The sequence below is a fragment of the Balearica regulorum genome, chromosome 14 (assembly GCF_011004875.1).
Source record: "Balearica regulorum gibbericeps isolate bBalReg1 chromosome 14, bBalReg1.pri, whole genome shotgun sequence".
NCBI lineage: Eukaryota > Metazoa > Chordata > Aves > Gruiformes > Gruidae > Balearica > Balearica regulorum.
The window spans coordinates 21,084,225-21,351,592 of NC_046197.1; the positions used below are offsets into that span (position 1 = coordinate 21,084,225).

General features: G+C 48.7%; 7 protein-coding genes and 3 long non-coding RNA genes across 17 annotated transcripts; 4 read left to right on the forward strand and 6 right to left on the reverse strand.

Moving 5' to 3' along the window:
• Nucleotides 1-35,866: 35,866 nt before the first annotated feature.
• On the reverse strand, nucleotides 35,867-39,259 carry LOC142603858 (uncharacterized). 2 transcript variants are annotated; one of them, XR_012837754.1, is made up of 3 exons: nucleotides 39,139-39,259; nucleotides 37,846-38,114; nucleotides 35,867-37,735 (listed from the first exon to the last, which is right to left on the reverse strand). It is a non-coding gene; the product is annotated as an uncharacterized LOC142603858 (long non-coding RNA). The 2 variants fall into 2 exon arrangements; XR_012837753.1 differs by lacking the exon at nucleotides 39,139-39,259 and having other exon boundaries at nucleotides 37,846-38,524.
• A 3,225-nt stretch (nucleotides 39,260-42,484) lies between these two features.
• Nucleotides 42,485-51,415, reverse strand: PRELID2 (PRELI domain containing 2). The gene is given in 5 exon segments (XM_075766906.1): nucleotides 42,485-42,529; nucleotides 42,812-42,916; nucleotides 46,110-46,122; nucleotides 47,511-47,671; nucleotides 48,063-51,415. Coding segments are annotated over 5 exon segments (390 nt in total). The 5' UTR covers nucleotides 48,129-51,415.
• Nucleotides 51,416-58,733: 7,318 nt separating this feature from the next.
• GRXCR2 (glutaredoxin and cysteine rich domain containing 2) lies at nucleotides 58,734-66,246 on the reverse strand. The gene is made up of 3 exons (XM_075766340.1): nucleotides 65,223-66,246; nucleotides 62,487-62,702; nucleotides 58,734-60,675 (listed from the first exon to the last, which is right to left on the reverse strand). The coding sequence occupies exons 1-3, from the start codon at nucleotides 65,565-65,567 to the stop codon at nucleotides 60,496-60,498; spliced, it is 741 nt and encodes a 246-aa protein (XP_075622455.1). The 5' UTR covers nucleotides 65,568-66,246; the 3' UTR covers nucleotides 58,734-60,495.
• A 14,054-nt stretch (nucleotides 66,247-80,300) lies between these two features.
• On the forward strand, nucleotides 80,301-123,732 carry SH3RF2 (SH3 domain containing ring finger 2). The gene is made up of 8 exons (XM_075766395.1): nucleotides 80,301-80,794; nucleotides 97,310-97,579; nucleotides 102,089-102,412; nucleotides 110,752-110,846; nucleotides 112,890-113,060; nucleotides 115,032-115,258; nucleotides 117,744-118,111; nucleotides 119,046-123,732. The coding sequence occupies exons 1-8, from the start codon at nucleotides 80,423-80,425 to the stop codon at nucleotides 119,337-119,339; spliced, it is 2,121 nt and encodes a 706-aa protein (XP_075622510.1). The 5' UTR covers nucleotides 80,301-80,422; the 3' UTR covers nucleotides 119,340-123,732.
• Nucleotides 95,774-97,441, reverse strand: LOC142603833 (uncharacterized). The gene is made up of 3 exons (XR_012837712.1): nucleotides 97,340-97,441; nucleotides 96,861-96,970; nucleotides 95,774-95,940 (listed from the first exon to the last, which is right to left on the reverse strand). It is a non-coding gene; the product is annotated as an uncharacterized LOC142603833 (long non-coding RNA).
• On the reverse strand, nucleotides 98,827-128,708 carry LOC142603832 (uncharacterized). Its single transcript, XR_012837711.1, has 8 exons — nucleotides 128,304-128,708; nucleotides 126,521-126,652; nucleotides 125,734-125,826; nucleotides 125,533-125,635; nucleotides 117,717-118,268; nucleotides 103,732-103,831; nucleotides 102,523-102,622; nucleotides 98,827-100,057 (listed from the first exon to the last, which is right to left on the reverse strand). It is a non-coding gene; the product is annotated as an uncharacterized LOC142603832 (long non-coding RNA).
• Nucleotides 128,709-133,371: 4,663 nt separating this feature from the next.
• On the reverse strand, nucleotides 133,372-167,167 carry LARS1 (leucyl-tRNA synthetase 1). The gene is given in 32 exon segments (XM_075766675.1): nucleotides 133,372-133,767; nucleotides 136,457-136,589; nucleotides 137,554-137,649; nucleotides 139,155-139,259; nucleotides 141,401-141,511; nucleotides 143,558-143,668; nucleotides 143,763-143,903; nucleotides 144,483-144,623; nucleotides 145,484-145,574; nucleotides 145,806-145,989; nucleotides 146,597-146,660; nucleotides 147,543-147,600; nucleotides 149,033-149,245; nucleotides 151,308-151,446; nucleotides 152,085-152,167; nucleotides 152,264-152,329; nucleotides 152,422-152,507; nucleotides 153,411-153,488; nucleotides 154,153-154,293; nucleotides 155,284-155,337; nucleotides 155,985-156,061; nucleotides 156,166-156,253; nucleotides 157,377-157,602; nucleotides 157,952-158,019; nucleotides 158,553-158,616; nucleotides 159,019-159,131; nucleotides 159,823-159,927; nucleotides 159,929-159,985; nucleotides 161,118-161,258; nucleotides 162,442-162,529; nucleotides 165,611-165,729; nucleotides 167,041-167,167. Coding segments are annotated over 32 exon segments (3,453 nt in total). The 5' UTR covers nucleotides 167,047-167,167; the 3' UTR covers nucleotides 133,372-133,561.
• Nucleotides 167,168-167,671: 504 nt separating this feature from the next.
• On the forward strand, nucleotides 167,672-193,745 carry RBM27 (RNA binding motif protein 27). Its single transcript, XM_075766677.1, has 21 exons — nucleotides 167,672-167,898; nucleotides 170,605-170,723; nucleotides 171,581-171,703; nucleotides 173,969-174,077; nucleotides 174,657-174,850; nucleotides 175,682-175,939; nucleotides 176,500-176,736; nucleotides 177,973-178,107; nucleotides 180,144-180,293; nucleotides 182,387-182,534; nucleotides 182,823-182,976; nucleotides 184,140-184,403; nucleotides 184,526-184,654; nucleotides 185,520-185,642; nucleotides 186,170-186,244; nucleotides 186,358-186,522; nucleotides 186,923-187,027; nucleotides 187,134-187,325; nucleotides 189,231-189,317; nucleotides 189,784-189,894; nucleotides 190,527-193,745. Exons 1-21 carry the CDS (start codon nucleotides 167,840-167,842, stop codon nucleotides 190,611-190,613), a joined length of 3,024 nt encoding a protein of 1,007 aa, XP_075622792.1. The 5' UTR covers nucleotides 167,672-167,839; the 3' UTR covers nucleotides 190,614-193,745.
• A 15,981-nt stretch (nucleotides 193,746-209,726) lies between these two features.
• POU4F3 (POU class 4 homeobox 3) lies at nucleotides 209,727-211,084 on the forward strand. Its single transcript, XM_075766674.1, has 2 exons — nucleotides 209,727-209,846; nucleotides 210,128-211,084. The coding sequence occupies exons 1-2, from the start codon at nucleotides 209,727-209,729 to the stop codon at nucleotides 211,013-211,015; spliced, it is 1,008 nt and encodes a 335-aa protein (XP_075622789.1). The 3' UTR covers nucleotides 211,016-211,084.
• A 15,556-nt stretch (nucleotides 211,085-226,640) lies between these two features.
• TCERG1 (transcription elongation regulator 1) lies at nucleotides 226,641-261,220 on the forward strand. Of its 7 annotated transcripts, XM_075767030.1 has the most exons (22): nucleotides 226,670-226,799; nucleotides 227,280-227,371; nucleotides 227,894-228,119; nucleotides 231,795-231,947; nucleotides 232,154-232,409; nucleotides 235,095-235,337; nucleotides 239,214-239,276; nucleotides 240,584-240,784; nucleotides 242,055-242,170; nucleotides 243,287-243,375; nucleotides 244,524-244,684; nucleotides 245,539-245,605; nucleotides 246,731-246,866; nucleotides 247,820-247,909; nucleotides 248,304-248,422; nucleotides 250,503-250,653; nucleotides 255,001-255,165; nucleotides 255,983-256,165; nucleotides 257,251-257,430; nucleotides 258,397-258,480; nucleotides 258,731-258,831; nucleotides 260,064-261,220. In XM_075767030.1, the coding sequence occupies exons 3-22, from the start codon at nucleotides 227,895-227,897 to the stop codon at nucleotides 260,263-260,265; spliced, it is 2,985 nt and encodes a 994-aa protein (XP_075623145.1). In that variant the 5' UTR covers nucleotides 226,670-226,799; nucleotides 227,280-227,371; nucleotide 227,894; the 3' UTR covers nucleotides 260,266-261,220. The 7 variants fall into 7 exon arrangements, with proteins under 7 accessions (XP_075623141.1, XP_075623142.1, XP_075623144.1 ...); XM_075767026.1 differs by lacking the exon at nucleotides 227,280-227,371 and having other exon boundaries at nucleotides 226,641-226,799; XM_075767027.1 differs by lacking the exon at nucleotides 227,280-227,371 and having other exon boundaries at nucleotides 226,641-226,799; nucleotides 243,290-243,375.
• Nucleotides 261,221-267,368: the final 6,148 nt, after the last annotated feature.

Sequence of the window (267,368 nt, forward strand, 5' to 3'; positions counted from 1 at the left end):
TCATGACATTGAAAGCTGCATATTGGCGTGCCGTGATTCATTCTTCCTCCATTGCACCTGCAATATTTGGACTTCTACCAAAAGCTGTGCTTTTAGAGAAGTTTGGGAGAGGGTTAATTTCATTTTTTCCCATTGAAAGTCACGTTTCGCTCCTCCCCTTCTCAAAAACAAAAGATTAATTAAAGCAGCATTGATTTCCCATTCCCTATGTTAGCTCCTATTTGATCTGAAAGCTTAATAAACTATTTCTGGCATACAATGAAATATTGTGAGTTAAATTCAGATGAGAATTTGCAAGCAGTGTCTTTCTTAATTATAATCAAAATGCTTACATAGGAAAATACTAGCGTCCGCATACGATTTCAGTATTAGTGAAGAGTCCATGGAAATACAGTAAGAGCGGTTTATCTTGATTGCAAGTTTGCCAGCCCACTCGTCCATCAGCATTTCTGCACTAGTGTGGAAACGCCGTCGCTACGTGGAGCCTGTACAAAAGGTGACGTTCTGCATTTAACCAGCCGCCTCCTAAGACGACGCGTCTCCTTTCACCCAAGATTCCCCGTTTTTCACCTTTTCTGCCAAGGGCCAACACCAGCACATCCGAGAGGCCATCGCACGACGTGCCGTGCTCCCTCGCTGCCGGCTCCTTCGCTTCCTCCTCCCTGTCCGTGGAACCACCGAACGCCCTTACGGTTAATCGGTGCTGTTAATCATTATGGATTCGTTCCAGAGTAGAAAAGAATTCAAGGGTTATGCCTCATTATAGTGTTCAGATTCGGCTGTACCAGGGTTGTAACAACTACAACGTTCTACTAATGTAGAAAGAAATCCCCCTCAGGAAAGCATCAGAAACACAATACATACCTAAACGTGTGTTGTAACTAAAGAAACATTAAAAAAAATAGAAAATTCCATTTCAAGATATATTTATAATTCATTTTCAAAAATAATAACTCTTTAATCTATATTTGAGCCCTAAATGTTTTTTTGAAAGCGAGCACAAAAGAAACAGGAATATAGTGAAGCCAAAGCCTGATTTTCAATTCAAAAGTACTTTGGGGAACAATTTTCCTGCTATCTGCTGCAGCTTTGGGCGTTATTTTGTTATTAGTTCAGGAACTTCTCTCTTTTTTATGCATGTGATTGTTCAGCAAATTACAGTATTTTAAGTTGTCACCCGAAGCTACCGGTACGCTGATTTCTGGTGTGCTGAATCTGAAATTCCTCTCGCACACCACAGAGACCCGTTCTGGAGCTACTCCACAACGCGAGCGAAAACACCATCAGCGCACCATACCGATTTAAATGACTCGCCGTTACGGGGCCCACAGAACCCCTATAAACAGACTCCATCCGTGCCGCGAGTCCCCACAGCTCCCCAGCGCCCTGGCGAGAGGAGGACGGGGGTCGGACCCCCGGGAGTGGGGGGGGTCAGTGCCTGCGGGCAAGGCTGCTGTGGCCGGGGGTCTGCCCGAGGTGATGCTCTCCGCTTGAGCAGGCTCGTTTCCCTTTACGAACGTCCTCTTTCCCTGAGTCCCTTCACTTCTCCACGTGAAAAACGGGCTCTTGAGCCCTTCCTGCTGGCCACGCTGCACCACCTTCTCATCGTCATGAAAGTTTTTGAAGATTCGTAGAGGATATGTAAGATGAATATTATGATCTCACCTTTTTATTCTTGCTGAATATTTAAAGGTTTTTAGCTCCCTTAAAATAAATCTTTTCCAATCAGAAGGACAGAGGGCTACTGTTTCCATAACAACCACTCCTCAGAAAATTTCCTTTTGGTAAATACAGCAGAATTAAGTGCATCGTTTTAATGTTTAATCCTATTCTGTTAGACATGTATGGAAAAAGGGAAACTTTAGTTCACCTTGCCTCTCTACCATCTGTCTCACTGACCGAAATATAGCTCCTTTCAAACAACCGAAAGACAGTAAAAGAAAAGCTCCTGTGAACTCATTCATTATGCTGTTAAGCAAGCTGATAGGCACCACTGGAAAAGAAATAAGATTGAAAATTGCTGATGTATCTTCCATCACTGCAATTTCCACAAGGTTAGAAAAAGTCACGTTGGATAAAATCTTGGGAGTGCTAAGGTAACAGTCTGGGTAATACATGCAAAGAGGCATTCTCCATTTTGTATTAGGTGCAGAGAAACTAGAAATGAATGCTCCTGGCAGAAAAGCTAAAATAAGGTACGATTTCCCCGATCTGGAGAGGAGAGGAGAGGAGGCAGCTCGAGGGGCCTTGCACCCCATGCAACCTGTCTCGCGGGCGTGAAAAACATTTGTACCCTTCTCATCACAGAAAACCGAAATAGGTTGTTGGAAGAATGGCTGCAGGGGTGAGGGCGTCTCACTCGGTATCACAGGAGCTGAACTGAAATCCGTGCAATGCAGCAGGCTCGCGGAGGTTGGGAAGACGCCGTTTAACTTCGAGCGGCTGGAGCTCGGGCGCATCCCGTAGCGGCGGTGGGAGCTGTCGCCTCGGCTGCTGACGGCCGCAGCCACAGACCCGATGCCCCGTGTGCTGTATTGGATACAGCAGCAAAAATAAAAAAAGGTGTCATTAATGTTCTTTTTTAAATCCTTCCAGGTCATTTCTAGGATGCTTCTGTGTCTTTGTACGTTTGCTCCCAGGCATACTTCACTGAGCAGTTCATTGCCAGAAATGCCTACATATAGGAAAAATATTTACTACAGACGACCTGTAGAAACCAACGCCAGACGCCTGCCGGAGCATTCACACGTTCTGAAACCCAGCACGGAGATCTCAGTTTCTCCAGCCAGAAATGGAAGAGCACCTGACCTGCTAATCAGATCAAAACTGCTCAGATCTCAAATTAAGTCCCCACGTACGAATGAACTATGAAATTGGAATTCTCAGGTTAGAAGTTTTCATGCAAAACTCAGTAAACTGTTTCCACCAACTACAGTTGAAAAAAACCCTTAAACTGCTTTTTGCATATTAGACCTTGTACATTTCTGCCCATTTTTAATAAGAGCAGCTCTGCACAAAGTGTAGTACATAGAGCAGGTAGAATATATTTAGCATATGTAAATACTTTAGTATGGGCTTTTAATAAAATTCACTGCCATGCTACTCTGACTTTTTTTTCTACTACAAAAAAAACCAAAACCCAAACACCAAACCAAAAACCACACACACAAAAAAAAACACCTTGGCTTTAGCCTCAGAAAAGATAAAAAAGCATCTCCGTCCTCACCAAGCAGAGAGAGTACTGCATAACGACCTGAGAAGAAAGAGTATTACAATTCATCTGTTTTTTAACCTCTCAGAATAGTAAATTTGAAGATCTGACTTGCAACCTCAACTGAAAAGCTTCTTTGAAGCTCCTGATCAAGAAAACATTTCATAAAGGCCATTTCTTCCTCAAGATGGCTCAGCACCACTTACGCAACCCAAGGCACGATTCAGGTTGTGCCGGAACATCACTGAACATTATCCTGGGCCACTCAGCTTGAGCGGAGCCTGGGTATCGTAACCTACGCACAGACATCCGTACCGCTGCGTTATCGCATGGAAAAGGGAGCAGAGAAAAAAAGAAATCAAGAGGCAGGCACCCAGTGAAAGAAAAGAAATGCAAGAAAGCAATTAGGCATTCCGAAGTTAAAAGCTATAGAAATATTGTTATGGCAAACACTGATAAACCATAGAACAAGAACAAGAACAAGATCAAAGGATGTGCCCATCGTGTTGAAAGCAGTCAAAAGGAAGAATAAAAACCACTGTACGAGCAGGTTCCTTCATGCTGCTTTTGGAGTACATCACTGACCACTAACCACCTTGTTGTAGGACACGTTGATAAATCCCGGTTTGAAAGGACCTGGTCCTACCTAGCCATTGCCTGATGAAACACAACTCACCTAGCTGAAGGCAGTTATTTTCCTAGAAGTTTTCGAGGGAAATCTGTTCTGGAATTAGGTGAAAACAAAGAGCTATTCTTTTCTCTGCCACAACAACTTTTTTTGCTGCAGCTTCTCATTCCCAGCATTAAGTGCACTTTCCATATCCAAGGCAAGAGGCCGATCTGGCTGCGTTCCACACGTGAATGGCTTTTTCCTTTTCCCAGGTGTGCGAGAGGGTTCAGAGGACAGTGCAATCAAGGAAATACCAACACAATAGGCTCCCTCGGTGAAAGCTGCCTGTGTGTAGCAATACCTTGTGGTGTCTGCAAAGTAATAAGCAGTGGAAAGAGTTGTTCAAGCTAAGAGAAATGTAAATTGCTAAATTTGGACTTATTGTGCCATAAAGCGAACCTCAGCACAGTGGAGGAGCAGGGAAGAGCGAGCCACATCAGAAGTTACAAGACACGCAAGAGTAAGCCGTGCTATTCCATGCTCCTGAAGGCTGACACTTTTACCAGCCAGCTCTGGCTTTTTACTCGATGTTTCAATATCAATGCTTGCAATGTTCTTCTGTCACTTGAGCGCCTTAAAACACCTCTGGGTAATTATAAACAAGAAAAGTCTCATGGAAGGAAAGTGTCCATCTCTTCTAGAGGACTCCAGCGCTCCCTTTGCACAAACACGTCCCAAGGAGCCGTTCAAAGCCTCGGGTGCCAGCACCAGGGTGAAAGAGGAACCTGCCCAGTGATGGGAGCAGCACCCCTGTCCTGCTCCAGCCTCGTACCTCTGCAGCGTGCAGTAATCTCAGCCCTGGGAGCGCTGAGGTCGTTCCTCTTTTCCTTCCCACACCCTGGCACAAGCAGTCCCGCAGCCACTGCCCGGCGACCTGGGTTAAGAGAAGCCCTTGGCTGTGAAGGTCGGAGCATCCCAAAGAGCAGTTCCTTCTCCAGATTCACTTGGCCGAGATAAATTAGGCAAAACACATCAATACGCACCAAAAGAAACAAATCATTTCACAGATAGTCCTATTTACGTGGCTCGCTAACTGAAGAAAATGTGAATTAAGAGGGCTATGCACCGGGCAGGGGAACATGTCCTACTGTGGTCCCATGTCATTGCATCACATTGAACTGTTCATTCAAATTCCCCCCCTGCCTCTCCCCGCCCCCCCCAAAAAAAAAGTGCTCATAAGGTTTATACTGTTCAACAGTAACTTCCAAAAACCTGGGCTCCACTGCCACTCCCAAACAACTGCAGCGTGACGCAAAAAACAGCCAAGATTTTACCTGCGTGTGATTTTACAGATGAATTATGAGATTCCTGTCAGTTCGGAGTTGTTTGTTTTGGAAGAAAAAGCTAAGGAAACAGTCTAGTGGCTTTTAGCTACCCCAGAAGTGCTGCCGTATAGTTCAGCCGATGCCCCGAGGGAGCCAGAACCCGGCTGGACAGGGGCACCCAGGCCAGGAGGAAGGGAACCCCAGACAGACGCGTTGCTGGCTGGGAAGAGGAAGACATTTAAGGAGTAACTATCAGAACCATTAAGGAGTTACAAGGAAAAACATTTTTTAAAAGGCACCAGTGTAATAACTCCCTGGCACAACCCCAGCGGGACGGGGGCTTCTCACAAGGCGACGTTTGGGGGGAAAATAGGAAAGGGTTAGCGCTAAGGATGGGAGCCTGAATTCTGCAAAACAGACAAAGCGATCTCTTGGGAAGTGCTGCCATCCCTTGAGGAACCGAATTCCTCCCGCTTTTCGTAACACACATGCAAATTAAAAACAACTAAATGCGTGTAAAGAGTTTGATTTATCAAGGGTCTAGGAAGTGGGGAATAGCAGTGAATCCAAGACGCTGTAAATCAGCTGTCACAAACTTGGCTCAAACCATCTATGAGAAATTCAATTCCAGTTTGCTAATGCCACTATTAAGTAGTTTGGCAACACGATGTTACAGGGATCGAAAACGCGTTGTGTAATTGATGATTTTACACCGACAATACATCAAAGCAGCAGGGACGGGGAATGCTCCGCAGCAGGGTTCGCCCCTTCGCTTTGCAAACGCGTGGGGATCCACGCCAGCAATGAGCACCAATAGCGCGGTGAGGCATCTTCTTAAAACCGTTTGATCAAAAGGAAGCTGCACAACTTTTATACAACTACACCTGCAGTAATAAGAAACCAAAAGCACATCCACCAACCTGATGGCTTCATTAAACTGAAAGGTCATGTATCTATTCCCTACTGACACAGCTGCGCGTAAGAAAGCCTTAAATTTTACTGCTGTTTCATTGCATGCATCCCATTACAGGCTACATTTTGTGTCTACTCAATTACACATCTAGCTGAAAGGAGAGAAATCAGGATTTTCTAATTTTATTTTGGGAGAGGACCCAGCTGTAGTGCTTCGTATCTCCTTTTTGTGCTGACCACACACACACACACGAGTTGTTTCCCGGGAATGCCATTGCTTTCAGCAATAGCCGTGGCCAAAGTCACATCAAGATAACAACCTGGGATAGCAAAGGCCTTTTGAGTGCTCCAGTGATCGGGACGTGTTTTGTTTGAGCCACACAGGCTTCATTATTCCAGCATAATCGTGGATGATATCATTTCGATATCAAACGGTCTGTCAGCAAGGAAAGAAAGGTTGTTGGATCTCTGTGAAAATTGCCTTGTAGCCTCGGCACCTCTGAACCCTGGCGTAAGTAAAAGCTGTACCGTGGCTGGGGACTAGGATAATGTTTCCATTCCCTTCAAAATCTTTCCTGCTTGTGTAGCGAGATTAGGACAGACCACGCGTTCAGAAGGGTTTTCAACACGTGGGCAGAAAGGGTCAGTTATTCCTTGGGATGGACCCATGTCCTGGACACGCTTCTCAACCAGGGTCATCAAGCCAAGTACCAGCCCCATCTGCAGCCGGTGATGAAACAGAACTGGCTTTCAATGCAACTGGGAAAATGTTATTATTGACCAAGGCACGGTTTGAGTTGCTCCCCAGGACCTTCCCACCGCACGCGCTGCCGGCACCTGCCCTCGCCGCAGCGGCCCCCGGGGATGGTGGAAGGCCAGTTCCCTGCAAAGTGTCACAGGGGACAGCTCGAGCAGCTCCACTCGTCACCTGGTGCCATTCACCCTGGGCTTTCTGCAACAGTAAATTTCCAGTTTAAAAGCTTAAGAAGAGCTGGGCTGTGAGGAGATCTGCCTAAAGGGCTTTTCTCTGTGACTCACTCATTCAGTTTCCTGACAAGATCACTGGAGGCTGGGAGATGTCAAATCTGAAGAACTCAAAAGAATATTGAAAACAGCTCAAAATCGGGGGTAGTGAAAGTATGAGTATGGGCAGGAATTCTGCAATTTCAGCATTTCAGCATGTTGGTATTTAACTAAAATTATACACGGATAACGTTAGAAGCCAAAATGTTATCCTGGCACTGCAGTTCCACATTTTCATTCGCTCCCAAAGACAGAGAAAGAGAAAACGCACATCATGGAGGAAAGTTCTGCAGCACAAACCACCCAGGGAGCTGTAGTCCGTCAAGCCTTGCTGGACGGTGTCAGCAGTTTGTGCGTATGTTCGTGACTGTGTGATAAACCATGCTGCCCCTTGTATGTTCTGCACTCAAGCTGTTGGCCCATATTAAGAGTTCAGGAACCTGATTAAATGTCGATACAGAGAAAACGAATACAGATTTAATGTCACATTGCAAAGTCACTTGCAATGTTTTCTGTTAAACAAGTGTGTGCTTTCAAACTCCGGATTTGCACTGTTTTCAAGTCTGAGTCTATACTAAGTTCAAGAGACTTCTGTCATAAAATTAATTGCAACTAGACCTAATTTTCTGTATGCTGCAGCCCTTGAGAGATGCAACATCTTTGGTTTAGAAAATCATTAAATGCTAGTGTGCACAATTACAGGCTAACAAACACGGGGACCAGCTGCCTATCAATATCTTGCAGTTAGGCATAACATGTAAACAGGAATATGCTTAAACTCAAAATTATTATTACGCTATCATGGCATAGAAGGCATAGAAATAATGCAGATGGTATCATGCTGCATTAAACAGTTAAGGTCACACTAATGGCAACAGTTTCTTTCCTAGGAGTCATGGAATACTTGACACGAAACAGAATGATCCAGTGAGAGAAGAAATTGTGCCTTATGGATGTGGGAAACTGCATGCTCCATCTATTTTTTTTTTTCTTTATTTGTTCTCCTTTATGGGAGGATTTTGTAGACTACTGTTCGCTTGACTGACAAGTATATATGCACAGTTAACCTTCTTATTAGTTAAACATCTCCTCGGGGAAGTCTAAAATCCTTCAATAATGACCAGTATGTATACTTTCTAATGCAGTTGATGGGTTTTGCCTTAAGAAAGGCTCAGGGCTAAAATGAGCTCAAGTAGCATATTACTTAGAAATCCTTCTTTGCTTTACTAGTACCGGCTTAAAAAAGGTTTTAGTGAGCTCAAACTTAACCCTCTCGCTGCTAACTACAGGCACGTTCACTGTGATGTCCTCAATGGCAAACAGGTGAATATTGTGCATTAAAAATACCATACAGGGTATTTCTGTAGGTGTCTAAATTTGTCCTCTGAGCTAATTTGGCTTCCTAAGTCACAAATGTACCATTAAGGGAAAGCTGTTTGATAACATGGTTCAAATACATTCAGGATACAGTTTCCAGATCTCCTTTTTCAAACAAATGAAGAAAACATGAGGCAGTGAGGTTTGAAGACTTCACGCATCTTGAATTGTAATGGGAAATATGGCCATTCTTTCAGAGAGCTGCAAGATGACTCTCATGAAAACTTCAAAATACAGTTTATTTAGAAAACAGCCTCTCACATACATCTTTTGTATCTGCTTTTCATTGCTTTTCGTTATAATTATCGCTTTGACTGAAAACAGAGGACCAGACTTGAGCCTTGGGATCCAGCATCAAGAAATAGGTGTACCATGTATTGTTTAACACATATTTAAGTATCTGCGAGAACTAAGTGAAGATAAAATACATTGACTAAAGATATAGAAACCGGTCATGGTTTAGATCTAAACATGTGAGAGGTGAAGGTAGGTTTTAATTTTGCTTCCTGGGAAATCTATTCATACCATTTCAGACCAAAATAGGATGACATTTTTATATGTGAAGAAGTGAGAATCTCTCTAGTTAGTGACTGTGGAAAGCAAAGTGATACCACAAGCAAAGGCACTGTTTCAGATAAGGAATCCGCACAAGATGAAGGTTTCAGGAAAAAAAAAACACCACAAACACACATGCTTATCTGTGATTTATCAAATGTAGACAAGGTCAAGCCTTTATAGCACTTGCCCTCAGTATAAACAGGGAGCTCTTCTCTCTGGCTGGCACATGCAGTGATTCCCTCATTTGATCTTAATTTGTACATACTCAAATTTAAGAGTTCTGTTTAATCTAAGGATTGCTTACCTATGTCACATACAAAAGAATAACAGCTAGTTATATCTAGAAGGGAACAGGAAGATGACAGACAGTTCAGGTGATTTCCAACTTTGCCATATAGCATTGGGAACAGAAGACAGACGACTCAGTGACAGGTCTGTGTACCATGGGAACAAAGGGTTTCTTCCAGTCTGACTACCTAAGAAACGCTGGGGGTTTGTGCATGTTGCAGAATATACAGAGGGAAAAAAAGTGGAGGTAACACAATTAGGGTCAAGCACGCAAGAAACTATTTTAATTTTGCTGTCTCTTATGTAGAACCATTCAAGGTCCAAGATATGGTAGGAAGATAACACTACCAAATACAGTGCCTAATATAATCAAAAGAACTCGCTCTCCATCCTTTTAAGAGGCCATAAGAATTGGTTTTCTTCACAATTAATTGTACTGGGCTGCACTAATATTTCCAACCCAGTTGGGAGGAAAAACATTGAGAAAAATGAAGGTGTCTTTGACCTTCATCTTCTCAGAAGGACGGAGATGGCGCAGCTGTCTATTTCCTGTTCCATCCTAATTTCCATGGCACTGCACTGCTCATTTGGGAAACATGAAAAATATGGTTGAGTCAATTCCTCTGAGTTATTCTGGAGGAGTTGGGCTCCTGGTAAGATGGAAGGTGATTGAAATTCTATGGCTCCACTTTTTAAGTTATTGAAAACAGAAAACTGTCAGCTGCATAGTAGTGAAAACAGTACAATAACTTGGCAGAATATATTAGAGCCCATTATTTTGCCGCTATTATTTATTGTACATTTTTAACCCTTCATATTCATGCAGGAGATGGTTCCAAAGTCAGAGCTCACGCGAACGCACAAAGCCATCCCTGCAGAGCCATCCCACCCTCCAACAGCACCGACCCCACCGCTTTGCACTTCACCTCGGTGTTCCTCAAAATCAAAACTACAGAGGGGAAACTATGAAAGTTTGAGGAACTTGGTGACCCCTCACAGAGAGTCAGACATGATTTCAGATCATTTCACATCCTACACAGCTCCTATCTAGGAGGAAAAGGCAGCAGGAGGAAGGGTTCAGCGTTCCGTGTTTGGAAAAAGGTTTCAAAACACAAATTCCGGAGGGTACTAACAGGACAGAAGACAGTGGTCCAGGCTGAGATCAGAGGACTGGGACAGGTCCACCATGCAGGGTAGTCACTGGGTGACGTTATGACAGCTGAACGTCACGTCGCCCAAGGACACTCAGATCCCTGGTTTCGCACTCCTGCTCCAGCTCATCATCCCTGCGCGGGGTGACACATTCGGTGTCTCAGCTCATTCCAGCCTAGCGTGGCGGGGATCGAACCTTTTGGCCATAAAACATACCAGAGGAAGCCTCCTCCAGCTCCAGCAAAACCAAGCTGACACGCGTGTGCACACGAGTGTGTGTCCAGCCCCGTGGGGACAGCACCAGCGCTCCAGAGGTTTCCTGCATTACGGAGCAATTGCGCCACATCTGTGCAGTGCCTCGTCCTCTGAAGTATTCGTTCACTTTCGGGAATCAAAATTTTCAGAGCTCCAAGTCCTCTGGGGTTGGCTTACTGGTTACACGTGAGGGCTATACAATCCTGACGGGTGTTGTCACCCACCTCTGCTCACTGCCCCTCAAAGCTGCGTTCCCTGCCTGCTCCAAGCCATATGTCATTAATAACCAAGACCCGACCCTTTAAAGCTACAGTTAAAGGATTCTGTTTTCCTATGACCTTTTTCTGCTCTTACAGCCAGGATTGCAAACCTCAATACGTAGTTCTGCGTGCAGCTGAAAATGCCCCATTGTTTATTATCTTCATTTTAATACACTGTCAATACGAACCTTGCCTTGCTCCTGAGAACTAATCAGAGAGTCTGAGTGGCTACAGCTGAAAGTATCTAGGTGAAATTAGTTTAAATTACAGCTGCAGCATGGATTTGTGTTCCTCCAACTACTTTCAATTAGGAAATTAGTCGCCATGATGTAGTGAAAAAAACCAAAACAAAACAGTATTTTATAACACAAAGTCCAAAAGAGACAGTGTTAAGGTGTCAACCCAGGATCTGGCAAAGCTGTGGTCAAGTTTTAGCTCTCCCACAGTCTTTCATATGCCTGTGCAAGTCACTGTGCCTCTCCGTGCCTCAGTTTTCCATACATAAGATGGAGATAACCGATCCACCCTCCTTGGACATGCTGTGGGAGCATCCAGGAAGGCCAAAGCAAGAAGCTACAGAAACAGCAAATTAAATACAAAAAGCTAGAACTTTCATTTGCTATGTTATTTAAGTTAAAAGTGGTTTACAAGTTTTCATCTGAGAGATGAAAAGAAGTGGATCAGCAGCAATTTGACTACTATACTAGATTTCATCTCAGGTTCCATTTCTGTGGCTCTTCTTCCTCTCCCTCCAAGACTGGCAGTACACTCAAAACATTAATCCATACTATATGAAGTATTTACAGCTATCCAGTCAACTATAACAGAACAAAATTATCTGTCAGAAAATAGAGGTGGCAGCAATATATTTTGTCAAGTTTCCAAGCTATTTGAAGATCACAGAGATTTAAAACATGTGTTATTTGTTCTCCTTAAATGAACGCGAACATGGAGACCCGATCCTGCCTCTGATCACGACTCTCACATCGAAAGTTGCTGCTCCTGAAGGCAAAGAGCAGCTCTGGTGACGGGGACCTCGCTTCATAAGGCAAGATGTTTTGCAAGCTCCCCACACAGAGAAAGCAAGATTTCACTGTTGGAAATAACTCAAGTTCCATCTATCACACTCCTGCTTTAGGGCTGACGGGTGGGAGACAGACTCATTGTCGTCTTCCCTCAAGCTAGGCAGTCAATCAACTTCCAGCGAGCTGGCCAAGTAGCCGTACAGCTGGAAAAATGAAGTGATGTTGTCAGATATATGAACTCTCATACACCTTTTAAATACCCACTGCCAATGATGACTAATACGAAAATCTCTTCCCCAGCGCCTGGGAAAGCCTCGACGTGCCGCGGTCTCGGAGCTCTGCAGGACGAGATCTCCCCCGGCGTTCACCACCAAGACCCCTCTGGTGCGGGAGATGACCAGGAGCACCAAAGGTCCCTCTACAGCTATATTTACCAGCACGGTTTGAAATGAGTGACTATTTGGGGGTACATTCATTTGCATTTGCAGCCTGGGTTGAGCCAATCCTTCCCAATTTCTGAGCCAGGACCAAAACTGCCCGTTTTGTGCTTCCCATCTCTTAAGTCTGGTCCAGCACCCTGTGCTGTGACGGTTGGAAACCACCTAGAAACTGCTCTAACTTGGCCCTCTCTGGCTTTGACTGCAGTTTTGGGAGGAGCCTGTGCAGGAGGCGAAGGGACAGGACCGCTCGGTCAGGAATGAGAAAGGTGGGAAAGGTGCTGGAGCTCTGGTGCCCAAAGCCGCTCCCGGGCACCGCAGGGATCACCTGGAGAACAGGGACGGGTTTGATCCGTCCCCGAGTTCGGCAAAGTCTCAGGTAGAACTCATGGAAGATGACTTGGTGCTGATAAATTCAAACCCACCCCCCCGTTTCATAATTAGCTGTTGTCGCGGCAAACAGCCCACCACAGCGGTTTCAGCCGTTCCCCTGTATTGAAAGGAAACTGTTCTGGCCGTGACACCAGTGAGCGGATAAAACAAAGGGGCGTTTACATAGAAAAAGCACGCTGACCAAACGAGACAAATCGATTAATTACATCTTGGAATTAAGACAAGCTTTTTAACGTATTTTTCATAAGCAAAAAGCCAGCTCTGAAGTGATCCTCCCAGAACACACAAGGCAGACGGCTACTGCAACCCATTTCAGCAAGCAGCTTTTTGAGATACTCGCTTTACACGGCGCACACGTTCCGTCTGCAGCTCTCCTGTTCCCCACGCAGGCACTGACTGCTTGTTCAAGTAAAACCTGAATCTGACCTTGAAAACTGCAGGCAAAAGTGAAACGTTATGTAACGAGTGACAGCTAAAATTAAACAAATATTACAGAAGGAGAAGTAAGACACGCATCACAAAGAAAGGCAAGGTCTTCCACTAAACACGAATCTGAAGCGGCAGCACTCCCCAGGTAAGGCCTACTGTTGACTGTACGTATTTGCGATTACAAATACCAGTGATATTAACGGTGACGGAATTAAAAAAACCTATTTACTCCATTTTTGGGCCACCCAAACCTCATTCAGACAAACACAAGTTAATGTTGAAACACCAGGAACCAAACTTAGGCAGAGAGGATAATGAAAATTGCTAGATTGTGATGAGTACATTTGTTTGAATGTGATTTTGCAAGAGCTGAACTATGCCATGATTTATCGTCCATAACCATGTAAAGACAACAATGTGAAAATAAACGTATTAGCGATGCTTTTGGGGAGGTGGAGGTGTTGTGTTTTGTAAGTCAGCAGTTTTCTCGGAAACTGTAAGATCCTGTTTACTACCACTCTGCTTCGGAGCACTCGCCTCGCTGCTCTGACTCATAAATAATGATGAAGCCTTGGGAATACCAACTTTTGTTGCAGCCAGCTGGTTTTATTTATGAGCAAGTCAGGCGCCAGTCAGCGTGTGCACACTGAAACGAGCTCATCGCTACGAGGAGACGCCAGGTCCCTGGAAAGCGGAGGGGCAACGCGTTACACCACGCGGGGCCGGTCCTTACCGCCTCACCCGCCGTGGATTTTACCCTCGCCCCAGAAAGCCAGACGGCATTCTGCATCCCCGCGGCCTCTTGCCATGGTGCCTTTTAGCGCTTGTGCTTGCAGACGCACGCGCACCGCGGCGGGGGAAGGAGGAAGCTCTCTCCAGGGGAGACAAGCTGCGCTGCTGGGCTGGCGTCAGACAGCATCGCTCCCGTCCCGTCCCATGCCGTCCCGTCAAGCACAGCACGGAGGAGTGGGGGGGAGGAGGGGAAAGCGGCACCGAGAAGCAGCAGCTGGTGATGAGGAGCAGCAGCCCCTATTCGAAGCGCTGTGCTGCAAGCAAGGCTGGCTTTCTGCGGTTGCCCTAAGACAGGTTAGTAGATGAAGCAGAGTTTCTTAATAAAGGAAATTATTTTTATCATTTGGAAACACTTGTGTGCAGTTTGGGTTTGCTTTTTTGTTTGTTTGGGCTTTTAAATACGTAAGGTTTTTGCCCTGTGAGGACAAGCAGCCTCGTCCACCCACATCCAAATGCCTTCAGACCAGGGCAGTGATCCAGTTCACACACCTGCTCACACCTGCACTAAGTCCTGAAAATGAAAACCCATGGGGGTTTAAGTGACCCACACATCATATCCCGGGACCCACCTCCCAGAGAAGCGCTTCCAAGGTAGTAGAAAAAGCCACCCAGAGTAACCAGCTCCTGGTTTCCCGGCATGAAGCAGCCCGCGGGCTGAGATCTCAGGACCGCGACCAAGCACGGTGACCGGGCGATGCTGTCCGCGAGGGACCAGGGACCACAGGCGGGGAGCGGGGGGGCACGGGGCATCCCTCCAACCGACACTGCTCCCGCATCCACGTCAGCTCCCCGGGGCCAGGGGCCTCGCAGGAGCTCGGCGATGGAAGTCCCTCCGGCTTCGGTTCATCTCACACTCAGCTGTGACAGCAACCGTCTGAAGAATTACAGCCGTACGAATCAAAGCAGCACACAATCCTTAGTCGATCATTTGTCCTTTTTAAGCTTGTAACTCCTGAACCAGTGCTTGCCAACCAGCCCCTTCACACAGAGGAGAAGCACACAGGCGCGTACACACTTAAAAGGTGCCAAAAGCTGAACATTACAGCCAAAGCAGCCCGTCTTTCTGTTACAAGGACTCAAATTCATCTAGGCTCTACCTTCCCTCTAATAACCAACATTTGATATTCACTGGGCTTTTCCTAGGTCTCTGAAGTGTGATTATATATGACAAAGTGCATTGAGATTCTTGTTTAACTTGGTTAATTCGCCATTTCAGACCTTACAGGGGAGGCTGTGTGGAGACAGACAGTGAATAGCCAGCCATAAGGAACTAATTACACCGAAAAGAAAAACTGCACCCTAGGGAAGTGCTACCAATCGTTACGGGAAATAGTCATGCAGCTGAACGGGCTTCCTTGACTCTTTTTTAAACCTGGAAGAGAGATGCATACATCACACTAATATGTTTTCCACCTTAGCACACCTGTCTCTGTTGAAATACGGATGGTCCCAAGGAAGGGCTTCCCCTTTAACCGCGCTATCAAGTTTTCCTTCTTTCTGAAGGCTGCATATAGACATCGTTGTACACCGAAGCACAAAATGAAGACCCCGTTGCTGCAACAGAAAGGCCAGATTCGTTTGTTCCCTCACTGCCGAGCCTGCAGAAGCGTGTAAGGGCACTGCAAAGTCTTGGCAGGACACAAAGTGCGTAAAGGTTTACAACTCTCTCCATTACTCCAACAGAAATACACCACAAGCAGCACAGGTGCAGAAGATTTTGGGGGTTTGTGCATTTTTTTGACAAGCCGATGCCATCATTGCAGGCCCTTGGGTGAGCACATCCCTTTCTGACATTACTGGCTGATAACGTTGTTCCTAGAATCCTTCAAAAACGTGATGCTATAAGGAGCCGTGGTACCTCAGGACTGATTGTCTTCACTTCCAATGAAGTTACAATATGCTCAGCGAGAGCGTGGGCAGTTCCCTTTCTCGCAGCCTTTGCACTGTTGTCTCTGCGACGGCTCTTTTCCCTCTAGTGACTCCGTTGCGCGGCTTTCTGCTGCACACATCCCGGCCACGACCGTCACCTCGTTCAGTTCTGCCCTGCTTTGTGGACAAAGCTAGGTGGGAACCAACCTTCCTGTCCTGCCACCCGCGCGCTTCAACCTGCATTCGCAGTATCCCAGCGGACTCTCACTGCTGCCGTGCTATTTACTGCCAGAGCTTCCAGGCTGCTTCCCGCATCTGTTCTCTTGCCGAGACCAGTAAGTACCCGACATTGCGCTGCCAGGGAAAAGCTAGTGTTAAAGGGCAACCATACTGCAAAGCAGAAAACATGCGCTTAAATATGCCCATAACGTCATTCACCAGCTTTGTTTGAAGGCAGAGTGTTACCCTGATATTTCAAAACGACTGAAAAAATGTCCAGACCTATTCACAAACCCAGACAAATTCACCCAAAACGAAAGAACAGAAAGTGCAGCTCTTCAAGTCAAAAGGGGTATTTTTCAGAATACTCTGAAGAGTGGCATACCTTTATGGTAGATGAAATAACAGACTCCAACAGAAGTTGTTTTATACCTCTGGTTTGTGGATGATGGCATAAATATTCATGAGGCATTCAGTGAATCAATGCATCATGAACAGCAGCAGAACTAATTGTGTCAGTAATTAAAGGTGTGTTTTATTGCACCTACATCAGAGAAACTTCCCTGCCGCTGATCGTGCTGTGGCAGGACACTGCTGCCCACAGAAGATGCAGCAACCACGCTGCAGCAAGAAGCATCAGAGATTTTTATATTCATCATCATCGCTGCACGTTAAAGCTGTCAGGCCCAATACTATTAAAATTAGTAAAGCTCTAAAAGATACTCTTGAAATGTCCGTGCTGCCACGTTCATTTGAAGATCACCTAAATTGGATATTGCATTTCAGAACATAAAATACACCTGAAATCCTTTGAGTACATTACTGGGTATTCAGGTTCTCTGTCCAGCAAGAAAGGCCATCCACAGGGAAGCATTATTTTTCACTTACTCAGACGTGTAATTTACTTCAAGCCAGGCAACCAGATGATAGGTAAGCCTTATACCAGGAGCTGCCTTAATAATATTAGTGGTCAAATTCCCAAGGAAGAGAAATGCTTCCAAGGAAAATGCTAATAGGACCTTGTGACCCACCAGCTACTCAAAAATTTAAAGAGATTTTTATAAGCGCAGCTACTTGAAAAATAATTTTTGGAAAGAATCAGTTCTCTTAAGACCCTTGCATTCTTTCATTCAAGAACAAAAATCCTCCAAACCGTCCCTGGGTCACGACACTTGCAGAAGAACGCCAAGCAGAGCAAAACCACAAGTTTGAGCCTTACTTGATGCGTGCAGTTCTGATTTCAGCTGCGACCGACCGACCGCTCAGCTTCCGCTGCCACAAGCAAACTGGCAGCTTGCAGAGAGACCAGGGGAGTCAGCTCAGAAATATCTCGGGTCACCCAGCCAGACCGAACAGCCCTTTCTGGAAGGGAGCAGCCGGTGAAAGTGGCCGCCCGTAGCTCAAGAGCGCAGTGCCAGGGCTCTACCGCGCTGGAAGAGTTCAGTCTGCAATGGAGGAATCACCCGATGGCCACAGAGCATCACCAGCTTCATACATCAGAAAAGGAAAAAAGTGCGTATGTAGCAAAAGCGATTGAAAGACACTCAGATAATTAATAGTTTTTAGGGCCTTTCCTAAAGGCTAAGATAATCTTTCTGTGCTTGTTGAAATATTGCGAGTAGTTTTGTACTATAACCACACTGGGTCATGTTTAGCAATAATTGTTTCACACTCAAAACACAGTATTTACTCAATTAATGCAGTCCGCACGACTTCCAGTTTTTTGCACCCAGGAGACCCGAGGAAAGCCATATCTGTACCAGGTTCTGAAGACATGAAGAAATGCACATCTAAACCAGTAAACAATAACAAAAGGAACCAAGGTTGGCTTCCAAGGGGGAAACGAGCCCAATTTCTACTGGGAAAGTGTTAATGTGCAGGCTGCTTAATTGAAATTAAGAGATACCCTCCTGATTTTCTCCATCTAAAGAACTGGCATTTTGCCTCCAAAGCCCATATTCTGGAAGGCTGCTGACATATTCTTAGAGGCATATCAATTTGTGCGGTGCACGTGGCATTTGGAGACGAGGCTTTTCTGTAAGCAACGTACCAAAGGCACCGACAGAGCGGAGCTCGCATGACAGCTCTTTGGAGGACACGGCTTGTACCACACATTGCAAGGGGAACGATGATACGCCAAGGTCTGCGGCAGTGGTGTACACCATACACACAAAGGCTGTGCGTATACCGTACAGGAAAATGTAAGCTCTGGTTTCTTGATTATAGTGCAAAGAAAAAGAATATCCACGCAGGTGCGGCAGGTTTCCACATTATATTTCAATGTGTATTTTTTTACTTCTCTACACCAGGTCCCATCATTTGAAAAACGGGAGCAAGACCAAAGGGGCAGAGCGCGGGAAGGAGGGAGCAGAGCCGGTCCTGCTCACCAGCCTCGTGCCGCAGCAGGCTCTGCTGCCTCTTCACCAGCACATCGTTCGCTCGTAAAGACCGAGTCAAGCTAACCCCACTACCGTGTGCTCTTGCTTTTAAAAGACACACACAAGCCTGGCAGTACGCTGCCGAGAGACCAGACCACGGGCTCCGAGGCGGGATAAACCCCTCACCCTGCAGAGAGGGTTGATTCTAGATCTACGTTAGAAGGAAGCTGCAACGAAAACCCATCACAGCACGCACAAGGCCAACAGCGGCATCCTGACCACCTGCAGCTCTCCAGCAACCATGACAATTTGCAAACAAAGCTACCTCCTCTCTCGCCATATGGATCCCAGGCACGGCTCCTTCCCCGCGCCCCAAACCCCAGCCCACGCCTTGGCGGGAGGCGCGATGCAATTAGAGACGGGCTGCACGCCGGCAGCTGCTGCGGTGCTCGCTGCCCAGCACCCCGCCTGGCACGAACGGATCGGAGCTCGAGAAATGCTGACGTGTCAGGGGGATGGAGCTCGTATTAAGCTGTCCAACAAGGAAACGCCCGGCTTGCTTGAGCGATCTTCCCTCCCCGCTCAGCGTAACTACGTGCCACAGCGCACCAAGAGACCGTGAACTCAGCTAAAGCCTGTGCGTGCCCTAACCTGTGCACAAGGAAGTCAAACTCCTGCTACCACCATCTGCGTATTAGAGGATAAACCAACCAGCCCGTGCCCCACTTCTGAAGTGTCAGGTATGGACCACAGGGAAAAATAAATAATAAAAAACCCCAACTCACGCCACAACCACCACATTCCCGTGTGAATGCTGGTAGTTAAAAAAAATAATAAATTCGTACTGCTAACAGCTAGGCTTTGGGGTTCTTTGGCTGCTGCTTCTGAATAAAGTCCTAGCGGGATCTGAAGAGATGCAGACAGGGATGACAAGCCCGAGCACAGCCGCAGCAGAGCTCCAGCGAGAGCTTAATGAAGCCCAGGATCCCCTGGCTTACAGGGAACTGCGGAAGGATGGACACGGTGCAGCGACAACAAATCACGAGTGTCAGAGGAAGTAAAAGGGAATTCATTGATTGCTGTTTCTTATAATACAAGAAGAAGGAGGCATGAAATGAAATGACACGTAGGAAGTTAAACTAACAGATGGAGAGCCTTTTAACACTGCACATAGATAAACTGCACTTAGAAGTGATAAAATAAATTTATGGAAACGACGGCCATCAAAGGCTAATCAACACAACTCCCCAGAGAGAAAATTCCAGCTCAGGAGCTCCCAGAACCACGACTTCCCAGGCCAGAAGGCGCTACCGAGAGGGTCCCGCAGCCCCCGCCTCGCCCAGCCGTCCGGAGATGCCGGCGGCACGGCAGGACGGCGGCTCCAGCATCACCCCCAGCACGTGAGACGACCTCCGCCGCCTCTGCCGGTCCTGGTCTGCCCCAAGGGCCCGGAGGGAGGCGTTCGTCAGCGGCGTGGCACTTACAGACATGCCACCAATACTGGGGTCAGAGCAGAAAGCCAGGATTTTAAAAATCAAATTATTCTTGCATTGTAAGAAAGAGCAGTCGATGAGTCCCCTATCTGCTGACCTCGCGGCAGGAGACGCGGATGGGGGTTTATTCATTTCTAGCAGGGCACGGACAGTCTGGAGATGGGAAGAAGCTGCCAGGGACAGGGCAGCCCCTCGGACGCAGGGCAGGGGGAGCAGGGGGACAGCCCAGCTCGCAGAGGCGGGCAGCCAAGAGAGAAGGAAAACCTGATTTTCACTCTAATTAGTGCTCCGTGTTCACGGGCACAACGGAAGGCACCAACCAGTTTTGTTTCATCTCCACGGGAAATGAGCGTTCCCTCTTTGCTCGGGCCGGGGCGGATGCGGCTGCCGGGGGTCGGCGGCATCCCCGGCCTCCCGGCGCCCACGCGGGAAGAGACGCTCCCTGCCCGTGCGCCAGCCTGGCCACGGGAAAACAGCAACGTTTACTGACAGTCTGCACCAAAACTGCTTTCCACTGGAAAGTGTTCCTGTATTAAAACCGCTTTTAAATAACCAGTTGACAACATTTCATTAAACACTGTCAAAAGTGTCAAAACAAGGCATTTTAGTATTAGTTTTCAATTTCCATATTTCTTATTATTTTTAATACATGACACAGATTCAGCACAGAAAGAAAATATTTTGATTGATCTTAGATTTTCAAAATTTCCCTTCAATTCAGCATTTAAATTTAATGCCAAAATACCAGGTTTCTGACCCTGTTTGAGACCCTTTTTGGAAGCGCACGTGAGCTAGAATTAACCAGAAATAGGACTTTTAGTAACACCTTCTCCCTTCCCCGCTCGGTACCATCTGTCCTTGCCGCGACCTGCCCCACGCAGCACATCCTTGCCTTGTGCAGAGTCCAGGCTGCCTCTAGACCATCTGAGAGCAGCTGAGACTTGAAGGCAGGGATTATTCCCATTTCAAAACAAACCTGTGCATGTGAGAGACCCATTAGACTTTCAACAGTCATAAAACCAAGAATGAAAAAAACAAACAAACAAAAAAAACCCACCCAAAAAAAACCCCCCAACCCACAAACATATACTGCCAGCAGCTCTCCTGATCCTGCTCCCTGAGCTACGCAGGTAGACCACTTTGGTCACAGAGAGCCCATGAAGATTTAATTCAAGCTTTTTCTGTAATGAAGATTAATGGCTTCTTTAGTTATAGTTCCGCATTTAAAAAAAAAAAATATAATCAAAGCCTTACTTTGAGAATGACCTCAAGAATTGCGCTTTTCCAGCCTGCCCTAAATTAAAGGGTCTTTTTCAAGAGACTACTTGGACGAATTAAAAGATCATTTCAAATATAAACCTTTCTTCCACATCACAAAAGCAAGGCAAAAAGAAATCATATTCTGTTCTTTCCCAGTAATTGCACAAGGGCTCAATATTAACCTGCTCAATGAAATTCAATCATCTGATCATCAGGTAACGCTGAACAGACCAGGTCGTTCTTTCTGGGGGACTTTTTCCTGCAAGTGAAACAAAGGCGCGTCTATCCCATATGCATTCCTTGCTCACGCACTTCGAGCTCTCGCTGAAATTGCATGTTTAATGGGATTTTGAACGATCACCCACTACTGCTGGAAATAACCCCAGCTCACAGCCGTGCTTTGACAAAGCCTGTTCTTACAGGGAAAGCTGTGATCACTCGGCATTAACAAGGGATTTTATGGAAGGAAAGTGGAAAACTGAAGACAGAAGAATTGCTATTTAATTCATGATCTTCTGGGGCCTCGATTACAGTAATATTAAAAAGCAGAATAATCTTCCAATAAAGAAAAAAAATGTAAAAATTTCAAAGAGAGGAATTCTTCCTGAAAGAACAAAATAAAGAGATCATTACAGTCTAAAGCAGCAGCGAGTGCAGAAGAACCACAAAATGAAATAGCAAAAAAAGTCCTGCTCAAAATGGCAGAATTTTCTGTTGCCTCTGGAGATGGCAGTTCACGGCTCGCTGCGCAGCGCGGCGTCAGCTGGAACCAGCTCCACTTGAAACAGGAGAGAGCAAACGAGACACCGTGGTGCAAAGGTGCTTCTCGGAGCAGGAGCGCAGGATGCCCGCACCGGGGAACCCTCTGGTTGTCAGTCTGGCGTCAGCCGTATGATCCTGTGATCTGCCGCTGTTACCTCCGTTTGCCTCCTGTTAACTGTTACCGGGTATTTTTGTCTCTGCCCGTGCCCGAGAGACGGGGAAGGACCTGTTCTCTCAGCGGCAACGTCTGTTTAAGCGGAGGTCTGCCGCCTTCTCGATACAGCTCATGCCGCAGGCAGCATCGTACCGACGGGCACCAACGAAGTCGACAGCCTGCACTGCGGGGACCGAAAATAACTATTCCCATCATACAGCTGAGGAACCAAGCGCGAAGGAGCTGGTTTTCACCGGGGGCTCAATTTATCCTTCACCCTTCACACACACAAAGAGCAGAAGAGCTGCTCTGGTCTGCAAACCCTGCACCCCGGCACGGCCACGCGCCCGGATGCTCCGCGTGATGCTGGAGGCCAGAGGATGGGGGGGGCTGGGGGGACGACCCAAGACGTCAGCATGAAGCTCGTTGACCCAGGCCACACAGCAAGAGGACGGGAAGTGACAACATGATTCAGAAGCTCGAGTCACTCCATCACAGGTAACAACCGCAACAAGACGAACCCAGGAGGAGCTTTGCCTCAGCTCCGGCTCGCGGGGGGTTACGATCGCGTGAGCCCCACAGACGCGCGGTTCCCTCCTCCGGCAGGGTGAGGCCTGACAACACGTGCCAGACGTGACCCAGAGGCTCCCGCGGTGTTGGTGCTCACACGCAAAACGGGGGTTGAGCGGCAAATAGCTTATCAAGAAATTCATGTGTTATTTTTTTAACCAAAGGAAGGAACCCACTTGCTGAGAACAGCCGCCTTTCCCTTCCTCTCACCAGCGTTACAAACCACCAGCAATTATAATATGTTTATGTGAGTGCCATACAAAAAATGAATTAATTTACTCGCACTGCAGGAGAGGTTTGTTGCTGTTTTCGGGGGGGGGGGGGGGGGGGGGGGGCGGGGGGGGGGGGCACTTTGAGAATAAGCTATTTTGTCCTGGTTTGCTTTTAAGGTGCAATTCACCACCAACTTAAGAGCTCAGAGACTTGCTCTCAGGAAGATAATTATGGCTGCAGGTTTCATATTTACCGGTTTGCCAGCTGGGTGTTGGAGACCGTGCTGGGAGGCAGCAAAAGGTAAAGCTGGGTTTGGCCTTTTTCAAATCCTTTCTTTGTTCACCTTCAGTTTATCTACAGCTCCAGCAAAACTGAAATCCCAAACACCGCAGCACGAGCGATCTGTTGGTGACACCTGAAAATGGTGTTTCAAATCATCCAGCAAATCCCGCAGCCTTCTCCAGCTAACGAAGGCGATAGCCCCCACGCAGCGGGGAGCCGCCGCCGGTGACATCGGAGACCTGCGCTGCTCACGCTCCTGATCTCCCGCGTGAAAAAAAAAAAAAAATCACGCACAAGTGCTGTCCATTGGCATCAAACCAAGACCGGGTCCCATCTCTGAGCAACCAACATCGCTGGGGCCCGGCTCGTCTCGTTAAGCGAGAAGTGCTCCTTCTGCCTATCAATGCGATCGGAAGGAGGAAGGTCTCGAACCTCATCTGTCTGGGAAAAAAGGACCAAACAGCAACTGCTGCGTTCAGAGCGCTGCCACGGTGTTAACTACTCACGTCTCGCCACGAGCGGGGAAGGGGGAAACGCTCCTCTGTTGTGCACCTGGAAGAAGCTGAGCCGCTGGCGCTCAGGGACTCGCTCAGCACCAAATCACAGAGCGACGGGTACGACCAAGCCCAGCGCTGGCTCATAATTACTCACAACCCTTATTGCTGCTCCTTTTTTGACACTACACACCCCCCCTTGCTGAGTCCTCAGCCCAGGGCGGCTGTCCCGCTCCCCGAGCTCGGTCCTTGCTCAGGAAGATGATTTACATCCTTCCCATCAAATTCACCCTCCCAGTTGGGACTGGACGCTGCTCTGCTCCTCGGAACCTCGCCCCGCTTGCTGCAGCCGCACAGCTGGGGATCCCACTACTTCAGCGATCACCATAAACAAAGCAGAATTTCCTTACCAGGCAACTACGTTGCTTTTTTTCTTGTTTGTGGTGTTTTAAACTCCAAGCGGAGAATCTCACTGCAGTAATACAATAAAAATGATAAATTCTCGTTTTGATGTTTTGGGACACGGAATATCGCTACCACATCGACACCGGCACATGCAATATGATCAGACCTTCCTCCAGAGCCAGAAGACACCCAGGACACACGAAATACTACTGCTTTAATTAACATGGTATTTTCCTTATGCTTTTTATAGGTAGGAAGTTAATGAACCTTGGATTATGAATGAAACACTGATGAGAAACTGGAGGCGCAGCAGCCTTGGGTTACAGCAGACACCTGCCTGGCAAAGCCTTTTTCTGAGCCTTTACCTGTACGGAACATATATCACAGCGCTCTACCAGCTGGGACGTCGGTTTTTGCTTTTTTCTTCGGCAGTCTTAGCTCAGACGGGAACGCAGCCCCAGACTTCACGGTGTTTCCAAAGCGCCAACCAGCAACGTGCGGCTGAAGCTTCGGTGCGGTGCAGGAGCGAGCCGGGCGGACCCCGAGCGAGCCGGGCGGACCCCGAGCTCCGTGTCCTTTCGCCAGACACCCCCAGCAAGTCTGATTAAGGTGAGACGGAGGAACCCGCTTTAGGAAAGGGAAGAGCAACTCCTCCTTACAGTCCGCAAGGCAAAAGCCTCGTCCGGGAGGTTAATTCCCAACGAGGCAGCAGGACAGACCCCGCAGCACCAACCGGTGCCGGTGCCGGGGGGGGGCTGCCCTGCGGGGCCGTTGCTGCACCCATGGCTGAGCGGAGGGGGGGTTGTTCCAGCCCCAGTGCTGACACACGCCTACGGTTTTATTGCTACGTGGATCTGCTACAACTACACCACGCTCCCTATGGCGAATACACATAAGGCCGTACATAAACCCAGAAGTAAATACCAAATCCTCTTCCTTCCCCACTTAGCCGTGGAAGGTTTCAGACGCAGCTTGCAGGGATGGGGCCGTACGTCCCGTCCCGTGACGACAGGGAGAACAGAGCAGCAGGTCGCCAGCGCCCGTCATCCCCCACAAGGGACGGCTCTAAGTCTGGCTCAAACTCCCGATTTCACGTTGGACCAGAAAGGGGGCGGCCAGCCGCTGCACCCCCAAGAAGCGTGGGAGCTTCTTCAGGTACCGACTTCACCCGCTCAGGACCAGCCATCCCGGCTGCGAAACGCCTGCGAGCGCCAGGAGCCCGAGCAGCAGCGAGGCAGCTGCAGCACCCCTGATCCCACCGCGCACGTCGCCCGCTCCCCACACGCCCGCCCGGCGCGAAACTGCAGCTCTGGGGCAGCGCCTTACCTGGACCCATAACCCGAAACGGCAAAGCAATAGGGGCTGCGTCTACTGATGCTATCGAGGTGGGCAGAGCTCCTGCACCTCGTGTAAATACTTTATTGATTTTTTTTCTTCCTCCAGATGGTGCAATTCAGAAAAATTGTTTTTAAATTATGCCTTGCAGAAACAGAGAAGTGCAGCTAATAACAGGCATATTTCAGGTGAACGCTGACCTCCTTTTCTTCCCCATCAAGCTAAAGCATCCAAAGCACTGCGAGCACTTTGTATAAATTACCTGCAGCCCATGAACTTGAACAGAAGGCACTCTAATTGGAACTACAGCACCGCAACCTCTTACCTACTGCTCGTTTATGTTTCCAGCAGGATTCGAAGATGGCTACAGAAAACAACTCAGATGATTAATTGCAATGTGCAGCACAATTCTTTTCCTTCCTTTTAAAGCCAAATAACGAAGTGCACCTAGGAAAAATTAATTTGACTGATGAGCCCAACTTATTTCTGCTTTAAGATGGTCAGAGAGACTTCAGCAAACAGCGGGGAAAACCAGGCAGGAGCCGCAGGCAGCTCCCGCCGGCGCGGTGAGACCCGCAGGGCTCTGCTGCAGCATCCTCTCCACCCAGAGGGTCGCTGGCACCGAGGTGCCCAACGCCGGTTTTAATGAGCCATTAGTTAAGAGTTCTGACTTTTGTTACCAGGAGTTGGTTTAAAACCAAGAGGTGGAAAGCGCGGCAGCTCCGCGGAGCCAAGGCTGCTGTGCTCGGGGGGGCAGGGGATGGGTGGTCTCCACCAGAACTGCAAACTGCTGTATCAGCATTTCCGTGTTGTGAAACACCGCAGCGTCTCCCGGCCCTCCCCACCGAAGGCGATGGGAAGATCCCAGCTCCTCCAGCAGCACGTCAGAGCTCAGTGAAAAGGCACAAGCCCCTTCCCCAGCCGCCTGGTGCCCCTTTGGGAATTAAGGTCGGACGAGCGGCGCAGCTGGTATTGCTGCTTCGCTACCGAAACCCGCTCGCAGGCACTGACTCGACCCCTGAGGATATTGAAGTAGATTGTAACAGGTTTTGTGCTCAGTTCGCTTCTAAATTTTTATGTACCTGGAAGAAATACTGATTTTTGGCCAACTGACTTTTTTCCAAAGTGCGTCACTTCTATCAAAAATGTTGACATTCAGCCAGAAAATGGGGACTCGGACCCTCTTTTTTTTTTTTAATCTTTATAACTGAGGTTTTCCTGGAAGACAAATGCCACCGGGGATACAGAAAACCTCAGCAGCCCGGGGAATATGGGAAGGTTACAAGCAGGCAGTGACAGCTGGGCCCAGAGAGGGGAAAAACACCTACAGGTCCGTACGTACAGAAAGGGCACCTCGTCCCCAGCACAGCAGTCCCCGTACCTCAAGAGTCACCACCTGAGACCACAGAGCAGTCCGTCCCCGTTCGCACGCTCTCACGACCGCCACAACCGAGACCCTCGCAGGGAAAACAGGTCTGAGCTTTTCCCCAAATGTTTGGCCCGGGGGAAGCCGGGGGCTGCGCTGCCTTGGTCCCAGAGCCCTCCGCAGCAAACCCAGACTCCGTAGCCAGGACAATCCCGCACCGTGGGGATGGACAATCATGCGCTGTGGGGACAGACGATCCTGCACTGTGGGGACAGATTCCATCAGCGACCACAGAGTGATCTTACAGAGGAAAACAAATCAGTTTTGTGTACGCGCCTGGGTATTTGTTTTAGCCAATTTCAAACCCAGGATACTTTACGTATTAAAAGTGTGTTCCTGTAAACCCACTTCCTCTCAGAAAACCTGACCAAACATTCCCATACCCAGCTCTCAGCGAGTCCAGGCTGGACCACTTCAGGCAGGAGGGATGAATTTTGAAACCGCGGCTCCTTAACCAAAGCATCCTCCACGAGCATCTCCGTGTGAGCCGGCGCAGGTCTGAACCCACCCGGGGAAGCAAAGCTTCGCTGCGAACTCACCACCCGCTGCCTTTCTCGTCAAGGCAGACAGAAGCTAATGGGCCAGCCTCAGAAAAATTAAGACTTAACTTTTTGGCAGTTTTCCCAGAACTTGAAAAAAACGCTGTAAAGTAGGTCCCTGTACCATATGGAATTTCCCAGGTATTTGCACCTTCTAGTACAAGGCCAAACTCTGAGGGGGAATAATTTACGCTGTGGGTGAAAAAGGGGCTCGGGGTTGTCTTAAAACACAAAATGCGGCTTCTGGCTGGCGGCGTGCTCGGGGAGCCCTCCCCGGTGCCGGAGCATCCCAGCACCAACACGCCACCCTCACACGCTGCGTGAGGCTCCCGGACAGCCACCCCTTCCTTCCAGCTCACCCAGGCGGCACTTCTCGGTCGTTTGGGCAACGAGCTGGGACCCCGCTGGCCCGAGGCAGACCGAGGGGCCGGTACTGGGGAGCTGAGCCCCGCACAGCACTTCTGCAGCAGCGCAGCCCCCGGGAGCCCCCCGCTCGGGACGAAGGTGCTGTGCTGGCAGCTCTCCGCCTGCGTGCACAGCGAGGGCCACGGGCGCTTCGATGGCACACACCGCCTGCAGCACTGAAGACTTTAAAACCACGTGAAGACGGCTCGATCCTCACCGAGGGGGCTGACGCTCCAACCCGCGGCAGAACCGCGTGCCTGCGGAGCCCAGCGCGCCGTTTGCCCGGCTGCGCCGTCGGCAGCGTCCTCCGTCCTGGGGCACGTCTGCTGGGGGGGAGGGCGGCCGCGCAGGGGGTAAGGACAAAGCCCGACCTGCGCTCTGCCCTGGTGAGCGCCCTCGCCGTGAGCCACCGCCTGCCCGCCCCGGCCCCTCGGAGAAGATTCACCGCCCTTACGCGAGCACAGAGGCAAGAGATGACGTCATCAGCCTTGCTGCTGCACGCTCTGGGTGCCACGGCCCCAGGGAGCAGGATGGGGCCGCCTGCTCCGGCACCCCCAGCAGCCCAGGCAGGGACACGGCGGGGAAAGGTCTTTGGGCAGCAGAGGACGGGGCCGGAGGGACCCGGTGCCATGCGGCACTTGCAATGGCTGGTGGTTATAGCCCTTAATCCCCCCCAGACCTCTTCTCAGGGAGCTCAGCGTCTGTAGCTACCACCCTGTGTCCTTTGCTTTATAAAATAAGAGAAACTGCTAGCAGGAGTTTTTTGTAACATAATAAAGCTAAAAATTCTAAATTAAGTCAAAGACTAGAGAAAAAATTAAATAAAATCCACTTTTTTCTTTTTTTTTTTTTAAAATAGCAATTGTTAGTAATTTGCCGCTGTGCTTTTGAATACAATCACAGTAGTCTCTCCTGGTGGTTCAAACTCCGTTGATGTAGTAGGAAGAACTTACCTATATTTAAACACACTTCTCTGCCTGGTAGAAGAGTTTTAGTCGTGCTGGGTTGTTATTAATTACTACCCTGGTTTACTTTACATTTCCTCCCAGTGAAGGGCAATTCATGGGTCTCTGCATCGCCTGCAGAGAAAAGCAGCTGTAGCCTCGCTCTTGACAGGTAGAGAGGAATTTATGGGGCTTTCAGATTAAAATATATTATGTTTACTTGTTAATGAAATTTATTCTAGTATTTTATTTATAGCGCACTGACTCAGGGCCTTGACAGCCTTTATGCAACAGTTTTTGTCTGACTGGTTTTAAATATTTAAAAACTCTTTTCAAAAGCATTAAGGCAGCAAAAACTAAATAGCGGGAAGGAAAGTAAAGTTTGCTTATAAACCTCATACATAAAGTTGGTTTAAGTCCACTTTAACAGGAATTAGGCTGTTCAGGTTTTCTCTCATCTCCAGAGCAACACTTTCCTTTACGATATGTATTAGCGAGCACACGCTGGGGCAGACGTGTATTTTGGTAGAGTCGGTCTGACGTGATTTGTAACAGCTGGTAATTGCCCCCCAAACGAAGGGCTGTAATAACGACCAGCTCCCAGGGCAGGGAGCCGGCAGCCGTCCCCACGCCTTGGTGGGAAACACGGACTCGCACGAGGAGAACAATCTGCGTTTCGAGGCTCAGAGCCCCAACGCCACTTGTTTCTCCCACTGCTTTCCCCGTCTCCAGGACAGGGAGGGGGCTCAGCCCCCCGAGGTGCGTAACCTCCACCTCCATCATCCCTCCGGCACGGACCACGCGCAGGAACAGCCCGCCACAGAATTTGGCCACCCCTTCACTACAAAACGCCTAAGAGCAGAGACTCCTACCTGAGCCGGTGCCGGGAGCCCTGAGCACCCGGGGAGGGTGGGCGAGCGGGGCCCCCCCAGCAGCACCCTCCTGCCAGGACAGGACCAGGGCCCAGAGATCCTCGTTAGCCAGCAGCATCCCATCAATTAATTTAGGGGATTAAATTAGATTGGTGGGTGGGACAAGGGTGCTGCTTCCAGCAGCCATCGCCCTCAGCCTACACACCCACCCAGCACCAAGCGGGGAGCCCTAAGGCATATGGGGGGTGGGTACAAAACCCTCTGCCCTCTCCCCTGGGCAGGGGTGTCGTGGGTAACCCCTAAACCAACCCGTCTGATAAACAGCTGCCCCTTCCCGAGCCAGCTGCGGGAGCTACAGCCACACAAATACATGCAACTCTTTTGTAAATGAGATTCATTACCGGTTGATCGATTTTCTGTGCATAAATATTTGCAGAAGCTCTTTATCTTCTTTCTCAGAGCTGCATCCTTCTCCCCAAACGCTCAGCCAGCCTGCTTTTTTTTCGTATTAACCATGAAGAAAATGCTGTAGGCTTAAAAAATAAAAAACACCAAAGTGTAACGACGTGAGAAGTGTTATTAGCCCAGCACGCGCACCCGGCAGCGCCTCATTACGGGCACTCCACGCTCTACCCGGCGAGGAAGGAAGTTTCGCATGAGATACCGCGTTACAGCTCCATTTGGCCCGAAGAAGTAAGCAGTCGGGTCATTAAACCATTCGTTTGTGTCGGGGCTTGGGCACGCAGCAAACATGAGACTCCAGAGCTGCAACACGCAGCCACGTTGCTGGGAATTACGTTGGGAATAGGCAGGATTTCTGGAAAAGTGCCATTTTTGGGGGCAAAACCTGAGAACACGTAGACTCCCCCCCACCCCCCAGCTTGTCCGATACTCTGTGTGCCTAAGGGTGGAGCGGAGCCGTTACGCGAAGCTTCCCCAGCCTCAGCCCCTGCGCGTTGCAGGCGTTCGGGGGGGCTGAGGCTGGCGCGGGGCTGCACGCCGAGCCCCCGACTGCCTGTCCCCGACCTCAAAGCCCTTTTCTGCCGGCAAACAGCAAGAAAAGAAGAGCCAGCGTCTGGTCAGATGATCAAAATGGGCTTTTTGCCCCCTGCAACGTACAAGGGTGGCAGGGCGTTGATTGCCTGGCACAAGGATAATGTTGCTTTTAACCAGGAAAGAGCTTAATGCCGCGTATCCGCAAGGGATGCTCCTGGCGACAGGCGACCTGCCCGGGGCGGCACCCCGGCTGCGCAGCCAGAGACCCACGTTCCGGCACGCCGGCACCCGCGGGCATCCTGCCGCTCGCAGTTGTTACGGATAGTGTAAGGAGCCCAAATAAAACACCCCAAAGTTACATAAAGGTACAAATCAGGAAGGGTGTTTGTTCAGCTTTAAAAAGAAATAACAACATGAAAAAGCCTTTTCTATAAAAGTACATTTTGTTCAATGTCCTGTTTTTGTAAGACTACGCCACAATAGAACTGAGTCATCTTGTGGCATTATACCACCATTTGATCTAATTTTCCTAATACTCCCCCCCATCTGTTCCATCCCCGCAGGACAAATTCCCACTCTGAGAGTGAAGGACAGAAAGAAATGCAATAGGCACAGATTATTATATTTTAGTCTTAAAGTTCATCTTGTTATTTAAATGCAGCAGCCAGCAACAGGATGAAATAGCTGGGAAAAAGGTGCCACAGTGGGATGGCTGAGCTCCGGGAGGAACCAGAAGCAGGTCGGGATCCACGAGGCCCCTCGGGTGAGGACCCCCAGGGCAGCCCCGTGCAGGGGCAGGGGATGCCCAGGGAGCTCGGCCGTCCCCAGCACGGGGGTCCTGCCGTGGGACCCGTCGCCGCTGCAGCCACGGCCGCTCCAGTTGGGTCGGGCAGCAGGATCGCTCCGGAGGCGCTTTGCAGCTGGGAGATGAACCGCTGCTGCGTTACTGACCGGTGACTTGCTGGTTTGGTGCCCAGGGGGACGCGAGCTGGGCGGCCACAGTCCCTGCAGGGACGTGTCCCCAGCCCGGCTGGTGTCGGCACTTCGGATGGGGCTGCAGACCAGGGAGAGCTCGGGGAGAGGCTGGAAATATTCAGAAAAAGAAAAGACGGCCTGTACTCCAGGCATCTGACGACGGTGAGCCCTCCAGGCCGCTACAAAGGTCTAACAGGAGCCGAGAGCTGCAAGGGAAGATAAAGCGCTTACAGCAGCCAGGGGACTCGGTGCTGGCACAGCTGGGTCAGCGGGGTGCCGTCCTCACCTCCAGCCGCTTTACATCGAGCGTTTTCCTGAAGTGTGCTCTCAGCCCCGCCTGGCCTCGCAGCAGGAACTCGCCCAGGGAGGTGCCCAGCCCGCGGTACCGCGAGGGTCCGACCCGATGCCCCCGCGCGCTCTGCTCCCTCAGCCACGGCAGCTGCAAAGCCCAGAGCGGGGGACAACTGAAACGCATTTTTCAGGACTTTTAAAAAGAGATCTTTGCCTTTTCTTCCCCCCCCCGCCAATATACATATCGTGGGCCTGGCGCCCATCACTTCTTTTTGCACTCGCACTGCTCTGGCTACTCTACCTTCAATACACAGGTTTGGTTTTCCTCCTGCTAACGAAGCCAACGCTCCCTGGATCGCCAGGTCCCTCCTGGGCCCCTGCCATCGGGCACGGCGCGGCCGCACGGCGCAGAGCTGCCGAGGCGGAGGGATGGACGGTGACGCCACGCTGGGAGGTACCAGCCCAGACAACTCACTTTGCTCGTGCTCTGCAGCAATATTTACTCCTCTGTCTGTAGGAATCCGTTTGGTTCTCATCTTGTCACGGAGCACAACCAGCACCATCTTTCCAACTGTCCGGGCTCCCGGAGACCCACCGGTGAAGCCAGGACATGTGGGTTACACCTCCCTGCCACCGAAGCAGGGCAATAGATTTGTCCTGTCTATTCTCTTTAATTTTTGAAGCAAACAATTCATCCCTGCCGCTGTGCCAGTCGCCTTGGGCTGCCTATTAAATTTCCAGTAACCTGAGGGAGGGCTGCAAAGGCGGCGGCAGGCTTTTCTGCCGCCCGCGGCATCACTCAGCTCTGCGTGTCACACGCTCACCCGAACGGCCAAGGATCACCCTCCGCCTCGGAGGTTAAAAGCTTTTCCATTAGCAACTTTGTTGGATGCATTTTGTAAAAAAGATAAAGCACTATAAGAAAATAAAGCCTTGTCATTTACCTCTGCAAATAATTCAGGGCTGATAATGAGAACGAATCAATCAAGGCAGAGCAATTGGATCGCAAGGTCTTTCCGAGCGGTATCAATGGGAAAAGCATATAAAACCCTGGCACTTTAACGGCCTCTGCATCATTTGCACAAGACGAAGACTGCCAAAGGGAGTCCAGTCTACTCCTCTGGATGGAGACTCACTGGTGTTTAAAACAAACGAGAGCTGAAGCAAAACTAAGTGCAAAATAGGTGTGAGGGAATTCTACAGAGAAATCGGAGAATACGCCACCAAAATAGAACATTTGTGCTCAGAGGCGGGGTCCGTGCACCGCAGGCACACCGCCTTCTAACGCGTGTGAGGCCAGCTGCCCAGCTCGGACCTGAGCGAGAGGGACCTGGGCAGGAGCTGAGAACAGGGGCAGCGCAGGCGCCGGGAGCTGCTCTGGGGCTGGGAGCCTGAAAGCGCGAGGGCAGCTTCGCTGCACCCAGTGGGTGCCAAGGGGCGAGGGGCTGCCACGGCCGCGCATCCTCCAGCCCCAGCAGCGGGCAGAGCCCCGTCCCAGGGTTTGGCTGGTAACAGAACCCCAAAACTAAAGCTCTGCAGCTTTACAGATGCTCTCGAGCATCTGCTCCCCAACCAAGGAACTGCCACCCCGGCAGCAGCACCCGGAGGGTTCCCACGTGCCGCCCTCCCGCACTGAAAGCCAACCCGTGTTCCTAGAAATCCAGCTGGAGCCTTCGGGTACGTAAACACTCCTTCAAACCGGCCCTTACGAAGCAAGTGTGGACAGAGACTCCCAAGCGAGGAAGGCGACTCCTCCTGCCCCCCCGCACAGGGCACCCCGGAGCACCCCGGCTCACAGCAGCGGGCACACGGGCTGATCCACGGTGAGAGCGGCAGCTCCATGCCTGGAAACGTGCCGGTGCTTTGAATAACAAAACATTTGATTCCTGCACAAAGCAGAGCCAGTCCCTGACATTTGGAACAATTTCTATTTATTTCACACAAGTGGCGTCTGGCAGTTTAAAAAAAAAAAAAAAAAAAAATCAGTGGAAATGTACTGTCTCTTCCCCCAAAGACAGTGTTAGTGACCTAAGATTACAGTGATGTCCCTTCAAATGTCAGAAACATTTACAGCACTTTCTGTTTACAAGGCAACAGCAAATGTGACGGTTTTTTCAATGCTCTGCTCTGAACCGCGTCCTGCCTCCCGACGGCAACGTCCCCGCCACGAGCCTTTCCTAATTGATCGTGGGAGCAAATGAAATTATTTTCTCTTTGAAAGGATCCAATCACGGGCGTTCTTTATTTCCTTTGAAAATATAATGGGACATTTTTTAGAAGGAAAATACTGTCCACCACGTATTGAGCACTTTTAAAACTTGGTGTCTAAAGAGGACAAAATACCATTGCCAGTCGCCCAGCCCGTTTATCTGGGCACTCTGTTTCTTCAGCTAACGCAAACTAACGCATAACAGCATCAGACGGATTTAGAGTGTTCTGCCTTTGACTGGCCTCTTGTCTGCGCCTGGCTCTTGCTTGTCGGCCTTGGCTGGGTTAGGCTCTCGGCCAAACCAGGTTTCCAGCCGGTAGCTAAGGTGAGCGGTTTGTTCACTGAAAAAACCCACAACAAAGCTTCAGTCAAATTCAAGAAAAAGATTTTGACTGCATAAACAGCCTCGAGGCAAGCTCCTGAGAAACAGCAAACAAGCACAAAATTAAAACCCCCAAACCCAGGGGTGTGACCACAGGTGACCACCCCCGCAGGCGTCCCGGAGCAGCCGGACCAAGCCGAGCAGCCGGGAGATGCACCGGGCGCCCGCAGCCCCGCGCTCGGGGGCACAGGGGGGTCCGACCCACGCTTGGAGCGCGGGGCATCCTCCGTCTCTGCCCTTGGGGAAAGGGACTGTGCAATGCGGCGTGGGGGGGCTCTGCCAGCCCCAGCTGGGTGCTGGGTGTCGCGGCTGGGCAGGCTGCGAGTTTTACCCCGGGGTCCTTTCCCCGCGGGGCGAGTACGCGTGCAGCTGCAAAGGTAACTAGAAAGGCAGCTTTCCCCCAGGCCCCGTTATCGCTCCAAACAAGGCAGCTGATTAATATTAAAGCAGATAAGTGCTCTAAATCTTGCCACTCTTACTGAAATGTTTGTCCCATTAGTGGGACAAACATGAAACAGCATTCACAAAACAAGAAATTAATACAGCAAAAAAAATAACATGCGCCTGAAAGCTGGGAACAAAGAGTTTTAAAACGATGGGTTTGGATCACAGCAAAACTACCACGAGTTTCATTCGTTCGTGTACTCGGAGGTGCCGGCTGGTCAGGACGGAAGCGAGCGGCAGGCCGGGCAGGGCAGGCTCCCAGCTGTGTTTGAACAGCAGCAGCACTGGCAGGCGGGCGCCCGGCAGCTCCCAGCCCCGCGTCCTGCTGTCACCCTGTCGCACAGTGCCGCGGCCACGACGGGTCACTGTCCCGGGCTGGTTCCTCCCTCCCGGCCAGGGTTCACATGGGCTCACACCAGGGCCAGGCGATTCACAGACTCACGGAACTGTCATGGTTGGAAAAGACCTTTACGGCCACCGAGCCCAACCATTAACCCAGCACTGCCAAGCCCACCACTAAACCATGTCCCCATGCACGTCCTCACGTCTTCTAAATCCCTCCAGGGATGGTGACTCCACCACTCCCCTGGGCAGCCCGTTCCAGGGATTGACAACCCTTTGGGTGAAGAAATTGTCCCTAATACCCAATCTGTTCCACCACTCTGCCCATGCTCCCTGGCCTCACAACAAGCACCTTGCTCCCAGGTAAAATCTTAACCCTCCTGTTTCTGGCACCTGCTTTTGGGGGTGGGGAGGACACAGATGCTTCCTATCCTAATTCCAAAATCCAGAGTGACGCAAGAATAAAAACGTCAGTCCTAAAATTGTACACAGCATTTCAAATAGAAGTAATTTGATAATTTCCTCGGGCACACAAAGCAGCAACTCAATAAAAATAAATATGCTAATGAATGTATTTAGTCTTGGCCATTACATTTCATAAATATTTACTGTTCAGCATTCAGAGTCCAAATTCACAAGAACCAGTTAACAACCAAAATAAGAAAGATGAAGGAAAGTATTTCATTCCACTGTGCCAAGACAAAGCACGGTCATTTCCCCAGGACCGTGCCATGGTTCTTCATCACAAGGCACGGCCCAGCGTCCCCAAACCCACAGCACCAGCCACGGAACCAAAGGCTCGTGCATTCACGCTCCCGGGGAGCTGGCGCGTGGCCACAGCCTGTGGCTGGGCTGTTTGGTAGAACGTTCATTCAGCTTCAGAACAGGGTAGCCGAGACCAGGAAGAGTGAAATCAGCAGGACCACAACACTCAGGCATAGCATAAGGAAGAGTCCGCCAAGAGTTTACATCACACTTGAGAAAATATAACACAACTCATCATGAAAAATGCAAAGCCGATCATTTTGCTTTAGGGCAATCAAATAACTGGTTCAAATCTCCACAAAAAAACCAAACACTGACTTTAATGGGGCTATTTGTGAAATGTGGTACTACCCTAACCCAGTGCAGGGCAGCAAAGATAGTTTGTGCATATCTGAACTTTAAATGAAAAGTTTAAAATAAAACTCTCTGGATGTCATGTGTGGAACAAAAGGAGGAAAGAGCATGAGACACTCTTTGTTTGGAACTTTATTTGCCCCTTCTAATTCCCCTCCAAGTTTCTTCTTCTATTCAGAAAAGGAGAAATACTTTCTGAAAGAATCCAAATATATGCAAAACTTGTATCGAGGCATGTCTTTACAGCTGAAACCAGTCATGCTGGCAGGGGTATAATAACCAAACATTTCCCACACAGCAATCGGAACTGAAGTAATGAGTGACTCGAGTGGGGCACAGTGACAGAGCTGAGCTCCACCTCTGTAGGACGAAGGCTCCCCCCCGACGGACGCAGGGGCTGCGCTGGCACCTCCCCAGATGGGTCACAGAGCGCTGGCTGACAGGCAAGGGCGTCTTCATCGCAACAAGGGCTGTTTCCGTTGTGCTGGCCTGTGCTCCCTTACTGAGTTCTCAGTCTCTAGAGCTTACAGCACCAATTCACAGGAAGACGCTGTTTCCAGGCTTACACTTGTTCCTCTGTGATTTTCATGATCAACATTTCCTTACGTAGTACAATTCCTTAATCTTTTTTAAGAGATTTGCAGTCTGTGGTCGTCTTCTCTTCCACCTCTGCATATTAAATGTTCTTTCCCCAATAGAATGGTACCAGTAAAGTTCAGACAACAGCCATGGAATTCCGATGGCGATGAAGATATGTGGTTCCAAGGAAACTCTAAGCAAATACATTTTCTCCTGCAAAAGAGAAAATTGGTTTTAGAAGAACATTTATTAGGAGGTAATCAATAGCCATTTGCTCTTGCTCTGAAGCTAATTTAAGAGCTGACCAAATCTTCCCTCCACAGATAACCCCTGAAGATACTTCTTCTGAGTAAAAATCCTTAGATAGAACCAACGTGTAATTTTACTAGGACTACCACTTTCACAATGTATTAACAGAGAGATGAAAATTAAATACAGGACACAGAAGTTGTCTTAATCAGCATACTATGCAGAAATTCTGGAATAGTATTAAGCCTAACGCTGCAGTAGATCATCATTTTTCCTGAAAACTCCACAAAAGTTGTCTGCTATTTACAATAGACAAAACCGCACATTGATTTGTGGAACTACAAGGAGCACAACACGCAACAGGTATCACAAACTCTGAACAATTTTTCTTATCTGTAGATGGATGTTGCACTTACAGTTGCTCATTAAGAGCACGATCACCCACACTGCTCCTGAAGAAGTGTCTCCATTATTTTAATACCCTGGAAAAAAAGCACAAATAAATACCAGTTTTACACACAACTGAATTATTTCATACATTAGAAAGGGTACCCCACAACGTCCCAGTAAAGCCTTAAAAGAAAATACTCACATTTTACGGTCCCGCGCTAACTCAGGGCAGTTCTCCCCACCGCCCGGGAGGCACAAGTAGCGCTTATGGCACAGGGCGAACCCGGAGGGGACAGAGGACCCTTAGCAGCTTGCAAGCTCTTCCAGGTCAAGGCTGCACGAAGCCAGGGCACTTGATCAGGTCACGCTGAGCTTCTTGCAGCAGGGCAGCCAGCTGAAAACTGGGGGAAGCTCTCGACCGAGTGCTCTTCCCACGTCAGGGCTACAGGTGCTCCACAGCCAGATTCTTCTCTATTCTGAAAGGAATTTAAGTTCAAGATTCAGTACAAAGTGAGAGAAAAGTTTCATATTTAGTGAAAAGCAAAACCCACTCACTTTAGGTAAGAAAACCTAAACCATCCCTTCCTCCTCTCCTTTTTGGCTCTGCCTGTGCACTGAAACTGTAGTAATCTGCCAACCCTGCCTCTCATGCTTGGTCAGCTCTTGTAGCCTGGAGCTTTGCTGTAACTTGTGTGGGACTAAGGCTTAGCCCAGTATGCTCTCTGTTTGTCAAGATAAAAGAAAAAGATTTCTCGGTTTGAGTCACTGTGAGAGGAGGAAAAAAAACCCCAATTAACTTTAACAAATAGGTCAAGAGAATTTCTTTTCACATCCCTCAAAAAAATTGGACAAGATATTTTATATCTATGAAAACCAGTTCATCTTCCATGCCTATTCTTTGTAGAAGGCAATAAGCTGACTACCTTAGTCTATCAGTCTAAACTAGACATGCCACTGTTTACAGAATAAAGCACTAATTGACATAAGTGAAGACTCAGAAGTTTGCCTAGGGAATTTAAAAATGTTACTTATTGAATCAATTATGTTCACAGTGTGACAACTGCTTTTTCTTTTATTTCTCCTCATAGCACTGCGGACTTTCAGGCAAAATGGTGTTGAGGAAGAAAAGGGGAATGAGCGGGGACTCCATTAAGTGAATAAAATACGAAAGGGCAGGTACAAGTCATTACCCAGTATCTTTTCAGCAAGGAACAACTAAATCAAAACCTAATCGATATATTTCTTTCAACTAAAGTTCAAACACTTAAATCTCAGCCCCAGGAGATCAGGCTTAAAGGAGCTAAATTTACACTGCTCAGAGTGCAATGATGCACTTGAAATGCAGAACAAACATTGCCTACCCATTAAACTCTGCACCTCTACAGCTGCCGTTTAAAAGCTTTGCTGACGGACAAGCCATAGTGTTCTTTTGCAAAGCTGGAGCTGCTCTGCTACTGTAAGAAGCTATCCCGCCTAAGTGTCTGCGTTCTCCTACCCTTATGGGTGTAATACCCCAACGCACGCCAACGGATGGGAGCCCCGCAGACTCCCAGCTCAGGAACAGCTATGGGTGACTTGTCGGGTCCCCGGCTCAGGAACGGCGGCGGTGCCCCGTGTAGCGCAGCCCGTGCCCTGAAGCCTCCGAGGACACGCTGCCCCAGCGGCGGGGTGGCAGGGTCAGGAGGAAACGCCACGTGGCACCCTGAGCGGTGTGCAGCACCGCAGGCTTGTTGAGCAGCCCATGGCTGTAGCGGGAATATCAGACTGGCTCCCAGCTGGTAGGGACAGAGAGAACACACCGCGTCCGCAACGCGCTCCACATCTTTACCAAACACTGTACATTTTAAATAAGAGGTTAGGTGATGTATGGGAAAAGTATAACTGCCCTGTTTGAATGTGAGGCAGTGCATGTTACAGTGCACACCGCATTCCCGTTGCCAGGACAAAAGCAGGGCAGCATTTTAACAGAATAGCAGAAAATTTTATGCTGTCTCTGAAAGAGCAGCTAATACCTTTCATTCCTCTTGTAACCATGACAAAACATGTTTCAGTTAAATATTTGTTATTTGAGCTCAGCTCCATCGTTTAACAAGCACTACATCACAGCCTTTAATTTCCATCTCCTTATATATTCAAGTCAAGCAAAAGGAATCTAAAAAAGAAAGGGAGAAGTGAAAAGGACAGAAATGTTACAATGTTTAAGAGGCAATGGATAAAACATCTACCAATGTAACAAAACTTCTTGCTACAAATGCTCCTTTATTGCATGGCCTTAAAATTGTTCATAACTTTGTCAACTGTACTGCTTCACCCTGGCAGGGACCATCATAACTTAGACACGTACAAACCAATTAGGCCACTTTTTAAACAAATTTTAAAAACACGCACCCCCAAGGTTGACTTCAGGGGCCACCGCCACCCCTCCCCACAGGAAACCTCTCCCAGGCTGTGCGTGCAGACCCAGAGCATCCTTTCCCCTCTCCGAAGGCTCTTGCCAACAGACCCAGGACGGGCTGTTCTGGTAGCTGGGATTTACCGGCATATCTGCTCGGCCTTTTGAATTATTCAGGAGGAAAGTTTTATTGGCGACAATGTGGGTGCACATCATTCATTGATATGTTTGCTGAACAGGTAAGGAAAAATAGTCATAAATGCTGTAATTTCTACCCAAATGCACTATGACTTCTACAAACAAAAGCAGGGCAGGAGAACTTTATCTCCTATAATTTTGTTCAGAGTTGGAATAAAATAAGAAAAATGTGACAAATATGAGGAGCCATAAAATGCCACTGTCATTCTGTTAGGCGTTAAAAAAACCCCTACCCACAGAATAGGCTCATCTCTCAGTTAGTTACAAAATAATGATTAAAAAGAGCAGTGCCTTTGGTGGCCATGAATAGTTTCATGAATAGTAACTTTTCCCTCTCTTTCTATAAAATAGAGATTTAATATTGACTGCGTGAATACATGAGCTTTATTGTAGTTACTCACAAAATCTAATATCCATACAGTATTTTCCTGCTCTCCATGTAGCTCATCCCCTCTCCTCCATCTCCTCTGCCCCGTCCCACCGTCTCCTTCCTCCCTTGTCTCACCTAAGCTCTCCACGCAGGGGGATGGAGAAGCGTGCTGCTGCCAGGACCAAGGAGATCCAGCAGGAATCACGGTCTGGCTTTGACAGTAACGCCCTTACGTACTCCCACCAGTCCCAGGGGCCAGAAAAGCCATGCCTGTTTGGTCAGGCCACGAGGAAGGATGCACATCAGGTACAGGAAGGTTAAGAAGTAAAGGGAAGCTTGGAGAATGTTTATCAAGCATTGTCACTCACGCAACATATGCTTTAAAACTTTAAATGCCATCCACGTATCGACGTTTATTACGTTTGGGTAAGACGTGCCTCAAAACCACCCTATGGCCAAGCCACAGAAGGAACCCGCTCTAACAGCGCAGAAGCCATGATGTGCAGATGCAGCTCCTGCCTCAGGGTGACGGAGGTTTTGGAGGCGGGGGGAAACCAGGCGAGACGGTACGTTTATACCAGAGCTGGTGCGCTGTATTTTTCTTTTTCACAGATCTGCAGATACAGCCAAAATTGCAAAAGGATTTATAATGCAGCACTATAGAGACATGCGAGCCCGTTTGTTTTATCTGCTAGCTCTGCGCTGCAAGGCGCGTTCCAGCGCTCCCGGTCACGGCTTGCACTAGCACAGCTGTCTACTTCTGTCTCTTTTTTCTTTTAAAGCCACAACAAAAAGATCCTATTGTTATCAAGAATAAGCGAATGGATAAACGGCCATGCCCTTTGAAACACATTTCCATCTACAGCTCTTGGGGCACAAATTCCAAAATCAGCTTCTGAAGCACAAACGAGAGGTCGGGGCCATTGGCCCCTGCGCCAGCGGAGAGGAGAGGGTCCGACGGGACCGCGGGTGCTGCCCGGGCTCCACGCTCCAACACACACCCACTTCAGTGGGAGAAGAGACAGGACACTACTAAGGCCACTTGAAAACAAAACCAAAACCCAAAACAAAGCAAAACTTAACAGTATTAGCCACTCGGTCCCCAGGAATAATTAAAGGATGACATAAGGCATGATCTGAACTGTCGACATCCAAGTTCATCTGAAAAACAAATTTCTCCATCAGATGATAACTAAAAAATGATAAATAATGGTAAACATAGGCTCATTACAGCTTTGCAGTATGTAAGAGTCATGATCCCAGCAGTGAAAACGCCACGTTGTCAGGCACATACATACACTTTCATTCATCTGAAATAAGATACAAACTGGAGGGGTGGGGGGGAAGAAGGAAAAAAAAAAAAGCAAAAAACCTCTCTTACTTTCACATTAAATAGGTTTAATTAAATATTCCTTCCAGAGCTCTTACTCCTTTTTCAGCAGGTGTAAACTTTAAACAGCCTGCACAGCACAACCTGAACCCCCAAATCTCTTCAAGGCACAAACTTCCAGAGAACAAGACTTCCACGAAACTTCATTTCCCAATGAACGCTTCGGGAGACTTTACTGTTAATCCTAGTTTATCAATATGCGATGACTCCCAGAAACGAGAGGCCTTTGAACGCTACCTCCCCTGGGATGCTCTGCTGGATAGCTGGATAGCTTTTATCCTCTTTCATAATTCTTACTGAAAGACACAACTACTGAAGTATACGGAACTGCTACAGGGAGATTGACTGTGGCTACTGTAAATACATCAAGCTGCCAAAAAAAATTCTGACATTACTGGAGAAAAATGCGTGACGTGATATAAATTCATGTTGACTACTTTTGACTATTTCAGTGTAAAGGTGCTATAGAAACGCAAATTATTATTACAGCATTAGCTGGTACAATGAGGCATTAGGAAGAAGAACTGTTGCAATGCCTAGGGGAAATCAGGAATAAGAATGAATTACAGAAACTGATACAGTTATATATGCCATGTTTTAAAACGTATTTGAAATAAAACTATTACCATAATAAAACTAAATCCATTTTTCTTCTGCTTAATCTCTGTAGACAAAAGAAAAGGTCAAACAGTTTTTCAACAATTAAAAGGTGTAAAGAATCCAGACTTAAAACATCAATTTAATTTTGAGCCCAGATGATCTGGTGATTTGAAAAAATTAGAATATAATTCAGGGAAGAAATTAAAGCAATAAATGACGTTCTTCACACCTGGTTTTAAAAAGGATTGAGCAAAAGCTTCCAACACACAGCTGAGCAAACCTGCCCCTGTACCTGCTATCCTGCCTTTCTGTGTGAAGTCTGTCTTAAGAAACAGGAACGTAACACCCTTTGGTCCTCTGTCCACTTAGTGTGCATGAAGTGTAAACTCTACATCAAAGCTGGTGTTTGATACCCAAGTAAGGAATTCACCTGTTACATTCATACATGTTGTATGACAAAGGCAAACATAACGAATGCAGGAACATCGGTGTAATGAGAGGTTTGTAACGACCACCTCCCGCGGTCAGCACTGCTGAAGGTCCGGCTGGACGCTGCTTTGGGACAGCAAGGTCTGGAGAGGACACGACAGCCGTCTCCAGAACCACAAAATCCAGAGTGAAATACGCTTCTACGATTTTAGAGGGTCCTCAGGACATTATCCCAGCCACGGAGCACAGAGGCAGTGGTAACAGCGAGGGGGGGGCTCCCACTCCTGTCCCCGCAGCCCTCACGTGGACCCGGCACCTCCCCAGCCCTCGGCGGGCCACGACCATTCGTTATTTCTGTCAATGCAATTCGGTACGAAGACAAACGGTGGAGTTCAAGCGAAGGAGCTGGAGAAGGTGAGAAGTTCCCCCCAGCCACAGGGTGGGTGTCAGCAGTAACAATCCACCATTGGGAATTACTTCTTCAATTTGCAGTTTCACTGTTGTAGGGGACAAACAAGGGAGGCTCAAGGAAAATGCAGATCTCTGATTGATTTCCGTAGCACGCAGCTGGCAATGCTGCATCATTACAACACAGTCACAGGGAGAAGTCTATTAATGAGATCCAACTACTAAATTATTGACTAGTTAAGTACGGCAAATTTGGTCTAATTGTTTTCATGATGGGAGTTTAATTAAAGTGTCTTTAGTATAAAAAGTCTAGCAATATTCTTGTTCAGATAGTGTCAGGGAGAGTTTCCAAAGCCTGCATGGCTTTCAAAACTAAATTAAAAGTTACATCCAGTGCAAGGCTCTTCAAAAGAGGGAGCTTTTGTACCGGAGATCTTTCTAATTCCCATCGCCAGCTGACAAGCACTGCTCGTGCATCATGGGCATCTCTCCGCATCAGGGAGACACCTTCCCACGCTGCGCCCACCGCACCACGAGAGCCTGCAGCTCCCTCGGGCCGTCCGAAATGAGGGAAAGCTCTGGGTAAGAAAGGGAATCTGAGGGCCACCGAGGGAAACAAAATGAAACAGCAAAGAAACGCTCCTGGCAGGGAGGGGGAAAGAGTCAAACCAAAACACTGAGGGACAGGACATGACACTGGAGACAAAATTCAAGCTACACAGGGGTTCTCTGCTGTGGAAAGACAGGTATAACCTGCCCAGACACGTGGAAATCTGCCTGTACACAACTTCAACATAAATCCAGGCGGGTAGAGGGGAGTTTTGCCACTGACTTTCCCTTTGGTTTGGCACTGTGCACGGACCACTCTTCCCAGAGCCCTCCCCGTCAACACGGACGCTGCCCAGCTCAGCTGGGGGAAGGCGAGCTCAAACCTCACGTATGCAGCGCATGCTTTTGGGCTGAGCGCAAGTGAATTGCTCTAGAAATTGTCACCAATCCAAGCACGTACACGTGCAAGTGGAGGAGAGCAGCTGACGAGAGTCACACTGCTTCGATATACCGGCGGTCAAAGCTGTGAGACCCGGAGCCCTCCGGAGCCGCATCCCACAGGCAGTGCCGGCAAACACCGGGGCACTGCCGGCAAGCCGCCCCGGACACTCTGCAGGCAAACACCGCTCAGGTCTGGACCCAGCCAGCCTGGGGCCATGCCTTCCCCGCAGGGACCAACTGGTGTCTCCAGATTTTAGACAGCAAGATGAGATGCTTCTCTATAACAGCAATTAAAGCACGGAAACCAAGTAAAAAGTGTCATGAAGGAGTTCAGCCAAGAGGATAACACAGGTGCTTTCTGGCCTCTGAATATACAGATATGCCTCATCATGCCTTTTTCAACGGTTTATCATTTATTTATGGTAATGTTTGTTTGCTACTAGATCTTTTCAGACATTTAGATGCTCTGCTTGGAAGCGCCCACAATAATTCACTTTGCAAGAATATGCAGCAGTCGGCATCACCATGCTCACATTTATTTAGGACAAAATAACCGCCTGACGTTAAGAGGAAGAAGTATGCTGTGGTTAAACTGACTGTTTGGGACTAAGCAAGCATCACTTTGATTGCCCCAGCTCCATCAGGGACATCAGGAAGGTCAGTCTCCCTTCCCTGACTTGCGGTACTCTAGCTGAAAATCATAAAGGATGTAACTGCCAATCTTAAACTGGGTAAACTAACCCACACCCTATGGTGGCTTAGACGCTAAACGTCTAAGCCACAGGTCCCTGCAGGGACTGGATTTGTGGTTTAAGTTTCTACAGCATATTGCTCTCCAAAGTAGCTGGGCTGAAGCCAGCACAGACAGTTATAACTTCATCTGACAGGGGCAGAAATATTCTGGATTCCCATCAGCATCGTCCCACCACGCATGCCTGGGACCAGGCTGCAGCTCCTCAAAGCAGCAGCTCTGTCACTGACCCCACCAGCAAGAGACCTCCCTGCAGGGGCACAGAGCGGGGCCGTGGGTACCGCGGCTGTACCACAGCGGGGGAATGCCTGCAGGGCAGCCTCACCGCCCCGGCGCCTCCGGAGCCCCCAGCTCCCCACTAGGTTGGGTGCAGGCAGTGCCCAGCACGGAGCCCACCGCACACCCGGGAGGTGCGGGGAGAGGCGAAGGCGGTCAGCCTGCTCAGGCGGCTGACCGAGATGCATGCCAGCAAAGCGGCGCTCTGCTTTACCAGCATCCTTAACAATGTCATGTTAAAGCTGATTAAACAAACAAACAGCCCACTACAACGCACGCACGGTGCCTGACTGAGGTGCAGAATTTTCTCATTCTCCTCACACTTCCAGTGCCCTGAAGAGTTTCAGGAGGTTGCTAGTGAAACCTGCCCAGCAGTGCTTAGTAGGAGAGAAAGACAAGTTTCTGTCTGTAGTGAGGTTACCGCCACTCTGGTAACATTGTTCTCTCCTTAGGGACATAATGTACAATTTTACCACTAAGCAGGATCACCTGAGTCTCCTCATTGTGTGTTTTCTTATTTCTCTTCAGTGAAATAGTATGCTGCTAATGTTATGCCCTTTGCATAATTTCTTCATCTATTCAAATGTAAATGTCACCGTATGTACCCTACACACAGCTGAAATTTCACGCCTGTTTTGCCAGCCAGCATTAGGTCTGATTACCTCCACAAGATCCCTGAAGAGGTGACAGTGGTGTGCACAGGCACACCCAGGTATCCTTGAACCTACTTGGCCTGGGTAGCACAGCCGAGGTCCTGCAGCTTGCTATTGCAGCTGCAAACCTGCACGAGTGCCCGCGGTCCCTCCAGAGCCACCGTCGCCCCGGCAAGTACCAAAACCTTGTGTGCGTGACCCTGCTAAGGCTGCAATCCCCCTCGGGCAGCCCAGCTACGCCTCAGCCTTCCCAACCACCACAGGATGCTTTAAGGTAAGAGTGAGCGGAGGTGACACTGAGCTCAGACCGCTCCCCTGCACACGCCTGCAGGAGCAGCATGCTGAGGACAGTGTCCTCCCTAAGCTGGAACTGAAAAGCCTTGACAACAGGGCATGAGTGAGTGACCAGTTGCAGTAGTTCAGAGTTTCCACACCAACAGGACCAACATCTACAGTTGCAATGCAACTCTGATGCAGAGGAAGCCACAGTAAGGACAGAGGGTCCCAGCAAACTTTTGAAATAGTTTAAAAAGCCAGAGGAACGTGTCCTCAAACAGTAACATCCCAGCATGGGGCTTTCACAAATGCCTAAGCCACAAGGAATTTAATTTCATCTGAAGTTGGTGGGTTTTTTCTTAACCATCCTTAAAGCTTTCCAAAGTCACATGGACCTTGCTGGACAACCCTGCCACACTTCCCAGGGAACATCACAAGGCAAAAGTAATGACTAATTACAAAAGACAGTAGAACAAAGTACAAATTAATGGGGTTGACATCAGCTGGAAATAATTTTTTAAAGATGGTCACATGTATCACATACCTGCTCATTTCAATGCTATGGGAATTAGAAATTTCACTCTGATCCGGCTGTAAACGTGCATAAAGACATTTCTAAGCTCCACTCCACGCAACCACAAGTGTGTGTTCTCCCAGGCAAAGTCCCACGGCAGCTTACATCTTTGGGGCACAGCGGGCCAGACACCGGAGAAAGAAAATTATTTGGGAACAAGTATGCTCCATGCCAATGGCTGGCAAGTAGGAGGGAGCTGATAATTTTTAAATTGGTAGACACACGAGCAAAATGAACTCCCTGTCTCTACGCCTGCTGTGTGGGAACAGCGGGGCAGCCTTCCATGACTGCAGAGCAGCACACAGAAAATTAATTTCCAGCAATTATTTGTGCTCTGGCCAGAGAACCTAACCTCACACCTGAACAAGCCAGAGGAAAGCTACAGGACATCTCCAGCTGCTGCTTCAAATGCACTGAAGACATACAAAGAAATTACTATTCGGACCCCTCTCATTCCAAGCATTCAAAAGGCAACAGAAATCCCATTTTCAGGGCCGTGGGCCTGCAGTAGCAGCCCTGAGTCAGCACTGGGACACTGCTGCACCGAGGCCAGCACTCACCAGTTCGGATTCTCCAGGCTCTCTCTGAAGACAGACTCCTCGCTCAGAGATGCACACCACGTTCACGTAAGGCAATGAGTTTTCCTAGCCACGTTTCTTTCCTGCATATTAAGCCAAGATTCCTCTTCCAAGTAGATATTGGGCACTTTTAAGACACTGACCTGGGAAATAGAAGAATTACTCATTACTAGAATAATTTCTCAGTATTTTGAAAGTATTACTAGCCTCTGAAATGGCTGTACTTTCACTGTGGCCCAGGTAACATTTTAAAACAGCTTCAATTTTTCCAGCTACAAAAGGTAAAAGCCCATCACTGCCTGTAAAACAACCACCATCACCAGTTACATGTCAGTGTGCTCAAGGCTACAATTTGTCCATTCAAGTTAAATATAAAATCAGTTCCAGGAGAATTTTTTTTTCTCTTAACTTCTCTTTAAAAGTAACTTCTCTAATTAAAAAGGTCATCAGGAAATGTGACCCTTTTAAACAAGATAAACCACAGCGAAGCACTAAGCTTTTGCAACGTGACTAAATTTCTCAAAAAGTATTTACCTTTCCTAAAATGTCAGGAATTACATTCTGGCACGTTGCAATTCTTCTCCAGTAAATAATCCCCATAGACAAATCTGATGATCAAAGAAAATCAGAAGGGAAGAGTTACAGCAGCAAATATTACCAATTTTTTAATAAAAACAAAGTAGTTGGAAGACTTCACAGCGCAGCAAATGTGCAAGCAGAAATGCTGGCAAATTCACAGTGCACGGGGGTGGGGGTGGTTTTCATTTGGGGTTTTTTAAGTATAACCCAGTACTGCTGCTGCTTTGCCAGAGAGAGGGCTGCAAATCCAGCTGCTCCGGGCATTCTGCGCTGTGCCTCAGGAGGAGGGCATCTGTGCCCAGCACTGCAATCCAGCCCCCCGTACCCAGCGTGCGGTGCAACCACGTTACCGGCATTTCCACAGGGGCTCCTGGGCAGCAGAGCCCGCAGGCGGTGCCGATGCCTGGCTGCGTGGGTGCACACAGGTCTCCCTCCCGCAGCCCACGCGGGGTCCGGCAGCACCCACTGGAGAACCCTGCTCCTGGTGGCACCGGGAGGATGATGACTGGGGCAAGGGAAAACCTCGGGTGACTGGCTACCAGACCAACATACAGACCTAAGTTTTAATTTATTTCTATGCCTGCCCCAATTTATATTCTCAGGCTCATTCTCTGGGCAAACACATGGTGTACGAGACTTACAGGACAGTCCTGTCTCACCACACATTTATTTCTGTATGGAGTTGGACCCAGTGACAAGGACAGAACTATCTATTAGGAAACAAATTACAGTTATTTAGTGTCTCAAAAAAATGGTTGGCTTTTAGAATCACTTTGCCTTTTAATATTTAATGACCCAGATCAAGAACAGAACACTACCAAATGAGAAGCCAACTGGCAGGCAGCCCGGGTTAAAGACTTCTCCAGGATAAAAGAGTACCTTCTCGAACCGCTGCATTTGGTGAGATCTGTGCAATGAAAACTTCATGGGGTTTGGTTTCTAGAACTCTAACAAAGACATCACATTAATAATATGGAGCATCTCCATGCAACGTAGAGCAGGAAAGCATTCTGCGGGAAGAGAGGTTTACTGCATTTGAAGAAAACAGCAACGGCAGCACTAATGCTCGGCTTTCTTGAAGCTCAGGGCAACCTCACTAACAACTTGCTTAGAAAGAGAGCATAAGCCTGGAATTATGAGCCACCATTAAATGTGAGCTGCAAAACAGAAGACATCTCCAAATGCATGATAAAGAGCATTCACAAGTATTTGGGAATAAATTTTTGAAGTCCACAAATTCTTATCTCATCCCAAATGAGTATTTGATCACCGTTCCCATATTTGGAAAAAGCTGGTTATTTCCATGCAAAGTCCTACTGTACTTGTTTCCCATATGGTGGCATAACTGTTTAATACACCTCTGCACAGGCACGTTCCTTTAAGTCCCTAATTGCAAGTATTTCCTGCAAGCTCAGCAACTGGAAATCAAAAATCCACATGGTGTCAGCAGACCTGATCTGACAACTGCGCTCTGACCCAAGCAGATTGATTTTCCCATCCATACAACTGGGAAATGGTAACACCTGATTTCTGATATTTCAGGAATTCTGATTGATAAATTGAGAGACTGAGGACCTGCAATCGTTTTCTGACTGTCAGCATCCTACAAGGCCACCACACAAGTCTCTGATGGCTGGAACAGCCTCCTCACCTGGAAGTGAAACAGCGAGCGATCACTCCGAAGGCAGGGATCAGGAAAGCCAAGCAGTGTGATGCCTGTGCAACGCCCGAGGCTCAACCCACACCGCTCACTGTGCTTCCTTCCAGGGGCCTTGCATCTGATCTGAGAGCTCTGAAGATGTAAACCATCACAGGAACGCCAAGGAACTGTACAACAAAAGAACGTACTACAGAGAAACCAGGCGTTATGTATCTAACAGCCTCGGAAAAACCTGAAAATTCAAATACTTAATGCAGCCAAAACACACACTTGGGGGGGGGCTAATATTTTCTTTGTCTTGCTTATACAATGTCCAGCACGAGGAATCCCAGGCATGCCCACAGTGCCCAGCTTCTACTGGAATACAACTACTACATAATTAAAAGTTATGAAAAATTTTAATTAGCTCTGTAAGAAAATTCAGGCAGATTACCTGTTTTCCACTGTTTCTACAGCGGTGACACGGGACTCCATGGGACTAGGATACTGGGATAAAAGTGCACAGGGTAAAGATTACCACTTCTCACACAGGTAAAAGAAAATTGCTAGCTGTCATTTGTCAAGTCGGAAGCATTGAGCTTCTCTCAACAGGTATGAGCTGCCTGGTATTAACAATCTGCAGTCTCCACTCAAGTTAGCAGAAAGGAAGAATTTAGTAAGATTAGCTTAGTAAGTACGACTAGAAAACAAACAGAAAACCGACAGTACTGCTACAAGAAAAATCGCTTGAAGGGGAGATGTTTGCTCTTACCGCAGACATCTTCCACACCCTCCACAGCACAAAAACGAAGACGCGAGCTCTTGACCTGTATCACGTTTTTCAAACAAGGGCTAAGCAGAGCTTTCGGCAGCGCGGCAGCTCCCCGGGCCAAAGCCCCCAGTGCTGCACTCCACAGAGAACGACGGCGTCCGAGTTTCTGCAGCAAGCGCATCCCTTGCCAGCGCTGCTGAGCACGTTCGGCCACACAACCTATCTCCTCAAGCAAGAAGCTGGAAAGGAACAGTGCAGCGTCACCTGAATGCAGGCTCCGGTACGTGACGTTTCCCTGCCCTGCCAAAGCTGCTAGGAGAGTGTGACAGCAGGACGCCATTCGGGATCGCAGCGTGGGTCCGCCCTGGCAGGAGGGCACGTGCTTCCGCTCAGGGGCTGGCCTGCAGCCAGGGCAAGGGGACAAGGGACTGTCACTGCCTGTTCCTGCGCCGGGCCACCCCGTTTGCCTTGGGCTGTACGGACGAGTCACTTCAAGGCTGGAAGAAAGAGATTCTTACTTCAAGACTGCCACTGAAAAGGAATTATGCCAAAATGGTATAGGTTGGCTGTAGGGCAACATCCTATGTAAGAAATGTATGCACAAGAACAGGACTTCTAAGGATGAGTAGTCTATTTTGGAACGTACAAAACTCCTCTAGCTAGAAATGAGATACAGAGGGCTGCAAGGGCCTTACTCTGCATTGCAAAAAGCAATCAACATTCACCTGAATAATGAACTCTAAACTGGAAAGTGCAAGATAATTTCTTTAACTCAAATAATATTCAAAAGTTACCGTAACTTCCATGATAATACAAATGCCAGACTGAAGAAATACTGACCATCAGAATGACATTAAACAAAATATGAACCTTTAGGAAAGGTGGGGAAATTGCTTTTTAAGGCTAACTCAGTTTAGGTAATGCAATTATGATGTGTAGTAATAGGTGCTCCACAAATCTGATATAAAAGAAATCTTGGGTTCTAAGCTAAAAAGGTCGACAACTCCAGAACATGCTGTTCTATAATCCAACTCTACTATTTTTTTCTTACTGCAGAATAAAAGTTTATTTTAAAAGTGCAAGGTTTTCAAGTCCTGTTCTATACAGAAATTGGAGGCTTCTCCACAACGTGCTGCTTTGAAATGGCAGTAGTGGCATAATTATATTATCGATGTAACTTACACTCTGTAAGGCCCACTCGTGTGAAACAAAGAGCTATTTACATAAATCTTGCACTAAATAGCAGGCTCTATTACCCCAGTATTTAAACAGAAATAGACTCAATTTCCTACACAGCACAGTAAAAGAAATAGCATTACAAGTCTACATGCGGATGTAATGGCTAGGAGAGTCTAACAGCCACAAAAATAGTGTTTCCAGCCAGCCACAGCCTCGCTGCAAGGTTTCCATTCCCCAGGGACGCCAAAGCTAGCAGCAGCAGAGAACAAAGCGAGCCCAGCCTGGCCGGTATTTCAGCCCGGCAGTAACTCAACCCCGACCCCCCCCAGCACCAGAGGCACAGCAGTCCCATCCCTGTCCAAAGGGCTCCCGGTAGCCCCCGGGTTCAGCCCTGCTCTGCGGTCTCCTTGCCCCCGAGCACAAACACGAGCTGCCCTGCGTCACCTCTCCTGCTCAGGAAGGGGCAGGCGCTGCCATCCCTTCCAGAAGTCACACTGACAGATCCTCATCCCCAACTCCTCCTGTTGGGCCACAGGACAGAGCGAGGACTTCCCGAATTTGGAATGGCCTGAAGAGAGGTGGCTACTACAGCGCTGCACACGCCCAAACACCGAGGCTCACCACACACCGCTCAGAGAGCACAACGGCCGGCCATGCCGCAGAGAGCACCCCTGCGCCAGGGGAGAGGGCTCGGGGTGCTGAGACAGGGACAGGCGGCAGGCCTGCTCTCGCCGGACGTCCCTGGCAGCTCAAGGCATGGCCACCGTCCCCTCAGCCTGACCCTGCAAAGCAGCACCGGGGGGGGGGTGCTGGGGCCGGCCAGGAGCACGGTGCTGCCGCCCGAGAGCAATTCTGGGCAGAATCCAGCCAAGTGTCGAAGGGCAGCTTTCCTGCCTCCTGTTAGGCAGCCCAACCAGCCTAAACCTGACAGCGGCCGAAATCCCAGGGCAGAAGCGACATCCCCAAGCACCCAAGGCCCTCCCCGCACCGCCGGTGCCTGGCGAGGAGGGAATGCCATCTTGTGGTCCAGCCTGCAAACGCCTGGGCCCGCTCCTGGCCACAGCCCCGAACCTGGCGATGCCGAGGTGCCGAAGGGTCCCACCGGGAGGGTGCTGACACCACCCCTCGCCATTCTGGAAGGGCAGGAGCAGAGCAGACCCCGCTTACTCGACGCAGGAGCAAATCCCGCCCCTCTACCTGCTTAGGCACCATCTTCATGCCTTGCCGTCATTAAACCCTTCGTGACGGCAGCCAACACGTCTCCTACATCTCGGACCGCACCTGGGGAAGTACACCTTCAACGCTGTAACGTGGATGCTATACTTTTATGAAAAAGAAACAGTTATCCAGCAAAAGTGTGCATGCTTGTTTAAAAAAAAAAATCAATCATTCCTGTAGTAAATGTCTTTCCAGATTGATTTTCTTATTTTAAAGACATTTCTCCTCCATCACACTAAGAGGATCCCAAAGAAATCAGCAACAGCAGAAGCCCTGAAGCTGACTTTGCCTTTAAGCTATCCATAACTTCGAAATGACTTTTTTCTACCCTGGCTGCCGGTCACAAGTGCTTCCCGAAGACATCAGATGCGGAGCTGCAGCGCGGTACCAGCAAACAGCACCGAGACTCCCATGTGCAGAAACCCCTCGGCACCCCAGCACGGGGACCCCAGCGGTCACCGGGTCACCCCTCATTTCACTCCTGCTGGAATTGCAGCACTCCATTCTCCGCTTGCAAAAAACCAATGATTAAAATCGGAAAAAGAAATCCTCTGCTTTCATTCGGTCTTCCTGCAAACAGATTGATTGTTTTCTACAAATGACAACAGGCAGAATTGATTGCATCGGTCATTATTCCAAATCCAGGGAATGAAGACTCCCACATACCTTTCCTAACTGGAATGTGTACAATCATTTATCAAAAGCAGCAGTTCCTAACCACAGCGATGCTTCTTAGAAGTTATTTGAAGGAAGTAGCAGGCCTCTAAAAGAGGCACTGTGTTTAGCAGCAGAGAGAAATCACTGCAGGTTACACATAATGATTTGTATAAAACCGAAATATTTCAAAGCAACGAAGGGCTGGTTTTACATGCAAGATCAAATGGAGCCCACATAAATCAAAATGACAGCTTCAAAGGCTTGCAAAAAATAATAATATTTAAATTCATAAATATTCTGATTCTTTCTTTTTAACTGCAAGGAAATGAAGCAGTGACAGTGCGAAATCAGCTAAACCTTTCCAGATTCCTCCACTTTGTTATTGGTTTGGAAGGGTGGTGGTTGTGAATAAACATAAATTTAAAAAAGGGAAAAAAAAGAAAAAGTCTAGCAAAACCACTGCACAGAATACTTGCTGTGATACAGATCGATAAATACAAAAGCCTTTCACATACAGATACGCTTATTTCCAATACAAATCAATTTGCCATACTTGAACTGAATGTTTGATTTATGGTTCACGGGCTCACTTTAAAATGACACCTGCACTAACCTAAAGCCACCCCAACAGACACTGCGGTCCCGTCTAGCAGGCTCGGGCCCCAAGGCAAGACTCCCTTCGGCTCTGCATCCACGACAGCATCACAACCGGCTTTCCTATGGCCCCAGTAACACTATGGCTGCGAGAGCCCTACAATGCTTCTCACCTGCGATCCAACTCCAGGACTCGGACCATGTTTCTCTAGAAACACATGGCGAAGGCAGAATAATATTTTCTAGCATATTTCTGAACCAACATACAGGAATATATACCCCAATATCTGATGCAGTAGGCTGTCCATCTGATTACCACCTGTTTCTTAATAATTCTACCTACCGAAAGCAGAGGGCACATCTCTGCGGTAAGAGCATGTTTCTAGAGTAGCTGGGTGTATTTTTGCTGCTGAGCACAGCGGTGCTTCAAACCTAAACCTGAGAGATGCATGAGAAGGAGAGGGGTCCAAAACAAAACAAAACAAATCAAAAAAGCCCCCACTGGCGCCTTCCATGGTCCAAGTGACGCCTGTGCTCCATCCTCAGGGATCCGCTGCAGCCAATATGTGCAGTGCCCGGGAAGAGGCAACATGTGGGATTGCTGTGAGGCAGGAGATGTCTCGGCACAAACATGCCCTTGAAGAACCCCAACTGCTTTGGCTTTAGTCTCCTCCGAGAGCATGCCTGGCTGCACCTTCCCACCCTATTTTGCAACACAACAACATTCAAAGGTTCAACTTGCAGAGTCACAGCAGAAAGAACAAGAGCAGGAGCCCCGAAGTCAACTTTAACTATGGCATTTATGAGTAACTATGGCAATTATTTTTTCAATCATATCAAATTTCTGGTTAAAAGCGTGTGAGGCACTTTGCTGCCACATACAAATGAGGATTATTTTAACCTTTCTGCTCTGCGCTTCTGGCTGTCATAATTAGCCTCACTATTCACCTCCAACTGCCCTTCTCAAGTCATACGGAAGTATACTACAGAATACAGTTTCCATTTGCATTTCTACTCTGGTTCAAATCTTTCACAATGAAAAGCACTAACGCTGCTTCTCCTCTCACCTCTAATTGCCAAACACTCACGAAAATCAGCAAAATGTGGCCCTGCCTTCTCTTTCCCAAGTTTGTTCAGAGTTTTCAGAGGAGCATTCCAGAGCACATCCATGGTTAGCCATAGTGTGGCAGTCTAAACTACATGGTTAGCAAATGTGACCGCTCAGGCTTGCCAAAGATATAGCTCAGGATTTCTGCAGCAGGGCAAGAGAAGAAGATATTTGGGGTTTTGGTTTGGTTTTTTTTTTAAAGAAAACCTTAAATGCACCTTTGCACAGTCCTATTCTAGGGCAAAAAAAAAAAGAACAGCTGTAGATGGGTAACAGGCACAGAAGAGAAACGGAAAGACTCCAGACTAAGCATCCTTGCCTGTATTTACTGTCCAAAGTTCTGGCGCTTCTGCTTGTGAGGGAATTTTGGGTTTTTCCTTTTAAAAAGAATTTCATATACACAACAGTTTGGTTTTCAGTGCAGGCCATGACACCACTACAGCGATCCAATTCCATTTTGTACTGAGCCATCAAACACCAGAAAAAAACCCGGGCAGTCAACTAAAACAGAAACACGTTACCACATCTTTTACATCCATGTATCTCATCAGTCATTTCCTCATGGGATGGACACTGGAGACGAGAAGCTGACCCCGCCAAGACGGTGGGCAGAAGCCTGGTGACTTCAGCAAGCCCAAAGTACAGGCTTTCAGCAAACAGGAAATACTTGTTATTTCTCAGAAGTGCAACACACCATCTTCCACTCCTAGACTAACCCAGAAAGCCAATCCAGTTTTTAAGGATCTGACAATTTTTAATAAAAGGTTACTTAGCAAGAGGCGTTCTCTGCCTCCCAGCACCCGGGAGGGCAGCAGCAGGAGCGAGGCCGCACACCGCAGGTCATCATGCCACCACCGATGGATCAGTTGCCAGGACTGCCTCAGCTGCAAGCGAGCGCGCAGGGCCCTGCTGCGCCGAGCAGGGATGCCCCGGGCACCACACCGCAGCAGAACGCCGGGCAGGTTCAGCCACAGGACACAGCCCCGTGTCCAGTCCGGTGCCGCTCTGCAGCAGTCGCACAGCCGCCCGGGTGCCAGAGCCGGCCACGTGTCCCACAGGCAGGGACACCGCGGGTTCCTCTTGGCACTGCCATGGTCAGAGCCGGAGCTCTGCTAACAGGAGATGCAGAACTGGCAGCTGGCTGAGACAAAAAAAATCCCTCCTTGTGCTTTAAGTTGGTTGCATCAAGGATGAATTTAGCCCACAGTCAACATTTGTTTAAACATCTTGTCCTGCTGAGAACAGTCGCAAACCCATGGGGTTTTGTGCCAAGGAAGTGCCCTGCGCTATACAGCTGCTCACTTCTATCATTAAATACACACGGCCAAAACAAATACAATGGAGCCCGCTCTATTCTTCACCTTGGTGTTCACAAAAACCAGACACTGCTAGAGGGCGAACGCACGGCATCAGCTTGTAATAAAGATTAGAATTCATCCCCATTTCTGTGCTACTGTTCAAAGGAAAATGACAACAAAAAGGACAGTTTTGATGCACAGCTTGGAGCTCAGGTCTGAGAGACAACACTGCTCAGAAGGAAAATTTCGCAGGATGATGTTTTGCTAGGAACAGATGCAACATGGAAATGCTGTTTACCTGCCATTAACACAGCCTTCCGCCACTGCCAAACATTTCCACTTTAAAGCCTACTTAAAAGTCGAATGGCCAAAAGCCATACTGCACCAAGCAGCGACGCTGGGGTTAGCATTCTGCAAGGACAGAAAACCAGAATTCACTTCTACTGACCCCATCCTTCTTTGAATCAGACCCCAGCCACCACAGCAGAGTCCCTGGCAGGGCCCGTGCTGCCGTCCCGGCTGTGCACATCCCTTGCGCCACGGGGCAGCCGTGCCATACCCCCACCGAGTTCATCACGGCTCACAGACCAGCACACCACGCCTGTAGTAGCAGGCAGGATCTAGCAGCTTTGTTTACTGCATCAAAGTCCCTCTGGGATGTTTCGGTGCTCTGCAAGCAGCAGTCAGGCTGTTTCTAGCCAAGAAGAATGGCCACCCGCTTTCCACCGCCGCCACGACGCTGCCCGGCCTGTCCGCCACGCCGGGGCTGGCACTGCCCTGCTGGAAGTCACCACGGGCGAGGCTGCCGGACCCAGCCCGGGCACCCCAGGGTGCCAGGCAGTGCGAGGGAGACTGCTTTGCTCCGGAGACTCATACACAACCGACACACAACCAGCACCTCAGGCACAGAAACGCAAGTTTTCATCTAGGCATGAAAAAAACTCTCATAAAGAGGCATCCCAAGCTTTCAGCTGCAGGCAGGGCCGGCACCCCCACAAGGCCTCAGAGCGGGACCCGCAGGGCCAGGGCAGGGCCATGGAGCCAGGCTGCCACGGCGGCGGGACCACGGCAGCACGGCGCGTTTCGGGGCCCTGGCCCCGCTCCGGCGCGTTACCCACGCCGGTTCTCTCTCCCACGGGCAAGATTCACGGTTTTCCTCACAGTGACCGCGCAAACAGGACCGGAGAAAGGCTGCTGAAGAGAGAACGGGGGCAGCGCCAGCGGTTACCGCTGGAACTGGAGTTAAGCAGCGCGGCTTCGCAGCGGGCACAGCCCACGGCCGGGCCCCGCCGCCGCCATGAGGCGCTGCTGCTCCTGTGCTGCTCCTGCTGCTCCTGTGCTGCTCCTGTGCTGCTCCTGGGCCCCTGCCCCGGCCGGCAGCGCCCCGGCAGGGCGGGGGGCGGCGGGCCGGCCCGGTTACCTTCCGGAGGTGGGCGGCCGCCACCTGCTCGAAGGGGTCGCGGCACACGCGGTGCACATCCACCGTCACCCCGTGGCGGGCTCCGGCCCAGGGCCCGGCCCGGCCCCGCTTCTGCCCGCTCCGCCCCGCCACCATCTTGTGTGGGGCCGCTGTAGCCACCGCCCCGCCGCTCCGACGTGCCCCGGAGAGCCGAGCCGGACCGGGCCGGGCCGGGGACCGTCCCGCTGGAGGAGGGCGCCGGGCTGCGGGGGGTTTTGCGGACCAGCAGCAGCCACCGGGCCGGGCCCTGCACAGGTCGCGGGGCAGAGGCCGCAGGTGTGCCCCGGGAAGGACGGGAGCGCTTCAGCTGCAGCTCCTGGCCCTGGCCCTGCGGCATTGGTGCCTCACAGCAGTGCTGGGCCACAGCCCTGGTCAGATTTGTGCCCCTTTAAGCTGACAACAGAACCGGCCTGGGCAAAAGCGTGGACACGGGCAACGCTGACTGCGAGGGCTGCAGCCGGGGTCACCTCGGCCTTCGCAGCGTGCCCTGCACCGCCGGCTGGGCCCAGTGCGGGCTGACGGGAAAGACAGTGCTGGCTGTTAAAAGTAGCCTATTGCCTGAACAATAGCCTCACCGCGATGCTTTAGGAAAGCTCAAACCTCTTTTTCACATAAAATAAGAGAGCATTTATTGGGTAAATCAAGTCAATGTATTACCAAAAATAAACTGAATGCATTTAAAGCCCAGGGAGCAAATCCTCGCTCACAGCCCATCCCTAGCGCCGTGCACGGACGAGCTCTTTGCTCCCAGGTCCGCTGGGGCAGGTGCCCGCTGGGCCGGGACTCCAGACTCGGTGAGGGAAGAGCGTGGAGCCTCACCGCAGGCATCGCCCCCGTGACGTGCCGGGAGGGATGGGAATAGCTGACGCAGCCAGGAGGAGTAATAGTGGTTGAGAAACATCATAATTACTGAAGAACAATAAACATTGATTTTAGAAATGCATATTTGCATCTAGTTTTATTGTAAACATTTCGCCTGGGTTTTTTTTCCTTATCTTAGGCCAGCAAACTTTTCAACAAGCCCAACAAACGATGAGATCAAACAGGTCCAATTTGAGGGAAGAGATCCGCTTGACAACAATTTCTGATTTGTGAGGTCTCATCTGCCCTCAGTGAATACCCCAAGGACTACATTTTTGTGTTGCAGATCCTCATACGATAAATGAAGCCAATCAAATATCTGCTATAGATTTATGCACTTTTTTTGAAAAAACAGACCCTCAGTACCCACTGAACAATTTCCGTAGGCAACATATGGAAGTCTAAGCTAAAACGGCATTATTTCTCATCAGTTAAGTATTGCAGAGAAATCTTATAACCTACCATAGGAAAATAGAAACTTGGCCATAAATTACCCTGTCTAGGCTCGCAACCTCAGCATGAAGAACACGTGAGCAGTCTCTCAGCTCATCAGAGTCTCAGAGGTAATATGCGAGTTAAGGATGCATTAACATTACTTGTGAATATAAAATGTAATAAGTTAATGCTTTGGGAAAAAATACTGTTTCCCCTGTTTGCCTCAGCCTCTTGAAGCCCCTGTCTTGTGTGCCACCAGTGGCAGCCTGCAGAGTATCCCACATCATTGCTTCACCTCAGCTAATTAGAGTTTACCTTCTGCAGATTACATCATGGGATTAATATTAAGCAACAGAAGTCCTGCTCACCACCAGCCTGATCCTGAAAAGTGCTGAGCATCGTACAGGGGAATTTGAGTTCAGCACTTCCTCATAAGTAGGCTAAAAACTTAATAACTTCTGTTTATAATAATAAATAATTGTACATTTTTTATAGCTCCAGGTTTGGGAAGGGTTTTCAATTTCTTCCCATAAATCAGACCCCAAAGGAATCATTGTGTCCACTAAAGCAGATGCAAGAATCGGCAGAATCTTCAGGAAATGCTTGTGACACTGCAGGACAAGTACGACGTTAGCTACAACAGACAGTGTCGTTTTAGAGCCCTCAGCAAATTCAAACCTCGGGGAGGCACCGCTCTGCTGCTGTACAGACAGACCCTACACCCCGACACCTTACCGGCGTGCCCAAACTGTGCCTACTTCTGCAGCTTTTACTGGTGCTACTGGAGTGCCTGGTGGGTCAGGACCAGCAGTGCTGGGCACCAAACACCTAACGGGCAGCACCGGCAAAATTCGGCTGAGTTCCAGGTGGCAGAGACATTTACACAGGTGCTGAACTGCGAGTGCTGATCACGTCCTCTGTGCCGGGGGGATGTCGCCCTGCAGACCCTGGGGGCTGCCCCGATTCAAGTTAGACAGGCGTGTGTAGCAGCCAAGGGGGACAGTCGGTAGCGGAGGTACAGTATTCACGTTTACGGTGAGATATGTATAGCGTGCCTTTCCCATCTTGTAAAAACTTGTCGTGATAGTGGGGCTGCTTGAAGGTTCAATAAGTTTTCAACAAAGCATTGCTGGGTGCTGGTAGCCTGCTGCAGGGATGGTGGTCCCGATCAGGCAGCACAGATCTGGCAGGGCTGCAGGCCGCTCTCGTTGCAAGCCGGACACCGGAGAGCCCTGTAGGACTCTCTGAATCTGTTTGCCAGCATCGAAAACTTGCTTCCATGGCACAGTGAGCAAGGAGCAGAGCCTGACCCTTTACACTGGGAACAGCCGTGTTGAGCATCTCCTTCCTGAAAGAGACAATCATGAAACAAATGTTAGTGGCTATCAGACACCAAAGTCAGTAACATTCTTGAAATTCTGTCTTCCGGTCTTTTAAGTAACTGTTGCTCCTGACATGCCACTTGGCCAATAATATTCAGTTCCCTACAGCAAGATCTTCAAGAAAAAGGTTCCCGTATATTTGGGGATACTTCTAGAAAATGAGAAGTTAATGTGACTGGGATTCTAACACAATACTTTCAGATTCATCTTTCTCCTCCTCCAAGGGTCTGCACAGCTCCACCCCTCTTCCTGTCGTTTCTTAACACATCCACCTTCTCAGCCCTGTATCCTCAGGTCTGAGCCATGCTTCGTTACTTCAAGTACTTCTCTTCGCCCTGTCCCCGCCCCAAATCCCTCATCCCAGCTTCTTTCAAGCTGTCCCTTGTGCCTGCAACTCTCTCCCAGGGTGCAGGCAGCCTCTTTCAAGTCCCACCTTAAAATTCAGTGCTTCCACAAAGCCCAGAAATGATTAAATATCTGCAACAGGAAGAATGTAGCACGGCGTAGGTTCATTCTTTTGATGTCACGTTCAGAGCCCTGCATCATTCCTCCGCAGCAGTTCTACTTTACATGGCACTATAGAATGAGGTTTTAACTGCGATATGGGGAGCTGCTGCCAGGTATGCTTCATATTGGTGGCTGCTTATGAATTTGATACTCCAAATGAATGGACTTCTCAGAAGAATAACCTTCCTGTGGTTTTGTCATCTTTAAATAAATGTTCATAATACCAGTGTATAGAAATTCCAAAATTACTCTACAAAAATCATAGGTTTAGGGCCTTTGAGTTTTACTTTTTGTTCCCAAGCATCAAGGAGAGCAGAAGTACTTTGCTGAGTTCCTCCAAGGCCAACACAGTTCTCTGGAACAGTGCCTTCCAGGAGCTGCCATCCATCTCCACAGCGTGCTCCCCCCACGAGGGCGACTGGAGGACGGCCATCAGTGACCTGCTGGGGGTCCTTGTCCACATAGATTCCCCCAAAGGCCAGAAGTGGTTGGTTGATGGCTCAGATAGGTGTCTGCCAGTAGATGGGATGAATCTGGGCTTTTATGTTAAAGCCCTCTTTCTGAAAATCAAGTTTATTTCAAAACTGACAAAGCCCCAACTTCCTACTTAGTTTCTCAGGGCTGTTTTCAGTTTTGATGGGGTCTCTGTGCAAGTGAGCCATAAGCCAGGCTCGTGGCCGCAGAAGGACCAAGGTGACCTCAGCACAGGTCAGTCTCAGATCTGCAAAACTGTAACGCTTCGTATTGCCCCCGCGTGACAACATTACATTTCGCGGGATCAAATTATGGTCAGACTAATTGGGATTCTGACCAACAAAGACTAACCCGTGAGAAAACACAGGGAAGGCACAATCTTACTTCAGCTGATATTACAGTGTTAGCCTCCGGCAGTCTCAGCCACAGAGCAGCTGTGTTTAGCCTTGCCAGGCTGGAGAAACCCCGGCCTGCTCTTATTCCACTGGGACACGGTGACGGAGGATGGACCCAAGCCAAGCTACGGGAACGTCAGTGGTCTCCAGGGGAAGAATCAAGTGGGAGACACGAGCATCTGGAACCAGAACAGCTGTCCCCAGAGTGCACACTGCACTGCAGCCCTGGTTGGTTATCTCCCGAGTGGAAAGAGGAACAAAGTGATGCTTTTAATCCAAATGTAGTGAAGTGCCAGACACAGACACAGATGGGGCTTGGGTGGCAATACTCAGTGGTCTGACCAGGGCTGTAAGACCCAAAAGCCTTAGGGGGAAAAAAAGCACTTTCCGTTTTCTCTTACCTGCATATACTGGTTGCAGACAACCTTTTTTCCCCCATCTTTTTTATGTCCACCACCAAACCTTTCTTTCCTTTCCCGGTATATGAAGGCCCAGTCATTTATTCCTTCTGTCTGGATGATTCTCCTCATGAGCTCTTTCTGGTCCATTGGTGCACGGATGATTTTCAGGTTATTAGTGTAGATGACGATCTTGCCAAAATCTAGAATTGGGGAAGCCTGTAGAAGGATCTTATCAGTGTCTCGCCTGTATAAATGTACCCTACAAACAGTGATGATCCCTGGGCTGCCAGAAGAACATCCCCTCCGCCCGGCCATCAGCTCGGCTGGCTCTGCAGCACAAGCCAGGTCCCCAGCACCACCAAGCAGAACGGCGGTGGAGAGGGTGCCTCATGGGCTGCAGGATCAGACCAAGGCTTTGGGTCAGATCTTCGGAGCCTCGGTTTAACGTCACATTCTGGATGGGGAAGGCTTTCTGCGGTGTAAATTCTCACTCCAACCCATGTGCAAGGGAAAAAAGAAGGCACAATTCTAAGAGCAGTGGTGTTGGCATGTATGGAAAAGCAACCTCTGCACTGGAGACTGCTCCACATTTCTTTGGAAATGTGGAGAGGGGGTTCTCATGGCTTTGGCCAGAAGTAGAAATTCCCCATGATGGTGACCTATTCTGCAGCTTTTGATGGGGTTTTTCAGATTTAAAAGAAAGCTTTTTTTTTTGTAATTTATTAATGCTGGCAAAAGGGTCAGATGATAAAAAACCTCGTTATCTAATGCTAAATTGTGTTCCTAGCAGGGAGGAGCCAGTCTAAATAACCATCTCCAGGCACACTTGAATTTGTGTTCTTTTCTAACGATTTTAAAGCTAAACTTGGTATGGTCAAACATTCCTCTGAGAGCAGCATTTTGCTTACCTGGCCCCTCTTTCCCTTTGCGCTAGGTATCATGTGGCAGTTACCAGAGCCTATTGTTTTACACTCTTCATGTTTTGCTCTGTTTAAGTATCCGTGCCAAGAAGCGACGCGAAAGGAGATGTTCTCCTAAGAAAATACCCTGCCGGGGCCGCACGGGCTGGTGGCCCTCCTGGCAACTGGTGCCTGTGTCTCTATGGGGAGTAGCGGGGAGAGGGAGGTGGGTGAGCCCAAGTCTTTACCACTGCAGAAGGCTTTAAAAGCCTCATATTTGTTACACAGACACGGTGTCTCCAAATACCAAATGCATGTTGACACAAAACAAAACCGGTACTGGATAGCGTGATTACTAGAGGTATTTATGGTTGGGGAAAGTGGGGAATGGAGATGAGCGTAGCCCAAGAATGCAGAACAAATTAACGGTACGGATAAGATCACATTAGTGCTCTGTCTTTGGGCAGGAGAGATTCATCGTGGTTTGGTATTTTCAGTTAAACTACATGTCCAGTGTATCAACTAAATAGAGTTCAACTATCGGCCACCTGGGTTTCCTATACGCAACGTCGATTAGCGCCAAGAATTAACAGACTTTTTATGTATTCAAGTCAAGGCCATAAAAAGTATTTTATACTTTTTAAAGTATTTCAGTCTCTTTAGTCATGTGCCAGAGTGACATCTCTTATTTACCCAAAGACCAGAAGTGATGACGACACAGCGTCCTGAGTGTCACAGTGGTTGGTGCACTTGAGTGACCTCACATTTCTCTGGGGAGATGCAGTTCTTCACCTCCTGGAAGCAGCTGGGTTGCTGCCACCAAGCAGGGCTGCAGGGCTGGGGTGGCGTGCGAGGGGGAGCGGACAACGGGCTGACTTTTTGGTGATGCTAACAGCTCCTTGTTCCATCTGACCTGGCTTGGAACGAGCCGTCTCACAGGGAAAGCCCTGGTACCGCCTCGGCCAGCTCACCTCACACCGTCCTCCTTTTTGTCGCCTTTTCTCTGAGCAGACTCACCTTTAGTCTCACAAGTCTGCTGATTATATCAACGTAACTAACTCCGGTTAGAGTTTGCGTATCTGTGACGTGGCTGTGTCATCAATAGTGCCGACATGCCGCCATTGCTATATGAATGGTTTACTTGGTACATCTAGGTCTGATAAAACCAAAGAGCAGTAAAAGATACATAAATCGAATTCGACATAGTCCTTGTGTATTGATCAATTTAACATATATTACACATGTACTGGCTTTTTATTAGGACTAAAGAGACACTTTTATATCGATGGCACTAATTACACGTTAACAAAGTATCCAGTGAAACTAAGCTGGGATTTTCAAAGTAGCCAAAGAGGACGCGGGTGCCTCGCTCGCGGCTCACTGGCACGCTGCCGGTGGCACTAACCTTTTTGCCAGCTCAAGTCATGCAACTTTAATGTTTTAAATATAACTAATTAAGATAACATCCACCTTACATTTGACTGCTTTAGGATTACTATGTATAGATATTGATATATATGGAAATGTTCTTTCTTATTCTGCAAAATGGACAGATGTAAATCGACTCAGCAAGATGGAGCCCAGCTAGCAGATGCTGTTTGCTCGCTGACTGCACTGCTGCAAAACACGCGGCTCCTGCCACCTGCAGAGTAAGCAGGATACAGAATTGGGGGGATAAAAGCTGAAGATTTACAGTCACCCTTTTAAAACCCTGGACTGGCAAGACTGAGTTTCATCTGAGTGCAGTTCCAGCCGGAGACTCCTGTTACTCCAAAAATGGTTTATTGTGAAGCTGGTTGCCAGGCAGCTCGCCAGCCCTGGGCTGGACGTTACTTACCCTGCAGTGGCTGTCGCTTGAGGGGCAGTCGCTGAGGAGAGGCGAGTTACTGGTGAGACCGTATTTCTTATCCTCTTTGAATATGCTGATCCGCTGGGCAGTCAGCTTGGTCGGCGAGTAAAACCTGGTTTCTGGCGATTCCTCTGCCCCGCAGAAATGGTCCCCTGGCTCGAAGCTGTGGCGGAGACGACGCCGAGAGTGCTCTTTGGCTGGGGGCTCGAGCTCCTGCCCATCCTCGTAGACTTGTTTTAACACTCGACCGCTGTAAGCTGACGATATTTTGAACCTCACCTTGCGGGGCCTTCCCTCGTGCCGCTGATTGAGTTTCTTCTGGTGCTCTTCCATTATTAGGATTTCAAGCTGCAGGTCCTGCAGATCAACTCCAAGAGCTTTGGGTCCAAAAGAAAACTCTCCCCAGCGTCCCCCAGCCACGCAATGTATAATTCAAGGTTTCTAGTAGTTCCTCTCATCTTACAGCAAAACCGACACCACGGTATTAAATATTGATAGATATTCACAAAGGGAAAATATCAATGGCAGCGAAGCGTAAGGCAGGTTTGCAGACGGTGGACAGGCTGGCTTACCACGAGGGGAAAGGAGTTATCTTGGGATTAAAGGATGGGATTAAATAGGGAACTCTGCCCATGCTCTAAAACCATGGAAATGTTTCTGCTATGTGCTGTGATAAGAACTACCCCAAATACATCATCCCAGCAGCTTTTCACAGTTTTCTGACAAGGTGAGAAGTTAAAAAGACGAGTTCACAGAAAAAGCAATCCAGCTTCACAAATAGCAAGTGTGAATAATTCCTCTTCCCTTCTCGCTCTGAAACCCTGAGAGTACAAAGCTCCATTTCATTTTAATCCAAATATGTTCCTCTACAGGTTGGTGGAGATCTAATTAAGATTTTCTCCCTCTTTAGCTTTCAATCCCTGTTTGTCATTCTCGCTGGCTTTCAGGGCCTTTTGACCGTTCAGGATTTGCTTTTCATTTCTAACGCAGTCACCTCCCGAGAGCCACCGGCCCGACGCCCTGCTCATCCACAGCCCTCGCGTGCCCACGAGCACAAAGCGCAGCTGCGCCCATCCGACCATTCTCTTTCCGGGAGCCAGGGCAGCGGCGCGCGAGGGGCAGAGCGGCAGGGGACGGTAGGCCTCAGCGCCGGGCAGGGCCGGGCTCCGTGCGGCGGCAGCTCTGCAATTGCTGCAGAGCTGTAGTGACAGGCCAAGGGGAATGGGTTCAAGCTGCAGGAGGGGAGATGGAGATGGGATGGGAGGCAGAAATCCTTCCCTGTGAGGGTGCTGAGGCCCTGGCACAGGGTGCCCAGAGAAGCTGTGGCTGCCCCTGGCTCCCTGGCAGTGTTCAAGGCCAGGTTGGATGGGGCTTTGGGCAACCTGGGCTAGTGGAGGGTGTCCCTGCCCATGGCAGGGGTGGCACTGGGTGGGCTGGGATGTCCCTGCCCACCCAAACCGGTCTATGGCTTCAATTCCTCAGCATTCACCCAAACCTCCATCCTGACGGCAGTGAGCAATGACCCAAGTCACCTCCGCACGACAGCCCATCGACAGAGATCCCCGCCAGTGACCCCAAAACTGACGCCTTCCTGCCGCATGCTTCGCCACCCCGTTAAAGCAGGGGTGCGCTCCCTGCACCCACCCCCAGCTGGGCACTTTGGGCTTGTCCTTCCTTTTGAGGGAAATAACGAAGAATGTGTTTAGTACAAGATGCATCAGAGTAACTGCTGTCTGGGCGTTAAACATCTCCCGCTACCTCCTTGTATCCAGCACACACAATGGGAGTTAAAAATCTCTCTTCTTTCAAGTTCCAAGATTTCAGTAAATTTCCACTTTTAAATGCAGTTTCATTGAGTGGGACTTAAACTAAGCTTTCTGCCTACATCCTGCCAAGGCTATCTTCTTTTAATTCAAACCCAGAGCTTTTAAAGCTTAATGTTCTCAATAGATTTATTATGTTTATTAAAAGTTTGTGCAGTCATGGGACAGCAGCTTAGAAGGCTGTATACTAATAATGCACAACACAGATCTTCCAGCCAACTGAACAGTCTTCCTGTGCTGAGAGCGGCTTCTGTCGTGGCAGACGTTGCTCTTGCAGGTTCCTTGGGATGCTGGGAGCCTCATCGTAAGTACACGTAAAAGATGTATATTCCACCAAGGGAACATGCATGAACACGCCTGGGTAAACATCCAGCCGCAGATACGCCCTTTTCATTTCCAAAACACTATTACAATGCTCATGTCAGTCTCCCATCCTATCTCAAACAGGAGGATCTCACATTATATGAAAACTTTGATTTGCATGAATCAAACTCAGCTCTTGCTGCATTTACTTGAGAAGCTTGATCCACCCCTTTCTCTTGTAAGTCCTGTGTGAATCAGGCTTCAGTGTTACTGCTTGTTCAAAAGTACACCAGCGGTCTTAATTTGACACAAACCATACTCTGTAAGGTACCTTGATTGGAGTTCATTTTCTTTTGATTAAGGGAACAATCAAACAGGAAACAAAGTTCAAAGCAGCAATGAGAGAACACAGCGCGAGCACCACTGCCACCACCTGCGCTTGCAAGACGAGCAAAGCGACTTCCCATCCTCACAGTTACTTACTGTGCTGTCACACCACCACAAATCCACCCCGGCCCGGTAATTTTCCTGTCAGAACAATCTCGGCCTCTGCAGTGTATCAGCTGGATTTGCCATCTTGCGACCCGCCGTGGCTGCCGGCACAGGGGCTGCGGTCGGGGTAAAATTCAGCCTCCTGCAGCGGCACGAAGCCCTGCAGCCCCGTGTTCCCCGTGCAAGCCCAGGGTCGGCACACTGAGGCTGCTGTTCAGGTTGGTGCAGAGGGATTCCACGCTCGGATACGCATGCACTACTTTTTATGTCAGCGTACAGATAAATCGTGCAAAGAAAAGATTTCTGAACAGCCTTGCTGCATTTCTTAGCTGTTCTGAACAACTCAGGCCAAACCTTCCACATGACGCATCCCAACAGGGACTTTCCGGGTGGTGTTTTCCAAGGCCGTCTGCAAAGCCGTACCTGCCCCGCTCCAGCCGCGGAGCGTTACAGCGCGGGGCGAAGGATGGACGGGCTGCGAGGAGCTTGACGCCGCCTGCTACAGCCCTGCCAGCACAGCAGCATTCACGCGGCTCGTGTCAGCGTGGGCTTGTTCCCCACAGCTAGCACAAGCCTTACTAAAAATACAACAATAATCATTTTGCATACAGCAGCGAAATCATTAAGTTTCATGATCTAGAGCATCACTGCACGATGTTTTACTTCAGACTCTTTTCCACTGTATTTTAATGACATCTGTCTTTCTAGCGCAGGGCCTCTCTCCACCCTCCTCCCCGTGTCAGGAAATACGAAGTGACTGCTGGAAGTGTGCTGGAGGCTCTGCGGAACAGAGAGAGACAGTCCTTGCCCCAAGGAGCGTAACACGTTGGTTTAGATCTGTTGTACGTACCCTGATTCACTGCAAAGTAGGACAGAAAGAAAAGCTGTAGCAAACCAGACTGTAACACTCTGAAGGCAAGTTTTGCTGAAAAATGTTTTTTGTGGTTTGCTTCCTTAGAGCAAGCACTACCATCCTCCTCCTCCTCGTGAGGGCACAGGGTAGGCAGTGGATCCGGATGGGGAAGAACGTTATGGTTTCAACTGCAGCAACGCCCAAATGCTTCAGACCTGCCCCCCTGCTCACGTTATTCTGAGCGCACACGGCGTCTTGACGTAAGGTCTGTGGGCGACTGCTGGAGAAGAGACAAAGGAGCCTGAGCCAGCACTAGAGACACAAAGAAGGACCAGAGGTCATGGATAAGAGGTCAGATATGAGGGAACCAAAGGAGCACGGTAGAAGCTTGAACGCAAGGACACAAGCTTGTGGGAGTAGCAAGCAGAAAGGTTCAGATCAGCAGGTCAAGAAGATGATTTTAGCTGATAATTTAAAGGAGTTGGAGTGGGCAATACCTCTTCTCTGTTGATAGTTTTTTACCTCCTGATGTATTTAGAGAGCGCAGTCATATCCCTCTCAGCCTTCGGCCCACTGGGCTTAGCAAGCTCGTTGGCTAATGGCTCAGGTGTCAAGACAAGTCACTGTGAAAGCAGAAAAACCAACAACATAAGAAGCGTCAGCCAGAGCCCCAGCACAGGACCAGGAGGTTTGTCCAAGCCAGAGCTGGGTTTTGGCTCTTCGGAAGCAATTCCGTGTTTGCTCTTCAGTCCGATTTTCAGGCTGCCCTCCGCCACCTCCCGTTCCCCTCTGAGCTGCAGAGTTGCCATCAGGAGGTTCCAGATGCGTTTGTGCTCTGGGAACAGGTCAGCCCTGCTGCGCCAGCGCTGGGGGTCCGTGCAGGGACCCGCTCCTCTCCCACCACCCCCGCCGGGGCGCAGCGGCCGGGCTGGATGTGCTGCGTGTCACAGCCCCGCTGCCGCGGGGGGCCGGGCAGGCTGGTGCCGCTGCCGGCAGGACGGTTGTTCACAGCACGGTGACAGCAAACCGGGGACGTTTCCCAACGCGCTACGTGACAATCATAAAAAGCAGGGCCTGGGATCCCAGAAGGGCGTTTGCAGGCAGCACGGTTGCTGCTCCGCCTGGCCTGACAGCCTGTGTTTGCACCTCGTCATTCATTACAAAATGAGAGTTTTCCATACATTGAACAGCCTGAGCGCACCTTCCCGATAACAGCATCCTCTCTATAGGACTTGCTGCCTTTAACCTGCCAGCCACAAGGATTTGCCACCCAGCAGGCAGAACGGCCACAACAGCTCCTTGTCATGCAAGCAGAGCTGCCAGAAGCTGATCCTGGCCTCTCCTTGCCTTGGGGATTAAAAAAAGAGGAAAGAATCCTCATATTTCTGATCTCATAAAATAAAGAAGAAAAGTGACTTCCCTTTTAACCAAACTTGCTGCCAGCACAGACTGAGGTCCATGTACCAGCCACACTTCCACACTGGTGGGGCCAGATGTGAGGATGGGCTGGCAGCAGCTGGACCAGGCACGGGGAGAGGTGACTCCATCTGCACATGGGACACCCCACCACTGATGTAAGACTGCCTAGGAAGTTCCCTGGCTACAGGAGTCCTGTACCAGCCACAGAGCCACAGCAAATGCTCAATGGAGTGACTGAGACCAGACTACTTCACTCACCAGCCTGAGGAAGACATCGATGAGGCTGATGCCTGACTGCAGCACTTGTTTCTTTACCCCAGTACAGCATGTGGGATTAGACTGGGACCTGGAACGAGCGCATACTGCATTTGCCCGGTGCACAGTCTGAGCTCCCCGGCCAGGGGCCTCCACTGTTGCTGGCTCCCCTCGTTTCACCCGAGTCAAGCACCCCTCTGTATCGTGAGCTGACCAAGCGGCTGCTCCAGCCAGGCTTCCATTCCAGTAAAGGAGGTCTGCACTGCTACAGCCTTATAGCGTCAGGAGATACTTTTATTTACTAAGGTATACTTGTAGCTGCACATGCCAGCATTCTGCAAATTACTGCTCTATTTTCCTATTCAGCAGCATCAAGAAGGTCTTAGCTGAGATTGTTTTATACTGAGGGGCTTACTAACCAGTCTGCATGAGACAAGACAGGCAAAGGTCTGCTTCTAGCTGTCTCCCATTTATCTCTGCAAGCAGCTCATGACATTTGTAATCTTTTATCTGACATTAAAAGAATCACATTTTTTAAATGAGTCATTTAAGAAGTCTGAAGAATTTTCTAGATCAGAGCTGCCCCAGCCAGATCTGGCTGAACACACAGGTCGCATGGTGCTCAGTGCTAGCTACAGAGTGTTCCTCATTTGAGCTAGCTTCGCCACAGAATCCAGGGTGGCAGTGGCCTCAAGAGGTACCTAATGCAGCCTCCTGCTCAAAGCAGTCTGTCCACTATTCTCTGTTCTACAGATATTCATAGCAGCGAGTTTGTTTCATATCATTAGCAGAAAATAGGCACAACATAGCAACACACGTGAACTGAAGTGGGTGGTACCAGTGCAAGCAATTGCCCTAATTACCCTAACACAGTTTCAAAATCCCGGAGAACATTGCAAGATTCGCTCTGCCTTGGACACAAGTGTGAGCTCCAACGTTCACATCAGGAGGCAATGAGCTTTGTCTCCACTTGGTAAGTGTTGGCATCGCTGAAGTCTACAGCCATCTTCATCCTCTGCCAGAGATTCACATAAAAATCCTTGAAGCATTGGGCAGGCAACTTTGTTCCTGCTGCGAACTAGAGGGGCGAGCACGGATCCTGCTGAAGTCCAAAGGAGCCAAAGCGGGGTTCCCCCCCCCCCGCCAGGGCACACCGCCGGCTCCAGCAGCTAAGGGACCCATGCTGCTCCTGCCGAGGGTCGGTGGGTGCAGCCCCAGCGCTCCCGCTCTCCTCTGGGCTGGGGCTGCTGCTCAGGGCCAGGCTGCTCCCAAAGGTGCCCATTCACTTGCTAACGAGCATCAGTTGCAATCAGGTGCTGATCCCTCACCAGCAGCCCTTGGCGAGCACCCCTACCATGGTGTTTCTTCAGCATCTCTCATCCTGCATCCAAACTTCTGCTACAAACGGGGCTGAAGCCCGTTGTCAACACACCCCTTCCAGGCTAAGGGACTGGGGGACGGCAGAAACAAGGCCATTGGTATTGTGGTAAAAACTAGCAGTTTTATGCATACAGCAGCTAAAGAAATTCTGATTTCATCTGGATTTAGCTCATGGTTAGATTCTCTGGTGTCTGTTAAGATGCAAACATCCTCTTCTGTTTGCAGCACACTTAACATCTCTCTCCTGTGGGGAGTCGTGAGCATCTAGTTAGATTTGAAATACGGTGTGAAGTCACGTTGCATCATCTCCCTTCATGAAGGGACTAAGTTTCCTTCCTTTGTGCTCTGCCTCCCTTTCACAAAAGTCACAGGATATTTAAAATCCTGGGTGCTTTTACTCTTTGCTGAGCTGGATTCACATGTTACAAGGGTGCAGAGAGCTACACACACACACACCTTCACACACAGCGAGTTCATAAGACTCCGCTTTTCTAGGCAGCCAAGCTAAGGTCTCCTCTTGCCGCCCAGCCTCACGCACAAGGCAGGGCCCGCCGTGCATTCCTGGAGGCTGGAGTCAGCGGGAGTGGAGGACACCAGCACCTCCCGGAGCGGTGCGCAGGCTCCCTGATGAAAGCCAGCTTACCTAGCACCCACCTTAGCCCTAGAGACTCTTACACAGGCAGGGAAGAGTCCTAAGTAAGCATAAAAATCTTGAAGTCACAGAGAAACAAAAACCAGGAAAAAGTGCTTCAAAGAGGGAAATTCCCAAGGGTTGAGTTTTACCTAGAGAGGCAAACCTGCCTTGGCTCCTCCTGAGAGCAACCACACAGCCTAAACCAGAGCTCAGAAGAACACACGTGCACTGGGGTGGCAACAACAGCGACCACAGCACAACAGCAGCACGGCCCAGCACCTCCAGCAGCATGGCAGCTGCAGCCAGGGAGAGGATCCACGAAGGGAAGTGGACAGTTCTGGATAAACACCACCTCGCACCAGAGGTGAGCACATAAGGAGCGCTCATGTTTTATACCACAGCTGAGATTCAGCTCCCAGACACAGAAACTACTCTGCCAGCATGGAGTAACTCTGCCACAAGGACTCTGAGCCCACCCTGCCCTTCCACTACAGTCTTCTCTGCTGGGCTCCTGTCCTGGTTTCAGCAAATCCAAAACATATCCCCACACTAGCTACTATGAAGAAAAATCAATCCTCTCAGCTGAAACCAGGACAGCTCCCAAGCAGCCTGCCCCCCCAACCCCCTTCCATGAGGGGCACCGCTCTGCAGGCAGCAGCTGTTGGAGAAGCAAACTCAAGCTGCCAGCCCCAAATCAGCACATGATCAAACAAAGCAGCAGCAAATAGCTAAACCAATGTTCCTTAATTCCACAAGGCAGAGGTACACTTACAGCAGTCTGTTAACTACACACCCCCTCAAGCCCAGAGCTCTCTGAGCAGCAGTATTTATAACCCGGTCGGCTTCACTGGCTGAGCTGTGGGCCCTGCTCCGGGCTGCAGCACTCGCTGTTGGCTAGAAGCACCTGGGAACACTGAAAGGTGATGCATCGTTGCAAGCAGTGTTGTTATTTGCATCTGTGTTTAATTAGTAACTGAAGCCTGACATTTTCTGTGGTCGGACCTGTGTGAAGAACAGCTGGAAGTGCTCAAAGCAGCTTTCAAAGGTCTGTTAGGCTGCTGCTCAGCGTTGCTGCTTGGAAACTCTTATTTCTTCTTGTCTTAAGAAATGAAAATTGCATCCCCGCAGATTCAGCCCGTATGGGGCAAACCCCAGTGGAGCAGGATTTAGTGTTTGTTGTTCTGTGGTTCTTCACTGCACCATAGGGAAAAAAGGAGGAAAGTGCCAACAAGCAGAGAGACAAAGCCGTGGTGGGAGCGTGGCGCGCAGGCTCGCAGCAGCGAGCTCTTCAGCCTGGCCCAGCTTCGGGGGGGGCAGCGGCTGCTGGGGGGGGACACGGTCTCGCAGGCAGCCCCAGCCCCAAACTGGGGTTCCGTGAGCGGGGCTGCCCGGTGCCCTTCCTGCCCCAGGATGCCGCTCCAGCAGCAGGCCGTGCAGCAGCCTGCCCAAAGGCGCTTGTCTCCCCTTGAAGCCCCTCACCCACGCTCAGGGCATCTGTCCTCGGGACGGGCGGCAGTGTCACCCGCTCACGGCACGGTGCCTGAGCTCAGACCTCGCGGCTGCTCGCTCGGAGCTGCCAAAGCCTCTGCTGGGTCTGGCCCAAAATCTCACGAGCCTGGTGTCAGCTTTAATCACCTCCGTTCCCCTCCTGGGCTGAGCCCTTGGTGCAGAGACCCAGCGGCAGCAGGAGGAGGAGGAGGAGGAGGAAGAGGTCCAGGTGACTGCCCCAGGCGCAGGGAGGACGGTGTCCATCCACTCACTGCTGCTCAGCCCGGCTCCACCGCCAGCTACTTCTAATGATACATCAACAAACACATAACAATCTGTCTTAAGGAAAATCAGTGAATAAATTTAATTTAAAAATACTTCTCTATTTCTGGATAGTCACCACTCTGCTCCAGCTACTTCAGAATCAGCTGAAGCCTTCACGTTACCCAACAGCAAGACCGTACAAGGCTGTTAGGGGCAAAACACAGCATTTGACTCTCCGTAAGATTAATAAGCAGCTCTCTGAACCACTCTTCTTACACAGGTGTAGATGGCTTCTCAGTGTTTGGCTTTTACCCACCAGCCGGTGCGTACCTGGTGAAAGGTAAAAAGGTGAAAGACAGACGTAACGTCCAGCGGCCGGTGGGCAGGTCCCTGCGGCGTGCCCCTCCGCAGGGTGAGCGGCGGGGCGGCAGGAGCCGGGAGCAGCGGCCGCTGGCTGCCCGCCCGCCCGGGACGTAGCAGAGGGCACCGGGCACTGGTTTGAGAGGTGGAAGATTTTAGGGAGGGTTTTGCTCTGCTGGCTGCAGGTCCCCGTGCAGTGCACATCCCCGCAGATTCGCACTGGCCTAATTATGTCTTCAAGCACACACGATGTATTTACTAAATGTGCAGGCTTGTCTAAATTAGCATCAGACCATGCGTACAAAACCCACCACGGCAGCTGTGCGCAGCCGTGTGCTGCAGCCCATGGCGTGCTGTCCGTGGGGGAGCTGAGCGGCAGAGCCAGCGGCCCCGATCCGGGGGGGGCACCGCTCCCCGTCCTGGCCCTCGGGGTCCGGAGGCTCGGGCAGGACCTGCTGTTCGCCCCGCTTCAGTGGCAGCACCGGGCCTTGTACTTGTGGGTGGGTAGGAGGACAAGCTGTTAGCTTCAGATCTATAATTTGTAGGAGCTTGTAAGAGGCACCCCCTCTCCCTGCCCTCCAGGAGCTAAAAACAGCCCGAAAGGTCCCTCTTCCCCGGAGGAGGAGGCGTGTGGCATCCACTCGCAAGATGCAGAGCAACAGAGGCGTTTTATAGCCCCCCAGGAAGCGCTGCCGTGCCCGTGCCCTCTCTTAGCGCACACTCCCGTCCCTCACAGTGCTGTAGCGTTCGTTTAACCGCAGCCCGGTGCCCCTGTGGCGCTCGGGGGGACACGGGGTCCCTGATGTCCGCAGGGTCGGTCGCCCGGGCACTGGGCTGCGTGGTGGGATGCAGGACGGGGTGAGGAGGACAGTGCCAGAGCACACGAGGCGAGGGGTAACGGAGAGAAGCTCCTCTCACTTGCTCGCACCGTGCCCCATTGTTATTTCGAGCGGGGAGCCCGGCGGGACACAGAAACGAGAGCCGCCCCCCCACCGCTGCTGACGGGGACTTCTTGGGAGGCCGTGGGCAGACCCGCACGGGATGTGGGTCCTGCTGGGGAGCCACCTCGCACAGCCTGCCTGCCGGCAGCCAGCCAGGAGCGCACGGCGTCCCTGAGGGGCCGCAGCCCCGCCGGAGTGACTCCCTAGGAGCAGTGGAGACACAGGTGCTCGAACGTCTCCGCGGTTTCAGGCAGGAGACTGACGGTCGCAGAGCTCCCTGAGGGTTGTCCTTCTGGTGGGCCAAAGGAATTCTGTTCGGTGCGACAGAGCAGGCGCTTCAAAATGACTCTGGCTGTAGGGACCAACTGTTTGTTTTGCCACAGCAGGGTTTTCACAGGCGGTTTTCCCATATTTCATTCCCCTTCAAACTGTACAGTATGTGTGAAACGAGTGGAGTTTTCCATGTACCACCACCTTATCTTCTGGTAACTGTGCCTGGGCAGCTGTAGGAAGAGCGAGGAAATCTGTTCGCATCGTAAGGATGCACCCGGTCTGCCGGGCCGTGTGCGAGGCAGAGCTGGTCGCAGAGGTTACTGGATGTAGGCTCCCTTCCCTGCTCTGCCACTGATTGCTTTTACGACCTTGAAGAGTCACCCCACCTCTGTTTTTCCCCCTCTTTAAACGGCAGTAATTATATCCAACTTCATGGAGTTCTTTGTGATCTGAAGGGATTAAATGCAAAGCCTGTTTCTATGCTGGTGTCCCTGACCACCAGAACTGGCAACAGCCAGCGCTGCTAAACCAGGCGAAGTTCAAAGCTGGTAAAGGCAGCACCTGCTCACCGGTGCCGTGGCGCGTTGGATGCTCACAGCCCCGAGCCAGTGGCCAAAGCGGCAGGAGGAGCTGTGCGTGCTCCGGTGAACACAGAGATCCGTCTGATTCTCTCCCGGAGAAACCAAGCGGAGGAAGGTTTGGAGGATGTGGGGGGAGACTGCGGCTCTCACAAGGCACGTGCCGTGGCAGCCTGCAGAAAACAAACCTAACGCTGCTCATGGCAACACACCGCGCCAGGCCGGGGAGCTGCCAGCAAGAAACTCAGCCGTAACCCCCGTGTTCTCAGGAGCGACACAGGTCCTTTCCGATCGTGCGCCGTGTGCTGGTAACCGCCAGGCTTCTCCTCGGAGGAGCACGTGGGTGAGGTCCTGCAAGGCTGGGCACGCTCAGCCTGTCCCCGGCACTGACGGGGTCCAGGTGGACAGAACCGCTCGCTCGACAGCGAGGATCCTGCGAGACGATGGGCACAAAGAGTATTTGCTGTTTGGTTTGGGATCCATTTGAGCTCTTTCCTGAGTCGACTCTGGAGGTGGGGGAAGCTGAAGGACGCAGCTCCCTGGGGAGACACGTGTGTGCAGCCACTGGGCGCCGAAGCGAGGACGGGCTCATCGGAACACAACAACTGTTTCTGCTCTCAGCGTTGTTTCCCAATTTCCAGCTTCATGATAAACCGCTTTGATTAAAAGACTCTCGCAATCCGTATTTCAGCGGTTTCATCCCTTTGGTACAAGGCATCCCTCCGCCGGTGAGCCGAAGAGGGCTCCTGCAGACAAGCGGGACCGGGGCGGCAGCAGGCGACGCACGGCCGTGCCTGGGCAGGAACCTTCAGCAGCACCAGCGCTGCCTGCTGCGTCCTCCAGACCAGGCACCCCGCTGCATCCAGCCTGGAGTTAATTACAACATCAGCATCAAACAGAGACTTTTCAAATGAAAGGGAAGGACTAGCAGCTTTCTAGCTCTGCCTTTATTTTTTAACCCAGTTACGAGACGCATTGCAAGGGAGAGACAGTGGCAGATAATAAAGTTCAATGGGATGGTCTGAGTGTTAAATGGAGAACCAGGAAAGCCTCACATCCCGATCCCAAGTTGGACATTGATATGCTGTGTGGCCTCGTCTCCTGGTTTTCTCCATGTAAAGTGGGGGTGATGCTTAGCCCGAGGGGCGTTCCACAGATGAATTAGCGTTTGGAAAGTGCTTTGAAGATTTAAAGTGTTATATAAATGCTAAGTGTTAGCATCATCGGCTCTTATATTGCAGCAGAACCCGGAGACTGCAATCAAGATCAGAGCCTCGCCGTACCCGGCAATTTAGAAAGTCCTGGTTGGAAAAAGCCCCTGTCCCTGCCTTGGCAACCTGCAGCCTCGTGCCCCAGGCAGGCAGGGTGGGCTGGGATCGCGGTCGGCTTCAAGGGAAGGGGCTGCCCAGAGCTTTAGCACCCGGCGGCGTTCTCAGGAGAGGAGCAGCACGGCTGGGAGCCCGGCGTGCTTCCCACGGCCACACGGTCACTGAAGAGGGGTAAGACCCAGCCCCGCAGGGAGCCCAGAGAGCAGCTGCTGCTGCTTGGACCGGCCACCTTGCAGGCACAGTGCTCCCCAGACCCCTCAAGCGCTTAGCACCGCTGGATCCCCCGGCCCGGGCCCTGCCGAGGTGCCCCACGAGGCGGCCGGGCGCTCGGGCCACTCCTTTCCCTGGGGAATTCACTGGGAACGTGTGCTGCAAAATGCAGGCACTTCTCCCAGCAGGGTGTCAGTCCCACCCGTTGTTTTGCTAGGACAAGAAAGCAGACTGGCCTTAAAGTTGAGGAAAAACTGAAGTACTCCCAAACCAGATTTGATTGGAGATTAGCATTAACTGGCGTGCACATAACGAGCCGGTCAACTTCATTTCCACCACTTGCCCACTGCAAGATATTCCGTAATTCTGTTTCCTTTCTAATCAGATGAAAATGCAACGTGAGTGTTAATCACAGAGCACAAATAAGGAAGAATATGTAAAAAAGAAAAACAACCTTCAAAACCTTTGTTTTCAATGTAGTCTATGTCACACATTACATTTAAAAACGCCAGTAGATGAGATGATGTTATTTGCAACATCATTCATTAAAAAGTGTGTACTCAGTCAGCCAAGCACAAATCAACATACGACTACAAAGAAATACCAAAGCAAAAGGAAGCTTGAGATGAAACACAGTGAGGTCATTGGTTTCCTGTATTATCCTGAGGATGTTTGACAACATTTTAATGTAGCCAAATGGCTACCATTTAACACAAAAAAAAAAAAAAAAAAGGAAAAGAAAAAGAAAAAACTTTGTTTTGACAAAATCATGATCTGGAGGGGGGAAGAACTTTTAAAAATAAAACACATTAACCAGTTCCACGCCGTACTTCTGAATGAGTCCTCCTGAGCAAAGGGAAGGGACGTGCGTGCAGTCTGATGGCATTACCTGCGAGAGCGTCAGGTAAGAACCATTCCTGTAGATTTACAGTCTTCTCCTCTAATATTTGCAGTACTTGTAGGTTGTAAACACACGACTGAGCTATGGCAGGGGTTGTAAGGAAAACTCTCCTGGATCTTCATCACATCCTGCTCTCTCGTTAGGCCATCTATCAGTATGTGTGGGCAAGGCAGACCTCGAGACAGGAATTCAGCTGCTATAAAGCGAATGCAAGATACAGACACCATGAAATGCCGCCGGCCCGTGCCGTGGCCAGTGCCTCGCTGGGGTGAGAGGCTGCCCGTGTCAAACCCCATGCCGCTGTTGTTGGGCCTGGGTCTCGCTGCGGCACACGGGCAGGCTTCCTGGGGAGTGGCGGCGGTGACCGGACACACTCGGCACCAGGGTGCGGGCATCTCACCCCAGCACAGAGCCCACTGCCCCCCAGCCCGGGAGCTGCCGGAGCTTGCGGTGATGGCACTGAAAGTCGCACGGGGAGTCAGCCCCGGCCCTGCTGACAAACACACGCTCTCCGGATTTCCCCTCTTGTCCCACGGTGTGGTTGCTGTTGAGGCGAGCATCCCTGGGGATGAGCAGCTGGAGCAGTCCCTCCCAGCTTCAAGCACCAGGTGCAGAAAGCCGAGGCCAGGCCGGGTCTGCAAACGCTGCCCACCCCGGCCACCACCACGCCAGCTCCCGTGCGGAGGCTCCCCTTTGGCCGCCCTTCGGCTCCCCTTCGGCCCCCCCGGCACGCGGCGGGCGCAGGGCATCCCATCTGCGCTGCGGGGCCGCGCGGCTGCCGCAAGTCCGGACTTGAATCCCGGCGTGGTGTGGTTTCAGCCAGCGTGCAGCGCCGGGGGAGCTGAACGGGTTGAGTGACTTCAGGCTGTGGGAGGAATAATCGTCTCGGGTTGCTTCAGAGAGCTGAGGCAGCCAAACCGGGCGAGGATGGCTCTGCGAGCGCCTTGCGTCTCTGCCAGGTACCGCCGGAGACTGTTTGTGTTTGAAGGACTTTTTATAGAACTGCTGTCAAAACGGGTAGAAAGCGAGCTTAATTGGGACCGATCTGAAAAACGGGGCGGCACGTAGGTGTGCGAGGGATGTGTGCAGCGAGCGGCTGCTTTCAGCCGGAGCCAAGCGTAAACAGGTCCAGTCTGATGTTTATCAGGGACTCTTATCTCCTGAGCTGGTAAATCTTTTACTGTCGTGTCAGTTACGATCCGCAGACCGGGGAGCATTAAAGACAACTCTGCGTACCCTGAGTAAGGCAGAGCACACCTGTCCTGCTGCAGCCGGCGCTGTGCCGGCCGGCGGCAGGGAGCCAGCTCGCCCCGTTGGAGCTACGGGATCTGTCTGCCCAGCGAGCAGGACCTGGGGCTCCTGCCGCTGGCGTCAGCCCCAGCGCCGTCCCCTCACTCGTACTGAGTCACAAGTGACTCACTTCGAACTTGGATGTGAGCGCAGAGTATACATTTGCAAATTGGCTGGTGAGGCACTGCTTTGCAATGTAGGTGGGATGTATTACATACTCCAGCAGTCAAGTTCTGCTCTTTTTTCCCTCCGCCCTCTCCCTCCGTGCAGGATAGCTGTCTGAGCACAGGATTTCGGTGCGGTTCTCGCGGGTGCAGGAAGGCGTCTCAGCCCGCGCCGGTGGATGTGGCATGTGGATGGCTCCAGCTCCGCTCATGACGGAGCTCTGCACTGAAGATGGATGATCTAGCTCTCCTTGACCTGTTGGAGTGTCCTGTGTGCTTCGAAAAGCTCGATGCCACAGCGAAGGTGCTGCCTTGCCAGCACACTTTCTGCAAGCCCTGTCTGCAGAGGATCCTGAAATCCCAGAAGGAGCTCAGGTGCCCTGAGTGCAGGACCCTCGTCCTCTGCAGCATCGAGCAGCTGCCCTCCAACCTGCTCCTCATTCGCCTCCTGGATGGAGTCAGGTGCGGACAAAACGTTACCAGGTTTGGCTCGATCCAGAGGTCGGGGGTCCTGTCCTCCCCTGCCTCCATCAGGAGAGTCCCCAGGGGGTTGCAACTTCATCAGCATCGGCTGGCGACAAATCCCAGGATCCACATGGAAGGGGTAAGGAGGAGCCACGTTCTTTACTCTGTGAGCATAGAAAGCTTTCTTCTTGTGTGCCAAGAGCTGGGAAACTTTCCTGTTAGCAGTATTGCAGAAATGTTTGAAGTAAGGGCAATCGTTCTATTTGCAAACCTGGCTGCTATTTCCTTGTAATATTTGACTATTTCGGGTTCATCCCAACAGTAATTGCCTTGCCTCTCAGCTTGCCCTTCTCCTCACAAAAACTTCACAGCAGCTCTTTTCCCCAGGAGTTTTCGGGTGCTTCCTGACTTTGGGGGGGGCATTTCAGGCACTTCGACTTTCGAGCAATACAGTGATTTTTGACTGATTGTAATTAAATCAGTAATTGCAAAGCTGTAACTGTTAGAGGAAGGTATTTCCTGGCACTGCACCTCACTTTCCCCAGCCATTGAAGAGGAAGGAGGGTGCCTAACGATGCTTATGTCCCTGGCAAAATGCTTTGAGGTTCACTAATGAAAAGTATTAAACTTGATTTACTTACTAACTTTATCCAGGGATGATTTACTAAGCTAGTTTTAAAATTCCAAGTTGTTTCTGTCATTTTCTTTAACAGTAAAAAAAGCTTTTCTTAAATAACAAGGACATGCTGTTAGACCTGTTAAAGGAGCGTGGCTCAGACTGAATTTGGGGTAGTGACTGACTTGTGGCTTCCCCTTTCCTGCACTATATTCCCAGATTTCCATGTCTCCCACCTGAACTATTCTTTTGTACAATGTCTCTACAAACCTCTTCACAATATTCAAATGATTAGCTCAAATGGCTGTAAATCTCAGAGCATTTTTCAGAATTGCAGAGCAATACACTTCCAGCAGACATAGGACAGGCTTTCTCACCTGCGTGCCGTGGAGGTCCGTACGTGGGGGCGATGCCCCGTGTCCTGTGGGACACGCTGGCGTGCGCATCCCCAGGAGCCTCTGTGGCGTCCGTAAGTCATCGGGGATGGATCGCGCATCAAACCCAGATCTCTCAGCAGCTCCCCTCTCAGGTTTTCCCACTGGGACGTGTGGCACTGTGGCCCTGAGACATACAAACTGGGTCCCTTTCCGGGGAGCCCTGCCTGGCCCACGGGGCCAGCAGGCAGGCAGGCAGGCAGGCAGGCATGCCCATGCACAGAGGCAGGGCCTGGGCCAGGTGGGCAACGCGAGAAAGCTGCCCTGGAAGAGGCCATCCGCTTCTCCCGCGCTTTGGCTGAGATGGCTTGTAGCTCCGTCCCCACAGCGCCGAGCGATGCTCTGCGGTGGTGCTGGGGAGCAGGGGTGGGTGGCGGCAGCTCAGCCCGGGAGCGGTGTCCGTCTGCAGCGCCGTCGGGTGAGCGGTGGCTGGGTGGGATGGCCGAGCAGGGCGAGCGCGGTCCGCAGGCTGCAGACGCCCCTCTGCAGCCCCCCGCGCGGTCGGCAGCCTCCGCCGCGGTGATCCAGCTCCACCGGCAAGGCTGCAGCTCCGAGCGGCAGAGCCGCTGCCAGCGAGACCCCTCGCTGTGAACCAGCTCTCCAGGGCAGCTGCGGAGAGTTGCTGGTGCCGTTCGTGCGAGGTACGACCCACCAGACAGCGACAGCTTCCAGCCGCTGCCATGACGGGCGGCATTTCAGCCGAGAAGGAGAAGGTTTGGAAGTTCTTCCAGCTGGACTGCCCCAGCCCCGGATAAAAAAGCACGAATATGCTCGTCTGGTTTTCGTCTGTCTCACCCGTTTCACATTTATTTTACTAGTTCTCAGGACAGGTAGGAACTTGCTGCTGATGTTATATAATGGCAACATCCATCAGTCTGCAGCTCCCAAAAGCATTTTAAGACCAAACTCCTGGGAATCGGCAGAGGAAGTGAGCGCGGGGTGCGAGGGCTGTGACTGCAGCGCTGAGATAGCCCTCTGATTGCCTGTGCCTCTCTGGCGAAGGGATATGAAAACATGTTAGACTGAAATGCTTTTAGACTTAATTAGTTAATTAATTATAAAACGCTTTGGAATCCTCAGCTGCAAGGTGAAGAATGCAGCGTATTAATCACGTTTTGGTGGTTTTAAAGACATGCAGACGGGCCCAGGCGTTCTGTAGGTGCTGCAGTGGGATGGTAACGCATGCGGACCCTCCCTGGAGGGGGCACGGGGGGGGCAGCACTTCGCCTGCACCAGCACACACTCGCCTGGACGCGCCTGTGCGCTGCAGAGAGACGAGGTAGTCACAAGGACGACCTGTTGTCTCCCTGCACCGTGGAGCGCTTGAGTTTCAGGGAGTCACCTGAAGTAATCTGGGTGAGCAGAGGTCTGCAAATGATGTGAACCGCAGAGCAGATGCTTTCTGTGGCGTCACAGCGAGAACAGCTATCGTGCACTACTGCCCCACCGCAGTTAATGCCACCGCAGCTGCTGTCCTGGGCACTCTGAAATGCAGCGTTCATTTGCAACCGCACTGCAAGGCCCTGTGGTCTCCAAAGAGAGACTGCCCCAATCTGCATCGTCTGCTAATTACCGCTAACGCTACACACCACTTCATGCTACAAAGCAAATAAAATTGACTTGCACCATGCTGCACTGCAGCCAGATACACCATCAAAAACAGGATACAGAATGTGTTTTGTTTTTTACCAAAGAAGCCATTCTATAAATAAGCTTCCTTTACTCCATGGAGCTGAGAAAAATCACAAGTTTGATCAAAGTTTCCCTTCTCAGCAGAGATGTTTCCTTGCCAGCTTTTTGCTCTTCATCCTCACGAGCATCCACGAAGACAAAAAGGTAAAATAAATCCCCTCATCGCCAAGCAAGCCAAGAACTCGTACCGTTCCAAGGGAAGCACGAGCAGGCCCCAGCAGAGCTGCTGAATTAACAGTAATACAGTACTCAGTTATCAGCCAGGAATTTCACAGAGCCAGTCCTTAAAAACCAGGGAATATTCTAATTACAGCCCATCCCAACCTGCTTCTTATTTGCTAGCATTTCAGTCAGTTCTGAGTCCGCTTCCTCGGTGCTAACAGGGGGTGGGCACACTCTGGGCTTGTGCACGGGGCACGTCTGTGCGTCTCTGCAGGCAGCCGTGCCCGTGCAGGGACAGACGGGCCCCGAGCAGCCGCCGCGGGAGCAGCCCCTTGGGCAGGGCGGCACAGAGCCCGCCGCGCTGCCCCGTACCTGCTCCCGGGAATCCGGCCAGGCTTTGGGATCGTTAACATCTATGCAGAGAGGACAAGACTTTGGATTTTCAGGATCTCCACATAATAAACTGTCTGGAATTTAAGAATAAAAGGATTTGCTAGGAGGTGAATGCGTAAATAATCTACGCTGAAGCCTTTGAACTCTTAGGAACCGCCCCTGGCATGTGCCAGATGTGGTTACGTCTTGTGCTGAAGCATCCGTCTTATCTGGCTTCAGCCCCAACGTAAGCTAAACACGGCTTTGCCGCTGGTGAGAGAGCAGAACAATCGTGTGTGCTGAGGTATGCACAAAACTTCCGTACTTCTCTGATGAGTCGCAGGCCGAACCTGTACCCTACACACGGCAAAAATCCATCCAGGCCACTAAACAGCTACTTGGATGATGAACTTTGTCATGCAACAAATACAGGGCAGTGAGCCAGAGGAGAAAATTCAGGGTATGACAGCTTGCCTTTGGAAAACACAGACCACACAAATTTAACTGTGACTTCGGCTATTTTCTCTTCGCATGAACTGAGCGCTGTAACACCCCCCTCCAGCATTTCATGGGAGATAGACAGATAACACCTCTATTGGGATAAAAATACACTGCACTCCAACGTCGCCACCTTCACACGGACGGCTATATATAGTGCCTGTGTCTTGGTATTTTCTTCTCCTCCAGAAACATCTCCAACTCCTTGCTGAATTTGACAGACAGGGCTTGGATTGCTGGATCTGTTTGAAACCTTACTCAAAGCAACCTTCACGTTTGCACCCAGCGGAGGCAAACACGTTTTCTGACCCACTCGCTGTCCAAGCCACCCTCCTTAACCCCAAAAAAACCCCAACAGTTCTGTGCAGTCACAGCAATGACCTCATAACGCGTGTCACATCACCTCGGGCTGGACAAGCGCTGAACAGACGTTACAAGCCCGAGGACTGTGCACAGGCACATGGGCTTTGCCTTCAGAGTTGGCCCCCGGCTCCTTTTCCACCAGAGAGCGGGAGCATCCTCTCGCCCAGCAGCTGCTGCGGGTGGTGGCCGCTGGTGCACAGCGTCCCTCAGCTGGAAATGGAGCCGGCTAAAAATTCTGTGTGGCCTCATGACCTTCTGGGAGAATGGGCTTGCACCAGTTCTCCTCCACAGCCACATCCCATCAGGGTTTGTCTCGTTGTAAAAAAGACGCTGAGCGTGACCCCAGGAACTGGTTCCGCAGCGCTGGCTTGCACAGGATACCGCCGTATGCCTTTTTTCTCCTTGGCGTGTAGTTTTAGCACTTTCATCTACTGCAAAGAGAGACTGACGTCACCTTGATACAGACTGCCTGACAATACGCACCCCAAAAGCCGCGTGTGCAACAACAACAGATTCAGGAACACAGAAGTAGAAGCTTTGCAGTAGCTGTAAGCGTTGCTGCAGCCGTGAGGAAGAGTTGGTGTTACGCGCAGCCAGAGACCGAGCCATTCGTTCGCTTCTGTTGGAGAGGGGCGTAAGGCAGAACCAGCCTCGAGTCAGGGCATGAGGGTTACGCCACGTTCCCTATGGAAAGCTTAAAATGAAAATACCGTTCTGACGGGATGAGGGATGAAACACCCAGTTGCACCGTAAATGCAAGGCGGCACCGTCGCACCGAAGCCAGGGCAGGATGGCGTGACGGGCGGCTTTGCAGAGGGCTGGGGCGGGTGCGTGACCGTCTCGTGACTGTCCAAGTCATTTCAGCCACTGGCAAACTCCCCTCTGTGCTTTCGATGGGTGAATAAAGCTCCTTGCTGGCGCACCAGGCAAACAGCGTGGCAATTCCTGGCTGACCCCGTTAGCGGTGCCAGGAAAACACACAGTGATAATTACCGTTCTTTGGCCGCAGCGGGGCTCCCAGCTGCCTCCCTGTGGGTCGCGCCGATGCTGGCTCCCGTCGCCAGTGGCTGCCCCAGCTGTGCACCGCTGCCTGAAGCTCCCTGCAAACCGCGCTGCCGAGCACGGGCAGCTCTGCCACCGCCAGAGATGGGGCACGGGGCCACTCCAGGGCAATACCGCGGGGCGGGGGAAGGCCAAAGGACCTCCACGGCCAACATCCGGAGCCAGTTCCCCTGGTTTTACAAAATAAGGTACCAAGCTGCAAACACATAAAAGTGTTTTAATTTGTTACCAAGGCAATGAGTCAGGCTCAGATGGCAAGTCAGGAATAGAACAGCAGTGTTTCTCAGCCTGCGTGTTCACCTGCCAAGTGCCGTGGTCAGCGAGGAGGCTGAAAGTCTGAGAGTCCTCCTCTTCTCGCAGAGGTTCCCCACTGGTGGCTGCCCACCATCCCCGGGTCCGCAAACCTGGTCATTGGCCTGAGCCTGCAGTTTTCCCCTCCGGTGGGGAGGGAGAGGAGGCGGCACGTTCACATGCAGCTCTGCCGGTGCGCCACGACCGGAGCTAAAAATCATCCTGAGAGAGGTGAGGCTGGATCTCTCTGCTGCCATCTAAACCTCGTCTTGCTGTCCTTTGCTTCTCCTCTGCCCTTCTCACAAGGAAGCTGCGGTGCTTGCTCTTAAATGCTGGACTTTGTTCAGGCAAACTCCATTTAGCATCGGGACTCCACTGTGCAAGGCACTGTGCAAATGAATAAAGAACCATCGCTCTTTTTTAAGAAAAATTGTTCCCTGTGAGCTTGTGAGCGGATATTTGAGTTGCCCCTGATGTGGGGAACTTCCATTTCATTTTGATGCCAGGACAGGGGACACAACTGAGGAGGCAGTTTTTAAGAGAGAAATGTGTCCTTTGGCAACCCGACCATTTAAAAGGGTTTCCTTCGGGCCCTGAACAACTGCTGGGCCTGGAATTTCTCACTGGCTTTGCAGGGAGGAAAGAGCAAGCCTCGCCTGTCGGGAAACTGCATCGGCCTGCGTGCTGCGTAACTGGGCGGCAGGGTCGGCCAGTCTCCCCCGGGAAATGGAAATACAGCAAGGGCAGAGGGGCTCCCGTCTCCAGCCCCGGCTCTGGGCAGGATGAGGACGCGCTGTTCCCTTTCCCAGCGCAGGGAGGGCACCAAATCAGCAGGGAGAGGGCTCGGGGCGGCAGGAGGAGGAGCGGGACGCAGGTTTCCTCCCTGCACAGTAAACAGCCACTTCTGAGAACTGCGGTGCTGAGGCAGAGCATCATGACCGGGCACGCCGAGGGCTGACACAGTTTGTTTTCTGTGCGGCTTAAAACCATGACACACAACTTAACCACTGCCCGAGATTGCTGACTGCAGCAGAGACTAAAACATCTGATAGCAGAAACCATGAGTGGAAGAGGCGTGAAAAGGTTTCGTGCAGACACTGCAGCTTGAACACACTGATCCCTGGTCCCCAGCGTCACCCTGCCGTGCCCCACACCAGCCGCCGCCAGCCTCCCCTCTTCCCTCTCACAGAACGGCTTTTCAGGCCTGTCCCTGCTCTGCCTGCACCCACACGACTCTGCCTGCACCCAGGAGCGGGCATCTCGGAAGCAAAGCCAGGCTCGGGTCCAGCCCCTGCCTTGCAGGTGCCCTGGCACTCCTCCTGCCCACCTAACTCTTGTGGTTTCACGCAGGCAAAGCGAAGCCTGACCCAGCACCGTCCTCCTCCAGAGCCGCGGGGACGTTACCGACATTGGGCCGGGTGCTCCCCTCGGGGCTGGGCGCCTGCGGCGGTGCCGCAGCCATCGCTGGTGCAGCATCTGCTCAGCCTCTCCGTGAAACAAGCTCCTCTGCATTTTCTTTAATCATTTTCCCCATTTTCCATTTCATCTCTGCATTACAAAGCCAGAGTGACAATAGGCAAGGTTCAGAAGTGACGTAAGCCTCAATGCGGTGGCACATCAGAGGGGTGTTAGGTAGCAGAGGGTGTAAGCGCTCCCGTCCCCGCTGCCATCGCCCCACTAGCAGCCGGGGATGCGCAGACGTAGCAGCACTGGAACCAGCCCCAGCAGTCTCAGCGACAGGCTCCTTCGGCCACTTTTCAGCTCTTCAGTCTGTAAATCACACCTGCTTATGACAGTAACTTAAGATGATGTTTTCCATACCCAGCTAAATCTGTACAGTTTGCATCTCCAGCTTCCCCTGTGAAGGCCTGCTGGCCTCTAGCCATGACCAGTGCTGGCCTCGCGTCCCGGCCGACCCAAGAGGGAATGGGGCAGATCTGGTGGGCTCCAGCACCGATGCGAGCGGGAGGGGACTGACTTTGTTCTCCCTGGTGCGCACAGTCTGCTTGTGCTTGGAAGATGGGAGGAATCCTCCTCAGGGGAGAAATAATGCAGAAACCACCCAGCTGTCTGAATCCTCAGAATATAATTGTATGAAGAGATTGAAATGACAAGTTCACTTTTGATGGTTTTGTTCTCTGTGACAAGGCTGAAGTTATCTCCTCTGCTGAAAAGCAAAAAACCAGAATTATAATGGCAATTAATTTACATTCAAATAGCTCTTTTCATCCAACTGGATCCTAAAGAGCCCTGAAACCGTGCTAGCTGAGCACACAAAGGAGACGATGTTGGGCTCATTCATCCCATCCCAACGTGGGCAGTTGGTGGCAGGATGCTGGAGGCGGCTTGTAGAAAGTTCATAATCAAAATGGACAGCAGTTGTTATTGATTATCTCTCTTTATGAAAAGCCAGCGTGTCCTTTGGCGTCAGCGTGTAGATAATAACCAGCTCTCCATTCACAGAGCGTAGATCACTACCCATCAGGAGCGTGGCCGTGCTCTCAGATCTGTCCTGGAGTCACTCTCTGCCTCCGGGCCAGTCACTCGCACTGCCCCGGCGCCATCCCCAAGGAAAGCAGGGACAGCGTTCCCACCATCGCCCTTCGCCTGCAGCGTCTCTCTCGATTGCCCGCTCTCCAGGGCAGGAACCACTGCTGCACTTGTACAGCGCCCGGCACAGAGTGGCCTCCGGGAACACGCACTGTCCCCAAGCGCAGGGACCGCTGGCTGTCTCACCCTTGCCACCCTCCCCGCCTGCACAACGGGATCTGAACACGAGCTTTCCATTTCCGACACACATCGAATATTCTGATATTTCCATGTGTGCTGTGGAAGAGCTGTCCCTGCGCTTTTGGGGGTTCCTGCTCTGAAGAGGCAGGCACCTCTGTGCAGAGATGGACGGGTCACCCTGGGCCTCAGTCGAGAGCAAAGACACTCTAACATTTCTTCAGCCACCCTGGTACACCTCTAGTGCTCACGTGTGGATCTTGGGCAATGAAATGTGCCCTCACCTATTGCATACCATCTCTTCACACTGTGCGGTTCTTTAAAGACAAGGAGACAGGCTTGGTAGGAAGAGCTTCCTCCACCCTTTGGTATCGACCCTTCTTTGCTCTGCGGTGGCAGGTTTCTCGGGGGGAGGTTCCTTCGACCACCTCAGTACAGTTTAATATTTAGGCTGTACTTGGACTCCTGCTACCCAGGCATAGAGCTGGCGTGATGGAATTTAGAGGCTCGCAGGATCCAATCCAACACGTTTCCCTGAAGAGCAAGTCCCAGCGAATCCTGGCTCCGGCACTGCTGATGCCATCCAGTGCCACACACGCGTGTGCCAGTCCCCTCTGACCAACGCCAGTCCTGCTCCAAACAGCTCCAAAATAAAAGAGAATCAAAAAACACTTGCAAACTGAACCCACAGAACCTAGTGGGAGAAGAATCAAACTGGAAGACATCCAGGACTGGCTTTCTCTACTTACTGGCACTATCCTAGAAATAAATTGTTCCTCTCAAGGAGGCTGCTATATGTTACCGAAATCGTGTATCTACAGGAATATCGCTGCCTCTGCACAGCACAGATATTTAGCTCTTCTGCACAAACAACGCAGAGCAGGGTGGGAGGGGAAGGCGGCTCGCGCAGAGCATGGGGCCGCGCTGCCCCCCACCTGGGCCCTGCGGACTGTGCGCCAAGGATGACTGCATCTCCCGCCGCTCCATCTCCGTCCCCTCAGACTTTGGAAGTGACACAGCTGGGGCCGGCCCAGCTTGTCACAGCTCATTTGCAGTGTCCTGGGTCTGTTTCTGGTCAGCCGGCTTCTTCCAGGGTGGGACAGCCCTGCCAGGGCTGCCATCGCTCCAGCTCGGGGGGCCGGGGCTCCCCACACATCCCACACCTGAGCCGGTTCTCCTGGGGAACGGCTGCCTCCCTGCATGTGAGGAGACACCCACGAAACCCAGATCAGGATCAGGCCCTGGGTATTCGCTGCAGAGACACGCAGCCAGCGGGGGGGGGCCCACATGCTTGGGGTGGCTGCCTGCCTTCGAGGGACGAGGAGCAGCGGAGAGCAACTGCAGGGCATTCCCTGCGTGGAGTTATGAAAATCAGGGCTGGGAAACCACCCGGGTGCAGGCCCAAACCCGTCTGAGGCCATTCCTGATCCACCTGCAGCAGCTGCCTCGGCCCCACAGGGCTGCCCCCACCATCAGAGTCAGCAGGCCGCGCGCCGAGGTCTGGGGCCAGGTCAGGGACGGGGGTGTCCGCAGCAGGCAGCGCTGCTGGGGCTCGCTCCTGCCGAAACAGCTCCTGCCACCCCCGCTTCGGCACGCAGTAAGTCAGGAGGAAGCACCCCGGACATCAGCAGCAACCAGCTATTCCACGCTCACTTTGTCACCCATCCCATGCGTTCATCCCTGCAGTCGTGGACGTTGGTGGAGTCAGAGCATCTGGGAAATGGGAAGATCCCATCGGACGTCGTTAGCTGTGCCTCGCTGAAGTCGTTGGCCATGAGCCTTGCTTGGGAACGGGCGAAGGAGTGAAAGAGTCCCACGCGCAGGGAGGTGTACGGCCTCGTCCCCACACTCAGCCCGGGGTATCGCAGGCAGCAGCTCGGTCTGTGCGGTCAGAGGCGGTGTCACCACGGGGCTGTGGGTGGTTTGAAATGGCGTTGCCTGGGACAAGGGTTACGGGCGCTCGCAGCCTCCATCCGAAATCTCTCCCCTTGGCCGCACTCCCTGGTTTTGCTTTCCTCCTTTTAATGTCTCTCCCTGGTGACCCCCACTCCAGCCAGACTCATGTTCTTCTTTTTTTTTTTTTTTTTTAAATACCACTGCTATGAGTGCATGGTCTTACATTAATCCACTGACTATAAATGAGCTAGTTATAACTTCCTCATTAAGATAATTATAGTGTGCATTTCTCCCAGCTATGAAGAGATGCTTTGAATTGCTTCCTCACACACACATGTACATATTTTTAATGTGCTGCTTTGTTTTGTACGGTGGGAGACTCAGATGTATTGGATGGCTGCCCTAGCACAGCTGATGCCAAATGCCAAAAATAGTTTAAAAAACCAAAATCTTTTCTCCCCTATCGGCCTCATGTCCGTTAAGAATGGGGACAAGGCGTTGAGGTGCATCTGCCATGACCATCCCTTGGGTGTCTGGCTGCTTGGAGAACTGGAAATACCTCCAGGGGGCTGGGAACAGCAGGGTCATGTCTCAGGCATGACAGAGGAGAAAACAGGGGGAAAAAAACAGAAAAAATGAGGCAGCATTTGAAAAAAGTTACAACCAGCCAGAAAACCAAGAGGGGGGAAAGGCAGCGCGCTCTGCAGCAAAGGCACCGCAGGCAGAAAACAAGGGTTTCCTCAGCACCGAACCCCATGCTGGTCTGGGCTCGTGCGCTCTCACTGCCCTTGGCCACCGGCTCTGGCAAAACGTCCCGGGGGTCTCTGTCTGCCTGAACGGTGTCAGAGGGAAACTTGGTGTGTACGGCATTCCCTTCTTCCAGTCAGCTTCCCATGGATTTTAGAGGCTTTCACACAGGAGAACGTGAATGACTCTCCTCGCTCCCTTTTATTTAATTTAGCACTACTGCCATAGCTGCACTATTGCGTGGCTTCACGGGAAAAAGGCCCGTGCCATTCACCAGTGAGGCTTCTTCTTTGTAGATGCTGCCTCTCTGTGACTGGGCAGCAAATATTCTGCACAAATTTTCAACAAGCTTTAGCTGAGTTTTTCACAGAGCTTCTTGTAGTGTTTTCCCAACGGAATTTAAAGACAGATGCTGAACCCTGCAGCTAGGGAGCATGCCAACATTTGCAATATTTGGCCAAACACCCCACTAAAATACACCACCACCTTGGATTAACAGAAAGCAACTGGACATACTAACAGGAGAAAAATCCATCAAAACAAACCAGGTTCCTCCTCACCTCCAGACCACGTCCTCACCCAGGAAAGCCTCTCCCTCTGCCCTCAGCCCCAAGCAAGCTACCTCCAGGCACACCTTGTCTTTATCACCAGGTTTAATTAGCAACCCAGTTTCTGCTTTGCAATTAACCCACTTTAAATAAAGCGAAACAGATACCTTGTAGAAGATCTTATGCATCTAAGAGTGGACAGAGACCAGCCAAAGCCTGAGAAAGAAATCAGATTTGAGATACACCCCAGCTGCCTGTGTTTAGCACCAGGAGGAACGATACGCGACGGGATCAGCTGCCCGCAGAAGGATCCTGCTGGCTTCCCCCAGCTCAGCCGGGTGGTTTGCTGCAGGGTGGTGTAGCTGCTCTTCTTTGTCTTTCCTGTGTCTTATGAACGCGTGAAAAAGCGGTGACCCTGGTGTACATCTTTCTGCAAACTTCAGCTTGAGGATTTATTTTGTGAAATGCCTGCGAAGCAGGAAAGTGCCCTGTACAGTAAAAACCACATTGGCTGCTCCATGTGGGGAGATAAAGGCTTGGTTTATGAACTAAATAAGGTTGGGAAATCAGTGGGATATTTTTGACTCAGTATCTGAACAGACAAGCAAATTTTTTTTTAAAAAGCAACAAAGACAGACTTAGGCCTTAAAAATTTTTTTGAATTGAATGATTTTTTTTTTTGATGAAATCTGAAAAACTTAATTTCAAGTTCATTTCAGTTGGTCCCAAACCAAAATGCTTTGTATTGTTATGGCTTTTTAAAATCCTTCTCCTCTTTGTTTAAATTACATTGACTTTTGCTGTTAACAAAGTATTAAACCATTAGAAAAAATATTTTGGCAGTTACAAAGAACATACGATTTTGAAAACATCAGTTGTCACATGCTGAAACAGTCCAGCGTGATTACAGTTTTTCCCTGTTAACGTGCATCCAGTCCAACACCACCCGCCCTGCCACGGCTCTCCTTGCCCTCGTCCCTCCCGGCACAGGGGGGAGGCGTGGGGGTCCCGCACCCTGCGCCCGGCCAGAGGCTCCCGGTTCCCCTTCCTGGGAGCAGCGGTACAGATCAAAGGACCACCAACATTATGATAGTTCCTTGACAAAATGCCGGTGAAGGACTACACCAATGTTACCTTGTGAGTGTTCACAATTACTAGCAAGCCCCAAAACACCAACATCCTGAAAATTTTTGATGCTAAAGCAGCATGTAAGCACTTGTATTAACTGTTATTCACCTAGATCCAGAAAAGATTTCTAACAAGTTTCAACAAGTGAATACAAGTGCTCTGCTCTAAGTGAGGGGTGAGATTGTGTCCACGGTCACTGCGAGCTCCAGGAAGCAGCCATGGGAAAGAAAACCAGGCTTGGGGGAAAAGCTGAGAACAGAAAGGGCATGGAAGTGGGAGGAAAGAGTTACAGAGGGGGTGAAGAAATGAAGGTTGTGACCATGGTTAGAGGAAGAAACAGCCCATCCATCCAGGTGCAGGGGGCCCCAACGTCACAAACACGCCTATTCTATCCTATCCTATCCGGCTGTCAGTTATTTATTCCGACCTGCCTTCCTGCCTCATCCTTCTTCTTGCTGAAGAAAGAATATTCCAGACTCCCAGCACCGCGTTGTTTGTTCACTCTTCCCAGTTAGTAATAGGCATGCATTTCATTTCAGAGTTTCTCTTATTTTCAATATATTTCCATAACTCGTTCCTGATGCCTTTTATGTTTTCCTTTATTTTGCTGTGCAACCATTCTCTCATCATCGCCGTACGTTTGTGCTCCTCCTTTACAAGCCCTATTTTCGCAGTTTGCATGAGTCCTGTTTGTTTTCTGGTCGCTCCTGAGGCAATCAAAGGTCTCTTCCTGTGCTCCTTGTCCTTGTTTAACACCAGAAAGTCTTTCTGAAGGAGAACTGGCCCTCCCGTAATCCACTATTCCCACAGTCTGTTTTTCTGCATGAGAAAGCGCATACGTCCAGGCATGCGTTTGCCGTGAGAGTTTCTGTGGTCCTGGCACTGACGCGGTCCCTGCTCCCCGTATGAGCTTGGGGGACTGATGGAGAGCAAAGCTGGCCTGCGTCTCACCTTCATCATGTTCTTTCAGTGTCACTAAGCCAAGCGCATGGATTTACTACTAGCACAAATGGACAGACAAAATGAGTTAATTAGAACTAAACATTAAACTAATTGCTTCCTGTTTCAAAAGCTTTGAAGTTCTCCTGTTTCAAACACAATACATGAAATTTTTCTCTTCTTGGTACCTTTTTTCTACCAAGCATCAGTGTTTGGGAGTGCTGGAAGATGTTCTCTTCCCAAAGCCTAAATCATTTCCATGGAAAATTTCATCTTTTCCACGCTTCAGGAAACCAACATCTAGATTCTCTCTTCCACCTTCCCGACCTCCCAAAAGTGGCTGCTGGGGGGTGAACTCTGCAGAAATCCTGCCTGAGCCCTGGGCACTGATACGGAGGATTTGGGGAAATGGGTTTGTCTCCTTCCACAGAAAAAGGCAGGAAAAGCCTGAACGGGTCACTGGTACACAAGCGGTGAGGGGCAGTTTGGTGATTACAGCTTGGAAAAACTGCAGTGCAGGGTCCTGCTGACAAGGCCACAGCGCTCGGCAGCTGACAGACAAAAATGCACGTTTTGTCCACGGGCGACGCAGCGCCAGCAGCCCTAAACCCCACTGCCCCACCAGCACGCTTCCCTCCGTACCTGCCGAGCTGGGCTCTCACGGGATGGGGCCCTGCTCCCCGCGGTGCTCCCCACATCTTGGCCGGCAGACCAGAGCTGAAGTCGTGCTGGGTCTGAAGCACTCGGCCGTGGATGGAGCTGCTCTGCCAGCCACAAGGTTTTTCCTGCAGTTCCCATATATGACATTACAAATCCTAAAAGGTGGAGAAGGACAATCTAGGGCTGCAGAGACTGGCACAGCAGCAGCAGCAAAGCCTCTAGTCCCCGGCTGCCCCAGGCACCGGCATCTCTGCTTAAAACTGACCAAGGCTCTGGAGCTTCCCATTTTCTGGCACGTATCTCCCACAGCTGTGCGACCACCTAAGAGGCTAGAAATGGAGCTCAGCATTTGGGGTTTTCCCCTTGAAATTTAGGGCCGCATTGTGTCTGGGAGACCTCACGGTGGGTGAGGACAGGCAGCCCTGCGGCAGAGCACAGACTCGTATGCTGCGGAGGCGCAGAGCCGTGGCTGCCTCCGTTGGAGTCACTCGCTGGAGTTTTTATCTCATCTGCCGGCATAGGAAGGGCAGGCAGGGCACTTACACTACTTTCCTGTCCCAAATTCAAAGATTCCCCTCTTGATCCAAGGAATCTTTTGAAGGAAACACTACCATGTCTTGGAAAGCAGACAGAATCCAGAAAATGGATCTGTTCCTTATTTCCAGATTCCTGCCAATTGCAGTGAAGCTCCCACAGCCAGAAACAGCAGAACAGTTAATCAAAAGGGACTAAAGAAAATGAACCACAATGCAAGATGTTATTGAAGCCGAGAACCTGGTACGATTCAAGCCAAGAGCGGTATCTGCAGCTCTAACAGTTCAGTTAACAGTTTAGAATATATACGGCTGTCTTCATGCCAAAGCCAACCACCGTTTGCCTCAAGCAAAGAAGTCGTCTCTCCCAGAGGTGCGATGTCGCAGCAGGGCCGAGCACTTTGTGTTGGTCGCTGTTTCCAGTTGGACGTGAGACAGGATGGGCCACTCATCGCGTATGGGATGGAAATGCTGTGCAGCGACACAAGCCTGGGCTGGAACGGCACCGGCAGGTGACTGAGGCTTCACAAATGCACACGAGGATATTTGTTCTTACAACTTTTATTTCTAACTTGTCTGCAGAGATGATGGGACGAGGGGTCTGCTGGCAGCCTGTGCTGTAAAGGTAGCACACTTTCTCACAGCATTCAAACAAACGGAATAGAATAGAATAGAATAGAATAGAATAGAATAGAATAGAATAGAATAGAATAGAATAGAATAGAATAGAATAGAATAGAATAGAATAGAATAGAATAGAATAGAATAGTTCCGTTGGAATGGCCCTACAATGACCATCCGTTCAACTGCCCGACGGATGGGGCTTTTCAGGGCTGACCAGAAGTTAAAGGAACAGCATTTGTTTCCAGCTGAAGGGCCAGCAGAAGGACTGAGCTTAACACTCGGTGATTTGCATTTCATACACAACTGCGATGTTGCAAATGGCAATAAAATAAACAAGCACAGGTTCCCTATTCGTTCTAGGACACACACGCAGTACTCTAGTCCAACAAACGTGCTGAAGGTATCTCCATCTTGCCTTTAACACAAAGATCGAGCCGGTCAGTACTGCTGATTTCTGGGGTACGGGACCCCCCAAACGCACACCTAGAGCAGCTACATAGAGCGCAGAAAGCGTCGGCACACCTGCACTCCTCAGGAAAAACACCCCTCGGGCTGCCCTCAAGTTGTACCGCGTGGGTTCACAGCACCCAGGTTTATTCAGCTGCAGGTTTATTCAGCCGTCTAAATGATCTGCTGTATTGTGTATTACATTGAGTTTTCTAGTATAGATAAGGGTCAGTAAAGCGGTTATTTTACGTGACCTTTGTAGTTTCATTTTGATGAGAGTCAAGATGGTAAAGTTCCCTCATCTCTTCTGGTTTCAGTATATCTCTTCTTTCTCTACTATACTGCAACAACAAGAACATTAAGAAGCCTCTCTTCCTGTAACCCAGATTAAAGACTGAAATAAAATCACGGTCACACAGTGTTAAAGCAGAGAGATAACCACGGGAGAGCAGTAACCTGCGCTCACCTTGCTCTCGCCGCATTCTCCTCGACATGCACAGTTGGCCGCTGCAGGTGAAGGCCACCGGGCCAGCTGGACGACGGCTGTGACCTCTGGTCCTTCTCTGATAGAAATACCTGGGTTCGTTACAATAGACAGTGTATTAGAGGAGACCTTAGAGCAGGCAGTAAGATCCCATGGGAAGACTAGTTTGAGGCATTAATTGTTTCTTAATATTCTTAAACAAGTTCAGCCTGCTTTTCATCTTGATACAAATTCAGCATAAGTATTTTGGAGCTTGTCTTCATTAGAAAAAGACATCAAGAAAGGATGTGGGTAGTTAATCCCAATAAATGCATGCTTAAGCCTTAGACCTCTGAATTTTTCCCAGTAATTACGAATGCTTTTGGGGAATTCTGTCTACGTTAAGCATCGCTGTCACAGACAAACTGCAAGGGCTGTTTCTCATCCCACAGGTCCCGCGAGCCAAGGCCCTGTACACCTACCGAGGACACAACCCCGGGGAGCTGAGGTTCAATAAGGGGGACATCATCATGCTGCTCCGACAGCTGGATGAGAACTGGTATTTGGGGGAGATCAATGGGGTCAGCGGTGTTTTCCCAGCCAGCTCCGTCCAAGTCATCAAGCACCTGCCCCTGCCAGCACCCCTCGGCAGAGCACTCTACGGCTTCGACCTGCGGAGCAGGGATAAGACCGAGACCAAGGACTGCCTGACGTTTCACAAGGTAACACCACCCCGCAGCAGCCAGGGGCTGGGCTGTTTTCTTCTTTAGGCTGTACGGTGTTCTGCTGCTCCCCACCTCCGTAGGAGCTCCCCTCTGGAAATCAGTAAGGGCCCCAAGCCCCCTCAGCCACTGCCGACAGCAGTTAAACCCCCGCGACCGCCCCGCAGGCACGCAAGGGCACGTGCAGGACGAGGGGCGTCCAGAGAGGGATGCGAGTGCCCGCCACGAGCAGCGATTGCAGTCCCTCGTCTCAGCTTCTTGCCCGTGCTGCTGCCGCTGGTGGCAGCCTGCTCTCGAGACCAAAACACTCCAGGGAGATCTCTTAAAGACACCGACTGACACAGTAAAGAAAACTGCTTCCAGGTCTGGGGGTACATCACTCGTGCAGGCTGAACGTGCCCAGTCTACTGGAGGTCTGCATTTGCAGAGCAATACCTGAACTTTTACTGTGTTTCCCCTTGTTCCCCAAAGGCTCCAGAGCCTGCGTTCACTATGTTAGAGGACACGCTCTTCTGGGTAACTGCATCTCCCAGGAAGGTCAGCTGTCCCCGTAACATCAAAGGGAGGTGAGGCACAGCAGAGCAGAGCAGAGCGTGCTGCCAGAGGCGTCAGTGTCCTCCCAGAGAAGTCACCTCTGCCTCCATCCAGCTGGCAGCACAGATTCGATGCTCTCCTCACTCTCACGGGTGGGAAGAGGGGGCAGGAGGCAGCGGCTCTGGTCCAGGCCAGGCGTCCCCAGGGAGTCAGAGCTGGGTGTGGGGTGGCTGGCAGGGGGCAAAGGAAACCCAGCAGCCAAAGCCAGCTGTGGTCTCTGGCTAAGGGGAGGAACTAAAGAGAAAAATCAGTTCAGAGCAGTGCCACACGCCACCAGCAGCTCTATAAACGTGGGTTTTCAGCTTGCTAGTGCAGATGCAGAGAGGCTGGGCAGCCAGCAGCCCTCCCTCCATCATCAGGATTCACTTATTAGCAGGAGGCGCCTTCCTCGGCTTTCTGCCATCTGCGTTTGTTTCTTCTCTTTCTCTCTATTTGCCTTTGTTTCACAGCTTACTCATTCTGTTTACTTGCGTTAGGAGGCTGCGCTCATCCCCACTCCCACAGCAAAGTTCACACGTGGGGAGTTGGCGCACATCTAAACCAAACGTGCTTCTGCAAAGAGGGGAGAGCATCCTCCTGTCCCCCAGGCTTGTGACAGCGGTCGGTTGTCACCGTACGAAATGACAAAGATTGGAGCAGCCCCTTCAGAACTCCCTTCTGCAGTAACCGAGGCGGTGCCGGGTCCTGCCCCAGCTGGGCACAGCACAGGGTGAGCAGAGGGTGCCATCTCTCTGCAAACCACCGTCAAGAGACGGTTTACCCCTCCAGGAGCCCCGGCAGGCAGGGAACCTCAACACAGGGATGCTGGAACCTCGGGCGGATGACACAGGACTTGCATTTGTCCAGCACAGCCTGGCCTTAGGCCAAAGCTCTGCTGCAGGCAGCTTGATCTAGCGTTTTCAAAAATACAAGCTGGCTGTAAAACAAAACCGACAAAGCAAACCAACCGCCACAGCTGCCCGCTCTCGCAGGAGGGCTGCACGCTGCAGCTGGCTTTGCAGTAGCTGCTCTCCCTCGCCGGGATACCTGCTCTGCATCTGCGCGGGATACCCCCAACTTTCGCCTTCGCCCCCCCCTCCACGTGCCCCTGCCCTCCCTCGGGAGGAGATGACGGTAATTTGGCAACGAGCCCACCTGGAAGTTTGTGCAGAGATTCAAGTGCAATACCACATAGCAATCTCTTCTTATTGTTCAAGGCAGGAGCCAGCAGACAACGTTCAGACACACAAATGAAAGCTAAGAGTCGTTTACTGCAAGGTTAATACAAAATTTCCACCAGTTCAGAGGGAAACTTTATGCATGTACTCTGCACGGGTGTAAATGCTTGGGCCAGCGGGAATAAGCCTTCTCTGACCCCCTCAGCCTTGCAGTCATTAAAATTTTAGCCCCAAACTTTGCACATTAGTTCAGAAGAGAGAAAACCATAATTTTTTTTCTGTAAAATTCTCCTTACTTCCTCCCACACACACACGTGGCAGATATCCTTAAAAAGATGAAATCAAAACATCTTAAAAGTTAACAAGATTTAATTCTGCTAGGTTGCTCAGAAATGTAGGTCCTTCCACAGAGGTGTAGCTATCAGTCAATACAAACTAGCTTTTTTCCTCTGGAGTATGTCAAATACCCGCTCTCCAGCAACGTCAGGTTATTTCAGCTCCTGAAATAGCGATCTCAGCTTCTCGGCCGTGTGACACCAATTACCTCGACACTTACACGGGGGTTTTTCACCTGGTTTGTAGCTGAAATACCATTTTCATTACTGGTTGCATGAGCGGCAATTACAGAGGCATTTCCACACAATGGAAACCGTCCAGCAAGTCAAAGGCTTTTCAAGTCCTCGCCCTCAGACCGGTGTCCACGGTCCCAATTCAGCCACGCTTGCACCTTTAAATTATAAAACAAGTTTGAGCACTGCACTGAGCGAGGGCAGACAAGCTGGCGTTTCAGCACACGTAGGTACCAGAAGCTGGCCCAGAGCACTCGATGGGGCCGAGGCTGTTTCACGGGGCTGCTCTCCGAAACGTCCCGTCCTCGCCCCCACCACCCAGCTCTCCCGCGCGAGGGCTGTGTCGCCGTCCTGCCCGGGGTGACAGCATCACCGTCCTCGGAGCCGAGGAGAGCAGAGGGCGAGGCAGGCGACAAAGCAGGGACCTTCCCCTCCTTCTGCACGCAGAGGGGACAGCCCGGCCGCCGCCATGCCCACCCCACGCCGGTACCGGCACCGCCGCCTCCCGGCCCTGCAGACAGTGAGCCGACAGCTTTCCCTCTCCCTGGCCAGAATGAGGCGAAAAGAAATGCAAAATTCAGGCAAAATATCAAAATTGCATTTTGAAGGGGTTCTGTTGTAATGGGCTCTCATGTAGCTCTGTTTGCTGGGGGTCACGGTGGCCCCAGCCTCCCCCAGCGCCAGGGCAGTGCGTCGCAGGCGGCGTTCCCAGCACTCCGGAGGCCTTTAGGCCGCCCGCTCCCTGACAGGACTTTGTTAGCACTGGTCTAGACATTAATTGTATTCCTGCAGTCTAGCTTGAGATGCAGGGTGTAAATGGCACCAACGAGAATTCCTAGAAATAAAATTAATACTTGTGATCATCATAATTACAGCAAGCACTTCTTTGTGGCTATTTTATAAAAGGACACTAGTAAAACATCTTATTTGAAGCTCTAATATATTTTGTAAAATGTCTTTTCATTTAATGCAATCATTTTAGCTTCAGTGATTACTTATTTAAGCCTGGCGTTAACAGACATAAGTTTGTTAGGGCCGCATAAAGCCACCAAGGAATTAGAAATTAATTATGGAGAAGGCAAAAGATAGGCCTGTTTTGGGAGATGCAAGGCTTTTCTCAGCTTTGACACTTAGGCTTCTGCCCCAGTTTATCACATCTCCTGGCGTTTAGAGAGGCAGAAAAATGTTTCCGGTTTAGGCTAAAGCGTAATTACACACAGCAGTGACACTATTGCTATCTTGTATGTGTACACATGCACACGCTCTACAGTTTTTAAGCCTTGCTTTAAGGAGTGAGGAAGAAGGAAACGTGAAAACAATCCCCGCTTTAAAATGATAATGGTTGGGAGACACCTGCACCTCTGCCACCTTAGAGCAATCCCTGCTCACCCCAGGAGCCAGGCACGTCACCTCGCGCGAGGGGGTGAGAATCTCAAAGTTTTGCAATTCGTTAATGTCAGCAGTAAATCATGATTAATTCCTCTGGCAGTCATCGTGGTAAAAAACATTGTCACCACATGCCCTTTGCTATTAATACTGTGTGATCAGCAGTTTCCAAGAAATTCTGTTTGAACGTTGCCCATATGCAAACTCAGGGCCTGACTCTTCCCTCATTAAACCCGCTGGTTAACAAGCCAGGCTTTTTTTCAACGGAAGCAGGATCAAGCCACGAATGTTTAGGCCCACAGAGATGTAAAATGGGTGGATCTAATTCTGCTGGGAAAGTCACCGCCGGTGAGGGTTCTCCGATGTGGAAAAGGAAGATGTGCCCAAATGTCCCTTCTCGTTTAGAGTTAAATTTATTGTAGCGCTGCTAGAGTCAGCCAGCTCTGCTTACACCGCTGCAAGCCAAAGGCTTGGATGGGAAGCAAAGCCTTCTGTTCAGCGCTGGGGAGGGGCACTCAGCCTCAATAACGTGTTGTCTAAGCAACAAGTTTTTCAAACCAATTTTAATTTTGCTGTCAGCTTTGCATCGGTAATTTTGCATCCGGGATTTGTCACTGAAAACGCATCAGGGAAATGACTGAGCCACAAGTTTCTAAAGATCGCCTGTAACGTCATCTGAAATCTGCCCACAGCTCTGCTGCCAGATAGGAAAAGAGAGGAAAAAGGGAAAACTGAGCAGTCGCCAGGCTGTGCCAGGCATAACTTCTGACATGTGCCATCGCATCTCCCTTTGTCTCTTCCAGCCAAATACCACTGCAAGGCAACTCCTGCAGACCAGCAAGAGCCACTGGTCCCCTCAGTTTAAGTGTGCATCCCTACGAACGGCGTCTCCCAAAGCGAAGGGTGCGGATTCGCCAGCTTTCCCCAAGGTGCCCGACTCCAGGCGGAAGAGCCTGCGGCAGTTCTCCATCACCACCGCCCTGAACACCCTCAACCGGATGGTCCACGCGCCCGCGGAGCGGCAGGCGCTGGAGATCAGCTCCCCCGTGCTCATCAGCTCCAGCAACCCCACCGTGGCCACCCAGAGCAGCGAGAAAGTGGAGTTTCCCTACGGCACCCCTCTCCAGGTAAGGGAGCAGCGGCGCAGATGCTGCAGGAGCGGTACAAGTCCAAAATGCCAATCTTGGGTAGAAACACTGAACGCGCAGGCAGCGATTCGCAAAGCTAAAGCACAAACCTGCAGACAAAGCACCCGTGCTAATAGTGTCATTAGGGTATGTCATCCACATCAGGCTGCCTGGGATTTCTTCCCCTCCTTTTGAACTGTAAAGGTCTGTCTTCCGAGGTCAGGGCCCAAGGGAATTCATAAAAAGAGAAATTAAGTTGTTAGAGTAACTAAGCATGGGTAAAGCACATCCCCGTTCTGATTTCTGCCCTACTGCAGTGAGCCCCAGGTGTAGAGCGAGAGAAAACAGAGCGCTTAACTTGCAAAATACAGTATCTTTCATTTTAGAAAGCAATAAGGAATGTGAATTCCCCAGGGAGCTAACTGGGCCTCAGCTCGCTGAGATGCGCAGGGGTGTGCGTGCCTGGATTCACACTACGAGCGAGTGGCTGGTTTGCCGTATAATGATGTACATCAAAACCAGGCAGTGCTCAGCATCTGCAAAATTAAAGCTAAAACCAGCCATTGGCCACGCTCACCCGCGTTACTTTGATGATGAGCCTTTCTGAGCTCCTCTCACAGAATTAAGTTGCACCGGCATGGCAGGACCTGCAGAATCAGGCCCTGAATTATGAGCAAATAAAAGCCCGGTGAGATGAGGAGGAAGCTGCATTGTACTGAGCAGGTCTGTGCTGCCGGTGATTGCTTTTAACGGCTTTTTCACCTAACCCCCGTGCTTCAAAGGAAAGTAGAAACCTGCCCTTTTTATTAACTGGTGTCTCAGTTTTTCTGGTAAGTCTCAAGCGTGCAAGGAGTGCCCAGCATCCTCAATGGTAAGCAGTGGGCTTCATCGAAAAACTTGATTAAGCCCAAAATCTGAGTGCAGGAGGTCACGCGTTCGGGTACCTCCAAACGCCACCTTCACTCTGCCTGCTGGGGCACACGCAGGTACGGAAGCGTGGAGCTCCGTAACCGTACCCTGCTCCACAAAGTTTTCTCCAAAGGCAAACTGCCTACAGGACAGGCTTCCGCGCAAAACACCAGCTCAGCAGTGTTATAACGTTACAGAAATAACGAAGCAGCCTCCTGCTCCTTCCAAGCAGGGCTGTCAGCCCTTCTGAGAAGCAGTGGGGGTCTCTGCCCTACCCTCAGTCAGCCCCCCGCCTGCATCCCTCCATGCCGCGGGGGGCAATTACCGGGAGTCCCCGCCGGTCTGCAGTCTAAACTGGGGACTCTGCTGGGAGCTGCCGAACTTGGGGCCGAGATAACGAACAGACTGACCTTCTGGACTATGCCCGCTCTTCATTTTAGGGGAGAAAAAAGCCTCGTTCCTTCTGCATGCTCTGACTAAAGATCTCAATACAGAATCTTCACAGATCATCTGAAATGGGAGAAAAAGGGTTTTGTTTAGATTTATACGACATCTTTCATATTCAAGGTTGCTCTAACATTTTATAAAGCAATAAGGCAGCCCCCGGTAGTTTGGTGTCTGCGCGATAAAACCCAGCAGGCATTTTGTACTTAGCAATAGCCTGCAAGGAGCCTTGGATGTTAGATCCTGGTTTATGTGAGAGGAAATGAAGCCTTACAATAGAACTATAATTCAATTGAAATGGTATCACGTCTCGTGAACCCAACATAATTTTACCAAAAACATCTTAGTGTGAACTATTGTCAACAGCAGAAGCACTAGTGGATCTGTTAATGTGTTGCCTTAGATGGGTTGGAATTTCCTTTCTTCTAAACAATGCTTTTGCTCCCAGAGGTTTGCAGGAAGATCCATGGCGTTCACGGGGCCACACAGGTTGCAGCTTTTCCCGTTCCCATCTCTGGGTCTGGGTTGCGATGACTGACCTGCAAAGTTGAGATTCTTTTGCAAGCCCAGATACGCGCTGCCAGGCTGGACCGTGTTGGCCATGTCGCAGTGAGGTCGCTCGTCCTTTCTCCTAGTACTAATCAGACAGAAAAGCTGCGGGGGTGAATTTGTTGATAAGGCAGCCCTTCACGATCAGAACAAAGTTGCAGGACGCAGGAGTAATGGCAGAGCCGAGAGCCGATGCTGATCCCGATGTTACCCTGCTCAGCAGGTCCTGGTGGAAGTTCAGCTTGGATACTAAGTGCCGAGACTTTGGCAAAACAGCAGCTCATCTCCGAAAGCAGAGTTGTTCCATGGCAATTAATTTACACACACAACATTACCTGGAAGTAAAAGATCTGTGTCTCTTGGGTTTAAACTACTCCAGATAAAACAGAAGCTCAGAAGTAAGGAACAGTTGTGTGCCTACTGCCAGCCCTGAAAATTCAGAGTACAAGTATCAAGGTGGGGGTCTTCCGTTATTAGCAATATAGTAAAGAAAAGAGCGGGTTGAATCACATCCTTAATTGCTTCCGTGTGTTTTCGTGCTCCCTAGTAAGCCTGCAGAGGTTGAGTAGCCTGGATCTTTGTGGGTGGTCACAAATACGGTGCAGCAGATGGAGCTGAGTCTACAGCCGAGCTCAGCCTTCCCGACTCCGGGCTGAAATCCTCCCCAGGGTTCAGCCGGGTGCCGCGGCCGTGCTGTGCCAGGAGCAGCGATGGCAGCTCTCGAGCCACCCGGAGCCAGCCCCGAACGGCACGGCCTCTCAGAGGAGTTTCTGAGACCTGGTGGACAAGACCCAACAATTTTTCAGAATGAAGTAGGCGAGGATTTAACCGGTTAAGTGGGAATTGAGACCAAGCCCAGGGTTGGACAACCTTAGCTGGCAGGCAAGGGTGAGGTACACGGGTCACGCTGGGCAAGGGGAGCGGGGTGGAAGGTGCCCCCCCCGCCCAGCCCCTGGCGCCAGCCCCCCCCGCTGAGCAGGGGGATGGCGCGGGAAGGGAGCAGACATCTGCCTAAGATGGCAGCGGCGGGCGAAGCCGCAGAGGCTGCGTGGGGTTAGCGGTGAATCACCGGCAGGAGGAATGTGCACCGCAGCATCCGCCCTCCCTGGCAGCCAGGGAAAGCCTGCCTCCCCAGCCCCGGCTCCGCGCGGAGCCCAAAGGAGCCTGAGAGCAGCCACGGCCCGGGCTCCACTCCCAAACACCGGAGCTTTTCTCCCTCCGTAAAAGGAACTGCCCCACCAGCAGCACCCCAGGAGCACACCCTCCACGGAGCACCCAGAGGTGCTTCTGTCCTTTCAGACAGGGACCCAGTTTTGGTCCCTGCCCCAGATAAGGGTGCAAGGTCCCGTGAGAGCAGCTGGAAGGAGAGGAGCTGTGCTGCAAACGGGTTTGACGCTGGCAGGGGTCAGGATCACAGGAGGGGTGTCAGGAGGGGCATCAGCCATCGCTCGGGGATGCGGCAGCCAAGCAACCTGAGCGGTCAAACTGGAAACCAAGTGACCCTGCTACTACCCAAGCCTTTAAGTCCCTCTCCTCTGCAAGGACAGGCTTCCAGACAGATATCAAATACACATTTGGAGCTAGTAATTTAAAAAAAAAATCCACGCATTTTGAACAGTTACGTTCATTGCTTTCCTTGGGGTGGGGGTCAAAACAAGTGGGAATTTTCCAATAGCTTATAGTTACACAACACTTGCCCCAACCTACACGACAACATACGTTTGAGGGAGACAGAGAGGAGCACTAGTATCCCCCGAAGCGCCCCGTGCGTGACACGTCCCCCGGCAGTCACGTCTCCAGCGACGCTGGCGATGGCGGGGGGGGCGGGAGCAGGAGGGGCTGCACTGCGGGTAACGCAGCAGCGGGGCACGGCTCCAGCAGCAAAGCTGAAGAGGCTGCGCTGGGGGGTTGCGGGCCCTTCCACAACACGGTGTGCCTGCCCGCCTGGCGCTCCCACCGCCAAGGATCACGTCGGGCTCATTTCGGCCCATAAAAGGGAACAAGCGGCAGCGGCTGGCACTGCCGCCAGCCCTCCTCCTGCTCTTCCTTCCCCTCCATGCTGCCAAGCCGGGCTCAGGCAGGAGCCAGAACCAGTTTGCAGGGCTTGTGGCACACCGTGTCTGTGCATGTGCCTCTTGTGCAAGCGGGCCGAGGGGAGCGCGGCGTTGCTGCTCTGCACCCGCCCTCCCCGCCTCCAGCGGCCGCAGGCACCTTCCCAGTCACAACTGAGCTCATTCCCCTGGGCCCAGCGGAGCTCGGGTCGGGAAACATCGGGCTAAGAGCTGCTGCTACCCTTTGCCACTCGTTGCGGTGAGCTGATGAACCTGACACCTGCCGTCCAGTACGTTTGGCTTTTCTACGTAAGAAAAGTTCTGAAACTTGCAGGACCCAACTTCCAGCAGCACCAAGAGCACCAACCACCCCGCGATGGAAGGGGGGGGATCTCCCTCCCCACAAGGTCTCATGATCGCTCTCGCCAGGGGCTTGCCTGTGCCAGCAGGCATGGCAGAGCGGAGCCAAGCTAGAAATCACGTTGGGAACAAGCTGGATCCGGACATGGAGCAAGAGGGGGATTTACGGAGAGGCAGAAAATTAAACTCTTTGTACTTACAAGGGCTTGCAAGGTACTCACAGGAGATCAGCAAGACTGAATGCTGAAATCACTTATACCTGGCTAGAAAATATTTCAATTTGTTTCCTCTCTGTTGAAAATACAAAACCTGCTTAGACACAGGCGCCGGAAGGATCGCTGCTTCCACGCAGAGTGGGACCAGAGAGAGATGAAAAACATGAAGCTTTCCATCCAAAAGTGGACACTTCAACATGGTTCCATCAGGAAAACCAGCAAAAGGTGGTTGTTTTGCCCCCAGTGCAGGAAAAAGAAACTCCAAACCCCCAAGTTTCAAAGGTTTAGATCATCAAAATTATTAAAAGAGAATTATAATTTCCAATCAACATCATTTATATGGGAGGCTGCTCTGACCCTACCAGGACTTGAAAATGAGGAACTCAAAGATGGTTTGAAGCTTACCTGCCACTCCAGGTCCAGAGACAGAAGCTACAGTTGCTGGGTTTTTTTAATTAACTTAATTTACTGGAGAGTAACAGACCTGGTGACTCACTTTTTTTTTCCCCTAGGTCCTTGCTAAGCCAGTGCCCCAGCATGGTGTTACAGATACAATCACTAGAAATCAGATTTGGAATGAGTAAGACATTAAAGCTCTGACGACCTACATCATTAAAGATCCTGTGGTCTTTGCTGGAGAGCATGACTGCCAGCCACATCCCAGCCCGGAGACCTTCCGCTGTCTGAGATTCCCCAGGGATGCTGCTGCAGCCGCCCTGCCTTGCTGGGAGCTTCGTGTTCACCTCCCGACAGCAGCCACACTCCTGCAACAGCCCAACTCGGCTGACGCCTTTCAGCGTGCACAGCACTGAATTTCAGATGGGGATGAACCGCTTGCTCACAGCGGCTCACCCAGGGATACATTTTTGTGCTTTAGAAGGGATGGCTCAACAGAAGGGAGCATCCCGAGGATGCCAGACTGGAGGCTACCACCCCTTCCTCCAAGCGCGTGGGGCCAGCGCGCTGCCGAGCGTGCTCCCCATCACCCCCCGGCCCCGAGGTTTGCTGTGCTGCCAGCACAGCCACCAGCAGAAAAGCAAAGTTCACGGGTACAAACCAAACGGACGAGGAGGTGCATGCACGGCTGGCACAGACCGGCGGGTTCGGTAACCGGGACCTTCCCGTGCCGGGCTTGGCAGCACCGCTTGTTCAGAAACGAGCGCTGCCGGTGGAAGGCGGCAGATGGATGCCCCCCAGGACACGTCGCAGCCCCCGGAGCCGTGCGGTGCCAGGTGCGGCAGCGCCGCTCCCTCCATCCCCGCGACAGACCTCGGCCCTCCCGCCTGTGAAGCGGAGATAACAAACCCTCCCTGCCTCCACCAGGCTGGAAAGACCTCGCTAATCTCCTAATGCTTGCAAAGCCCCTGGAGAGCCTCCAGAGAAAGGCGATACAGCGGCACAGGGCGTTATTGCCATGGCTCCAGGCCCCGCCGGGAGGGACCACCTCTGGAGGGGAGAGATGCTGCTGTCCCTGGTCCAGCTCATCCTCTGCCTGGCTGCTGGGCACGTCAGCAAGGCAGCCAGCTAGGACTGGTCAAAAATTTCAGCTTAAATTGTTTGCTTTTGCCGTTTGAAAGATAGCTGGGCTTTGATGTGAAAGAGCAGGGTATCCCTCCCCTAGAACACTCCCAGTTTTCACTGAAAGGCCTTGCACCCTGGTTGCTACGTAAGTTTGCAACCAGCAAGGAAAATATTTCCTGTAAAGCATACTGCCGTGCAGCTCCCAGCAGGATCTAGCCCAGAGCCTTCTTTTTCTGGTACGGCAGGAATTCCCCGATCAGATAACCATCCCAAACCGCAAGGCTGACCAAGGGGGAAGACACCAACGTGTAGTCCAGGAGACATGGCCCCAACAGAGGGAAAACTGAGGAGGAGGCACATAGACCTACGCCTCTGCCAGGCACTTCAGGAGCATTTCTGAGTGGAAGTACTTTGTATAGTTCGCCAATATACTTTAGGGGGTTTTATCTACATATTCTTCAGATGTTTTTTGAAAAGGATTAACGTTTCCCATATCTAATAGCTCTAGTACCCATTTTTTACCACTCATTCAAGCAGCCAGCTGTGAAATGCTAACCCACTTTGCACTGAAACATCTCCACATCTTGTTCTTGGCACCTGGAAGCTCCCTCCAGCCTGCGGAGTACGCTGGAGTTGGAAGCGCAGACTTTATGAGTCTCAGCAAGATCATCCTATTCACTTTTCCATCTGCAGGGCACACGAGCAGGACTGCTCTTACTTGAGAAGCTGCATTCGTAGAGATTTTTTCTGTGCTTTCCGCTGGATGGCCTTCACCCTTTGAACAAAAGCCCCGTCTCCTCGCAGTGCCCTCACGGAGGTGAAGCCTCAGCAGAGATCAGTGCCGCGCGAGGGGGGGCAGCTGCCCGTGGTGGGGCCGTGCCGGAGCCCAGCGAGCACCAAGGACACGTAACCAAAACCAAACTCAGAAGAAGAAGAGAGACACTGTGCAGGCAGTTCTGGGGTCGGGGGGGTAACGGCCGGATGCTCAGCAGAACACCGGGCAGAGGACACCCAACAGTGCACGCCTCGCCTCAGAAACCCCCTAAATGGGTGGGTGTCACCTGAGCTGCGAGACGTGGAGGGACAGGGGGACAGGAACAGCCCAGCACGCTGCCCGCATCCTCGCTGGGACGACAGGGAGGTCTAAGGAGTCATCATCTCGTCTTTGGCAGGCGGCAGCAGGGACGGGCACTCACCCACTGCAGCAGCGGTCTGGGCACGGTTCAAGGCACAGAATTACCCTGACAGCAAAAATGGGGCCGAGGTTCCTCCCTGGAACATGAAAGACGTCTACGAGGGGACAGAGGGGACGTTAGGGTGGCTGGTACCTCTCCATAGGATGCAAAATGATGGTGGGGAAAGGGCCACCCCAAACCCAACGCGAACCCGAGCGAGGTGCCTCTGCCCCCGCCCTCGTGCTGCCCGCGGCACAGGCAGCTGCTCCCCGCACCCGGCACGGTCTGCGCTGCGTGTACGCACGGGTCCGTGAAGCTCCTCGGGACGCCACAGACGTGGTAAATAGCTTTAATAACAGTTATTAAAAGATCACTGGGGCAAGGACTGTATTATTTAGGGTTTAGACAATGCCAATACTCCCAGCTGGAGCTAAATAAATAACAAGTGAAACAGCAGTGATTACACCAGTCCTCACCTGGCAGATGTGACAGTCTCCTCCTGGTTAGCAAAGTCTGGGCTTGAAAGGCTGTTTTCCCAAACCCCTTCTCCCTCCTGAAGCAGGCACCAGAGATGGTGAATGAATCAAAGGTACTCGCCTTGTTCAGAGCCAAGCGAAAAGGGGTGAGAAAACACGGAGCGCGAGGAGAGAGGCAAAGGAGGGTTTCCCCACTCGAGTGGATCTCACGTATACGACATCAGCAACGATGACAGGTTTAGGGCTCAAGCTTAACTCTTGGAAGTCACGGCTGTTGGGTTAGTTCATCCTTTTTCACCGTTGTTCTGAGAGCCTCTGCGCCCCGGGTTAGCTGTCCCACCGAGCACCTCATTCAGAGGACGGGATCGGCACCATCAGTCCAGCCGGGCTGTACCCTGGGAAGCACCTCCGTGTGGAAGTGGAAGGACCATGAGTCTTCCTCTTACTGCCTGGTCTTTTTTTGTGTCAAATGCTCCAAACTCTTCTTTCTCCCGAAATGTTTTGGTTGTGTGGTTTTGGGTTGTTTTTTTTTAAGGGTGGGTGAAGCCTGCCAAGTGTTTGTAGCTGCTCTTCCAGTGGCTAAAATAAGCCTATATTCAGCTTAATACGTTGTTTTCTTTGCTTTCTTTCTCCCTGTAGGTCAGCACATCTTACTACCCTGCGCCAGGATCGTTGGGGCACTCAGCAGCCATCGTCACTCTGCCCCACCTGCAGCACCACGTATCAGCTCATATGTACGTAAGGAAACTGAAATACCGTGGGGGGTCGTGTGCTTTTCGGTACCTTCACCTTAGGCTTATCCAGCCAAAGGTTCTCGCGAGCCGGGAGGTAAAGGCTGCGCAGAGCGTAGCTCCCTCGTAGTGTCTCATTCCACGTAGGGATGTACTTGGTCCAGGCAGGGGGTTGCAGAGACTCGGTGCCACAGCCGAATCATTATATTCCCAGCAGCCGAGCTGTCCGTGCGCCTTACGACCTTACATCAGTATTTATATAGTTCTGCCTATTTGTCAACGGTACACTGGAGATTTTTTTAAATATAAAGAAACTGGTTACTCCTTAAGTGCCTCTAGTTATTTATTTTTAAATAGTGAAGGTTGCTGGTGTTTTGAATGATCCAATCTTCAAAACTTTCCCAGAGTTAAAATTTGCAGATAATATATTGTGATGATTTGTTTTCCTGTAGATGAGATTCACCAGCCTGGCACTGCAGAAAGCTACCTAATAACAAAATAGCAACAAGGTGCCTACATGGTAATTAGCACCTCCACAGTATGGGGCCAGACCTGTGGGAACACTAGTGCACATGAGCGGTACCTAGAAATCTGCGCCACGCTCACCATGGTTGCTGCTTTCACGCGTTAGACTATTGCACACACTTAATCCTAAACACAAGAAAACTCCTGAGACCTTAAAATAATTTGCAGAATGAGGATTGAAGTGTTCAATCCGCCGCCTATTTTGCACAGCTCCTTTTTCAACCCTGCAGTATCAAACCAGTATCTGCACATCCTGCCCTCCCAGACGAATCCTGTATAAAGTGATAAACCACTGCAGAATTAGAGCACCCTTACACTGAACCTCGCCTGGTCTGTGCAAGCACCAGAAGTCATCACTTTACAAAGACAGGCATTTCAAGTCAAGCTTTCAAGTGATTGTTCTGAACAACAGGGAGAGAGAAAGCTTTTTATAAGTTATGGGGTAGTCCTTGATTATCTAGACAACTAGTCTATTGTTTCTATTTTTAAAATACTATCTGATAATTGCTATATTGGTCTGTAACTCATTAGTATTTGGGAGCAGATCATGTTCCCCTTGGGAAAAAAAACCAAAACAAACAGCAATGCAATTAAATCTGTTACGCTGGAGGCAGAGTTCTTTAAAGAACAGATAGGGGAAAGTTTTAAAAAATATGCCATTTTCTTTTGCTCCTGTTTTACTCTGCGGTCACATGTGGTTCACTGCGGAAAACAAAGCTTCATCACCTAGTCGTAGTCCCAGAATCACAACGGAGAGGTCTAGAGGGCATGCCAAATTAATTTCCAGTCCGGCTTCCTCGCTAGCCCAGAGCAGAGCCATGTACCTCCTCCTTGGTCCACTTTATTCTGCAGGGCCCCAGTGGCAGCGACTGCAGTCCCAGCGTCGGTCTCTGCAGGGCTCCGGTCGCAGCAGAACGGGGAAGGGAGGCAGATGGGGTTAACAGGCGTTGCTGTACGAGCAGCGCTCCTCCCAGCCTCCCACACCTCCAGATGACGCTGGAGGCAAGCAGATGCGAGGCCTCTGGCTCACCACGGACTTCAAAGGCAGAACGTATTCTTGATGCTATCGCTCGGACAGAGCACAGTACCTGCGCTCTTTCATGCTGCTTTGCCTTAGGACAGGTAACGTTAGCCCTCCATCAGTTATTTCAATGGAGCACTCGCTGCGTGAGGTGGAGAACAGCAGCTTTCTCCTCCCTAATGCTTGTTGCCCTTGGCTGGCACTTCTGGGACAGAAACCATCGACGAGATCTGGTTTGTTCTCCATTCCTGTTGGCTCTTCTTTTATTCATATCCCCTTTGGCCTGAAGTTACAGGCAGTTTCTTCCCTGCGAGTTCTCTCCACAATGATGGCAGCACCCAAACATTTGACGCAGGAGCTGGTTGAAGAGGCAAACAGCTCGCCCAAAGCCAGCAGCGTCGGTTCCTCGGCGCAGTTAAGCCAGGAGCTTCAGGAGGGACTGCAGCCACCCTGCCGGGGGCACTTACTGCCTTCCCTCCCGCTCACCCCCTTCTCCCCAGGTGCGTGGCTCTCCATTCCTACGCGGCTCACGGACCCGACGAGCTGGAGCTGCAGAAGGGAGAAGGGGTCCGCGTCTTTGGGAAAGACCACGACGGCTGGCTGCGGGGCATGTCCCTCGTCACGGGGAGAGTGGGGATCTTTCCCAGCAACTACGTCGCTCCCCTCTTCAGGTTTGGGTTTTCTTACGTGAAACAAAAACGCACGGGGAGGGGAGCGGGTAACGCAGGGGATTTGGGTGGTTTTGTTCCCGCAGAGAAATCACTGTGGGGGATTCCTGCGGCGCTAACGAGGGCCAGGGATCCCTTACCCGGACGGGATGGCACCTGGCAGTTCTCACTCCTTTTATTTCTCCGTGTACTGACTTGGCTGCACACACCACATGGGAATCGCAGCTCCTCCAACGGCCGGGCGCCGCGGCAGGGAGAAGTCAGGGAGTGGAGAGGGCCGGCAGCGTTCCCCTCGGAGGGGGGGAAACAGTGCGACATCAGCCTTCGTCTGCTTGTTTTAACCTGGGATGTTGACAGAGACAGCAGCAGCTTCTCCCATGACTGTTTAGTTCAGACCAGGAGATTTGGCAGAGACCCGTAGGTGACACAACGGCACGTTTTGATGAGTTGCTCTGGGAGCCAGGATGAACGGCAGCGTGTCTGTGCTCGGACTCGCCTTTTATACCTTTTGGATGACTCCAGTCTTTTTTTTTTTTTTCCTGCCAGAAGGGAAACCACAAGCTGAAGGCTCTTTTAGAGACAAAATACTGTCTTTAGAACAGGCATTTAAGCACTGGACACCATTAATCTAGCTAAACAAACATGCATTAGAAAGAGCAATAATTAAAATATGCAATTTAGGAGAGAAAAAAAAAATGCACCCTTAGTTCCCCTGAGATATGCTCAGGTTAGGCAGAGAAATGAAGAACAGCTTAGAAACCCAGTGCTCTGTTTCTGCAAATAGAAAGTGAAGACACCTCTCCCAGGACTGTGATTCCGTTATTTGGAGCGGGGTCTCCATGGCTGGAAACTCGCTGCGATGGTCCAGCCCCATCTGCGGGAGCGGGGACAGACGGGCGCAGGGAGCTGTGCTCAGAGGGGATCGCACCGAGGGACAGATGGGGGCATCTCAGCCTCCCCGAAAGCCATCTGCCCACGCATCAAAAACGCGCCTCACGCTCCCAGACACTCCCACCGCCATTTGGTTTCTCCCCCTCGTTTCTCTTTCCCCGTTTCTATTTTTTTCTGCCAAATTGCTCCATTAGAACAGAGGTCGCAGGGCTGCCCCCCCGCCCTGCATTCCAGAGGGCTGGTGATCCGGTGATTAGTCTTCCTCCCTCCAGCCCATTTCTTCACCATATCACTTCCGATAACACCGCGACCCCGCTGCACCGATAACCAGAGCAAACCAACAACCGAGAGCACAGCCCCGTCACCCTCAACAGCCTCATACGGCGCTTCAACCATCAGCGCCGGGTTTGGAGCTGTTCTTCTATCCTCCTTAGGAAACTTCTTCACAATAAATTGATGCCCGAGTTATTTGATGAATCACTGCTCAGTTATTAAACCATAAATCATTCCTCCACCCCCCAAAAAAAAAGGTAAAGAAGAATCAGAGGGGTGGTTTTTCCCCTCCTTTAAGGAGTCAGCAAAAGGACTTCATTGCGGCCCACTCCCTCGAGGAATTCGGCACGGTATTTGCCCAGTGTGCCGGCAGGGAGGTGATGGGTTTGGGCAATTTAGCGGTGTTGGGTGCAAACATGACGGTGACCTCTCTAGGGGAGGACGATAACCCACGGTAGCTGCTGTGCACAGGACAGGGGCCCAACGGCGGAGGTGAAGCTGGAGCCAGACGACCGGAGCAGAACGTTTCCTCTGCGCCGTGCAAGAGGAGCCTCCTGCGGCTCCGGCCGAAGGGGCTGTCCAGGACGCTCCAGGCAGGGGAAGGGGAAGGCTACGCGAGCTTGCCTTTGCCTCCAGACAAAACCAGCCGGGCTGCGTGGCACCCAGAGACAAGGGGGAAGAGGAGCCATCCCCTGACGTGGGAGCAGTGCAGGCACATTGGGACCACTGAGGTCTCTTTGGGCAAACTCCTGCTCTCCTTATAAAACCACAAGTCTAGTCTCAGCTCATTTTCTTTTCTGTTTCAAACAGGAAATCTAATCTCTCTGACTCGAAGATGCCTTCCCTGTACACCTCATGGACGCTATCGACCTCCTCGCTCTCCTCTCAAGGGAGCATCTCAGAGAACGGCCCGAGACAAAGCAGAGCCCTGAAAGCGGCGCTGCTGCCTGTGCCCGTCCCCTCGCCCGGGAGGAGCATGGCCACAGCGGCCTCGGGACAGGCATCGCTGCGGCGCGGACGCGGCAGCACCAGGAAGAGTAAGTGCTTGGGGGGGTCTCTGGGGGGGTCTCTGGGAGGGAGAAGCCAGACGCAGCCCCCGCCCCCCCAGACCATACCGGCCGCCCGCCATCAGCACCGGAGCCATAAAAAAGAAAGCGAACGCTGCCAGGAGAACAGCAGCTCTCCCCAGGGGACCCGCCAGGCTCCTGCGTCACGCTGAGCCCCACGCGAGCAGAGACCGGCCGTTCCCGGGGTGCTCACAGCATCATCTCCCACCCACGGGCGAGCTGGGGGGGGCAGGCGTCTGCAGGTGACCTCGCTGTCGCCCAGCCACGTCCCCTTGTGAAACGGGCTCCCGAGCAGGGTCTTTCCGAGGGGTCTTGTCACAGCCGGGCTGCAGCGCCGAGGACAGGCAGCGTTACCCTGCTGCTGGGCAAGGGGCCGCAGGCGAAGGACGATGCCGTTTGCAAGGCTGAGCGCAGCAAAACCTGTCCCGAGCTCCGTGGGGGTTAACCCTCCGGGCTGGCGGGGAGGGGGCGAACCCCCCCGGGGGTTAATCCCCTGCGAAGGCACAAAGGCAGGGCTGGGGGCTCACCCACACCGGCCGGCACCGCTCACTTCTGCGGGAGCGGCTGAGGACCGTGTCCTCGAGGGGCACGGGAACGTGGCTCAAAATGCACCAAACCGTTTAAACAATAGAGCAGGGGAGGCCGTTGGGGGTACGAGCACCCTTACGTGGCAAACAAAGAAAATGAAATACAAAATCCAGCAAGGTGAACGCAAACTGTACCAGGACAATATTCTCAGTCTCTAACTTCGGCAGTGACCTTGGCAAATGAAAGTCAGCAAATCCAACCTTTGAAGTCCACAACACCCAGCAACAGGGTGCTAAACCGTTAGCCAAAACATCAATACACAGATATGGGGAGAAATAATCCCTAATTATACGCACACAACCTTGGGCCCTAAATTGGCTTTTGTTGTTCTGGAGAGAGGTTTTGGAATCATCACAGATGGCTCTTTGGGAGCTCCATCTCCGTGCTCAGAAGCAATTTGAAAAAAAAAAAAAAAAAAAAAGGTTAATTTAGAGTATTATTAGGAATTGTTAAGAAAAGAACTCAGAACAAGAGAGTAACACTCAGCTGTGCCATTGCGGGAGTTCTGGTGAACTCATATCCTGAACACTTCATGTATTTCTGGTAACTCAAAAAGAATACAGAAAATCAGTAAAATTATGCAGGAGGTTGATCAAGAGAATAGAATAACTTCTATTTCAGGAGAAAAAAAAATTCAGCTTGGAAATATCTGAGATGCATAAAATCATGAATAGCCTGAAGGTGAGAAAGGATACTTGATAAAAAAAAAAAAAAGCAGCAGGAGTTACCCAGTGAAATTGTCCAAAGCCTTGACATAGCAGAGCCCTGGGGGGGAAAACCTCCGTGTCGGCTCTGTTTTTCTCCTCCTCCTCCGCAGAGATCCCATACGTGCTTCTCACTTGTCCATGCCGCGGCTGTCGGAAATGCCCGCAGGGACGGAGCGCAGGGAGAGGGAGCCCCAGTGAGCCCCTCCACGAGGTTGGCAGAGGAGCCCGGCTCCCACGCCACCGGCTTGCACCAGCTGCAGTTATTTTGGTAATTTTAGGGGTTTTGACCATGCAGAGCTCAGTTGGTTATATTCTTTCCAGCAAGGCTGGCAAGGTTTACCTTCAGCCCATGCACGCTGCTTTGGAATACATTTCCAAGTGTATTTGGGCAACCAAGTGGCATTTTCTGCAGCGCAGAGCTGCTGCTGGAGGCAGGCAGTGCCCCTGGCAGGGGGGAGGCGCGTTTGCAAGGGCCGTTGTCGGTGGGTCTAGACTCAAAATTGGATTTATCTTAAGAGAGTTGTTTTACTGTAAGGACTCATTCCCTTGTGGTGGCTATGTTTAAAAAAAAAAAAAATCAATTTTGTGAACAGCAAGAAGCTGCAGAAGAAATAAAGTGTGTGACTTCCCGCGCTGCAGACGGGAAAGCAGCTGTGGGATGGAGCAGCCAGATAGCAACAACCCACGGGACGGGACGGCGAGGGCTGGCAGGAGCGCTCAGGAGCGGGGGTCGTGCTGGCAGCTTGCACGTTTGGCAAAGAAACTGTGCAGGAGAGGGCAAGGAGCACTCCAGGCCCCGTGAGGTGCTCCCCAGGGGAGGTTTCTGCTCAGGGCGGTGATTTCTGGTGGCAGATGTCCTGTGTCACCCCACACGGTCACCCCCTCTCTATCCAAGACAGAAAAATCTCTGTGACGTGAGCTGTTGTGCAAATACAGGACAGCTGCTCCGCCGAGGCTATGGAGGCAGGCAGCGTCACTGCACTCCTGTCCCGGTGTGCAGGGGTGGGTGCATGGCGATCCCCGGAGCTACAGCCCCACAGCATCGCCGTGAACGGGGCTGTTAGTGCAAGGCTGTAACCACTGCTCGTTTCTGCCTCTTTGCTTTGTACCGGTCTGGATTCCTGCTGACTTACCTCCTTCCAACGGTTCTTGCTCCTCAGACGGATCCCTGCAGAGGCCGGGGCAGGCAGGGACCCCTGTGCAGGTTGCCGGTTCCCTCCGGCGTCCTCCCACGGCTGCGGTGCGTCCTCAGCAGTTTCAGCTTTATCAGCACGTCAGCCCCCAGCCGCTCAGCATCCCTCCGGGAGCTGGCATGGCCGAGGCAGGAACGAGGCCAAACTTCTCCCACGATGCTTCGCCGGCGCTTGCGGTCAGAGGAGCGGACAGCAGAACTCCCTCTGTGTGCAGCTCGGTGATCCTGGATGCCAAAGACCCTCCAGCAAAGAGCGAGGCAGCTCCAAAGCCGCCTGCGTCAGCCCCGCCATCCATCCTGGTGAAGCCAGACACCTCCCGCAACAGCGCCGAGAAGGTACGGCCAGCGGCACCCCGCTGCTTCAGAGGGTCCCCCCAGTCCTCCTGCGACTGGCGTTCCGCGTCAGCCCAATACTGACCGGGGCCAAATGCCTTGAGGGCTTCACTCCGTTCTCACCAGGTTTTCTTCCGATAGAAATCGCTGGGATTGGTCCCTGCATTAAGAAATCAGATGTTTGTGTTGCTGACTCTGCTGTTCACATTAAGCCCTTTAGAAAGGCAAGATGCTGCAGGGTCTGTTTCCCCGTAAACCTGTGTTCAGTCACAATCAAATCTGAACTCTTAAATCAGGCAAGAGTCCCACCAATGTCCCTGAGAGTTTGGGAGCGAATGGGCAAACGCCACAGACCTGGGTGTTAGACCGTGCATCAGGCCGGTCTCTGCAGAGCCCCCCCCACCTCCCCCACGTCGCTTTGGCTGAGCCATTTGGAACCAAAATTTCTTTCCCCTCTGGCAGCCTGAGGGAAATTTCATAAAGATAAGATAGTTCTGCAGATTGCCCTAGTGACAGCTTTCCCTTCCCGTGGCACCCAAAGAGTAAATCACGGTTCCCTGAAAGCCCCACCAACCCCGGAGCTCCCGGGAGGAACATCACCAGCTGGAGAGAAGCCGCGGGCTCTCCCTGAAGGGCACGGCAGGACAGGACAGGCCACCCACCCTCTCCCCTCCCGGAATTCGGGTGATGGCTTTCGGGAGCGCCCCGGTAGGTCCCTGCGATAGCTGGTGGCACTGCTGCCCGGCGCTGTGCTGTTCCCTGGTGCTCTCTGCCATCAGCTGCACGTCGCTCTGGGCTTCTCCGCAGGCATGCTCTGCGCCCAGGAAGGAGCCAGCTGCCCCCCCGGCTCATCCCCCCGGTTCTCCAGGGCAGGTCACAGCAAGGAGGGCGGGTGGCTGCTTTTCCCACCATGACTCTGGTCGCCTTCTCGTTGCAGCAAGTGAAGACGGTGAGGTTCCAGAACCACAGCCCCCCGCCGCCCAAGCGGCACAGCCTGCAGCCCTCCCCGAGCCTGCCGCGCAGCAGGACGGAGCCGGCGGCCGCAGCGGAGGCTCTCCTGCCAGAAGCCAGCCTGCCGGGCCCCGAGCTCCTAGTGCTCTACTCGCCCAGGACCAGCTCCAGCCCCCTGCACCAGCGACGGGCGCTGCACCCGAAGGCGCTGTCGCTGGACCTCTCCGGGCAGCTGACCTTCCCCGTCAAGAAGAACTACAGCAGCATTTCTGCAAACTGACGGGGTAATTCCTCCGCCCGCTCGCCTTCGCACGCCTGCTCCTCTCCTCCCTCCTGCGAGGGGTGAGCACCCCAGACCCCGCACCAGCCTGCCGCCCCCACCGCACCCCCCCCGTGGCAAGGGGCAGGTATTGCCCACGTCCCCACATCCCCATGCCGCCGGCACCCTCAGGACCTGCAAGTCTGAGGCTTGCAGAGAGCTGAGGGGGCTCCCGAGGGAGCGGGACGGGCCAGGACAGCATCCATCCCAGCACAGGAGAGCCCTGTCCTGGCCCTGCTGCCCGAGCACGGCTGGAGGAGCCCCGCTGCCCCAGGGCTGCGGCGAGAGACCTGAACAGCACTTGTGGCATCCACAAGACTGGTGTTCCTTGGTGTCGTGTAGGGCTGCCTGCGAGGCGCCGAAGGAGGAGCAGGAGGAGGAAGAAAGGTGTGCAGGTACCAGAAATAGTTAAACTTGTTTTGATCTCCTCGCTGCTGCAGGAAAGCCCACAGAGATCAAAACACTGGTTCATTACCTTCCTGCTTCTGCAGGATAAAGAAACCATAAATCAAAATCACTCAGTTCCTAGCTGACGGTTCGTGTTGCCTTTTGAGGGGGGTTCACTCAGATTTTTTGTTAGGTTGGTTGCTTGCTTGGCTTTTTCTCTTTGGTTTTAGTCCAGGAGTTTTAACACAGAATGCAGTTTAAAAGGTGACTTGGAGAGGAAAGGGACAATGGAAAGGGACGTGCCATTACCGCAGTCACTTAGACTCTGCAGACAGGGGTATTGAATCTTGCTTCTCCTCATTGCTTGGTTTCCTCTAATTACCTGTCAGCTACCTCCCAGCAGTCCATGAGCTCACTCCAGCTCCTTCCCCCCGCCCACCCACTCAGATATCGCTTCTGTAAATATCCCAAGTGGAATTCACGGGTTTAACTCTACATTAAGATGCATGAAACACATGATGTCTACGTCACAGAAAGCAGAATTCAGCATTCACCGTGCCGCGGACCACCCCCCTCTGCCACGGCAGCACCAGCTCGTTTCGGCTGTCCCCATTTCGAGCATCTCCTCTGAATCCACGGAAAAGCAGGCAGAGCTGGAGGCTGTGCCCGGCTCGTCAGCTGGGACCGCTCTCCAGCAAACCCGTGCACAACAGCTTTTGGTTTTCATTGCTTTTATTGCTGGTTTATAGACCAGCAATTCCCATCCTAGCCACAACCACCGACCGCTGGATCTCCTAACCACAGTAGCTGTGCTTCGTCCAAAACTGCTGTAAAAAAATCACATCCTCGGTTAATCGCACACAAAACCCATGAGATTAACTCCACTGGTCAACAAAACTCTCGGAGGCACTGGCACAGCCTCAGAGAAGGATGTTTTTTCTGGAACTAAGAAAAGGGAATGCATAAAATCATTTACTCCTCTACAGCCCCCGTTGTTCTACTCTTTCAGACTTTTTCTGTCTGTGGAGCAGGAAGCTGGCATCTGCCCGCAGGGACCTGCACTAGCACGGAAGCCACCAGCGGCACAGACAAGTTCTTCACCTTGTGCTCTCTGTCACTATTTAAGCACCTGCAGAAAGATCCTGACAAGCTGAAAATGTGCGGTTGCCCAGGTATAAAAGGTGGCACAAGCTGCAAATAACAGGGTGAACATGACTCTCAGCAATGCCACCTCAAAGGCAGCTGAACATCTCAGAGAAGACATGCCAGTTCTTTGCTGAAGACTCCTCTCATCCCTTTAAGACTGAACCAGAAAACCTCGTACGCTGGCTTTATAACCAAGAGCACCTCCGCTTCTCCCAAACACATTCGGAAATAAATAGAATTGCATTAGGTACGTCCAGGACCAGCTCGGGTAGTAATTTATAGTGTCGGTTTGGATGGGAAGGAGGGGCTGCCTGCTCACGCCTGGCTCCAGAGGTGATCACGCACTGCATGCTAACGAGAGGACAGACGGCTTGGCACGACCTGGTCTGTAATCCGCTGACGAAGCACCTAATGCATTTCAGCAGCTGACCTCCCACGAGGCTCGTGGAAGACAGTGGCACGGGTGGTTGGAACTACACGAGAATTAATTACGCAGATGGAAACGCTGGCAAAGAAGGAGCAGTAGGAAACATGAAGCCCAGTGAATACTTAGCAGGGAGGGAGTGTGTAGGGAAGGAAGGGGAATTTCTGCATTTTACTGCCCCAAACACCAGCATCCTCACCTTGCACCACTATCACAGAGCCAAGGTCCAACGGGACTGCCCGGGTCGTGCTGTTTGCTGAGCAGGGGGGGCAGCTGGGCTGTGCCCTGGGGGGGGACGGGCCGATCCCTGCACACGCACCACGGCTGATGCTGACCCGGAGGTTTTGCACCCTGCAGCGAAAGGCAGCTGGAGCCCCCCGGCTCCAGCAGAGCTCGGGGTCCCCAGAGAGCCCAGAACAAGACGATGAGCCAGGGATTCTGCGGCGGCTCCGATCAAAGATCTTCCCTTGTTATCGGCAATTAACCCTGCCCTGCAAGACCCCGGAGCCTGTTTCATCAGGAGCTCAGACGGAGCATTCCTCGAGGCCAGGGAGCACACCAATAACTGCTGACGCTCAGGAGGGAGCTCAGCGCAGTCTGCATGCAGAGAGGCATTTGAAGATGAGGGGCAAAAAGGAAACAGCGAACCATAACTCACCAGGGGCTTCAGACAGATGTACGTTGAAGTAAGTCACCTTGTAAATTTGATCTACAAGTGGGGCAGGTTCTCCCATGAGAGGCAGGCGTGCGAGGCCAAAGGAAGAATGTGAAGTTCAGTTTGGGGCTGCAAAACGCAAAGCTTGGAGAGCAAGAGACAGAAGTGACTGCAGCTCCGCTTCTCACGCCTGGGCCCTGCCACCGAAGCCCAGAGACGAGGAGAGACAGCCCCCCCTTTGGCCCCATTTATCGGACGCGCAAAGCTTCAGGGGACACCCAGAGCAGCAGCAGCAGCCAGAGGTGCTCAGCGTGCCTTAAGGCTGGACAAGCCATAGAGTCTTTCTGCACATCTGGGCTCACAACAGCTGGATACCGCTCACATTACCAGCTCAGAACATTGCCTTGCATGGAGCAAAGCCACCCTCTTATCCCTTCGTATCAAGATAAACAGCAATAAGGATTCACGGCACCCGTGCACACAGGGAAGCCTGCAGAACCGTTCAGCCCATTGCACAATAGTGACGTCTGAAGACAAACGCACCAAAAAGCGCCACAAATCTCTCCTGGACTTGGCCCTTGACCCTCTGCACTATGACAAGCGACAGCAGCGGGCTGATGGGGACAGAGAGAGCTCTGACACTCGTGCACGCACACGCACAGTCACGGGCAACGGCAGGGAAAGGAAGCACTGACAGCAAAACTGGTGCTTTGGTAAAAGAGCAGGCAGCTATTTTGGGACTGATCTCTCAGTTTCTTGCACAGGATATTTCAGTGCTTTGATGCTATGGTGATAAGTGCCCTAAATATATTCAAAATATGTAGGGAGAGAGAACTGAAACCAAGACATATTTTAAAGCAACAGCTCTAACAAGCACCTTGCTCCCACAGACGTACGTGCCCACTGGTTTCATACTGTGGCCCGCTGAGCAAAATTGCTCAGTGCTCCTCACCTTCCCCACCCCTCCCCTGGCAACACCCTGGAGGAAGCATCCGGACGGCATTACTTCTCCAGGAACATCCCAAGGAAGAGCGACTAGAGCTCAGACCTTTTTCTTCAAAAGCCCAGGCTAAAGCAGAACCACCTGGAGCCAACCTGGAGCGTTGTCACAAGCCCCGAGCCAGGCAGTGCCCAACAAGTGGCCCTTGCCCACACAGAGAAGCCGATCATGCTGGGGAAGACACCGACAGGGTCTGTCTGGGAACAATTCTTTAAGTGCACCAGACTGAAAACATCTGTTCTGGAACAATCACTCCAACCACCTTTCCTCTGCAAGCAGAATCACCACACTGCCTTCTTGGAGCATGAGCAAATGTCACGTTTTTTGTTTCTGCTGACCTGAAGCACACTGCATTTTCCATGAGGATCTGCTCCAAACCCCTGTCCCTCTCTGGCTGCTGTCATCCAATTTTTGTTTGGTTTTCTTTTTGTTTTGTTTTGTTTTAATTGGGTAGCAATGAAAAGGGAGGCATCACATGTTGGCAGGAGGGTGGCGGCTTTACACAGAGGTGGGCGAGCTCTTCAAGGGCTTCTGTTCTTTTTAGATACACATTTAACTTCCCTCGTGTCTTCCCACCCTCCAGACTCTCTTCAGCCCATTTCCCCAGTCATGAGAGGTTAGACATCGGGACTGGGACCCTGTTTTGTGGTTCCCCAGTTGGCCAGGAGGGCAGAAGGCCACCCCTTTGCCCCCAGGGATGTGTCTCAGCGGTACGGAGAGGCTGCTCCCAGCCCGGCCGAACCACCAAGTCTGCAGCCTTCTGTTTTACCACAAACCATCACACGAAGCACAGAGTGCAAAGAAAACAACGTTAGGAAAGGCAAAACACAGTTGCAGCTGTACTGCAGCGTGATGCATTTCTGTAACGAAAATTCACGGTTCTCTGCCTACCCGGCCAAAGGTGCAGGCAGGCTGATCTGGGCTCTGAGCACCCGGAGCATCATGTTTGGCAGCAGAGCGCAGGAAAAGAGCTCTGGAAAAGCACATAAAGCGGCACATGGGGACGGAGGGACCATTAATGTACCTCACAAGTTCTGGAATTGGGCTTATTTTCTATCTGTTCATTCCTTATGATTAGTTAATGAATTGGAGCCCGTATCAGATCATTCATCAGCTCAGCTTTAATTGCCTGCCTAGCCTGGCAGAAACCTCGGAGCGCTTCAGTAAGCGACCTACCCCCGAGTCTGAACCGCAGTCATGTTTCCTGACAAATTATGAGCAGAGGCAGCAGAGGTAAGAAAACATAACATTAACCAACTCTGTCCACATCCTTCATGCGGAGGAGGCCTCCCTGCCCCAGCCAGAAGCATCCATTTGCCACAAGGAAGGTCTAAGTGACGACATTCCGTCTCAGGAGGGAATTCTGCGAGGCCATTTCAGATGGCAACTGGCTGCTGCACCGCTGGCAGACCGCTCCCCAGGAGCCCGAGAGCCGCAGCCGGGCTGGGGTCCACAGAAAGTCCCCTGGGATCAGTCCCTGCTCCGTGACCAGGAGGATCTGGTGATCCCTTGGTCAGAAAACTCGAGTCACGCAAGAGGCGGCTGTGGCCACCCAAAGCCTTCGGCATGGTGCCTGGCGGGGTGCTGCCAGCAGCTGCTCTGCCTGCAGCGGGGGACGGCCAGGCTGGGGCTGGACCGGGGCTCCGGCAGCTCCAGACACCCGCGGAGAGGAGGGTGCTGGGGTGGCTCTGGAACCAGGAGAGACCCTGCCCGGCTGTGATTTCTATTCGTCTTCCAGTTGCTGAGCCTTCACAGTCATTCTCAAGAGGTTTTCCCTATGGCCACAAGGCTCCTCTTTTCATGTGAACGTCAAGGGGATTTTTTTTCCTTAACATGACCTCATGGTTCCAAGAACCTGGTGCGTTAGAAAAAGTATCCCAATCCTGATAAGCTAGTGAATGACCACAGGACACCAGGTATTTGCTTCTTTCACTCTCCCAACAACCCTGCTCTCCCCTTGGGAAAGGTCCATTTTCTAAAACTAGCATTAGAAAAACACCTTTAAGGTTGTAGCACATTCAGGCTTCTAATCCACGCTGTGTTCTCAGTCACCAGGTGTTGTAATGAACACTTATTTCCAAGCATTTTATTTCCTGACTCCATCCTGTTCAATTTTTCATAAGCCACCAAAGCAAAACTGTTCAAACACCGAGCATCTCCTCTAGATGCAGAAAACCCAGCGGCAGGAGGGGTGGCCCATCGCCCCAGCCCTCCTCTATCCCCAGCTCTAGGGAGGAGGAATGCAACCGTTGGCCCCCAAACATTTAAGCTGGAAACACCAGAGCAGCCCAGGAACGTGTAAGTTCATGTGTACATTTATCATTATTTTAGGAGGTTTATTCATTGCCCAATAGTCATGGCAGTTCATTTCTGCAACTACGTGTTTTAAGTGTAATAAGAGCGATAGACTTTAAGTTTTTCCGTTTTTTTGCCTTAAGTCTCAGTATAAAGAGAGTCCCCATTTAAAAAGTAACATTTCAAAATATTCATAAGATCAGTGTTTAGAACCCAAAGCCGTCCAGGTGAAGCGGTAGGAACTTACCAGCAAGGTCAGCGGGAGTTTGCGCGAGCTGATCCCTCGTCCCGTGGAATCCACGCTGTGGGCTGGCACACGAGGTACCTCACGGCGGTCAGGCTGCTGGCGACTGTACGTGTAGTAAAAGTGGAAGAAAGATCTACTTATACCAAAGTTCCAACCGAAACAAATTTTAAAGGCGGTAGAGATCAACAAAAGGCAGTTTACCTTGATCCCCTGCATAACAGACCAGGGAATTTTGTTGTCTTCTTTCTGCACTGAGCCCAGGAAACATTATAATGAAATGTTACGGCCGTGTTACTATAAATGAGAAAACAGAAAGTACTATTTTTACATGTATATGCTTAGAAACAGTAGGATATATAATTGATGGGTGATGGGTAGGAGGAATAAATAAAATACATGCATTTAGTTTATTGTTCAGACACACTTGTACAAATTCAGTGATGCTCAATATTTTTTCCATGATGTGAAGTTCATTTTTTAAAAAGGTTTTTTCAATTTAACATACTATTAGGGAAAAGGGAGAAGTCAATAAAGATATTAGTTTTCTGGTTTGTATTAATCTTCAAGATATTTATTTTCTATTTCTGGAAGTGAAAAGCAATGGTTTAAGAACATTTTAAGTTTTCAGAAGTTTATTCATCTAAGTTTATAGCACTAATGTTTAGATCTGTAGCCTGTAGATTAATTAAATTAATTGGAGCCGAATGGATTACGACACCTTAGGCACTGGACGTGTAAGCGGCAGAGCGGCGTTGCGGCGTGCGGGCGCTGCCAAATTAGCTGGCTGGGGCTGGGGGGGCACCAGGTGGGAAACACAGGTTTCGGCAAAGCTTTCAGCCCCGACGCGTGCGGCATTCCATCCCGTGGGAGCTACTGTGTTACCATTAAAACTTTTTGCATGAAAAAACCAGGAACGTTTATTTTCACTTTCTTACGTCAGGCTGCTGTTTGGCCAGCCGGGAGCAAGCGCCGCGGAGGAGGAGGGTACCTGGTGCCGAGGGTGGGAACGGCAGCTTTGCTCTCCGGCTCACCAGCCAGGTTCCCCTTGAGCCCCGCTCCAGCCGTTCTGCGCTCGAGCTCCTGCGTTCTAGTTCTGACGCTCTTTGCCCTCAGCAGGAACCTACAAGCAAACAGAACGACAACATTTAGCACTGCTTGACTTTTTGTTTTCTTCTCCTTTTTAAAGTGCTTTGAACTCTCTGGCCAAGAGGGGAGCACAAGCGAGTCCCCAGAGGCAGGGCCAGTCGGAGCGCAGGGACGGGACCTCGTCCCGCTTCCAGTCTCCCCCTTGCCGATACCCCTGAGCTGTAAACTCCAGCTGCAGGACGAGAGGGTCACTGCTGCTTTCCCAAGAGCAGCAAATTAATCTGCTCTAAGTTCCAGATCACAAGTCCCAGCTGAAGACGGCAATTTAGGTTCACGCTCTCAAAGCCACTGCTGGATCAGGAAACTGCTGTGACACAACGGTCTGGCAGGAGGAGCAGGGTACTGGGCATTAGATCCAGGTTTAACTTACTGGGGTCACTGGGCATTAGATCCAGGTTTAACTTGCCAAAGGGGACGAGAAGCAGCAGAGAGAGAGACTGCTGTGAAATACTCGTGCCTCTTCTTTTTCAAACCAAGGCATTTTGCACAGTGGGTGGTGAGGGAGAAGGACTGGATGGATAGAAAGAATCATGACCGCTCGAGGAGGAGCCCGCCTGAGTTGTACCTGAGAGAGCAGCTGGCACAGGGAGAGAATCAAAACCCCCGAAGCAGGGTACGTACGTCGGGTTGTACAGGAAGGATACTTCGGGTTGCAAGGGCAGCAGCTGGGCAGTCAGAGCTGAGCCCCGGGTTTAAGTAATTAGCACTTGTAGCACAGTCTCATGACCCAACTGAGCCAGCCAAAAATGGAAACCAAAAAAGCATCAACTGGAAAAAAAACAATCAAAACCCTGCTTTTGCCTTCTCTACGGAGATCCTGGAGCAGGGAAGGTGGGAGGCAGGATCTGCTGCCCAGAGCAGGTCCCAGTGCTGCCGGGCTCCCTGCAGACCCCCAGCCCCGGCTGCTTCGCTCGCTCGGTTGTTTCAGGTCTGGCAGACATCTGCAAAGCCCGGCTCCCTCGTACCTGTCCAAGGAGCACTCTAAACCCCCCTCCATCAAACAAGCAGCCCTGCTTTTAGAGTGGTATCAGAACAAAACCCAAAGAACTATTTTCAGACAGCACTGCTGAAGTGCTCCGTACCTTTGAATCTAACTCACGTCCTTAATGCAAATCAGTGGTGATGATTTTCTCCTCCTCGCACATTACAGAAGACATAAAAGAAACCTGGAGGGAAGTAATGTGACCCCCACCCAAATAAAGAGAAAAAAGGACTCAAAAACCCAATCCGCTACAAAAGAAATAAAACATCAAAAGAAATAAAAATTCTTCCTATTAGACACATATTTCTGCTTAATGGATCAGAAATTACTCTAACAGCCACTACTTAAAGATCAGAGGAGCAACAACTGCATCCCCTTTATGCCACAGATAAAACGCAGATTTACCTCCCTGCAGCTTTTAGCGGAGCTCAGGTACCCGGCCAGGGCACCCGCACCGCAGGCAGCTGCCCTCCGCTGCCAGAGCCCCTGCCCTCCGCTGCCAGAGCCCCTGCCCACAGGCCCCCGATGCGCACGGGGCCACCGCTGGTGGCTTGCAGGAGGGCCGTGGTGGCCACTGCCCGGCACCCCTGGGTCACGCCACGCAGCGGCTGGTGACTGGGCACCACGGGGGGGGGACACGCACCGGGAATGGGTTCGAGGTCGCTGTTATCTCATGTGTCTTTGCTGTGGGAAGCAGAGAGGCATTCAGGGAGTAAGAAGCAGCCACGCAAACTCCTACAAGTTGCCTTGTTGCAGCAGATGTCGAAGAGGCCGGTGGCCTAGTCCCTGTGGCAGCAGCGATGGCCAGTGACGGCCACGGTGGCTGGCTCCTCGCAGGCTCCCCTGGCGCTCTGCTGTGCATTGGAGAAAGGAACAAGGACACACAAAATTGAAAGATCCTGTCTGTTCTTAATCACGTGCACACAACGTATTTGGAGTGACCTTCTGGAGGAGGAAAGATTCATGGGATTAGTGCTGCCATTTTGCTTTGGTTCATACCAGCTCCCTTCCAAGGATTCACTTGCTCCTGTGTCTCCTTGCCGCTGAGCTCCACACCAATCTCCACCGCCCTACATGTCCACGTGAAGGTACAAGTGCTTCCAGAGCAAGGTACCATGCCCATAAGGACCTCAGCATCCCGCAGCAGTATCACCACGACCTACCTCTCGTACAGCAAAAGCCGCGTGTGGTCAGATCTCCGGCTCTCCAGCCCTTCTGGTAACGTAAAGCACCGGTTAGGATTTCACTGGAGGAGGCTTCGAGGGCCGATACTGGTTTTTCCAGGGTGGAAGGTTTTGGTCGGGTGCTGGTGGTGTCTCTGAGCCCCAGGAGGCAGCGCAGCCCGTGTTAAGGATGGGGGGCAGCGGGGGCCGCAGGGGACGGGAGGCTCAGGACGTCGTCCTCTCTTTTCCTGTCACGTTGACCGGATGGAGCCAGCAGCCCAGCTCTGCAACAGTGCCAGGGACTACCACCGCCACAGAGGCGGTCCAAGAACCGAGCGATACGAATGGGGATCCTCGAAGGTACGTACGGGTACTAAAAAGACGATTCTGGACCAACCTCACCAGCAGCTCTCCCCGGCTCAGCAGCCCATGTGCATCTCCAGCTTGTGCACGATGATTGCTGCTGCTCCCCGCTTCAGCGGAAAATAATTCACCAAAGGTCACCCAATCCTTCTGACACAATAAGGCAGTGTTGAAGAATAACTGTTTCTGCTTTAAACAAAATATAGATTCTGGATACTTTGCTGGTGCCACAGAGTCAATAATTCTCTCTTCTGCCAGCAAAGCCTGGAGGGATTAATAAACTGCTTTGAACTGAATTCCTGAGTAAGAGGAGCCCTATCCAAGCCTCACCACAGAGATATTTTACAGTGCAATATGCAACAGTGAGCATTCATTTCCCATCAGCTACACAGTTTCTATATAGATTTATTTTTTTATGTATACCAGATTATTTATAATGTTATTCAAGGACGGGGCTCCCAACTTTACTCCTTACTCAAGACCAGAAAGAAAAGAAATCCCGAAATCCTGTCCCCAGGCATGACCCCGGAAAGAACAAACAGTGATGGACCTCAGACATCCGTCAGCCGAGCGATGACTTCCAGCCAGGCGGGGAAATGGGAGCAGCCCCACGCACAGAACAGGTGACATCACCACACCCCCCCGCCCTGACATCATACCCTTCCCACCGCCCAGGGAGCGGGAGGCTCTCGAGCGAAAGCGTTCAGTTGAACCAGGTTTGAAGAACAGAGCCAAATCCAGCGGACGAGAAGTTAAGCGCAGCTTTAGCAGGCCTGCAAGGCAGCCCAGAGCACACTCCTCACTGCAAGATTTCCTTGCCAGAACACGCCAAACCCAAACCCCGCTGGTGGGTAAAACGTAGGCCCAGCGCTGCGCTGCTGCCCGGGGAGATTTAACTCACCAGGGGTTGTGCGCTTTGTTTTTAAAACAAGACAAACTCATCAAGTACCCGCAGAACAGGCGCGGGGAAGAAACGGGTCTCAGGGTGCCTTGGTCACCCCTCACTGCCGCCTCCGCGACGGGGACGACTCCCGGCTGGACGCGTGTGGGAGACAACTGGATCCAAACCTGACGCTGCTCTTGGACGTGCCGAGACGGGCAGCCGAGCACCACGATGGAGATGTGCTCTTCTCGCTCTGGAAAAGATCTGCAGGGAGGGAAAGCCTGCTCTCCGTCCCGAGCTGGTGTGCCCACTGCCGACATCGCTGCGCGGCACCAGGCTCCGTCCAGCCCGGCGTGGATCAGGCCACGCAGCTGGGGGCACCTGCTGTTCCTCTCAACTTTGCCAAGTGTTTTAACTTCCTTCTTAAGAAACATTGCTTATGCCTGGCAACACGTCGGAGAAAAGTGTCCGTGCGTTCTTCTGAACAGAGGAAAACCGAAGGGCTGAAAGCCAAGGAAACATCTTCCAGCCCTCAGAGCACCGGCAGAGCCAGGCAGTAACAGCATCAACCCTGTTCTTCGTGGCTGGGCGTTTATATACTGTAAAAACTGGCTCAGGTAAAAAAGAAAACAGGTTCCCTTTCCAGACTTCTCTAACCAAAATCATAACAGGAAGACTAGTAAGTATGGCCAGAATTTTGTTAATAATGTGGGAAAGCAAATCCCAAGAAGGGCTCTTTATCCTTTAACTGGCTTTTGTTGGGGAAAAAATGCACCTGAACCAGCGTAGCAGTGACATCTCCTGGAAGCCAACAAACCATCATGGGGCGGGGGGGGGGGAAATCCAGCTTTTTAGCTCTATTTTGCTCACTAACAATCAGTTTGGCTGAGTGACATGACTACTGAGACGAAGAAACACCACCGCTGTTTAACTTGCCCAGCACGGCAGAAAACAGAGACGGCACGTGCAGACCCCCACCTACAGAGCAGTGCTCCCAAACATCCGTGGGAGAGTCTTTGCTCTCTGGACAGCTGCTGAAGGGAAGAAACCCATGGTCTAGGAAAGTAAGGAAGCAATATTTAGTGTTCTAAAATGCTGAACTAATTTTTATCTGCTCAGATTATCTGGCTGCTGCTGCTTTGTCAATATATTAGATTCTCATTGCCGTAATCCCCGCTTCTTGGAACTAACACGGCTGCTTTCGTACAAGCACCTAAGGAAACCTTTCTGATCAGCTCACTTTGCCCAGCCCTCGGCTCCTCTTCGTAGAGCACTGGTGATCAAAACGCAGATGCGGGCAGAGCACCCACTGACGAGGGGCAGTACCAGGGTTCCAGTTCCACAACACATTGCCTCTGCCATCACGTATCCAACGCCTCAGCCTCCTTGTCTGGAGACAACAGAACAAATCTCACACCCACTTCAGCCTGCTTGGAAACCCCAAATTCTTTTTCTCATCTTTGGTAAGAGACTTCTGCTCGCAGCCTTCGAGCCAAATTTGCTCAAAGGGAGCCGGGCAAACGAGCGATATCCAAGACTTGTTTGTGTGAGCACATCGCCTCTTGGCATCTTGTCAGACGTTTTTAAACCCCTCTCCTGGTGCTGACCCAGGCAGTGTGTCATGCTGTCACAGCGCTCACACACTTACCCCCAGAGCTGGGTCCAAAAGTCTCCCCACACGGAGGAGATCTGAACTGCAGTTCCTCCTCCAGCGAGCACAGAGTGCAGGTCAGGCTCCTGCGACAACTGACGCTCAGGAGGCACCGCAATGGCAACGTTGAATTACCTTGTTCTCCTACCAGAGATAGAAGAACGTGTTACCAGAGCATGAAATCCGGAGATTTTGTGCTAACAGAGCGCAAAATCCAGAGATGGCATCTGGGTGTGAAACAGCCGTGCGCTGGATAGAAGGGAGTTCTCAAGCAGCACTAGCACAGGCACCTCACCGTCACACTGTGCAAACGAGCTCCAAACCCCCAACGAAAGCAGCCCCCTATGAGAAGTGGCTCTGGATGCGTGCACTGGGGCTTATTTTTCCAGTTTGGAAGGGAATTCACTCAGACTACGCAGAAGTAAACCCTGAGCAGAGCCAGGTCCCAGGTGCAGCAGCAAAGGGACGTGACCAGCGCGGCCATGGCTCTCCCCTCCCCGTGGCTGCACTGCCACCAAGGCTCCGCCGGCTGCCCACCCGTCCTGGGCACCACAGGACAAGCTGACCTGAACCAGCAGACACCTCTGCCCACCGCAGGCATTCCAGCGACAGAAACAACCCATCAGGGCTGGGGCTGGCCAGGCCCTGCGGCAGCAGGAGCACTTCCCCGGCCCTTCCACCTGCCGATCCCAGCGCCCAGGGACTGCCTCCGACCATGGAATCGCCTTGTTTCTCTTGACAAGCAAACCTTTTCAGAGAACCGCAGGAGTATTTGCTTAGCGGGACTGGGGAGAAGCAATAGCAAAGCAAAGCTCATATTGCGTCAGTATGGACACAAACCAAACCTGCCTTTTCAAGGGGATAATAAAGGGAGGGGCAGAAAACGGCACATCCAGCCAGCAGCGTTTGGTGCTCTGGGTACGGCAGCTGTGGGCTCTCGTGCTGCTCTTCCCTCCCGTGCCGTAATGCGTTATCAGAGGAAGTTCAGATGTTAAGCCACATGGAGCATCAAGAATTGGGAAAGTGCCCAAGAGCGATGGCGCAGAACAAAGCATGCTGTTTGTCACCAGCCACCTTCATGAATTTGCAGACAGAAGTCCTGAAGCTGTACCTGTCAATTCATGACTCAAAAAAGGCAAAAAGCAGTCTGCAAGAGGCCTGAAGTTACCAAAAAACATCAATTTAAAATCTGTGAAAAGAGCACTTAACCTTTCCACTTAAAATCGATGTATGAATAGTTTTATGAAAGAGTAAGAAAGGAGAAGTCAGTCTTTAACAGTGTTTGCTACAGGCGCTCCTGGGCTAAGAGCCAAGAGGCACGAAAACTTTTACAGTTAACTCCTACTTCGGAGTAGGAGTTATCAGTATCGAAATACTTCTGAACTGCTAGTCTGTGCAAAAGTGCCCTAATGGTGTTGTCACCTGGGTCATTGAGAACTAAACTACAGAAGCGTGCAAACAACTTTTTCCCCTCTATTACAGGAGATTTACCACCAAGTTCTCTACCCAGATCCTAGGCTATTTAGGAGGGAGTGGAATTCCGAGTATGGTACTCCAGTTTGCTTCTGAAAACACTGGCCCCAGCCAAAGAGGAAGATTTGCCATGTTAACATTCAGGATAACTGTTTCTTTTCAAGAAAAGCCAAAGGGCCAGAGGAAAATAATTTTATTATATCCGTATTCAAAAGAGTAGGGGTGAACTTGCATGCAAAATTAGGTTGGTTTGGGTGGGCTTTTTTTTTTTTAATAGAACAAATTCTCATCTTTGTTCATTACAGATGCTTTCAAAATCACTCTATGAACTTTCTCACTGCCAGGGGTCAAGCCAGGTATGCGCCAGTTTAATGAACTAGATAAACAATTGTGTCACCAATGTCCTTTGTCAGGCCATTCTCAGTAATGCAAACGTGTTTCTCGTCCAGGTCGATGTGGAAGATGGCTTGCTCCAGAATCGGTGTTTTCTCTGCTGCTTCTTTGCCAAGGACTGGAACACGGCGGGGCCCAAGGACAGGATCATCAAACCTCATCAGCTTCACTTTGGAGAGATCTGCAGTAAAGAGACTGGCTCGTCAGGCTTTGGGATCTGCACACGAGCTGCCTATCAACTGAATCAAAGCCACACTTAATACTCTGCACTTCTGTAGCTGCTCCAAGGAAATACATTCTCTGGGGAATAACGTTCACGTTAAGATTCGCAGCTGCTACAAAGCTGTCACTTGGTGGTTACACAGCAAGTTACCAGCAGAAATGGGGATAAGCCACACAGAAATACCAGCTCCAGGTACCACACTAAGCACTAGATTTGCCTTATCTGGCTTTGGGACAGCTAGGTGTAACTGAAGAGTTATGACATCATTTTCTGAGGAATTAATTTCAGAGCCTGGGAGAAAGGGGAAGGTGAGAGTTGTTTTAAATACAGTTCCCTACTAAAATGCACACTAATAAAGGACTGCTAAGCAGACCAAGAAAAATCCCTCAGAAGCCTGGGATCTTTGAGCCAAGCCTTCCTCCAAGTACAACCTTCTAGCCAAGTACAACAGGACAGTGACACCTTCTGGAAAAGACAGAGTGAGAGAGAGTCGCTGTTTAATCATGTTTTCAATCATTTCAAAACATCCACCTAGCAGAAGGCCAGTAGATAGGCACACACATCTACTACGTAGAAGTGCATTTCCCTCGCCTGTATTTTGCTACCTACTTTATCATATATTCCTCTCTGTGTGCACCATCTTCAGTATGTAGCTGTCTTTGTTCTACAGACAAACATTAACACAAGCACAAGCTGTTCAAAGATACAGAAAGAAAAAATTACTCTGCTGTCACAAGCTTTGGGATGAGGTCCAGTTTTCCTTTATATTCAGTTCACAGTGCTTCAGATTTGTTTGATTCTTAATTCCTGCATTCCTCGACAAAAAACACAGCTGCTATTCCTTTAATAAAACTATTTTCTTTCATTATACTGGCCAGAAACTTAATGCTTGTTAAAATTTCATGTAAGACAGAATTGCATCACGCTATTCTGTGTTTTCCTAAAATATCTTTCCAAGCAGGTGGAGAAGCGAGGAATACTAAAATTATCAGCAAGTAGCCTAGAAAAAAATTGCTTATTTCCAAGCAAGACTGAGGAAAAGCACCCACCTGAAATACAGCTACTTACAAAGACCCCCTTTAGCCTGTCAACATATCACAAACATTTAAACTAACCATAGCAGCACTCCTAAGAGGCAGCTTTTATTCCAACTGCAACAAGGCAAAAAACAAGAAAGAGGATAGGATTTTCTCAGTGCCACATGATGAGTCAGCAACAAAGATGAAAAACAGCATCCCTCCTCTTCTGTCTTGTCCGTGCACATCACCTCAAGAACTCATGTGGCAGCAGAGAAGCGCTGCAGTTACTAGACAGAAAACTATTTAGAAGGCAAAGCAGGAAGAGGAGGCAAAGTAATTATTGGCAGCAATCGGGATTTTTGCTAAAAAAAGGAACCTCCATAGAGATGGATGTTTTCCCTCTGAACCTGAATTTGGGTTCCTAAACCGCAGTACACCAGCCACTTCACAGCACTCGACATGCTCCACGTAACCATGCCGTAGGAAAAGCGGCACCCAGGCTCTGCCTGGGGAGCTGTATCGAGCCATCGCCATACCACCGCCGAGGCACCAACTCCCGGTAAGCGAGCGGCGATGGCGTTCAGACCATGGCAAGGGCTGGCTCCCGGGCCGCTCTCGCTCGGGGCCCCACTTCTGGCAGCCAGCAAACACCGGGGATGGAACAGGCAGAGTTACAACAGCTTACACGCAAAGGCCAGTTCACAGCTGATGAAATGCTTTTGTCTCCATGCTTTTGGACTAGAGACCACTATTGCCCATGGACGGAGTGCTCTCACAGAAATTCCTCCAATACTTATTGTGTGTCTTACCACTGAGAGGTCAAGGTTTAAGAGCTGACGTACAGCATACAGGAGCAGAGAGGGAAGAAGCAGCTCAGAGGATTCAAAAGGAGTATTAAACTATGTCCCGCAGAGGTTGCTAGTTCCAGTTTGGCGTAAACAATGGTAATGGATGGGCTATAGAGCAATTCTTCTGTAATTCCCATTTTAATTGAACAGATAGTTTTTCACTATGAACTGGGACAGAAATTATAAGGAGCCAACGTAGCGACTGTTATTGATGAGTAACTTCTTACCAATGCAGACACATCTAGGACACACTATGAAAAGAATTTCTGCCATGACTTATATCCACAGGTTGAGTATTATTACAGGTAAAAAAAGCACAGAGATCTAAACTAGAAAAAAAATTGTCAGCTTCAGTCTTTTTCTAGAAATTAATTCACCTTAAGGCTAAATAGGAAAATCAATTTGGTAATTTTTTTTTTTTTTTCCCCAACTCTGGGCTCCAAAACAAAGTGGCAGAAGCTGCCTGTTACTAGTTACGGGACTATCTCTTTTTCTTAGAAATTCAAAGCAGAAGGGAAAATATCATCCATATTAATCTCTGGCTGAAACTAGGTCTCAGTGTACCACTGGCAGAACAAAAGACTAACGAGGAAAACACACAGAAAAGCCTGCCGATTTGCGGATTATCTCTCTTGTCCACTCAAACTCACAAAACTTCTCGCTCCTTTCTAAGCGCCTAAGACAGTAGCACAAAATTCCGCAGCTTTCCGTTTCCACTCCTCTACTGGAAACGTTAATCTAATCAGCATGCGATAGCTGTAGTCTGTGCTAGTATTTTACCTTTGATTCCTTTGTCCATCTTCATTAAGCGCCTGATCACCGTCTCGCTATTGTCTCCTTGCCTGATTTCAATCTTTGTAGAGAAGTGGCCATTTGATGGTTGAGGGTTCACCAAAAATACAGACACACTGGGCTGTAAGAAAGTCAACACAAACGTTAAAGGAGAATCTGTATTTGAGATCCAAGCCTCTGAGGAAATGTGAAATTAAAACAAGCAAATCAACAAATATTCTGGATGGATAAACTTCATTTAGAAACTCTGACTGCCACTGGCAGAACGCAAGCACTCCCCCAGCTCTATAAAACACAAGCTAGAGTATGCACGAGTTTTTAGAACATATTTAGGGAAATCAATGAAATTTTTACTGTTGAAAAGTGCTAGAACTAGAAGTATTCATACATGGTATCACTGTTGTAGAGTTTCACTAATCTTACACATTACTCACTAATTCTTCCAAGACTCCATGACACACCCTCTAGGGATACTTTTGAAAGGTTTTGTTTTATGCAAATTTATGGAATTTATTAGCTCATTATAAACCAACAGATAAAGACACGAAGTATTAAAAAACACTTTAGGATTCAGCAACCAAGTCACACAAAGTTTCACATGGAAATTTATACTACTTAATATAATAAGCAATACCATAATGTCTAAACAGTGGCAAAGTGAGATTCCACCATACTTGCACAAGACCTTCTCAATTCTCTATTTTTGGCCTATGTTTTAACTAGAATACAGCCTACCTTATCTAAAGAGCAGTAGTTGAGGCATATGGCGGAAAGAAACAAATCTAAGAGTATGTGAATGCTCAGGTCACTTGTTTTTTAACAGTCTTATGTCAAATTGTTAAATTCTGCTGACTGGAAGAGTGTCAAGCTAAGGTACAACCACAGTCAGAGCTCTATACAGAGGAAGGAAAAAGGTTATAATTGCTTCAGGAAATGTATCTTGTTTTGGAGGGGTGTTGGGTCAAAGGCAAAATAAATCCAATGTTCAGGTCTGATTAAAGTTTTTAAATGTTGTATTTACTTTTCTTTGGATTTTTTTTTAAATTATGTTTTCAGTCTTCCAATATCTGAATTTCTGATTTTACCTCAGTTCTAAATATGGAAAATGGTTTTCCAGGACAGCAGTCTTCTTTTATTTTATCTTCTGCTTCAGAAGCAAACTTTACTTCGATGTGATCCAGCTGTACAAAAGGGGGAGGATGGAATAAGCAGGAGTTCAATCGTTTTGGTGTGAACAGCAGGAGTTACCAAGCCCACCAAACAGCTGTTCTCATAGCAAAGTAGAAAGTAAACGTGCACTCACATAACACACAATAGCACACCAAAATCACAAAACATTGCCTGGAAGGGACCTCCGCAGGTCACCTGCTCCCTGCTCAAAGCAGGACTAGTGCCCGTGCTGGACCGAGTCCGCCCCTGAGGATGGAGAGCCCCAGCCTCTCAGGTAGCTGGTCCTGCTGCCCCCTCCTCACATCCCGTCCCAGCGGTCCAGCAGGAGCTCCGGTTGCTGTCCCTGGTCTGTCAGCCCACTGCCAAGCAAGAGCTGGGCTTTGTCATCTTTAGGGCTCCAAGCAGAAGCAGGTCTCCCCAAGATCCTCCTCTCAGCCAGGCTCAACAAGCCCCCCACAACCAGTGCCAACTCATACAGAAATACGGGGTGAGCGTGCCCAGGTACAGAACTTGACAGTTCCTGTTAAAACTTCAGGAGATGTCATAGGCCAGTTCTCAAGTCTCTCTAGATTCTCCCGCACGAGACCCTCACTGTTTGACAGACCCACTGTTTAACTGCTCCCTCCTCCAGTTCAGTGGGCTTTGCAGATGTACAGATGTATTTTAAAATACAAGTTGTTGCTTGCTCTTGACTTTGCTCTGATATGGGACAAGTCCAATAAAAGCACATTTATTTTATATTGTACAGGTTACAAAATCAAGTTTTGCAATATATATGTATTTTCTAATTCTTGAAAGAGGTGGGGGTTTCAGTTTGGGTTTGTTGTGTGTTTGGGGTTTTTGTTGGGGGAGCTGTTGGTTGGCTGGTTTGTGTGTTGGGGTTTTTTTATATCTTTGTCTTCCCCACAGAACTGCCTGAGCTGTCCCCTCATTAACATATTGCCTATTGAACTACATTCTGGTTATCATATTAAGCAGCACAACTGCTGCTAGACTGGCATCTCTTTTCCACATACCATACTTTAAAAGTCCTGCCCTGCTCCTTGAAGCAGGCAGGGTAATCTGCTACACTTAATGGGCCATTGTAAGAGTCCAAGGGCACAAGGCTAAGGACTCTGATCATTCTTTCTAGCAATACCTTGAAACATCTCCTCATTTTTTCACCTGAAAAAATGTAAAATACTGGTTGGCTCGGAGAAAAACGTCTCTTCAGAAAAGTCCCTGGACTTTACTATCACAGACACAACCAGTACTGCAGCAAAACCCACCTGGTTTGTGGGAACGTGTTTGTTTACTACACACCTACCGCTGTCTCATGCCTGTATTTCACAGGTTTATACACTATATTTGACAAATTTAAACAGCACGATCAAAATACAGAGAGTTGCTAACAAACCACTACTCGAGCAACATACGCCCAGAAGTTAATGTAAACAGGCTTGGAGCCTTAGGAAAGGCTGGTCCTCCAGCTATCCCAAGAAAAACCAAGTAATGGATATGCCAAGTATCTACCAACCTCCAGGGAATTTGTCAAATAGACAATATTCTCCATGAGCACTGCACGTTCATCAAATTCCAGTTCCAGATCAAGAACACGTGAACCATTCTTCTCCAGATTTTCCTGTTAGAGAAGAAAAAAAAAAAAAAAAAAAAAAAAAAAAAAAGAGATTAAAACCCTCCGAACACTGCAAGTAAAATGATGCTTCAAAATGGCAAACTATGTACATTAGTCATGAAAAGAATAGGCTTTTAAATACGAGAGCTCTCTGCTGGCACAACATGCTAACATAGGAGCAGTAATTTTCTTGTAACAGGGTTTCTTCTACAGGGAGTTAGTGACACTGATGGGAGGAGTAAGAGCAATTAGAATACATTTTTAATATAGAATTGAAAAGGTGTTTGACATTCACAGTTATTTATAATCCCTACTTAATGTGCAGGTTGAGAATTCACAAAATAAGTCAGCATTTCAGTGGTATTTCACAGCAGGAAATTCAGTCTTATGACCTAGTTTAAAATAAAGGACAAGCATACAACAACTGGACATGTTCAGCACTCGTAAAACAAGTTCTCTGCAGGGAAATAACAACTACTTTATATGTTAACATAAAAGTAACTTAATTAGTCCAGAAAGCCAACAGCAACCATCACAAGGGACAAAGTATGAAAGGCAATACAAAAACCATGTGGGGTTTTTTTTTTTTTGGTACTAAAACAGAACCTCCTCTTTGGAATTTAATCTATCCCTTTCTTGCTTTCATATGCTGAGCCAGCTGTCTCCTTTGAAGCTCTGCTTTGACAGGCTCAGCATGGCTGTGGTTTCCTGGTTTCCTCATCAGTTTAATGTGAAAGATTCCCTACATTAACACTGAATTGCTTCCCTTTGTAAATCACAAAGTTTATTCTACATTTAAGCTCTCCTTTGATGAATAGAAAGCACAAGTAGAAATGCTCCTTGTACACTGGAATTGCTGAATAATTGGTTAGAGAGAAAAACATACTGATCTAGGGAGTCTGAGCTCAGACCTTTCTACGTAGTTATGAGAAATCGCTTTCTGCTCTTTAGAAGTGACAGGCTCAATTATTGGGTAAGACTCAGCATGCCAACCCATTCCCTGTGCACACCAGGATCACCACTGCCAGGGTAAGGATGTCAGAAAACAGGGATGTTTCAGACCTAACATCCTGTCTGACCTTTTCCAGCTGGATCAGTCAATCCAACACATCACTACATCTCCTCACAGCCTTATACAGGAAGCTTCACAGCTGCTCCTCTGAAGGCTTCAGAGCTACCAGGAATAGGAATAATTAGAATAACCCTAGAAAGAGGGCAAAAGAGCACCTCCATTCATAAAATATGACAAAGCTTACAAATAGAAGAAATAACATGCATTTTAAAAATCAGCTAAAGCTTAAGGAGAAAAAGTAGTATTGTTACAATCATTAAGATTTTTTCCATCATTAATCCCTCTCCACTTCTACAGATCATGAGTAGAAGTCAAAAAGGTTTTAAATCACCTGGGCCCCCCCTTTATTAGTTTTATTTAAAATTTTGCTTATTCTTTGCTTCTTGAACCTTCCAAGTTGTTGTATTGAATTTTTAGCTGCAACAGCAAGCACAAAAAAGTTTCTTTAAAAAAAAAAACCGCAAGCCAATATATTCATCAGCTTGCATGACTCTGGGAAAATCATAATGAAATATCAGAATATTAGTGATAAAAACATAAGAATGACACATAAAATTAATATTTCCATTCAGGGCTCAGAACAGTCTCCCTTTTCTCCTCTCTTAAATGTAGGGCAATTATCTCTAGCCTTGTTCTTAACTTTCAAATGTTAAGCATTTTTGTGTATCCAGACCAACCCTTTATTCTCATTTCAGCATGAAAAACTGGAAGAGTCAAATATGGTGCATTTCAAGTGTAGAGGAATCCATGTGTATCTGAAGCACAGATTGCATGACCTGCAGAATACACCAACTACCAAGCCTCAACTAGACCATTTTGTTCACCTGGGCTAACTCACATAGAGACGTTTTTATTTTATCTTTCTTCCAGATACGTCAAATAAGTTTGTGAACAAAACCATGAAGACGCCAAATAAGCAAGCAGCAGATGGAGACTGAAGTCAGAAGTTAGTAGGAGAACCAGGAACGAAGGAAACAACAATACCATGCACAGTTACAGGTTATCGTTGCCTTTGTCTGACACGTTCCATTCACACAAGCTTTTTCTATGCAAGAACTGTCCCTCTGACACTCACCTTAACCATGGCCACAAAAGGCATAACCTTCTTCATATACTTCTTCAGCTCCGGCAAGGTGTTAAGCTCACTGGCAATTACTTTATTATCTGGCAGTTGACCTCCACTGACCTAAACATTGATGAACATCCATTATTAAAAAAAACCTTGCCCTTTGATATCATACACCCTTCATGCTTTCCCATAAATACCAGCAAGGTTTGTCATCATCACTGATTCCACATACAATAATTTTCTCATCCCTCAAACATTTTAAAAGTAAAATTTTAAAACTTTGACCAAAAAAAACCCCAGATAAATACTACCATTCAGGCAACTCAGTATTATTGTGTGTTTTCTTTATTCCTTCTGCTGACTATATATTAATATACTTAAATTTTCTAACAGAATACATTTTAAATCCACATTTAAGCATTATAACCGGCACATTTTTAAGCACGTTTCCTGAGCTGTATGGGGTTTACATCCAAAACGTAGATATTTGCAACAATCCTATTTAGTGCATCAGACCAAACAGCAGATTTTAGCACTGATGCAGAAAAAAGCTTATAGAATGCCTGAAGTGTAACACCCCAAACCCAAACTTGACGTGAGTAATATTGGTTTATGTCAACACCCCAAGCTGGACGAGTCACAACTCTATAATCTCTCAGCTACAACACCAACTAGTTCAAGCTGAGAAGGATGGTTCATCAGGATGCCGAAAGCCACTCTCAGCAGTTTCCCTGTGTCAGAAGCACAGACTCTTCTGCTTTCAGAAAAGCTTATTTCTTCTACTTATGACTGATGTATTCTATTTCAACATATTTCTTGTAACATCACTGAATAGCATACACCTATTCAGGGACCAAAACAATGCTTCTGAGCCCACTTGCATAGTAAGGCAGCATATATCTGTCAGTCAACAATGTTTCCTCAGAAATACACTTGGGAAGAATATTTTAAAAGCTATCTACTTACAAATGAAAAAAATAACAGAACATGGGCCGCTTTTTACTCAGATTAACATCTTTGTCAGCAACACGGACAGTGGAACAAATGCACACTCAGCAAGTTGCTGACGACACCGAGCTGTGTGGTGGGTCAACACGCTGGAGGGAAGGGATGCTGTCCAGAGGGACCTGCACAGGCTGGAGAGGTGGGACCGTGCGAACAACATGAAGTTCAACAAGGCCAAGGGCAAGGTCCTGCACATGGGTCAGGGCAATCCCAACCACAACTACAGGCTCAGTGGAGAATGGATTTGGAGCAGCCCTGAGGAGAAGGACTTGGGGGTGTTGGGGGATAAGAAGCTCACCATGAGCCAGCAGTGTGCACTCACAGCCCAGAAAGCCAACCGTGTCCAGCAGCGTGACCAGCAGGTCAAGGGAGGGGATTCTGCCCCTCTGCTCTACTCTGGTGAGACCCCCCCTGCAGTGCTGCGTCCAGCTCGGGGGTCCCCAGGACCAGAAGGACATGGAGCTGTTGGAGCAAGTCCAGAGGAGGCCACGGAGATGATCAGAGAGCTGGAACACCTCTGCCATGGAGACAGGCTGAGAGAGTTGGGGTTGTTCAGCCTGGAGAAGAGAAGGCTCCGGGGAGACCTTAGAGCCCCTTCCAGTCCCTGAAGGGGCTACAGGAAAGCTGGAGAGGGGCTGGTGCCAAGGGCAGGGCGGGATAGGACAAGGGGAATGGCCTGAAGCTGCAGGAGGGGAGATGGAGATGAGATCTGAGGCAGAAATCCTTCCCTGTGAGGGTGCTGAGGCCCTGGCACAGGGTGCCCAGAGAAGTTGTGGCTGCCCCTGGCTCCCTGGCAGTGTTCAAGGCCAGGCTGGATGGGGCTTTGGGCAACCTGGACTAGTGGAGGGTGTCCCTGCCCGTGGCAGGGGTGGCACTGGGTGGGCTTTAAGGTCCTTTCCAACCCAAACCACTCTATGGTTCTACAACTGTCAAAAAACAATGAAATTATACTTTGAAATCGATGACATTCCTTGGGACATTTTCATTAAGCACCAAAATTTATCGAACAGCTGTAAAAGCATAGAGAAAATTAAAACTATCTTGCTTTATATTTAAATAAATCGATAACAGATTACAGCTTATAAGCTTTTTACAGATAGAAAAAGAGCTCACAAAAGAGCAGGTAAGCAGCCCAAGGAAACATGAAAGGATGACCACCTGATAGTGCTTGCGCAGAACAGATAAGGCGGTGTGCTGCCAAGGCGGGTAGTTCTTTGCCACATAGATGGTACAGTGAGAAGGCTTCTGAGAAGGTTCTTTAGTATTTTTCTAAGGAAACAAAAAAAAAAATTAGGAAGGACTCCTGAGGCAATACAGAATTATCAAGTATGCACACTGAAAAAGATGACCTAGTACACTTCACCTTTCCTTTCACAGGTGCCATGTAGCTCTTGAGGCGGAGTCGGAGGTCATGAGCTGCTTCCATGAGGTACTGAGAGGAACGAATTAATACCTCATCCACAGGACCCGCTATTGGCCATGAGGCTCTCATGATGGAATCAGGCTGTGAAGAAAGGAAGAAGTGACATGCACCGAGATGAAAACATGCTAATATCTGGCGGGTTTTCAGCTCACTACAGCTTGACTGGAAACTGGAGTTTAAGACAGTTTGAACCTCAATGAGCATCCAGCTGTAACTAGGTCATAAAGAAGTATACAGCCAACAAGCATTTACTTCCAAGCGTGTTAAAGACTATACATACAATTACAGCTGCCATATAGATACATAACTTCACCTGCAAGCACAAGGCAATTAAAAAAAAAAAAACAAACAACAAAACAACCTAAGTTTCACACATATGTGTAGGAATATTGCATTATTTGGGTTAATTTTAGATCACCTCTTTGTGAGTAGACAACCAAAGTGACTTGTATTAAAGTTGTGTATATCATCACAGTAACAGGCTAACTCGGTATGTTCGCTATCCTGTGGACAATAAACTACTATTGCTCTTCATATTATAAGACATATGTTTCTTCTACTTGCATATGGAAGACACCTATAAGCCTGATACAAGTCTTACAAAAAAAAAAAAAAATCACTAAAAGCTTAGATCTGAATCAACTGACAAAACATCAGTACCTTTCCCAGCAGTGACCAGATGTGCTCACATAAGTGGGGGCAGATAGGAGCCAACAGCAGCGTCTGAACTTCAATAAACTGAAACACCAACTCTCTGTGCATTCCTTCTATCGCCAGCTCACGATATTTATCTTTTGCTGCCTGAAACACAGCCAACGCAGGCATCATTAGCACACTCCAACTGCCATGGAGGGACACTTAGAAGCAAACATGCACAATTCTTTGCTCTAATATGCCTTTAGAATGGAAGCGGCTTAGAACTCAATACCGGATTATTACAAGAACTGTAGTTTCCTGAAGCACTTGAGTGTAAATCTGTCAAGTTGGATGTTTGATATTTGCGTTAATATGGTGGTACTTAAAAACTGTTTATTGGCACAGGCATAAAAGACAAAAATATCCACAACTGTGTATCAGGTACTATCATCCCAAATAGCCTGCATAAAAATACTAACAAGTACTAAGAAAAAGGCAATGAATATGATCTATCATTATACATATAATTCAGCCTACTTAATCATATTCCTGAATATCATAAAGAAGCCACATAAAGGAGTCTCTGTAATTCGTTAGGTAAAGTGGCATGGTTCAGCAGACACTCCGGAGACATGGTTTATGGAGCGTATCAAAAAGCACTCTGCTTCCCAACAACTTTGTTGATGTATTATCTGGATTTCTTACGAAGAGCTCCTTATTACAAAGGAGCTAAAGGAATGAAACACTCTTTTCAATAGTGCCTTTTTTAAGCAGCTTTTTCCTCATATTAGATATCAGGATTATTTGCAGCATCACGGTTGTCTTCCTCCGGACTTTTGCAAAAATGATACAAGCAGACTTTTATAATTTCAGATTTATTCCATTAAAGTACTCTTGTTTCTTGGCACAATTCTGCTTCCAATTCAGCTCTATAATTAAGGATCAGAGACATCGGGATCAAAAGAAATCCACAAAGTGACAAATACCAAGTGCTAGTTTCTTACACCTAAAAAGAGACCTCCTACCTGAAACTCAAAGAAGCCAGTTTTCAGAGCTTCCTTGAACATCATCTTCTCATAATTTTGGTCTGTCTTCATTATGCCTGCACTCATTTCACTAGGGAGGGAAGGAAGTGAAAACATCAATATTGCATAGTCTACCCCACATAATGGCAACACTGTGTAAAACAACACTGTTGATGTCACCAGTGCAGCACAATCAGCTAACCTATTCTGTAATGTGTTTTATGGAATTCATTAATTTGTAGGGAAAAAAAATAATAGTGAAGATGCTCCTTGCAAGGAAAAAAAGAAATTTAAAAAAAAAAGACCAAACTTTGTACAGTACCTGGCAAAGACTCTGTCATTGAAGGTGTTCGCAGGACCACTTCTTAGACTGTCTCTGTTTGCAATCATCTCCTTTACCCACTCCACCCACGTGTAGAGACGAAGAATACCAGCATCCGCCATGGCTTCCACAAAGTTGGCATCTTCAACAGTGTCTCCAGCATCAGCCAAGGCTAAACGCATGCCTGAAAGAAACCAGATCAGCTAATGTGGCTGGCATGCAATTAATTAGCTAGTAGATAGAGATGCAGGAGGCATGGGACTCAAAATGAATTACAACTACCTTTTCATTATGAGTTCATAAAATGCAGAGTGAATTTACAAACTGGCGAACTAGAGACAGATGTCTCAAAGGATGGACTTGACCCAGGAGAGGTACACTGCCCTCCTTACGAAGGAAACCAGACAGACACCAAGAATCAAGAGACTAGTGCAGTCACTGTCCAAAAGCCTAGAGCCTGCAAGAAGGAACATGGGCATGCACGCGTACAAAGCGTGCACCAACAGTACGTGTCTTGTGCTTTCATCTCTTAAGTGACTGTGGAAGAATGAAACTGGCACCCTCTAGGAGGTCTCAATGCCAGGAGCAGTTCTTGGCTGGAACAGATGTTGCGCTAACATGCATCCCAATTTTCTAAATAGAGTTCAGCTTTTCAAACAAGAACAGGTGGTAAGCAGTAGATTTATGGCAATTCATTACTCCAATAAACCGACTGCTCCTTTGAGAGCAGAACACTAATTTCAGTCATTTTGGCATAACTGAAAACCAGATGCAGGTCAGAACATACTTACCATCTGCAGAAAACTTGTCAACAGCTTGAGTTAGGGTAAGAAAGTTGCCTGTAGATTTAGACATCTGAAAGAAATAAAAGAGTCTTTGTTTTCTCACACATCCACTTTGTTGTTGGATAAGCAGAACAGACACAGTAAGGGTTTGTGCAAACCATCAAGAAAATATTTTGTCATGAACCACAGCAAAAGCAATTTGGTAAATCTGAACTAGGTGTCACAGTACAAGCCGACTAAACTTTGCAGGCACTCATCTAACTCCTGAATGTGGGACCTGTCTCAAGACTCGCACAAGTTGTTACCACTAAGGTGCACGCACACCGCAGCTGCGGGGAAGCGGTAGCTGCCTTCTGCACCATTTGGGTTCCACCTCAGACTTCATCACGCAGGACAACTGCTACCAAAATTTAATTCCAAGAATTACCTAAATTAAACTTAAAAACTACTTCAAAATGGGCATTTTCAGCTCATCTTGCATTGATTTTTCAAGACAGATGCTGGTGGAGTTTTTGCATCATATTGGACAGTCTCCAAGGCCTAATTCCTAGGTTCAGGCACTTTTAAATTCAATTTCAGAACTTGCATACATTAGCAAGTTATTGGCACAAAACTTCTTCTCACTGCACCTACTCCATGCTTAACAGGGCTAAAATTTAGTAAAAAAAAAATAAAAAATCATTCTACATTAGCTTAAAACTTAACAGAAATGCACTGAAATCTTTACTAAACTGGTGAAGTTATACAAGAGGTAACTTAAGAAAAGTGCTAGACAGAACTGGAGGAAAGGCAGGTCTTTACTGCTGATGAATGAAAAACTGGAGGGCACCAGTGAAGAAACTAGAATTTTCACTATTTCCTTCTCTTAAGTTCTGAGAAGGATTTTTCCCAGTCTGGCTGGCAGATGCCTATTTTGACAACCACAAAAGCATCTCATGAAACCTCACTATACCTTTTCAGAATTGAGGAGGAGATGTCCATTTGCTCTCACAGCTACAGGCCATTTTTCTCTGTTTGAAGACAAGATACAAAGCGTTTGTTAAAGTAAATACATTTTCTCTTTTCAAAAAAAGAACAAACATTTTATGTTCCAGTTTGGGATAAACACCTTCGGTGGAATCTTCAAAAAAATACTTAAGGGTTGTCTTTAAAAGAAAAAAAAAAAAAAAGACTGCCTTTGAAGATGGAAAGAACTACAATATAAGGGCTAAGGATTATCACTGCTGAAACGCAAAGCAGGGAGCACTGCACTTACAATTACACTTTGCTTACCCCACCTCCCTCTATTCGGCTACGTTTAATTTAAAGGCCAGAGAGTGGCATTGCCCAGCAGCACTTGATAGAGCTAGGTCCCACGCATCTCTACGAGGGAGCGGATAACTAATTCCTCACAATCATCTTCACTACTCACAAGAAAAGAGCTTCTTCTATACACAGTTTTATAGAATTCAAACAGAGGTTCAAGGGAACGCAAACAGAGCATCTTAATGCACAGAGCTGCATCTTCCTAAAAGCGCCACACGATCAGCACTGATTCACAACCTGTACTGCATAGTCCATGGGAATATATATACACACTGTTTTAATGATCCTTGAGAAGTAATTAAGAAAACTTAATGATAACGAAGTCCCTGAAAATCCCATTGCAGGAATACAATTCAACACTGGAAAATCCACAAGAGGAGATATTTACAGAATACATTTGACTTTTATAAGACAGGCCAATGAAAGCTAAAGTTGCAATTTGTTCTCCGCTTTTACACGTTTGCTTTTTAGTGTGCTACCTGAGCATTTCATGCGTCCAGAGATAGCTAAAACAAATGAATAGCATGAATAGCATGAGAATAGCATGAAACGCCACAATTCCAACATCATCTGCATTTGAATTTAGCTCTAGATGCTGTTCCTTAGTATTCTCTCCACTCCCAAAGGAGGAAAAAAACTCTAAAGATACACCAATGCTGTTTCAGCATGTTTTTATGTATATCCTCTAGAGAAGCACCCAGCCAAGGTACTGCTTAGTGGGGACATGCAAACCCTTAGGTTTGCTCTAGAGCTGATTGAAACTTCCAAGTCAATTCTGCTACATGCTAGAATTCCAGTGTTTAGAACAGACAAGGTTTCAGCAAGTTGACCAGAAGTCATATTATGCAGTTAGATTTCAGTTTTGCTTTAAATAATGTTTTACAATTTGTAAGAATCTTGCATTTTAAAATCTTTAAAGGATTCTAGAAAAAACAGAGAAAGTAGTGGTAAAAAGCCTTCAATTTCAATAACTTCTACCATAGACAACTGTAACGAAGCTGCAATATGAAAGAATATATTTTCAACCTAATTCTGAGTGTTGTACAGTCCAAAAGCCATTAACCAATGTCCCAGAATACAAACGGTCCAGCTCTCTCTCCAGCATGCCTGTCTGTTCTGCATTATCTCCATGCTTACCTTTGATCTGACCACATAGCCACGTGATTATAGAGGTAGTATGATAGATGATTTGGAACAAGATCTTTCCCAGAAACTCTGAGATCCACAGGATACCAAAATTCAAACTCCTCTTTTAGCTTGTCCAACTTCTCTTTTGGAATCTCTGTTTTAGGAAACGGAGCTGCCTTGAAGAAGATGTAATCCCAAACTTCTTTGCTCATTTGATGTGCCCTGCACAGAATCAGTCCCACATTGAGATGGCAGTAAAAGTCCCTTTTACACTCCACAGCATTTTGAATAAGACAGCTTAAACCTGTCAATTCATTCTCACACCATACTCCATTTGGTAAGCAGAGCAAACATGGACGAAGAGTACAGGTACTTTGTCTAAGGTCAGACGAGCCAGTCCAATACTAGGAACAAAATCAGAACCCAAAAGCCCTGCTCAAGCCATGCCCTTCTTAAAATGCTCTTTGATATTTCCTAATAAAGCATGAAGACTCCTGTAGAGAAAGAGTAACTAATAATTAAAGCATGATCTTGAATGTCCCAGAAACCTAACTATTTCTTTTCCAAATGCACTTCTCCCCACCGCCGAGCATCATTTGTGACCGTAACTAAGTGCTGAAAACCTATTCCCAGTTCACAAATTTCCCTGCCCTCCCTTGCGCTGGGTCACATAGCCATTGCTTCTGGCTTCCATGAAAGGAAAAGATCAGGAGGACAAGAGAATTGCTGTACAATTCAAGGTCACCTCCTACGTGGAAAAATTAGTGGTTTTTTTCCCCACTTTAAATGGAATTAATCCATTCAAAATTAACATTTACTATAAGGCACATTTCACCAATTATTAGAGGTAGAGTCCACAATTTTGAATGAAAATACTGATGAGATGCAACTTAGACTGCAGTTCTGCAGCCACTGCCCTGCGTTAGAAAAAAAAAATTAAAAAAATCCTTGTTTCCACAGACATTTTTCTTCAGTGAAATTCTAAGGAGCTCGGGAGTCCACCGCATACTACCTGCACATATTTCAAATTAAATTATTTCAAATCAAAGTTTACTATTTTTAACAACTACTAAGGTGCTTTGGCCTGTATTATGCAGACAGGAAAAGCATTCTGGATCCAAAGTACCTCCAGGACATATTAAACAACTAGTTCAAATGACTGCTGATACCACCAGTCTAGAATAAAGCCTTACATGCACCAGTTTGCTGGTTTAGATCTGGTAGTTATTGTGCTATGCTTTAAATTACTGCTGTGCGCTGTCATTTAACTGCTGTTTGGTGTGAAAGATCGCTGTAATCAAATGGTGACTGACATGATGCACCATAAATCCCCTTTTATTTTACCCCAGAGAGTAAGTCTTCGTAAAAAGTGTTTGCTAACACTATAAGAAAGATGTTATCTACTCATGTAAGAGTACACTCTAATGTATATAATTACATCAAAGCTATAATTCAGTGCTCAGGATGCTCACTTCAAAGGCTGTTTCCAGACACAACTAGTATGTAGGTAGCCTCTCTATAATTAGCGAGGTTTTGAGCCAAAATTAAAACCTTGCCAAGTCTTTCAGAACTATTTCTGTTTGTCAGAATCTTCAGGTTGGTTTTCAGGTTAGTATAGCATTGAACAAGGTAAGTTCCAGTTCCAATGTTGTCAACTACTTGAGAGAATAGTTCATAAAAGATGTAGAATTAGGGCGTAGGATTCAAGGCAAGACTGGCAGCGTTTTTTCCAATGCTAGGGGAGTGTACTATCTCAACTGAAAAGCTCACAACCACTCCAACCAAGAGGTCACAGAGCAGTCGTAGGAGGTATTTTGGTACAAATGCCTTCTCCCTCTTACTTTGAAGGTTTCCACGTACCTGTTGTGGATTAAAAAAAATGGTTCTAAGCTTCTAAAAGAATTACCAACTTTTCATACCAGTGACAAAACTTAAGTGCTAATCTTGCTCACTGTACACTGAGGCACGCAATTGTTTATAGTTGCAAAGCAGCCTCAACAAGCAGAGACACTTCAGCAGCCACTGAAACCAACCACCCAAAAACACCTGGCAAGGACCATTTCAAGGCAAGTCAAGTATTAAAAGAGGCGATTTACTCTGCATACAGTTCTGCTTTCCAAGACACCCCTCCTCTCTCTCTGGCCACCATATTCTTTCTCTAACAATGATGCTTTTTAAACACAAAAGCAAAGAATCAGCTTGCTTGGCAAGCCTTTGTCAAGAACAATTCAGGAGATAAGCACAGCAAATTAAACAGGAAAGCTTTAAGATTCGCTCCCCTTACCTGATGCCTAGGGGAGATTCTCCTTGGCCCCTCAGGTTTACGCCCTGTAACAGATGAGCCACCGTGTAATAGGCCATGTAGATAGTTGAGTCAGAGAGAGACTCTATCAGCCACTGCTCATCCCAAGGTAGCCGGGTACCTAGAAGGGATGGAAGATGGGTATTACAGTCAGCATCACCCCTACTGACAAGCATACATGAGCAGTTTACGATTTTTTCGGGGGAACACATATACAGACACACACATGCAAGTACTCATGCTTATGCTTTTAAAAAAGCCTTTTTTTTTTTAAAATGCAAACTTATGCACTTGAAAATTTTAATAAAGAGAAAGTACTCGCTATTTTTGTAGTCAGCTTAACGCAACTGCCAAACAAATTTCAGCTCATGATGCTTTGCTGTGTACTATAATGCAATTATAACAGTTGTCCCATGTCATAGGCTACACAAGATGAAGGATAGTCAGAATTTAGGAGAAACCCAAGAAATGGTATTAGTTCCTTCTTCTGAGGTCCCTTTTAAATCAATGGCCCAGACAAAATGCTAGAGGTGCTGCACAGAATCACTGTAGTACTTCAAAAATACAACTACCCCTGGCCACAGGCGTTTTCAAGAAAGTGTGCCTTCTCTGGGACGCTGGGCCAAGACATAAGTGGGTAAATCAGTTCTACACTTGCCTATACCATTTTGGATTCTAGATAGCACTTAAGCCTTCCAAATGAAGAGATGAGTACCATCTTCATGAGGCACTGAGTGAGAAAAGGAGTGTTTTGCCTACCTAAGCCATATGTCCTGGAGCATGCATGCTCTTGTAGCCAACCTAGAGTAGCTTCAAAATTTCTCCTAGTCTCTTCACAAAACCTGTAAGAAATAAGCTATTACTAATTACTCCTCTCAGCCCTCTTAGGCCAGCAGCAGCAAAAATCACTCCTCTTTACATTCGTTTTTATAACTTACGTCTCTAGATGTTTCAAGCACTCCGATGCCTGTTTCTTCCAGTTCACTTCACCATAATCTAAATACCTACAGTCAGGAAAAGTTTACTATAATAAAGAAATCCACAAGTAGGATATAATTTGGCAGTACCTTTGTAACTACAGCTTTACTTCACTTACCACTGGTCACAAAGAGCCACGACACATTCATCAGCAGACCTCGATATAACTTGTTTCTCAGGTTCCATATAAATCATGGCTTCATCCTAAGAGTTAAAAGGGCAATAAAAGCAAAGATTTAAGGACTTAGCAAAGTCTTGAAAATCCCCACATCTTACTAAAAAGCATCCTCTCCATTCTAATCTGTTTTATAGCATTTATTGCATGGCCTTCCCCACTGCACAGGCCCTCTGCCTCAGTATTCACTTCAGTAAAATGAGGGCAACACTTGACTATGTACTTCTCTGAGGTATCAGTTCACAATTTTGTAAAGTGTCTCCATGACAAAAGGACAGCACAAAATATTACTCATTGACTACATCTCTACTGGGAGGGGTGTGGGGGTAAAGAAAAAATATAACGGTCAGCTTTAATTCTACCTTCACAAACCATGTGTTGTGATGCAGGATGAAACAGGATGAAGTGTTATATTATAATCTGGACATAACAATGCTGCAACAACAAGGGAATATTGACTAATTAACTAAAGCCTCTCCCACTCCCAGTCCTCCTCAGGAAAATCTTATTAGAGAGATGACATGATCATTGTTCATTTACCACCCTTCCTTCTCTGCATGACACATCCCAGAAGCGGGGTGTCTGCATGTCACAGATATCCTTTACTGGCAGGCTTGAGAGAGACTGACCATTCGGGTCCTAACACTTTCACAGTATCTTCCCAACTCTATCAAGGATTAAATCAAACCATCAAAATATTTCCTAGACAATGTGATGGGATGAAGCAGAGAATAAGAAGTCTCCAATTAAGCTAGTCATCCCGCTTAGCCCAAGAACACAAGGTCCCCCTTCTAGCAGCAGTTCATACTCGGTAGCTATCCAAAGCACCACTAAGAGGACTGGAGAACTAAAACAGGTTTCTTCAGCAACTCAGCTACTGTGAAAGAGAAAATGGGTAATTTAAACAAAGCCGTGTGCATACTACCACATACATTGTCCACCATCATCTTCTGAATATGTTTCTTGACATCTTGAACTTTTTGTCCTTTGAATCCATCCACCAACATTACCTGTAAAAGATGTATCGTAGGAGTTTGTTTTTTTTTTAAATTAACAAGAAATACATGCAATAGCTCTTTAGATCAACATAAAGTAGCCATTACTTCAATTTTTGACATGCAAAAAATAGGAATACAGTGATTTTTTCATTAAGCAGATGGTCATCTTTACCCAAAATGTATTTGTATACCTGTCAGCATGCACACAGGCAATTGAACACAGCTAGTCAGAAATAAAAATTGTTGCCAGCTTACAAAAAAACAGCTGAGGAATACATCATAGTGAACCATTACACAAGTAAAGACAGGAGATTTTAAAAAAACAAACCAAAACAAGCCCACACCATACACCAACACATTGATCTCTTCATACCAGTTTCCCAATCAATACTTGTAACAAAATTGATCAACTCCCAGAACATGATCACTTGTTAGGAAATCAGACTGTAAGTCTGTCTGCAGTCATACACTCCTCTGTTCTTTCTTCAGTTCTACATAACCCCTTCAACTGCAGAACCTGACTGCAGAAGTCTAAATGAGAAGTGGTCTGGGGAAAAGAAAAAATCTCCTTCTTTCTTGCAGTCTTTTTTTTTATTCTTTATCTTTACTCACTTTTTTTTTTTCCTCCTAATCAAACTCAGCAAGAAAACACTTACCAAGATCTTTTATTACTTACTCCCTCATAAAACCCCTTCAGGTACACTCTCTCCTTGGCCTCAGCAAGTTTCTCTCTGTCATTCTGGCTCTGGATTTTGAGCTCATCGCAGACTGATGGAGCACAAAGGTTGCCATAGCCTGGGATTTCAATGATGGGCACCTAAGAATTAACAGAATAGTGTCAGATACTCAGTTCGAATTATCTCAATGTAATAAAACCTACACAAAGATTTGTTTCCCAGATTTCACAAGCTTCACTAGAAGTGACACACCACATGAAACAGAGACAAGTATATTTTGCTTGGTTTGCAGTCCCCAAGGCTGACATGGGAGATCGAACCAGAGACTATGAAGGGGGAAAAAAAGGCAGTCATTACTAGTTGCCAGAAAGTGTTTGTGCTGCATGATATCTTGGGCAAAAGCAGTATTAAACAAAGAACCCTAATGGCAGCAGAAGTAGGGGCTACGGCTATGTCAAACTTTTACACAGAGAGTAGCACAATGCATTAGATTTGCACCATCTATTACTAATCAAGTTACGTAGGACTTGCAAAGTATTAATGCAATTCCGCTCATCAAATCATGAATTCCTGGCAGTCCCCAGCACGACTCCTGATCTGCCCTCCCACAAGCAATAACCCACTTTTGTCTCCTGACACGACACCAGCACCAAGCTGCACCAGCAACTGAAGCCAGCGAGTGGAAGCAAGGGTAGTCGCTTTACCTGTAACCTATGTTTTCTAATGAAAATGGATTCAGCTGTGAGTCTGTGTTAGTAGTAAGGGACTTTGGCTCTTTGCATAGAACAGATATAACAATGATCTGGCCGTTACAGCCGTAAGTTTTAACCAACCAACCAGTTATCAGTAAAGTGATGCAATCCATTCTCCAAAATAGTAACTCCCACAAAGATTAATACTTCCCTTTATCTCTAAAATACAGCACAGAATAACAAATCTTGGTTGCAACACCGAATAGACCCAATATTACAACTACAGCAAAACATGAAAACTTTAATTTTTCAGCTAATTCAGCTGAGGATGACTTTAAATAGACATTCTGGAAAAGGCAGGCACAGCTCTTGGCACAGTTCTCATCAGCAAATACAAAGTCATGTGTACAGCAGATGGACACGTTTGGCCATACTTACTGGTTCAAACGGCAGGACCATTTCATCTTTGATGCCATACTTCACCCTCAAAGCCTTTGAAAGTCAGAAAAAAATGCAATATGGTTAGAAGAAAAGTCTTCTTGATTATAAGGTTTTTATCTATTCATAGGGTCTTTCTTGTACATAATATTTTGATATAAAGCAGACAAAGCCACTTCCCTGCCTTCTCACCATTTCTCACATCTGAGTTTAATTCTAGTCTTATTTCCAGGTGATTGTTTGTCACAACTGTCCACACTTAAGAGGGGAAGAACTGCTATCACTGTACCCTGAAAATGAGTGGGAGAAAAATTCAATAGCCAGGGATAGCTGTTTAGATACTGATGTACTCTTGAAAGTACAGGTACTTTAAGCCTCATTTGAAATTCATATAGAGGTCTTTCTGGAAGTCACTTCCACAACAGGGATTTATTTCTATTTCACTGGTACTCTTCTATACCTTAACATGCAGAAAAAGTTACATGATTCTCAGCCAAAACTCTTCTTGAAGTCTGAGAATAAGGAAACCTGTTTGCAGCCTGGCTGGTTTTAACTTCATTTATTTTTAAGTACTTTGATTTCAAGTGAGAGATGGCAAAACTCCAATTAAGGGAGTTTCATTTTACCCACTGGATATCCACTTTTGACCTTCCACACTAGGGACAGGAAACGAACAGAAGCAATTCAATTAACAAACTGACCTGTTTTTTTTTCAAATCTCTCAGGGCTGCAATGTCATCCGGAGAATCAGAGGGAACACTTGTTACCACACCAGTTCCTTGACAAAGAAAGAGAGTTACAACAGATAAAATATTAGTCAAGACCTACTGAACACACGGTGCGCATCAAACAGGCTTCAGCAAGATGCTGCTGTAAAGTTACCTTTATCTTCTTTGATCGTGAGCATGGGAAGAGCGTATATAACTTTGTAGGCAGTGAGAGGTGCCGACAGTGCAGCACCAAGAATCTCCTATGCAGGACAAAGAAATAGCATTACAATAAATAGCACTTTTTCAGCCTAGCCAAGTAAGCTCTCCTGGCCGACATTCTTCATATTTGCTGGCATTCCTTACATATTGCAAACAAATAAATAAATATATATATATATTAGTTAGACAAGGAGGAAGTACGTGTGAAAAGATGTGTGTACCTATTGAGACAGTACATGGACTATTTACTGATAGAAAAGTCAAATACCAGGTAATTTAGAAGTAGTAATTCAGAGAAAGCACAACTACTGAGGTGTAGAGTTGGAAGAAGATAGTAAGCAGGAGAACAGTTTGCCTCCAAACGTCTGAAGCACATGAGCATCAAGACAGGAATGAATTAGGAAGCCAGTGTCAAAAGCTAGATTAAACAAAAGGCAGGAAAAGCCTATTGCCAAGACCATTTATGCACTGACAGGAGGCAGTCTAGATGTTGCAGTTGTCTTCTACCTCTCTAATTTGCTTGAATTCACATTATGTCTACTAACAAAGAAACAAAAACTGTATTTTCTGTTTCATCCTTCAAAGCAGGATCAAGAGAGATAGTAACAAGTTTTAGTGAACAGAGATCAAGTGATGTAAACAGCATGAAGGCACTTTGCATTAGGATGAACAAATGCCACTAACTACACTTATTCAAAGCACAGAAGTTAAGGACAGTAAATATCAAACCCACTAACATTCAACTACCAAGCTAAGAAAGCTTCATTCAAAGATGTGCTGGAAATGTCAGTATCAACAAAAGCCTTTTTCACATAAGCCTTTCTAGTGATTACTTTTTTCTGTCCCTTCCCATCCTCATAGAGGAGGCATCACTCCCCAGCATGCAGAAAAACGTTACTTAAAACCATTCATTCATCAAGTAATGCTAAGGCAATAGTAATGCATTTGTCCACAGGTAAGTGCATGATGTAAATCTCCCAGAAGCAGCTGTAGCTCAGCTGCCAAGCAAGCTGTCTTCTGTTCGGTTTTAGTCACTAAACATACCAAAAATTTTGTAATAGTTCTTCCTACGTTTTCTTTGTAAGTGGAATTCTACCATCACCTTTCTAAGTATAAGCTTCACAGGAAGAGATAAGCCTGACCAGCAAGCTGCAAGATGCTTACTTCTCCCATCAGCTCCTTGACAACAGGTACGACTCCATTATCTTTTGTAAAGCCCTGGTAGGACATGTTCCTGGCAGCTCTTTGGGTACAGATAAAAATATCCCCATTCAGAGTTTCAAAGCCGATGTACTTCATATCTGGGCGAACCCAGCAGTTAGTCTGTCCAAACATGGTCTCTGGTCTGAGCGTAGCAGCCACCAAGAAGATATTTTTTCCTCTTAGGCCACTGGGGGGAAAAAAGTACTTTATAAGTCACCAAAATAAAAACATTCAGGGCAATACAGAACATGCTTTTAAGTTAATATGAACTTTTAAGTAACATTTCCTAAGGGATGAAAGTGGGTCATTAAGTTCTTTGTGGGTTTTCCATTTTCTTTCTTTTTTTTTTTAAACTCCAATTTGAGTTCCACACAGACTAGTGAATATAGCAGCTCAAAACAGAGACCAAGTCTTTGAAGTGACAGAAATCACAGGGTGAAATTAAATTCTGCATTAGCCAAAACAGACTGTCTAATTTAATGGTCACTTCCAGCCACAAGATAGAACCTATTTGCCATTACAAATTCAAGACCTACCTTAATTTTGCAGGATAAGGCTCTAACACCTTCATTTTTATTAGCGTATACTCTTGAGGCCCAACACCCTACAATTCACATAAACAATGCAGCAATCAGTGTGTGACATTGACTCAAGCAATAAAGAAAATAAACCCTATTCTGGCGTAACCTAACCTAAATGCTATTTAAGGTACTGATGCTTCTTCAAAGTAAATCATATTTCCATTGATACAAAAGGCTGTTTACCAAAATGCAGACTGGAGAGAGAGGTTACACTTTATTCCTACGTCCAAAAATTCACCTGTCACAGCCACCATCTCAGCAACATGTAAGTTAATAACAGCTTATTTGTTTTAGCAGGTGAATAATTATGATGTAGTGACACTGCTGGCACAAATTGCCAAATAATCACAGAAAACAGCTACAATGGAAAATACAATCCATAGTTCAAGACAAATATTCTCAATAGAGGAGTTCATTCAATTTTCACATGTACTGACAACTGAGAACTGATAACTCTGTACATACAAAATACATTTTGCTCCAGGATACAATTTATCTTTCCATTTAGTATTTAAGATACTAAGCAATACATAAAAATGTCAAATAAAAATGTTACCTCTCCTGTCTGCCTGTCATGATCCATGCAAGGCTGTCCATCTTTTGGAGAATAAATTGTATACCTAGAAAAAGGTATATTTTCATTTAGTAGCAAATAAAATAATGTCTAAACTGGGGGGGGGGGAGAAATCTTTATGTAAAAGAGACCCTTTAATGGTATTTTCAAATTTTGCATCAATCTGTTTCTGCCAATGTCAACGTTCACTTTTTGCAAGAGCTTTCAGTACTGGCCCCATTTTCCTTTGAGTTGGTATGCACGGAAAAACTGAAGCAGGAACACAATCTCACACACCTTGCTAGCACAACAAATACACTACTGTGTCTTGTAGAGCATTTGAAATGAAAGGATATTAGTTTAATGTGAGTTCTAAGCACGTTCTAGAGACACGTCATAGGGTTTTGTCTTTGGTAAATCTCAGCTTATCCATACTCACAATAAACTCAGAGTTGAGTGGCAGGCTTACCGTTTCCCAAACTTAATCTTATTTCTTTCCTTTAATGTAAGAAATTGCCATCGTACGAAGGAATCATAATAAGGATTAACATCTGTAGTAATGAACGAACGCCTCCAATCCACCTGGAAATGCGTAACAGTCTCCAGTTAGTAAACACAATGACGGAATTCAAGGAACCTCACAATAGCAAAACTATTTATTTTTAAAATAATAGAAGTTTCTCTCCAAAAAGATAATGCAAGTGCATATCACACAAAGGGCGCGTGCTTAAAAACTAGCTCTGCAGTCTGCATGTGCATGATCTTTCCGAGCTGAGATGTCCGAGACTCAAGGCCCTGTCTGCTTTCTGCGAATTTTAGAGATTTTAGTAGCTTTAACCAACCACTCAGCTAAATTTCAGCACTACTTTGTTTTCATAATCTCTATCTGTCTTTATTTTTAAAAATCTGTTGCTAGTAGGACATGTCTTTATTGACTATCACATCATTACTCTTCCTAAAACTACTGTTGATGCTGACTACAGAACAGTTATCCAACACAGAAACAAGAAGTGAAAGTCATAATTCCTTTATTCAATTCTTGTTTCCAGTTGCGATCATTCCATAGTATAAGCAATATATAAGAAAGCACTTAGTTATCACCCAAAACTACTAAAGGTTACATGAATAATTCCAAAAATACCAGAAACATTTCTAGAATAGTGCTGGTACTATGCAGACAATCTTCTCAAAGGAGAAGCAGCATATTCATAAAAATAACAAGAATACAAGTACGGCTGCTTGCAGAACTGACTTTTACATGTCATACAATTACCTTCAATCCCATGCTTTTCAGATCCTGGACAGCAAGCGGGGGGAAATAATCCAGCCAATGCTCAGCTTCAGAAAAACTGATGACTTCTTCATCAGAAAGACCTAAAAGACTTCATGATTCCCCACTGGTACTTGGAAGAGCCAGTCTTGGCAGCAGCCTTACTCTGAAAGGACAGTTGCAATTAGGAAAAGTGCACATTCTTTTATTCACAACAGCTTTACATGCTCAAGAGCATTTTTTCTCTATTAATGTTACAGTTTCTATTACCACATATACAAGTTAATACAAACATGCTAGCAGCCTTCCTCTAGCAGTGAAGACTGATTAATCAGAGTTTCTGATCTACACTATTTCTAGCTTGTACTCACCTGTAGATACATTAAACCCCCCTCTTTCCAACTGTTAAATGCTTAGATCTATCTCATACACCTGCAAAAAGGGTGTGTGCCAAGACAAACTGGCAAGAAATGACCAGTTCACTGAGGTCCTGGTCAAACAAATGGGTGTTTTTACCATAAAAAGGTGCACTCTAGCCTCGTATCAAAAACCTTCTGCGCTGTTACTTTGCTCATGTTACTTTTCCAGCTATTGCCCTTCAAACACCTTATGTCTCTACCCAAACAGCAACTTAGTACCTGCAAGAGCAGGCACATCACATCTTCTGTTGATGTAGAGCAGACAGAATCCCAAATCTAATGCTTCCAGCATGACAATCTCTAACATACACAAACAATACACATAAGAACATCTCTAAATTCCTCCTAGACTTCATTCTTTCCCTTGCTTTGTGACACTCCCAAAATCATAAATCTCATTTAAATACCTGATAAGCCAAAATAGTTTGGAGGATTTTACTTAGTGTATCTAGTCAGAATAGGCTAGCTACCAATTTACAAGACAACAGTCAGAATAGTTAAGGATATGTATCCCTTACCGCTGAGAAAGCAGAGTTATTCCTACAACTTCTTTGTGAATGCTTTGGCAGGGGTGGAGGAGGTGGGTAAAATCAGAGTACTGCTCTGGTATGACCTCATTTTTCTCAGGAAATTATTAAACAGTGTACCCACTCGCCCTCAAAATTTCATTGCATTAAAAGAATATCTCTGGAACCATGCAGATGATGGTCTACCTTTCAAGTCTACCTTAAAAGTACCCAGCTATCTTGGAAAAAGCAATCTAAATAATTTGTATCACAGGTTTCCGTGAGGAGCATTAAGGAGGAAAAACCTGTAACGCATACTTTGAAGCTTTGAGAGCGCAGCTACCAATCCAGAAAGTCTTTGTTTAAAGTTTACCTTTTTGCCTTTTGCTTTGTCTTTGATGATGATTTCTTCTTCTTTTTTAGCAGAATTTTCTTCCTCTTCTTCTTCCTCATCAGGAAATTCAGGTGGACAGCCATATAATTCCATTTCTCTTTTTAGCTTATCTGCACAAGCCTAAACAGAGTTATTGGTAGTCTATGAGCACTTTTCTGTGGCAATAGTTTCAACCACAGCTAAGGAGTGCTTTTTACTGATAACACTTTGCATTTCACTACAACTCTTTAAACATTGCATTAACTTCTAGATCTTGCAACTTCAAGAATGCCTGTCATGGTAGGAACAAGTTTACAATAAGGATTTTCTTGCAAATGAAAAAATACAATAGATAAACTTAGTTTTAAAGCATTTTATTTTCTAGAAAGTGATAATGCATAGTTCAAGCACAACAAATCTTTACTAGAAATTCAGGTTCCAAATCACACTGTCTTGATGAATTTTTGACTAAATTAACATGATGTTTCTAGATGGACAGTAAGCAACACTCTAAGTAGTGTGAAGTACAAAAAACATTGGAAAGAAGCCCTCAGCAACTCAAAACCATCTTACCTTTATGGCATCCCAGTGCAGTGCAGACCAAATGGAAACAAGCAGTTCTTTCCCTTTAACCTCTGATACCCAACTGCAAACTATATAAATGGAAAAAATTAAACAGGTGAAAAGAATGGCATAAGGCTGAATTAGCACTCTTTTCAAAAAAAACAAGTGCAACTCCTTCTTTAACATGAAACTACTAAAAGAATAGACAAACACAGTCAACAGCATCTAGGAAGCTAATTAAAAGGAAAGGTGAAACTGAATTTTATTATCAGGTCTGCCACTGCCTGGCTGCAAAGTACAAGCTTTCCTAATTTTCAGGGGGCTGCTTTTGACTGGAGAAGAATGGGTGCAGAGATTGATTTTGTTGGAATCCTATCCACTAAAACCTGTTAGCATGCAGGCAGTAGAGCACAGTATTCACAAACAAAAGAGACAGTAAGATTTCTTGTGAAATTGCACCATTTAGCAGATAGACAAATGACAATAAGCAGCATCTCCTAAAAGTCTCGGCTGATCTGAATGAATGGAGGAAACACCTGTAGTCTAGTCTCCTAGAATTTAAAAAAGCCATTCAGTGGCATTCTCTTCAACCAGCAATATTTCCACTGAAAACATGGGAAAAAGAGGAAAGTGAATTAAGTCATTATGAATCTATAACAGTAATTAGCAAGGCATTCTGTTAGCTCAAACTCTTTAACTACAAAACTAGCATTTGTTCTAGAGTAGTATTTTAAACGTATTAGCAAAGGAAAATTTTTACCTCACATTTAGATAAAGAAAATGTGTGTCCCAGGTGAAGGCGGCCATTCATGTAGGGATAAGGAAAGGTAACAAAGTACTTTCCTTTGCTGAGAAGAAATTCAAAGAATTAAAACATGTAATTAGCTTTAAAATGACCATCAGAAGATGCACAAGTAAAACAGTTCACTGATATGTTCAGCCATTATCAGCCCACAGTGACATTCAAGTATTTTTCCCTGCCAGCAACATGAGCCTGATTTTAAGAACTGATATACTAACAGGTTTTTACCATCTTAAAAAAAAAAAAAACAAACCACAAACACAAAAGAAACAAGGCCCACATAGGACTGACACCACAGAGAGACTCTGAAATAGATGTAACATGTTCCCGAGGTAAGAAGTTCTAATCCTGCTTCTATAAGTTAATTACTGCAAAGGCTTGACGTCACTTACTAATCTCCCACTGTCCAAGTTCAGGTTTTTCTAGTGGCAGACTGTAAATAATTACTCACTTCAGAGATATGTTGTTGTACAGTGTTTTGAATGCCTATTACATTGTTGTAACCTGACCTCTCAAAGCAACCCGGAGAACTTCCAGATTTTTAGGACACTACATTTCTTACCTCCAGGTCTGCGCTCCGCTTCACACCTTGTCTTCACCCTTCAGACACTACCGCTGATGTATAAACATGCATAAATAAAGGCCAAGTCATTTGTTTGCTTGCAAAATATTACAATTTAAGAAGCTGCCAGGTGTTACACTGCTTTAGTTATTATCGTGGTTTAGTTTGACTTTCCGACACAACAGAAAACTAACCTCTCATTGCCAAGGTCACTGCTTTTTCACACGCAGACCCACCCAAATGCCCAGTGCTGTTCCACAAGGAAGCCTCCCTCTACACTGCACAGAGCATCGATCCTATTGGTTTGAGAGGAATTGTGCTCCCAAGCATGCCAAGTTTTTCCAGAGGTTCTGTCTTAAACAAGTTTGCTCAAGGTTATGCTGGGGCACAAATAAAACCGAGAGTTAAACGGTCTTTCTGAATCCCCGCAGGACGCTGCCTTCGCCCGTGGGACACACGTCCTGCCAGCAGCTCCCCGCTCCATCCCTTCCTCGGGCTGTCAGCAAGCTGAGAACAGTTATGAAACCAGCCAGGCGGGACAAATTTAAACAAAGAAATAAAAACCTTCTACGATCAAAAGACAGCGGCTCAGGAATATTTTACCACAGGACCAGAAAGCCATTATCAAAGCATAGGTTAAAAGCAGAATGCTCTATAAAAAAAACCAAAAAATCCTTAACTAACAATAAGACAAACAAGGTAAAATTCACAGCAGTTCAAATGAATGAGAAGAGACGAATACCCAAAAAGGAAAGGAAAATGACGCAGATAAACCTCAGTACAGATTCACACTCAGAGATGATGTCAACAAGAGGGTTTTCTTATTTTATTTTAACAAATAAAGAACAAAGGTATTCCTAGCAACAGCATTATTACATGGAAACAGCAGAAAACAAGAGACAGTTCAGACACAGCCCCTCTAGAAACACAATGAAATTACATTAGCAGAGAGAGCTGCAAGCAAAACAGCAGAAATACAACCAATGCAATGACTGGAACTTAAGTTACAGAACTTCATAGGTAATAAAAAAAAAAACCTTTAGATAATAATAAAAAAATAAATCAGGAACATTGTTAGCCAGTGTAAATAACCTGAGAAGATCTGCTGTGAAATTCTATTCTTTTTAAATAGGGGTTAGTTTTTTTTCCAAAGGAATCTCCTCTAGTTCAAAACAATATTAACCAAAGAATCTGTTAAGTCTGACATTTCCAAAAGGCCAAAACCCCATTATAAGTCATCCCTCTATTTCTTCAAATAACTATGATTTTTAACATTGACACAGCTATTCCTGCTATCTCTTCCCAGGACTGAGTTTTGCATGAACAGCAACAGATCTCTTACAGCGGTTTTGTCCGCATCGTAGTAGAGCTTTACTAGCTCCAGGCAAGAAAAACTATGGCAAGTAAAGCCTTTTCTTGGCACGGGATGAAATCCCACTGCGACTACATAAGGACTGACTGCAGACGTCTTCATGCCAGCATCAACTCTCTCTCCTCTAGGGTAGCTTCTAGTAGTATGAGCTATGTTGTAAAAATAGATAGAAGACAAAATCCTGAGATAAATACATGGCATTTTAGCTAGAAGTGTAAGAATATTAGTTTAGCAAAGCAGCTTTTTCTCTCTTTATAAGTTGGTCACATGTTACCACAACAAACACTGAGATTTCATATTAAATTGCTCCACATTGTAAAACTGACCTACTGCTTTCATTTTCAGCCAGAAACCAAGTATTAATCGTAGCCCTAAATTCAACCTGCAAGATAGTGAATACTTAAAGCACAGACTGCATTTCTTTTAAGTAAATAAGAGTGCTACAGTGTGAGTAACACACCTCCACACAACAGTTTTATTGAACCTCCTACTTTAGCATTCAGATCTTCTGGGCCATTTGGGTCCTTCACTCTTTACTCAGCCCTGGGACTGATTTTGCTGGAGCTGCAGATCACAGCAGAAGTGCAAATGAAGTTCTACGACTAAGAGCATAGCGGACAAACCCCTGCAATATAGTCCATGTACTAAAAGAAGTCACTGCACCTCATCTGAGGAACAGCAGTGACCACATGCCTGGCCTTCATTCCACTTCTATGCAAAGTGAACCAGGCTGGCCTACGCCAGGACCCAAGGGATTGGTTTACCAGTTTTCTTTTCTCAGCGAAGGGGAATAAGTACACACCTTCTTTCAGAGAAAGGAGCACTCCTTCCTAACTGGAGAGGAAAAGCCCTCCCACTAGTAATGGCTCAGGCATCGCATGAGATGCCTCCTCCATGTCAAAAAGTAGAAGTCACCAAAGAGACTCCATTTTTAAAGTATCAGAGGGTACTGATACTACAAGGAATGAGAAGGCGGCTTTTTTTTATCCTACTGGAACTTGGCCAACACGTGTACACCACTGCTTTATGTTGTCAGCTATAGAACGCCAACTTAAAGTGTAAGTAAGTATCTCCAGATGATCCACGAATACTCCAAAGAGGCCACTTTTTCCCCCCTTGGGTTTTTGAAGGAAAAACGTTGTCCAGAAAGACATTTCAAGCAGTGAAGATAAAACCTGTAAAAAAATTGATACCTCTTTTCGGTCTGTCTATCTGAAGCATTAATCTCAAAGACTCGCTCATCTTCCCACTTTTGCTGGATCTCTTTTTCAATTTTCTTCAGGAAATCGACTTTTGCTGTGCCTTTACGTTCCTGTTAAACAGAAAGAGGAAGAAAAGGCTAGCTGAATGGGTTAACAAATACAGAACTGTAATACATTACAGACCACTCCTCAACTCCTTTCGTTACAGGTGAGTATTCTCTGGGCTCCATAACACTGCAGCATAATCTCACAACAGAACATCATTAACGCAATCAATGATCGGTCCGTGTAAATCTGTATCCTTAAGGTTCAGCCTTCTGAAACAAGATCAAAAGTCTTAAGGGAAGGGCTAACAACCTTTTCCCAAGGCAAAGCACTCTCTAGTAGCCATCATAGCACACACACTAACAAACTGATCATCTAACCAATAACTAACAAACTGAAAGGTGTCTGAGTTGAAGAGACAGGAACAGGGATAAATCATAAGTGAAAAAAACCCCATGGAATTCTATTTTTATTCCAGACTCTTCATAAACCCCATAGAATGTTTCGTCAACTACTATACATTAAGTGGGAATAGTACTTCCTGCGTCAGGAGACGAGTCTGGCATACAAGTCTCCTCTAATTGTAGCTCACAAAGAGAGTTCTCCAGCTAAATTCTTCTAAATTCCATTGGTGTTTAAACACCTCCATTAAGGGTTAAATATTCCTTCTCCTTATTCTTTTATCATACAACATATTGCAAGCGTTGAAGAATAAATACAGTACAGACGCTGCAGCCATAAATGCTGACGTACACGAAGTTTGAGCGTTTGGTGGTTTTTCCCCAAGACGAAGGCACTAAGACGTTCGGGGCAGACGTCGTGCCTGCCTTTGCTCGTGTAAGCAGAGATCAGACCAACAACAGAAATACTACAGCAAACCTCAAAATACTCTGAAAGAAAAGCAGAGATACTACAATAACTTAACAAAAGGCTCCAGCTCACGCCGAGAGGTTGAACCGCCAGTCTCATTCCCCCCCGGTACCAATCATCGGCCTCAGCGCGGCTCCACCAGCGCACTAATTACTATGCCACACTAATTACTATGCCACCCGTCAAGGCACGGAACCAGTGCAGCGGCAGTTCGGCCCTTCAGAGCGCTCCTCAGCCGTGCCAGCCGCCCGCCGAACGCGCTCAGCAGCGGGAGCCCGCCAGGCCTCCCCCGGACCGCTCTCCCACAGCTCCGCACGCCGCAGGACGGCGCTGAGAGACGGGAGAGCCAGGCCGGCGCGGAGGGCAGCACCGGCCACCGGCCCCGGAGGCGGCCTGCCCCACGCCAAGGGGCCGCCCCGCCGCCCCCCCGCGGCCCCAGAGCGGGCCGGGCCCGGAGCTCCCGCACGGCCGGGCGGAGCGGGGAGCCGCGCCCCGGCCTCACTCACCGCCATGCTGCCGGGCCGCCGCGCCTGACGGGACACGGGGCGCCCCGCCCCGCGCACGGGGCCGCACCGCAGCTCCCGTCGGCGGCCGGGCTCTACCAAGGCGGCGGGGCCGGGCTGGGCCGTACCAAGGCGGCGGGCGGGCGGGGCGCTGCGGGCCTTTTGTAGCGCGAAAGGCGCTGACTCCCGCCGCCGCCTGTGGCGGCTGGGACGGAAGGAGCGCGGCCGGGGCCGGCGGCGGTGCTGCTGCTGCTGTGCGGCCCCGCTCCCGTGCCGTGCCCGGCGGGGGCAGAGCCGTGCCGGTGCGCAGCCAGAGCGCGGGCCGAGCCCCGCTCCCGGGGCCGGGCGGGTTGGCCCAGACAAGGCCCGGGCGCTCGGCGGCCGCGCGGGGCCCCGCGGGCGGGGCAAGTCAGGAACTCCGCCGGGCCGCTGGGGGCGCCACCTCGGCGGGGTGCCCGGGCGCCGGGCCGCGCTGCCCCTTTAAGAGCACCCGTAAAGATGTCGTACGGGGTTCATGTGCTCGCTCGACCTAGCCTGCTAGTTCTCCTCTGACCTTCGGGACGTGCTCTTGGCGGCTGCTATTGGCTCGCAGCGTACGAGCGCCGCCGTGCGATTGGTCAGCGGCGGCCTGGTCCCGCCCCGGCTATGCCCAGCAGGTTGCGCTGCGGGCTGGCGGCTAGTTCCTGTACTAGGCCTCGGCGGGGGAAGGGGCCGGGGAGAGCAACTGCTGCGGCGAGCGGGCCGGGCGGCGGCGATGGCGGCGGCGGTGTAGAGCAGAGCCGGGCGGAGCAGCGGGGCCACCATGATCATAGAGAACGTGGACGCTCTCAAGTCTTGGCTGGCCAAGTTGCTGGAGCCGATGTGAGTGCGGGCGGGGGCCGGGCCGTCCCGGCCGGCGGTGTGGCGGGGGCAGGGCCGGTCCCCGCCGTGATGGGAGGCGGCTCCCGGCGCGGGGGCGGCGAGCGCGGAGGCCGGGGCGGGCGGCGCTTTCCGCGGGCCCCCCGTGGAGCGGGGCCGGGGACCTGGGACCCGGGACCCGGGCGAGGCGGTACGGCGCCGGGCCCTGCCCCCGCCTGCCCTCCCGAGCCCGGGGCGGCCCCGCGTCCGGGGGTCCCGGGGGTGACAGGGCCTGACCGGGGCCGCGCGGGCGGCTCGCCCGGTGGCAGCGCTTCTGAGCACACGCTTGGCTCACGGGGGACGCCGGTTTAAAGGGCTTGGGCCGAGGGCCGGTGCGCTCAGCCGGGCCTTTTGTCCCCGGATCCGCGTACCGGCCTCGGCGTAAGATTCTCGCAGAGCCCGGCTGGGCTCCGCAGCCGTGACGGGCCGCGGTGTCAGCCCGGCTCCAACGCGTAAGGTCGGTTTGCAGCACGGCCCTCGAAACAGAACCGCAGGCCGGTTACCGGGGGCCCTTGGAGCGATCGGGAGCGCGGCCGGGGATGTCTGCCGGAGGCGTGTAGGAGCTTTGGTGGCCGAGGGGTCTGGGGGCTGGGTGGTTTGGGGGGGGGGGAGGATTGTTTCGAGGGGTCGCGTTGGTAATGAAGAGCGCTGTGTTTCTGCGAAGCACCGTGCACGCTGGCTGAACGCTCGTCACGTAGGTGTAGTGGGGTCTTCTGCGGAGTTTCGCCTGTAGCAAGGGTCTTGTAAAGGAAGCGAACTTCTTGGGGACTAGCCAGACTTACAGTTTCCACAAAGTAAAGCTAACACTTGTTTGGAGTTGCAGAAGGTACATTTACAATGTGTGGTTAGCTGATATTTCTACAGATATTTTTCCTATTTTTGTATTTTTAAATAGGCCTCAGAACTACTCAGCTGTACTCATTAAGTAGTAGGGCTTTGAAAATTCTTTGTGATTTTCCTTTTTTCTCTTTTAAGATAAAGAGTCTCTCTGATACTTGGTCAGGTGCTTCTCAAAGTCTGTCTAGACTGGAGCGTAACTTGCTCCTTCGCCGTCACCGCCAATTCTGGTCAACCTGCCATGCTCTCCAGCTTTCCTTTGGTACCTGACCCGCGCTGTAGGGATGCGAGTTGGAGACAAGGGCTCGTGGCAGAGAAATCATAGAATTTGCTGGTGGGTCCTGGCAGTTGAGGATTCAGAAGTGAAGATCCACAATGGTTAACCTGGAGAAGTGTGCACACTTTATGTGTGCTCCTGTAATGCATCCTGTAACGTAACGCCTAAGAAACTAATATTTGGAGAAAGGAACGGGAATGGTTATAAAGTGATGGAGCATCTCCTTTATTTTAAATTGGAGGTTTATAGTCAGTTGCATGTGGGCACTGGCACCGAATACTTTACATACAGTTTATTTCTTTTTGTGAGAGTGTGTGCATAAGAATTGTAAAATCTGTAAATTTGTGGTTTCTTTGTTGTTACTTCCCACATTTAACATGGCTTTCATCGGGTGTTGGGAACAGTGAGCAACTAATTTGGAGTAGAGCTGCTTGATTGCCTGCCCAGCGAGGGTTTTATTTTCTCTAATCAGTTGTCATCAAGCTGTGAGCTTTTTGCGTTTTGTTTGTTTTCTGGATTATTTTTTTACTTGAGATTATTTTGAGGTCTATATACTTTATACTGTTTCCTTCTATTTCCATAGTTCATGTTCTTAGAAAATACACAATAGCCTCTCTAAATATGAATCTTTTAAAAAGCCCTTTAAATCGTCAAACTATCTTAGGTTCCTGCCTGCCATCTGATAGCTTGCATCTGCATCTTTTGAGAGAGGCAAAATGAGGAGCTATTGCTTAATCATTTAACACTGTTAATCTGGTTCATACTTTGTTTTTCTAGTAGCTGAATAATGGAATCTAAAGCAATATCCAATTTAAAGATTAGTGGCAGAGTATTGCTGCACAAAGTTGGCTATCTTGGGCCTTTGTGAAGCTAGATAAGGGCTTAGGTAGCATGGACAGTGAATCTGTATGAATAATTGCACCCCTTTAGGCATGTTACTAGTGTTAAAGGACTATTATAAAATTTGTAGGCATGGAAATAGTCCATGGGGAGGAAAACCCCAGTATGTTAAGCACAGTAACTTAAGCTGTACAGAACGTATCTGTGTGCCTATTTAAAATGCACTTTTGCAATATATCTTTCTGAACTACTTTTCATGTTAATAATGTTTTAATACTTTAAAACCACTTTACTACTTTACAATAATCGTGCGGTGACTTGCTCTGCTGTTCTTGTAGAGTCATACTTGGTGGTGGTTGCTGTGCTTAGAGAAAGTTAAAACAATGGTATCTGCTCAGTTGCCCTAGAATCGGATCTTTCTGTACAAAAGAGGAAAGGTAGTTTTTCCTAAGCAAAGCTCAGGAAGGAGCAAAGAGTGGGAACGTTGTCAGGTGTGGTGGGGGTGGTAATAAGGCAACTAATACATTGTGCTGTAATTGGAGAAAAGCTTTGCTGGCTCAGTCATCCCAGCACAGCGATGTCAGTGCGAGATGTCAGAAAAGCTCACGGCCCGTGCTGCCAGGTTTCCTTCGTTGGCTCTTCTCTCACAGTGGTTGTCCAGCACAGGGGGTTTGAGGTGCGTTGGCAGAATCAAGAACGGCTCTTTCTCTCAATAGATGTGACGCAGACCCCTCAGCCTTAGCCAACTATGTTGTGGCATTAGTCAAGAAAGACAAGCCGGAGAAAGAGCTGAAGGCTTTCTGTGCTGATCAGCTGGATGTCTTTCTGCAAAAAGGTACTGTGCTCTCCACTGCTTTATCTGCTCGGCGGGTCTCATTTCATTAGGGGGGAGGAGGGAGAAGGAAGGATGATGCATCATTGATGCCTTCAAAATACTTCTTGTTATCGGAGAATTGACTATTTCTTACAGAGTGTGAAGGAATAAAGATCTTATGATGTAGAAAAAAAAAAATCTACACTGAAGTTGTGTAGCTTGGTCTTGTTCATGGTGGGTGGGAGGAAATCCTCTGAAATAAAAGCTAGCAATTTCATTTTAAAGTGTCAGTCATGCTGCCAGAAGTTTCTCTGACAGATGTGTGATAACTTTTGAAAACTTGGTCCATATGGTTCATATTAATCTTTCAGGCTTCTAGTGAGCTTCTCATAGCGATTTGGTTCAAATGCAAGGTTTTAAACAACTGAAATTCTGACGCTCGCTGGGGAAGTTATTGTGCATTTTTTTGCAATCTGATGTAAGGCAATGGTTAGTCTTCTGTGAATTATTTACTCTCATAAAATTGCTGTAAAAAGGCTGCTAACAGTAGCTGATGGAATAACTGTGGGCTTATTCTTTGATCATAAGTTTCGATCATGCATGCCCCCTTAGAAACATTTCAAAGTTGTAAATGTGATTGAAGGAGAACACTCTTTTCTGTCTTTGAATTACCTGATGAATTTCTTTGTCTAAACAAACAACCTCAAGTTCCACAAATGTAATTCCAGCTCCTCAAATGGAACTACTGTTTCATTAATATAAGCTGCTGCTGTGAGCAGTCCTCCTGGATGACTTTTTCACGGACTTCTCTGGTAAACCTAACACTACCCTTAAATCACTATGTAACAATATTTTCTTGTGTTTCTGTATCCCTCAGAAAACTTCAGGTTTTGTAGATAAACTTTTTGAAAGTCTGTACACAAAAAGTTATCTTCCTTCTCTTGAACCCACGAAAGTAGAAGTGAAGCCTGCAGGTCAGGAAAAAGAAGAAGTCAAGGAGGAGGGTAACATTATTTTTTTCTGTCTACCTACCTCTAATTTTCAAATTAGCCATCCTGTACACTTGTGAGGCAAAATGTGAAAGAAAAATCCACTTTATTGTGATTAATGATCTTTACGATCTCTGTGCATCTGAATTTAAAATAGAAGATGACCATTCAGACAAGGACATTTTAAAATCCCATTGTAGAGTCTACCTTTGATCTAGATTAATAGCATTCAGTAATCCTGTCCCTGACAATATGAGCTGATAATGATTTGGAAGGGTTTGCAAGAGGGCGAAGAAGCAAAATCATTCCAAACATTCCTTTTCCAATTTGTATGTTCTGTGAGGAATAGAAAATTATTTTAAATGTTTTCTGTAAACACTTAAAATCAGTGAAATATGATGGTCTCAATATTGAGGGATAATTACTTTTAAAGTGAGGTAGCATTCGCCTTACCAACAGTTCTTCCTTTTATCTTGTTTTTGAGTTTTATTGGACAAAATTAAAAACAATCAAGTTTTTGAGAAAAGCAAAGTAATATTTCCATAGTTGTCTAAATCTCTTTGCATGTTGTATCATCCTCTGCTATCCCTTGTCTAAGATAGATAGTTTTTTCCTTCTAAGTTGGTGATTTTTTGAAGGGAAGAGCCCTCTTCTCTGTTGGTAGCACCTTAGTAGACTACCTTTGAGAGACGGTTGGGGGAAAATTGCTATAGGAGTAAACGTTCTTTATTTCTGTATACTCTGATCACAGTTTGCAAAGGTACTTTGGACTGAATATGTGTTTTAATTATGAAATTCTAGTCCTTTCCCCTCACTCCAGGGATGCTTATGTCATGCAGTGTTAAGAGCCACAAACTGTTGCTCTCTTTATAAATGGACTGTGGGGAGTGGTTCTTTTTCTGACAGGTACTCTAAATGGTATTCAGATTTGTGCTTTTGCCTGTGAGCCTTAAATAACATGAAGGAAAGATCTTGCTGGAGTTATTTGTTCTATCTTCAGAGTTTAAAACTGGCCAATGGTCATGAAGGTGACAATAATTGCAGATCACAGTCTGTCAGTCAACCAAAACAAAGCTGTGTTATATCATATTGCAGAATGCAGGTCCTTATTTGACAGAACGTGATTCATCAGTTGATGCAAATTAAAATTGCTCTTTCGGGTTTTTTTCTCTCTTTTTCTGATGTCCTTTTTTATCTGAGGATGAGACCCAGAATTATGACAGTTCATGGAAGTAGCTTTGGTGATGGAAGTTCATAATTGGCAACCTTCACTTTAATGGTTTTCTGATCAGTTCTCAAAATACTGTCATAATTTATAAAAGGTGTTGTAGAACCACCTTCAGTTGACTTAACCAGTCATCTGGTGGGGGGGAAGAGGGGGGTTTGGGGGCAGGGGCAAGGATAAGGCAAAAGACGATATGTAGGACAGCTTTATAGGACAGCTTTACAGGATCAGGACATTAATTAGTCATTTCAACATCAGTAAGGCCTTGATGATTGTCATACAGCCTCAGTGTATTACGTGACTCCATCAAATGGAGGACACAAAACAAACCCAGTGTAGAATCATAGCTAAGTCTGGGTTGGAAGGGACCCCAGGTATCCCGTGATAGAATCGCGTGTGAAAGCAGGGCCTTAGGCTAGGCTGTCCAGAGCCCTGTCACGCTAAGTCTTCTCCCTAGATAATCCTAAACAAGGATGCAGGAAGCCTTCCTTTTTGTTTTGTTTTAATGGGAAAAAATAATTTAAAGATTATTGCGTGTAAACTTTTGCCACCAAAATTTGCAGTAACTTCTAAGCAGTGTAAAATGGCAGCAAAAGTACAACATGGGTTCAAAGGGATTTACGGTAGTGGTATAGCTGACAGACTTCTAAAACTGCTTTTGTTGAGGCCAGCAAGAAATGTGACTAGTTCAACCATGTGAACAGTTTTTTGCTTTGAAACATTGATTTTGAAGTGTAAGCTAGTGACATATCTACTTGGAGAAGTAACTCTCCTTAGTTGTGCTCCAGTTACAAGATGCAGCAAATACCTAATTTGTAGAATTGCTTACTCTGATGGGATAGAGAGTGGATGAAGAACTTGTCTTTCATGAATCATGTTTAAAAAAAAAAAAAGTTTTATTTTGAGGCTTCTCCTCTCCAGAAAAACCTGAAAGATTTGAAACAAAAAGCCCAACAACCTCCAGTGCTTGATTAAGTATTCTGTGCAAGTAAATCTTGGTCTGATTTTCTTCGTTTCAAATAAAAGAAAAATGATACTCATCCTTGGTTGGTAGTTGTCTCTTAAGCAGAATTTTCAAGAGTCAGTTGAAGAAGAGCGGGATGGCAGGAAAAAGAAGTATTCCAGTCCACAGAGAAGTCGTGCAGATTCCAGTGAACAAAGGTTAGTTTTGAACCAAAATATTAATATAGTCTTCTGCATTAACTGGCAATCTTTAACTGTGGATTTTTACCTCGTAGGTAGTGATTTTTCATAAAAATAGTGATTTCCTCCCTCCTTTTCTCCATCTGGAATACATTATCTATAGGCTGATCATCACGTGCATGAGAACCTTTCACTAGAAGTTGGTCCCTTCTGAAAAAAATGACAGTATTTTTCAAATGTTAATACCAGGAATGTCATCAATTCCATTCTTTGCCTTGTTACCTAAATGAAAAGCATTGCTGGGAGGGTCTTTTGGGGTTGTTCATAGTCAACATCACTTTGAAAAATTGTTCTGTTTTGGTCATCTTAACTTTTTTACCTTTCCAATTCTTCTTAGTCCTCTCCTTCCTCATTTCTACGAATTAGTGATTCAACTTCAAGACTCTGTACTTTCCTGTGTAATTTGGGAAATTCTGACTTGAATGTTGCGCTGTCCAAATTGGATGGGAAGGATGAACAGTATCTTAACTTGTTGCAAGCTTGTTTTGTGATTTGGTTTCTCTTTTCATAAACACGGTCCGCATGTGTCTTTTCTAGAACCAGAGAGAAAAAGAGAGATGATGGTAAATGGAGGGACTATGACAGATATTACGACAGGAGTGACTTGTACAGAGAGAAGTCTGGCTGGCGACGAGGCAGGAGTAAAAGTCGTAGTAAAAGCAGAGGGTTAAGTCGAAGTCGCAGCCGCAGCAGAGGAAGAAGCAAAGACCGTGATACAAGCAGGAGTGTTGGTGAGTACCCAAGGTGCTGTGTTAGCAGAACATCTCGTGTCAGTGATGTGTGGTGACTCCTGCCTACTGCATGGTCTAGCAAGCTGTAGATGTCCTTGAGTAGTTGGAGCAAATTTTGAGAGCTTTGTGTTCCTGAAATTATTAATTAAAGATGCTGTTCTTCAGAGTAGAACAATTAAGGGGATTGTTTTCTTCTTTGCTAACCTCTTAATTTATCCACAGGTGTATACCAGTGGATATCAGTAGCTGATATTTTTGCACTGTGTCTGTTGACAAAGATGTTGATTTTTAATTTTTTTTCCCCCAAAGATCTATCTTTTTGCAAAATAGTGTTACCCTCTTTTTCACTTTGTTACTGTGTATTTTTTAGAGGAAAGTTTCTTTGTAATTGAAGGTGATTACCATATGATCTGTTGTTCTTTTAGGGCTAATTCAGGTCTGTTGGAAAAACGAGAGGCACAGATTACAACCTATTTCAACGCATGTTGAGACCACGTCAGTTAAGGGTGGGGGATAGGATTGTTTTTTCAGGCTTTTTCCCCTCCCTCTTTCGACTTTAAAAGAGAAAGCTGTAATCCAGAATGGGATAAGGAGTGGAAGAATGAGTGTATGTTTTGCAAAGAAAACATTTAGATTTCTGAAGTTAAAAACCAGTTTCCATTATATTTATTTCTTATTCCATTGATAGGACTAAGCTCCTTAAGAACAGTTTAACATGCAGAATACTGAATATTTAAGGAAAGTTCATACTATTGTATATTATCTTTTTCTCAAGGCTGTAACATACAGAACAAAACATAAAGATTTTACCTAACTTTTTGTTTTAAACAGAGCACCGAGAGAGATCGAAATTCAAGAGTGAAAGAAATGATGTTGAAGGCTCGTATAATCCAGTTACCGTGTCTCCCAGTAAATCTACTGAACAGTATTCCTCTGCACAAACTATTCCCAGTGCTGTCACTGTAATTGCACCTGCGCACCATCTTGAAAGCACAACAGAGAGCTGGTCAAATTACTATAACAATCATAGCAATCCCAGTTCATTTGGCAGAAACCCTCCTCCTAAGAGAAGATGTCGAGATTATGATGGTAAACTGTTTCTTAGTTTTCAGTTTCATACCTTGTTTCAATTATTCTGTGACGGTTTTTTTAGGTATTCACTAAATGTAGGCAGCAAGCCACAATGCAGTAGCATGTGGAGTATACCTTGTATGTAAAAGATGCATATATGACCTATATTTTACTGGGGAAATAACTGGTCTTACTGGAAGCAGGTTACTTAAAATCTGACAGTTGCTGCATAAGAACATGCAGAGTTTGTTCACAATTCTGTATATGCTTGGCAAATATTTCAACCACTGGTGGTTCTGATAAAGATTGCAGTGTATGTGTTTAATATAAACCAGGTGGTACTTCTGACTGACTTTTTCCCACAGCTTTTATGACGGATGCATGTATGTCTGTATGCTTTTATTGAAGATCATTCTAATTTGAATTACTTTGAAACCTCATCTGATAACATAATGTTGGATCAGTGATTGCAAGTTTTCTTTACTAAGAAATCCCAGCAAAAAGTGAGATGCTACAAATCACTGACAACTAATTTTATTTATTTTTCTAAAAAGTCTATTAAATGTCCTGTTTTGCAGAGCGAGGGTTTTGCGTACTTGGTGATCTTTGCCAGTTTGATCACGGAAACGATCCTTTAGTAGTAGATGAAGTTTCCTTGCCAAGTATGATTCCTTTTCCTCCACCACCTCCCGGACTTCCTCCTCCTCCTCCTGGTATGCTTCTGCCCCCTATGCCAGGTCCAGCTCGTAATATGAGGCTGCCGGTTCCACAAGCTCATCCGCAGGCACCACCTCCTGTGGTGCTTCCCGTACCAAGTAAGTCAGAACGTTGTTCTGTGTTTCTTTACGTCACCATGTTAAAATGATGGTTCCTTCTTGAAGACCTATGTGTATTGGAAGAAATGAGTTCAAGTGTCTTTGCTAGCCATGTGCTATTCAAAGTATTGCCAAAATAACTGAAAAATCAGCTTGTAAAATATGATGTTCCTATCACTCCAAATTTAATGAGATAAATTGGGCAGGGAAATGGAGGGGGGGTATCTTTCAGATTATCTCATAGCCCTGGTGGTGTTTGGATTGATCACTGACAATTGGATTACTAGCTTTTTTTATTTCCCTAATGTGATAATGTTGAGATTTAATCTCCTAGAAGTTCTAATAAATTTCTGTGTTTGTGCTATGTTATGTACTGCTTTTTAGTAGCAGATAATTGATACATCTAAGACCTTTTAGCTCAGTGATCTCTGAGACTGTTTAGCCTTTTTTGTTATCTTACTGCATCTTATAATGTAAATTCTATGAAGAAATAGAGTATTAGATTTGTGGTTACTCTGTTTCGGTACTCTTTGTTCCAGTAACACAATACACGCTGTGATAGTTGTATCAAATAGCAGCAGCTATGGGATGAGAAGTAATTTTATAGAGGATTAACCCTAAACTTTGCATGAGCCTTTCAGTGGGTAGATTGGCTTGCTGTCGAGTGAATTGATGTGTGCTCTGATTGTAGTCATGTCTCGATAGGTTGCGCAGTGTAACTCAGTGTCCTTTTGGGGGCATATAGTAAGTTGGAATGTGTGTATGTGTGTGGTGCAAACAAAGCAAAAATAGCTAGACAAATTCCTTGTCTGTGAATGCCTTTTGCCCTGTAGTTCTTGGTTTAGAACTGTAATCTAAATGTTGCCGATAAAATCTCTTGCTCTGAGCAAGCCTTGATTCTCCATGGCAGAGCTGAGGGAGGAGCTGCTTTAGCTAATGCAAGCTCTGACAATAAGAAAACTCTCGGGAAGTAAAGACACCTTTTTTTTTTTTTTTTCCTTCCCTTCCCTCCCCCCCCTTAAAGCTTTGTCCTTTCTGGGAAAGACAAAAGGTGTTGGAATCGGAGTAACTTACCTGAGTGGGGCTTTTCAACTTACTTTTACTGTGGTGGGTGTGTAAATATTTACAATCTCGACCTTGCTCAAAGCAAGGCATAAGCAAATTGCATTGAACTGTTTGCACATTTTATCTGTGGAGTTATAAGTCTTAGTGATCTATTCTATGGTGTCATTGTAGGACCACCTTTAACACAGTCAAGTTTGATAAATAATCGTGACCAGCCTGGGACAAGTGCAGTGCCCAGTCTTGCACCTGTGGGAGCAAGACTACCTCCTCCTTTACCCCAGAACCTACTGTATACAGTGTCAGAACGTAAGCAAATACCTTTTTTTTAAATCTGCTTGAGATATAAATTTAAAAATTCCTGTTGATATGTGATTAGAAATTATTACCTCTGTTTTCCTCTGGTACGTACAAATCTAAAAAGAAGTCTGATGGCTTTCCTTGTGGTCAGAGACTCATCTGCTGTTACTGCATGAAATAGCAGTAGTGTTCTGTCACTGTCAGAGGAAAGATCGTGTGTGGGGAGCTTTCTTTGGGTTACATATGCTCAAAGCAATAAGATTGTTGCATAAGACAGGGATTCCTTCATCTTCAAGCTGCTTAGTAGAACATCAGTAGGCAAAAGATGAATCTGCAAACCTGTAATTACTGTTTAACTCGGTCTTTATCTGGTTTTGGCTACTACAGATGAGAGAGATTTATGGGTTTTTTCAGCTCTATATCACAGTAGTCTCTACAGTCTTCATGTACCTTAGTGTTTTCTTTCTATCTTTTTTTCCAGAATCGACTTATTTCTAGCTTTTTAACTTCAAAAAAAAAAAGATGGATGTGTCCATCTTCCTTAACAGAGCTCGAATTTTTAAAAAGTGGGTTTTCATGAAGGGAAATAGCAAAATACCTGGAGAGCCCTAGACTGCTAAATTTAAATCCAACAAAGCTTACATTTCTTTGATAATGAAAGGAGTGATGGCATTTCCATGTTTTACATGAGGAAAATACAATAATTACATCTCAATGTCCTATAATATTCCCATCTGGGTTTTTTTACATAAATATTCTGAATTTTAATCAAAGGAGGGCTCTAGTTCATGATCCATGTCATTTCCTTTGTGACTTCCATGCTTTTCAGAACTTCAGTCATTCAATTGTTCAATTATCTCCAAACACTGTCAGGGATTCGATGTTGCCATCTGATTCTTTCAGCTTCAGAACTTCTTCTAACAGGCAATTCTGTCTGTCTTAGCTCCAGAGCATTACTGACTTTGGTTGCACTATGTAATTCTGTTCTCCAAACATCTGTGGAGATTCTCATGTCTTGTTCTTGGACTGTTATGGTAGCACCTGCTGGTTGCCCTCTTGCCATCAATCGTATGCAAAATCCTGGAGGAAGAACTCATGGTTCAGCTCATGCAAGGTTAATGAAAGTTTTTGGCAGAGTCTGAAACTCAACTGTAAAACATCAGCATTGAAATTCTGGGGCATCTGTTTTAAATTTTAGAGTCTTCATTGTTGCTGTGGAATATTGAGCTGACGTTTAGCGTACTTTTAAGTCTGTCAAGTCCTCTTGTATGGGTATTCGTTTCTGTTCCATGATGCACAGACTTTTCATAGACTTTATTCATTCTAGTTCTTGTATAGCTTTTCCTTTTTTTCATTGGAAAAATGTATCATCCTTGATTTGGACCTTGGGCTGGAGGAACAATATGAGTCAATTCCATCATCTTGTATTATCATGACTACCCCTTTTAATTAATCTAACCTTTAGTACCTTACTGGAGCTAGGCAGCTGATCTCGCTCTTACATAAATTAAGAGAGTTTAATAGGTAAGTATTGGTCAAATTCCCTGATTTCTCAGCTCTCTCTGGGAATCATTTAAGTACTTTCTTCCCTAAAAATTCTTTTCTGAAGTAAACCAGACTGTTGGGCAGCAAAGACCTGAAATCTCTTTGCATCTTAGGCCTTACAGAATAAGCACTCAAACTAAATCTTTTGTGGCTCCCCTTGAAACACTGTCAGATGTTGTGAAGGTTGTCATCCAGATACCTCATTCCTTTTTCAGGCAGCTCATCAGCAAAACTTGATTATTGTGATCTGTGCGCCTTTGACAAATGGTAACAATCCGATTTAAAAAAAAAAAGAGAATATGCCCAGATAGACTTGGGCGTAAAGTTCAGTTGAGGGTTTTAAATGGCTACACACATTGGCTGTACGACCTCTTTTTTCTCTTCCCTTCATCCAAAACAACTTCTGATTCTTGGACATCCGTGCATTTCCTTAAAGGAAAACTAACCCTGAGTCTTAAACTCATTTGAAAAATTCTTTCATTTCTCTCCTTTTTTTATAGATACATATGAGCCAGATGGCTATAACCCTGAAGCTCCTAGTATTACCAGTGCTGGTAGATCTCAGTATCGACAGTTCTTTACAAGAGCACAAACGCAGCGTCCAAATCTAATTGGCCTAACATCTGGGGAGATGGATACAAATCCAAGAGGTAGGAAGGGTTTCTAGTCATTGCTATTGCTATTTTTGTCCAAGACCGTCAACACTTATTTTCCCCTTTTTCAGGCTGAAAGCAATAGTTTTTCTCACTGATCTAGTATTTCTGAGCAATTTTCAGACATCTCTACCTTTTTTAAAATGCTAATATGACAACGTTATAGTCAAAGCAGCCTTTTTGACTAAAAATAACCACTTGCTTGGGAATGTTACAGGGTTTTTGGTTGGCTGGCTGGGTTTTTATTCTTCTTTAGCCTGTGAAGGCACTTTTCGGGTGCTGGGTGCTTCTAGGAAGAAAGCTTGTGCAGAAAGGTGGCTTTAAGCAGTACGGTCTGAAGACTGCTTGGGATTTGCCAAGCGCATGTTTAGGACCTGGGGCACAGATGCGATGGGTACAATACTTGCCTCGGCAGTTGTTAATGTAGCGAGGAGGGGAACTGTCGCATGGTTTTGTACTTGGTAGTCTGACTGTCAGCCAGATGTTCTCTCTAAAACGAACATCACAAGTAGCTTTCTAATTCTCTTAGGCCATGGAAATCCCTGTCTGCATTTAAGTAATTCTGAATCCTTAACTGGATGAATGTGAATGTAGCCACTTAGTGGTGACATGTAGAGAATCTCTTTTAGGGGAGAGAACAAGTCAAGACTCTTTAAAGAAATTTTTGCTCTGTTAGCATAACTTTCTTTTTCCCTCCTGCTTTTCCTGCCCCAATCCTTAAAGTTGTTAAATTTCAGTGTTACTGTTACACTTCAGTGGTTCTTATTCAGTAGATAAGAAATATAGGGTTTTTTCAATATTTCCTTCCAGTGATTCATCTTATACAGGATATGGTTAAATATTATTGCAAAAATTGCTGTTGCTGTTTTCATCTTAATGAACTCACAAAGGCAGGGTTGGGGCTTTACTGGTGGCCCTCAGATTCTCTCTAAGAACCCACTCCCGCTGTAAGGCATGGGCAGGTGCTTGGCACTGGTGCTTCAGGCCACCTGTTGTACTGTCTTTGTCACGTGTGTGAAAGGTTTACTCTCAAATCATCCTCCAAAGTAAGATTGGAACTGTATGCCCAGAAATGCCCGGTCTTTGTTCTCACCAGTGTAATCAGCAGAGCTCTGGCATATATAAAGGCCACAGAAAATTGACTTATAACTCAGACTTCTTTTTAGGAGTTGAATATTTGGCATATGCAGGAGACTAACAGCAATGGCATAATCTTGGCATAATCAAAAGGTCAGCAAATTGTAACCTAGTGCTTCAGCTTTGTGCTTGTACAAGTTGCTTCAAACCTTAATGTCTTTGAGAGTATAATTGCATGCCATAGTTATGCTTAATTAACAGTTTGTTGCTGAAAACTGGACGGAGGGATAACAAGAGGGTAGCAGCGGAAGGAACGTGTTCTTGGTTGCTTTTCATTGTCAAAGGTTAATAGAGGGAAAGTTGGTTGTTTATTCAGCCCGTGCCACACTGTATAACTCTGACCTGAAGCCTGGGAACCTAGCCTTGTTTGGATTTGTCTTTCTTTTTGTCTTTCTTTTTGTCTTTCTTTTTGTCTTTCTTTTTGTCTTTCTTTTTGTCTTTCTTTTTGTCTTTCTTTTTGTCTTTCTTTTTGTCTTTCTTTTTGTCTTTCTTTTTGTCTTTCTTTTTGTCTTTCTTTTTGTCTTTCTTTTTGTCTTTCTTTTTGTCTTTCTTTTTGTCTTTCTTTTTGTCTTTCTTTTTGTCTTTCTTTTTGTCTTTCTTTTTGTCTTTCTTTTTGTCTTTCTTTTTGTCTTTCTCTTCTTTTCCTGCAGAATGTGAATTTTCAGTACCTGAAAGATGAAGTTTTAGCTTTGTTTCTTCAAGCTAATACTAATGTTAAAGGTCAAAATCTCATCCCTGCTGGCTGGACTAAATTTTTGTTTTCCTCAAACTGTTTAATTAGGTTAGCAAGTGATCTCTGAAGTAACTTCATAAACAAAATTGACCAACTTTTATCAAGTCTTCCTAATTTTTATGTTTTTAAACTCAATCCTATTTTGCTGTTACAGTGAAAGCTTTTCCGCTGTCTCTATTGATGTATGGTAAATAACAGAGGGCTTTTTCCTTTCTTCCAGCTGCCAATATTATCATCCAGACTGAACCTCCCATTCCCATTACAAATAATAGCAGCAATGTAACTAGAGTTGTCCTTGAACCAGACAGCAGGAAAAGATCTCCAAGTAGCATGGAATGTCCACCATTAAAGAAACCATGGCTGGGAAAGTAAGAATTAACAACTGCAGTTGACTAATTGGAATGCACTTTATTGCTATCAATACTGTGAATACAGCTATTCACTTGGCCCTGTAATTTGAGCTGGGTGGGTCAGAAAAATCACTGTCCACATAAGGTGGACACTAAGTATTTGGTGGTGGAAAGAAGCTCTTTTTTGTTACTGCCTGGAGTATATACATTTTATGAGAAAACAAAAGTTAAATGTGTGTTAACAATTTGCTGCCTTAAGTATATGTATGCTTATCGAAACTGCCCTCTTGCTCTCATTTTCTTTAGGCAAGCAAACAACAACCAGAATAAACCAGGATTTTTGAAAAAGAATCAGTATACTAATACAAAATTAGAAGTTCGAAAAATTCCATCAGAATTGAACAATATTACACAGCTCAACGAACATTTCAGCAAATTTGGAACTATTGTAAACATTCAGGTAAAACACAAAGTTCCGTTTTATGCCCATATGTTGGTATTTATTTTCCTTGAAGCCTTCTGGAGTACAGCTGCAGCTGAACTACATTCCCTGACAAATCTTAATGCAGGTTAACTGGGAGAGTAGGTAACCAAATTCACAGAAACCTTTTCTTGGTCCACTCTGTATTATTACCTTAATTCTGTCAAAGTATGTTGGCTTGTGCCTTCATGAAGCTTTCATGAATTTGCAAGGCGTGCAGGTTTAGCAGTATCTAAACCAAGTCAGAGTTTTGAGTAACTTGTGTATAATTTTTGATAGAGATCTTCTAACACTTTGTCTGGTATGATAGTCCCACAGTATTTCGTAGTCAGGATTTTGACAAAGATGCTACAAGAGAGGCTTTGTATGCATCAATTTGTTACCACTTTGCATCCTGGAACTGTCTCCAGGTCGGTGGCATTCCCTGCGCTGTAAGAAAGGGAAAAAACACACTATGAGCAAAACACAGGTAGTTATGTGGTTAAAATAGCATTTAATTTCCATTAATTTTTCTGGACAAAACAGAAGTCTTCAGAGTTCTAAATAAAAGATGGATACCTGGGAAGCCTCTGTATTTCTTGAGTTGATAATTTTATGTCTTAGCCCAAAAGATACTGTGGTGGTCTCTGCACCTTGATAATGAAATAATGCATTAAACCATGCTATCTCAATCATTATACTAGAAAGTCCAAGATAAGGTTTTATTTCTGTGATTAATATTTAGAGAAACATATTCTTATTCAAGACTTAGATAATGCTTCTCTGAGACTGTGGTGACCCTTTGCATTGTACATCCTCAGAGAGCAGTCGTCTTTCAGGGGTTATGATAAAGAGTTTGGAGTCAGCAAAGGGATCTCTTCAGCCATACTCCAATGGCAGTTCACAGTGCTCTGAATATATGATGCTGTTTGGTGGAGGAATCTTTTTTTTTTTTAATTTTATTTTCCTGTATGTAGGCTATGTTGCAAGCATGTCTAATATTTGTCAAGAGGTACTTGGCTTTAATTACATAGACTGTTTTACCTTTATTTTGAGCTGTTGATATCATTGGATATCCCACTCATTATTGCAGATTACTTGTAGATTGGTTGAGGTGTTTTCTTCCCTGAGAAATAATGCATTCTAATGAACTTCTGATTTAGGTGGCTTTCCAGAATGATCCTGAAGCTGCTCTAATTCAGTACTTAACTAATGACGAGGCCAGGAAGGCAATTTCCAGCACAGAGGCAGTTCTGAACAATCGGTTTATAAGGGTACTGTGGCACAGAGACAGTGAGCAGCAGCCCCAATTGCTGCAGCAGCAGCAACAGCAGGCTCCCACGCAGTCTCTCCATCACCAACTTCACCTCCAGCAGCAACCCCTGACCACAACTCCAGCTGTAACAATGCACAGCAGTCTGTCAAAGGTATTGTGCTCTTGTCAGCCAGTGATTGAGCAGTGAAGGTTATCGGCCTTCCTAAATGACTGCTGCTTTAAAAAAGCAGACTATCTAATCTTTCTTTTTTTTTTTAATCTGTTGATACACAGGTGATGAATAAACCACTGGCATCTGGTGCCTATGTCCTTAATAAAGTCCCGGTGAAACGTCGCCTTGGAGCAGCAGGTGGAACCCAGGCTGACTTAAGCCAGTCTGGGGCTGTGGTTGAGGACTCCCAGGTGTGTTTACAAACGGGCCATCTTCATACTTCTGGTTAAAGCTTTGGCCCCTTAGTTGAGAAGGAACTAGCAAATAGAATTGCAAATTGTTCCCAGTTGGTTCTGTTCCTTTTTGCTAATGTTCCCTGCAGCCATGGTCAGTCACTTCTTCCGAGTTTCATTAGCTGTTTATATAAAACAGGGACAATGACTTCAGAAACAAAGTATCAGTATTTTAAGTAGCATAAAATATTTTTGGCAGTGCTTCATAGTAAACAAATTTGACAGCCTATATGCAATGTCAGCTTTTTGTTGGTGAATCTAATTGCTTTCCCAGTGATTCTTTGAGCTTATGTTGTGCTTTAGCAGTAGTGCTAGAAGCTTATAGAATACTTCTGCATAGAGTTCAAGCTGATACACTTTAATTCACACTGATATCATAGCGCAGCATGTGTTCTTGGCCACAGAGAAGGCCTTCTTTTAAGAAAGGAACTCTGCAGGGGACTTTTACTGCTGTATTTGATCAGAAAGTGTGATGTTGGACTATGACGGCGAAGCTGAGTATAATGCAGATGCAGAAGACCAGGTTCAGTGGTCTTCCTAGTGGATATCAAGATACAGAGGGAGTTTTGGATGAAGAAGGGAAGAATCTTTTGCAGAAATCCTTTTAACAAGCATTTAAGCTGATTGTTTCCAAGCAAGTTGACTCTTAGACTGATGCCTTTTTCCATGTGTTTTAACTGCCTTGGTCTTTTTGTCTCATTGCACAAATCTGCAAGTTGGTGTTCGTATTTCACAGAATACATTCCTCCAAAACTTATTGATGGTATATTGTATGTTTTAAGCTATTACATATTTTTCTCTGTGTGTGTTTTTACTATTTCAGACATTTCCTACTTCTACAAGCCACTCAAAAATGGTTTACAGTTCTTCAAACTTGAAGACATCTATGAAGCCTGGTGCAGGGTCTAAACCTCACGATGTGCAAGAAGCCCTTAAAAAAAAACAGGTACTTTCCTATTTATTGGCTGACTAACAGTGTAGTGGTCAAAGTACTTTACAAAGGAAGGTTTGATAGGCAACTTTACCCTCAAATATCACTGTAGTTTTTTGTCATCGTTTTTGGACTGTTATTGCAAATGCACGTTGAGGTTAATCGTGGGTAAGGGAGCATTTCTTTTGGAGTGCCTGACTTGACACACTGGTTGTATGTGGATTTTCTGGGTTTTCTTGAGGCATTTCTCTGACTTTAATCTCTGCAGGTGTGAGACACTTAAATGACAGTATAGGATATGTTTCTTAGGAGGTGTCTGAAGGGGGCAAAAATTTAGTGGAGTACTTCACAGCCGGAAGTTAGCAACTTCTTATGTTTTTTTTTTTCCGGATCAGATACACTTTATACTTGTGTGTTTTGCAGACTACTAGTTTTCATTATGGCCTTCACTTCTATAGCTTGAAGAAGAAAATATGATATATGTGAGTACATATAATGCTAGACTGCTTTTTACTGATTGAAAGCATTTCCTTCTTATATAGGAGGCAATGAAACTCCAACAAGACATGAGAAAAAAGAAGCAGGAGATGTTAGAAAAACAAATAGAATGCCAGAAGGTAAGTCTGGCACGTCTTCTAATAAATACATTCTGATTTTGTAGTTACTTGTCTGTTTGGTGTTGGTTTTCCTGGTATTTTATATTCCTGCTCTTTTGTATTATTATACATAGATGTTGATATCCAAGCTGGAGAAAAATAAGGCCATGAAACCAGAAGAGAGAGCAGAAATAATGAAGACCTTAAAAGAGCTAGCAGGGAAAATATCTCAGTTAAAGGATGAATTAAAAACTTCATCTACAACCTCTACACCATCAAAATTAAAGTCCAAGACAGAGGTATTTATTGCACGAGACACTAGCCTGCCTGTCTTTTGTAACTATTTCTAATATTATGTCCTAAAATGCAGCAACATCAGATGAAAACACTTCCAAGCAGTATTTTGATTTTAAGAGTGATAACCATAGACAAGCAAGCTATGGTTGTAGGAACTTGGATGGCCGAATTTTGTATGTAGGTCATCCAAGCTTGTTCCAGTTCAGAGGCAGAGAATTCTGGGTCCTTCAACAAATGGGCTGGGGGGGGCATGGAGGCAATTAAACTGAATTTAGAGGGAAGTATGGATATGTCATTTACATAAATGCATTGCTGAAGACGTGGAATAAAGCATTAAAAGGATTAACACCTTTGTTCTGCTTTTCCCTTCCATTTCTCTCTTTCTGCATCTTCTTCTCTAAGGCACAAAAGGAACTTTTGGACGCAGAACTGGACTTTCATAAGAGACTCTCTTCTGGAGAAGACACAACTGAACTGCGAAAAAAGCTAAATCAGTTACAAGTAGAGGCGAGTTTGTCTAGATTGATGCTTTTAATGTGTTTATGAGATATAAATGTTTTAAATCCTTTCAAATGGAGGATGGCTTTGTACATTCTTTGCCCTCTCTAAACAGGCTGCCCGTTTAGGCATTTTGCCAGTTGGTCGAGGAAAGACAGCGCCAGCCCAAGGAAGAGGACGAGGACGGGGTCGTGGTGGGAGAGGAAGGGGCATGTTGAATCATATGGTGGTGGATCATCGTCCCAAAGCACTAACAGTGGGAGGCTTCATTGAAGAGGAGAAAGATGAATTGTTACAGCACTTCTCTGTAAGTATGAGGTCATGTTGGCGGGGGGGGGAAACTGAAGAGGAGAATTATGGCTGAACTATAAATCTGAGATTAAGTAGGTAACCAGTACCCTGGGTGTGTGTTTACTTGCAAAAGCAGGCATGCTAGGAACTTTGTAAATAACTGTTTCTTTTCCGAATTCTTGAAGTCTTTTTGTTAGTGCAAACAAATCAAAGATTTCATCCTGAATTCATGGAACAGGCTATGCATAAGCAAACAGCTTCAAGAGTTATCAAGGGTATAAACATAAAGTCTTTTACAGCTGCTTTACAATAGCTGCCCAATGCATTCTTTTAATGGGAAAAGCTAAATAGCTTATTCTTATTAATTCTGTATTAAAATACTTTAAAACAGACATTAGAAGGCTGAAAAATGTCTATTTATTTTTCAGATTAGCAATTCATACCATTTATCTTGTTTCCCTCTAGCTCAAGAAGCAAAGCACTACTTTGCTAAACAGGACATCAAAGAAGTTAAATTTGTTTATGAACTCCTGGTACTTAAGTTAACGTATGTGTTAGCATCATAACAAAGTTAACATAATAAGGGAAAAACTGATTTTACATTTCCCTCAGTTACTTTTCTCAGAATGAAATGTTTTCATGTGCAAACCTAGTAAACTTCTCAGAGAGATTGTGTACTATTTCTTCAATAGACCCAGCATGAAATCTAACCTTGATCAAGTCAGTTTGGTATTTCTGGATGTTCCTTACACAGCGACTGATATGGAAAACTGGTTTTGTAGAATTGAGAGCAGGATACAGAAAAGGAGTAGAGTTCTCAGGAGAACTGGTCATCTGCAAGCTTGTTTCTGTTTTGAGTGGGAATAGAGAACTGTGCAGTTCTTCACACAGCGGGGTGAGCGTTGCTCCCTGGGGAGCTGTTACTCTCTGCTTTGGCCTCAGTGCTTATCAAAAGGTTGGCAGCCACTACTACTGCTTTGATTAGGTAAACTCAGTGAAAATGTTGTGTGGTTTGATCAAAAACCCAACCTGCTTTATGGTATGCTAACAGTGCCTTGAACCCTTGAAGACGTCCTCAGAGGGGACCAGAGTGCCTTGTTTAAAAAGATCTTTGTTTTCAAAAACATGAAGTCTCGCAGAAATAGAATAAGCTGCCCGTAGCTGCTAAAACCAGTAAAAGTTTTTACAAACAACTAATGCTGTTACTCAAACTATTGTCTTACTGGCTTTTAAACTACTTTTCTTCTGGTATTCATGTTAAATCTGAAGTTGACTACAATTTTTTTTTTGTGCTGCTTGTTCTCCATGCCTAAATCCTTTTTTTTGTTTGTTTTTTGGTTTGTTGTTTTTTTTTACTATTTAACTATCACTGCTGTGGTCATTCCAATTTTTACCATTATGCAGTATATAAATTCTAAAAAAGCAAACTTCTTGTTAATCTAGCGATACTAGATTATATTTTTTCCTCCTCCCAGTAGTGTACTTACAGAACGTGTTCAGGAGCTCTATAGCAAAGTTCAATTGCTACTACTGAAATCTCTTTTGCAAATTAATGAGCTCTAACGGACTTGCTTAACAGGTCTTAAAGAAGTACAACAGTGAAGGGCAGAAGAGAATGAGGGAAATAGTGGATTCAAAGAATTCACTCCTGAGCTATAAATTAATACACTTATTTCCTTTCCTCCTGCAAAATTAAGCTCCGCTTCTTAGAATAACAATAAATCTGAGCTTTTGCCAAAAAATACAAGTACAAATGCTGCAATGTCGCTGGATGATGCAGCTGAGATTTCTTTGGCTCTCACTTTTCTGTCCGAAAAGTAAGGTTCCAGTGGCACTTCAGTACAGTGCAGTTGTAGCACACGATGATCATGTTTTTGGAGGAGAATAGCACTACTGTTCCTGATCAACTTTTCTCACATAGAAATTTGGAGATATTGAAGACCTTCAAGAAGAGGATTCCCCATTAAGTGTTGTTCTAACTTTTAAATCTCGCTCAGAAGCTGAGAATGTAAGTAGAACAATGGATTATTTTTTTTCACGGTTCTAAAATAAGAATTTTTCGCTTCTCGTGTCTGCCTTTGTATTTTAAAATTTAGCAGGCTTTGGTCCCGCTAGTTTGAGCTAGATAGTGTTGGGTATTAGTTGCTACTGCATATAGCGTCACTACAGGGGGAAATACCTCATGCTTACCTTAATAGTAACGTAGGCTGTCTGCTGACAAGGGTTCAATGTCACGATCAGCTCAGAGTTCTGTTAATCTTTTCAGACTGCTGGTAGACGAGCATTATTTAGCAGATTTGGGTTTGAGTGAAGTTGCTCTCAGAAGACTGAAGTGAGGGATTGTGGCTTATATGTTTGAGATCTTCAAGTATGCATCTGCATGATGTTCGCTGGGTTTAGCTTGTTGTTGGTGATCTTAAACATTCTGCACTTGGTCGTCTTTTTGAAAATATGTTTGTTTAAAATGCATCTAGGCTGCTAACCAAGGATCCCGGTTCAAAGACCGAAGGCTACAGATATCATGGTACAAACCTAAGGTACCCTCTGTGTCCACGGAAATCGAGGAAGAGGAGTCTAAGGAAGAGGTATGAAAATATGTTAAAAACCTAATCACTCTTCTAGGAATCTGATAGCCACGAGCTCTTTTAGGATACAGTTTTCTGTTCAGTGAAGAGATTTCATAAAAGATGTTTTTGCAAACCAGAAACTTAACTGGTTTTGGGTAGTCAGGTACGTCTTCCACATTCTAAAAAAGGGAAAAGGAAAAAAAAAAATACAGTTACTGGAAGGAATGTTGATTGTCAACTATGAAAACAAACCCCACGTTCTCTATGTGCAGGCTGCTAATCTTTTTGCTTCACAATATTAATGCTCCACTGTAGGATAAGTTACTTATATTCTTTCCTGTGATTATGAACTCATTAAGCTTTTAAAGGTTTTTCCATCTAGGCATTTAACACATTAAAAGTTGTTGTTTCAGAGGGTGGGTGGCTCTTTGTTCCTGCTGACGTTGAAGGTTGGCTTTCTTTTCCTTTCTTGATGTGTGAGGCTACTGTTCTTCCTGTGAAACTTGTTGAACGTAATTGTGTGCGTTTCAGTGAGACGTGCGATGAACAAGAACCTGATAGGGAGTACAACTGATGCTGTGTTACGTGACTTGTTTCCTAGGGTACAGCATGGAACGTCTTTGTTAAAAGTACGTGTTTTCTTTATCTAGGAGACTGAAACCTCAGATTTATTTTTGCACGAAGATGATGATGATGATGACGAAGATGAGGATGAATCCCGTTCTTGGAGAAGATGAAACTTTATGTTGGAAATGTATAATTTTAGGAATATAGTTCAAGCTACATCTTTTAAACATTTATTTAAGGAAGTTGATGAGCCAAAAAAAGCTTTACTTTCTTTTCAAACCACAAGATTTAAAGTGAGCAAAGTTTGTTATGAAAACATTTCGGATATAGAGCTGTGATACTAAGCTAGCCAAAGGCCCAGTAACATTTTACATAATTATCAAGCTCACCAGGGTGGTGATTTTTTTCTATTTAAGAAGGATAAAAAGAGAGGGGGGGAAAAAAATATTAGTATTTTCTTGTCCTCTTTTTGTGTCGCCTGTATTACCTTGTTTTGGGTTTTTTATAATGTGATTGATTTCTTAGTTTATAATTGAAAAAATATTACAGGTTTTATTTAGCAATATTATGGGGTTGGGGGAAAGACGCAAACTTTCATTAAATGTTACAAAAGAAAAAATTGCCTCATTTGCTAATTGAAAAAGGGTAGCATTTTATTTCATATGGAATCACTTATTGTAGGAATTATTTGTGGCTAGATTCATAAATCATTTATTTTGATATGTTTGAAAGCCACACGGTTTCTGTGTTCTACTGCTTTTGTGGGAGGAGATGGAAGAAGCAATTTAACAGGGTATTGTTATGATATTGTCCAGTTTGCTGTTTCTTCAAATTCTGCTTCACAAAAAACATCAGCAATGACACGTATTTGAGTGACGTTTCACTCACTGTTGATTTTCTTCTGTGGTTTCAGTATAAGGTTCATGTTTAAGTCAGACTCTTTGTTTACTGCATTTCAGTATTTGTGAACATGAATGTAATGAGTTTCGTAGCTCCTCAAAACGAAAAACAGCGGAACTGGCAACTGCCCAACAGCCCATAGAAACTTCCTCCTCTCCCAGTTACCAGCTGTTGGTTTGTATTCAAACCAGATCCATGGAGCATTCAGAGCAAAATGCTTTTTGGCCAACGGGACGCCAGTGTCCTGCTCAAAGACTTGCATTAAACCAGTGCTTGAAGGGACAAGCCTTCAGGGGAGCGTTCAGAGCCAGTTTTGGAAAGTCGCTAATGTATCTTCGAGTATGGTTTTGTTCAGACGCATTTAAGATGAGCACCATTACATTCTCAGTTGCCTTATTGTTGTACCATTTGAAAAACACACCCCCATACTAACACCCCCGAAACGGTGTGTATTATCATAGGAATGAGGGTAACAAGTTCAGATACCGTGCCGCGTATCGTAACTGTTGGCGGCTCTTGCAATTCATGAGCATGTTACCCAGTGAGCACCTTCCCCGACTCTGTCCATTTGTACCGTACACCTTTCAGTACGTCGTGTACGTTTGTCTACAAAATAAACAGAATGTCGGTGCAAAAATGCTCTCTTCTTTTGAATAACTAGTTTACCAGTATATTTGCCAGCAAGTTCCCAGCTGAAGAAAAATGTACATCAAAACCCTGAAGTGGCAGTGGCTCTGAACTTGGCTAGTGACGTGTGGTTGAGCGTGCCTGTGGGCTCACAGTTCCCCTGACTTTGTTAGACTTTTGCCACGGTGGTGTATCAAAAGGCAAAACAGCATCAAATCTTCTGTTTCCTTGTCAGTTGAGGGGAATATGTCTTTCAGTATTCTGGCTCTGCACATTGAAACCTCACCTCTTTATACTATTAGGACTCTCCTGCTAATACTGAGGCTGAATTACAGACATGAAGAAACGAGGGGAAACCAATCCTGCGTACTTACAAGAATGTCTTGCTTTTCTCCCATCATCTCTGACCTTTTTTTTTATGTCTGTGGCTCAGTCAGTGTATATTTTGAAAAATCCATAGCAACAAAACATATTTGAGTCCTGACAGTTTAAAAAATGATGGAGGGAACAAAAGGATTTATATATTTTTTTGTACAGAGTTTTTTCTTAAACTGTATAATTTTGTAAATATGTTGCTTTTTTTGTGTACTAAAACTACCAGCGTATAGATTTCAATAAGAATTGTTGTATTTTTGTATTTGGAAAATGAAAATTACAGTGAATGAATGAAGCTGTAAGAAAAATTGCAGTAGCCTTTGACACACGTAGACAGGGATTCCTTTTCATATGGTTTTTGCGTGCGGTGGCACCCGCCTGGCAGGCTGTGCTCAGGGACGCTCGCCCTGCCCGCAGGCGCTGGCCGCTCAGGCTGCGCGAGGCAGGAGGGAAGCAGTGCCAGAGCGTTATTTAACGGGGTTCGAGAGCTTCACGTGATTTCTTTTCTTTTTTCCCCCTTCACAGCACACAGTGGCAGGCTCATATAATGCCTCCAGGGACATCCCAAACGTGATTCCTAAGCGCTGAGGCGCAGGAGGGAGCTGTGCCTCTGAATTTGGCGTGTGTATGCTGGGAATGTCAGTGATGGGCAGCGCGGCGGTGCCTGACGGCCGGTGGCTCAGGGGCAGGAAAGCTCTTTGGCAGTGACCTTCGCTTGCCAGAGCTGGTTTAGGGGATGCTAGGCTGTCTTAAACTGCTGGGGTGGTTTGGTTTAACAGGTAACCTGGCAGTACAGCTTACTTTTTTTATGGCAACGTTTTATTGTGACGTTCGCGCGTACTTTCGGAGAGCACCTTAAACAAAATTTATAATCAGCAACAGAACTTGGTTTTGCAGCCAGTGTATTTACAGGCCATGTGTAATTAGTCTGAACTTAGGGCACAAACACTGACAAAGTATGTGATAGAAAAGTAAGTACCTGTTACGAAACCTTATCTCCCATTCATTGTTAATTAACCGAAGCGAAAAGAACAAACCAAACTTGGGTTGAAAAGATGAATCTGCAAACAGTTGCCTGCTTCTTGTGAAAACAACACTTTTAACAAAATCATGTGAAAAGGAATAAAGTTCCTCTTGGTGTATAGTAAACTTGTACTATAGTTTTTACAAATTGTGAACTTGTGTAATAGTGTAATAGGAGATATTGTTGAATTTCTAACTGTTTATACATTTAAATTCATATATGTAATGTTTGTTTTATTGATTACAATCTGAATTTCTAAGATGCATGTTGACTTTTTTGCAATAAAGATATACTATGGAATGGTTCAAGATTTAGAAAAGACAAAATTCTAACTTAAATAAATTGGACAGCAGAACCATTCAAAAAAAAATTACAACTATCACAAAAAGAGCGTTATCACTTTTTTGGGGGGAAGTATGTGTGAAGGGATATTTATTACTATGGAATGTGTGTGCCAGTTTGTTTTACTTAATAGTTACTAGCTAGGAGAAAAATCAAGTGTGTCAGTGCTCTGAAATAGTATTAATTCAGATGGCTAAATTGACAGGGGGAGGATATGAGGGGATGGGAGGGATTCCAGTGAAGGTTATTGTACATTTTGGGAAGGCTCAAAGTTTAACAGAAAATGAAAAATGTTCTATAGACCACGGTGGCTCCATGGTCTCTTTTACAGCCCTGCGGTGTTGCTGTGTATGGAGCACAGAATTATGTCCATGCAGGTTCTAACCTTGGCAGGTTGGTCTGAAAACTAAAGTATTCTGTTACTAACTTTATTCTCAGCTGGTGCTTCTTTCACCAGTTTCCGTTATTCCCTTCTCTTTCCCATGTTCCTTTCATGGATGTAACTGTTTGCCTGTGATCCAAGGTTTGTGAAAGCCTTTTCTCTCCCGTATTGGTAGCGTGCTGTGATAAGATCAGGTTTTTTAAACAGACTAGGAATTCTACATGGATGGGAATTTTTCCTTTTTCCTTTCTTCACTGCACTCCTGTTTGAGGAATAGGGGGAGGCGAGGAAGGAACTTGCCGGTGTGTTTAATAACTGCGTTTGTGTCGCCATCCCCCCCGCATCCCTCTGTGGTCCTGCGATGTAAGTGTTTCAAAACATGAGCTGGCTTTTCCGTGTCGATGAAGAGCCTCTTCCTGATAAACCCGTGGCTTCGGAGCATTTTCTCCCTGCCAGCAGCTGAAGTTTGGAGTCCTTCCACAGCCCCCCTTCCTGCCAGTAGCCCCCAAACACTCCTCGTTCTGCCAGACACAATGGGGCCCTCTAAGGAGATGGAGTCTGGACACGGAGCAGGGAATGTGTGGCATCCAGTTCAAAACACTCGGTTCTTCCGACAGGATCAAAACTCATTTTAATGGCAAAAGGGAGTAAAAAGAACTTTGAAAGGGGGCTAGTGGTTTTCTCTCTGCGTGCAGCTTTGGGTTTCCTTGGCCCCAGCTGTTTGGAATACCATCTCCGCGTTCCCCCGAGGAAGCCGTTAGCGGGCTATGGCAGCTCTCCTGCAGCAGCGCAAAGGAATCCCGCCAGCGGCGCTCAGAAGGAGGCAAGGAGTGTGCAGTACCTGCCTCGATGGAACAAACACACGGAGGTAAATAGTTGCTGTAATTATTAGGCCAAGAGCCTCTTCAGCAGCTCCAGTCTCAACTGTGTGAAGTACGGCTGTAACGCAGAGCGAGAGGCTCCCAAAGGCGGCAACGCAACTCTCGCTCGGCTCTCGAGCCACGGGACCCCGCGCCCTGGAGCCGGTTGTGTCACGTCTGCCTGGGGCCTGCGGTTCAGCATGGAAGGGAAGTTTGGTGTTTCTCTGAAGTTTTTTATGGGTACTTCCACTGCTTTTTTTCCACGGCAGATCTACAGCTGGGATGATCAAAACGTAAAGGAATTCACCAGAGCTTTTTCCTCTCTCTCCCTGCCCAGGATCGTTCCACAGACAATTTCCAATTGCTGCTTGGTGCCTGTCGCGTCGGTCAGCGTGCGCTGGATCCGGGACGTGTGGAGCATCGCGGCAAGGCCCACGGCGAGGTGGGTGGGTAAGGTCTCTGGTACGGCAGAGCTGGCGCTTAGTTACGGCTGCTGCGGAAGAGGTACCGGGGCGGCGTGGGGACGTGCGAGTAGTGAGCACAGCGCGCGGTCTGGGAGGACAAAACAAGCCTTTGAAGGGCGCTTGACCTTCGGCTGCGAGGGGCCTGGTCAGCGGTGGGAGATAAATGTGAGAATTGGTGAAAAGCGTCGGCTGGAGAAACGAAGGGGCGTTTTAAGGGGTACCCTGCAGGATCCTCCCCAGCACCTCTGCGCCCTGGGCCCTCCCCACTGCTTCAGCATCTCTGGAGTTTTCTGGCCATTTGGAAATGGGTTTAACTGAAAGGTCAAAGCAGTAGAACCTAATGGTTATCTGAGCTTTTTTATTTTATTTTATTTTATTTGAAGTCTGCACCTTTAGGCATCTGAATATTTTAAGTATCTGACCTATATTACCTAGGTAAGGGTACTCGCATCGCTCCGTCCAAGGGCAGGATGCCGGCTGCGGTGACCACAACGTTGCCTTTTATCCCTTAAAACGCTGTCTCGTCAGATGGATTTGCGGGTCGTACGCTGCGTGCTGCTCGGCTTCCCGACGCCCCTTTCTTTGAAGCGAGGATGGTTTTGCTCCATGACAGGACGCGGCGAGTTGGTGCTCGGCCTCGGCGGTGGCGAGGTCTCTGTGCCTCTGCTGCCTGGGCCTGCGGCGTTGCTCCAGCTGCCGAGCCGGGGAGGCACCAGCATCCCCCGCTCAGGGCTTTGACTGCTCTGTCGTTACTCGTCTTATTTTTCAGGAGTCGAACCCCTTTTGTGCTTCGTCTTGCTCTGCCTTGATCGTGTCGGTGTGGCACCACCGAGAGCACCGTGCTCAATGGTTTTGAGTTAATTATAGCCTGGTCTGCGCATCTTACACCCATAACCTTAAAGCACTTCTGTGATGTATTTAAATGCTAATAAATTATACATTTCAGGCACTTTAGTAATTCACGTCAAAATTATTTGGAGTCAACTCGACGTAACGTACCTCTGTGGGCTCTCTGGTGGCTAAAGATCTGTCAGACAACAATTTCATCTGCTCTTCCCTTTTTAACAGGACTTTGGGTTACCTGTGGGTCAAAGACTGAGGCGGACTTCTTGAACAAGCACGTTTCCAACTGTTGATGTCCCTGTTACAAAAGAGAAAGTTAAGTCTAAATCAGGGTAAAAGTGTACGTGACTGCAAGCGTATCTAGGTCTACAAGAAAGCATTTTCAGGCTGTATTTGTATGCAGTGGAAGCTTTAATATCAGCATGTGGAGACTGATGTGACAGGGAGAAAAGTACGGAGGTGTGTTAATTTAACTACAGAATATATTAATGTCTGAGGTTTGCCTGCGGTGGAAGGAGCAGATTCTTACAGATTTACACTGCCCCGAAACTCTTTGATCATTTATTTGTGGAAAAGCCTAATAAAGGGCTGCAGAACTTGATGCCACGAGCTTTAGGGCACTGAGCTTCCCTAAACCAGGGGAGGAAAGACCTCCAGAGCACAACGTGTGGGACTTTAAATAGCAAAATCTGCAAAGCCGTGCACAATTGGATGCAAAGCTGTGTGAGCCCGAGCCCACCCACTGCAGCAAGCAGCCTCGCACCATCCTGGGCAGTTTTGCGGAGCAGAGCAAAGACTCTCCCATTCCTCTGCGGGGGATGCCCCTGCTGCAAACCCTCACGGACGGCCGCACCGCTTTCCAGCTGCCCTCGAAGCGTGCAGAGCTCCGGGCAGGAGGGAGACCGCTCTGCCCTGGAGAAAGAGCTGGTGCAACGCGTAAGAAGCATCAGCAACGGAGCGTCGCTCTGACCAGTGCGAAACCACTGTTTAGCGTCCTCTGTAAGCAGAGGTGTAATCTTTAGACCCCCTTTGTGAGCAAGCCTAGCTCCATCGCCCGTTCCTGTGTAGCTTTTGGGACGCTGGGAGGAGCAGGGACCCGCGACCCCTCCCAGGCAGCCCCGTTGGGAGAGCGGCCCCAGCTGCGGGGCACCAGGCGGGCGATGCCGTTGCTATCGTTGTGCTGAACCTGCTTTCAGACGGTGCGAGCTCCTGTCCCTGCCTGCTCTTAACATGGCTGCGTATTGCCCCGGGCTCGCTCCTCACGCCGCTGTGGCTCAGGGACTGACCGTAACAGTTCCCTCCATTGCCCGAGCTCTCACCGGCTTGGGAGGAGCCAGCACCTCCCCTGCGGTGTCTGCACTCCCTGGTCCCCGTCTCTGGCAAAACCCGACTGTAAGCATCCCCTGGACGTCTCGCACATTTGTGCAGGCAACAGAAACCTTTCCGCAACAGGCGGCACGGTGGCACCACCGAGTCGGAGCCTGCGCCGAGTTACACAAATGCGGGGCTGGTGCTGGGTAGAAGCGTGTCCTGGGGGTCCCGGGATGCGGCCAAGCGCTGGGTTAGGAGCTGAGCGGGAAGTTCCTTCAGGGAATACTCCCCAGGGATTTATCTGGTGCTTTAATACAGAAACCTTTTGCTACTTTGGAAATATTTCTTGCCTACAGGGGTTTCCTACCGGGATGTTTGCGTCAAATGTAAAGCAGGTTAGGAACTTGAGATTTTCTTCTCCTGGTCATAGCAAGGCGTCTTGGTGCGTCTGATAGATGAAGAACCGCAAGAAGCAGAGAGGTGTCACGCCGAAGAGGCATTGAGCTGCTAAAGCTCCCTGTAACACGTGCATCCAGCGAGCATCTGCCCTGGCGAAGGGCGCTGGGAGGCGTGCAGAGAGCCAGCGCTGCACGGCCCCACGGCCTCTTCCATAAAACATCGCCGAGAGCCACGGGAAAGCACGGCCTGTCAGCGCCGGCACCGACAGCACGCACGCTCCGGCCGGTGACCGTGTGTTGGTCCTGAGCGCGGGCGCAGCCGTCAGCGTGACTTCTTCAGTTAAACCCCAAGAAACGTGACCGTGGAAGGGATGAGTGTAACGTCAGGTGACAGGACTTCTCCCTGCCCCCCTTCAAATGTTACATTTTAATTTCAAATTTTAATGAAGATTTCAGGGAGCATTAACGTAACAGGGATGTGAAGGCAGCACAAAGCTGGGTAATTTTACAGAGCTACAGGGCACGGCAGCACCCAACAGCTGCCCGACGTCGGTGCTGCCTGCAGCTCCCAGCCTGGGGGCTCCGGTCACCTCCGGGGGTGCAGACCCTCACCGACCCAAACCCTCGATGCAGGGTCCCAAATTGGAACAAATTCAAAATGAATCCCAAGGCAGATGTGATGGAAAATTGTTTGTTGGAGCACCTGGAGCAGGAAAATTCTGGGTTTGGTCACTAAACTGATGATCGGCTTGTTTGGGGATCCTGGGAGGGAAGGGCTTTATCTGCTGCAGCCACCGCCGTGACGCAGAGCCAGGATTTAAGCAGCTGGACCTTCTTCTCGGACTGGTTTTAAGATGCAGCAGCTGCCATGGAGTTTTGAACCATGCTGAACAAGTAGAGGAGAGGATTTTGTGCTACAGGCAAGTCTTAAACTCCCTTTGATTTGAAAAAAAAAAAAAATCAGATTTCTTTTGGTAATTCTTTTTATTTTTAATTTTTTTTCCAGTTTGAAAGTGAGGGTTGAAACTAGCTGATCTTTAAGGTCCCTTCCAACCCATCCCACGGTTCCATGATTCTATGGAAGTGGAAAACTACCTGTATTTACTCTCACTGGTTTACAGATGATGACCAAGTACAGTAAATACGAGACAAACAGCTCTGCTGGAGCGACGGGTGAGGATGCTGAAGCGCTTTCTGCGGCACTGCTTGCCTGACTTTTCTTATTGTTGCATTTTGCTGGGCAGCGTAGGGTCGTGACTGTTTCTGCTCCGCACACTCCGTGCTCCTTCGGTTGGGTGCGGAGATGAACGAACGCCCCGAATCTTTGCCCCTTTGAAGGAAATGTATTTTTAATTTTGTTTAACATTTCAAGCTCTTGTGTTCTCTAATTATGATTTGATTTTTTGTAATTTTTGTTTTCTATACAAGGCCTTTAATTTTTAAGTGCATTCTGTTAGGCAAATGTCTAAACAGCGATATTTTTGCAGGGTCGGTTCACTACGTTCACCCAGATAAAGGCCCAGCACGACAGGGCGGCCGCAGACCTGCCCAGGTTTCCATCCCTCCCGCTGCGGGGCGTCCCCGTGCGGTGCCGTCCCCAGGGCCCAGCGCTGAGCCCCCTCACCCCAGCCAGGGCACAAGGGACCAGAAGTGCCAAACCCAGGTTTGGGGCAAATATTCGGTCTCTGTTTCGGGCCGGAGCAGCTGAATCCCGGTTCTTCCTTTTTCCTGTGGTTGGGCTTTTGTTTTCCTTGCCTGGGTCCCTGCTGTCTCCCAGGACGGGCTGACCCCACGGGCCTGGGAGCCAGCCGGGGGGGCTCCCCATAGCTCCAGCCCGCAGCTGAGGGTGTGCCGCGGAGCGTCTCAGTTCAGCCGCACGACAGCCGACGGCGTTAAAAAGCAGCAGCGATCCTGGACTGCGGGAACGTGCAAACTAAGGGCAAGACTTCGGGGGCAGTCGGGTAAAACCCATCAACGTTGTTCTTTCTCCACCCCCCCAAGGTTGCCCTGACAAAGATACAGCTGTTTGACTTGTTGATTGGCAAAAACATTAGCAGACCTACTGTTTCAGGGCATGAATAATTAATGTTTGTTCCTCATTAATTTCTTGTGGAACAGAGTCCTGTTGGACTACATTGAGATGTATTTCTAGAATTGGGAGCAAATATAACAAGAAAGAGATGCCTGACAGATAAGTGCTCTGTTCCACACACCCCCCCACACCCCCCGGAAAATATTGTCGTGTTGCTCCTATTATCTCCATCAGGAACAGATTGGGTTTATTTCTAACCAGCACGGATGTGTCCCTTGTTACAATTGTAATTTCAGGGAATGGTACAAGAAACAAGTTCTATAATTCATGCACATTACAAACCAGTACAAAGAAGAGACCTCCCAGTTAGCATGAACTGTCTGGCACCTTGCATTCCTGGGACCTCAAATCAAGCCCCTGTTTACTGAAAAATTCAAAAATAAGATTGCATCAGCTTTCCAAACACTACTGCTGGAGGACAGGCTGTTTGCTCTGCCTCTGTTAAACAAGCATTTCAATGCTGCAGTGGAGCTTTGGCACCTCTAATTTTCTAATATGGCCACGGTGCTTCTCTAATGCCGAAGGCTTTTTAGTTTTGACCCAGGTTTAACGCTTGCCAGCACCCACTTCTGGAGCTGCCCGTGCCCAGTGTCTGCAACCAGTAACGTGCCCAAGACTTTGCCCTCCGAGAGCTCCTCTGCACGCAGCCAGCAAAACTTCGTTTTGGTTTTTGCACAGGATGAGAGGGAGCACTTATCATTTAACCTGGAGCAACGCGCAGACCCCGGGTTCTTCCCCGTTCCTCTCCTTGGGAGGAAGCTCAGCGACCGCTCTGACTGCCCGTGGGGCAGCACGAGGCAACCCGCGCTGAGCCGACCCGCAGGCGTTCCCTGCCGCAGGGGAAGCCCGCGCTCGCCGAGGTGAAGAGCTGCGAGGGATGGAGTCCTGGGAGGGAAACTTCACTGCCGCCTCCAGCACCACGAGCGCAGGACCTGCATGTAGTTGCTCTGCTTCCCGTGACCCTTCCCACACGCCCGGGTTTCCCTCCCCGGCCTGTTCGACACAGGCCGCGGGCACAGGTGGGAACAGCAAAAGAGAAATCACGGAAGAGAAAGATGTGGGACGCACGCGCGTGTTGCAGAAATCTGCTGGTTGAAGTCAGGAGTTGGTGCGCTGCTGTTCATGAGTCGGCACCGAGAGCCACAACCGGCGCAGAAACCGTGCAGTCACCTCGATCCGCATCGGGACCCGCGGGGGCGTCAGGCAGAGCCCGGCACGGAGCCACCCCGGGCGGCCGGGAAAGCCCGTGCTCGGAGCGCAGGGTACTGATCCTCCCGGGTGACGATGGCAGAGCCGTGCGGCCCAGGGGTGTTGCTACCAGAGCGAGTCGGTAATGCCGATGAGACAAGCACTTACTGGAAACTGCTGCTTAATAAGACTCTTCCTCTTGTCTCAGTGAAACGCCTTTGTCATCCTCTCAGACCCCTGCGAGGAGGAGCAATCCGGCAGTCACAGGACGGTTAAAAGATGGTGTACTCAGCTCTCTAACTATATATGTTGCAGCTCTCTGACTTTTAATTTATTGCCGTTATTCTCTTCCAGGCTCCAGCATTTCGGGGGTAAGCAGTCTGCCAGCTCAAGCTGTGTGTCCTGCTGCAGCTTTACGTTACTCCGCTGAAGAGCCTCTGCCCTGGGTGGATGCCGGGAGTCAGCTCCGAACCCGCTCTGCCACGTGCCAGACGCCCGGGTGCACCCTGCCCTGCACGCACCGCGTGCTCCAGCCCCGGGGCGAGCGCAGGCGCCGTCCCCCGTCCCTCACCGCCGTGGTCCTTACGGCCAGCACAGCTCCCCAGGCCCATGGAACGCCGGCACCCGCAGCAACCTTCATTTCCCCGAGTTGTGCCAGGTTGGCCAGACCGACTGCGGCTGCGCTGGGCTGTACGTCGAGCACTCACCACAAATTTGTGGCTGTATTTGCTGTCGGCGTGCAGCTCAGCGTCCGGGAGGTGCCGCGGGATGTGCTGCTGTGTGCCGGCTGACCCTGGCTTTGGTTTCACTGCTCGTCTTCAAGACCATCAGGGATGCGCACCTTGGGCTCACCCCTGCAGCAGCCGGTGGGAACATCCCTCCAGCAGCTCCACGGTTCTTCCCGTACCCAAGTCGTCCCTGCCCCGAGCCCCCAGCGCCTGGCCCGTTTGCACGGGAGGACGGCTCAGGAGCGGTGGGAGATGTGCTTTGTCTTGGACTGCGGGTAAGATCTCCTGCTGCAGGACCCGGCTGAGGCTCTCTGCTGAGTGGTCCCTTCGTGGCGACGCCACTCGCAGCTTTTCTCTCTGAAATAGTCGCCATCCCACCCCCGCCTGTATTAAAAACTTCCCAGAATGACGATGGTCCTTCCCTGGCCCCTGGCTTTAACCCTTCAAGTTCTTCTCCAAACCACCCTTGCAGCGCCCTTCCTTCTCCCCAGCCTTCTCTTCTGGGTCAGGCCCCAGCTGACCTCTCGCCGTACCCGCACCACGGGGCAGTCGCAGCCCCGGCCAGTCCCGCCGCGCTGTTTCACCCTGTCACTTTCAGCCCCGCGGAGGAATGGACCACTCGAGAACCCACGTGCTCTGGGTGACACCCTATAGCCCCTGAGGCTTCCTCGCTGTCAGACCCCTCTCCTTCGAAAGCCTGACACGGTGCGGCCCCACCACTGAGCCGGGCAGCTCCTGTAACTTAGCAACTTCTTCTGCTTTGTTAAGTCGGGCTCTTCAATCTCCTTAATGAATAAGAGAATCAAGCCAGGTAATTGATGCTTGGCCGTTTAGCTGATGAATAATTGACTGTCTGGGTAATCCTAGATATTTCCTCGATCAGATTGTGCAGCGGAACAGCCACACCGTGCTGGGTGCAGCGTGGCTTGTGCTTTTAGGGCACCAAAAATGTGCTGTGTGAACCCAGGTTCTGCAGGAACCTTCCAAAGTCAGCGCTCGTCGCTCTTCCTTCACACGGCACTTGGTGGTAACAGGCTGCACCCCAGGAACAGAACTTACTGTGTCACGTGAATCCTCAGTCGGGTCTGAAAAACTTCTTTTCCAGCTACGCAGCGAAGGCAGATGCGAGGGTGTGACAAGGAAACGCTCCCTCCCGGGGCTGGGGGTGAGCGGGGAGGGGAGCAACGGCTCCAAGGCAGGAGGTGGACAGCGGGTACCCGGGGCTGCGCTCCCCCCGCGAGGAAAGGCAAAGCGTCTTTCTGCTAGCTGTGCACGCCGTAGCTTACTCACAGATCTGGAAAGGTGAAGTATTGTAGTAGTCTGCCCCAGAAGAGCCAGATTTGCAGGAAATTATGTGGTGGTTCTAAATAGCAACTGAAGAAAACGTAATGGGGCAAGTTCTGTCGGCTTTGTGACTGTAATAGATAGCGCTGCGTACCGTCCACGGCAGAGAGGATATTAGCATGAATTGTGTGTTAAATAGCACGTGCTTATATTTCAAACTTCCCATCAGTCCTGTGTAAGCATTTACTACGTAATTCTTTAAACTAAATTGAATGAATACAATGAAAACAAGAGCCTATTGACAACACTCTGACTGTGATGGGCTTTGAATGAAATTCTAAATAAGAACAGAATATTTTGATATATTAGGAAAATGGACAGCAAACTTTGAATTGCGACAAAGAATAAAATAGCACATGCTTTTAATCTGACTTTCACCTTCAGATTTTCAATGAGTTGCTACTGATGTTTCATCAGGGTATGGGTTTGGTGGGGTTTTTTCTTCCAGAAATATCATTAATTATTTACCAGTAGGTGAACGATCTCTGAAATCTACTGCGGTGACACCTTTGAGTCTGCAGATAGTTTCTGATGGCAAACCATCTGGGCTCTTTTAACTTGTTATTGTTTATCCTTTGGACTTCTCTCCTCCGTTTGTAAGGTGTAACGTCAGTAGACAGGGCCAGGACCATCAATATTTTACAGCTTTAATTAAAGGGAGCTCAGCAGCTACATTACCCAGCCCGGTTTCTTTCAAAGTGGCTGCCTTGAGGAGGGAAGGAAAAGACTGTGCTAAAAACCAGCAGTCAGGAAAGGTGTTCCTGGGGTGGGCTGTGACAGAAGACAGGTCTGAGCTGTGACACGAGCCCCAAACCGAGCGCTGTGTCCGAACGCGTGACGCTTGGCTGCAGCGCATCCTCCCAACAGCGCGTGCAGTTTCACACGAGAACCGGGGAAGGAGGTGTTTGAGGTCTCCGACATCTCCTCCTCGCTTGAAAGAGAAGGAAGCAATAGCAGAGAGATGGAAAAGAAAAAAATAAATGCCAGCCCAGTGCAAATGCTCTCAGAGCTAGGGAGGGGGAGAGAGACATGCTCTAAGGAACAGGCACTACCTCAGGCTTTATACCCAGCTTCCCATTTCCATCCTCTTATTTATTTACATTAACCAGACAGCACTAAATAAGGGGAGGATTAAAAACAAAACAAAGGCCTGAAATTTATACCTCTATTAATTACTTCCAACACAGCGGGACTGCCTATAAATATGGTGCCACTTTAGATAAAACTTTCATGCAGCTATTTAGGCCCTCTGAAATATAAATGATTTCCTTTAAATTTTTTATCATAAATCAGGGCAGGGAGCTTTCTGACAACGCGCCGGTTCCCCCGATGGGAAGAAGCTGCTTTGCCAGCTCGCTTTGCCCGCAGCCTGATCCCTGCGGCCCTGCCCCAGCTGCGCACCTTGGCCGAGGAGCGACGGTGCGGGACAGCCGCGGCCCTGCGCCCCCGCGCCCCCACCCCGCGCCCCCACCCCGCGCACCCACCCTGCGCACCCACCTCACGTCCCCACCCCGCGCACCCATCCCGCACCGACCCCGCACCGCCACCCCGCACCCCCCGCGCCCCCACCCCGCGCACCCATCCCGCACCGCCACCCCGCGCCCCCACCCCGCGCACCCATCCTGCGCCCCCATCCCGCACCGACCCCGCACCGCCACCCCGCACCCCGCGCACCCCGGTGCCGGGCGCTGTCCGTGGTGCCGATGCCCGGAGCCCCCGGCGCTGCCCCCGGCGCTGCCCGCCCGGCTCCCCCCGGCCCCGCTCCGGCTCCGGCCCCCGCCGAGCCCCCGGCCCGCCCAGCGCCGCCCGGGTTCGGGGAGCGCCGCGCCGCCGGCAGCCGCCCGCCGCTTCGGGCCGGGCCGACCCTCGGTGCAAGGGGAGGCCGCTGGCGGGGAGCGCTCGCTCGGTGCTGCGGGGCGGCACCGGCCGGTAAAACTCCCCTCGGCCCCGATACCTGCTGAGCTGGGCTCGCAGCCGGCGGCCCCCCTCTGCCGTGCAGAGCCTGGGCAGAGGACCCCAGCTCACCGCACCCAGCTCACCGTACCCCACCTCACTGCACCCACCTCACTGCACCCCAGCTCACCGCACCCACCTCACTGCACCCACCTCACTGCACCCACCTCACTGCTCCCACCTCACTGCACCCACCTCACTGCTCCCACCTCACTGCACCCAGCTCACTGCACCCACCTCACTGCACCCCACCTCACTGCACCCACCTCACTGCACCCACCTCACTGCACCCACCTCACTGCACCCAGCTCACTGCTCCCACCTCACTGCACCCACCTCACTGCTCCCACCTCACTGCACCCACCTCACTGCACCCACCTCACTGCTCCCACCTCACTGCACCCACCTCACTGCTCCCACCTCACTGCACCCAGCTCACTGCACCCACCTCACTGCACCCCAGCTCACCGCACCCACCTCACTGCACCCACCTCACTGCACCCAGCTCACTGCACCCACCTCACTGCACCCCACCTCACTGCACCCACCTCACTGCACCCAGCTCACCGCACCCACCTCACTGCACCCACCTCACTGCACCCAGCTCACTGCACCCACCTCACTGCACCCACCTCACTGCACCCAGCTCACTGCTCCCACCTCACTGCACCCACCTCACTGCACCCACCTCACTGCACCCAGCTCACCGCACCCACCTCACTGCACCCACCTCACTGCACCCAGCTCACTGCACCCACCTCACTGCACCCACCTCACTGCACCCAGCTCACTGCTCCCACCTCACTGCACCCACCTCACTGCACCCACCTCACTGCACCCAGCTCACCGCACCCACCTCACTGCACCCACCTCACTGCACCCACCTCACTGCACCCAGCTCACCGCACCCACCTCACTGCACCCAGCTCACTGCACCCACCTCACCGCACCCACCTCACCGCACCCACCTCACTGCACCCCACCTCACTGCACCCACCTCACTGCACCCAGCTCACTGCACCCACCTCACTGCACCCAGCTCACTGCTCCCAGCTCACTGCACCCCACCTCACTGCACCCACCTCACTGCACCCACCTCACCGCACCCACCTCACTGCACCCACCTCACTGCACCCAGCTCACTGCTCCCAGCTCACTGCACCCACCTCACTGCACCCCACCTCACTGCACCCCACCTCACTGCACCCACCTCACTGCACCCACCTCACCGCACCCACCTCACCGCACCCACCTCACTGCACCCAGCTCACTGCACCCACCTCACTGCACCCCACCTCACTGCACCCACCTCACTGCACCCAGCTCACTGCACCCACCTCACTGCACCCCAGCTCACTGCACCCAGCTCACTGCACCCCAGCTCACTGCTCCCAGCTCACTGCACCCACCTCACTGCACCCACCTCACCGCACCCACCTCACTGCACCCAGCTCACTGCACCCAGCTCACTGCTCCCAGCTCACTGCACCCACCTCACTGCACCCAGCTCACTGCTCCCAGCTCACTGCACCCACCTCACTGCACCCCACCTCACTGCACCCACCTCACTGCACCCACCTCACTGCACCCACCTCACTGCACCCCAGCTCACTGCACCCAGCTCACTGCACCCAGCTCACCGCACCCAGCTCACTGCACCCCAGCTCACTGCACCCAGCTCACTGCTCCCAGCTCACTGCACCCAGCTCACTGCACCCACCTCACTGCACCCCACCTCACTGCACCCACCTCACTGCACCCACCTCACTGCACCCCAGCTCACTGCACCCAGCTCACTGCACCCAGCTCACCGCACCCAGCTCACTGCACCCCAGCTCACCGCACCCAGCTCACTGCTCCCAGCTCACTGCACCCACCTCACTGCACCCCACCTCACTGCACCCACCTCACTGCACCCACCTCACTGCACCCACCTCACTGCACCCCAGCTCACTGCACCCAGCTCACTGCACCCACCTCACCGCACCCAGCTCACTGCACCCCAGCTCACTGCTCCCAGCTCACTGCACCCACCTCACTGCACCCACCTCACTGCACCCACCTCACCGCACCCACCTCACTGCACCCAGCTCACTGCACCCAGCTCACTGCTCCCAGCTCACTGCACCCACCTCACTGCACCCAGCTCACTGCTCCCAGCTCACTGCACCCACCTCACTGCACCCCACCTCACTGCACCCACCTCACTGCACCCACCTCACTGCACCCACCTCACTGCACCCCAGCTCACTGCACCCAGCTCACTGCACCCAGCTCACCGCACCCAGCTCACTGCACCCCAGCTCACTGCACCCAGCTCACTGCTCCCAGCTCACTGCACCCAGCTCACTGCACCCACCTCACTGCACCCCACCTCACTGCACCCACCTCACTGCACCCACCTCACTGCACCCACCTCACTGCACCCCAGCTCACTGCACCCAGCTCACTGCACCCAGCTCACTGCACCCCAGCTCACTGCACCCAGCTCACTGCTCCCAGCTCACTGCACCAGCTGCTGCTTCCATAACCAAGTACTTTCCTCTGCAGCGTTTCTCGGCACCTTGTCCCATCAGCTCAACCTACGCTCCTGCACCCTCCGGGGAGAGAACAGCTCTCTAAACGTGTGCGGCAGAGTGAGGATCGTTCTTTTTGGGGTGATGCTTCTCGTCAGTTAGCCTGCATGTGCACCTGCCTTGAGATACAGAGGCAAGATGTCCGGGCGTCTTTGGTGTGAGCGTGTTCCGGAGAGGAGAGGTATTCACCGCAGAAGCAGTACCTCTTCCTGTCTCTGGCCACCACATCAAAAAGTCAATACTTTCGTCAGGAAACCGAGACAGCAGCTCCTTCGGCTCTTGGTCTGGTCTTACTGAGGGTCACAAGAGTCTTGGAAAATTTAAATCTGGGAGTAGATTTTATTTTTGTTTAAGAACTTAAAATTTCACACTTGCAAAATACTTTCGTCCCTGGACCATCAAAGCCTAGTAGTGTCCGGAGATGTGTGAAGATCAGGAGAGCAAAACTAAAAGGACGGCTCAATAGTAGAATCACGCCAACGCCAGAACTGTTGTTGTTTTTCTCGGGGGTGGGTGGGTAGTTGTCTGTTTTCTCATACTGAGTCGAGGATCGGGTGTTTCCAGCCCGTAGTACGTACGTGAGCGTGGCACGGCTCACTTGACTCTCTCCGTTTCCTTTGCTCTCCTGCACTTGGGCAGGTATTTACAGGACTGATGAGGGTTCGCAGCCGGGGGCAGGGCAGCACCGGTGCTGCTCTGCTCAGGGGTCTTGGAGCCTCTCTGGAAGCTGCCCCGAAGACACGCGGGAAGCCCCGTTCTCTACCCGGACAGACAGATTTCTCACAATTCCCTATGAAAGAATCGTCGCCGGACACATTTCCCAGCACTGCCCGAGTTCTGCGGGCAGCCCTGCCCGCACTCCCCCCGTAACCCCCAGGCGCCGGCGGCCGCTGCCCGCCGTTGGGTTCCTGCCCGGCCCGGCCCCCCGTGCGGGTCCCGCAGACCCGGGGCCCGGCCCCGCCGCTCCGCTTTCGGCGGGGGGGGGTCGCCCGAGGAAGAAGTGCGGGATGGCCCCGCGGGTGAGGACGGCCGCGGGCACTGCGGGAGGCGGTGAGGCGCCGGGCAGTGTGCAGCAGAGAGCCGGCGGCCCCGGGAGCAGCGGGAGCGCTGTCGGGTTTCTATTAGTCACGCAGGAACCACGGAAGACGTTTTCCCTTTGATGCGCTGTGGCTTGGTCGGTTCATCCCTCCCGGCGTGCGAATGGGCCGCACCGCCCCCCCCGGGCTTGGGGCAGAGGGGCCCTTCTGCGCGGGGCTGCGGGGAGATTTTGGGTGCTGGGCAAGTGCCCGGTGCCAGCAGCGGCTGGGCGCGGCCACAGCAGAGGCCCCGGCAGCGGGTCCCTGCGCAAGGACGGTCCCTCTGGTCCAACCGTCGGCCCGCGGGCCTTACCCACGCAGTAATGCCCCCTGCTCCCGTCCCCTCCCTCGGGACCCGCCTGGCCCGCCGGGGGAAGGGCACGATTCGAGCGGGGAGCACAGCCGGGGCTGCCCGGCGGCGCGGCGAGGCGATGCCCGGCCCCGCCCGGTAACGGGCCGGCCCCGACGGCGCGTCCCGCCGCCCCGAGCGGGGTGCTGGAGGGCGGTGCGGGAGCCGGGGGGGGGGGGGGGGGGGGGGCCGGGTGGTCCTGCTGCCCGCGTGCTGCCCGCGTGCTGCCCGCGCTGCCCGCAGCTCCCCGCGGCGCAACACGCGTGCGCGGGGCCCGTTCCTGGCAGGCGGCGTGTAAGATGAGTGAGGAACGGGGGGGGGGGGGGGGGGGGGGGGGAGCGGGCGCGCAGGGGAGGCTCTGCCATCGAAAATCGCTCACTTGGGCAGTGGCGAGGCAGAGAGGTAACCCCGAGCCCATGTCAGGGGCTGCCTACCTGCGAGGTGCGCAACGATGATGGCCATGAACGCCAAGCAGCCGTTCGCCATGCCCGCCGCCCTCCAGGAGCCCAAGTTCTCCAGCCTGCACTCCAGCGCGGAGGCGATGCGCAGAGTTTGCCTCCCGGCCCCGCAGGTATGTAGATGAAGCATAATTACCGCTTTAAGGCACATTTTCTGACAGGCACCAGCTTAATGTTTTTTTCATGTCGCCAGAACAATCGCGCGTCTCGGAACCTCTCTCCCCCCTCTCCCGCTCCCGTCTCTGAGCCACACGTCTGCGCGAGCAGGGCTGCTGCCTTCGTATTAATTTTTATGACCTGAGCGCTGAGGAGGAATCGCGGTGCCGGGGCAGGTTTTTCATCCGGAGATGACAGTATTCCCCACTGACTCCACCATGCGCGTTCTTGCTCGCAGCTGCAGGGCAATATATTCGGGAGCTTTGATGAGAGCCTGCTGGCCCGCGCGGAGGCTCTGGCGGCCGTCGACATCGTTCCCCACGCCAAGGGCCACCACCACCACCACCACCACCACCCCCCCTTCAAGCCGGACGCCTCCTACCCCGCCATGAGCGGCGTCCCCTGCGCCGCCGCCGCCCTCCCGCACCCCGCCGCCCTCGCCGCCCACCCGCACCCGCTGCCGCACCCGGCGCTGGACGGCGGCGACCTGCTGGAGCACCTCTCGCCCTCGCTGGCCGTCGGCGGGCTGCCCGAGCCCCCCGCCCTGCCCGCGCCGCTGCCGCCGCACCCGCTGGCCGCCGCGGGCCCCCTGGCCGTGGCCGTGGGTCCCCCGGGGGGCCCGGCGCCGCCGCCCGCCGCGCCCGAGGCGGAGTCGGACCCGCGGGAGCTGGAGGCCTTCGCCGAGCGCTTCAAGCAGCGGCGCGTCCGGCTGGGGGTGACCCAGGCCGACGTGGGGGCGGCGCTGGCGGCGCTGAAGCTGCCGGGCGTGGGCTCGCTCAGCCAGAGCACGATCTGCCGCTTCGAGTCCCTGACGCTGTCGCACAACAACATGACGGCGCTGCGGCCGGTGCTGCAGGCCTGGCTGGAGGGCGCCGAGGCCGCGCACCGCGACCGGGCCGCCGGCCCCGAGCTGCTGGCCGGCGCCGAGCGCAAGCGCAAGCGGACCTCGATCGCCGCGCCCGAGAAGCGCTCGCTGGAGGCCTACTTCGCGCTGCAGCCGCGGCCCTCCTCCGAGAAGATCGCCGCCATCGCCGAGAAGCTGGACCTCAAGAAGAACGTGGTGCGCGTCTGGTTCTGCAACCAGCGCCAGAAGCAGAAGCGCATGAAGTACTCGGCGGTGCACTGACGGCGCCCGGCCCCGACGGAGCCCCGGGACGGGACGGGACGGCCCCGAGCGCCCACGCCCCGCCGAGGCATCCCGGCCCCGCAGCCCGCGGCGCCAGCCCGTCCGCCCCGGGACCGGAGCCGAGCGCGGCGGCGGGCCGCGGGGGTTTCCGCGGTTTCCCCGGGGCCGTTCCGCCACGGGAAGAGCCGCTCCGGGAGCGCGCCCCGGGCAGAGCCGCCGGGCGCCCCGGGGCCGGGCCGGGCTCTCCCGGCCGAGCTGCCGCGCCGGGCTCGGTCCCGCTCCCCTCCGTCGGTCCGTCGCCGCCCCCCCGTCCCGCCCCGTCCCGCCGCGCAGAGCTCCGGGCGAGCGCCGCTCCCCACCCCCTCTGGAATAAAGCTTTATTTTTCAACCCGAAGAGACGCGTCTTTCCTCGCCGCCCCGCGCCGGCAACGCCGGGGAAAATATTTGCGACCGCGAAACCAACGAAAGACCTTCGGCGGGGCGTCCCCCCCGGGAAACGGGACGAGGCTTCGCCCCGCCGGGCCCCGCGGTGCCACCGGCGCCCCGGCCCCGCTCCGCGCCCGCGGACCGCCGCGGAGGGTAACGCAGCAGCCGCCCCCCCGCCGTTCCCGCTCCGCGTCCCGCCCATCGGATGGAAACAAAAAATCCCCCCGACAAGAGCCATCGCGAGTTCATTTCTAATGCTGTTTAAAAGGGGAAAAGGCTTTTATTTACGATTCCCAGAAGCACCTTAACGATTAAAAATTAATGATCGAAGCGCGAGCCTCCTCTGAATATTTCACTTCAGCATTTCGATGAGTGACAAACATCAAACCTTAGAACCGGGTCTCGCCCTCCTCCCCCGTTAGGGAAGGACCTTTAAAATTCAGCCTTTTGATTGCAGGTCGCCGGGAAGGCAGAACGCTCCCTCGCTCCGTGTTTTTTCCAATCAGCCCCAGTGATTTTTCCCCAATCAAATGTCCTTTAATAATAAATGTCCTTATGCCATTACGTTATATCGTAATGTTCTGAAGATTTAAAATACGGGTGATGCAATATTAATCGCCTACCGTAGGTCAAAAGGGGCAGAAGGCACCTCGGACGCCATCCTTCCCCCGCTGCCCACCGGACGGCGGGCAGAGCCTCTCCGCCGCACGGGCCCCGGTGGGGGCTTCGGCAGGGTGGTTGTACGGAGACGAGCCAGGTAAGAGGCGGTTTTATCTCCTCCCTCGTCCCCGTGCGGGGCCGGGAGCGTCCCCCGACACCTCCCGGGGGGCCGTGGCCGTTCCGCGCTCCTCCGCGCGTCCCCGGCTCGGGCTGCGGAGCGGCCCCGGCCGCCGTCGGGGCGCCAGGCGAGCGGGCTCCTCTGGCACGGCACGGCACAGCACGGCACAGCTGGCCGGGGCCGGCGGAGAGGGGGGAGCGGGGCTCGGGGCCGGGGGTGCCCGGCGGAGGGGCCGTGGCCGGCGCCGTGCCGTTCCCTCCGCCGCCCGGGAGCGCGGCCCGCCGGGACCCGCCGCCCCTCGGCTCGCTGTCAGGCCCGTCCCCGGGCCCCGGCGCCAGACGAGGGGCAGCACCCGGCCCGCCACAGCCCGCTCCCCGCGGGGGGGGGGCAGCGGCGGGGCCGCGCCGGTCGCTGGGGCCGGGGCCGGGGTGGGCGAGCGGGGGCTGCTGCGGGAGCGGCGGGGCCGGGGAGCACACACGGCTCCGCTGGAGCGGGGGGGTCCTGAGGGGCACCGGCCTCTGCCACGGCCCGCACAGGCCGCTCGCCAGGCGCTTTCCAGCGGAACCTGCCCGGGGAGCCGGGGGCAGAGATCCCGCCTGAAACCGCCGACACACGCCGCTCCGCAAGCCTTTTGTCGTCCGGCACGCAACAGAAATGACTTACACCTCCTAAAGCTGCCCTCAGACGGGATGATTATTGTCCCCGGTTTGCATTAAACCTAGCTTGAGCCTGACTTAGCCTGTGTTTATCAGCGTTTGTAAGGCAACCTTTCAGCTCAGGTGGTCCCATCTCCTCCTGTTCACTTCTGAGAAGGAAATCGGATCGTGCTTGATCTTACGTCGGCACAGATGTCACCGAAGGTTTACTTTTTGTGGCTGTTCTGTTTTTTCCCTAGATCTGCTATGTTTCTGCGACAATTTTGCGTTTGTCCCTTTTGGCTAGGTCCAGGAAATGTCTTAAAGAGGTAAAACAAGTCCTGAATGAACTTTCCTAAACCTCCCATGGCAGTCCCAGAAACGAGCTCCTGTGTGCTCCTCCTCTCCCTCGCACATGCTGACGAGTGGGGTCGGAAGCGCCTGGTCCTTCTTGCTCATCCTCCCTTATTCCCTGTTCCTCTCCGCATGGACACAGCGCTGCGAGGCTCTCTTTGCCCAGATGTCACTCTGCAAAAATTCCCAGTTTCTTTTCACTCTGCACGTGCAGGTTTGTGCCTTGCTCTGCCCAGGTATCATACACAGGGCCTGATCACTTCATTTGGGATTTTACTGTGGAGGTCAGGTACGTGCTGGTTTAATCGTTGCTGGTGCCTTGGTCTTTCCCTGGGTTTGGCTCCCGAAGCTCTGATGCCAGATAAACACACTGTGATACAGGAAACTCATCTGATCTTCCCGGAGCTGGGGATCAAGTTCCTTCAACTTCAGTCGGGATCGTTCAGAACCAGTGGTTATTGCTGAGGAGGCACAAAGCAGCAGCCCACATGTTCTTCTTGGTGTAACAGCAGTGCCCTAAAACCAGACGGCAGCGCCGAGGGGCGGTGGAAGGCAGGCAGGACAGCGCTCAGCGGGATCCCTGCCTGGCAGCAGAGTCAGGCCCAGGTGCTCAGCGGTCTCCTCCGGCCTCACCGTCCTCTCTCCACTGCTGCAAGCCTGATCACCTCCGGCTTCTCTGCAACCCCAAAGCACAGGCTGGTTTGGCTGCAGCTGGGAACTGCAAAGCGAGTTCTGCTGACTGCTGCTCTTGAACAGCAAGGTCTGTATCGTGATCCTCTGTGCCCTGGGATACAGACCGACACATTATGGCAAGGTCTGTATCGTGATCCTCTGTGCCCTGGGATACAGGGCAACACATTACGGCAAGGTCTGTATCGTGATCCTCTGTGCCCTGGGATACAGGGCGACACATTACGGCAAGGTCTGTATCGTGATCCTCTGTGCCCTGGGATACAGACCGACACATTACACGCACGAGGCACCGCTCACTTTTTGGTACCTGTTGTGCTGTTAAAAGGCTTCGTGGGAAATTGCGTCCTGCCAAGCTGCCAAACAAATCTGGTGAGAGGCGCCACCGGGAGAAGCCCGGCAGCGGGGTGCAGCCCCTCGCGCCCATCCTGCCTGGCCCCCATCCAGCCCCGCACACCGGGGCCAGGGGCTGCCTTTCAGCTCAGCCCCGGGGTCTGGCTCCCTGCCGTGCCCGGGACCCTCCACGGAGGCCAGCGCTGGCCCTGGCTCTGCCGGCTGTGGTCAGGCCAGGCAGGGGCTGTGCCGGGGTCACCCTCACCCTCTCAGGGTACCAGTTTTGTGAGGAGCTGCCACCAAAACACAACCCCCCGTTCCCTCGTGCCCCATTGATCTCTCCAGGGGCTCGAGCATCAGGACTCTCAGTTTTCCTGGAGGGCTGGGGCTCCTCGTCCCGGTCAGCAGGTCTGTGGGACCTACCCTGGGACAGTTAATTCCTTAACACCACCCCCCCCAAACCCACCTCCCACAGGTAAAATAAAACATGCAGGCCAAATTTGCTGAGAAACGGAATTCCCTTTTAGTGACAGCCAGGGAAAGGGGAAAGTGAAACCTGCTCAGCTGGGAGATGGGCAGGGAAATGCCCAGTAAAGCCCGTGCGTATGAGACAAAGGTTCAGCAGGCAAACCCCTGTCTGTGCTTTCTGAACCACTAACAATTGATTATTTTTTTTCCCCATTCTGTGCTTGTTCCTTAATATCCTGCTCTCTGTCTCCCAGGGACTGCGCACAAGAGATGAAAGCACAGAAAACCAAACAAGCCATTGGCGGTGCTCACTCAATTGATTTTTACACAAAATTTGCCTTCATGCACGAAGGATGGAAAAATGATCCCATTAATAATGAATAACAAAAACAAATGCAGGGAGGAAATCAATAGAAGCGCATCTGATATCACAGGACCGGGGGGGGAGCCCCCAGATGTACAAAAGCACGTGTGGGAGGGGAAGGGGGGGCAGGGGGTGAGGGCCGTGGGACAGGGCACGCAGGGACACCCAGCGCTGGTGGGTTTGGGGCTGTGGGGCGCGGGGCTTTGGGGGGGGGCTGTGGGGGCGAGGCAGCAGCCTGCCGCTGCGGTGTGGCCGTGGACGGTTCACAGCCTGGCCAGAGCGTCTGTGCCTGCCCGTCGGGGCAGGGTCGGCACCCACGTCCCGTGGGAGCTGCAGGGCCCCGCTGAGCGTCCCGGCTCCCGGCTGCTCCTGCAAACCGGGCGCAGAGCAGCTCACATGCCCTCGGGTGGCACCAGGGGTGGGCGAAGGAGGCAGCTGCTGGCAGCGGAGCACAAGCTGGAGCTGGGGCCGTGGTTACTTCCCAGAGAAAACCGGTGACTTTCAGCTGCAAAAATCCTGACTTCCAGTCCTTTTTTCCTCCACAGTCCCCCCCGCCAACATTTCAGTTCTCCTGAGTCTGCAAGGAGGAGGTTCTCCCTCCATGGACACATGTCCGGTTTGGGATAAAACGTGTTTCTTAGGAAAGCAGTTTCTGCGGGAACTGATCTGTGCCCAGAGCCCGGCCGTTGCTCCGGGCACCCGTGCGTGGGGCTGTGTTCACATGGCTGGAGCCAGGATTGGCATCTGCGCCCGAGAGATGTGGGACTTCAGGGCGACATACCGCCACGGCGCTGGGGCCAGAGGACCGGGAGTCCCAGCACCCCGGCAACCCAGCCCAGCACAGCCCAGCCCAGCCCAGCCCAGTGCAGCCCAGCCCAGCCCAGCGCAGCCCAGCCCAGCCCAGCCCAGCCCAGCCTGGCTCAGCCAGGGAGCAGTCAGAGCAGCTCCAGGACAGTCACCCGCCTTCGAGCAGGGGATGCTGAGAAGGGGGCTCTGGCTGGGCAGTGGCGGGTCCCCCCGCAGCCCCTGCCCCTGCCAGCCCATCGCCACCAGAACGAGCCCAGCGCTCCGCCCAGCACGGGGACAGGGCTGTCCCCTCCATCACCCACCGGTGCAACTGGGCCAGCATGGGGATGCTAAGAGCATGAGGCCGTAGGCTGCAGGAGGGCATTCAGGGCGAAGAGACAGGAGCTCTGCGGACACTCAGGCTCAAAAGAAAACGCCGCTTTACACCAGTACAGAGCAGAAGGAATTCATTCCAGTCGTACAGCTTCACTAGTTATTTTCAGAACAGAATCTTTTAAAGCAATTAAGCGATTTTGTCTTTAATGACGCTAGTTGTGCTTTGCAGTTTGCCTGGAAATGTCATCAAGACATGGTTTAGACTTTGTTTCTTTAAGGAAATTCAGAATTATATAGGGAGATATGTGTCACAACATTTGCAATAGAATTTTATATGGAGGAGCAAAACAAAACGCAGAGGAAAATGAAACTCTGTGGCTGTTTTTAAATCCAAAGAGAATTAAAAATGTACAATAATGCTACATAAATCTAGATCATCAGCTATTGTAAAATAGGACTGACATAAGCTAAATGTCTTCAACCTGCCTGGTGGAAATGATGCTCCTAAACGCAGAGTGTAAAGCAGAGCTGGTCTCAGAACTGCCGAACTCTCAGGCAGCGGCGTCTGTGGGTGCTCAGTCGGCTCAGCGCCTGACACTTGTTTTCACCGTCCAGGGATCAGGAAAGCCAGTGCCGGGGTCAGAGCAGGGACTCTTGGCCAGAGCGTGCTGCCGACATGGAACAGGCCGTGTAGAAAACAACCTTTTGCTCATCTGCAGACTTGCTGCCTTTTCTGTCAAGGGCTTGCTGGGGATTAATGAAATGTTTCTGCGACATAAATGTGATAGTAATAAATTCAGGAATAAGTAACGGTTATCTAGTGTCCTGTTGTGCCGCAGCAGGATGAGTGAGGGTCTCCACAACCTTTAGGTACTGAGGGAATAGCAAGTCGCCGGATGCCGAGGGCTGCGGGGTCTGGACCCGCGCTGGGCAACGCTGGGGCTGCGGCTGGACACCTGGCTCCGACCCCCCCGTCGGGGTTACTTCTTCCCTCAGTGCCTCTAGCCCCTGCCTTTGGGGTTTAAAGCATTACGTGTGCTCATTCCCCCCGGGTGCGCAAGAGGAACCGAATGCCGGCAGGAGCCGTGTCACCCAGCCCTTGCTGGTGGCTGCATGGGGAGCCCGGGGGGGCCGGGGGGGGCAGCCCTGCCAGCGCCCGGGCAGGATCCGGCACTGCGCTGCTCCCGGGACCAGACCCCCAGCACCGCCTCCCACCCCGCCTGGTCTGCAGTGGCAGAGCCTGATCCTAACGTGGGTTATTATTTATGAACGATTGAAGAGCGCGATATCTCTCCATTTACTCACTGGCATAACAGAAAAGCTGGGAGGGAAACCAAGCCATCATCTGCCAAAAGAGCAAAGCGTTTGGGTAGTGTGAGGGCACTAAATAATTCAGCACCTATTTAAAAGTGTAGTGTTTTGTAATTTCAGTGGAACCATCTTGGTTTGACTCCCCACATCCCCACACTTGAAGGAGATGCTCCCACCAGGCAGGTGAGCTGAGCTTCTCTTTCCAGGAGAGAAAGCAGCAGGGAGCAGGTGGGGAGGTTAATCACACTGTCAGCATTTACTTGCTTTTTAAACTTGCATGAGTTTGGAGATCAAAATGGAGAGGAGATGTAGGGCAGATGGATTTGCAGGGAAACCTTTGATTTTTCTCCTCCTGAGGCTGGTGTGTCTATCGCATGCCTTCTGCGAGTTCACCGGGGCCCTCGTTTGCAGAGGACGAGCCCTGCCGCTGCACCCCGAAGGCACCGGGGATGTTGCTGGACGGAGGAGCGTGGTACTGGGGACAAATCCCCCTCTGAGTGCTGCTCTGGCAGGGGCCGAGAGGCAGCTCCCTGGGCTGCCTGGGGCAGAAGCACCCTCCGGGGCTTGGCTCCGCTGAGAGCCACCCCAGTGCCCCGGCACCCCCAAAGCGGGTGGGCGCGACGGCGGCGGTGGGTGTGACAGCAGGGGCCACCTGGGAGGGACCCCCATCACCATCGCCCTCGGAGCGGCCTTTGCCCATGCAAGCGAGAGTCAGCATCCTCCTGACCGGCTGATGCCGAACGGTGTGCTCAAAAACTGAGGCGCTTCCCAGAACGAGAGGGGGGCACAAGCACCGCAGAGCCAGTTGCGACCCCGCTGCGCTGATTCCCCCCGGGCAGCGCGGGAAGCTGCCGCACGACAGAGCCGCAGGAGGGCTCGGGGGCTGCTCTGGTGCCGCGGGAGGTGACCGCGCTCCTTGGTGTCCCCTGGCACAGACCCCTCGGCCTCGCAGCCAGGGCTCCCACCAACTTCGCGTTTGCATCTCGAAGTGGCGTCCGAGCAGCAGCTGGAGCCGTTCTTCGGGCGGAGGAACGGTGGGGAGCACTCGTCAGGGCCCGGCCTCCCAGCCAGCACCCGCGCCCCAGGACCCCCCCGGCAGCGCGCGGCCAGGCACTGCGGAGGCTTCGATGTCCTCGGGCTTTGCCGTGTTACCGGTCTGGGAAGAAGAGACAAGGAAGGATTGTCGCTGATCGTGCTCTTCACATGCGCAGCGAGCGGGGCCACGCGCGGGAGCTGCAGTATTTATGGCACGCAGAGAACATCCCTTTCATCTCCCGCGTTTGAAATCCTCCTCCAGAGCTACCCGCGGGACAGTGCTGCACAGAACACACCCAAATACACTGCCTAATTCACACAGCAAAAACCACATCAAGGGATGCTAGGTCTAGAAGACAAACCCACTAAAAAAATCGGGAAATGATTTAGGGAGAAGGGTTAAGTTTTCAGGACCTCTGCAGGATGCATAGCTCAGGAAGCTTCACCTGAGCACCCCGTGGTCACCTGCCATTTGCCAGAGCCTAAGGTATTTTTGCAGGTCACCTGGCAGACCTCTCCTGTGCCTGCAGGGTACTACCCCCCCGCACGCCACCCGCGACCGGGCGGGCTCCGCCGCAGCATCCCGGAGCTTGCACCAGCACATCCCCGGGCCGGAGCCCGAGCCCCACGTCTGCCGCGGTCAGCGCTGGCTCCCCCGGCCGCGGCGGTGCCTGCAGGAGGACCCCGAGGCCAAGGCGGCCAGCGGGTTTCCCACGGGCCCCGGTGCCGGTGCGGTGCTGGCCGCGCTGCCCGAGCCCGGGGGCTGAGCTGTCCCTGGGCTCCCCAGCCCGCTGCGCTGCTCTGACGGAGCCCGCGCTGCCGTGTTCCTTCAGCAGCGTTGCGAGCAGGAACAAAGCGTGTCAAGGACCTGAGTCAGGGATGATAGTTAAAGTTAGATATGTCGGTTGTTTCAGAATACGTCTGTTTTTCCCCAAATGCCAAAACAGATTAGTCTACAAACGTTACCACATTATGGCCCAAGTGCAGTTTTCTGCCTATAAAAAAAAAAGTAAAACTCAGAGATCCTCCTTGAAGCGATGTAGTGAGAACACGTAAAAGCATCTGAAAAACCATCTGAACTTTGGTTTATTGCTTGGTTGTTTTACGCTCTGTGACTCCCCGACCGGCCGATGGCCGCGGCTGCAGGGACTCGCGAGGGGACAGACGGCACGCAGGCGCTCTTTTTGCAGCACATATGCAGTCTGGTCCAGCCACAACTGGAACGTGCCTCGCTGCCTGCAGGGAGGATCTCCTCCTGGCCTGCTCCTGTCTCACCACCCTTCATCCTGCCATGTACGGCCCATTCCGCCTTCGCCGGCCTCTCCTCCCGAAGCATCGTGTTCCTGCGGAGCAGAGGAACGCGCGTGGCTCTCCTTGGGGTAGCAACGGGACGGGAGGTTTAGGGATGGTGGGTTTGGGTGGGCAGCAAGGATGGGCTCTCTTGGAGCCCTTTGCTGGAGGAGGAACCTCAGAGGCGGTTGCAAATGAGATGGAGATGGAGGGGGGAGCTGGGGCCCGACTCCAGGGGAGCACCAGGGAGATGCTTCGCCCCAGTACTGATGCTGCCAACAGGGCTGAAATGCCTCACAACTCCAAAAGACTCTAGTCTAAAGACAGAAGGAAATATTTAAGAAAAAAAAATGATATTTCTTTAAATGCTAGACTTTTCAAAGAGAGATTTTGTGCTTTTTTCTAGTAGCTGGGGGGGGGGGCATGAAGGAATCTGAAATATTTCGGATAGAGCAAGTGTTTTCCTTGCCAGGGACACTGGGGTGGGAGGGGTCGTTTTCTTCCTCCTTTAATGAGGAAACCTGAAATATTGTAAATCTGGGGTCAGTCCGGGCCAACCCTGTTTGGAGGAGCAGAGTGGTGGCGATGCACGCAGCCCCTATCCCCCTGCAAACGGGGCACGTGAGCCAGTCATGTAGTATTAGCAGCTCCACGTTGCAGACGGGCTGGATGCCACGTGCAGGCACGTTAACATGGAAAACACATTAGCCCCCACCGAGGAAACCTGAGCAAATTGGCCATGCGACGTGGTGTACTGGGATTTAACATCGATGCCGTTCCCTGGGACGCCACGGCGGAGCCCGAGGAGCAGGTTTGCTCCAATTCACCGCGGTCCCGGGCCGCCAAATGAACACCGGATTGGGAGCATCCCTCTCGGATGGCACAGGCCCTGTCCCCCTGCTGCAGCCCCACCATGTCCCTGCGCTTCAGCCCCCAAGCAAGGGCTGCTGGGGGGGGCTGGGGGTGCCACGGCCCTGGGCCACTGTGGCCCCCACTCCAGCGGCACCGCCAGCCACGTCCCCCCGGGTGCAGCCCCACGGACACCGTCCTGGCGGCTCTGTGACCCTCCCAAACCGCTGCATGAGGGGGAGAGCACGTCTGCCCTGTCCCTCAGCAGACAACTTCTGTCCTAAAACCGCCTCATTAAATATTAACCCCAGAGACGGAGCATCTCTGGTCTCTCCGGGAAAGAGGCACATTTTCAGTTCTCCGTGGAAGATCTCCTTTCCCTGCGACCCTGTCACGCGTACTTGCCCAAGGCTGGCACGTGGCCACCCCAGCCCGTGTATCCCACCGGGAAGGGACGCAGAGCCCCGGCCAGGCTGTCCCCTTAGCCGACCCTGCGGCGATTCTGCACGGCCACCCCGACCCCTCTCTCCTGGGGCGACGCTGGTGCGGGGCTCCGTGGGGGCACTTGTGGGGGTGGGCAGCCCCCTCTGCCAAACCGTGTTCGCACCATGTGCCCCGCACCCCGTGCTCTGAGGGGGGGAGCTGAGACAGCCCGGCAGAGAAGGCCCTGACAGCGGGAGCTGGAGAAGGGGCCTGGGAACAAGCAGAAGTCATGGTCAGGAGCAGGAGGAGAAGAGTTTCACACGAGTGGAGAAGAACACAGGGCATCTCTGCGTCCACGTGAACCCCCACCCGTGCCAGCCAAGAGCCCAGGCCTGCGCCCCAGCGTGGGGACAGAGCTGCTCGGCAGCGGGGGACACGCTCGGCTCTGCCGTGGGGACACACTGGGGACTGCGCCCCTCCTGCCGCCCCCCGGGGCATTGCCTGACGGCAGCTCGTCCCATGGACCGTGTGGGTCCGGCGTGGCAGCGGCAGCGGGAGCAGCAGCAGAGGAAACGGGAACGCAGCAGCACCTAGGCGCATCAATAATGCATACAATGCCAGCAGCAACAAAGGGAGAGAGGGACCAGAAGCAGGAGAACAGAACAGCACAGAGCTTTTTAATGGTCGTCTCCTATTAGTGTCAGCTGTATGGCTGGTTTCAGGCAGGGGAGGTTTCCCCGGACACCCCCAGAATTTCGGGACGGGGGCCAAGCGTGCCCTCCTCGGCGGTGGCTGACGGTGGCCACGGGTCTCTCCGCTTTCCGAAGGACTTGCAGGGTGGGGTGGCACGGCCCGGGCCTGGTCCCCCCCAGCCAAGGAGCTGCAAGGGACCGTCGTGCTGCCACCAGCAAGCAGGAAGGCTGGGCTCGGGTCTGAGGGTTGTGTTCGATCTATAAGCCCCAGAGGAGTGAAACCGTCTGCTCTGGCTGACTCCGGGCACCTCCACGGACCTCGTGCCCGTCTCTGCGGCCCTTTGCGTGACCGAGCTCGGCAGCCCCCTTCCCCCATGTCGGGGAAGCTACAGACTCCCCCTGCGCAGACAGACCTGGATTTTTTCAGACAAACACAGGGAAAGCGTTCCCTGCCCAGGCCCTGCATGCCCCATGCTGGGCAGCAGCCGAGGTGATGGGGTGGACACGGCTTGTTAAAATTTAACAGCACCCAGACCCACCCCCCCCCACGGCACCCAGCCGGTGGCTGTCGGCCGTCGGCACGGGCTGGCTCCAGGGAGCACGCGGGAGCACAGCGCACGCACGGTGCTCATGGCTGATGGAGGGGCACAACGAGCATGCGGGGCAGGGGATAGCCAGGCCCACGGTTTCGCCCCCAACATCCACCCCCGAGCCCCATCACAGGGTTACCGAAGGGTTTAAACAGTGTTATTGCCTTTCGGGGCTGCAGAAACAGAGGGGTGGGTGGTGAGCGGCGCGGCACGGCACGGCGGGTACCACCATGGCAGCATGCACACCGAGGGGCTGGACTCCCCATCGCTGCCTCCCCGGGCTTCCCTCAGACCGCTCCTCCCTCTGCATCTCCAAGGCAGAGTTTCCCAAACCAATCGTTATTTGAGCCTCACTGAAAACCACAACCATAAATTCTTTTGGCTGCCCTTAGTTTAATAGTCAGACAATATGAGAGGGCTGTTCCACAAATAGGTCCGCTGTGAAATGCAATTAGCCAGAGCGGAGCCAATGACCGTTTTAATCATCGCTATTCTGTGTAAAAAGTACGCTGGGAGAAAACAAAGGATATATTGGTGGAACAGTGAGGACTGGGTCGCAATCAGAACCACAGTCCAAGACCTTTCTGTTTATCTCACCCTCCGCAGCAAGCGTCTGCCGCGCACACAGCCGAGCCCGGGGACCCCGCAGGCTGCAGGATGGGACCCCAGGGGATGGTTCGGACGGACATGGTGTGCGGGTGGCTGCTCCCTTCTCCCTCCCCGTGAGCGCACCCAGCTCCCAGCCCCGCCACCTCAGCTGATGCCGAACATGAAAACGACGCCTCGTTTGCCAACGGTGCCGGCCAAGGGCCGTGCTGTGGCTGCCTTGCCCACGGCTCTGCGAGAGCCGCTCTTTTCGGGGCTGAGCATCTTCAAGGGACACCCAGGCCCAGCGTGCGGCCTCCCCCTTTGCCAAAGCCGTGCCGAGCCCGGCCGATCCCTGCGCCGGGTCCCTGCAGGGACCTTCCCTCGCCGGGGACCTGCCCCTGGCCCCGAGCGCGGCTGCGGGCCGAGCAGGGAGCTGGGACAGCGAAGCCTCCCCCGCTCTGCCGCCCGGTGCCAGCTCGGGGCTGCCGCCCTCCGACACGGGACCTGGGGGTCTCCCCGGCAGATGCTGGCGCTGCAGCAGCTGAGAGGCCCTGCAGACAGCCCAGGGCAAGATTTTTAATTCAGCGTCACACTTCAACCTGAAATCTGAAAAAAAATTAAAAAAGAATGACAAGATGTCAGCGTCTCCGAGCCTGCACAACCGAGCGGCTAATCGTGGCCGTGCAGACCGGGGTGCCGGGCAGGGGCAGCGCGGGGCGGTGTGGGGCACCTGCCCTTACGGGATCCCACCGCAGCTCCAGGGCTGCGACAGTCTCTGCCAGAGGAAACCGAAGGCAAGTGCTGGAAACCAGCTGGTGTCACCTAGCTGCAACGAGGAAGAAAAAGGCCACCCGCTTCGGACCGGTGGAACCCGGGCAGATTGGAGAGGGAGCACCAAAACGTGACGTTTCAAGCATCCTTCCTGGATGCCTGGCAGAGACGTTGGACCACGTAAGAAGAGGTCCTTTAAAAACTACAGAGATCTAAACATTTGAAAAGGTTTACAGTTTAAAATCTCCGTGGAGAGCGCTGTTTGTAGAGCAGCAGCTCTGCGCTGTTCCATGGCAGAGTGGGGCCAGCAGCTTCCGAGCCGCCTCGGAGCAACGAGCTGGGGGCAGGCGAGAGGGAACCCGGCTGCTGCGGGCGCCCGGGCCGCAGAGCTCTCTGACAAACCGTCTGGGTGCCCAGCTGGCCTAAAGGACAGCAGCAGATCCGGGACCGCTGCGCTCAGCTCTGGTCTGGGTTTCCCCCGGAGGGGTCTGTCCCCGACCGCGGCCGGCGGGGCCTTCCAGCCCCGAGAGCAGCCCTGCACTCGCTGAGATGAACAAGCCGGAACCACCGAGGGCCCGGTCTGCGGCGGCCTTGGTGCCGACTGGAGCGTGTCCGGGGGCCGCGGCGCATCGGTCCCCTCTGGAATCTGCACTCCTGGAGCCCCCTCGGCTGGTCAGTTAGTGAGGGTGTCCCTGCAAACAGCAAACTGCGTTATCGGAATTCAGATTCTGAATGAAATCTAGGGGAATTCAGTGCAATAAATCATACTGTTTCCAAAGCCACATCCTGCTGAACAGGTAGCTGCCATCAGATTTGTTGAAATGGCTCGCATTTGGCCGCTCACAATGAATTGCTCTTGACAGCGCTGCAGTCCAAGAGTTACTGGCTGAAACGTTTCGAGAAAACAGAGCGGAGCAGGATGGGGGGCTGCTTGGAACCGGGCCAGGTCTCCCCGAACACGGGAAAGGGCCTTGCGGATGCTCCTGTCTGCCAGCCTGTAATTAATAAATTATTGAGACAATCCTGAAAGAAGCAGATGAAAAAGGGGATGAAAGATGCCAGAGGAAGACAGACAGCCCCACTGTTTGGGGGGGGATCTGAGCTATCACATCCCAAACCTGTTTTAATCTCCTGCCGATGACTCGCAGCGCTGTGAGGGGGGCTGGGGGGTGGGAGCGCCCAGCTCCATCTCCCCTCGCGCAGCCGAGACAGGCACTTCGGTCCTCACCGTTCGGGCAGAGCCAGCGGCGGTTGGGTCGTCCCCAGCTCCTTCCCGCGGCTCCTCCTCGGCCCCCGAGCTGCTGCCGCCTGGGTCGGGGGCCGGCAGGGGCCGGGGACACGCAGGGGCGGAGCGGGGCAATGCGCACCTGGGGAGCCCCAGCCACCGCCGAGCTGTCAAAACCCTCACGGCAGCAGCGACTTCAAGCAAAACACATGAATAAAGAAACCGAGCAGCAAAATCAAAGCGTGTAAGAACCTCTAGCACGGCACCATCAAGAGGTCCCTTAGTAATTCTGGTTATCTTTATTATTTAATAAAAGACAGCTCCTTTTTTGACAGAAAGAGAGGAATGGGAAAAGCAGGATCACAAAATCAAAGCAGGTGGAGATGGAAAGACGGGATGGCTCGGCGAGGCTCCCGCATCCTCCCTGCTGCGGGAGGGGTGGGATGTCCCCCAGCACGCGAAATGTGGCCTTGCAGGTGGGAAAGACCTGCTTCCCTGTTGTTCTGGGTGGTTTTTTCCTTTTGAAACGAGTAATTCATCTGCAGGAGGCTTTTCAACAGAAAATCTTGTATCTCATTACGTCTGAAACATGACATCAGCGCCCCAGCTGAGCTCCCAGTGTCTGCAGTGGGCTATTGCAGGCTCTACCCAGAAATTTAGACTTTGCTCAGTCCTCACCCGACTAGTCAGGGCAGGCGAGTGTTTCACAGGAACAGCCGTTCTCCCACGCGTGTCGAGTGTTTCAGTGACACGGGCCATAAAATAAATACAGCACCGGGTGTCTGAACTGAAAGCGCGCTTCCTTCGCGGACTGCACGATTTCACACGTACATCACTCGGACATAACGAGCCCTCAGCTCCGTTACCTGCCGGCTCCCCAGCACCCCACGCGCGGAGCGGTGTGGGGCAGTGCGGTGTGGGGCAGGCGGGGAGGAGGAGCAGTGCGGTGTGGGGCAGGCGGTGTGGGGCAGGCGGTGTGGGGCAGGCGGGGCGGAGGAGCAGTGCGGTGTGGGGCAGGCGGTGTGGGGCGGGGCGGTGTGGGGCAGGCGGGGCGGAGGAGCAGTGCGGTGTTGGGCAGGCGGTGTGGGGCAGGCGGTGTGGGCGGGGCGGTTGTACCGCGGGCACCGGCCGGGGCGGGGCTGGAGGCCGCCGCGCACCCCCCCACCCCCCGGCAGACAGCGCCCCCGTGCGGCCGCGGGGCTCTGGGGCAGGGCCCGCGCAAGCTCCCTATTGGCCGCCGGCTCCCCGCTCCGTGCCCGCTCATTGGATCCTGCCCGGTAATTTTGTTTCCTGGGCGGTTGCCCCACCCTTACGCCCTCGCCATTGGCTGCCGGTCGAAGCCCGCCCCCGGTGGCGTAACGGGGCGGGACGCTTCCGATTTGGCTTTTCTGGTTGGAAGCGCGTAGCCGCCTGCGGGATGCGATTGGTGCTCGCGGCTCCGCCCGTTGATTGGATGCAGGTCCCGTCTCTTTTCCCCCTACGGCCCGTTCCGTCTTACGTGAGGTCAGTTCCGGCTCCCTCCCCGGGTCACGCCTCACGTGACCCATGCCGCTTGCGGCGCGGGACGCCCACCCGCAGCCAATCCCGGCGCGTCTGGCTTCCCCCATTCAAAGTCGGCGGGCGCGGCGGCCAATCGCAGGGCGCGCCTGCCCCCGCGTGCGCTGACGGGCGTGGGGGGCGGCCAATGGGGCGCGGCGGGGCCTGGCCGGGGCGGCAGCGGCAGCGGCAGGGCGAGGCGGCGCTGCGAGGCGGCGATGGCGGAGCGGGGCGGCGGCGGCGGCGCGGGGGCCGGCGGCGGCGAGGGGGAGGCGGCGGCGGAGCGGTACGGCAGCGAGCTCAGGTACCGCGCGGCGGCGGGCGCGGGCTCTCGCGGGGGCGGCGGCTCGGCTCGGCCCGGCTCGGCTCGGCCCGGCCCGGCTCGGCCCGGCCCGCCGCGGCCTTCCCGCAGCGCCGCCCGCGGGGCCTGGCCTGAGCCCGGCGGGCGGCCGCCAGCGGCGGCGAGGGGAGCGGGCCTGGGCCTGGGCGCGGCCGGCGGGGCGGGGCGGGGCGGGCGGCCCGGCGGGAGCTGCTCTCGCCGCCTCCATTTTCTGTGCCCGCGTGCGGCCGGCGCCGGGCCGGGTCCCGGCCCGCCTGGAGCTGGGCTGCCGGGGAGCGGCGGGGTCCCCGTGCCGTCTCCCGCGGGCGGCCGCTGCCCCTCGCCCCCTCCGCGCCGCTCGCAGGCCAGGCCGGCAGGAGCAGGGGCTGCCCTGCGGTCCGGGTGCTGAGCTGCGTGCGTGTCGCCGTTCACCTTCTCATAACCTTTGTTTTCTTCAATTTTGAGTCATCATGCCAACATGGGTATTGCACTGGCACTAAATGGTGGGCAAAATTGTTTTCCTGAGAGCAGCAGAAGAGCGTTTGTTGGTTCCAAAGGTGAACGTTTTTTTCTATATATACACATTTACGAGGCTCCCCGTGTAGAGGGTTGGGTGGCACAGCGGGTTCAGCGCGACGGCCGGAGTTTAAATCCTGCCGTAGGTCGTGAGCGTGGAGGATGTAGATCGTCCTGGCAGATGCTCGTGCTACGGTTGACAGTCGTCGCTTGAGCAGCCTAGGATGTACGTGCAGGCAGGAGCCGGCGCTGCGGGTCGTGTTGAGGGAGCTTCGGCAGGTCCGGCTGTGGTCCTGCGGTGTCTGCCTGCCCCGATCCCAGCTGTAGGTTATTCATTTCCACGAGTAAAAATTAACAGTTGAGGACTAATAAACCAGAATTGCGAAGGGGAAGAAACTATTGAAGTAGTTGCACGCTTAACTTTGTTTATTCAGACCTGGCGTTTTTTCCGCACCCTTTCAATTTTTATTAGGGTTTCTCCCCGATTGTTGTAAGAATTTATTTTCCTTACAGCTAAGCAGCAAACAAAAATAAACTCTGTTTCCCTTTGGCCTTATCCACAGAATGGCTCAGCAGCAAGCACTGAGGTTTCGCGGCCCGGCTCCCCCACCAAACGCCGTCATGAGAGGCCCACCGCCTCTCATGCGACCCCCTCCACCTTTCGGTATGATGCGAGGTCCTCCTCCACCACCCCGCCCCCCTTTCGGACGTCCTCCGTTTGATCCAAACATGCCTCCGATGCCGCCTCCAGGAGGGATTCCTCCGCCGATGGGACCTCCGCATTTACAGGTAAAGCATGGGAGATTCTCTTGGTTCATTGAGCTGGGATTTAGGGATTTTTCTTGTTTGTTTTCACGTGTGGAAATGATAAGAGGAGAGACATTAAAATGGAGTCAAAAAAATAGCAGGGCATGACAAAAACAGAAGGCTCGTGCACGGTGTTGTAAAACTAATGCATACCTGTGGTATGTAAACACAGCTTCTGTTTAGCTGCTTGAGGCAATTCTAAATTAATCAATTATGCAGTTAGCATACGCTCACCAGCAGAGCCTTTACTAAAACCTGACTTGGTGTGGGTGCCCTGTGGCTGTGCAGAGCGCAGGATTCGGCTGTGCTCAGATTTCTGAATGCCTCGGAGCAGGCGCGTGGGGTACCCACCAGCCTCCTGGGGCTGGCTTAGTTCGGCCTGCGTGCGCTTAGCGAGGTAGTGGCGGATGTGCACAGAGACTGGCGGAGAAGGCGCAGCTGAATTCCACGCAGCCTCCAGAATGAGCCACGCCTGCCGTCACGGTGGTAGTTTGTTATTACTGATCACCAAGGGATTGGTTAGGTGGGCAGTAGCAATTCTGAGAAGTAGGCGTATCATCAGCGACGAGGTGCGTTTTGTTTCAGCGCTGTGGTGCGTCATTAGTAATGCGCCAGAAACTGTCAACACACTGACAAAGGAAAACTTAACATTTGGGGAAAAAAAACTAAGAGTAGTCTCAGTATCTGACTGGAGCACCTGCAGGTGGCCCTTGTGCTGACATCGGTTTTCTCTTGGCAGAGAGAGAGTGCTCTTTATCACAGAACCATAGAACGGTTTGGGTAGGAAGGGACCTCCCAGCCCACCCAGTGCCACCCCTGCCATGGGCAGGGACACCCTCCACTAGCCCAGGTTGCCCAAAGCCCCATCCAACCTGGCCTTGAACACTGCCAGGGAGCCAGGGGCAGCCACAGCTTCTCTGTTGTGGTTTGTTGTTTTTTTTTAAACTTGCAGCATTCCTAGCACCTGCAGGGATAGCACGAGCCTGTTGGCCCCAAGTAAGGTCGATTTCTGTCTGTGTTCACGGTGATCTATGTTTAAGTTCTTTTGCCTACTTTTGAGAGACTCGGACAGTTTGAAAGGTACAACACGTTTGTGAATAAGAAATGTATTGTTTTAATAGTGTTGTAGGAGTACAGTGCTATTGGGGCGATGTAATTACTATGTGGGACTGCAGGCAGCCTGTAAGGAGGTGAATAGTACTATGTGGTTTATAAATAATGGTTTAAATTCACTATTCGTAATAGAATAGTGAAAACTTTAGTGCTGTGAAATTTATTTTAACATGTGGGTATGTGGGCAACATGGAAAGAGAACATGCTGACATGGGTCGTTTCATGGTATTTTAGGCCCAGCTTTGCATATGGTTTTTGGCAGCAGGGCTATGGGAGCTTTTCTCCGCGTTACTCCTCATGCAGATCGGTTCACGGTGTAGCTCTGCAGACAGCTTTGTGTGAAGTGGAGGGAGCGGTATGAAAGGATGCAAAGAAGCAGTGAGAGCAGGAGCAAGGATTTAAGCTGGACTTCGTCTGGAATAAACTGACATCAAATTGTAGTTTAATTTTGTGTGCTATCATCGTCCCGAGCACAAGATTTCGAGAAGAAACCAGTGCGTGTTTTCCGTAGCAGTTTTCCTCCATCTTCCCGAACACAAAGCTTGTTGTTAGAACTTGGACTGCTCAGGGAGGTGTGAACTAGCTATTCATTTCATTGAAACAGTCTCAGCTGAACAAAAGTCCTGTGGAATTAAAGACTGAAACAGTGTGTTTCAGGGATGTAAACAGCCCCACTCACCTCGTTAAATGTCATCTTTTCTCTTCCTTCCGTTCAGTACTAGGCGCCTTGTTCTATGGTGTGTTTTCATGCTCAGTTTATTTAAGACTTTTTTCCACCTACTGCGCCTTTGTTCTGGTGCTTTAGGATCCCCTTTTCCCTCTTGGCATTGACACTGATGTGCCCATGCGCTGCCTTGGAAGCTCTGAAGGGATGAAGTGTGTCGGAGTGTGCAGCGGAACCCAAAACTGAGGGGAGAACAGGACCTTGCTTCCTTCTTGCAGTTTCACATATCAGCCAGAGTTAATTTGAAGCCCCAAGCCTGGTTGCTGTAGGGTCCTTGATTTGTGTTTGATGTATCTTCTGAATGTGCTTCAGCTCTCAGCTGTTACATCATAGCTGTTTTATCATGCCATGCAGCAAGCATGTCTTCTGCAACTCATTACCATACACGTCTAAATTTTAATAATACACCAGGCACGTCTAAATTTTTCACGCCACATCAGCACGGTGCGCCGCTTTGCACCGAACGTTTGGGGTTTAGCTTCTCATCGTGCTTGTGGTGCAAGGGGAGACAGGACGCTGAAAGGTCCTGTGGTGGAAGTGGAGGAGAGCGCGTGCCTCGAGTGGAGCTGGAGGGCGTTCTGGATCCCCTGGCTGTGCGTCTGGCATCCCCTCCTCGTTCCCAGCACTGCCCTGGAACAGCCTAACCCCTTTTTGGGGGGAAAGCAGCAAGAGCAGGCAAAAAGTGAGCTCTACTGGGTTCGGTTTACGGATTGTAGATCAGTAAAGAGTAAGATCATCTCGTGGCCAGATGGAGGAGCTGTGGAGACGAAATAAGGAAGGAAAGGCTATCGTTGCCTTAATGGCCTTTTCTGTTGTTTCTGTGAGGCTGGATTTCCTGCACACATCCTACCTTCAGCAGAGCCCTACTCTCGCCGCAGCAGCGTGCGTTTCAGTCCCGGGCCTGTCAGCTGTGAGCGCAGAGCTAGAAGGTTCTACCAGTGAGCTGTCTTGGGACTGCCTTCATGAAGAGGAAATCTTTTGCATCACAAGTTCAATTAGAACTGGAGTGATGGAGTTAATTAGGTCAGTTGTAGGTGTATGCAGAATAAGTTCAAGAACTTTTGTCAACTGTCTTTTTTGTAGGGAAGTATTTGCTATACTTGTTTATTTGCAGTGTTCTGAAATTTCCTGTGCATAACAAGTAGAATAAAAGAACTTAATGTACCTTGAATTAGAAAGCAGGTGTTCAGGCTTTCAGGTAACAGTGGTGTGCAGGGCAGTTCTGGATTTCTTATGGTGATACAGTAATGAAAATGTAATAATTTATTTTATTTTTTTGAATTAACACTAGTTAGAATTTTAGTTAATGGAAAATCAAGAAGTATAATGGATTGTCATGAATTCCACTGCTTTGCTAAGCTAATAAATTGGGTGCTTGTATTTTTTATTTTTTTTTTATTGCTTCACTGGGAAGGTCATTGTGTAACTGTTCAGTGGTATATTCGATTCACAGCTGGGCATGACCGGCAGTTATTCAGGAACAGTTCTTCCATTCTTTCTCTTTCTTGCACTGGGATGTTTTTGATTTTTCGGGAGAGGAGCGTTCTCTCACTCCACTTCTTTTCATGCCACTTTTTTCTGATACTTTGCATTTATGTTAGCATCTCAGAAGTGAAATGCTTACTGCAGCTGTTCTGCTGTACGTGGTGGCTTGTCCGGAAGCGCATTAGGTGGTTAAAGATGCGCTCGAGACTGGTAGAGTTAACCTTACTATAGTTGTACTGTCTGTTGGTGCTATAAAAAAAAAGAAAACTCTGCTTGAAAATTGTGTTGTTGTTGTTATCATAATCATCATTATTATTGTTATTATATGCCTTTAGAGACCACCATTTATGCCTCCTCCCATGGGTAGCATGCCACCACCTCCTGGTATGATGTTCCCTCCAGGAATGCCGCCTGTCACTGCCCCTGGAACACCAGCAATGCCCCCAGCTGAAGAGATATGGGTAGAAAACAAAACTCCAGATGGCAAGGTAAGATGTTTACCAGAAACAACCAGGTGACGGGTGTTTGCTGCTCTTGGGAGCATGTTTTCATACGCAGTCTTGTGCCATGGTGCAATCCTGTGCTGTCGTCTACCCTCTTACCCATTATTTTTAAAACAGGAGGAACTGGACCATTTATAAATGCTCCTCCTCCAGATACGCAGTTGTTTGATGGTGACATTCTTAAATCGTAGGTCTATTTCTATAATGCGCGTACACGTGAGTCAGCATGGACTAAGCCAGATGGGGTCAAAGTTATTCAGCAGTCGGAGCTGACGCCAATGCTGGCTGCGCAAGCCCAGGCGCAAGCCCAGGCCCAGGCAGTTGGTGGCTCCACACCGACCACCAGTAGTCCTGCGTCCGCAGCGTCTCCGTCCACGTCCTCGAGTACTCAGTCTTCCACAACCTCTACCACAACCACAGCCACTTCGGTTTCACAGACGATTTCCAGTGAGTAACTGAGGGTTTCTCAAGCTCTGCAATGGTGGGGAACAGAGGGTGGGGATGCGGCTTTGGGAATTACTGCAGCAAAAACTTGGTGTCCAGGAGGAAGTTGTTTCAACATAAAACGAAGTATGAGTTTGAAGTACAGTATTTAATCCAGAAGAACCTTGCATGTGAACCTTCCCCCCCACCCCCTTAATTTGAGTGAGTTACTTCAAGAGAGTACCACTGGAGCAGTATGCAACCCTTTTTCTTTAGGTCTTTGAATAGTTTCCTTCTGCTGTTATCACATCATCTCAAAGCTATTATGCGTCCATTTCCTTTTGACTATAGATAAAGCTAAAGTGTCTGAAAGTATCTCACAAGAAAAGTTAATCTGAAATAGGAGCTATAGTTGTAGCAATTTCTTCTTTGTTTCCAAAATGGCATCTGTTGCTTTGAGATGATGGGTCTTTGACTGCTGCTCCTGGGCTGCGGAGAACTGGTTGATTGCAGAATAGAGCTGTTTCTGGTGTATTGCTTTTATTAGTGTTACTCTTCTGACTAAGCCTCGTAAGTTCCTGCTTACTAGAGTTGCACAAAAGAGGAAAAAAAAAGTCCTTAGAGCCACTATTGTTCGCTCATGACCTTTGAATAATAGTCTGAAGATTACTGCTGTTTGCATGGGCCCGAGCCTTTGCTTTTAAGGGTTTTCCAACTGAGGGAACCTCAAAAGGAAAGGGGACTGAATTTAGGCAACATGCACATAATGCATGTTAATACATAGTAACTGCATATGATATAAATTGTATGATGTATGCTATACTTTGGCATATATATGCTAACAAAGTGCCTCTAGTGCAGAGCATCTCTATAGACATGTATCTTGTGTACTATTTGCACATGAGCGTGTCACCAGCAGACAACGAGTAAGATGACCTAGCACGAACGAAGCAAGGTACGCTTGTTAGGAAGAGTTTGGTTAGTGTCACTGTCTACATGCAGGGCCGCTGAGAGCACGTTTCTGCTCATCAGGAATCCTGTTGTTTGACAGTCTTGATCATTGTAGCTGCGCTGGCAAAAATGTGTGCACTGCGTCAGGCCAAAGAGTGCGCAGATGAGCAGTAGTGTATAGTTGCATCCCTGGAATTATTTCATCTTTTTCCTGTAACAGGTGAGAAAAGTCAAGCTTAACTCACCATTTAACCCAAACTGTAGAGATCTGCGTATGAAAGGGAGGCAAAGTTGGGTTACTCTCAAATTATGCTTTCAGTAAACACTGGAGGGAAGACAGATGGTTAGCATAGCAAATAATTTCTGTCGCTCAAAGCATTTTAGGGCTTTTATTTAGTTTGAAAGGTAACGTAGTACTGTGTTCAGCTGCTTTGTTGAATTATGGTCTACTCTAACCATTTTGCGGGGTAGCAAGAATCAGGTAGGAGGTGAATGTTAGCTTTGGGCCTAATGCCAGGCTTTTGAGAACTGACCCTCCGTCTGGAATAGCACTTTGTGCACCTTCTCTGAAACAAAATTTCCTAATACCAAATGCTGAGAGTCTGTTCCACTTCTACCTGTTCTACCTGCTAAACTTTGTCTTTGCTTCCAAGAACTGTTACTGTTGGTGTCTGTGCCTAGGTGATAAGTATTTATCATTTAAAATAATTTTATAACTCTCAGACTCAGCCTATAAAAAAACCTGTGACTTCTGGCTGAGCTTCACTCTTGTCTGGTACTGATTTGACTTAGACCTTAAATCGCATACTGACTGTCTCCTCTGTTTCCCTAAATTTTAGGCAGTGCAAAGAACTTTCTGAAACAGTTAACAGTAGATCAAAAATCTTTATTTAAATATGCTAATACTGGTGTGTTATTGAGAATGCGGGTAGTCATTAAAGACTGAGGAAAACGCACGGTATGCCCATATACAATATGGTCATAAATTGGTGTGGCTTTGTTTTGGTTTTTAATTAGCTCATTTTTAAAAGTTTCCTCTCCCCTAAATCTTATGGTATGAATTTGCAAGGCTGGTCAATGAGTTTAATCAGTCACATCTCTAGTTCCTGTTTGCCAGTGCTTTGATACGCAGCACTGTTTATTCTTGGTTAAGTGCTGATTTAGGTCATGCTGCAAGGATTGTGGAATTGAATGCCAGTGGTGTGTTTTCCCACTGGGAGGCACTGGAGACCAAGAAAGTTCTTGCAACTTCTGAACAAAAGTACTTTCCTTTCCTTGCTTATTTACACATTTTTTTAATTGATGTTTCCCCATTCTTGGCTCACAGCTTAATAAGCATAGCTTTAGGCAGACTGTTGTCATGCACACGCTGCTGCCATTATTGTTAAAAAGGAGAACCTGTGTTCATTTGACTAAGAACAACCTTTTTCCATTTGAAACTCTGTAATGTTCCCTTTTTATGTTTCTGAACATAGGGATACAGAGCCTATATTTGTCCTTTGATACACCCTTGCTACTGCTGTAGAGACTTGTTAGGTGTAAAGAATGGGACAAAGTAAAATTTTGGAATTGACTTTCTTTGTGAATATTTCACGTTACAGAGAAGGCAAAGGGGTTTTTGTCCACGGGTGTCTTCCTGCTGATGAAATCTAAGCATATCTGCTTATGTAATGTCTTGGGAAACAGAGAGCCAGTATGTTTGCAGCAAATATATTGTAGTGTCTAAGATACAAGGTGTTCTTTGTTTTTTTTTATCAGCACCTACCACACAAGACCAGACCCCGAGTTCGGGTGTTTCAGTTGCCACACCATCAGTCAGTGTTTCAACCTCTGCTCCTTCTGCTACACCTGTGCAGACTGTACCCCAGCCAGTCCCACAGACATTGCCTCCTGCAGTTCCTCATGCAGTGCCTCAACCAACTGCAGCAATTCCTGCTTTTCCACCAGTAATGGTACCTCCATTTCGTGTCCCCCTTCCTGGCATGCCTATTCCACTTCCAGGTAAATTGGCGAACTGTAATTGTCTTGTCCGCTACATGTCCATGTTGTCAATTTGTTTGCACTCATGTGTCCACTGTGTATGGAACTTGCCTGAATCCTCTCCGCTCAGAGTATTTTTGAAAGAATTCAGGGTTAGCAGACAGACTTTTTAATTAACAAAGAACATGAAACCTTTTGACTTCTAGTTCTTTGATATACATATCAGAAAACAGCTGCATTTAAACATGTAAACCTTTTTCTTTTAGATGATAGGAAAATAAAAGAATTGCATTAAATGCTGCTTAATCTCATGGCACACGTCTATCTTATCATTCTGTTTTAAAAAAAAAAAAAAAGTGAGTTCCTGGACAGAATCCATATGTGACTGAGAATACTGTAGCACTATATTTTACTAATTGCAATATTGCTATAATTTTTTTCTACTTGATTGATTTAGACCTTAAGTCTTATGCATAAATATTTATTAGGACATGGATTATAGCCGAAAGAAATTAAAAGGAAATAATATATTTATGAGCAGGAAAAATTACTATTTAAATGCATTACCCCCTTGACTGATGTTAGGTGTTTCCAGTTCTCTTGGTTTGCAACTCTCAGGTACGATGCTGAATGCATACGCAAAATGTTGAGGTTTAAACTGAGGAACGTAAGGAAGGCGTTCAAGGTGCTAGGGTTTGGATGTAAAGACCATTGAGAGGAAATCTTAGATGGCAACCCACTGGTTCCCGGGTAAATCGTATTTTCGTAAGTTTTTATGAAGTACTTAGATACTTAAGGAAGTAATTTTAGGCTGGCAAAATTTTGGACTCAACTGCTGTTTGTAATTGCTGCAGAGGTCCCCCTAAGAGGTTACTGAAGCCCCTCATTGCTTAAATACCATGTTTCAGTTTGCATGCATACAGTTGAGTACAAAAAAGTTCTAGTACAAAAGTAATTCATGTTTTTTCAGTGTGCAGTAGTGCTAAATATATACGAAGAGCTGATGATCTTCTGTTGCAAAGGAAGGTTTGATGCTGGAGTCATATTGGATACGAGTTAGTTTCTGATTAAGAGTTAGAAAGATGCAGCTCTGAGCAGCATCCTCATGGTTTTGACTCTGTACAAGCCAAGTGAGGTGACTTCTTTTCCTGCTGTCCTTTTCACACATTGATCCAGTATGTATGAAGGGAGGCTTGACCTTCCGTTGACTTGGTTGGATGAAAAGTAATCCTTTAGAACGCTGCTTTCTTTGATAAAGGATATAAGCATTGAAGTAGTTAGCATGGGCATTAGTTCTGTTAACTAGAAGACAGGACCAACTTTTAGTTGCCTCTGCTTTTAGCACAGTCTTCTAAAATAACTGGGTGAAGCTACTTAAATCTGTAATTTGCTTGAAAAGGAAATCACAGTGTAGTACTCATTGTTTTAAGACAGGAACATGATATTCGAGGCTGAATTAAAAAATGGATAGAGGACAGAGGGAGTATTCCAGTGTCTGGGGATTTGTGAGGTTTGGAAGAACAGTAAAAAGGGTTAAGCCTTAAAGGTGGTCTGCTGAGTGTTCTTAACTGCAATTTCTGACATTGCCAGCAAGGGATTAGCATAGAGTCAAGGGTCCTTATGTACCTTTGAAGGATATAAACTACTCGGGTATGAACTGTCAGGTAGAATGTTGATGGTGAGCAGTAGAGAAGAGTGCCAGTGAAAATGCATACACCAGCGTGTGTGCTTGGGTTGGGTTTTTTTGTAATCTCTCAGTCAAAAAGTTTTGTGAGTAGTGCAATACAGAAGGAAAGACAGAGCAAGAACATCAATCTTCTTCTTAAACTCATTTTTGAAAATTATTTTTTTCAGAACTTTCCTGGTAGCGAGTCTTGGATCTGGCCTCTTCTGTTCTCACAGTGAGAGGAGCCCTTTGGGTGGCACCCATGATACATAGGAAGGATACCTAGCAGTAGAAGGCTGCTTCCACTAACGAGTCTAATTTGTCATTTTGCCTGATTACAGAATAAAGTCAGTCTATTTCTTTCGGCTAATTCTGGCTTGAGTTGGTTGTAATGGTTTATAAACACTGTAAAAGAAAAGGAAACCTTTAAAATATTTTCCAGTAACAAGAAACAAAAGAGAAGTCAAAATTACTTCATGGAAGTGTAAGGTGAAGTCAAAAAGGCTTCTGAAGTTTTCCCGTGTAGGAGTTTGTGGCTGTCAGCACCAGATACGCTGTCAGCCAGATTGCTTCCAGGTTACAGAGACTGAACAATACCATTGTCAAGTGATTTCAGAGTTAACCTCTGTATTATACTATAGTAAGAGGGAACAATGGAAGAGTTCATTAGCGATATCTCATAATCTGAGATCTTAAAAAGTAAGTCTGCTTTCTCTTAATTCATATGTTAAAAGTTAGTTGTATGTTTGAGAATGAACTTGGCAGAGGAAACAGCTTGGGTATTTGCGAAGTCTTATCTGCGCTGCAGTATCTCTAATTTCAGTGATCCCGCAGATGGCATTATTTATACTGACCCAGTTTTAAGACATGCTGTAACTTCCTTAACAAAACGAATGTTCAGATTCATTTTCAAGTACATAATGTGACACTCCCCCAAAAAACTTTGACTCAAACAGCACTGAATGAAGTGTTTGTCTATGTTTTTGTGTCTCAAGTCATACTTTTTTTTTATAAAACTAGTTTTGGATTCTTTCATTGAAATTATTATTAAAGAACATTACAATTCTGTCTTCTCACAAATATTTTTTAAAATAAATTGGCAGTATTTTTGTATACCTCCCATACTAGATCTCTAATGAAGAAAAATAGAAATTACTTTGATTATAAACACAGGGGTTTAATTTCACTTTGCGCTAGAGGATTTCCAACTCCAGATGATGGAATTGAAACCATTTAAGAGGAAGTTTCTGGAGTATTTCAGTTTGAGTGTCCAGACTGGACCAGTGTAGAGAGAACTTCCACAGTTTCCTTCCGCACCCTAAAATGAAGGTTTTTTGGAAATGTGTTCCTCTTCCCCCTGTTTAATTTCCTGCTGAATTTTGCATCTAATTGCAGAGGATGAGATACTTCCCTCTCTGTGGCCTTTGTGTCATTCCGTAGCGAGCTGGAGAGCAGAACAGTGCATGGTTCTACCTTTTTGAGGGCTAGTTATGCTGCTTGTAGGGCATTTTTCGGCTCATGACATTCTTGATAATGAAAAATAAAGAAAACGTTGGCTGCCACTGACCTAGTGTAGCTTTGTGTACCTCTGTTTGCAGCTTCATTGCTTTTATTTCTTTTCCCCCTCCTTCTTCCACCTCCAGCCTTTCTGTAAGGACTCTCATAACCTCAGCTTTCCCTCCGGGTTGAACTTGGCTTTCACCCTGCCACGCCTTGCCAGTCCGACTAGTTTAAATCTGTCCTTCTCCTCTTACCGCCGCTTTCTGAGTGCGGCAGCAGGCTGAAAATAGCAAAGACGGTTAGTTTCACTTGGTTGCTGTTCCTCTGATGGATCTCTGAGCAAAGGCTGTCAGTGGAAAACAGCACCATTAGCAGAACATTTTCCCGTGGTAGCGCCCTACAAGGAGAGCTGAGTTCCCCCTTGAATGAACTTAAACCCCTGCGTCTTCTTTGAAACACCTTTTTTCTTTTTAATGACATCCCAATAATTTGCAAAATGGCTGGTTTAATGTAGGCAGAAACTGTTGCTGCAGCTTAAAATTAGTTTTATTTTTGATCTGGCATAAAATGTTGGAGCAAAAATAATTCGCATTTTCTTGCCGGGAGGCTTCCTCTTTGCCAGCTGAAAACGGCATTCCAAATTGTAGCAGGAAATCTGTAGCATCCAGACTCCCCGTGGTAGCTGACATACAATGGCAGCTTTCCAACATGCTTGCTTATCCATTTTACAGGTGTAGCAATGATGCAAATAGTCAGCTGCCCGTATGTAAAGACAGTCGCTACCACCAAGACCGGTAATTTTCAAAACCATCTTAGTTCGTTTTGTCTGTAAGTTGGCATGGTAGTGAATGTTGTTGTTTATCTTTTATTTATTTATTTGCTTCCCCAAGTGAATGAATATCTATATACTTTATTTTCAAAACCAGTATAAATGCAAATATCGTATTTGGCCAGGAAATAACTTTCCCAAATAACTGTTAGTGTTAGCTTATTTTATACAAAAAAATCCAGTACAGTTTTCTGTAACCATTGAGTTCTGTAATAACTGTGAATCTCTTCATGCCCATACTTCTTAGTTATTAGTTTCTTGTGTGTGGATTTTTGTTTTCCTACTTCCACATGTATAGTGACATGATTGTGCTCGCATGTTGGTGTGCGTGTATGTGCGTCAGTATAAATTTTCATTCGTCAAATTGTGGATTTAAGAAAAGTCACTTACTGAGAATACTGTATGGCAATGTGTGCTTTTCCAGTATTCAGAAAGGGAGACTTTTTCATATAAATGTTAAAGGCTCAAAATTATGATTTTGTAGTTCTAGTCTTATCCAATTCGTTTTTCTAGAACTTGTCATTCAAAATATATTCAGTATATCCATTTTGTTGGGACAAGTTGAGAAATAATAGGATAATGTAGCATTCTGGCTTTCTTACTTTTGGATATTTACTTGCCATTTTGCTTTAGGTTGTGAATAAAATGTCTTTTCCAATCGGTCTGCAGTACTAAACAAAAATGTCACACAATCTGAAATTATTCCATTCTCATCAGTTTCTATCCAAGGCTCTGAATTAATGTTGACTTCTTTTAAGTCAGGATTTAAGATTTATCAGAGTTCTTCTCCATATTATATGGCTCAAATTCGAGCCACTGTTGTCCTCTTTTTCAAGAGCAATAGGAATATCTCTTAAAATGAGAGCATAATTAAACAGTGGAGTAGATTTTTTAAAAAAATAATTATTTGCTATAGACATCTAATAAAGACTTTATTAATAGAATACTTAATTTTGAAGTATTAAAGCAAATGTCTAAAAACTAACAAACTTTGTGCTGTGCAGAATTACACATTACTCTAAAATAAAAAGCTATCTAATTTGCCTGGTAATATGGGCATTACTGACTGTAAAACACAGGAAGGAAATTTAGTAACAATGTGTTGCTTTCCAATTTAATTTTGAAAACAAGCTTTATTTATATAGATTGATTATTTGTAAATTAAGGCAGTAAAGTGCTAGGTTTTGGTTCTTAAGTATTTTATTGTCACTTACTGTTTCCTTTCCTTTTTCTTTTTCTTTTTTCTTTTTTTTTTTTTTCTTCTTTGTGCAGGTGTCTTGCCAGGCATGGCCCCTCCCATCGTACCCATGATCCATCCTCAGGTTGCTATTGCCGCTTCACCGGCTACCTTGGCTGGAGCAACAGCAGTCTCTGAGTGGACAGAGTACAAAACAGCCGACGGAAAGACTTACTATTATAACAACAGGACTTTGGAGTCAACGTGGGAAAAACCCCAAGAACTGAAAGAAAAAGGTACTTTTGGTTTTAATACAGCAGTATACTAGGCAAAATCACTTAGACCATTAATAGTTGTGTTTGAAAATGTGAACGAGAATGTTTCTTATCACTTATGTCCCCTAAGAATATTTTGAAACCCTGATTATAAGGATCTATTTGAGTTGCTCTGAAAGTTATAGTTTGTTTGTTTCCCGCTCTATTATAAGAGTATTTGGTTCTAGAGTTGCTTCCAAATCCTGCGACACTTGGGTAAACGCGTGTTTCCGCTCCAGTAGAAAGTAAGTACTTGACGTATTCACCTGTTTGAGAAGATCCCAGTTGTAGATAGATGGAAAGTGAGGGGAAAACTCAGTTATTCTCTAGACTGTAAAGCAGGGAAGAATGAAGATCACGAAACGCTAAATTTCAGATCCTCAAAACCTAAGTGTATAAACAGATTTGGAATATGAGGAAAAAATAAATTACCTCCCCCTGTCCACATCCCTAAATCGTATTCTGGTCATACTCTGTGACTTGTTTTTATTTGAATCCGCATTATACCTATGGATGGTGTTACAGTGGAGGGAAATTGTTCTTGTATCATAAATTAGGAAGAGGCAAACCCCCTTTTATTCAGTTTCTAAAGTCTTTCAGGAAAACAATTCCAGTTGGACCCAATAGTTATTCCTTTTATTATCTGCTGAATGTTTCTGTAACATTAAATCTTTGTTTAGACAAATTCAGAACGGTTATACAGTTAGCTAGTTCAATATCCCTCTTTCTAATAATTCAGGTTTAAATAATAGGTCTTCTTTTTACTGAGGTGAAAACATCTAAGACAGCAAATTTCAATTTTGCTGAGTAAATATTATACATTTTATAATTTTTAAGTGGGTACAGAGCAATCCTCAGATGATTCTCCATGATTTTTTTTCTGATTTTTTGTCAACAGCATTTCAAATCTGAAAATGGTCTTCAGTGTTGCACTGTTGGTTGCAACTGTCGGTTAATATTTTTATTGGTGTTTCAGCTGTTTCTGTCAGTACACTTTAGTTAGCTTTTTAATGTAATAGGCTGCTTTACATTGGTTCCTCTTCCAGTCCCAAGTTGATCTTGATGCAGGAGATAATCATGTTTTTATACACAGACACTGTAAAGCCCTAGAAGGACAGAAAGTGGTGAAAATACATGAAGAACAAGTTTTGTTTTGCTGTTGCGCTTGGAAACCCATACTGATAAAAATAAATCTGTTGTGGTTCTATAATGGTTTCTTAATAATACTAAGGAAACATCTATCTTTATTTAGAAAAAATGGAGGAGAAGATTAAAGAGCCAATTAAAGAACCTACAGAGGAGCCTTTACCAATGGAGACAGAAGAAGAAGAGCCGAAAGAAGAACCTATAAAAGAACTTATAAAGGAGGTAAAAGACCTTGCAACCAAATAGTCGGTATCGGCATTTTGAATCCTACATCCTACAGGTGTGGATGCATCTGTAGACCAGGCATATTGACAGGAGACATGGTTAGTAACTTGAGTTCTGACATTCCTGGGGTGACTTTGAAAGCCTTCCTTTTGGGACTCGTAGCTGCTTTTTCTTTCTTTTTTACGTAAGGAAAAAAGGACATTTAAAAGAAAGATGCAGAATATGTGAGTTAAGAAATTAGTAATAACATGGGGAAAAAAGTTAGCTAATTACATAGACCTGACGTTCTCTCGCTGATTTAAGGTGTTCAGAAAAATTAATCTTGTCCTGACTGAAATCTTTAAATTAATAGCTTTTTCTCTGTTTCTTTACTTCTTTATTTTGAACAATTCTGAAACAAAGCTTGCACGTTCTCCATGTGCTGTAAGTTTAGTCTGTTAGGAACACATGTCCTAGAAAATGTAGTGTTTATATTGCAGTAAACAAAATTAACTTTTTTCTTGTAAGGCATTTTGTCGTGCTGAGGAAGCATTTGAAGATGCTAAGGTGTTTGAATAAAACTTAAAGCTTTTACATGGATTTCGGTGAACTTCAATGTAGCTTAGTAGGCAAAAGCACAGAATTCAGTTGCTGTTTTTTATTACCACTCTGCCCTGTTTACTTGTAAGATAGCTGCTAGTTTGCTTATTTCTGTGACAAAGGTTATTTCAGGTTTTTGACTGTTTTGTACTGTGTCTCATTTTCAAGTAAATTAATTTGAAGAAGCAAAAATCAAAATTTCTTTGTGAGAAACTTCACTCTTGCCCCTGTATTCAGGCCTTGATTCAAGGATTCATGCAGATCTAGGAAGGCACTTAATTAAGGTTTCATTGAAGTCAAATTTAAGTAGACACTTAGAGATTTTCTGAATTGAGATTTTTTTGAATAGCAGTTACTGTCTATGTGTTGGAATGCCAATGCTTCCGTTTTAAGCATGGATGAAGCGTAACTGTGAGCTGTTTGTTAGCATTATTTCAAAATACATTTGCTGGCTTAAAACAAGTTAATTACTTTATTGTAAATAATGAGCTAGCTGTCATTGCCTGAATCCTGTAACTTGTTTTTTTGCTTGAGGAGCCGAAAGAGGAAGAAATGACTGAAGAAGAAAAAGCAGCTCAGAAGGCCAAGCCGGTTGCAACCACCCCTATTCCAGGAACCCCGTGGTAGGTATCGGCTTTCCCTATGGCCTGCTGCTGCGGGACTGAAACACCATTTCCTGGAGCCACCAGGAAGGTTGCTGGGTAGTTAGAAAAAGTAATAGTCTGTGAGGATCCTGTTCTTGGTACGCTTCAGTCTCAAGTAATGTTGGATTCCTCCACCCAATGCTGCTCACGCTGTGCTGGCACTCAGAATGTTCAGTGGGGTGTGTGTAGCCTTCCTACCACGCGCTGGCTGCAGTCCCATGAAGTACGTTACCAGTATAGATTTCATATCCCGGTCCCCTTCACCTGCCACTGATTCTCCTGATCTGGTATGAAATACTGGCCAAAAAGTAAATCTTGTACTTTTGCCCTTATGCCTTGGGGAGCAGATAGGTGCAACTGCTGGCCAAAACACCACCCCACCCCCCCTTTTTTTTTTTTTAACTTGGCATAGATACTCCTCAGGTGCCTATGTGTATAATGTCATGATGAGGTTACTCTTGCTGTAATATATGTAAATCATCTTTGTATGTTTATAGAACCATAGAATCGTTTAGGTTGGAAAAGACCCTTAAGATCATCAGATCCAACCTTTAACCCAGCACTGTCAAGCCCACCACTAAACTGTGTCCCCAAGCACCACATCTTACCCGTCTTTTCAATACCTCCAGGGATGGTGACTCCACCACTTCTCTGGGCAGCCTGTTCCAGTGCTTGACAACCCTTTGGTGAAGAAATTGTTCCTAATGTCCAATCTAACCCTCCCCTGGTACAACTTGAGGCCTTTTCTTCTTGTCCTATCGCTTGTTACTTGGGAGAAAAGACCAACACCTGCCTCACTACAACCTCCTTTCAGGTAGTTGTAGACAGTGATAAGGTCTCTCCTCAGCCTCCTTTTCTCCATGCTAAACAACCCCGGTTCCCTCAGCTGTTCCTCATAAGATTTTAAATGCCATTTCTAAAATGGCATTTCAGTCTGCTAGCAGAGCAAAGCAATGGTTCAGTCTCCCACTTGGACAGTGGGAATGTCTGGTGGCTGTGCAGCAGGTATGACCTGGATCTGTCTGTGAGCATTATGCTTGCTTCAGTCTTGGAATCTGGGAAGAGGTGTTCAGAAGGATAAAGGTGAAGATAATACAGGACTTCCTGTCTGACTGTTAAATTTCCAGGTGTGTGGTGTGGACTGGTGATGAGCGTGTTTTCTTCTATAACCCTACCACTCGTCTTTCTATGTGGGACCGACCAGATGACCTAATTGGAAGAGCTGATGTGGACAAAATTATTCAAGAACCTCCTCACAAAAAAGGAATGGAAGAAGGAAAAAAACTTAGTAAGAGCAATCTTATTGCCTTCTTAAGAAGTCCGATTATAATTTATCACTTATTTTGTGTTGATTTCCAAAGCTAGTAACATTTAAATAAGTGAGAGAAATGTAAGGACACACTGAAAAATGTATATAGCTTTAGAATTTAAGGCGGCTGGTGGGAACGCAGATTTATAGAGTCCTTTGGAAAAAAACAGTCTATTGAAGAAACTAGATACTAACAAGGTTAATTTTTTTTTCTACATGGCAAGAGACTGACACCCCCCCACCCCCCCCAGTTTTTACTGACTAAAAAAAAGGGACTGTTTGTTTTATAAGCAAGAGGAATTTGGGGGCCAGAAAAGATTAATCATAATGTACAAATGGGTTCTCACAGAAAAGGATTTAACTTAGAGAACGTCAACTGGAATACAGTTTTGGAAATGGCTGCCATTCAAGAGAACATTCAAGAGGCTGCTGAGATGAGACTTCTTTCTGGCACGAGTTCTAGTAATGATCTGGGGTGACATGTGGGCTTGGTGGTTGGAGGAGAGCAAAGTGCAAGTAGGTAATCAGGAGATCCAAATGTGCTCCATTAGACTGTTTAGCCTGAGGTTTTTTCCCCTGGAAATAAGAGGTCAGTGTTCATAATTTTAAATCGAAAGTTGGCCACAAGTCCATTAGTCTGCCACCGAATTCTGATAGTGTGATTCTGAAAGCGACTGAGATAGTGTGATTCTGAAAGCGACTGAAACCCTTTTGTCTTCCTTTGTCAGAATACTTTATTGCTGCTCACATTGTCCTCTGTTTTTGCACAAGGCCTCACTTGTCTTTAAAAAACTTCTCATAAAAATCTAAAGCGTTGTTGATGTCTGTTACAGTTAGAGAAGAGCATGAATCTACGGAGGAAGCAAACGAAGATGAGCCGATTAAAATTAAAAAGCGCAAGTAAGTTTGCTTTTTCAGTACTAAGTGGTCTGTGTAGATAAAATAACTGAAGTTTTTCATCTGAGCAGCGTGTATGCTGTTGTATTTGGCAGAGTAGTAGCAGTAATTAATAGTACTGGTGAACACAATTGACTTCCTGCCCTTTTACTTCAGCAGCTCAGGTATTTGATGTTTCTCTGAGATAGCTGAAATTCATGTATAGAGAAAATAGTAGCTCCTTTGGAAATCATTCGAAATGGAAATGAACAGCATCAGTTATTTGGTGAATCCAAATAAAATTTTGAGTGCAGTTTATCTTTAAATAGTTTGTTTCCATTACTTGTTTATCTAGCTCGTTCATTTCTGTGTATGAGGTTTTGTTGCCAAAAAAATCTAGCCATCTAGGTTTTCATAGTGATTACTCTGGCTTCATTGTGTTATAAAGGTGTAAGAGTTTTGTTTAGGGCTTTTGGTCTGTTTTGCCTATTGGAAGTGATATATGTCACTTCACTCTGAGTTACTGATGCACCCTGTTTTGAAAGTATTTTTACCATTTTATTTGTTTTGTGTACTCTTACAAAAGAGTACTCTTACATCTTAGGGATGATCATAAAGTCATTAGCAATTAGAACTTTGAGTTTGTGTTTGGGATGAAGCGCCTTTGCTCTTAGTAAATGTACATCAAAAAACAGCACGCTTTTGTCCAGAAATGCTTTCATGGATGAATGTATCACTTGCGTTATGGCATTTTCTGTTGTGATGACTGCAAGATATTCTTAGTTCGAACTAACTCCCTTAGCCGTAGTCTTTTCACAGGGCCTCATGGTCTTGAACAGGAGATAAGAAAATTAGTGCAGTTAATGTAAAATCTGTGGCGCATCTGGCAAGACCATTGACTATGAGCAGACCATGGTAACTTCTTGGAGTCATTTGCTGGCAGTGAAGTTACTGAGAATGCCTCCGTTCTCGAGCTCATTCAGTACAAAAGCATTCATACCAAGTCTCAAAGAATGGCTTTCATGGTTTGTAAGCCTACGCTTCTGAAGTAGTCAGTTGTATCCGTTCTGTCTTGGTGTAGTTCAGTTTCTACCCTACAGGGTTGGCCTATTACTTCTCAAGTTATACTGTATGTTTAATTTTTTTCAGGAAAGATGATAACAAAGATATTGATTCAGAGAAGGAAGCTGCTATGGAAGCTGAAATTAAAGCTGCTCGAGAGAGAGCAATTGTCCCTCTGGAGGCTCGGATGAAGCAATTCAAGGACATGCTTCTAGAAAGAGGGGTCAGAGAAACCAGTGTGTGTGTGTACATGTGAGAAGGGGAGGGAGGGGGGCGGTTCAGGCAGAAGACCCGATTCTTAGCGAATTCAGAACCTGTGGTGCCTTATGTAAGGAAAACAATCTCATCCTTCCTCTGATTAATGGATGCATTTGGTACAAGAATCCATATTTCAAAGAATGTTACAATTTTAGCAAAATTTTGATTTCCAGGTAACTGAAACAGTATCAAGACAGGGGTTTTTTTAAGCTTTTTTTCCAAATAATTACCTAATTGAAAGCTGCCATTGAATGTAAATAGGACACACAAACTGGACACATACTTAATGTTTTTGAAAACCTTGCTACATGAGAAAAGCAGTAAGTTCCACTGTAGTGTGTGCACTCTTATCCTTAAATGGGAGACTTTTTGCTCGTAGTTAACTTTGAAATCTGCTTGATACCAACCAGTTTTATAGATAAATTAGGCTATTAGAATATAAATTTATATAGTAACTTTAAAAAATGAAAGTGATTCCAGCTGCCTATGCAGCTTTCATTTATTTCAATAACTGGATTTTATGGGATAGTTTTAATAAAGCTTATTGGATGAGCTTGAACATGTTTAAATCAATCTCTTTTGTAGCAGAACAGTTTACACTCATAACCCTTAGAAAAGGATTAGAGCAGGCACAGGATATGGGAACATACAATCTCAAGGCTTTCTTCTCATGTACTTATTTTTTTTTTTAATGTCACACTGTTAGTAATTAAATGTGTGTTATTTAGAAGTTTTGAGAGCCACTTAGTGTTGAAACTTGCTGTGGCAGCCTCCATCATCTATTAGTGATGAAACTTCAGATGAGTTTGTTTCCCTCTCTTCATCAGATGGCCTGTAATTTTCAAGCAAAACTGTACAACTTCTGTATATTTGAGGAAACTTAACCATTAGCTGAAATCTGACTTTCTTTAATTAAAGGTCTCTGCTTTTTCAACATGGGAGAAAGAGCTACACAAGATAGTTTTTGATCCTCGTTACTTACTTCTCAACCCGAAAGAAAGAAAACAGGTAAAACAGAAGCCAAATTCACTCCTTATCCAGACACAGCTACTACAGGCTTTGTCTACATCCTCAGTCTGCTATTTTTGTTCCTGCTAACCTTCCAGACTCATTGGTGTTGCAAGGGATTTTTGTTACGGTTAGGGTTTGTCTGGAAAGGGAAGCAGCCAGCAAGAAAAGAAGTGAGTTAATAGCAGTGAGTGTTCAGCACATTGGAGCAATTTGCATATTCAAATACCAAGAGTCCCTAACTTTTCTTTCTACCTCGTCTGTGTTGTTTCTGTGGTGAGAGGAAAGGAAGTAGGAGAAAAGGAAAGAAATGGGATTTTTTTTGTCCCTCTTGCCTAGAGCTAAAGTGGCTTCAGGTTTGTATGTTTTATGTCGGTGACTGGTGTTTCTGTAGGTATTTGATCAGTATGTGAAAACCCGAGCAGAAGAAGAGCGCAAGGAGAAGAAAAACAAAATAATGCAGGCCAAGGAGGATTTCAAGAAAATGATGGAAGAAGCAAAGATTAATCCAAGGTAGGAGCTTCTTTCTTGTTCATATGCATAAGCTCTATTAGAACAAAGTATGTTGGGTGGTTTTAGGTAGATTAACCTCTTTCAAAATGGACAAAGAGGAGAAAAATCATCAGATACCATTGAAATCTTCTTTTGCCTGCTTGTATTCACCTAACCCATGAAATAATAGAACTTGTTTTATAATGATTTACATATTTTAAGTCATTTGAAGAAATGCCCAGCATGCTGTCTGGATTGTGAGAAAGGCCTCATGATCTACCGCAAGTTTTCTTTAATAATCCTGTTTCTTCTTAGGAGCATTACTAGTCTCTCAGAAGTACTAGGGAGGTTTCTTCGGGTTGGCGGGGGCTGAAGGGATGTTTTTCTGGTTACAAAGTATGTTGTTAATAATATGGTAGAATGTTCTGGTTGCTTTAATATAGAAATGGTTACATACCCCTCACATTCAGACCCACTTGCAGTGATACTAGCAAGGTGATGACAGTGCGTGTACTAACATTCAAGATTTTATTGCTAGAATTGTTTCACAGCTTTCTCACATAGAGTTCAGGAAATATGCTTATGTCACCAGATGAGCTCTAAAGTGTTCTCTTTCAGCATCTCTTGGCTTATCTGGCATTAATTCTTTTACAGTGAAATAACAACTCATTTGTTTCACTTCAGCTTAATTTTTTTCAGTGACCTGATTTGGAAATCTGGTGGAAGCCAGTGTTATGTTAACTTTTAAATTCAAATCGGATTAATAACTTACTTAAAACACCTGTCTGCTCATTTCATAGGGGTAGCAGTTTTAACAGTAGTAGGCTGGGAAGAATGGAGGCATGGAAATGTTTTAAGAAAAAGTTCATCAGTAACAAGGTTAATAGAATTCAGAGACCAACATGAACTATTATGTTTAGCTTGAGTATCGTCAACCTCCAAGATCTCACGTGATAGTGAGGATGTGTCACGTTGGGACTGACTCTTACCTGATTATGGGTTGGGGTGGGAAAGAGAGTTCCAGCTGAAATACTGTCTTGTTTAATCTTATCCTTTGTCTTCTGGTTTCAGTGTTTGTCTAAAGATATTGCTGTACTTCTGTGAGTGCCAGACTGTTTTTTTATCATCTTTCTCAGTCCAACATGCTCAAGAGTTTGTGTTCCACTTCACTTAAACAGCTCTTGTTCTTCAATATAGCTGTACATTCACTTTCTAATCTTTTTTGAATAAGCTACCAAATTCTCTTCTTGTTTCAATTTACCCTACAGCAACAGTAGGCTGGATTTTCCAAGTCTAATTATTTCCATGCTGTGATGAAAACATTCGTATGATTATAAGTGTCTCACGTATTCTTGGGGCCAGATTTGCATCAGAGCTTGGAAAAAGCACAGTAGTGGTTTTTTTCGAGGTAAGTGGCAGTACTGTATCTACTGCACAGATTGGAATCTGGCCCTGGAGGTGAGAGAACGGTCAGGGAAATGCTGTGGGGATAATGGGTTGAAAGCCCAGTATTGCTGCATCTGCCCATAGTGTTTAAAATATTTTCAGCTCTGTGTGTTTTAAGATGAGGCTGTGCGATGTTCAGTGTAGGAGAAAAAACTGATTCAGCCAGTGTTCTATTGTGACTAATACCAAAAGGTGATTTTCTTGGTGAACTCTTAGCATGGTTTGGCTGCAAGTAAATGCACGTAAAATTTTCAGTTTCACAGCTGTGAAATACCTGGACAGACTGGTGGCTGAACTGCTAACCCACAAAAAAGAAGATTTTTGTAGACAACTGAGTTTTTTCATTTCTTCTTCTTGGTTGCATTGCAATCTCTCTTCCTACACCTGCACTTTCTGCAGGTAGCTGTATTCTAACAAGCCAACCCCACCCCCCGTAAGTCTAACAATACCTTTCATGTGTGTGCCTAAACCTGACTCCTTTCGATATAGTTCATTGATCAAGCATTTCTATAGCGAGACCGTAGGATGTTGCCTTTTTTTTTTTTTTTAAATTGTGCTCTGGCATGTATTCTAGCAGAAGAAATAGTTCTCTGCTGAACCTGCTTCCCAGCAAAGACAGCTCTGCCAAATGAGTTCACTTGCCATTTTGTTGCAGAACTACTTTTAGTGAATTTGCAGCCAAGCATGCTAAAGACTCGAGATTCAAGGCAATTGAAAAGATGAAAGATCGAGAGGCCTTGTTTAATGAGTTTATCACAGCGGCAAGAAAGAAGGAAAAAGAAGATTCGAAGACCCGAGGTGAGAAGGTAAGGTGACTTTTTTTAGCTCCAGCAGTGTGAGTGGTGTGAGCCTGAGTGAGATGGGACAAAGCCAGTGCTTGGTTTCTGGGGAGCCTTCTCTGAGCCACGGTCCTTCTCTTCCCGTAGAGGTGTTCCAATGCAAACACTTCACGGATGTCCCTTTGCTCTTTCTGAACTAACTATTTTGAGTTTGCAGGTATACTGACTTCTAGAGTATATAGAATTGAACTTACATTTATTTGTGAGGCTGAGTTTACTTAAATAATCACACTTTTTTGTTTGTTTGCCTAAGCAAGTAACACTGTATTCTTAACTGAAATAATGCCTGGGTTTGTGTGGGGCTTTTAAAGTTATATTACCCTGAAGCATTAAAAGGAAAAGGATTCTTGTCCTGTTTGGCTGGAAACCCCAGAACTGGCCGTTACCTCTCTCTTCTCTCAGTGGAGGCAGTAAGAACTTGAAATTCTCTGTAGGATGCTCCGTTTAAATTTCAGACAGCTTCCACATCTTCTCTTTCCATCTAAAAGCTAGCACTTTAGTGACTTTTTAATCTTTCAGTAAATATATCTTATGTATAAACTGCTGCTTATTAGAATTAAAGGTCAGCTATTAAAGATTAATGAATTCCAAATGTCATTTGACCGTACTGTCAATAGCAGGGTGCAGGCTTTCACCGCTGGGGAAGCAGGCTTCTGTGGAGGTGGCATCAAATATTATCATCAAATTATGCAGCCACTTACTTCAATGTCCCTGTGTGTTGTGCGAATGGAGAAAATAACCTCTAAAGCCTAATCATTTTTTGACATTTTAAAGTCTGCAATGTTTATTTTGTAGTATAAAGTTATTGCAAATTTCACCTACTAAGAATGCTTCACAGAGGAGAAGAATGCTGAATAACAGGATTTGATTTGAGGACAATTTCGTTATTGAATAAATTTTGCATTTTTTTTTTTAATCTAGGTACTCTGCTCTAGTTTGATTCTGTACTTGATTTTTTCAAATGTTGACTTATTGCTGATGTTTTCAATAAATGATTGTGCTTTCAGAGGAGAACCAATGTAGTTCAAAACTAGACTTTTATATACTGCATTTTGAATTTTAAAGCATTCTTGCAGCTTAGTAGTGCAGTTGAAGACTTTAAAAAAAGTAATTATTTGTTTTGTTGTTGCATGATTGTTCTAGAGTTGAAAAGTTAAAAGAAGAGAGATTGTGTTTGTTTGCTTTTGAAATGTTTTTTCTCCAAAAGCCTTTTGTAACCATTTTATGTATTCTGTTTTATAACAAGTGGATAGACTTTACAGTTATGTGCTGTGCGGCCTGTCAATCAGTTCAGTCTGACAGCTGTCAATCACTGACACGCAAATATTATGGGATTCCCTAGTGAGGAAAGAATTGGTATCTCTGTGTGGTGACTTTAGCCTCCCGCAGTTCCGGTACTTTACATTTTTTTAGTTTTTTTCCTTGTGAAGTGATGAGAGTTGTACCTGCAATGTGTTAACTGCCAAAAAAAAAAAAAAAAAAAAGACTTCTAAATACACCTGAAATATTTTCAGTTTTATTTTCCTTTGATTTTGAAAGTGCTTAAAACATAAAAGAAAATTTAAGACATTTAACCTGAAGCTTTCTCAGTCTGTTTTAAAAGTCCAAAATCTTTATTTAAGGAGGATCAACTTCACAGAAATCTTTAACGTAAGGGTTTTGAATTTACAGTGTTTTGATTTTGCTTCATTAAGTTATGGCTTATTGGCTGGTGACGGAGCAGTCAGCTTTTCAGGTGGCTGTTTTTATTCATGTGGGTAACTTCAGTGAGTAAATACAATGCTAGTACTTCTCAGATGAGAGATGAGGATGTACGGTGGGCTGAGGAGATCAGGGAAGGGACGGTGAGCTGGTAACGTTGACCAAGCTGCTCGTATGCTGTCCTGGGACACGGCGTTGTTCCGTCTCCTCGAGGTGAGCCGTGCCGGCCGATGAGCCTGACGTCCCGCTTGACGTAGCCTCACTGAAGCGTGTGGCTGCAAACACCCTGCAGCCCGCTCTGCTGGCGGCCATCTTGTCTGTCACCTGCCCTGCATCAGGAGCTCTCAACAGTTCTCTTACGTAGCATTCTACTTAGTCCAGCTGGTTGCGGTGTGTAGATATATTAAACTCACAACATCATGGAGCTGCAATCTTAAAAGATTGTTCCTTGGTGAGATGTTTTTGACTCAATTTTTTGAGTAGTTTTCACCTTTTTTTAAACTGAAAATCAAATTGCAATACTTGTGCTGTATACCTTGTGGGTGACTGAAGTTAAACCCATGCTTTAAGAGCATTAAAGGTCAGGAAATGTCATTCGTTTTTCTTGGGAGGGAATTGGCCGGACCCTCCTGTTTTTCAGCGAAGTCGGTTGGTGCCGAAGCAGCAGGTGTCCCAGCGGCACCTCGCTGCGGTGGCGCAGGAGCTCTCCTGGGCAAGCGGACAGCTGGGGAGCGAGGGGTGCAGAGCCGTGCTGCCGGCCGCTCCTGCGAAGCATCTTCCTGCAGGTTGTGGTGCTGGTCTCAGCTCTGGTTTTGTATCACAGCTGGTGCCACGGCGCTTCCAGCAGTGTTGTGGGTATGCAGTTTTTATCCTGCGAAATATGTATGTGCATATGTGACTAGTGCAGAAACTTTGAGACACCCTTACTTTATAGATTTCTGTAGTAACATCTGGGAATTGTTTGATTCTTAACAAATATTTCTAATGCTATGGCTTAGAAAGCTTCATATTTTTGATACTGCATGCATGTTTTAAGATGTTTTGAAACAACATTCTTAATTTTACGATGAATAAATGGTTTGCTTCGCATTTTGTTCAGATACTTTAAGAAATAGTGATAGTGCTGTAGATGTAGAGCAACTTCCCACTGGCACTAACCAGTTATTTTCTAATCTCTGCTTACTATCTTAATCTCTCTGTTGAGATAGTAAAGAAAAAAAGCCTATAAAGCCTTTTATGTTTATATGTTAATATTGTGAAGAACTCAAATTCACTGTGCAGGGCTGCAGAATGTTGGCTCCGATCTTCATTTCGTTCTTGCATTCTGTAACTAAACACATTTTTAGAGAATCAGGATGCGACAGAGTTTGTTCGCCTGTCCATCTGTTTGCTTCCCTTTTGAACCTCAGTGTTTTGCAGCCAAACTGCTTTTGGTGGTTTTCTTTTTTTTTTTAAAGGGATGAGGAGGGGAGATAAGTAGCAAAAAACAAAAGGCTAGCCCATCACCTAGGTTTGTGGGGTTTTAATTAGTGTGCCCTAAAGATGGATTTTGGTTTGTGGACCAGCAGGGTTTGGGATGCTGCGAAGGCAGCATGCTTCGCCTTGCCTCTGGATCCCTAGAGCCATTCCTGGTGCTCAGCGAGTGAGGCGAACCAGCCCCTCGCCTCTCTGCTTGGGGGAGATGGAGGCTCAAATGCCAAACCAGAATTCTAAGGTATAAACTAGAAATAAAATAAAAAGGAGGAAATAAAAAGGAGGAAATACCTAGGACCTAAAGTGCAGCAGGAACAGGGAGATCATCTACCCCAGAAAAAAGAGATGTAATAAAGGCACAGTAGTTGCTCTTGCAACTGCTGGTTCTGGGAGTTTGGATGAAAACGTGTTGCTAGTTCTCTCGAGATGAAAAAGGCTAATTGGATTAATCCTCTGCCAGCCCTTTGCAATGGTGGTTGTTAGGGATGGAGCACTAACCTGCAATTTCCAATTGGAAAAAGTAGACTAAAACATTTCCTTAACTTCTATATATGTGTGCATATCCATCTTAAATGTAATTTACTTAATTACCATACGTGGGTAATTCTTTATTGGTTAGAGCCATCGTAAGACATTGCTCTTTATAAGCAGATCCAAGTATTTATCTCTGTTCATTGTACACTTAGAGGATGAATCCATAAATACTTGATTTGTCTAGAGCTCTGTTTAAAATTGCATAGCTTCTGTGTTAATGTCCAAATGCTATAATATAGCACCAGTAACTTGTTACTTTGATAGAGAGAGATATATATATAAAAAACCACCCTCAAGCTTAAATTGGAGTAAAGTAACAAAAACTGTCTTGGTGAATCATTCTTTAAAGAATATAGTTCATCTTAGATGTAGCAGATCTTCTTAATATATCTGCTTTAGCAAAATTGTCCCAAGGGGAAGTGAATTTTAGACACAGTTGTGTCTAAATTCAGAGTTTTAATGATTTCTCTAAATTGTAATGGTATGTAATATTAATGTGCTCTTCTCTGTTGGAGGTAAGTTGACTCCTTTTTTCATAAGAGCAAACTGTTGGGTATCAAAGTATCTTTCTCAAGTATTGTCTTTCTCTTTCTGTCTGTAAAACAGATCAAAATGGACTTCTTTGAACTACTGGCTAATCACCACCTGGACAGTCAGTCTCGCTGGAGCAAAGTGAAGGACAAAGTAGAGACTGACCCCCGTTACAAAGCAGTGGATAGCTCCTCACAGAGGGAAGACCTTTTCAAACAGTACATAGAAAAAATAGCTAAGGTACGCGTGTGACATTCGGAGGTATAACTTTGGATGTTCTGCTGGTCACGTTGCTGTTAATGCGTGAAGTGACTAACTAGGCGATAGGCTAAGATGTGCTTTAGTTCCATACTAAGGAGAATTCTGTACCACAGTTATTTGTAGAAGTACTGTCACCAGTGGTGCTGCTGCAGATGTTGATGGGACACGTACGCGTGCGTGCATACATGCACATGACACTTGGGAGAATTTCTCCAGCGGACCAAGAAAGGCAGCGACTCCTGTAAAGCCGTTGGTTGTAAAAATGGCTGTAATACTTCAGAAAATACAGACACCACATTGATTACTTCCTACCAGCATGGGCAGGGTTTCTGTTGCTGTGATTTTTTTTTTCTGTCAGCTTAGCTTCCTTCAGGAATATAGATGGTTCATACACAGTTCCTTCACTGGTTCTTCTCTTAATGCAATATTCCTACCTTTCTCTTCCAGGCAATTGATGGTTGAGACTGTAAAACTTGGCTCACAAATAGTGATAGCACTCTCCCGCTGACCCCCATTATTCCGAGTTTGTCACTGTACACAAACAACATGCTCCTGGGAATAGTTGTTCTGTGATCAGCGTTGTGACCAAACTTCTCTTTCCCCCATGTAAACCCTGTAATGCTTCAGCAGAGCTGTGGAAGCAAAATTTTGTAATACATACATCTCAAATCACGTTGAAATATTTTGTTCCAAGATGCCTTTAGTTTGATAAGCCTTTAATTTACTTACCTGTCTAATGAAAATATGAAAGGTGTTGTATTGTTGTTATTGAGAAAACTTTGTTCTTACATTTCAGAATTTAGATTCTGAAAAAGAAAAGGAGCTGGAAAGACAAGCTCGCATTGAGGCAAGTTTGCGTGAACGAGAAAGGGAAGTCCAGAAAGCTCGTTCGGAGCAAACCAAGGAAATAGATAGAGAACGTGAGCAGCACAAACGGGAAGAAGCTATACAAAACTTCAAAGCGCTTCTGTCTGACATGGTGAGATGTGGACAGGCTTTCTCAGCTTGTCAGTGCATTTTTTTTCTGGTTGTTGCACTATGTAAAAGCTTTTGGGCATTTGCAGTTAAGTTTATATAGAAATAGAATCCTGCCGTTTCTCCCCACTGCCCTCCGCTCCCTGTTGGGAGTTCTGCCTTGGTTGGAAGAGAATGCTTTGCATTGGGGTTCACGTTGTGGCACCTTGCCCAGGGAGTTAGTGGATAGCATTATTCCTGCTGTGTTTCTCCGGAGTCTCACGCGTGTTGGCAGATTTCAGTCATGCTCCTGTAAACTTCTGTATGTCTGTTGGAAAATCACATATTGTTGAGCATTAGGAATGGTCTCCTTATTTTCAGGTTGTCTCTCTTCATGCTCCAAACTCGGCACCTTTGTCTTACTGTTTCTCTGCTACGTTGTGTGTTTACTTTGTTCCCTGGCCCAGCTCATTGGTGAGAGAGCAGTTGTTGTACAGCGAATGTCCTGTTGAGAGGACAGGATTACAAAATGAGTTTTCACCAGTATGTGCGCTATGCCCTTGCTCCCTGGTGTAAGAGATGAAAGCCAAACACATAACTAGTGCTCCGTTGAGATTTCAGCACTGAAATCTTTGAGGGGGCAGGATATAAATGACTCATCACTCTGGTCTGGTGGTATAGCTGGTCACATAAAGCAACTGGTCCTTGAGGATGTTCTCCAGGCTAGAAGCTAGGCACTGCAAAGCTCCTGGTGTCTCTGGAAATAATTCTTCTCTGGAAATAATTCTCTTTGAGGCTGCCTTTCCAGACCACTTATGGTTAATATAGTATGCTATGCACAGAGCAGGAGGGTGCTGGATTTTTCTTTTTGAGAGAATACTCAGCCAGGTCAGTGGGGTATCTCCATCTGCATTTGAACTGATGCAAAGAGATTCCTTCTGCCTGTCTAGTATTTGTGAGGGAGCTACTACAGCCTCTTACTTCAAAGCTGTTGGGGTTTTTTTTATCTTTAATTTCAACTTTAACTTAAGAGAAATAAAATAAAGTATATAAGAAATATCAGTGAACTGTAGAAAAAATATTTTAAAAAATAATCATCTTTTGGCTCAGGTGCGTTCTTCAGATGTGTCATGGTCTGATACCAGAAGGACTCTTCGCAAAGATCATCGATGGGAATCTGGCTCCTTGCTAGAAAGAGAAGAGAAAGAGAAGCTCTTTAATGAACACATTGAAGCACTTACCAAAAAGAAGAGGGAACACTTTAGGCAACTTCTGGATGAAACTTCAGCGGTAAGAGCTGTATATATTCAAACTTCAAATCTTTGCCAGCCCATTGTGATTTATCTTTTTCCGGTTTTCTGTCACACAGTCTGATTTGTTTATTTTTATTTCCAGGGCCCCTTTGCTACACTACTATCTTTTCTTCTTCGTAACAAAATTTGCGCGTTATGTTCCCTCACCTGTTCATCTCAAGTGTTATTTTAGTTTAACATACAGTTCATTTACATTTAAACTTCTAATCGGTGATCTTTTTATCTCCTGCAGGATGTTACATTTCTTCAACACAGAGTTATTTGATACTCTTTACTATATGGCATTTTGCGCTTTCAAATATCCAGTATGTTTGTTTTAATGAATATCGGTATATAACCGTACCAAGTTCATCTGTTCTGATGTTCTCCTGCTTTATCTTCTGCTGCTGAACCTGAACTTTTATTCTGTGTAATGCTATGGAAATCTAGCACCTATTCTGTGTATCGTGGGGTTTTAGTGAGTCTTGCTCTTTTTTAGTTAAAGCTGACTGAAGTTAGCACATCTTTTAACACAGAAGTTTTGACCTAATTTTTAATGCATTAGTTAAAAGTGCTTAGAACATTAGGCAGATTTTTAGTGTGAAGGAATAAAATGACAGACATGCAACTCTGAAGCAAGTTTTCTGTAGGTAATTTTTAACAACACGTTCATATACATAAATATGTGCAAGAAAATGACTTTGGGATGTAAAAGATGTTTGTGAGGACTTAGATCTGAAAGTGCCATCTCAAAATACTAAAGAAAAGTAAATACATGCAATCAACTAATTAAAAATACAAATGTAGTGGTATAAACAATCAAAACCCAACACCTAAAAATACAGCAACAACTTTGTCAGTGGACTTGGGAGGTACTTAAAACTTCAGGTGTAGTAATACTTACATTCTGTATTCTTAGAATGTATTTTTAATTTAATTTAACTATTTTTGCTTCTTTTGAAAGATAACTTTAACATCAACATGGAAAGAAGTGAAAAAAATCATTAAAGAAGATCCAAGGTGCATTAAATTTTCTTCGAGTGACAGGGTAAGCTGTTTGCTTCACTTGCTAACTTCCAGTATAGTGCAGGATATAAAGTAATTTACTGGCTGCTGAAGTGGTTTCTGCTTTATGTGAACAGAAATGTTGTTGTTTAAATAAGGTTTCTTAAAATTAAAAATGTAAAAGATTAAGACAAATACAATTAACGTGTGATTATTGCTTATGTTCAGTATGTTAAGTTGCATGAAATACTTAATCTGCATTCAGTGTTTTAAGCTTATCTCTTCTCTTTCAGAAAAAACAAAGGGAGTTTGAGGAATACATTAGAGACAAATACATTACTGCCAAAGCTGACTTCCGAACACTATTGAAAGAGACCAAATTTATAACATACAGGTGTGTAGCATCAAGTCAACAAAGGACTAATCTTTTTGTTGTGCTTTTCCATAAAAATGGCAACAAACTGATGTCTGTTTTTAATCCTAGCATACATTGTGTCTAAGTTACACTTTTACCAACCTTTTGTAACCTGTCAAAAAAAACTCTGCAGCAGCTAGAGACCTCTTCTTGTTTTATTTTGACATTTCTGCTGCTGACTAACAAGTAATGAAAATCAGACCAGCCCAGGTTCAAGGTTCTCTTTGGCTTTGGAATAGTATTCTGTGAATACTCCTCTGAGCTGTCAGGCATTAAATTCATTTCGTGGTGAGGGCCGTCTTTCATGTTTGTGTTAGTCCTCGGTTTAGACTCAGGAGGGATCAATACTGAAGTGAGGACTCTGTTTCAGGACTTTGGAGTAGACAGCAAAGAAATACAGGCAGCGAAGAAATTTTATTTAAAAAAAACATAAATAACTTGCCTGGTTTCTGTGGGAGGATTTCGTGCAAGGGTGTGCCTTATGGGAGCAGATTTACAAGCAGTTGATTTCTTCGCTCAGCTTCAGGGGATGGTAAGGCTGATACAGAACCTTGGGTATGGACCAAAACAAGTTTCCTATCAGAAACACAAGTTCACTTCAGAAGCAGAAAATGCAATTGATTTCTTTGGATCCTAACGAACCGCGTGGTTCCTTTGCAGTCAGCGCTGCAGCGTATTGGAGTTCTGGTTTCAGGCGGTGCTGCTGTCAGTGAGCTGAATGATCGTGCTCTATGCTGGTGCAGTGGACACGGTCTCATCGCAGCTGAGACTTCCACGCCCAAATTCTAATTGTTTGCCTCATTTAGATGCTGAATTTAAAACTCTGATTTTTATTTTTTGTCCTCTCTAGGTTTTAGCATTTGTATGGCTCATGTAGCGCTGTACAAGGCCATTGCAGGCAGACATAAGTCTTCCATGGTGCTTAATTAACGTAGCACAAATGTAGGCAACAAGCCTTTATTTCCTGTGCATAGAGTCCTGTTAATGTACCTAGTCCTGACCTAAAGCGGCTTCTTTCTAGCTAAGGAGATACCCAGGTCTCTGCACCTTTCCCTGCTTTGCCTTTCTGTTGGCTCTACCTGCACTTCCTTAGGGCGAGGGCAGCTTCTCTGAGCTCCTTGCAGCCGCTGCGGCCGGGAGCAGGGGCCGTCCCGGGGCATTCCGTGTGTCCTGGGCCACTCTCGGGTGGTAATTCCTATGCTTGCTTTCAGATCCAAAAAGTTGATCCAGGAGTCAGATCAGCACCTGAAAGACGTAGAGAAGATATTACAAAATGACAAGCGATACCTGGTACTTGACTGCGTACCAGAAGAGAGACGTAAGCTCATTGTGTCCTACGTAGATGACCTGGACCGTCGGGGCCCACCTCCACCTCCCACAGCTTCAGAGCCTACAAGACGAACAACAAAATAGTTACGAAATACTCTTAAGCCAAGGGTAACTGTTAAATCAAAAAGCTTGCATGAGCCATCTGTCAGGTTTATACATATACATTACCGTGAATATATTGCAAAACCATCAGAGGAGCAGAGGAAGAAGCAGCATTTGTGAACATAAAATGGTCTCGGGGTGGGGGGGGAACCCAACACCAAAAACCCGTGTTAAAGGTATTTATGAGTTTCTTTGTGGGGCATGGCTGCCAGAAATCCGAACGTGTGGGCTGCGTTTGGTAGGTTCAGCTCTCGGAGCAGTGCGGTGTCCGTATGTGAGGTGTGGATGTCTGGTATGTGGAGGCTTTCTTCTCAGCGGTGCTGTACGTGTGAGTCTTACGGATGATCGCGCTTGTGGTTTGAACTCGTACTACATGTGTGCCACCAGCTGCCCGGTGCTTGTCCGCGGTCCCTGGCTGAGGAGGTGAAATGCTGTCTGATAGCTTAAATTATTGAATACCGAAGACCATGATCTGGGAATACAAGCCCCAATTCTCTGCTTCCTTTCACCCTTGTAAGTGGAACTAGATCCATTAAAGCCAGAGTTAGAACTGAGAGAGGAGAATTAGAGACCAAATTAAATTTGTTCACAGGTCTGCTTTGTTCCTTACCCTATCCATGAATTAGAAGCAAAATCAGGTTGCTCTGCCCAAGTGAAGATTTGTCTGAGAATTTTTACTGGAAGTTGGAAACACTTGGTAAATAACAGTGGTTACCGGAGCAGAACAGGACGGTTCTATAAACACATTTTTATTTACGATAAAGTGATCTTTACATACTTCTGGATTAGACTGTGGATTTCCCCTCTGGGCAATTCTTGTAAACTATACTCCTGTTTTGAATGTTAAACTTGTGTTTCTAAAGTTTAATTTTGAAATGTTGGGATTGTTCAGTTTATGTATTTGAACTACAATAAACCAACCCTTTTTATATATGGATTGTACAGGCTTAATACCAGTTTTTGTTGGATTTTGTTGGACTTGTGAATTTATGAGTAAAGCAAACAACTGAAGTTGTATCGCCTAAATTCTTGGCTGTGTTTGGCAAAGCGGTACCTGTGGCACTGTGCAACGTCAGATTAAACTTCAGCAGCAGCATTCAGGTCAGCGTAGGTGCAATGGGGTGCCAGGCAAAATTATTTTCTAGTTTAGTTCTTCGGTCTTTTGGTTAAATATGAGATGGGTAGGGATGGCAGTGTCAAAGTATTTCCTTGTCTTCTGTATTTGACATGGATTCCTTCCTCTGAGTTGAGGGGTGGGGAAGGATTGATTCTTCCGTGAGAAATTATTTTTTCCCAGCAGTTACTGTTTTGGTGGCCAGCCATTGGGGCTAGCCGTCAGAGCACCAAGGTTGTTCACAGGGATTTGGTCAGCTTGGGAGGGATTTGTACTGCTGGCGTCTGAAACATGGTGCTACTCCTAAATTCAGGTTCAGCATCCCCCCTCTCAGTGCCGGCAGCTCCATCAGTGTGGCGGTACCCAAGCCGTCAGAGACCAGCGTCGGGCGATACCTTTGCTGTGTGTGGAAGTGGAGCAAGGAGGATTGTGGCTTGCGCAAGGCCCAAAACGTTAGACCCTGTGGGAAGTGTAGTTCCCACCTGGGAAGTACCACAATCGAACCGACTGTATGCCCGCTGGGAGCGCGGGGAGGCTGCGGAGCAGTCTGCGAGGGCTGCGGCAGCCCTGGCTGCGTGTGCTGGGGGTGGCGGAGCTGCAACTCATCCTTGGCACTTTGCTTTTTAACAAATGCTTGATGTTGTATTTGAATGTCAGAAGTCTCACGAGTTTGGGATTGCCCGCTTCAGGCAGACGAGCTTCACGTCTGTTTGTTCACACCTGGAACCAGTGAGGGACAGGAGAGGGACACGAGGAACCGGCGCAGGAGCGCGGTGCAGGGTGTGCAGGCCGGTCATGGCCCAGGATAAAGGTCAGGGGGGTTTGCTGCGCTCGTGGAGCAGTGTTCCCCCCCGCCTCCACTGCTGGGGAGGGCTGTGCTTTGGGGGGGCTGAGCCGGGGGGTTCTGCAGGGCCCAGGCCCGTGTCCCGGCCGTCCCTGCCACGGGGTCCCCGTTGCCCCGATCCGCTCAAAGGGCCGCGGCCCCTCCCCAGCCCGGGCAGTTCGCTGCGCTGGAGCTGCCTCCTGCCCCCTCCCGGCTTCTTTCTGCCCCGGCCGGGTTTCCTGCCTTGCCTCCACCTCGCGTCCGTAACGTGCCTGTTCTGAAAGCCAGGCTCCCCGCGCTGCTGCCCGCGCTTCTCTGGCCATCGCAGCCTCACCAGCCAGGTCCCTGCTGGGCAAACAGAACAGCAAGAGTGGTTCTAATTCTAAATTTCTTTCAAATCTTTGTGTTTATGAACAAACTAAGAGTCTACTAAGCCGCAGCACGAAGGGGCTGCGAAGGGGCAGACAGGTGATGCTGCCAACAGCACAGAGAGCTGTGAGCCCCCCGGGCACGGGGGCACCCCGCAGCCGTCCCTGCGCCTGGTGTGGCCCCTGCGCAGTGCCCTCGTGTCTCCCCGAGCGCCCGCTGGGAACGACTCCGTGTCCACACGTGGGGCGCAGAGGGTGCCTGGAGCAGGACGCTGGTGGTGGGAATGGTGGCAGCGCTCCCGCTCGCCGTGAGAGCAGGACCCCGCTCTGCCAGTACGCGAATTTCTTTTCACTCAGCACGTCCCTGCTGGAAGCCATGCATTTTTTATGACTGTTTTAAAATATGGTTAACTTGTTCATTAAATGAATAAGATCGCTATTAATTTTAATTTATCTTGTTTATGGAGACCAGATGTTCATTAACATTTATTTATCTGCTTATTCTGTGGATAAAGCAATTATGCCAGACATACTGGGTCCCGAGTTGGGGGGTTGCTGTCGTTGCAGCCGCAGTGATGTTGCTGGAGGACACACCGGTGACGCGTGACATGGCAGAGCTGGTCCCCTGTCCCTGCAGCGCTGCGGGCACAGTCCCCTCCTTCAGTCTCCTGCTTTGTGAGCCGGCGCAGAACCCGAGGCTTCCCGAGGGACCTCGTCCACTCTTGCCAACAGCAAAGACCGAGGCCCCGTAACCCTGCTTCTTCCCCACGTGAGGGGTTGGCAGCACCGGGGGTCCCTCAACAGCCGCCACGTTCCAGGGCTGTGCCACCTGCGCAGCCAGCACAGCCTGCGCCTCGCAGCTCCTGGGGACGTTCCCAGCCAGGCCCGATGCCCAAGGGTGGCCGGGCCACCGGCTCTGTAACCCTGCTGTCCGCCCGCGCCCCCGCGGCAGTGATGAACATGGTAGGACACCCGGCTCCTGCTGTTGTTCACAACTGTAAGCCGGTATCAACTCGGCAGCATTACTCCTTGTCACTTTCTTCACGTTCATTCCACAAACTTTAGAAATAAGGTTTTTTTCCCGCGTGTGACGTTATGCTCGTGCCCTGCGGTGGGTCCAGCCGTGCACAGCGGGTGAGCGAGCGCCTTCACAGCGGCGTTTTACCGTCGTACCCTGCTGAAGCCAAAGTGAACCAAGGCGTGTGGGAGCAAGTCAGGGATTCACAGCCAAGAAAGCGATGGTGGAATAGGTCCTTCCAGAAAGGCAGGAAGAAATGAGTATTTATTCTGAGCTTTGTGATTCCGTTTTGATGCCGTGGCTCACCGTGCTGTGGGAGTGTGGCTGTCGCTGAGCAATGAGTGTGGTCAGTGGCTAATGACAGTCACAGGAATCCAATTTCATCACATCTCATCTTCACTGGCGGGAGCGAATAAGAACTTCCAGTCCCAAATAATCTGTTTAAAATTTAATTTTGAGCTGATACACACTGGTTTTCTGATAACTCTTCGCCGTTGCTCCCTTGGCGCAGGCGTGCCAGCAGCAGGCGGGTGCTGGGCGGCACAGAGGGGGGAGCGTGGCCGGGGGGGACCCCGCTCAGACGTGGCCCTGAGCAGGTTCTGCAGCAACGTGGGAGAGAGCTGTGAGGGGGGAGGGAGGGCGCGTTCAGTGGGACTCTGCCACAGGACCTTTCGGGTTCTGTCCCAAAGGACTCGGGCGGCTCCAGTTATTGTGAAGAAAAGCATCAGGGACGTGGCTGCAGGACCCCCCCGTGCCCCTCGGCGGGCGCCTGGCTCCTTGGTGCCTTGCAGAGCAGCCGGGCTCAGCTCCGATCCCAGCCCGTGAAGGGGCGATGCCAAAGCCAGACTCAACTCCCCTGGCCGGTGCTTTTGGCCCAAACCACAAACTGGCCCAGGCGGGTGCAGCGGGTTTGGCACGACCTTTTGAAATGCTTGGAAATGTTTCGGGCGTCCCCTCCCAGCCCTCGTAGCCCCCATGGCCTCAGCCCTGACCCGTCCTTCCATCACCTGAGCATGCAGCACCCTCCACCTATTCAGTTTTTACACAGGTAGAGACACGTGGCTGGTTTGAACATCGGGAGCCTCGCTGGAGGCCTTGAAGCGCGCTCTGACTGTCGGGACTTGTGCAGAGGGTCTCTGGAGGAAAAGAGTCAGGGTGCCCCCCGGCACCCCCGGCTGCCCCGCGGGGACGTGCGCTGCACACCGAGGAACAAACCTGGGCTGGAACCCGCGCATGCTTTAGTAGATTAAGGCCACGCAGTTAATGTGAAGGTAAATGAGCGTCTGTTTGAATGACATTTCCTTGACAGTATAATCCATACCCTGCAGCTTCTAATTAGGTGCCGCTGTTTAAATTCATCACCAAGAACAGCAGAGAATTAGCACACGGACTGCAGAGGAACTGACAGTTTGTTTTAATGCTTTATCAAATAACGAGATTTGTCCTGCTGAAGAAGGTGAGCTGTTGGAGCTCCCAGTGATTTTTGGGGAACAGCAGCCCCCCCGCCTTCGCCCCGTGTGCCCCTGCCCACCCCGTACGGCACAGGCAGAATGCGGCTCACCGTTGCCGTGCCCGTGCCACGCACGGTGCATCAGATCTTTGCGCAGCTCAGGGCAGACAGTCCGGCGACAGGCACCGACCGGCGCCCACGCGGGCAAGCTGTTCCCGCATCAGGTCCTGCTTTAGGTTTGCTGTCAGCAGTGATTTCAAACGGAAAATAAAACCAGATTCTTCCTGAAAAGCACTGCAGGACCCACCGCTCCTGCACCGGGCAGTGGACAGGGGAGCCCCGGCCTCTGTCTCTGTGGCGGGTGGGAGCCATCAGCGCTGGGCCCAGCACCGCTCTTCGCTGCGGCGGGGAGTCGCCCAGCCGGCACCGGGGCGGGAGGGAGTGAGAGGAGCCCCAGCCGCCCCGAGTCCTCGCAGGTCCTCTGCCGCGCTCCTCGACTGTGAGGGGGGAGAGTTCAGTGGAACTGCCCATCCTCGTGTGATTAATTGGCTGCCAGCGGAGATGACAAGGCCACGAGCTCTGCAGCCACCACGGTGCCAGGAGCAACCCGCAGCGCCTCACCCGGGCCCTGGCCGGGGCAGGGAGAAGGGTCCAGCCCCACCTCGTGCCACTGACCTGTCGGCTTCAGCTCAAACACGTGCTAGGATTGGTATATATTCATATTTATATTTTTACCATCAAGCCTGTGTGTGGAGCTAAAGCTCTGTTTGGTTTCCCTGAGATACAGTTGTTTACAGTGTTTAATCAGACTGCTGAGGGTGGGGGCTCAACAGTCCACCCAGAGCAGCTTGTTTATGGGCATGAACGTCCCCGCACCATCACCCACGATCCGATCCTGCAAGCGTCATGCAAAGGGGAGCCCAGCTCCCGTTAGCCAACGGGCTCTGGGTGGCAGAGAGGCCCTGGGTAAATGGCAGAGCTCATCTGCCTCTCTGCCGAGCCAGCCCGATGCCAGGCGGAGTTTCCATGGGGTCTGACTCGTTCCCCAGGCTCCGTTACCAGGCAGAAGAGTCCAGCAGCTCCATTTTCCAGAGGCCAGGCTGCAGGGCAAGTGTAATAGCCCTTGTCACTCCACGTAGCCCTGTTGCTGGAGATATTTCGTGCCAAGGCTGGGCTGCGGGGCTAACGTCTGGGATGTGATAATGTTGCTCCCTGCAGGACATCGACTGCAGGCTGTCAGCCAGCAGCCTGCCCCTCAGACACTGCGTGCACTGGGCAGCATCCCGCGCATGGCATCCACCAACACTGCCCCTCGATACAGCATCCCCAAGTACTCTGAAATGCCCCTCCGTGCCTGCAGAAAGCATTCGGGATTGCAGCTGCACAGCTTTCTGCACGTGGCCATCGAGGGCCAGCTGAAGCACCACGCTGGGTCACTGCAGCTCCCAGCCTGGGTACGGGCATCTCCCCTCCTCAGTGCCCCTCGGGGCCCCCAGCACTTTTGCCTTGCTGCCACAGGCTGCAAAGGACCAGCAGTTTTGAAAGAAAGCAACACCCCAAGCCTCTCCACCCCACCGCACTTTGCTAAGCTGCGGAGAGGGAATTAATGTCTCCCTGGCACCCGAGCGCGTGGGGCTCTGCCGCTCGCAGGGTTGTGCCGATGGGGGCTGCCACACCAGGACATCCCTCGGGACGAAGCGCAGGTATGGCCACCTGCGGTGGGTCTTCCCCAGCACGTTCCCTGTGCGGCACCGGCACGGGCACCAGCCATGACGTGCACCCTGCTCCCTCACTTCAGGGCGGCGTCTTTGGGAGCTACCACGCTCTGCCGCAGGGTAACACGGCGTGTGTGCGGGAATGAGGCAACGGCACCTTCCCCATGCGGGAAAGGCCACCGTTCCCGCTGGGCTCTGTGCGTGTGGCTGCAGCAGAGAGAACAGAGACCACCTACACCATGTGGGCACAATGCCAAGCATCCCTCCTCGTGGACGGTCACGGGAGTTTTGTAGATGTGCTTCTGGGTAAGCGTGGTGCGGGATGCTGTTGGGCAGCGTGGGTTCCAAAAGCAGATCTTCCTCCTGGCTGAGGCTGGTGACGGTGCCTCTGGCACGGCTACATGCTCCGTAGCACTGCAGCCCACGCCATGCCCGGCCCGGTGCCAGCAGCAGCACTAACCCTCCCCACCACACACAAACGTGTCCTGAGTGGGACACGGCCATGGGTGACAAAGCCACAGGGACATCTGCCTTCTGCAAGTCCTTAAACCACCGGACGAAGAGGGGACGTTGCACTTTATGCATCCCTGAGTTTCC

Bases quoted from the DNA above. Each gene is read 5' to 3' on its own strand.
- POU4F3 (XM_075766674.1), top strand. From the start codon at position 209,727: ATGATGGCCATGAACGCCAAGCAGCCGTTCGCCATGCCCGCCGCCCTC. The intron at 209,847-210,127 runs GTATGTAGATGA...TCTTGCTCGCAG, and splicing joins TTTGCCTCCCGGCCCCGCAG to CTGCAGGGCAATATATTCGG.
- SH3RF2 (XM_075766395.1), top strand. From the start codon at position 80,423: ATGGATGATCTAGCTCTCCTTGACCTGTTGGAGTGTCCTGTGTGCTTC. The intron at 80,795-97,309 runs GTAAGGAGGAGC...CTCATCCCACAG, and splicing joins CCAGGATCCACATGGAAGGG to GTCCCGCGAGCCAAGGCCCT. The intron at 115,259-117,743 runs GTAAGTGCTTGG...CTTGCTCCTCAG, and splicing joins ACGCGGCAGCACCAGGAAGA to ACGGATCCCTGCAGAGGCCG.
- GRXCR2 (XM_075766340.1), bottom strand. From the start codon at position 65,567: ATGGAAGAGCACCAGAAGAAACTCAATCAGCGGCACGAGGGAAGGCCC. The intron at 62,703-65,222 runs GTAAGTAACGTC...ATCCTTCTACAG, and splicing joins CAAGCGACAGCCACTGCAGG to GCTTCCCCAATTCTAGATTT. The intron at 60,676-62,486 runs GTAAGAGAAAAC...TGTCTCTTTCAG, and splicing joins TCTGCAACCAGTATATGCAG to GAAGGAGATGCTCAACACGG.
- TCERG1 (XM_075767026.1), top strand. From the start codon at position 226,714: ATGGCGGAGCGGGGCGGCGGCGGCGGCGCGGGGGCCGGCGGCGGCGAG. The intron at 248,423-250,502 runs GTAGGAGCTTCT...ATTTTGTTGCAG, and splicing joins GAAGCAAAGATTAATCCAAG to AACTACTTTTAGTGAATTTG. The intron at 255,166-255,982 runs GTACGCGTGTGA...CTTACATTTCAG, and splicing joins ACATAGAAAAAATAGCTAAG to AATTTAGATTCTGAAAAAGA.
- RBM27 (XM_075766677.1), top strand. From the start codon at position 167,840: ATGATCATAGAGAACGTGGACGCTCTCAAGTCTTGGCTGGCCAAGTTG. The intron at 185,643-186,169 runs GTACTTTCCTAT...CTTCTTATATAG, and splicing joins AAGCCCTTAAAAAAAAACAG to GAGGCAATGAAACTCCAACA. The intron at 186,245-186,357 runs GTAAGTCTGGCA...TATTATACATAG, and splicing joins AACAAATAGAATGCCAGAAG to ATGTTGATATCCAAGCTGGA.